The sequence below is a fragment of the Rhamphochromis longiceps genome, linkage group LG8, assembly GCF_057381845.1.
Source record: "Rhamphochromis longiceps isolate RC_006_pf linkage group LG8, R_longiceps_female_GT1.1, whole genome shotgun sequence".
Taxonomy (NCBI): Eukaryota; Metazoa; Chordata; class Actinopteri; order Cichliformes; family Cichlidae; genus Rhamphochromis; species Rhamphochromis longiceps.
In genome coordinates this window covers 11275835-11507206 of record NC_140564.1, presented here as the reverse complement: position 1 = coordinate 11507206, position 231372 = coordinate 11275835, and the positions used below count along the sequence as shown (strand labels likewise).

Sequence of the window (231372 nt, the reverse complement as noted above, 5' to 3'; positions counted from 1 at the left end):
ACTTAAGAAAATACAGTTAAATGTCCCAAATTTCTTTGAAATCAAACACTTCTGGTTGAAGCCACGTTTCTTAGGAAAACGCACAGGCTAACAGACTCATCAAGGACTGGGACATAATCTTGCTCCACATCTTGCAGAAGACTTACAATTAGAGTGCTGTCGACATGCATCTCGATCTAGGGTTGTTCTAATACTTATTAGTATTAGACCCAGATAGAAGTGGTAAAAAAAACACACAGCCCTGAGGGGATCCAATTGAGGATGACTGGACAGGGTTCCAATAGCCTAGACCCACAGGATCTGGTTGTTAAGAGGCCAGTGAGCCAACACTGTGCTAAAATCTATATTCAAATTAAATTAAAGGTTGTGTGCAAGAAGATGTGGCTGAATACAATTAAAACCAAGGGCGAAGTCAATAACAAGTAGATCTATGGTTCTTACATCTCTTATAGTGTCTCAGTACAGGATTTAAGAGTGCAGTCATGTCATCCTCTACAAACTGCAAGGCAGGAATGTCGAACTTACATCATGGGCCACATGCCGCCCACTTTAGACGTTACACATTCAATCCTATTTGATATAAGAAAAAGACGTGCAACTTCAACGGTGCGTCTCAGTTTTTACTCATGACAAAGAAATACTGCTCTAGCAAATTCGAAAAATCTGTCAACACAAATAAATAAATGTATAAAATTACAGAAAAGGTTCCGGCAGCTCACCGCCCAGGCTAATTCACAAAAAAACATCCCATTCTTTCGCCCCGCTGTGTACTTATTGTAAAAAAAATAAAACAAAAAAAAATAAACAAACCTGAAATATCTAGACTTTTTTTCTTCTTTAGTTGTTATTGTTTATCTTTTATTTAATTATTTTTATATTTCAAAACCAGTGGGCCAGATTTCAGTCTTTGCCAGACTGATTCTGGCCCCCGGGCCTTATTTTTGACACCCCTACATGTCACTTACTGTGTTTTCCAAGATACAAAGTGCTCTTCAACTGCAATGATTCAAAAGCTAATTGGCAGCACTTCTTGTGTTATATATAAATTATTAATTGCTTGATTCCATTCTCCATCCGTTCTCGTGTGAAAATATCAGCATGTTAACCTGGTTTCAAGTAAAAGTAGCCATAATCTCAGTTGGCACCATAATATTGGCAGAAGCAGAAAAATTGGTAATTTTTTATCAATGGATGTTGAGGACCTGTTGTTTTTGAACAAATAAATCAATGCAAGATGGTGCATGTTTGCCATGTTTGACGTTGATTTCAGAGCCCTCATAGGTTGTGCTGAAGATTTCTTCCTGTTAAAAGTGAGTTCTTCCTGCCCACCGTTGCCATGTTCTTGCTAACAGATCATAGTTTTGTTTTTTTCTTCTGCAATATTACCTTAAATGCCTTAAGAAAACGGTTGTGAACTGGAACTAAATAACTATTACGTTAAACTTAGTATTTGGTTATCAATTTTTACACTCTATATTTTTGAGGAGGGACTCTCAATGCAATGCCAGTTCACACTTAGCATTCTGGGTTGTCTTATTTAAGACAAAAAAGGAATCTTATCTTTTCTTTTTTCATTGATTTTGGTCCTTTTTCCTTGAGCAGTGGATCATTAATGTTATCAATAAGAAAGAAGAAATAAGCTGAATTTCAAGAACTTGGTGGAGCCATGGAGCATAAGCAATGGCACAACCCCGTAACGTTTCACTGTAGATTCACTGACATTCATTAAAATTGCAATACAGGGTGCTGGCCTTGCTGGAGGATGTGCCGTCTAGTTCAACATATGATTTTGCAGCTGTGCACTCAGATTTGACCCAACCAATTATTGCTGTCTGCTTATATGTTGTGTGTGTGTGTGTGTGTGTGTGTGTGTGTGTGTGTGTGTGTGTGTGTAGGACAAAATCCCTGCCCTGCTCTCAGGAAGAGCTGAAGACAATACAGTAGCTACCGTGTTACAGAAAAAGACCACATGAGTCACTCCTTTATATTCAGGAGCTCCCTCCCTCATTGCAAGTAAACAGTCATTTTCCTACGTCTACTGTGACGACACACACCCTAAAAAGCATTTTATGTAAGGGTTAACAAAGGATGATGAGCTGCACTGGTGACTCATTTGCTGGGTTGCATACTGTATTTGATCGGTTTTGTTCATGGAAGACTTGCTGAGCATACTTTTCCAGTGCAGCCTAATTCAGCTACAAGCCTTCACACTGACAGCTTTCCAACAACTCTAAGCAATCACTGATGCATCTGCTGTGGGATTCATTCACTTCCTCTAGCCTGATTTTACCAGCAGGGAATTGAACTTGCAGCCCACACCCATTTTGGTCATATCTACTCTTTGAGTGCTGCTGCCACCTCCGCTTTAATATTATATCAGAGGACAACTGGGAATGTGCCAAACTGGAGCTGTGGAGAGTTATCAGACGCACCACCCTGCCGTGTTTTACACAATCAGGATGCACAGTGGATGTCTGTGTGATCCAGTGACCGATCTGTAAGTTAACAATCAAAGGCACATAAAACTGTAGGAAAGGCAGCGGAAGTGATTGTAGAGGGAGGTTGGAAACAAACGGAATGCGGATGCGTTTGATGAGCAGGCTATTAAAAGTATCCACACTGTGTGAGCGTGGCATTGTCAGATCCGGTGAGTGAACCAACACAGACACACCCATCCACCACACACACTGATTTAAAGAGCTTGTTGAGTTGCTTAAAGGTGCTTAAAAGTATTGTGTGGGAAAATCTCACTACTAGATGTCAGTAGATTACAGTCAGCTCAATTCTGTTTTCTTACACGGCCTCAGAAACATTGATTTTATATACCTGACAATGTCCATGGCTGGTCAGTGTGTTTCTACTTTGTGTAAGAACAACATTTTTGAATACGCTATATTTCATCATATTTGAATAATAACAATAATGTAATAATGTATACTTTATTGATCCCCGTGTGAAAATTTCTCTCTGCATTTAACCCATTCATTCAGTGAGGCAGTGAGCATCCACCAATCTAGCACCCGGGCAGCAGTTTGTAGGGACGGTACCTTGCTCAGGGGTACCTCGGGGCAGCAGTTCGGTGGATTCGAAAAAAACCCCCTGATATATGTTAATTAAATGTTTTGCATTATTTTATGTTTCTACACCCAAGTCATCCTAACATTCTGGCCATCTGTAGTGAGTGTCAGTCTGCTGTTTACCTCAGCTTTGAATATGGCAGTTAATCATGTCTATTTACTCCGGAGGAGGCTGTAAAACACTGTGAAAGGAGTCCAGTGCGAGTTGGTTATTTAGTGAAGCTTGATGACAGCGTTACTGAGGTGTATTGTTGATAATAGCTTTCCTGTCAGTCAGCTAACTGCTAACAGTTGGCTAACTTTCTCGACTTGGGCACTTATCAAATAAACTTTTCTACAATGTGAGAATGTAATCAAACTGTTTATCACATTCAAGCCATTAGCTGCTATAATGCTAGTTGTTGTTGTTAAGCTGGCTCATTGTCAGCTGCCCTGAGGCGCGGGGTGAGGGGTGAGGGGGAATCACATGTCAAATCTATGGACAGTAAGTCATTATGATAATATGGGAATAAATAAGCATGTTTATGCATGTTTTATGCAAGTACTTGATCTCTGACTTCAGGTCACGAGATAAGAGGTGAGGAGGAAGTTGATGAGGTGGAAAAGAGGGAGGAGAGATGATGAAAATATAAATATTCAAATGTCATATATAGTTTTAAAAAGCTATTTCTGATCTTTAGATTGAAGGCAACTTCTCATGTGTGCTCTGTATATTGCTGGTCTCCAGCCACATACATAAAAGGCAGAATGGGAAGGTCAATTTCGGTCCTTGTATTCAAGATGGGTGAGCAACATGGCGGTATCCACAAACTGGCACCTGCTTTAATGAGAATGCATTAATTTCAAGGAAAGCATAATTACACACTAATTGATGTACATCAATTAGTTCAATGTTCTTTTTTTCTATTAGATAAACTTAAAAAATGACTGACTGACTGTCATGTCAGTGCATTTTGGAGCCTTTTGGACCTGAAGAGTTTGCTATTTGAGAAAGAAACACCATAGATGTATTAAGCATGTAATTATGATATTTATAAACATAACTTAACTAAACACTGTGAACTAAATGAAGAAATGTTTAAAATGGTTAAAAGGGAACATGGCTGAACACAGTCAGCTAGGCTATGTCAATATGTGCTGAGACTTGTAGCTAGCTACCAACCCCCACCCCTGCCCTACTGTTTAGTTGTTTTTTTGTTTGTTTCCCCCCCCATATAGTATAAAAGAGGCTTTTACAAAAAATTTCAAACCAAAACAATATGTCAATGGTCAATGGTAACTTTATTGTCCCTGATGGGAAATTGATTCGCAGTCTTATTATAAGAACACAACATGCAGCCACATTCATTCTGCATTAACCAGATGGCTGCTCCTCTGTTATGAACGACTTCATTACATTAAATAAAGGAAACACTGTTTAGTCGCGCACCTTTTTTTATATCCAGCTTTTATTATTTAATGATGAAAATAATGAAAAATATGGGTCTACACAGGATACACAGTAGTCATAGTCAGTTCTCCAGGGAATGGTGCACCCTCCATCATCAGGAAGGGAAGCTATTATTTATCCATGAAGCAAGCAAGGTGGAAATTACTTTGTCAGCCACAGTGTATGTGTTCATTTTTCAAAAAAATACACATCCACTTTGTCATGTACACCAAAACAAATCATTATTCCTGCTCTCTTTCTAAAAATTTTAAACAGATGATTTGTGGTACTTTACACAGCTGTTGGAAGGAAACATTGATGTTTATATTTAAACATCAGTACAGATACTGAAAAGGTAGCATAAAAGCAACTCTGAATAATATCTGTCATGTGAGGAGAATACAACGCCAAAGAATGTGTGTAAAATCGCAGACACCCGGCAGTCTTTGATGAATCTGGAAACTTGTCATTAACAGATAAAAGGATTGCCGTACCAACAAAAGGTCCTGAATAGCAGCGTAGCGCTCACACACACACGTCACACACGTCTCTCACACACACACACACACACACACACACACACACACACACACACACACACGGTAGATTGATTCCCTTTGAGAAAAGATATTTGTGAAGCAGTGAATCTGGAAGAATGAAGCACAAAGACCTAATTACGCTGATAACATGGTGAACATCACCATCTAGAGGCCATTTATGTTACTACAGGTTATTTTCATTTGCATAGAAACATGTTTTCCCCACCTTCATCTCACATCTCTGATATCTACTCGTGTTATTAAGTAAATGCAATTACCTTGTATATAATTATAAGTCAAGCAGCCCTAAGAAATCGTGACTGTAACATAAAGACGTAACTCAGACCTTAGCGGATGCTGAACGCTCAGGCTGACAAATTAATGACCCACTAACAGAGGCCAAAGCGGTTTCATTGCGGAATGGAGGAAAGATTTATTGGTTCAAATCCAGCTTGTTTTGTCCAATATTTTACCGTCAAGACTTTCAGAACTCTCCATATTTCACTGCAACCATAAACACGCTCCTCTGAAGTTTGTAAAGCGTATTTTCGATGGAGAATTAATCACATCGGTCACATCGTTTCATAAAACTCTGTGAGGCCTCCGGATAATAAATGTGTTTCAGAGCTGAAGAATAATCAATAACCAACAGTTGTAGATCCAACCAGGAGCGGTCTTCATTTCAGAGCCAAAACAAGAAAAAAAAAAAAAAAGGAAAAATCATCACTCAACAAGATATTAGGCATCACAATCTAAAAGTCCAAGTATGGTATTCAAGAAAATCCTGCGGTGATAAGGTACAGGGCTTCTACATAGCAACGAACAAATCATTGACAAAATGATCAATGAAACTTTATCATTCTTAGTTGTTGCCTGGTTGTCAGCAGTAGTTTTATACCTACTTTTGCAAAAAAAAAAAAAATTGTGATATTTAACTGAGCGTAGCGGCAGTCCAGAAAATCAGACTCCTCCATTACTGGCAGATTATCTGATATTCCCAGTAAAAGTGTGAAAAGACAACCATTAAGGGACTTGAAACCTCAACCTTCTGACCGACAGTCAGGCCTCACGGTGAGACTGAATTGCTTTATTGATAAATGCACCAATGGATGAACTGGAGAACTAAGGGGTATTATCTCGCCCAATGACACCTGGAGATGGCACAGCTAGGGATCAAACCACCAACCTTCTGATCTGCAGATGCCCTGCGCCGACGCTTTGCTATGGCTACCCCGTTTAAGCCGCTTTAACCTGCCCACATTTTCTGCAAGCTACTTTGCAAACCACAAACTTTTTTTAACAATATCGTCTGACTTAATGTCATGTCTGTCATTTATTTTTGTTTTATTGTCGTTTATTTCTGGTTTTAGGCCATAAAATGACTTAATTTTAAGCACAAACATCCTTGTAAATACAAGTTTAGTGACACAATAATTCATTAGGTAATGCCATAGATCTGTGCATCAACTTTACTGCCAAAGGACATTTGCGTGTAAAAGTTTTTTTTTTTTGTTTTTTTTTGTGTCCCGTTTGGATCTTTAGCCATCGGAATTGTTGTCTTAAGGCCAAGAAAGATGCCAAGCGGATTTATTTTACCAAGTGGATCATCATGGCCTTGCCATATTGGTCCATTTGATTGACCTTTATTATAATTATGAATTTATTTTATTTTCAGTTGCTACAAACGGGACAGACATGACTGGGGGATAGGACAGGGAGAAATAATGAAAGAAAGAGAGGGAGAGAAAGAAAACCAAAGGGGAGAAGAGACGGTGAGAAGGGGGGAAGAAAGAAAAAACAAACAAACACAAAAAAAAAAAAAAAAAAAAAAAAAAAAAAAAAAAAAACACCTGGGTCACCTGTATGGAGAAAAAAAACAGAAGAGAAAGCAAACAACAAAGAGCAACATAATAAAAAAAACCGGCACCATCACAATAAACTAGCTAACAGTAGATACTAAATAATAAACGATGTTGTGCAGCACGCAAGATAGACAGCGCACAATGTGCTTTGAGGCAGCAGCCAAGAAAGCTGTAGTCCGCGTCTGTGAACACCCATGTGTACACCCGTGTGCATACCTGTGTGGATCAGCGCGCTTGTATTCCAAAGGTTTCTCCATGTAATGATCTGCTAGAGGGTGTGGGGGGGCCATAGCCCCGTCCTCCAGGGCATGAAGCAGGTATGGAGGAGATCAAAACTCCAGACATCCAGAGGCCCCCAGAACACAAGAGACCAAGGAAGACCAACAGAGGGGCAGCCGCGCCACTGTCCCAGTAAGAGCTGAGGAGAGTCCCAGATGAGGGTTCACTCAGCAGCCGCGGAGCAGAAGCCAGGGGGAGTTGCAGTGACGCGCCCGTGAGCTCCGCCAGCAGCCAGCTGTGCCCGAGTGACCGAGCCCCAGGCCGAGAGGCCGGGGGCACCCCACCTCCGAAGTGGCCCGAGCGAGCCCCAGGCTCCAGGCCCCGATAAACGGCCGCCAAGGAGTGAGCCGGTGTGTACCCGGACGCCCACCCCCAGACACAAAGAACCACCAACGCACCGACACCTGAGGGAGTCCGCCACCGGGGCAGGGGAAGTGGTGGTGGGGCCACTTCCCCTTGGAGGGCCTGAGGTGTCCCCAGAGAGGTGGCGTCTGACACCCAACCTGACATATAGACACAGACATACAGGCACACACAGACACAAACATCCATTCCCACCCTCATGCTCTCATATGCACTTACTCCACACTCAACCAACGTGGAGACAGACATAAAGAGACGCTGTACACACAATCACACTCCCCAAGCGTACTCTACGAACCGGGTCTAGGTACCCTTGCCCCTGGAGGGGGGAACTGCACCCAGACCCAGGTGGTGTTACCCTTTTCCCTGCGGTGGGGAGAGGCAGACCGCCCCAACTCCGCAGCAGCAGGGAGGCCCCACACTCCAGACCGCAGTCGGACGGCCAACTCCTCCTAGCCCTCCCGCTCCAGCAGGCCGCAGAGAACGGGGGTGAGAGAAGACTCCAAACCTCCCTCCACCCGCTCATTGTAGTGTTGATGCATGTGTGTTCTAAGGTGCATTTAAAACCCAGGAGGGCATGGAGCTACCTGCCAGAGAGCAGCAGGTAAGCGCATAGTCCCTCCTGCTAGCCCTCAATGTCTACGTGTATTTAAAATTGAGAGGTGGGCAACGACGTCAGGGGTGAAGTGTACACCCTGATGGTAATTTGGACTCCGTGATTGTGCCCACCCCCAAGATCCTATATGTATGTGTAATGAGAGTGTGAGTAATGTGAATGTCTAAGTTGTGGGATAAAATTGAGGCAGAGGCAGCCAGAAGGGGACAGAGGGGGGGGTAGCCTCCTCTGCACCCTGGTGACATACCCCCCACTCCAAGGCCCTGCATGTGTGGGTGGTTGTGGTGGAGCGGGAAGAGGGAGGCAGCTGGAGATGGGGAGGGAAGGAAGGGAGGGGCAGGTGACCCCTCCCTGGGGCCAGCTCCCCCGCTGACCCCAGTAGGCACTCCCATACTCCGCGACCCGCCAGGGAAAGGGGGCCCAGGCCCATCCAGACCGGCCCAGCGCAGCAGCGCTCCCCGGCCCCACAGAGCCCGGGACAGTCCACCCAACCCCACCACAGAGAAAACTGCACCCACCCCACCATCCATTCATCTTCCAGACTACATGAGACAATAGACGCCCAGGCTGAGATCTTCCTCCACCTCTCCTGTATCTCCCCCTCCTGCAGAGAGTTCCTGAGAAGAGGAAAGCTCCTGCAAGGTGTGACAATCTCCCCCACCAGTTGAAGAGCCCCCCAGGCGGCTCGCCGCACCGGCGGCACCCTGCGTCAGGGATGGGCCCCCATGCACCCACCTGCCCACAACCCCGGCAACACACAAACCAGGACCCAAGGCCCCGAGGCCCGGCCAGGGCCCCAGCCCAGAGACGGAGCGCCCCCAGAACCTCACGCCCATCCCGGACCCACCCAGGGGCAGGCAGGCTACCAGGTCAGTAAAAGCGTGTAAAAGTTACTGGTAGCTTTTACATCACAGAATGAAATGACACGGCTGATTTCTTGGATGAGCACACAAGCTGTTTTACACCTGCCCAAGTTCAGTTTTAGCTGACACTGTTTTAACTGTAAACAAGCTACCAAAAGCAGACTCACATGATCTGGTGAACTGTACCCAGTGGAAGTATTCTAGCTTATTTCATAGTAACTGCTGTGTACAGATCAGCTGGCTCGAGCAATATAAGTAGTGTGATCGCTAACTGTGAAAGTGATGCTTACTTGCTCCGGGACCCTTCAGCACAGTTTGAATACACAGTGGAGGGGTTGCAGTCATGGTTGGTACAAGGCAACCATCAAATCAATTTATTTATATAGCACTTTTAAAAACAACAACTGTTGACCTGTACAATAAAATAATCAGATCAAATTAAAAAGGAAAGTAAAATAAAAGATAAGAAAATAATAATAAAATAATGACAGACTCGTACAGAATTAAAAGCCAAAGAGTAAAAAAATGGGTCTTTAACCTCCTGAGACCCAAACTCTTTCATGGCATGCATTTGAAATTTCTCTTTGATATTTGAGCTGATTGGGACCTGATGAATTTAAAAATAAAGAATTACCAGATTTTTTTTTATTGATTTTTTTTTTTACCTGATTTTTGTTTCTGAGAAAAATTAGATCCACACATGAGGACATTCGCTTTAAATTTCAATAGAACAGTTGCAGTATAATGTCCTCGTAAGTGGATATCAGGCCCTTGTAGAGAAAAACTTTGTATGTAATGTGGACGCCAGGTCCTAAGAGGTTAAACGAGTTTTAAAAGTATCCAGTGTTGCAGGTCCTGATATGTAAAGGCAGTTTATTCCACAGTTTCGCAGCAGTCACAGCAAAATACCCAATCTCCTGTTTTAATCTAGACCTGGGACAACCAGAAGCATTTGGGCCACAGACCTCAAAGATCTTGCCGGAGTATACCAATTTAAAAGATCAGAAAGATATATATAGGAGCTAGTCCATGCAATGTTTTAAAAACAAGTGTCAAGATCTTAAAATCAATTCGAAACCTTACTGGCAGCCAGTGCAGCGAGACGAGTGTAGGGGATATGTGCTCTCTCTTCCACTTGCCAGTCAAAAGCCTTGCCGCAGCATTTTGAACCAGCTTTAGCCGGACAATAGATGACGAAGTAACACCAGAGTAAAGGCTGTTGCAGAAGTCGAGGCGAGATGAAATAAAGGCATGGATTGCTTTCACAAAGTCTCTGAAGCAGAGAAATGGCTTCGCCTTTGCAAGTAAGCGAAGGTGAAAGAAGCTGGTCTTGATCACATTATTTATCTGTTTATTGAATGTTTAATTACAATCAAAAATCACACCTAAATTCCTCGCAAACGGTTTTTTATAATTTTCTAAGGGGCCGAGGTCGTAATGGTCACTAGGGCCGAAGACAATGATCTCAGGTTTCTGTTCATTTAGATTGAGAAAATTTAAAGTCATCCATGTCTTAACATCTTCCAGACAATCGAACACTCTTCAGAGGGTTCACAGATTTGCGTTTCAGTGGGAGGTAGATCTGTGAATCATCTGCATAACATGTGTCTCGTATGAGTACATCTGTAGTGACACAAATGACCAAACTATCTAAAAGACTGTCGGAACAGACACAAATACGGTGGGACATCTCTCTGCATGAACCACACACACAAGAAAAAGCAGGGAAGCTGATCATTACATATGTGTAGATCCCTTTTAATATAGAAACTGCACTCATTCAGATATACAAAGGCGGGCAACTTCCCACCTTTAATTGAAAGCTTTACAAAAACCCTCACATCATGTGGGAATAAATGTGTGGATGCTCGATATCAATGAAAAAGTTCTTCATGAAATCGAATCCCACCCTTCTTCACCGTGACTTTCAGAGCTCACGGCTTTACTTTCTGTTCTGCTGTAAATGCGGATGGGGCCAGTTCCTGGATTGGAAGTAGCCCCTGAGTCCTTCCAGGTTCACAGGAGGGAAGTAAGCTCCGATGCGTTTCCTCAGCCACCACTTGCCCTGTGCTGCGCTGGCACTGCCTGGCTGGCTGAACTTGTACCTGAAATGTTCTCCCCGAACCCACCTGCAAGGAAGAAGAGCCCAAAACTGCGTTCACATGAAGTAATGATTTTTATCGTCAGCATACATTCTTCAGGGCTTATAATACTGTGTCTACCAACAACAGTGAGTTTGTTAGGTTTGTTTTGCTCAGAGCAAAAGGTAAGGAATCTTAGAAAACAATACTGAAATATTGATTTTTTTCATCGCTTTTTTTTTTTTAAGATAAACTCATGTTTTGCAAAAAAAAAAAAAATGTATGTGATGGAGGGAAATTGAGATCATTTTTGGATTCAGCACCCTAAAAAAAACATAAAATTTACCAAAAATATTCCATGCAGCTGAAAAAGCTTTTTTGCAGACCTGTGTTATCAATCACAAGTCAATGAGCAGTCCTCCTGTCAATCCTCACATCTGCTTTTAAAACACCGAGATGGTGACATTGAAAATAGTCCAGTTTATTTATATAGCACATTTAAAAACAACAGACACTGACCAAAGAACTTGTTGTACAACACACAACACAAATCACCAAAAAACATTACAAATGATTTAAGAACGACAGAAAAAAAGTTTCAGCTGCAACAACAGAACTTAACTAATCACTGTGTAACGACAAAGTGCGTGTTGTCCATCTTTTATATACAGTATGGGTTGGACCATGATGGTCATACCAGCATGTTGTGCCGCTGGTGTTCATGCACGTTAAAACACTGAGGAACAATGTAGTGTTTGTTATTAGACGATTCCACTGCCTGAAAAAGATCTGCCCGGTTAGCTAGTTACTTAGCATGCCTCAACTAGCTAGTTATGTGCCTATCCTTCCACTGCTGGCTAAAAATGGTTTGGTGATGATAGAGACCAGTGCAGGTGAACATTGTACACATAATACACACTTTTCCTTGATGGTTGTGTTACGTCTCTAAAGGTTGTGTGCGTGTGAGTTGCTCTCTTCTTCCTGTGAAGCGCTACTGAAGCGACTCCACTCAGCAATCAGCTCCACAGAGCCATTGTGGTGGCTCACTGCTGTGTGAATGAGTGTGGTTTTGGACTTATCCCTTTTCTTTTACCAGCGTCTAAGTTTAGCTGTAGCTTTCTGAGGACTTTCCCAAACTTAACGGGAGTGTTTTGGTGAGGCTGGTGTAGACTGTGTGCGTTTACCTGGGTGAGTCTCTGCCTTGGAACGGGTTGTGGTCGAGAAGTGAGAGGACTGTGCTGTCGTTGGACAGCAGGCGTCCTGCTATGTGGATCACCCACTCGCTCTGCTCGTAGGTCTGATCGAACAGATGGAGACAATGTGTTAGAAACTGAAATAAACACAGGAGAAGGAGACGGAAAGAAGAGAGGACGAGGAAGAGACAGAAATCAGGAGAGAGGAGAATTTTAACGAGTCACACTGGGAATCAAATAAGTGAGAAAGAGGAGGCAAGGGAATTTAATGTGTGTTTGTGAGAGAGAAAAAGGGAAATAATGAGCAGATACAGGGAGACAGAGACACACAAATGAAGCCTGAAGGGCAAACACAACAGTTCTGGCTTGATTTAAAACAAGCGTGCAGCACTATCGTGGAAACACTGCCCCCCAGTGTTGGAAATGGGGTACTAAAGCTTTTCCACATTGATTACATTTAGATATAAACAGCCATAACAGCAACAATAATATTAATACATTGAAACTCTTTATCAACATTAGGATGATAAATAAAAAAAATGCTGTAGTGAGGTTTCACCTGGAAGGCAGCGAACCACATGAGCCAGTCCAGTCGATAGTGGTACGGCGAGAGGAGGCACGGCCGCCGGTACACGTCCCCCGGCTTGCACATGAACTGGTACTCCTCCCACAATGCTTCAGGGTCCTTGGGATCTGGGCTCAGAGTGCCCTGGAAAATCACCTCAGTACGTTCCTTAGTGATGCTGAACAGAAGGAGAGGAAACATTAAATAAAACGAATAAAGGATCACATTTTTTAAATTTCACTAATTTCTTTAGTATGCAAAAATCTTAATTTGCAATATGTCTGCTAATATATGCGTTTCCTCTCGCTGTACCTGCCAAACGCTCCGTACGTGTTGACAATGCGCAGCGGGTCAAAGGATGTGTTCATCACCTGCCTGGAACTCAGCAGGTTCGTCACCACAGGGATGCTCAGGCAGCCAATCAGAATGCCCAAAGATATGTTAACCACCTGACGAATCAACATACCTGACACAGACACGCACACAAAAACAACTTCTAAATGCATCTTAATGTTCTGTCACTGGATAGAGCCCACTGCTTTCTCTGTCATCTGCTCCATTTCAGCTAAATATGAAACTGCACATGCATGTTGTCGCTCCTGTTCAGCCAAAAAAAACGTGTATTCACCCCAAACCTGTACCTGAAGCCGAGGAAAACTGCACCTTAAATCAAGGTGACACATTTATTAGTGTCTGGCCTGGAGCAGTGGAGGTTGGCATTAACGAGTGAGCCGGCGTGTTTGCATGTGTTTGTGATCAGTGAAACAATTTCTTAGTAAAAAAGGTGTGGACGATGTGTGCCGGGGTAGCTGGTACTGGCAAACATTTGCTAAGTCTGCATCAGTTCCTTCCTACCTTTCTGCCTGGCCCAACACATGTTAAACACATCAGGCTACCCACAATCATTTCTCACCAGGACCAACTTTCTGGCTCTGCTCAAATGATTCAAATAGGCCCACACTCCAGGTACCAGGTTATTTCATATTTACTATGCTACAGTGAAGCAAAGACACTAATAGGTCCAGTGGGACCAATTAGAGTGGGGCCACTCTCACACTTTTACCAGTTTCAGCAGTCTGTATTGTAAAAATGTAAGTGGCGTTACTTTAAATTCCAACAAACTTGATGTCATTCTTTTCCCAGCTACTCAGCTCTCCAAGTGCTAATCCTTTTTATTCCCATAATTCCTTCTCTAGCACAACCAGATGCTATGCAGCCTTGTCAGTCTGTACTGCTGAATACCAACATTTCAAATTCATAAGTAGACAACAATATCCTGCGTTTGCACAGTTTGGGATGTGCATACCTTTGGTAGGTGCTGGGGTGCGTCCAGCTACATCCTCACTCTGTATCTCCAGCACTGCTTTCTTGGCTCCAGCCCCAGAGCGAAACAAGAAGCCCAGCGATGCATCGTCAAAGCAGGCCAAACTGGGAACGATGGTGAGCCAGTTCAGAAAGCTAAGGTTCCCGCTCACTATCAAAACCACCTGCAGCCCAAAATAATGGGACAGAGAGAAGGCACAGTGAGGAGAGATGATGCAGCAGTGTTTCAGCACCAATTAAAAAGCTGGAAAACATGTTTTTTTTTAAAGAAATGAACGACCCAATGAGCTCTAACAAAATGAAGGGCAGCACCAATACCTCAAAATCCTACTTTGTTTTTCGTGTTCACCTCGTGTAGGCTACCAGGGAGCCTACCACAGGCTATACATGAGGCACAGATTCAGTTTAAGTGTACAGTAATGGATAAAATAGCTAAATGCAATTAAACATCCCAACATTAAAGCCATTAACTCATAGTTCAAAGAGTAAGGGGACTTTCAAGGAATGAAAAATAAAATGACATAAAATCTATCTGAGCAGCCCGCCTTGGTTAAACCTGTGTGTGTGCAAACACTGAACAGGAACAGTGTTTCCAAAACAGAGCCAACAACATCACATCAGTAGGTGCATTTACATTTCATTATTGTTTGACTTCTCCCCTCTTAATCATTACTACCTTGGCACCACCGTTAAGATCGTTATCTCAGTTGCCATAAACATCAATCATCATTCAGCCTTTGCTCTCATTGCTCTCTGTGGCTTGTGAACAGTGTAAATTACCTGGAAAAGGATCTGGATTGCTCCATTAACCATACACAGCCGCCTGCCGAGGAAAGTGAAGAACGGGACGATGAGTTCGACAAAGTGGTTCGACAAGGTCTCAAAGCGATGGAACCACCATGGAGAGCGGTGAATGTAGTAGGACATGGGATTGGGAACTGGTTGGGTCTGCACAGAGAAAAAACTCAAGGTCAAGGTGACAAGTGCCACGGTAACATCTCATCTTTAATGAATGGATTCCTCCCTGAAGTTCTGCAAAGTTTTTCTGATCTGCAAACATTTTCCAAACACCGTCTGCTCACAGCTTAAGATGGAAGTTTTTCAGATTTACGTTGGCAATAACTGTCTGAGATGGGATGAAAATTAATTTATAGTGTCACACCTTGAGGGAAACATTTCCATGTCTAAATAAAGATGGAAACCTATTTAAATAACAGCAACCACACCTATGCACCCCCCCCCCAAAAAAAAAAAAAACCCAGAGGATTCATACAGACTGGTAAATTATGCGTGCATGAGCTGGTTGCTATGTAAAAGCTGAATATGCAAACTGCTACAGGGAGTGAAAAATAAATATAGCACAGGAATAGGCGTAGGAAAAATGAAAACAAGACAGTTGGCATCCTAACCCAAACCTTTATTGTTTTTATGTTGCAGAAAATTGGGGTTATTAAACTTGCAGCTTACTGAAACACCCCTGGAAGACCAAGGGCAAGGGGCCTGCGACCTCAGACAGCCAAACAACCCCACAGGACTTGGAAACCAGCATTATTACAACAAACATACAGAGGCAAACAAAACAGCAACTATGCTGAAACACAGCTACACAGCCCCCAGAGAGTCAGGACAGGAGGAGATCTGCAGCTCCTCTGCTCATCTGAAAGGGAGCACTGTGTCCGAGGGGTTAATAAGGTTCACCTGGCACCACTGGCTTCCGGTCCTGTGTGCGTGCGTGTGTGTCTACATTACGGCGTAGGCTGCTAACTGTTGAAATTGGACCAGGAAAGGGAAAGTGACCCAGCGTGGAATAAGCTCCACATTATACCTGACAAATCATCCTACAAACTCATTTTCTGGTACACTAACCTTAAATAACTGTCATGTAGCTAAAGAATTGCCTCCGCAGGCATCTATAGTTTATTTAATAATTCAAGCAAGATACAGTGAGCACAGTAGCTGAGGCTACAAACAAAGCTACATACAGCTACACAACAGTCACAAGCTCTGAGAACTGAACCAGCGCTGTCATGCATCATTACAGTTAAAGTAAGACGGCCATTTCCACTTGTGGTCATTTCTAATTGGTATAGTTTATATAGATATGTTTCAAAACCTGATGAGAGAGCAGCAGCACAACCGCCATCGCAGAAGAGACCAGACTTCAATGACAGCAAGTCATGTCAAGTGGGCTGCAAAGGAGCTTCCAGCTGAAATGAAAGTGTGAGCAGGCTGAAGCAGTTTCAGCAGTGTGCTGCATACGAGACACGCCAATTGGATGTGAGATGTTTGACTTCATCACTTACCTGAACTAACAAATCAGCAAGTGCCAGTACCAGTCTCTCCTGAGACTGGTACTGGCACCCACTCGCCAGTACCAGTCTCTCCTGAGCGTTACTAGAGGCAGATTGACCCCTATACACTCACAGTCATTATAAAAGTTGTTTTCACCCTTCATCGCAATTTAAAAAAAAAAAAAAGCTTTTTATAATCCATGCAGCTGGAGTTAGGGGGACCCTTTCAGCCCGATATCGGCGACAACCAAAGCAGTCAGACTGAAGCTTCAGAATAAGCGCTCCAAAACCAACAGCTGACATCACAGTGGCTACTGTCAGTGGAGCTAATGCTAGCCTCAGTTTAAAATAAGCTACTGGTCACACCAGACTAATTAAACCTGGAGCTGTTTAAAGCTTGTGTCTATTGTTTGTGTGTACTGAACTTAGCAAAGCAGAATTTCACTTTGAATTTAACAGTTCAGAGATTTTAAACATCATCTACCTTCGATTGCTCAAATTGGTCAACATCTGGCTCTCATTGTTCTAGCTGTAACAGCTGTGTGCCCCTAATACTACTGAGCACACTGAAAATCAACAGTTTAACCAACAGATCAGTTTAACTTTAACTATTTTTACATTGTACAAGTTTAAATGAAGGTATCAAAAGGAAGAGGGAAAAAAACAACAACCCATCTTTCTGGTAACAACAAGGTCATTTAGGGGAGTTTTCTTTATGATGTAATGGTAATCACATGACATATGAACAGAGAGTATAATTATTTCATACACTGAACATGGGGAGAATTAACTGATGTTGTTTTTTCAATGTACAGGACATTTGATCAATTTAGTTGAGGTTAAGACAGTTCAACATTTTCGATACACATGAAATTGTGAAATTTGTACAGTGGAAAATATTTGGCCTCACAAACTCTGCTGCCCTGTATGGCAATGAATGCTAAAACTGTGGGAAAATTTAGGAAAATTTTATAAGGAAGAGTCAAAGAAAGAAAGAAGGAAAAGCCATAATTAGAAAGGATAAAAATGTAAGCGCTTTATACTTCCACATTATAATCCTACACATCACTAGCTATCAACTCCATGGAAGCCTGTGTGTTACAACCTAACCTCCCTTCCTATTGTATTTTCGGCTGGGTGAATATCTATGAAGTATTCTTGATGTATCCCGTCTCATAGGAGCCAGAATATTCCTGTCTATGTTAATTACAGAAGACAGAAGAAGGTCCTCCTCCCTCTGTGGCCCGCTAACATCGAGCAGTGCTGGTTAGAGCGGTCGAGTGTCCCACCGAGGGAAAAACAAACACTGGATTTGCACAACCTCACACTCAGTGTAAGAGTTTGATTTACTGAATCCCACAACAGCGGTTTCTGTAATGTGCTGCCCTGCTGTGGTTAGCCTGATGTGAGTTTGTTGCAGCTTTGTCATCATCCAGGAGACGAAGCCAAGGTTCACTGTTTTTATATATCAATCAGACTGAGACGTTCAGACTGCTGAAGAAAACGGGCTTTTGGGAAATTTAAAAGCGACTCTGGTTTTGCTGGACACTTGTAATATGATAGCTTAGGTGAAATCTTTGGTTGTAGGAGGTCGTTACTGCAGCGGCTCCTGCACTGTACTCAGAACGCAAGCAAACGTGGGATTTTAATCTGTGTTCTGCACAGAACATGTTTAACAAACTTCCTAGAACCACCAAGGGGTTCTAGTGTGAAGGAAACAAGTGTGAACAGCTCCCGGCCCAACCTGTGAGGATTGAAGGCCCTTTGAAACCCATTCGTGTCTTTTGTTTGCGCGCATTCTGCTGTGACGTACCTTCACACAGCCAATAGAAACGAAGCATGCTGCGCTAAGTTCAGCCACACGATGAAGGAAAACATTCATATGCATATACAGGGACTTCCAAAGCCTTTCCAATGGCTCTGAGGACCTCGGGGGCAAAGACGTCTTGTGTAAACGACACACTCTTCACTAATCGGGATAGTTACAAAGATTAAGTCTTTATGAATAAGCGATACATCTTTTTATTAAACATTTGAACATAATACGTCACAAACTCTCTAGAGGATATAAAGTCAGAGAGATACATGTTTGGAAGTGACAAGAAGCAGGCGCATGTAGTACACGTAGAGCAGCTGCAATTTTTGGGTCCTTCACTCTAGTTAGGGTGAGTGCAGCGCACGCCGTGTCAAATGTCAAAGGGCCTTGAGGCTGCACTGTGCATTTACAACAACAGAACACTGAGAACCAGGAAGCTGGACATGCAGGGAGTACATTAAATGCAACATACGCACCTCATAGTGATAGTCCATGCAGGTGAGGTCTCTCCAGCATTTGTCGCCTCTGATTTTTATAAGACCCTGAAAAGAAAAACCATAAAACTTGTGCTACATCAACCTCAGTATACTTCAAACTTCACAGCAGCAAGCACTTCTGTGTTTAGCTGGACTTAATGGATGTCAGCACATGACAACTAAAAATCTGTCTCAAAAGGAAATGGTTCAACATGAACCAGTTAATAATAACGCCATTGGAGAGTTATAATAAATAATAACATCAAATTTACATATTTATATATATGTAATGTGTATAAAACATGCTAGTGGCTCTGTAAAACTGGGCATTGGCTCAGCCTTTGACCTAAACGCCAAGTTTAACTTGCTGCTGCCATTAAATTCAAAATGACTATTTCCTTAATGTTCCACTGGGAATTAAATTTGGGTTTCTGAGACGGTTTTCTATTCACATGTTACAATTGGGGTTGTTAATATAGTAATTTTTTTGGTTCCAAAAATCCACAATGGCGACAGCAATAAATAAAGCTGAGGCTTCAAAACGAAGACATTCACTGCAGTTTTATCAATCTTTCAGTCTATTATCAGGGCACCATGATAATACCAATGCTTTAAAATCTCAACCAAAAGAACAAAAATATGAATCTTACAGTGGAAAATTTAAGGCATCACTAAAATCATACTCATCCAGTGTATGTTCAGAGCCTAAATAAACCAAATGCTTTATGGAGAAGAAATTCATTAACATGCTACACTCTAACAAACAGGATAGCATGTAGCCATATCTAAGAAGTGACAAGATACTTAAGCCCCTCAGTGGCTGACACACTTTAAGCACAACAAGAGACACAATACAAAGTGGGGATCCACCACCAAAGATCAAATCTGACACAACAAATCTAATTTGCTTGTCGTCTGAAAACATCATTAGCTTTTCTGACCTTCTCTACTCAATAGCAGCTCACAGTTGTGCAGCCCTGTTGTGCTAATGCCTCAAATTGAGAAGAAGCCCTCAGAAGATTCAGTTATAAACAGAGTCAGTGCTAAAAAAAAAAATAAGTATGCTGACGAATACAGGGGGGGAAAAAAGCCTATGGAGCTCTACGAGTGTTTTTGGCCAAAAGAAATTGTCATGCTACTGAATCACAAGTCTGTTGTTAGAAGTCCATGGTATTTCTAAATTGATGATGCAGATTATGACTGTAATAAAAAGTTAACCATAGTCCCTCACTGAGGATTTTCCCTTAATAAAATAAGAAAAAACAAAAAAAATGATTCAAACTAAGCCCAAAATGCAGAGAAATGCAATGTCAGGGCTTGTTTTCCACCAACTGAATTAAGCAAACAGGACACTATCCAGGACCCAAGTGTCAATATTGACACATCAGCCTGTCATGTGGTCGACGTGGAATTTGGAATAAGTCGCCTGCTAACCTCTAACCAGATTTACAAAAACCAGGACATTTCTTTCTGATTACAAACTTGGCTGCTGGCTGTTGAGGTGATGAAGCCAAAGATGTTGTTGATAATTCAATTCAGTCATGAGATTCTGAAATGTCATCAATTACTACCCAACATACAAACCTCTGACATAAACAGATATCTCGTCAGTATCAAGAGGCCTTAGGGAAAGGATATGAACCTGTAAACTCAGCAAAGAACACCAGAGAGATTCAACCTTTCACAACTATGATCCGCTCAAAATTTTATTAAGAAAGAAAATTGGATACAAATGTATCCATTGGATTCAAACAATGAAAATCTGACTATAAAAACAGAAAAGAGGAACTGTGGTGTTAATGCCACAGCAGTACTGGTGTTACATTGCTTTGTTTGACATGGCATTTTTCCAACATGAATGAAAACATACTGTTACTCTAAGAAGGCCTTTCTTGGAAGTCAAACAGGAAGCCACTTATCAAAAGTAAATAGTAATATCATCAACATATGCCAATGACACAATGGTAATGAATCATCAAACATTTTCAGTCCATTGATTGTCATGAGCTTAAAGGCTTAACTCTAGGAGGTTTAAGGCATCCTTGACTAAAAGCCCAAGCATGATTGTAATCCAAACTCTAACCCAGACCCTAGGCAATCATAATATCTAAACTTAGCACAAAAACTAAGGACATTTGTGTTTTATCAACTATTATTTTGTTGTAACTATGCTTTTTAGCAATAAATTGTATACCATTGGAAACGGTGCCCCTGTAAGAAAAATGCATCTGTGCATTGAGCAGGAGAGCCGAGTATGTGGGTTGTTCAGATCTTCCCTGCCAATGGCAAACAGCTTATTCTCCTATTGACTCTTGTTTGGTGTCATTTTTAGGATGATTAAAGTCTGAAGAAAGAAGACATACTGGCAGTTTAACAAGTAGAATGTGGAAGAGCCATACACAGCCACAACAGCCTGACACCTCTACTTGGTCACACACTGCTGTGGGATGCCATCCAACTGTTCAGCCAGCATTTGAGATCAGTGCTGTTGTGTTGGTCACTCTGGCACGAACAGCACACCCAAGGTGATCCCACAAGTGTTCAGTGGGGTTGAGGTCAGGACTGCAGACATGTTCCAGTGCACGTGTTGTCGACACAAGCACAAATGGGCCTGATGGTGCAGGGCAGTCATGGAAGGCCTCCTGGCAGGACTGTGAGAGCAGAGATGGATTGTGTGTGATCTCTTGTGGATTGTTTGGGCAGAGTCGTCGGCCGTATCTTCCTTCAAAGTTTGACTATAAATTTGAAGAACACTGCCTACAGTTCCTAAGTGATGACAGGTCTCTTTGGGAGACAACACCACCAGAAGAATAAAGCCCGTCTCTGACATTCCCAGTTATATAGAACTCGACTTCAATTTGGAGATGGTACTAGAACTCACTCCAAATAATTTTCCAACTCTGTTTTGTGGAACACCAGCCTGAAGTTGCCCTATGGCCTCTCCAGATCAATCAAACGTGGCATCCTGGTAAACAAGGCATCCTTGGAGCAGATGCCAATTAGTCAGGCACCCGATTAGCTGCACCTGGAGTACCAGAAGCTCAAAACAAGATTCAATAACCGAATAAGCTGTTTGGCACTGACAGAGAAACGTATCATGGTTGCAGCCCACAAATGTATTTTTCCTATGAATGTGGCTCCATTTAAAGGGAAAATATGTAGATACAGGGGTATAAGACTTATAGCCAAGAAACAGTGCTGCAAAAACATTGTCAACCAGATACAAATTTCCTTAATTTTTTTGCAAAGTTCTTTTTTTTTTCTTTTTTTTTTTAATTGAATTGTTCTCCCAAGTCTTATAATTCAGGGAACAAAGAAAAATCAAAAACTGTTGGCATTTGTCCCCAGAAAACACGTTTGCCTTCCTCTGTGATACAAAGTTAGGGTTATCACCTATGATGATTCAGAACTCAGAGTTAAAGCTGCTATAATCAATATTGTTTTGCTGGCAATGAATACAATGACTGCTGTCAGAAACCTGACGCTAGCAGTTATTGAATAAACAGAGAATTACTATCTTACAGTGCAATTCCTATTAGCACCAAGCAGCTCTTTAGCGTCTTTCATCTTTTTTGGGGTTTTTTTTTTTTACAATCTCAATATTGCTTTTGGCTCATTCTTGCTGCTCTCATTCACACTTAAGTTAGGTCTGAGTTACATTTGACTCATAGCTGGACTGTATGAAAGCCTTAATCCACGTCAGTCTTTCAGTATTAATAATTTGGACTTCTACTTAAACATATCTTCAGTTACAGCCAAAATGTCATTCAGCCAGGAATCATGAGCAGCTTCTCTTGTACACCTTGAACTCATTGTTACCCACATCTATTTATTATAACAGGCAATAAAGGTCTATCCATCCCAGTCGACCAGATGTGCACCAACAGTCTGGGCGAATCAACGTGTCAGCAACACAAGAACCAAAGTCTAAATGTGATTTCAGCTCACGTTACACACCGTTAACTCTATAAAGCCAATTTAAGCCACAAACCACACCTAGCAAAATATTTCCTACAGCTGCTGTGTTTAATGGAAATGTTTGATCAAGCAAAAAAATTATAATACAACGCATTTACAATCACTATACGCAACAGTAGAACTTAATAATTTATTGATTCTCTGACAAAAAAAAATATCAACACCAGTATTTTTACTGCCTTCATCTATTAAGAGGCGCTTTTAAACTCTCAGGAATTTACTGGGGGGGGGGGGGGGGGCGGGGGGGCTGTTGTTATACCCTCAGTGATTAGTATGATCAAACTCTACTATGAACAAACTTAGAAGGCCATTTCAAGACCAATTTTAATTTAAAGTTACAACTAAACCATCAGGAAACAGCTAGCAAGCTAAGATGAAGGATCTATTATCAATTACTTGACTTTGTTGTCAATATTCTTGGTAACATGAGAAATTTAGTCCTCATACAAAAGTTTAATCAAGTAAGCATACCATGCTTATACTCAAAAATGTATCTACCCAACACTGTACTGAAAAAGCATCACATCTTACAACACTGAGACTTCATTTGAGGGTCACTTATCTAATTTACCTTTAAGATATAGAAGGGACTAAATGTCTATAAGGCTGAACATCAATCAGAATTTAAAATGAGGCTTTTATCCCCTTTTGTGAAAACACTTTATATTTAAAGTATTTACAGAGCTTCATAGTTAATGAGCCGACTTGATCTTCTGAAATCTAATTAGCTTCACATTTTGTAGCTTTCTGCCTGATTAACCTCACAGTCTACTGCTGCTGCACACAAGCTGCTAGGGCACAAATTGAAATGCATCCGAGCAGCTTAACATGCCACCTCAATGTGCATGATGTATTACGCTAATTAGGAAACAAATAGGGGGAAACGTGTAATAATTACAACAACATTTTTTAAACATTTTAATGTCAACACTGTTGTTTAGCATAAAATATGGTCATGTGATATTTTTATAAAATGCTGGGGCATTTCTGTGTGTGCAAGTGTGCTGGAAGTTCCCCTTGTTTTAATGAGGTAATTACTTACTACAGAAGGTACAGTGGAGATGGTTCTAATCAAGATTAGCAGGGAAAATCTGGTTTATATAACAACGTTAAGCAAGAAAACAAAGGCACTTATGTATACTTTTAAATTGGATTTTTATGCTTAAGGTAAGGCTTGTTTAAATAGAGCAGGGTATAAATTTTTATCAAGGATGTTAAAATGATTTATGTACTTATTTCAATGGTAAAGGCTGACAAGCGGAAAATTACATTTAGTTAAACTGTTATCTTATTAGCCCATCCCAATTAATAATATATGGTTAATGCATTTATAGTCCAATTCTTTCCTTTTTAATATATTAAAAATATTAGATGCTACAGCAATAGCATGTGGTATGAAATTATTATTGGGAAAAATGACTTGTGCGACTTTGTAGGACATTTCATTGCTTAAAGAAATTAATAAATAAAAAATGATGGGCTCATACCCAACCCATCTCCTATATTTTCAGGGACCTTAAAAGTACATGCTAACCTTTGTCATCCTCACAAATATATAAGTCAAAGAACAGCATTGAACCACAGTGCTTTCAGATGGATAAATAGATACAGCCAGGGTGGATCAAACACTGTGGGAGGAACAGCACTGCAATTAACACTGCTGAAAAGTTGCTGAGTCTTTGTTACGTTTAAGCAGACCTCAGTTTGGACCATCATAAGCTCTCCCACTATAAGGTCATCAAACCCGTGATGGACGTCTCACATGAAAAATTAAAATATAGGAAAGTTCATCTCATAATCATAGTAGAAAATGTGCAGCAGAGCTTCAAAGTAAGACAATATACAGTCAGTGTGGTTCCTTTGTTTACTGTTTATCATCTGGATTTGATTTCCTGACAAAAGGAGCATGTGAATGCTATTTGGACCTTAACCTTAAAGTTCTGACATTCTTAACAACATTACAAAATAAATTATCAACAAAATCTAATCAGCTAATCCAATTAGACAGAGGGTGATCAGTTGACTAGATACTAATCAGGTCCAATAATAATTTCATCTAATATTTTGTAAAGCTAAAGCCCAGAACATCATCCATTGCTATAAATCCATACACTTAACACTGTGTACTCTGAACAATAACGTGCAGCAGCTGGTTTCATTTAACTGAGGAAAGCAAGCAGAGCTGATGCATTTTATCAAAACTGCAGTTATCTGTGCAGCACACTGCAACAGAACAACTCGTCATAAGTACTTGAGATTAAAATTATAAAATTTTATAATTATTAAAATCTAAATAATTCCACTAGTAATAGCAGTTCTCTTTTTTGCACACAAAAATAATATACTCTCAGTTTTTAGTCACAATTTTGGAGGTATTTAGTCAATAAACAACAAAGTGAACAAATTTAAGCCCCAGACATCATCATCATCATCATCACATTTCCTCTAAGTGTTTTGAATATCTGCATATCTAATACTTGTCAGGAAACTTTACCTGAATGCCTAAATGTCAGCCTATAAATGAAATATTTGGAAATAACCAAAGTCATTGAATTTTCCCCTTTGAAACCATGATCTCTAGTAGTTTCCTTGGTCAGTAGTCAGTTGTTAAGATACGTGTATCTTGGTGGCACAAAGAGCAGAACAAAAAAAACTTTCTCAATCTTTTCTTAAAAGATTAAAGTTTGCTTATGCCTTCTGAAAAATAACAGCACTTTCATTTTGCTTATGCAGTGACCGTTTTGTAGCATAACTGAGGTGCTTTCAAATAACGGTAGCCCTTAGCAACAAAACTCAACATTCATTCTGACGTTGTACATCAGAGAATGAAATACGCCATGAGAGCCTTTTACAGTGAAGCGCTGAGTAGGGGGCTCCCTGCGTTTCAGCTCGCTTTGTGGTCGTAACTGAAAAAATGCCACTGAATCTGTGGAAAACACAGTGATTGACAGATAAAACACAGACAGAGGTCTAAAATTCACCATGGAAACTGTCAAACAAAGAGACATATTGTTTAGTCGACTGTATATTTGTTTTGGCATCACCAGCTGCTGGCAGAGCTCAATAGCAAAAACCCAAAAGTAACAGTCTAAAATCCGATGACAAACATTCACGCTGCTCAGAAACGGTTTCATTTCTTCACATGACTGAGATGCGTTTATGTCAGGCTTTTAATTTAGAAACTTTAACAGCCACTGGAAGAAGATATATGCATACAAATGGAAGACAAAGGTAAGCTTTCTCATTTATCTTTCAGTTATTGTGAATTTGTTTGAAATTACTTCCTAAAATTTACTGTCAAAGCAGTTGTATTCTTGTTTTAACGGCATGCAATAAATGATCTATAAATTTGCAGACATCTCTTCTGTGTATTTATAAACTGCTATACTCACAGCCCCCAGCATGATGCGAACAATGAGCCATCTGAAGGTCCAGATACAGATGAGAGACGGGGGGCACCGGTGGGGAACCTGGGACAGAGTCCACACCGGACACAAGAAAATAGCCAGGAAGCCCGTCTCCAACAGCTGACTCTCCCAACCTGCACAAACAATCAGAAGATCATCAATGACCTGCTTTACTTAACGCAGGCTCAGTGTGTTATAGCACAGAAGAGCTAATACTGCTTTAATGGTGCAGGAACATTACACTTCAGGTCAACAAAGTAACACATGCACGCCCCAAGAAAACAACATGACGTCAAATTTCTGATTTGGAACAATATCAATAAATATGAGAGGAATGGCACACGTTTGTCTGGTAATGTCCTTGATAAAGCCACATTAACTGTGTTTCTGGGAGTCAAAGTCAGGATGTAACTGAAGAAGCACATCTTTGTCAAAGTTGGAGAGGAACTCTAAATTTTGCCAAAATAGGGAGTAACATTTTCCAGCCGATTAATGTATTGTGACCCCAACTTATTGCCATAACAGGGTGAATATCAGTAGTGATGGGAAACAAAAACACAGCTTTATGTGATTGGTTTTTGCTGCTGAACCTCCAAGCGGTCACTGCAAACCTATTTAATGGCTAAGTGTGTGGATCTTTTGCCTATCTGCCATACATATGTGAAAAAGCTTATAACAGGACTGTCATGCATGTACAGTAAGAGAAATAAGTGTTTGATTTGCTGCTGAATTCATAATTTTGAGCACTCAGTCTATAATTTTTTATTTTGTGATGGCATCAATCCACTTCCTGTACTTTGTGGGAAAATAATTTTTGACTCCCACCCTAAAAACATTCAAACATGGCAGTGGAAACATTATGTTTTGGGGGTCTTTTTCTGCCAATATTATAAAATCCCTGCATCACACTGAGGAAAAAAAATGGAAAAGTCTTGGATAAGAATGTCCTTCACTCAGCCAGGACACTGAAAATGCATCGTGGGTGGGCCTTCCCACAAAACAATGATCCAAAACATACTTCAAAGTCAAAAGCTCAAGAAGACACCCGCTAAAGATGAGACAGAAAGCTGAAGTTTTGTATCTCCAAACCACAACCTAAAAGCCTTGAGGATTTCGACGAGGTCAGCAAAGATCTCTGCTTGACAACGGCTACTCTACCAAGTAGTCAATTTGAGTTCCAGTTATTTCTCTCTCTGAAATTCCCATTAATTTCTAACTGTGGCAGAATGATTCATTCTTGATTGTTTTGTAGATAATTTGTCTTTCACTACAGAAATAAACCAACCACTGACCTAAGCTGCTCATTTCTTTGTGTTTAAAACTGTGAATTCAACCGGGGGTTAAATCCTTATTTCAGGACTACATGAGGCATCATTTGAAGTGTAAAATATTTCAGTTTGCAAAAGTCATGTTGCTAAAATGAAACCACCTCTAACCGTATTTCGACATGGGTCGCCAGCAGACTGGTCAAAGACACTTATTACGGGCTACCTAATAGCTTTTTTCCCAGAGATACTTTGACATTTTACTGGAAGCTAAATGGCAGTGTCAGTATAATATGCTCACAATGATAGTGCTTATGTTTAGCAAATATAACGTTACATTTTTAGGTTTGCATATGCTCATTAGGATTGGAATTGTTTCAAGCACTGAAGAAAAACAAATATTTAAATTGGAATCACCTATTAAAATTCTAGTGTTATAGTCTATAAATATCTATAAACAACCCAATATTAGTGCTAAGTGCACTAATATGGGAACAGTGGACCTTCATCTGCAGACTTTCAGCTCCACTGTCAGCCAGAGTGTGATAATGAGTCCAAGTTGCAGCAGAATGAGAGAAAAGGAATTTTCTTTTTCGGGTAATAGAAGCCACAGCCCAACCACAGACACAGACACAGGCCTGGCGTCTCTGACTACAAAGTGTCATTAGGCAATCACGGCGCTGCCGCTGACCTCACCACTTATCTGGGCCGAAGCTCTACATGCAACCTCATGTTTATACTTCCCCCGCCGCCATCTTTACCATCATAGCCATGACAGTTTATTGGGTTCACCCCGTTAAAAAACAATATACTAAGTTTTCACTCTAAGCTGCAAACAAAGTAGTTGATTTTTTCGCAGCATATCTTGATATCTACTGAATTTTGTAATAAGACTGGCTCATCTTTACAAATATGTCAAGTCACCTTACAGTCATAGGCTTCTAAATAAACGCAATGTGTCAGTATAGATGTGCTTTTGGTTTAAGGAACATGTGCTAAATACAAACATAAGGACTCAATCAGGCCCTCGCATTACCAAAGAACAACCACTCAACCAAAAACACATTAATAAAAAGCAGCATGAACTACACTTTTACTCTAAATAATAATAATAACAATAATACACACTAAAATTCTGTTTCTTTTTTTAAGAACAAGGATCAAACACTGATGATCTTTAGCACTATTTAAATCCACCTCTTCAAATTGTGACCCGTAACTCGATTTTTCTAAAAAGTGTTGCTCAACACAGGTTTAAAACATCTCACAGAATCAGTTTCACCTTTTATGAAAATATAAATGACACAGACACCTGTCTCACATTAATGCTTTCCTTCAAATCCACTTCTTTTTGGAGGCGAAACAAAGGAAGCTTCTGTGGAAGTTCACTTACCAAAGGAGTACCTGGAAAGAGAAAAAGGAAGCAGGTTAATGCTGTGAAACTGACTGTTTGGTGTCAGGAGAGATCAAACACGCTGGGCAGCCAAAATGCTTTGCGGAAAAATAAGTCACAACATGAATACAAGAAATGAAATATGCAGTTGCTGTCTAGTAGAGAAGTTGACAGCTGACTATGGTAACCATCACTGTGGGATCAGCTTATAGGGAATGTTTTTAAATGCATGTATGCTTTATGCTAATATAAGCGCGGGCATGAGCGCTTCAAATTAGGACCTACAACATTAATAGTTCACATAATTTTATCTTTTCAAACACGGAAACATCCAATCATAACTGAAGTGTATGCTATGCAATAGGAATAGCATACACTTAATAATGAATTCACTTGAAATCTTGTAGTGACTAATATGCAAAAAGATATTCCATCGTAAAAGTCGCCTGAACCTACATATTCTTTCTGAGTCACTCACACGAACACACACACACACACACACACACACAGTTATTAGGTTAAAAATGCAAGTTAGGTGTTTTATTATACTTAAATGATTGATAGGACTTAAAGAAATACTTAGAGACCTTTGAAAAGCCTGAAGAAATATAGTTTGAAATCACTGAAAAATGAGAATTCTGAATCAAAATGTAAAGAAATGTGTCGGCTTGATACTTTTGCACAGCCCTCTACGTAGCCACGTTTGACTACTCAAATTCTGCTCCCAGTGATATATTATATTTTATTTTTCTAACAACACTTCCTGTTAATTTCACATTAAAAGCCCTGTAGCAGGAATGCGAAACTTATTTTACATTCTGAGCAGTAAATTAATGGTTTTTCAAAATCTAATAGTTTCAAACATTAATATCAACCCAGAACGTTCCAATCAGGGCTTCTCTACTCACTAAATTTGGCTACAACTTAAGATCTTCTATAAAGTTTTTTGAAGATTTCTACAAATCTGGCTGTAAAAAGTTATCTGATCAATCTTTAAGATTAGGTGCTCTACATTAAAACATTTTTAATCCAGTTTTATTGAGAGTGAAAGCATGATTTAACCAACACTTACCACAGCTGTCCTACGTTGACCAGGGAGTGGTATAGCACCCACAGTGTGAGCATGATCACCATGTTGGCCATTCCCATCACCAGGACAAACCCTGACAGCGCCATCCCCAACAGGGCGATGCCATCCAGGTTGGCGTCCATGTCGCTCCAGTCAAAGAACCAGAGAACGGAGGGGGTGTACGCCATGGCGGCCATTCCGATCTTCCCCCCAACATAGCGCTTGACACTTCTGAGGTAGCTCTTACAGGGCATCAAGCCATGTTCACCAATCAGCTGCTTGTTCTGGTTGTAAGCAACACTGAAGGCCACAACTAAAAAACAAATGAAATTGTTTGTGAGACAGAAGCAATTAGTTTATTTTTCTCAAATTAAAGAGCAAACTTCTCCATGAGGCACAGCTGTCCTGACAGGAGCTATTCAGGTGGGGGCTCATTTATGATGTGAGTAAAACGCTGGTGGTGGTTGTGAGCTCAGCTCTTTGCAAGAAGCACCAGTAAAATCAGAACACGTGATAAATGGACTGGTTCTTATAGCGCTTTTCTAGACTCAAAGCACTTTACACAACTTGCCTCATTCACTCATCTGACGTTCACATTCATGGGATCAGTATATTTCCTTGACTGCGCCATCCCTGTGTTTCAAATGAATGGTTATCAGAAACTAACAGAGCATTAATAACAGTAGTTAAAAAACTGCCAAACACACGTGTAGGTACATTCACTAATTGCAAGTTTTATTTACAGTAAAGTGCGCATGCGTTAAGATACCGTGGCACTAAACTGTGACTGTCATGCTAATGATAAAAAAGTAAACCCCTACAGCTAAACTACCACACACACACACACACACTAACTGACTGCAGACCGTAAGTGTCAACATACAGTAAATAAAGGCGACGGAGCGCAGCAGCACAATGCGAGTGAGCCAGTAAGTCCCGGGCTGTAAGGACAGAAGCGGCTTCTCTTTCTCTGCGTCGCTGCTGGAGTGTTTTCCATCTTCTCCACCGCTAACAGCGGAGTTTGTCTCTGTTCTCTTACTGCCAACACGTCTCTTCCTCACAGAGATCTCTGCACGTTCACCGCTTGCCGCCATGTTTAAGGATGTCACGGTCACGTGACAGAACAGACGCGGAAGTATGTTATTATTATTATTATTATTATTATTATTATTATTATTATTATTATCATTACATTTTAAATTTAATGATATTATACGGTTTGTATGTATAACGTATACATTTTTTTCAAAACCAATTTAAATGTAATTTATTGGAAGTAAACGGATCTTCCGTAGTACAAATGTTCTGAATCTACCTGATGCCTAAGATGACAAATTTAAAGAGAAATCTATAAAGCAGGATTGAGGGGTTCTTGTACCTGAAGCTGTTTGAGAGGCATTTTGCTTCTCTCCTCTCCAGTCAGAGTTTTTCTGGCATTCCCCTCTTCAGACGCTGAAATGAAGATCACAGGTTAGCACTATTATAGGTTTTATTACTATTACCGATATTATTTTTATTATTATACTTTTGTATTTTATAATATGACTTTTTCATTTTGAGCTTTTGTTTTGTTGTTTAGTTCGTTTTTATTGTATGAGAAGTTTTTATTGTAGTTTAGTTTTTTATTAGTTTCATTGTTAATATTGGTCTTTTTAATTATTATTAAATAGAGGGCATATATCAGAGGCAAGATTTATCAAAACCAATTACAATAAAAACAGTGACCTTTTTGAAATCTGTTGAATCACAGTCTTGTTGACATCCACAGTTTCATCCATCACAGCCTCATCGGGCAAGTTGGGATAATATTTTTAAGCAAACTAACTAATTTGTTGTTTTTATCAATAGGTAAGGAATACAAGTGGAATTTTAGCAGAATAAAGACTCTTGTTTCTATGTTTTTCCTAGCTTTCTCTACACTTTCTTTACTCCGCCTGCAGTCACTCTGGGTCTTACAGTGAAGGTTCACTGAAAACGAACAGAGAGTTGTTCTGAAAGAACACCTTTACACTATGATGAAACATTTCCGTCCTAACAGGAGTGGTTTCCTCCAAACTGACCAAAGGGCATGAGGTGTCTCAAGAACCAACCGAAAGAACTATGGAAGATTTTGGAGCGGCACTGCTCTCCAACGCCACTTTAAAAACACCAAATGAGGGAATATCTTTTGGAAGAATAATGTTCCATCCCTCCAGTAGTTTTCCAGAGACTTGGAGAATCCACACCGAGGTGCACTGAGGCTTCTCTGTGGACGTGTGGTAGCTCAGCTCCTTAGACTGACTTTTCCATTAACTTGTCACCTGCTTGCAGTAAACGATGTTGTTTTGTAAAGTATAAAGAGTAATGAGGTGCTTACCGATACATTTAAAAAGAAAATAACAGCTGAAGAATAAAGAGTAGCTACTGAACAATGAAATAAATCAGTTATTCATCTGGGAATTAGCTCAGCAATAATAGCTCTAAAAAAGAAAAAGAAATTGAAAGGCAAGCAGTGGAACAGGTTTTCACACCTCATAGAATCCAAAAAAGAGAATAAATGTGCATGCAGTTATTTTTAATAATGGAATACATTTACATTTACTTACTGAAGGTGGTGCTGATGTTTTTTGTTTGTTTTTGTTTTTTTATCAACAACAACTGTGGTATTGGTATCACATCAATATGTAGCCCACTGAACAATGTTAATGTTTTTTGCTTTATTTGTGTGAAAAAAAAATATCTCAGACATGAACTGTAGAAAATATCTGATTCTTTGTGTGTTGCCTATGATGTTTTTAATTTATTGCCTATATCACATTTAAACAAGAGAAGCTTGGCACTTTTATATTCAATTACTTCAAAAAACCCAGTTTCAAAATACATGAAATACATGAAAGTGATTTGATGTGATAACTAATTATTGTGGAAAGTAGCAATCACAGTGATTTGGTCATTAATATGTGTTCAGAATGATTCATCTCATAAATCATGACATGCTCTCCCCTAGTTAAGCTGGCTTTAAAAGATAAAAGAATCAGAGTCAGTATTAGTATCAGTACTGGCCTTGGATTTACTTGGATACCAAAGTGTGCAGTATCACAGCACTCGACTAACTACTCAGGGGCTCTGAAGAAACTCAAGCTTTGCACAAGCCAATAGGACAAGAGGGGTGGAGTGACATGAGCTCTAAAGTGCTACAAAGAGTAGAATGTAACCGTCCCTCGTCAAAATTTGCGTGGTCCTGGAGGAGGATGTGAGACGGAATGGAAAAATTCAACAGACCAAATCCGGGATTTTGGTTATTTACGCGGGGTTACACTCTTTCTACAAAGTCGCGCGTCTTTACGCAACTAGAGAGCTCTTTGGGATTTTGGAGGGTGGGGGTCAGTAGATCTTTGCAGCACCAAACATGACTGAGGAGAACAAGCCATTGTCACAGCAGGCATGCAGTCCAGCGGGAACCGACGGGTCTGCGTCCCAGCATGGATCGGATTCAGAGTCTCCGGCCTCTCCGGTAAGGCCCGAAGCGAAGGAGGCAGCGCGCCCGCCCGGGATTACGCCAAAACTGGAGAGCTGCTCGGAAGACGAGCGGTTCCCCACCTGCATTCGCGACGCTGTGTCGCAGGTGCTAAAAGGTTACGACTGGTCGCTGGTGCCTGTGCCCAGTCTGGGGGAGAGGGGGCTGAAGAGTAAACCTCACGTGAAACGGCCTATGAACGCGTTCATGGTTTGGGCGCAGGCAGCGCGGAGGAAGCTGGCGGACCAGTATCCACATCTGCACAACGCTGAGCTCAGCAAGACGCTGGGAAAGCTGTGGCGGTGAGTACACCTGAGTTTCATCTGATGAGCACCTGCACAGTACTGAAACACTGCGCTGACTGAACATGACTGATCTCTGGAGTTACAGACTCTGGACTCCTCCATGCATCTGCATTTTTGTAGAATTCAATAGATTTTTTAAATTACTATGTTACTGTGTTTCCCCCCCCTTTTTTTTCATTACCACGATTATGTAATGTAAATCTAATATCATGACAGGCCTGTTTTAGTCACTGAAACAAACAAAAAGAACAAAGAATTCCAGTAAAATGAGAGAAAACCTGCAGATTGTGCATAAACAAAGCTATTATGGCGGGAATATCATTTTGTGGTTGTGGTAATACACACTGAGGAACCACTTCATTGTGGCTTTATCTGTACAGTACAAAAAAACAACTGCTAGTTCATTTGTCATGTCTCAGTAACTGTAGATTTTTTAAGAAAAGGAAATATTCATATTCTTTATTTAAGTAAAATAAAGAAGTCCTGCGTTAATGCACTTATGTAAGTAAGTATGTAAGTGGGTATTTCTGTGATGGAGTATTCATATAAAGTAGAATGAAATGGAAAATACACAAAACTGTAACATGTATAGAGTTCTTATGTGATTACTTATGTGAATAACTGTAGTTATTGACATCACTGATGAAAGAAGCAAGGAGTCTGTCAGGTTTTTTTTTTTTTTGGTTTTTTTGCTTCCTGCTGTGTTTGAAATGCCAGCGGTTGTTCTCTGACTTGTCCCTGTCCTCCTCAGACTTCTCTCTGAAACAGAGAAACGTCCCTTTGTTGAGGAGGCCGAGAGGCTGAGGCTGCAGCACAAAAAAGACTACCCAGACTATAAGTACCAGCCTCGGAGACGCAAGAGCAATAAACCGGACCAGGGCGACTGCAGACCTGCGCTGGTCCAACAGCAGCAGCAGAAGCAGGGCTTATATAAAATGGACCCGGGTGTGGCCAGGCTGGCTGGCACAGGGGAAGTGGAGCAGCATTACCATTCAGACAGAACAGGTGATGACACTGTGATACTCGTTTCGTTTCTTTTCCCTTTTTTTAGTTAAATGTGAAAAAGCTGATTAAGGTTCACTTGATTTTGCGTTCCAGGTCAGTCTCACGGGCCTCCAACACCTCCCACCACCCCTAAAACAGACCTGCACATGGGACCCAAACACGAGAACCGTCAGTCTGTGGACACAATGAGCTCCAGCGCTGCTCCTCCTCCCAACCGTCAGAACATCGACTTCAGTAACGTAGACATCTCTGAGCTCAGCACTGACGTCATCGGCACTATCGACGCCTTCGACGTTCACGAGCTCGACCAGTACCTGCCTCCAAACAGCCACGGTGCCACTGTTCTAACCCCGCCAGAAACCAGCAACCCCTCCGGTACTTTCATCCCACCCAGCACCGACTGTCACACTCCCAACATCCAAAATTGGACGTCCAAAATGTCTGGTGGGACTTCCGCTGGAATGCCGCTAACCTCTTCCAATTGTGAGACCGACGGGCTGCACAAGGATGGCGGCCAAAAACCTCAGATTAAAACTGAGCGGATGAGCCCGGGTCACTACAACTCCTCAAGTCCTCCACCACGGTCAGACCAACCTGAGTATACATCCCTGGGTTCGGGCATCTGTCCTTCCTCCACCCCTACCACCTCCTCGTCTGCCAACCAGTCAGACTACACCGACCTTCAAAACTCCAGCTTCTACAGCGCTTTCTCTGGTTACCCCGCCAGCCTGTATCAGTACCCATACTTTCATTCCTCCCGCAGGTCTTACACCACCCCACTGATCAACAGCCTGGCCTTGGCACCACCTACTCATAGTCCTCCCTCTGGCTGGGAGCAGCCCATCTATACGACCCTCACCAGGCCTTGAAGAAGACAAAAATATATAGCCATATAGACTGACTTCTAACAGACCAAAATCTTTGAACATTGATGATCATTGCCGGCTGTAACTCACATAGTGTGTCATATATTGCTGCATTTGTTGATTTTCAGGCAAAAAAACGTTAGCGTTTTTGCCACTTTGAGTACAAACACCTGCAGAGTGACATTTAAACCCGCCCTGGACACCAAAATGTTCCACTGAAATGCCACACTAATGAAATTTCAGCATGAAAGTAGCACCTATTTCAGACAGGGCGTTTTATAACACTTTTCCACACTAAAACGTAAATAGTTTCCTAATTTTTATACACTTTTATTAAAGTCACTTGGAAAGTGACGCGTTTCCAAAGGGCTTCTTATTCCTTCACCAGTAAGAATGTGATTTACATCGACATGACCAGGAGATTGTAACTTTTCTTAATTAGATTAAAAACAGGAGACCTGCAAGCCTTAAAGGCCCACGCCTGCTTAACTGTTTGGTATAGCATGTGTTGCATTTCGTGGTTATGTATAATAGTTGGACAAAATAAAAGATGTTTTGCTGAATTTGTAGTTTACGTAAAAGGAAGTTGTACCTGTGAGCAGGAGTTTTGAAGCCCCTCTTGGTCCTATCAGTTGTTCTCTGCAGACCCAGTCCCTCCTGCTGCTTCATTTCCACTGTGACAGCTGCTCCTGCTGAGTTTCCTGTGAGGAGATTAGTTAATTTCACAGTCCAAGCTGCGGCTGTCCTGTCCGTCAGCCACAAGGTTTGATAGGCGGGACAGCTGTGTGAGGTTTTCACAGAGGCACCGCACAAGAAACACACAAATTATTAAAGAAGAAAGAAATGTGGGTAAAAACAAGTCCTACACTCAATGGCTGTGTAGACCTGCTATACTGACAATAAAAAATAACCAAAAATGAAGCTGAGGTTGTGCTTATTACGTCCATGTAAGGACTGCAGTGCTGTGAAGCCGCAGGTTCACTGAGAATGAATGTTTGCCACATGTTCCAGCCACTCAGTGACCGTGGTATCTTTAGGACAAACACACCCGTTTTTAAACACTTCCTGTGTGGGTCTGAGCCGGCTGCTGCAGCTCAGTGGCTCCCTGTCTCAGCAGTTTACCGTGACAACCCAGGTGCCAACGACAACAAGGGCGCCAGACAGAAGAGACATTGATTTATTCACATGTGCGTACGGCCCTGGAGCCAACGTGCGGACGTTTGTGGAAGAGTGGCGAGATCATCAGGTGACATTTGCACCAACAGACCTTCAGTTAAGTCTTTATTCTGTGGTGAGTGTGCAACTTCACACATGCCAAGCTCCATTTGCTGCTGACCAGTGAGCCCCATCCACTGTAAAACAAACTGAGCTTCTAACATGTCACTTGAAAATTCAGGCTGTTTATTTGAGTTTAAAGGAGGGAACTGAACATCTATCATTTCATTCAGTGATCCCTGTGATGAGTATGTCTTAAGTAGGTCCACATGAGGGGAATTATGACATTTTGCTTTCTCACTAAGAGAGACATGAGCATATTCACACCACCCTTGGCTCTGGGTATAGTGTTGCATTCGATGGCAACTGTGAAGCTGGGATTTCTGAAGTTCTCCAGAAAAAAAAATAGTGGAAAAAAACAACACCAGAAATTGACTTTCCTACTCAATAACTTTCAATGTTATTTTTTTTAAGGCTTCTACCTCTTTGTATCATTTTTTTCAAATTGGGAACTCAAAAACTAGGCTAACTCTCAAATAGCGTTTGAGCTTCTAATGATTTTAATTAAATATGTCATCAATTAAAAATGTCACTCAAGCTTTTACCAATCGAATAATCAGTTTTGATTTTGTAGTCATGTGATCAGTAACCATATGATATTAAGTGTTCCACTGTTTCAGATGTGTAACAGTCTGGGGTCAAGTAAATGAAGTCCAAGTCACACACCAGCCTAGAGAACAGTCGACAACCATCTCGCAACTATAAGAAAATTGTTGTGCTCCCTGACCGGTTGGCAAGTGGTTGCTGGAGGTTGGTGGTAGTTGCTCTGAAATCGATTCCTATATATTCACACATATCAGTGCAACCACTGGTTGCAAGGAAAAAAATGTGCATTTCCCGCCTGGTTGCTGATTATTTTGGCTGCTAACAGATTGCCACAGTTAGCACGGAAATACACAGGAGCTAGTGAAACTCTAAAAAGTGTGTCATAAGCCAGAAACAAAGACCGTCTGGCTTTAAAGTAAACGTTACTTTGAATGCTCTCTGGTTTGCACGACACATTTTTTAATTCTAAAAAGGATTGGCTAGCATTGTGTTTGTGTTTGCAGATAAGTAAGGGTCTTCCATGCAAACTATGGGCAACTGTGACTAATAACCAAAGCAGAAAGTTTTCACTGAATGACAGCCAGCAACCTTCTGCAACCATTTTCCAAGCGGTCAGAGAATATATGATTATATTATTATATTTTACCTGTGACACCAGAGACACATAAGGATGTGTCGATTTCAATATAAAACTACCTCTCACTCTGACAGTGGTTAACACTGCTGCCTCAGAGCAAGAAGGTCCAGTAGCTGTTCACGATGTGGACTTTGTATGTTTTGTCTGTAAGTTAAGAGAATGGATCTCCAACTCTCTTTCAGTAATTTCCCAGCAGTGTAGTATCCTTCTGGACTAAAGTGTCAGTCTATTTTTTTTGCCATCTGTTTGTACAAACTGCTTCAGTTTACATTAATGTCCCCCACATGCTCGCACATGATTCACATCGCCCTGTGAGCAGTGGCGGGGTGATAAAAGAGCTCCACCTAGTGGAAGAATTGGGGAGCACTGGCAGCCATGCTCAAAAAGACAGTACTTTCAACAGGTGTATTTGTGTATTGCTGTCAGCAATGGTTTAGTTTAGACTTTTGTGCACCAATCAGGATTCAAGGTTACTTGAAAGCAACAGCAGATGGATCAGTGTGTGGAAAACTGTTGAAAGACAACAGAGAAGAGGGAACACGGAGGACAATCCAAAACACCGGCAGCTCATTTCAGGATCCTTTGTATTGATTTTATAATGAAACAAACTATCACTGTGATTTAAGGATCAACACAACCATGTGTCTTTAAAACAAGATGCAAAGATTAAACGAAACGTCTGTAGAAGTGTCATATAAATTACAATCCTGTCACATTACAATCCTGGAAAGCAGCGATAACCGTCTACGATGACTCAGTATGTTCAACAGTACAAATAAATAAGAGAACATCTGTCAGATTGAGGTTTGAAAGGTAACCCTGCCTGGATGCAGATATGCCACCTCGTGCTGCCGAAACAGCAGAGGTGCTCACTGAGAGATTGTTGTGTGTATGTTTGTGTGTTTCGTATGCATATTTGTTGTTAACAGCACTTTGCAGATTTCAGGTTTACCAGGGTTTTAGTGCGGGAGGTTCAACCTCACAGTGTCCTCAATGAAAAACGTCGCACGCACACAGAATAAGCCACTGTCATCAAAACTGTACATTCAATAAATTAACAATGCATTGTCTTTGTTAAGCAACCAGTGAAATGACTCTAGATTACATAATTACATTAGATTACAGACAGAATGAACCATTCACAAGACAAAAAATTCTGGGTGGGAAGGGGGAGGAGGAGCTTGTTGCAAGGGGAAGGGTCCACATGGCTGAGGAGAGGAGAGGAAAGGGTTTCTGATGTGATAATGTACAACACAAGGTTGGTAAGCGCAAGAGTGATGACATCATCTACCCTTTGGCCTTGGATCACCCCATGAGGGGCCTCGAGTCCCGTTAGAGTTTTAGGCTTCCTACACGAGACAGACTGGAGTCCTGCCGGTGTTTCCTTTCCTTTCTTCGTGTTTTCCCATCTCGGCCCATCCCTAAAACCCCTCGTGACCCATAAGACCCACCCCGCCTCTTCTAGCCATGGTCAGTGGTCGCACGCTGGGGCCGTCTCTGATCTGAATGAGACCGGGCTGGTCCAGTTGAGCGCTTGGTTTCCAGCAGATTTCAAGGCTTGTGTTTGAAATGGGCCTCCACTGCAGGGACACAGAGAAAACGACTTTCAGTAACAGGAAATTCATTTTTTTTTCGTGTTTCGCTTATAGTCCGTATATTATGGTAGGATTTTAAAGCTTTACACATTCCCTTTCCCCCACAACAAAACATGCAAAAAAAAAAAAAAAAAAACATTTTAGGACTCTAATGTTTTACTTAATGACCTGCATACTCCTGTGGCCTCATTGGTCGATTTATGACCCTCTGGAAAGCGGCTATCCAGTCCTGTTGCTCGGCCTCGGTCTCACAGGCAAAGAGGAACTTCCTGTCTGGCGTGACGATGGTGATGCCGTGGTTCCAGTGGTAGCCCTGTGTGGACGGAGGCAAGCCAGCCAGGACAGTGTAGCTGTTCTCCTTGCTGCCGATGAACACCTCCCCGCGGGCGTAGGCATCCTGAGGGACAGAAAGACAAACTAAGCAAGCCACAAATGAAGCAAATCAAAAGGTTGGGTCGATGCAGGGCTCTTCTTACCAGAGGGTCTTTGAAATACATGAGCCGCCTGTCATCCATCGTAAACCACCTCTTCTTGAAGCCCTCAGTGTGCTAACGCAGAGTAAGACAGACAGTACATTTGTTGAAAGGAGGGAGACAAATGCACATTTTTGTCACTTATCATAAGACATGAAGATGAAGTTTTGTTGTAACTTGCAATACTCACTCCTCCCTAAACTCAAAGAAACTGCTTCCAATACAGGTAAAGAAAAACAATCATAATTTTACCACTAGGGAGAAAAAAGCTCCAAAATTCCAGAATTTCTTCTTTCGTTTTTAGCTTTTATAATACATACTGTATATAAAAGATTACATAGCCACTGTGACTCGAACTATTAGGCTGTCAAGTACCGTTTTGTGGAATCAGACGTCAAGATGTCATTAACAATTGTTGGGTCTTACTGAGAAACTGAAAAATGCTGCAGCATCAATCACAAAGTAGCCACGCCCTAAATCATATTCTGATTCGTCGTTTGTTTCACTTTAACAAAGTCACCATCATGCTGTATTAAACCAAACTAGTATCTGAGACTATTTGAGAAAATAAATTGAGCGAGCAGATGACTCCTACACAGCCATACTTCTTCTTGCAACCTATAGACTGTATACAAAGGATGGATGGAGCTTCCTGGTCTGAAAAAGTGAAAGCCATTCTTTCTAATGGTCAACAGGAAGTGACTACAAAAAACTGGGTCTACACAGCTTTGGCAACAAGGGATAAGAACACCAAAGGCAATTAATACCGTGTTTGTTTCAATAAAAGAAATACTGGAGAGAAACTTAATCCAACAATAGCAGGTGTAGTCAGTAGGGTGAGTGGCATGAGAGAGTGCACTAGCGTGTTTTTGGAGCAACCTAAATCCAAATGGGAGAACCAAGCAATAAAGCTCCAAATCTTTTTGGATACAACATGAAGCTTATTTTGTAAACAATGTTCCCGGTTTGATTTTTGGGTGACTCGATTTTATAATTGACAAGTAGCTAGCCTATGAGTGTACACTGTCCCTAAGTTTCTTAGCCTCAAGCACCCTTCACTTATCGGGTCAGGTTTTAATGAAAGTCAAAATTCCAGCTTCACCTGACAACATTAATAAGTATTTTTTTAATATTTATAATATATGCTATGATCAGAGGAGTCGCCCCCTGCTGGTCATTAGAAAGAATGCATTTTAACTCCCTTTCATTTTCAGACTGACAAATTACGCCCATCTTTTATATACAGTTAATGAAATCTGCATTTGTTCCATCACTTTCACTACTGCATTTTCAAACTTACATATTTTCTTAAATAATTAATTACAATTTACAACACAGCTAGCCTTAGCTTTAGGCATTACTCAGACTTAATTAGGTCAGTCTGGTTTATGGTTGTAATGGTTCACAGAATGAGAAAGAAGAACAATAATTGTAATCGCTAATGTTTACTTTTTTTATTGCAGAATTCTGAACAGATTTACTCCCTTGAGCCTCCATAACCTTAAAAATAATTCCAGCAGAAGAAACCAGGAGGCTAAAAGATTAGGAACCAATGCACTACTCTGAACCTGGAGACACTTTGGCCATATTTAGGTCACCTGAACACTGAAACTCAGGTGTAACTGATACTATCATCCTTAGTTCACTATAGAGGGATGACTACAGCACCAACCTTCGGACCCGTTTTCTCCATAAAGCCTTCCTTCATAAAGCTTCGGGTCAGTTTGGGCACCAGCTGGAGCAGCAAATAGACAAAAGAGAATCATGTAAAGACAAAAGAAAAAGCATGCATGAAATATTAAAAACTGCCCTTATTTCAGCATGGACATGTGCAGTGGGATCAGAGGCGTCAAGACTGCCATGCAGTAGAAAAGCATCATGAACAGACACCTCTGAGAATGCTGTTTATTTTTTGAAACTATAAGCTCAGTAACAGTGATGCGCATGCTTAAATCACACCATCCTCACCTCTTCGTCACTCGCTCCCGGGAAGGCAACCTGCAGGTAGTGGAACCTGGCAGCTCTGATAGCATTGAACCAGTCGACCATCTCCTGCAAAGGACAAAAAGCTCTCTCAGTGGAACCATGCCCTGCCACACTTCATATCTTATTCATTCTAATCCGTCATTTCTGTTCTGAGTAAATAAAACAGATTTTGGATGAAGGTATCTGTCACACACAGCAGAATGAATTCCAAGGCGTGCGTTGCTGCGTGGAAGCTGCAGCGCTGTCGATAAATCCGCTACAAAACGTGAGAGTGACAGGGATGCTGAATGAACCCAGTGAACCCTTCCTGTGACAGCAGGCAGGAACTCTAATGCACCAGCAGAGGGAGCAGTGCACCCTTTGTCATTCTTACTCCACCAAATGGCTTTAAAACCTCTCCGTTTCTTCTCTTTCATCTGTTCAGCTTTGATTATGTCTCCCTCTAATTCTGCTTCAGCCCCAAATCCCAGTAACGTAGCAGCAACATGAGGCTCAGCAGTGTAAAACTCTCAGGAACACACACCGTCAGTTTAAAGGTTGAAGTGCAGAATTGTATTCAGGGAGGAAGTGTAATGATGGACAGCTTATCTTACACATAGCAGGGCTATAAGATGTCAGATATGGTTGTTTGTGTTGTTCAGTAAGCTAACGGTGTTTGTTTGTATCTTTCAGCGTGTAGCTTGATCACTGGGCAACCATAGCTTACGATACCATATTTACTGCAGTGTCTAAGAGCTCTATCACTATCTTACACATTCACAGCCACTTTATTAGGTATACTTGTTCAGCTGCTCATTATTGTATCAACGGTTCAGGCTGGTGATGGTCCTGTAATAGCACACTTTAGGCCCTTTAGTACCAGCTGAGCATCATTTAAATGCCACAGTCCATTTGAGAATTTCTGCTAACCACGTCCATCCCTTGACCTCAGTGTTGCCATCTTCTGATGGCTGCTTTCATGTTAAAAAGCTCAAATCATCTCAAACTGGTTCTTTGAACGTGACACTGAGTTCACTGGACTCTAATGGTCTCAACAGTCACCAGATCTCAAGCCAGCACCTTTGGGATGTGGTGGAGCAGGAGAGTTACATCACTGCGTGCAAACGCTGTGTGATGCTGTCATGTTAGCATGAAACAAAATCACTGAGGAATGTTTGCAGGACTAGATGAATCTACCCCATTAGGAATTAAGGCAAAAGTCCTTCTAATGTGTGCGTAATAAAGTGGCCGGTGAAGGCCTACTGTTGGTCATACAAACAAAAACATTTAAAATGCTCTAACCACTGGATAACTGTATATAGAGGAAGGAGTCACAGAATATGCTCAGTGCCGATATTTTACAGTTTTTCCAAATGATATCTATATGACCAGCAGCAGTGGCAGATCAGGGTGTGGGTGTTGGGCGGAGGGGCGGGTTAGTGTGTGCAGACATTATCATCCATCCATTTACTTTTATGAGAAGAAAAATGCCTGTCAGGAGCTTTATTGGACTGATCCGTTACCTCTGGGAGCGGAAGGGCTACAACACCTGTGAACACACCCTGCACCTTAATAACAATGAACTGGCCTAACCTAAGAGAGCCTGCAAACATTACTCACTATTTGCATGTCCTTAACATTTACTCAGAGTCAGATTCAAATGTTCTGACCCTCAATCAAGCAACAGGTGTGGCTGCATTTTAGGAAGTTGACACTCGACGCTTTTGTCTAAGAACATGGCTTTGATTTTGTATTACAACTGGCATATTTCATCACCTTTGGTATAACAACTGGCTAATCCAGCACTAGCTTCAGCGCTGGTGTCTGTAGCAGCTATAGCCAGACCAACCAGACAAAACATGATTTCACAACTAGAATGATTCATTACTCCCCAGGACTTGAGGCCTCTTCACGTTTTTCTCTCACTAGGTCTGAAATCCCATAAATATGTGCAGGAGCTTACTGTTGTCATAATTTCAGTATCAAATCATATTAAAATAACAGTTAAAAGTTAAGATTTAATTTGATGTAAATGCTTGTGTTTTAATTAAGGTTAATAAGCCTAGCAGGTGGAGCGCACTCAGTGCATTCTGACTGATTTAATTCATTTCGTGATAACAGGCAAAACTGTAGCGATCACAGCTATTTTCATCTTAATATAGCATCCTGGTTTTTGAACAACTGGCTGCTTCCAGGACTGTGCACAAGTCTAGATTTGCCCCTAATTTCTTTACATTTTGCTTCCAAGGAGGTAAACATTATTGCAATTTTTAAAAAGTGGTGTGAATGTTTTCAGCGCAATATTTTGTTGTTGTTGTTGTTAAGCCACTTAACACTGACTTATGAATCATGCAAGCATAAAAAGCAAAGCTCAAGGAAACGCACGAGTGTTCTTTCGACACAGAACAGACAGCTTAGCAAAGAACTAATTGTATTTTTAGACACTTTGTTTCCAGCAGCCTGTCACTACAGTGCAGAATTTGTTAAAAAATCTGAAAAATGGCAAAGATAACACAATGGGACAAATATAAAATAGTATAATTAAACCAAGATGATGATTCTCAAAAAGCAATTCGCTGAAAACTTGGAATATCTCATCATGGTGTGGCTTTAAGAAAAATGGACAAAAGAAGAAGTGGCAAACCTAAAACACTATGTTCAGAAGATGACCAGTCTATGAACGTTGTGTCCTGGTTTTGCTCATTGGGCTGTGCAGGTGACCCACATACTGCCTTTACCTTACCATATAAAACACCTTAAGGTGCCTGCTGTTGTGATTTGGATCTATATAAATAAAGGTCCAGAGAATTCTCATTCCCAACGCGTAACATACTGACGATTTATCACAGCCCGAGGCGTCTCATAAGGACGCGGAAGGGTACATTTCGCGTTACTATGAGACGCTCCGGATTGTCAATTGAATCCAATAGAATGGCGTTTGAGGCGGTAACACATGCTTGGAGCAGAGGCTCCAGCCGTCCATTCCAGTCCGAGCCCTAACCCTAACCTTAACCCTATCAGATAGTGTTTTCCAAAGTGATTCATGATCAGAACGCAAAACAAAGGTACATGTACAAATTCATTCATCACCCCTGTTCTCCAGGAACTTCACTGCCTCCGTGTGAAATTCCAGATAGTGTACAAACTTCTTCTGGTCACCTTCAAGGTCCTTCATAACCTCGCTCCTCCCTACCTCTCTTCTGCCCGCTCACTTCGACCCTCGTCTTCTGTTCAGCTTGCTGTGCCTTCTTTCCGCCTCACCGTCATGGTAAGCAGGGCCTTCAGCTGCTCTGCTCCCAGGCTGTGGAACTCTCTACCCCAGGTACAGTGGAACGCCGACTTACGAATACCCCCGAAAAATTCAAGTTACGAAGGCACTGAACGGCAATATTTCTGCCCGTGTTACGGCAAAATGCCCGTGTTATGAAATCTGCTGGCTCTGATTGGCTGAGCCTAGAATGCCTACAATGCCGTCCGAATCATGTGACAACCCCGTGGCTTTTGTACTTGCGCTTCGCTGTTCCACTTAAACGACGTATTGTTGTTGCCGTTAGCAATTTAGCCTATCGTTCACTCAAAAGGCGCGATGGGTGCTTCGACTTACGAAAGACCCTCGGGAACGAATTAATTTGGTAAGTTGGGGTTCCACTGTATAAGAAACCTTGATTCTCTCCTCCATTTTAAATCCCTACTCAAAACCCATCTTTTCAACTCTGCATATTCACTGTGAACCTGTTGTTTGTGTACGTTATCTTGTGCTCTTGTTTTCTTATTTTTCTTCTGTCATTGTTCTATTATGTGTTTTATTCTATTGTTAAGTGTCCTTGGATGTCTTGGCACTTTCAAATAAAATGTATTATTATTATTATTTATTTATTTATTTATTAATTATTATTATTATTATTATTTCAAAGGCTGTCATGCCTCCAAACGCGAACCACACCAACGATTTGGATGAGAACATGTTGTACAATTCACTTTATTTAAACTGAATTAATGTTGATGCAGAAGCCTGGTTTAAATTTGCCCCAAGGCCTTCCCCTTCTGGTCTTTCTCCCAGGTTTTCTGTCTTCTCTCCAATAAAAGCTAAAAAACAAAGAAGCTTTAAATGTCCTTGGAGAAGCGTGGAGAACTGTTCCTGAAGACTGAAAGAAAGCTGCCTAAGACACTCCAGGCTGTGCTGGAGACTTTCAAGCTTGTTAGAATTGTACAAACTCCCTATTTTCCAGATTCTTAGCAAAATATAAAGAAATGATGGAGGGCAAAGACTTTTGCACAGTATTGTGCTTTGTTCATAATCTAAGGCATAGTGTCCTCAAATTAAAGTCTGCACTCTGCCATCAGAGTCATCTTTTGAGGCCACAGATCTCCTCTGTGCTATTTTTAAAGCTCCGCGCGTGAGAAGCAGAAGCCCGTCATTTTAGTGTACATAGTAATTTGGAGTTACTTGTGCAGAAATGTGTGTAATACATGCACGTGCGTACCTTGGCGTCGCTGTGGTAAACAAAGATGTTCCTTGTGCTGTTGTCTTTCAGGTAGGTGATCTGCAGTCCGCAGGGGTTGCCAATCTTGGCAGGCTGGAAGGTGGCATTGAGGGTTTCTATTTTCATTATTGCCTTGGGATCTCTGGCCTTGACAGGAGCAGGGGTAAACAATGAATTGTAAAAGTCTCACATTCCTCAGTATGGCTGCTGTGCACCAAAGAGAAATTCTGCTATTGGCTGTATCGTGTTTCTTACATCCTGCTTGTTGAAGTATTTCAGCGCTCCCTCCCTCTCTGACAGGACAAACTTTCTGCTGAGAAACTGACCGTTGTCTCTTCCTCGTTTCCATAGAAACCCCTCTCGGTACCCTGGGTAGAAAGAAAAAAAGAAATAAATGTGTGTGTGTGTGGTAGGGGAGCTGGTACCATAAAGCCTTTATAGGAGACAGGAGATCAAACAGAGGAGACGTTTACAACAGTGATGGGGAGATATTGTAACTGGTTGGTGTCAGATGATACTTCAGTTAAGCTGAAATCAAAGATCGTTTGAAATCTTATTTATGCAGACAGCGAGGAAAAGGAGACGGCGTGCAAGAGCGAGAAAACACAGCAGAGCGGGAAGAAACAAACAGGGGAGGGGGTAAAAAAACAGCGTGAGTCAGCGCAGACGGTTTTTATTGTTTCTGTACATAGAACATGCTTTCCCATGTTAATGACATGCCGCACTATTTGTAGCCCTGTTATGTTTTCTTCTTCTCCTTTGGTCTATTTCAGTAAACCCCTCTGACTCACACTGCCTCTTCTTCTTGCTTTTATCTTCTATTTCTGTCGAGCTCTGATGTGTTTTTTTGTCTGGATCTATTTTTGCGAGTTAAAATTATAGGAAGCATAACCGGGTAGTCCTCCAAAGAAGCGACTAATTTACATTCAAGATGAAACTGAAATCCCTACACTGGGGAGGACAAATAAAGAGAGGGGGTTACGCTAAATAAAGTTTAGAAATTTCAATGAAATTCGAATTTGTCAAAAATTTCCCAAGTGCTTTTATAAAAGAGCAAGGGATTTTCAGCATAGCATTTTCTTTAAAGCTGAGACAGCATCATGCCGAAAACAAAAGCAATCAGTTTAGACTTTGTTGATGGTCACAAAGCAGAAGATGAACATACAAAATGATTAGAGTGTTTCAAAGTGTTTCAAAGTGTCAAGAACTGGAAAGAGAAGTAATATCAAGAAATTCAAAGACAGTCACAGAGTACAGAACAACCCTCGCAGAGGAAACAAGACTTCAAAGACTAGAAAGAAAAGTAGCGAGAGATGTGACTAAAGACCCCAGAGCAACTGCCAGGACACGAGTGAAGGACTCAGCCAAATAGGAATTGTAGAGGACAGGACAATCACCACAACCCTGTACAGAACCTGTATAGACTCAGAGGCTGAACCAAGAACTTCATTCCACAACCTGGATGCATACTGCAAGTTCGTCTGATTGGATGAAACTAAACTGAAACTCTCTGGCCACAAAGATGCTGCTTATGTTTGGAGAGAAAAAGGAAGAGGTGTACAACCCAAAGAACACAGCCCCCACAGCAGTGGTGGGAGTATTATGCTGTGCGATTCTTCATTGTGTCTAGTCACGAAGAAAGAAGAATATGTGATGATTTTGAAAAAAAAACCTCAAGCAGTAAGCAGAAAAACTGGGTCTGGATCTTCCAACATGGCAATGACCCAAAATATACGTGAACAAACACTCCTGGTGAAGAACCAAAGTAAGCGTTACTGACTGGTCTGCACAAAGGCCGGACTTGAATGCTATTGAAAATCTGTGGGATGAACTAAAGACCAAGGTCCATCTTGGAACACCACCAAATTTGGAGGAAGTCGAGAGATTCACCAAAGAGAAATGGGCTCGTTGAGAACTACAAGTAACAACTGCAGTCGAATTCTGTCCTCATCTGTATGAGGATTGTTTCACCTGCACTTACACGACTATTTAATCACACAGGTAGTTTCATTTGTTAAGCTATGAAGAGGCCAATGAAAACACCGCAGTGTGTCAAAAGCTTCTCCATTTCCAGGAAAGGTTTCAGTGGGTAACTGAAAAACCTCAATATCGCCGCAGTGGTAGCGTTTCTGGATAAATCAATGTTTTTTAAAATGAAACAATTTTCACATACACAGTTTAGTTTTAGCGGTTGATTTTATTCGCCAGCATTTTTTTGGGTGGAAGCATAAATGCCACCTATAAATAAAACCAAACATGGTCCGTCACAACCGAAAAAAAATAAACAAAAAGATGACGGCTGCTGGTAAAATAAACTGAAAAGCAGAGGTCAGCGATAACTATTACAACATAGTTTTATGACATAAACAAAAGGCAAATACCACTGCTAATATAAAAAAATAAGCTTACATAAAATTATGAACTGCAGCTTTACAGTTAAAAAGCTTGAGGAGTCATTTTCATATTCACTCACATTTCTTTACTTTACTGCTGTCTTTTCTATTCTTTTTATTAGCAACCATTGATTACCTGTCTTCTATCTATTCATCTTCTGCACTCATTCTGCTCCATATATGCGTGTGTGTGTGTGTGTGTGTGTGTGTGTGTGTGTGTGTGTGTGTGTGTGTGTGTGTGTGTGTGTGTGTCTTTCCGTCTGTGACTTTCCGGCATGAAACATCCACCTACACTGGCGTTACCTCACCAATCAATAGCCCTCCTTGTCCCCACCCTCGCCTCCTTCTCTGACCTTTTTTTTCTCCTCCTCTTCTTTGCATATTAGATCAATGTTGGTCACTGTGCATTCCAGGTTACTGCATAAAGTCAATCTCAAACACACACAAACACACAAACACACACATATATTTATGTACATGCACCTCAAAATGAGTGATGACGTTACCACAAAGGCACAAATAGAGATGACAGAATGACTCATATCATTACACTCTGTTGTGTGTGTGTGTATTTGCGTTTGAGTGTGTGAGGGTGAGGTCACTGCAAGCCAATCAGAAAGCACCATCTTCATCAAGATGTGAAATGTATACTAGTACTCTACCCTCAGCTTCCACACACACACACACACACACACACACACACACACACACACACACACACACACACACACACACACACACACACACAAGCAAGCATACTCCTTTTAATGGCAGTTCCATTCACCAGCAGTGACAATTACAATGTCATTGCACGAATATGCTTTTAACCGCAAACATATACCACAACCATTTAGGAGGAGAAGGATGAAAATAATTGTCTGAGAGTCGTCAATGGATGTTTCAGGGTAATTGAATTTGTGCTACTGGCATCCACGGGGAAATGTTTACCCAAAGAGTTTTTCAAGGTTTTGCTTATCGAAGAGTAAACAGTGCAAGCCTGGCACCACAGCAGACCGGCCACTTTGCAGTCTCTTTTTGAGGTATGCTTGCTTGAGCATAGATGTGTTCATCTTATGTAGTTCTAGCTTGAGCGAGCACATTTACTGCTACAAAAAGCCTAAAAGTGGCTATATACATTTAAATGTGAAGACATTAGAGGTAACACACAAAGTACTTTAACCCACGTCCCCAACCAAGTCAGAGTTCATGTGTTTTGTATCCATGTGCCAAAATGCTTCTTGTACAGAATTACCAAAAACTGCAGTTCCTCTAAATGGCCACTTGAGGCTGATTACGAAATAATAAAATTCAAATATTTACAGCCTCTTACAAAAAGGTTTTTTTCTCTATAGTTAAAGTATAATAAAAGCAATAAAAGATGATGCATAATATATAGGATAATATACGACTTTTAAGATAAATACTGATATTTGATGATTTAACCATCTGACATTCCAACATGTCAGCTGATATTTTTTTTCTTTTAGACAAATGAAATATAAACATATTTTCTTAACATTTGTTATGTGTAGCTATTTATTTTATCCTTTACGCTCTGCCTGACTCTGCTTGGATCAGCTGATTGTTGTGTTTGTGTTGTTTCAAACACATGTTCACCAGCAGGAAAGTTACGTTGCGCCCTCTAATGGACAAACTATGCAACGTCATCCGTCATAACATGGCTGAAGGGTGTTTCTCTCTCTCCTCTTTACATTTAAATGTTCACTTACCGACTTTTATAAATGTAGCTATATCAGCAAATTATTGCTGATCGATATTAGCAAATAATATCAGCCTGCCAGTAAGTCTAGCTTTATAGCTATCATCCCCAGTTTCTTTGGATGGATGAACTGATAAATAATATGGCTTACTGTGAGTGCCAGGCTGTCCGAGGAGTTTGTGTTACAGCTTTGGTGAGTAAAGCTGGAATTTTATTGGTCTGATACTAAGCACTAATTATCAGGCATGCAATTCTTATAGGGCCTACATTACAATATAAAGCGCCTTGATGTGACTGTTGTTCTGATTTGGTGCTGTATAAATAAAATTTAATTGAAATGAGTTGAATGCCTGTGAATTGAACCCATCCAGTTTATGAATGCCGCTTTAGCTCCAGAAACCACAAGCAGTATCATAATGATTATGGTACATGCATCTTTTACATACAGTCTTTGTCTGTTCTCGAGTACTATTGCCCAGTGCTTCTACTGTTGTGGTGGATGGATATGAAGAGACAGTTGAGCAGTCGGACGTTATCTGAAGACCTCCTCCCCAACAGGGATGAGCTGTTTTCAACTCATAAACATGACGTGACATTTTAATATTTTTTTGAAAGACGTGTTGAAGGAATATTTTGATTTTGGAAATAGGCTTTTTCATTTTTGAGTCTCGCCATCTCCGTGAGGTTTCCAGGCAACCAGTGGACATGCAGATTAAACAAACAGGATGTGCTGATTAGTGGGCTTTAGGGGTCTCTCAGCAGTGGCTTCATATTTACCGTAAACACATGAGCCGCGTCAATCCTTTTATCTAACTCTAAGCAAGTGTGCAATTTCCTAAAATGTCAAACTGCTCCTCTAACACTGTTTCTTACATTGCTGGGATAAAGCCATTGCAGTGCGTAGGCGATTATTAATTATTCAGTCCTGCCTGATGCTGTCTTATTTTGCTCTTGTTTTCGGTCATCACCGGGTCAAAAGATCTGAACTGAAACCAATTCCTCAGTTTCTGTTTCTGACTTTGGAATACTGCAAGTGTTTTCATCTTTTACAGGCAAAAAAAAAGGAAAAAAGCCAGCAGTTACAGTGATGTGTAGGAACATATAGATTGATGAGGACTTTTATACAAAGCCTTCCTTATCAGTATGCACGTACCTGCAGAGTATGGCTCTTGCTTCTCGATAAATTCAAACTCGTTCCTTTCGTACTTGGCTCTGATCCACTGCTCTCTCAGCAGTCTGGAGACACGATGAAAACACACAGTTAGCTTTTATGTGAATTGCACACTCATCATCAATTGCTCTGATGTACACAAACTTAAAATGATTTCTTTCTTTGTCAGTTAGACGTACACACTGTTACTTTTTACTGCTCAGGAGTCTTACTTTGCTTACAGCATGACCTCATAGAAATGAAGACAGACATATTTAAACACAGTGACCTTGACCCTTGACTGCCAAAATCAAATTATTTCACACTAGGGCTGCCACGATTTGTCGACTAGTCACGATTACGTCGACTATCAAAATCGTCGACGACTGATTTAATAGTCGACGCGTCGTTTGAAACTTTGTATGATCACAAAAGACGCAGGAATAAGTGGCAGGATTTAAGAGTGTAATAACGGACTGAAACAGAAGATGGCAGCATTGCATGTACAAGGATGTCAGCTACCGTTAAACCCCGAAGAAGAAGAAGAAGAAGCAGCTGTGTCCCAGAATTCATAGCGCGGCCCAGCGCAGTTTCCAACAATGGCGGCAGCTAGTTAGTTTTAATGTTACTCTTATTATTCTTTCTGGGTCACAAAATAAACGTTTAACATATTTTCAGGCGAGAATGTAGCTGTGTAAACCTCAAATATCTGCTCAGTTTATCAGGACACCACATATTTTCAAAAGCGCTCCGACGTTTTCAGAGACATCTGTTACCCACTAGCTCGTTAGCGAGCCGGGGGCTAGGCTCTAGTGATGGGTCGTTCGCGAACGAAATGGCTCTTAGAGCCGGCTCTTTGACGTGAACGACGCGAGCCGGCTCCTTATCGCGAGCCGTCACGTGGGTTGTATTTTTTTTTTTCTTCTCTCACCCTCTCTCTCGCACTTTTTTTCCGCTTCACTCTGCACGCGAGCCTTGTGCTTTACGCTGGGCAAAGGGGGGAGGGGCAGTAGTTACACTCAGTAGCACAGGATCAGAGCCAGAGGGAGAGAGAGAGAGAGAAAGAGAGCCAGGGACAACAACGTCACATTAGAAAGGTATAGTAATCATCCACAGCTATTTTCGGTTGCAGGTGATAAAGGATTCAGAAAGTTTATTCATGCAGGTCCATATGACAGAGAATGTGCATGTTCTTTTTGTTTTCATATTATAATTTATATTTAATTGTGTTGTGGCTTGCAGTGTTTTGTGTTGTTTTCACTTTAAATTTGTAAAAGTAAAAAGCTGAAAATGTGAATAGTTGATTTTTGTATTATATGATTTATTTATTGCATTTTATGTGGAGTGAATAAATAAAAGTATATTTACGGTGGCCCCTAGAGACAAAGCACATACAAACTTCAAATCAAGTACGAACTCCGAAACACGTACAAACTCCGAAACACGTACAAACTCCAAATAACGTACAAACTCCAAAACACGTAAAAACTCCAAAACACGTAAAAACTCCAAAATACGTACAAAACACAACAGAAGTGCTCCAGGATGCTAGGCGCAGTGTTGAGCTTTTGTTACCTAGTGGCTACACAAGCCAGCAAGTACCAACGACCAGATTTGGTGTGTGGTAGTAACAGGTAAATGAACTTTTTTTTTTTTAAATTATTTGAATATATATGAGTGCCTGTGTATAAATACACAAACAATGCACACATGTGCTTTCAGTTGTGTAATTTAAGTGATCTAGTAGCTCTGCTTTGGAAGTTCAGTTCATGCTAGAAATGTGTTTTGGAGTTTGTACGTGCTTTGTCTCTAGGGGCCACTGCATATATTTATATATAAACATATATAAATAAAACCACTTTTTTTTACGTTAGTAATTCCTTTTGTGCATCATTTTATATTATTGTTAATAATAAATTAATTAAAGCAACAAAACAACCCGAAGAGCCGGTTCGGAGCCGAAAGAGCCGGCTCTTTTTAGTGAGCCGAACCGAAAGAACCGGATCTCTAAAAAGAGCCGGAAATCCCATCACTACTAGGCTCACTAGCGCCGTGAGAACACCGGACTCCCCGCAAATCGTTTTCAAACCCACCGCCGTCTTTCGCTACTCAGGTTAAATATATATGAGTCACTTAGATAACTTAAAATGTTATTGTTTGGCTTTTTTTTTTAGTATTTTATTTGTTCCTGAGTAAATCAGTTTGTCTGAGATTAAAGTTATAGTTTTTACACAGCTGAATAAACGTCAAGCAGACAGCTGATTATCAGAAGTGTGAGATGCTCCAGAATATACTCCAGTGTCCTGTTATATTTTAGATAGCAAGGAGTTTATTAAACTTCACCGAAACAATCTGCAAATTTCATTAAAATTTAATAAACTATCATCTTGTCTTTATTTTTAGTTAGCACAGACCTTAAACACTTAAAGCTGTAAGCTAATGATAGTTATATAAGAGCAGATGCTGCTGGTGCAATAAGCTGTAGTTTTACGTCTAATGGATGATGATCTGATTAGTCGACTAATCGCAAAAATAATCGGTGACTAGTCGACTATCAAAATAATCGTTTGTGGCAGCCCTATTTCACACCTTGAAATGGATATTCTTTTTATGGAAAAAAACAAACAAAAATGCAGCTTTCTAAAGACCCAACAATAAGCTGTAGTATTATCAGGGTTTGTTTTTTATACTATTTTAGGTATAAACAAGATGTATTTGAGATTTATAAGAACTAAAGACCAAACCTAAGGTGGAAACACACATTCACATCCATAGACTAATTCAACCCCATTACTAGAGCCAATATTAGGCATGTGCCAATAAATGTGAAGTGGCATTTAAAAAGTAAGGAAGAGGCAGAAGAAACACCCTTCAAAAATGTTATGAGTGTTGATGTCCAGAAGTAAAGAAGTAAATAAAGTAAATAAACATATAACAAATGTTCAGGAAATCTGTTTGTACTTTGTTTTCTGAAAGAAGAAAAAATGTCTGTCTATCCATCAGAAAATAGGGCAGAGTTAGCTCAGTTTGCCCCATGATCAGAAGGTTGGGGATTCAAATCCACCGAACGGCTACCCTGAGGTACCCCTGAGCAAGGTACCGTCTCTACACACTGGTCCAACGGGTCCTCGATTGGTGACTGCCCACTGTTTCACTGAGTGAATGGGTTAAATGCAGAGGACTAATTTCCCATGGGGGTTAATAAAATGAAAAAAATAACCAGTATCAGTATTGGCTTTAAAAAGTCTGTTTTGGTTGGGCTCAACTGCTTATGCAGTTCAAGGTTGCAGTAGTGAAGACATCACCAATACAACATAAGGTGAAAGCTGCATCCACACTGGAAACTATTAGCTCAGTGTAAATCACTTTGAAGCCTACAGCTGGTCACTTTTGGACATTCGAGGCTCCGGTTGTCTAGGTAACTCTTGTATTTACTGCCAGGTCAAATGTCAATCAATGGCTTTGTGTGCTTTCACTGGTAGTTGCTTCAAGCAGAGAACGGTTTATATCAGGTCCTGCTCACACCGCCAGCAGTTATTTCACATACAGGGAGTGCAGAATTATTAGGCAAATGAGTATTTTGTCCACATCATCCTCTTCATGCATGTTGTTTTACTCCAAGCTGTATAGGCTCGAAAGCCTACTACCAATTAAGCATATTAGGTGATGTGCATCTCTGTAATGAGAAGGGGTGTGGTCTAATGACATCAACACCCTATATCAGGTGTGCATAATTATTAGGCAACTTCCTTTCCTTTGGCAAAATGGGTCAAAAGAAGGACTTAACAGGCTCAGAAAAGTCAAAAATAGTGAGATATCTTGCAGAGGGATGCAGCAGTCTCAAAATTGCAAAGCTTCTGAAGCGTGATCATCGAACAATCAAGCGTTTCATTCAAAATAGTCAACAGGGTCGCAAGAAGCGTGTGGAAAAACCAAGGTGCAAAATAACTGCCCATGAACTGAGAAAAGTCAAGCGTGCAGCTGCCAAGATGCCACTTGCCACCAGTTTGGCCATATTTCAGAGCTGCAACATCACTGGAGTGCCCAAAAGCACAAGGTGTGCAATACTCAGAGACATGGCCAAGGTAAGAAAGGCTGAAAGACGACCACCACTGAACAAGACACACAAGCTGAAACGTCAAGACTGGGCCAAGAAATATCTCAAGACTGATTTTTCTAAGGTTTTATGGACTGATGAAATGAGAGTGAGTCTTGATGGGCCAGATGGATGGGCCCGTGGCTGGATTGGTAAAGGGCAGAGAGCTCCAGTCCGACTCAGACGCCAGCAAGGTGGAGGTGGAGTACTGGTTTGGGCTGGTATCATCAAAGATGAGCTTGTGGGGCCTTTTCGGGTTGAGGATGGAGTCAAGCTCAACTCCCAGTCCTACTGCCAGTTTCTGGAAGACACCTTCTTCAAGCAGTGGTACAGGAAGAAGTCTGCATCCTTCAAGAAAAACATGATTTTCATGCAGGACAATGCTCCATCACATGCGTCCAAGTACTCCACAGCGTGGCTGGCAAGAAAGGGTATAAAAGAAGAAAAACTAATGACATGGCCACCTTGTTCACCTGATCTGAACCCCATTGAGAACCTGTGGTCCATCATCAAATGTGAGATTTACAAGGAGGGAAAACAGTACACCTCTCTGAACAGTGTCTGGGAGGCTGTGGTTGCTGCTGCACGCAATGTTGATGGTGAACAGTAGGGCTGCCACGATTTGTCGACTAGTCACGATTACGTCGACTATCAAAATCGTCGACGACTGATTTAATAGTCGACGCGTCGTTTGAAACTTTGTACGATCACAAAAGACGCAGGAATAAGTGGCAGGATTTAAGAGTGTAATAACGGACTGAAACAGAAGATGGCAGCACTGCATGTACAAGGATGTCAGCTACCGTTAAACCCCGAAGAAGAAGAAGAAGAAGCAGCTGTGTCCCAGAATTCATAGCGCGGCCCAGCGCAGTTTCCAACAATGGCGGCAGCTAGTTAGTTTTAATGTTACTCTTATTATTCTTTCTGGGTCACAAAATAAACGTTTAACATATTTTCAGGCGAGAATGTAGCTGTGTAAACCTCAAATATCTGCTCAGTTTATCAGGACACCACATATTTTCAAAAGCGCTCCGACGTTTTCGGAGACATCTGTTACCCACTAGCTCGTTAGCGAGCCGGGGGCTAGGCTCACTAGCGCCGTGAGAACACCGGACTCCCCGCAAATCGTTTTCAAACCCACCGCCGTCTTTCGCTACTCAGGTTAAATATATATGAGTCACTTAGATAACTTAAAATTTTATTGTTTGGCTTTTTTTTTTTAGTATTTTATTTGTTCCTGAGTAAATCGGTTTGTCTGAGATTAAAGTTATAGTTTTTACACAGCTGAATAAACGTCAAGCAGACAGCTGATTATCAGAAGTGTGAGATGCTCCAGAATATACTCCAGTGTCCTGTTATATTTTAGATAGCAAGGAGTTTATTAAACTTCACCGAAACAATCTGCAAATTTCATTAAAATTGAATAAACTATCATCTTGTCTTTATTTTTAGTTAGCACAGACCTTAAACACTTAAAGCTGTAAGCTAATGATAGTTATATAAGAGCAGATGCTGCTGGTGCAATAAGCTGTAGTTTTACGTCTAATGGATGATGATCTGATTAGTCGACTAATCGCAAAAATAATCGGTGACTAGTCGACTATCAAAATAATCGTTTGTGGCAGCCCTAGTGAACAGATCAAAACACTGACAGAATCCATGGATGGCAGGCTTTTGAGTGTCCTTGCAAAGAAAGGTGGCTATATTGGTCGCTGATTTGTTTTTGTTTTGTTTTTGAATGTCAGAAATGTATATTTGTGAATGTGGAGATGTTATATTGGTTTCACTGGTAAAAATAAATAATTGAAATGGGTATATATTTGTTTTTTGTTAAGTTGCTTAATAATTCTGCACAGTAATAGTCACCTGCACACACAGATATCCCCCTAAAATAGCTAAAACTAAAAACAAACTAAAAACTACTTCCAAAAACATTCAGCTTTGATATTAATGAGTTTTTTGGGTTCATTGAGAACATGGTTGTTGTTCAATAATAAAATTATTCCTCAAAAATACAACTTGCCTAATAATTCTGCACTCCCTGTATAGTCATGTGAAGTGAATGTGATTGACTTTCTTCTATTTCTGATCACCATGTCACTGTGAATCGCTTTCATTGTGGACTCAAATTTACACAGAGAGGCATACAGGCTCACTCTCACATTCACAGCTATGGCCAATTTAGAATCACTACTTAACCTAATCAACACGTCTTCGGTCTGTAGGACAAAGCCAGAATATATAGAGGGAAATTACAAAGGAACAGCAACACCCTATTGTCCCCAGTTCTAAAGACCTTGGACACACTACATGGTTTTATTCTTCACTTTTCAGTCACTGGCTTTCACCTCCAAGATAAACTGCTACTCTGAGGACATTTGTGTTTAAACTTGAATCTTCTTATTGTCTAACAAGCAAGCTGGCAAAGGTCTTCTCTTACTTGTTCTCCTGGCAGTTCACAAATGCCAAATGCATAACTCCTGGCTTCCAACTTGAATTTTCTGACTTAACCATGCAGTCACCTGTATGCTTTCCCAACACATAGAGGAGATTAAAATAGTGGAATACTGTGATGAAATATGTAAGACCCATGTGCAGCACCAAGAACCTTCTTGTCACTTCTTTGGTCATTAGTGATTACCACAGCTGACCACAGTTGAATAGATGATGACGACTGGTCTGCAACCACTTGCAAATTGCCTACCAAGCGATAAGAGCATTTGCCTTCAGAGCAAAAATTGAGCTTTTAGAAATGTGTGCATGTTAGTGGTAGGGCACAACCAAAGCAACACAAAGGTTTTTGTCTCTCCACCCTCTTTGGGACCTACTTCACCCAAGCAAAAGCAAGCAACTTCCCAAAACCACTTGCCAACCAGATTGGGAATACACATTTTCCCCTACTAACCAGAGGTTGACAAATGGTTGCTGGTAAGCAACCATTTCTATGCTTTACTGACCAAACAAAAACTGATCATATCTCATCAAATTGATTATAAGATATAGTTAAGTGGCTTTTTATGGTCACTGTAATTCTGCTGACAGCCTAAGGAGGAAGAAGAAACTTCCGGACAGCTTCAGTCTCCCGTCAAAATAAAATTGAATTGTTAAATAATCTAAGCCATATCAAAAAAATGTCACAAATATCATCATCATTAATAAAATGCTTACAGCAATAGAAGTATATCCCGGAATAGGAGGAGGGTATGACATGTACCTTTACAAGAATGTGCTTTACATGTTATTTTTTCATAAACCTCTTCCTTAGTTTTACAATGGCCATGGCAGCACTTTTAAACTTCTTAATTCATCCCTGCTGCATCTTTAAATTTGTTACTTAATCCTCAATAAAACAGAATAATGGAATATCCATTAAGCTTATACTCATATAACACTCATAGATATCTATTGCAATGCAACTCAAAGCAACCTGATCACAGCCTTATACCAAAGCCTAATGTAAAGGTGGCAATCTCATTTTTAAACCTTCTTCCTTCTCACTGATAAAAAACAAACAAAAAGGCAGCTCATCGCCATGCCAACAATCTCTCTCATCCCGTTTCCTTCTCTGCCTCTCCCCAGCATGCTCTAAATGGCTCACACCATCTCTTTTTCTGCACAGAGGAAATACATTAACTATTCTATCAACATTTAGAGGTAAACATTCTTGGCAAATTTTTCTTCAAATGACACCCAATGATGACACTGGGTGAGAGCACAAACAGACAGCTGATACTGAGAAGGGTATTTCTCTCACTTCTAGTTCTAGGCTTTCTGTCAGTCTTTTGGATTCTCTTGGTTGTTTCTTTTCATTAAATTTACTGGAAGACAGGGAGACAAATGGAACAACACTCCTAAAATGCCAAGAAATGAAAGCCTTGCTACCTCAAGTACTATTTGAGGCTGATTCAAAGCGCATGCTGGTGCAATGTGTACTACATAACAGCCTCCAGAATATTCAGAAATGCTGAATAAAACCCCTGCAGATTTACAGTAAAAATAATAACACAAACAAAACCACACTGCTTTTCATGGCCTTTCATACACACAAAAAATAAGAGAATGTGATGCTTCCTGATCACTGTGATTAACACGTGATATAACACATGATACACAATCTACAGCTGTTTCCTGAACAAACATGCAGCTTCTTTTTAGCTCAAATGCTATAAAAGTACACTGCAATTAGCTGTCCAGCACCAAACGGTGGCCGACGTTAGCGCCTAGCTAATAGGTATAGCAGCACGTTTAGCTCTGTGTGTATTACATGCACATACCAGCTACTATCAGAAAACTTTGCACCACAAATGAACACAATCACATAAGTATAGTCATAATGAATTAATTGGCCTAAACCCAAGTCGCTGTTATGAATGTTCTTATAACTTGTTGCTGTTGCTTCTGCTTTTTTCAGAGCAGCCATTGTGATTTCTTTAAGTACAGAAAGCACTAGTTCACTCTACCTTCATTAGGCCTTTAAGAAAGAATGTAATACTTGCAAAGCTAATATAATAATTAAGTAGATTTCCCAACCTTTTCATTACACATTATTCTCTATTCAACTTTGAAAATGTACAAAAGTGGACTTTACACTACAGGAAGCATAGAGGGAAACAAGATGGGTTTGGTTTTGCCACGTAGGCAACTAAATGACAACGGAGATAAGACTGGTAGTTATCAAGAGGACAGAAATGGCAGTTGTTTGTGTTGTCTTCTCTGGGTTTAGCTAATCATCCTTGTCTAGTAGTTTTAGGGCTGTGTCCTGTGCCTCCACTTAGCCCAGAACATATACTTTTTTCTACAAACCAAAACAGCCCTAAGAAATGTCCTAAATAGTGGTTCCTGCTGTCCTGACACACAGAAAAAACAAGTTCCTTTGACAGGAAAGGGCCTAACATCAGTTCACTCAGTCCTAGCACACAGTCACCCGCTAGCTAACAAAAAAGAATAAGCTAATTTAACATTAGACATAAACTGGTTATGCAACTATAAAAACTTTATACACACAAGGCTGTGTTTTCTAGTGTTCGTGTTTTGAGATTAATTTGAAAGGTGTACTTACTTGCAGTCAGTGTGTGTTGGTCTATAGTAGAAAGCCGGAACCTTCTGCTCATATTTGGCCTTGGCTGCACTGTTTCCCATTGCAGCCATTAACTGAAAGGAAAACAGAAAGAAAAACCTAGTCATCAAAACACTGTCCGCAGCTCAATATTTAATACTGCATTTCAGATATCAAGGTTAAATGGAAAACCAGATACATTTTATCTACCCAGTTTTTAATGAACCATAATTTTGCTATACTTTACTTGGGGACATAACTGCATTAAGTTTATTATATTTATAGTAATAGCAGCACCAGTAATATTGGTTTTAATCCTATTACTATCATTAACAATAATAACAGGAAGAAAAAATTCACATTTAACTTTAAATTAGATTAAAAACAGTGGGCTATAGCACAGAAAACCTTAAGTATGTTAGAACTTGTTCACTTGACAATAAGGCTCTGGCTTTCTTATGGGATTAAGGATGGAAATGGCCACACTGCATTGGGACACATTTTCCTCCTGCCCTTGTTCCCTCCGTCGTACATTTCATCCTAGGATAATCCCTTAGCTCAATCCAGCTGGCACAATCCCTCAGTACGCTTCTTCTTATCCTTTAAGGGACTTTGGGGAATGATGCAGCACTGTGGCATTTTATTGTGAACGTCAAATAGAAGCAGATTTCTAAAGAAAGCCACTGAAATTCAGCTCATGTGACGAATGATGAATTTGGCACCTTGAATGAACATGAAATCAATCAATGTTGAATCAGCTGTTCCTGTCATTTGGTATAATCACCTCTGTACCACATCCATTCACTGTATTCCTCTCCTTCATGTGAATTTTTAACTCCACCAGACGGCTGAAAAAAAAAACACTCGCAACTGTCTCAAGCTTCTGCGGAGCATGACCTTCAGTTACGGCTAAACCCAATCTTCATGATAACATGGTTAACGCTGCAATAGCACATGAGACTGGATGACTTCTCGTTATCTACAGTCTAATTTATTATAGATCCAACTGCTTAAGCACATACATATCCATAAAAATAGCAAAGCTGATTCAATTTATATACTGATAAATATGCAGCAGTGTGCAGTGTAGTCTGGGCAAGGATAAAAAAAAAAAAGAACGTGCATAATGCATAAAGTGTAACTGAGATTGAATCAGCCACACAAAGCAAGGTGAAAGCTCCAGCTCGACTTCATCCTGGTAACTTATGAGACCCCAGTTAGTACAAGTAATGACAAAAGCCCACAAAGGAGGACTGCTTCCCTTGATCCTGCTTGCCTGCCCCCTCACTTATTTGCATTTAGATGCAATATTTGAGTCATGGTTTTGGGTTTCTGTTGTGCCACTTCCCATTTTATTTTCTCATTTTTAGTGATGTATGTATCTAGTTACTTTGTTCTTTTTTCACATCAGTTTTCACCAGTTACATACTCTTTTACTATATATACTTCTTTGTCTCTCTGTAACATGCCAGATTGTCTTGGAAGTTAAGCTTTCTAGACAGTTTCCTAGTTATATTCCTCATATTCTCTTCCTGGAGTTGTATTCCTTGTGCTTCTTGTTCATATCCTCATTGTTACCCTTCGGGACTTTTTTCTGCACTTTTTCTTGGTCTTCGCCTGGATTGCTAGCTCTGTCGGTGTATGACCAGCCTTTAATTAAAAATGAGATTCTGGTGTATTATGTGGTGTCTTATGTTATATTTTTGAGCCTGCTCCGTTACGCCATTAAAAGCAAGGGTAAGATAATGTGTCCAGATACAGATTAAACATTAGTACATGGTGTAAATAAAGCCTAATGTGGTATTATAATTCCAAAACAAAATGAAGTAATATCCTTGTGATTTGTAGCACCTAGCTGAACACAACCACAGACACATTTCCACTGATCCCAATAGAAGCCATGTTCAGTTAATAAAGTGAATACTGCTGTGGTTCCTCCGATTACTGACATTTTATTGGTATGGGACCAAAACAGAGCTCCAGAGGTCTCAACAGTGATCTCAAAATCATCCTAAAACACTCCCAATTATATTAACCCAAACGCACGTCACAAAGCCCTCGTGTATTCCCGTACCTCAATCAAATGTATCCCCCATCCGCCAATAAATGTGCTTTTGTTCTGGTTTTATCCAAATGCTCTGTCCTTCCTGTGTATTCTTCTTCCATTTTCCTTGCTAACACCCTCACTGCTCACCCCTTAAGTCAAATCCCCATAACATCCCAATTACTGTCCTCCCACATCTTCAACCTTCCTGGTGACTCACATCACCGCCCCCTGAGTCCCTTTTTGTCACAGACTGACAGTCTTTGAGCGACAACACTGTTTCATTCACGGACAACTTTATTTATCCCCAGCAGAGTACAGAAGTCCAAATATGCATTCTGTGTTTACACATTTGCAGGGGCGGTACTAGGATGCCTTGAAGATGTATTCTGACCGGGACATGATCGCAAGGCACACAAGGGAAAAGAGTAAACTATTATTTTACTATTAATGCTTATTGATCCATATGGTGAGATATTCTCCTTCCACTGGGAAGTCAGAGTTAGGCTGAAGGTCAGAATTATGGAGCTGGTTAGAATTCACATATCAGGGCACAGGCATCACAGCAAATCTAAGTATTATTGGAAGATCAATACTGGCTGTATCAAGCCACATGAGACTCTGACTCTTATCATGCAGCATTTTGTTCTATGCTGAAGAAAAACACTATGGCTAATCTAGAAATATAATGAATGTGTCAACAGACAGAGATGCCCTGGGTTTCAAAAATCCACCACTTTTCCTTTAAATGACATCGCTCCTCCTCATTTTTTTAATTCTGTCACATTATCCATAGTCCATATCACATGTCCATTGACTGGGTTGTTTCCATAGAAACAATAGTGATGCTTAAGCTTCAGTTACCATGGTTTTTGTTTTTGTCTGAATGTATTTGGTACAGTCACATATCAAATATGCACGCTTATATTGGGATTTGCACATATTCGTGAAGAATTAAGAATTCTAGCAGTTATTTCAATCGACTCATAACAAAATATAAACATTTAAACTCAGCTGATATAAAACATTGATAGTTTATTCACTTCTCTGAGTTAATAAACTGTTTGGCTTGAAGTTACCCATAGGCAGCAAAGATTAACGTTTGCACCGCCGCCATCTTGGTTTTAAAAAACTGGATGTAACAAAGAAGAGCAATTCTGATTGTGAAACTGCTTGCTCACTGGGTAATGACTTGCCTTTCCACGTTGCTAACTAACATACCATGGATAATATCCCTTTTTGGAACACAGTATGACCCAAAAGTGACTGAGCCCATAAATTCATAAAGAAAGTTTTTACAGAAGTCGAGACAGAAAGCTGCTTTCCCATAGATTTCTATTCAGGTTCCTCATGTGATGTCATGCGGAAGTGACACAGTCACTGGTTGTATCACCTCCAGTGATACATCATGTATTCCCCCACTGGTTGGCAGTGGTTTCTGGAGGTTGCTGGCTCCTGCCAGCTGAAATCAGTTGCCAGCAATATCCTAGTGAATTCTTTGGTTGCTAGCAGAATCCCAGCACTAATAGTTCCTATTAGCCGAGCAATAATACGACTTGAAAAAGTGTGATAAAAACTGGAAATGAAAGTTTGTTGTCAAAGTAAAAGTTGTACCTCAGCAGTGGCCAATATGTTTCAAAAGGCACAACTTTGAAAGCAAATGGTCGATTTAGCAATAAGCTAGCAACCAAAGCAAACACAAGGGGGTTTTGCTTACTGGTTGAGGAGTACACATTGTTGCCAAGTGACATGTGGCTTGGGGGGTCACTGATTGGTCTCTAGGCCACGTGACAGGGGCTTTAGCAATCATTCTCCCAGCAACTGCCATTAGCCTCCAGCAAACACTCACAACCATTTGGCAAATAGTCTTGTTTCCATTGCTTTTGCAATCGTCATGGTGTTAACTAGTGGACTTCAAAGGTATGTGCGATTTTAGGAATGACACATTTCAAAACACACAAAATGTAAAACTAGGAGCCATTTTACTAAAACAAGTGCAAGAGCGACTCAAAAGACAATCCTAACAAAAGGGACTGTTTGCTACAACTGTTAACACCACCACTTTAGTTATGATGCTACAAGTTGCTAAAAACAACCATCTCCGGTGCTAAAACATGAAGCCAAGCCACATGTGTGAAAGTCTAAAGTTCCCCAAACGGTCATTAGTTCTAAAATGACCCCACAGATATTAAAAGCACAGCCTGCTACAAAAATAATTTTGGTCTCTATGGCTATTTTCCACTTTCTTGACAACTGTACAAAGATGAATAATAATATAAGGCATCCATTTAGATTGCATGAAAGCTTATGTTTATGCAATATTTCAGCTGTAGCTGCCATGAATAATGGTGATGAAAAAAAACATACTGCTACCTCGTTAGCTAGTCGACTAAACTGAGTGGCTCACTTTACAACTTGACCATTGTTTACAGTTGTTGCTTTCATAGGTTTTAAAAGCAACTTTCTCACAACTAATACTCGTATGTATGATACATTATAGTGTTTCATGTGTATATTATTCTACAGTTGCAGAAGACTCAAAAATATTTTACATCAGCTTTAGCTAATTTCATAACAATCCACATCTAAAAGTTTGTCCATTTATGTCTAACCAAAGAGATTGTAAAATGGATTTTTAAAATAATTAGTTCACAAACTATATGATTAATAATACAATCATTTCCTTTCCATTCCCTTTTGAATTGACACTGGATGGCTTTTTCCACCAGGTTTGTAAAATAAATAAAAATCAATTAATGTTTAAATCTCTAGTCTCTAGTTCCAAAGTTGCTGGCAGATTTAGCTACCTTCAGACAGAGGACAGGCTAGTTGTTTAGCAATCCCTGAATATCAGGAGATCTCACTGTCTGCCCACATCAGCTGATGGCTTAGCTGATACCTTTCTCCATGTCCAACTGACAAATCAGACTCAGACTGCGGGTTTACTTGTGGTTCCTCGGGTATTTAAAAGCAGGATGGGAGGCAGAGCCTTCAGCTTTCAAATGCCCCCCAACCCCCAGTTTGTATTTGGGAGACACACCTTCTCTACTTTTAGAGACACTGACCGTCCCTTAGTTATACTACAATAGGTCTATACTGCTAAGGGGCTTCCCAGGATGCACTGAGTGTTTCTTCTTCACTCACCTCTTTCCACTCTGTGTTTATACACCACTTTGCAATTAATCAATAGTTACTGTTAATCTCTAGCTCTACACCGCTACCTGAACCTGGTTTATTCCTGTTAAAAGGGAGTTTTTCCTTCTCACTCTCGCCAAGTGCTTCGTCATAGGTTGTCGTCTGATTGTTGGGATTTTCTTTTCTTTTTTCTCTGTACTATTAGAGGCTCCTACAGTGTAAAGCCCCTTGTGGCAACTGTTGTTGTGATTTGGTGCTATATAAATAAAAGTGAATTGAACTCCACACAACAGAGGAGGTGGATTGTATTTGATGTTAAATTAAAGCTCTGTTCACGACATTATCATCACAGTAATTTAATAGCATCGCAAAGTTGGTTTTATTGCCATATTTAAAAAAATATATTTGATGCTGTCCTGATAAACACCGTGTGTTACACCTGATCAGACTACACCTCCTCCTGTATTCTCTTGAGAAAATCGTAGTTGTCGCTTGCCTGTGACCCCAAACCATCTGACGCTGTGGAGGCGTAGTGCGAGCAGTATGCTAGCAAAACAGCGGCGTTAGTCCTCCATCTCTTTCTCTCGACACAAAATGTAGGAGTGTAGGAATTCAATGCTGTGGAAGCCTTGTCTCACATTCATTTTATTGTTCAAATGTCAAATGTCATCAAATGTCAGCAAGTGGACTGAGGTTAAAGGTATGTGGAGATTTTTGACATTCCCACCCTACCTCCACCTCGCTGGCATCCCATGTGTCCTGGACAGACTTGACTCGGCTGATGTGTGGGATGCTCCGGTGAAGGAGCGAGCAGGCCTGGCAAACAAACACACCCAAAGTCAGCGACGCCCAGTCTGGTTCTGCAGGAGAGACAGAGAAAGGGAAGAAGGGAGAGCCGGGGGGGGGGGATTAGAGAAATGATGAAGGTAAAAGAGAGAGAGGGAAAAGGAGGAAATGAAATTTGTGAAAGCAGGACAACAAGACCGCGATACAGAGAGAAAGATACAGGACAAACAAAAAAGGAGGGGTGCAAAAGTCTTGTTATGAAGATGCTTTAACAAAAAGAACAGCAGCTCAAGGTTCAGACTATAAATACTGAAGGTGCTGATGCCAGCGCTGTTAAGAGGTTACAGAGGCAAAGTAAATGAAGCGAATATTACACCAGACTGTGGCTGAGTGAGCTCCTGCTCATAAAGGAGAGCAGGGCTGCAAAATATGATTTTGGGGAAATCCTATTTAGCCTACTGGCAGGAAGCAGACCACCTGAGATCTGATCAGACCTTAGTTACCGAGCTAGTTGCATCAGACACACAAATGCACACACATAAAGACTCTGGGAGAATGTGCAAAACTGAAGAAAAACCACTCTCTCTGCAACGCAGCACAACAGCAGCAGCAGCAGCATCTGTGGGTGGTCAGCCAGGGTGCATGTGAGTCACTGTATCACACACAGGCTGAGTCTGCCCATGCTGATGAAGTGTTCAAAGTCAAGAGGCGTGATGTGCAACGGAAAGAGGAAGACAGAGCAAAGTGAGAAACTGAATGTTAGAATATGAGAAAGAGAAACAAAGAGGATCACACATGTGAATACCACAGATGGGCTGATTGGTGGGTAGCAAATGCAAAGAATCACAATTCAAGTTAGCTGACTGGTAAGACTAAATGACAAGCAATCCTGGCAGCCACAGTTAGTTACTTGGAAGTGATCGTCTTTCTTGTTCCAGTTTCTCAGCTGAAAGTTTGGTATTTTTAGCTGTAGACATGGCAGTGTGCATTTGGTGTTTTTTTTTTCCACTGAATACTCAACTATCTCAACTTTTAGGCTGATTACTGACAAAAACTAAGGGAGAATAGCGAAGGGATGGGAAGTAAAGGAAGCATCATTTACGAAAAGAAAGTTCAATTCCAGCATCAGGCCGGGGTCTTTCTGTGTGGAGTTTGCATGTTCTCTCCGGCTACTCTGGCTTCCTCCCACAGTCCGAAAACATGCAATTAGTGGGGATAGGTTAATTGATAAGATAAGATAAGATAAGATAAGATAAGCTTTATTAGTCCCACACGTGGGAAATTTGTTTTGTCACAGCAGGAGTGGACAGTGCAAAAGTTATGAGGCAAAAATTAGAATACAATAAGAATAAATACAGTACACAACTGTACAGAATAGAATAAAATAAAATACTATATACAGTAGAATAAAATAAAATAAATATACAATAAGATAAAAATAGAATACAAATACAAATACTATATACAACTGAGTAAAAATACAACGATGACAGAAAGGATTATTGCACTTAGTATTATTGCATATGTATGGATGTGTGTGCTTGATCAGTTAAAGTCTTTATTATGGAGTCTGACAGCAGTGGGGAGGAAAGACCTGCGAAATCTCTCCGTCCCACACCGTGGGTGCCGCAGTCTCCCACTGAAGGAGCTGCTCAGTGCTGTCACAGTCTGCTGCATGGGGTGGGAGATGTTGTCCATCAGGGATGACAGCTTAGCCGCCGTTCTCCTGTCACTCACCACCTCCACTGGGTCCAGAGGACATCCTAGAACAGAGCTGGCCCTTCGGATCACCCTGTTCAGTCTCTTCCTGTCCCCAGCAGAGATGCTGCCGCCCCAGCAGACCACACCATAAAAGATAGCAGAAGCCACAACAGAGTCATAGAAGGTCTTCAGGAGTGGGCCCTCCACTCCAAACGACCTGAGTCTCCGCAGCAGGTACAGCCTGCTCTGCCCTTTCCTGTAGAGGGCGTCTGAGTTATGAGTCCAGTCCAGTCTATTGTTCAGATGAACAATCAATCTAAATTGCCCATATGAATGGTTTTCGGTCTCTGTGTGTGAGCCCAGTGACAGACTGTCAGCCTGTCCAGGGCGTACCCTGCCTCTCGCCCTATGAGAGCTGGGATAGGCTCCAGCGCCCCCCCAAAACCCTGAAGAAAAGGATAAGTGAATGGATGGATGGATGGATGGGCCTGACACAGCACTAAGACCACTTTAAGTGTGTCTGAGGGAAATCCTTAACGTTTTGGTTTCTGTCACTTGGTCTGTGCCATTATTTTTTCTTTTTCTGTTGTTATTTGTGTGCTCTTGCAGCATTTTTCTATTTGCTACTTAAGTTGCAATCTATTTGACCTCTCTGGACCACCGTAGTCTTCTTCCATCGAGCCAGTTACTGTACATTGTACATTGTATTATATTGTAAGTAAACAGTCAAGCAGGGCGAGCTTATTGAGACAAACATGTGAATAACAAGTCCATGAACATTTTTTTAGTCAGAGCCAGTTATTTCCATCTTTTATATACAGTCTGTGCTATCAGTATGCAGTATTAACGAAAACAAAATATATTTTATAAGTTCAAAGGTGATTATATTGGCTAATGTTAGTGTGCAGGTGTGGCATTTATGGATTAAGATGTTGCTAATGGATGCATATGCATGTGTGTGTATACTGTGCTACAGAACATATGCACATCCTAACCTGCATGTGCACAGCTACAAGCGACTGAAAGTACTGAGGGTGCCCTTACTGAGCAACATTCAAAAGTCTTTCTCTCTGTATCTCACTCTCTGTGCAGCTGCTATTTCTTAAATAAAGAGGCCCTCAGCGTGGCGCACCACAGACACACACACATGCACACACAGTGACAGCAGTGTGTAATACTCAAGGGAATCATATGAGAGGCAGGGGAACGAAAGGTTGAAGGAGGCAAAAAAAAACAACCCAAAACCCAACACCATTTCTGCATCTCTGTCGTTTCAAGGCTGAAGCGGAAAGGTTTAGAGATCTGGATGGAAACGGAGAACAGAGATGAGGGTTTGGAGGACTGGAAAAAGCAAACAGAGGGATGATGTGAGTTCCCCCGAGAGCGCTAGCTGGCATCTGCGATAATCTTCCTCCATTTCATCTCTTTTAACCCATGACAAGCAGGTGATGCTTTTATAAACGTCAAGTCATCCTTTAATCATTCTGGAGTGCAATGAAGCTTCAAGCAGCAGCGCTTTAATGTAAGGGAATCAAACCTCTTCCTTTTTAGGTCTTCGCAACAACAATATAAAAACTCACAGGCACCCACACAAACACACACACACGCACACACACACACTCACACCAAACCAACCCCTGCTGACATGAAAACATACAACCTGCCATTCGGTGGTGAGGTCATCTCTGTCTGAGTCAGGCCTTACAGAGAAACAGGCGGCACTCAGGGAGATTACTGTGGCCGCATGACTGACTAACAACACACACACACAAAACCACACACACACACAACTACACATGCACATACGCAGAGGGCTTTTTCCTCTACATGTACATGAGTGATGTTTCTCAACAGGATAGCTGTGAACAACAGATGCACAGTCGTAGTGAGCAGGAGGTGGAAAATTCCTGATGTAGTGTGACTTTTTTTTCCTTACAGTGCATATGCTGTTTGAGACATGTTTTTTTCTTTAAATGCAGCAGTACTGTGTTGCATCTCTGAGCAACTGTTCAGAGAGAGGAGACAAAAAGCTTTGCAGGAGATCTTATTGGGCTCACCTCTTAGGGAGACACCGGAGCTTTGGACAGAGGATGAATGAATGGGTGAGGGGCATTTATATTCTTACAGTGGCGGCCTATGACTGTGAGCATCTGCAAGCACTTTCATGCATCTGCAGCAGAGTCATTTGTACAGTATGTCTCATACACATGCCTGTCAGAAGTGGCATTGTGTTGGAGATTAATAGCTAGAAAGTAGGGCCATCTGAGGTTATGACCCAGTGTGTTGGTTAAAAAAAAAAACCCCAAGAACAGACAACATGCTTTCATTTCTCTCAGGGGTTTTTCATTTTAAAAAGACAGACGTTCCAGAGGAAATGTCTCTGCAAATACAAATATTGCCCATTGAATCCATTGAATTTGCTCTTCCCAAATCATTGATTCGTGTTTCTTACCTGCTGCCATGGGGATAGATTTTAAGGCTATGACTGTTGGGTAAGTATCATAATTTTCCTTGAGCCACTGTGGGCTAGTGTGGTCACTGTGTGTAGCGTGGTTCACTTAAATAGAGGGCTAACTCTCAAGTCCAAAACACGGGTTTGTTTAAAGTAATTGTTTCACAAAAAATACTCCATCTTTGTTATTGATGGATTACTACCTCATTACTTTTCTTTGCTTTTCATGTTCTTAACTTGAGGACATTTTTTTTTACTAATAGATCTTATCCAATGCTAAAGTCTGTTCTAGAAGCAAGTATCACTGCACTGTGTTCCTTTCATTTTAAGGTCACTTGGACATGCTTGGTAAATTCCACTCCCCCCCAACTTCTATTCTGAGTACACGAGTACAAACAAAGGAGGAAATGCATTTGCTGAAATGCCACTGGTTCTAAAACTGAGGGCAATTTCTCTTTTACCAGCTATCAACAGTAATGATTGGTGCACAGAAAATGAACTCTTGGGGTATCTCACAGATATACTGGACGCCTTCAAACATTGCCCACAGCAATCCAAAACCAATGGGTGAAGGTTGATGCCCATACAGTAGACATTTTTATGGAAGGACCAAACAAACTATGTAGCTTTTAGTTATAACCTTACTATAACATAAGGTATAAAGATAGAAGTACTAGGCCACACCGCTTCATCTTAGAATTAAAGCTGATTTTGGGCTCATTGGCCCAAGTATACAAAATCATAGCTTAAAAGGAGCATGGGTTTAATACTGAGCCACTTTACACAAGTGGCTCAGTATTTTGATAATGATGATGTCACTATGTCAACCCCTATATTTAGTAGAATAGCTAAATGTATAGCTAATAAATAAATAGCAAAATATTTGTTTCAGAACAATCCTGCTGAGCTTTGTTGGCTAATTCATGCAAGCACACCTTCCTGAAAGGTTACTTTGTCATGTTAATACAATATTTCTACAGTTACCTCATAATCATTGGGTCAAACAGCTTTCTAGAACATAAAATACTTCAAGGAATTTTTTTGTCCTGAATCCCTAAAGGCTGGTGTGTAGTTCCAATAAAGAGGAATTAGCGTTCTGTCTCCCTGAAACTCCCTAAAAAGGAGACTTGGTGAAATCCTTGACAATGAAACGTCTGAAAAAAGTACACTAAGCAGTTGTATGTGTATATGTTTTTGTGTGTGTGTGTGTGTGTGTGTGTTACGTGGGCTTGTTGTTATGAGGTCACTAGAGTCTTGGAAAATTAAGAGTGTGGGTTGACCTCAACTTCCTTGAATCAAATGCTCTGTTTGATTTCATATACCACCCACTGTTTTGTTCATTTTCAACATGCTCTCCTTTGGTGATCTAATCAATAACACCTTAATGTTAAACACCAGAAAGACCAGTTCAGACAATTTCAAAAAGGTGTATTTCATTTCCAGAAGAATCCAGAACAATCTACTCATCTATTTTTGTACTGATTTTAAACTGCTTCTTATTATGTATCAAGGCTTTGTGCTGCCATATTTATTAGAATGCTGTATTATTTCAGTCGGTTGCCTGCTGGATGACAGTAAAAGACTGTAACTTTACTCAATCGAGCCTACAGCAAGGCAAACAGACCATAGTCTAAGAAACAGAAAGGTCTAAAGATACTGATACATTTTATCATTAGTGCCTGATTCCACATTAAAGAAGTTTATATTCTATATTTACAGTGAGCTTCATGTTGCTAAACAGATGCTTGACTTATATATACACAAGTCAAGCATTATACAATTTTATATATCTAAAAAATTCCCCTCTCGCCCCTGTGGGCGGTCTTTATCCATTAAGCTCGGGTCCTCTACCAGAGGCCAGGAGCTTGAGGGTCCTGCGCAGTATCTTAGCTGTTCCTAGGACTGTGCTCTTCTAGACAGAAATCTCCGATGTTGTTCCTGGGATCTGCCGGAGCCACTCGCCTAGCTTGGAGGTCACTGCACCGAGTGCTCCGATTACCACTGGGACCACTGTTACCTTCACCCTCCACATCTTCTCAAGCTTTTCTCCCAGCCCTTAGTACTCCTCCAGCTTCTCATGTTCCTTCTTCCTGAAGTTGCCATCATTTGGTATCACTACATCTATCACTACGGTCGTCTTCTTCTGTTTGTCTACGACAACTATGTCCGGTTGGTTAGCCACCACCACTTTATCTGGAAGTCCCACAAGATCTTAGCTCAGTTATTCTTGACCACCCTAGGGGACGTCTCCCATTTTGACCTCGGGGCTTCCAGGCCATACTTGGCACAGATGGTTAAGAGAACTTTGTAAATATTCTCTCAGGCTTTTTGTCAGTATTACCCAGCAGAACTGTAAGCAAGAACACAGAACTTGAGCTGGAATGGAGATGTAACAGTCTTTAACCTGCCTGCTGCTTAGAGCTAAGTTAGAATGTATTATTGAGCAAACTGTGAATAGAGCAGGTAACTGAGAATTACCCTGAAGCAAGTGCTCTTCATGCATCCAGCCTACTGCACACTCTAACCGAATGACAACCTTTGCTGAAATCAAACAATTTCATGTAGCAAGAGTACATTAGAAGTGGAGAACCTCCTGCTGCTCTTGAGAAAGCAGACTGCAAAGGATGACGTAAAAACATTTGTTCAGGATTTCGTCCGATGTCAGATCATAAAAAAATGCTCAAAACACCTTAAAATTAAAGTCCATGTGATCCTAAACTGTATTACTGACTGGCGTAAAATAGGGACCGTAACCTCCTTGTGACTTAAAAAAATTGATGGTTGCCCATTTCATCACATTTTTTTGCATTCGTCAACCAACTGTGAGTGGTGGTGCTGATGGTCAACACGTTACGATCAATCTATGTTTGTTTGTCTATGCTGAAAGCAAACCGTCTACAGTGAGTCTGTTTGCAATAGCAAACTCGACTTAGATGAGTGTCAACTTGTATTCTGATTATTTATTATTTATTTCTGACTCGGACTTGAACCCAGGCCGGCCGCTTTCAGACGTTTCAAACCTAAAAAACCCCCAGAAAGCAATGAGTGGTACTGCAAAAGGAACCTAAACCTCGTTATATCTCATCTTGGACCTGCTGATTTGCTGTTCTATAAACACCTTCTGCACACCTAAAAGGATTGCTGAGGCTTCTCTCTGGAGGCAAAAAATCATTTGTGTGTCCTCAGCAGAGGGCAGAACCACAGTGCTGCTGAGCTACAGAGAAACCCCGCAGTACAAGCGCCCAGCTCAGCCTCTCAGCGGTCTCATCAAAGCGCACCAGCAGAGTGAAGATAGGGGAAGAAACGCAAAGGTAAGGAAGGGCAAAGTAAGAATGACTAAGCATTACAAAAACATCCACAAGCCATGCGTGTTTTCAGCCCAATTCCAGCAAGCTTTCTGCCTGCTTAATGAATGCTGTATCTGAGATGGGACGATAAGACACGGGTGAGGAAGGACAGGCAGGTCACTGCTGATGCTGCGATGTGTTTTACTTTGTAAGTCTGCAAATTCACGAACAATAGAAGGATTTCATGCGATGTCGCGTAGCAGGGAAAATAGAGGACCTCATCTTTCAGGAAAAGTAGGCTAACCTGTCACCTTTATAGCAAAGTAAAGCTAGAAACTGTCTTTTTTCTGACATATTTCATTCTTCACCAAGAAAGATCTTTCTGTTTGGAGTGCTTCTGCACGGGTTTCCTCCCACACACCGAAGATCTGCTTAAGGTTAATTTGTGATTCTAAATTAGCTGTAGGTGTGAAATCGAGAAAAGGCGAGAGCCAGACAACCACACGACGGCGAGTGGACTAGACTCCAAAATAATTTTGTCTAGCACAATGCATGCTTTTCTTATTTCCTAATCCCATTTGAATTATCGTGTGAGTCATTGCAGAAAGCGATATATTTCTGGAGAAGACCTTTTCAGAGTGTAAATGTTTACTTGTAAACTAGCTGAAAGCCCTCACACCCACTTAACAGTCGCTTGTCTTGGTTTCTGGTCTGGTCTTAAATTTATGCATACAGACTCTTTAACAAATGCACCACTGTGATTAATGCAATCAGATTTCAAACAAATTTAAATGTCTGTACTCCCACTAAGTCAACTAGGAGAAGAACTGTGTGAACTGCAACATCTGGGAATGGCCATTATACAAGATTAATTGAGGGACATGCTGCCGGCATCTCCTGGGAGATAAAATAAGTGCATTTTTTATATAGGCCTGTGAAAAATGACCCTTATGCTCCCTCAATCTATGAAATGACCAAACAGTCTTCTGATGAGTTTATGGCCTCAATCGCTAGTTTCATTTCTCACTGAACACAGCATGTTGTTCATTTTGTAAACTGTGGCCCTATTAAAGCAAAAGAGGGGGATAAAGTAGAGCATCCTTTAGGGCAGCGGCCCCCAACCTTTTTTGCACCATGGACCGGTTTATGTCCGACAATATTTTCACGGCCCGGCCTTTAAGGTGTTGCAGATAAATACAACAAAAATTTTAAAAAAAAAGAAAAAAGATTCATAACACATGGGAAAAGACCCAGGGAAACCGAGTTAACAATAAAAATGATTAAAAAAAATAGAAAACCCAGAAAACCATAGATTTCACACCCGAGCATCAACTCTCGCGGCCTGGTACCAAATGACTCACAGACTGGTACTGGTCTGTGGCCCGGGTTTGGGCACCGCTGCTTTAGGGCAGATCCACCTTGTCGATGACAAGTTTCTACCTGGGAAGTGTGCAATGTTGCTCTGTTTCTTAGTCAGTGACTGATGTGTAAAATGAGTAAGAAAATTCTGAGTACAGGGAGAAGGTTACTGGGTTCGAAATCAGCCTGTGGCCTGAACGAACAAGCTTGTTCTCACCATGCTTGTGTGGATTCTTTCCAGGTTTTAGATTGGATATACGAGTGCAGGGTGTACCCCACCTCTCGCCCTTCGATACCTGGGATCCAGTTCTCCCACAAGCCAGAACTGGATAAGCAGAACAAGGATAGATGGCACTCGTTTAAGGAAAATCAAATGTTTGCTTCACTAAATATGAAAAAACTATTTCCCATTTTGTACTTACCTCTTTGTACGGTATCTGTTATATTCTACTTAACAGCCACAATGATGTTTTTTTCCTTTCTCTTTTGTCTATTGAGCGGATTTGTCTGTTTTTCTCTATATTGAAACCATCTCATAATTGAACCACCAAAACCAGCATCAAAAATTCATATCTTGATGAGATGTGAATTATTAGCCTGGGGATTCCTGGTTCCTGCCAACAGGGGAAGTGGTACTGGTGGGGGTTTCATCTGTGCTGCTTGTACTCTTGTGAAATTTTATGAAAGAAGCACAGTAATTAGGAAACAAAGCAGTTGGATTCAACTAAACTATAGCACGCATGCTGAAGGAAATTTCATCACCTCGAGGAAAGCGAGTGTATACGACTTGGCGGATCAGATTTTCCAGCTCCTTCCCCTAAGCTGTTGTATTACATCCTGGATACAATTGGCACTGCCACACAGAACAGAACATCAACTGCTCTTCAGAGGCGAGATTCTATTGTGCAATCATTGCAAAGGTGAAAGTGGTGTACTTGCCAGGGAAAACTGCTTAACAGTTTTAGCTCGGGAACATTCAATGCCAATCTTTCCCTGAGGCATAGTGAACTGTTGCAGAACAGTGAACAAATCATCAAAAACGACATCCCAAGAGACAAATAACGCTTGATCAGTGTAAATCATTGTGCCAGCTTTCCCCAAACAGCTTGTAGTCATGCTAGCTGGCCTGTGAGTCTGTACAGGTTTGCAAATAAATGCTTATGCTAGCACAGCCACACGCTCACAGAAACAATGCTAATGCTAACCGTCTATAACCTTTACCATGTTCATCATCTTAAAGAAGACAGCATACTTGACAAGGATGTCTTTTAGACACATAACAGATCAGGTTTCATTTTAATTTCAGCTTGGAGAATTGGCTTCCAGCATAAGTAACACTTATAAAGTACTTTCTTTCCTCAAGTATGCTAACATTTACTAATTAACAATGAAGCTAATGACTACTGCCCATCAGTATTCTACTCTCTTTTCTACTCTATTCTACTGAACAACCATCCCATATGTTTTAATAGCATTCACGTATGGCTGGGGTCTCACAGGGGTCAGCTAGGATGCATCTTCTGAATGCCACAAATATCCACAATTTTCCACTAAACCCAGCACACCAATGGGACTCATTTGTAAACTACTTAGTAAGATATCTACTGAGCCTATTGTTCATACTAATCAATTTTTATAACTCTAATTAAGGTTAAAAAACTAGGGTCATTGACGAAAAGTATAACGAAAATAACAGTGATGCCTTGCTAACTACCATAAACTTAATTTCAAGTGATAATTTCACACTTTGTTAGCTTTCAGCGGATATGTACCAAAACCTCTTCTTGTGGATGTGGCTCTGCAACACTGTGGCTAATTTTAATTGACTTTATTTGGGCTGGTGGGGGGTTGGTTGAGGTATCCATGTGCAAACTTATATTATATCAAGTCATGGGTTTGGACTCAAGGTTGGGTTAATTGGTGATTCTAAATTACAGAGATGTGTGAATGTGAGTGTGAATGTATTGTCTGTCTCTCTGTGTTAGGCCTGTGTCAGGCTGGCAACCTGGGTGTACCCTGCCTCTCCTCCTGTGAGATAGATAGATATTGGCCAGGTGGAGGGCAGTCTGAGGTATCCATACACACATAGAGATAATATTAAGTAGTCATGGTTTTGGAGTCAAGCTGTCTGCTAAGACACAAGCCCACTGGAGCTAACGGTACAAATCAATCTCTGAGTTATTTTGAGGTGAGTCGTTGTTCCCTGCTGCACCACTACACCGGATTTCAGTGTTCCCCCCGCCCTGCCAAATCTCACTTTAACCATTGTGTAAAAGCTGTTATAAACTGACAAAAGGCTGAACTGTTGTTATGTAGGTTGCTGATAATAAAAAAAAGGAAAATAAAAGAAAAATGCTTCTGCTAATTAAAAGCTGCATCAACCACAAAAAATAACAACCTTTCCACCTTGCTACAATCACAATGAAATCCCTCTTTAAGTGTCTACCCCTCAGACAAAGCTATCTTGTTTTGCAAAAGTGCCTTTGGCTCAAATAAATAAATAAATAAAATGTAAAAAAAAAAACCAATGCTGCTCTGCTACAGCCAGTCCTCAGAGGAGCCGTAACCGGGGCCAAGGAACAGGCGTCCCGGGCAGGCTCGGCTCCAAGCACTGGGCGTTCGGCCCGTACTGGAGCCTCGACTGGCCACTCACTGGTTTACTGCCATTTGAGCAACGAGGAAGGAGGGGTGTACTGAAAGGATGATGAAGAGAGGATCTGGGTGGGGGGGGGGGGATGAAGACAGTGAAAAATGAACATAAATAGCTGCACAGGAATAGGGTGGACACACAGTCAGGAACATGTAAAGCAAAACCACTCACACACAAGTAATAACTGAGCTTTATGGAGGTTGCTGACAGTGTAGACTGTAATAACACAAAACCACACACACACACACGGAGTGAGGAGCAGAATTGGCATGTCTTCACACAGTTTAATTGGTTTATGGCTCAGACTTATAAGTCCAGAGTCCACTGTCAGGCCTACTTTGGTCTACTTTGTCCTCGGGTATCTGCGGGCCTTTGTCATCAGACTCGCTCAGACTTGTGCGGTTCTGAAGTGCCAGTTGGCTCATGTACCCCCTGCTGGTGTACAGCGGCTCGAAAGGCACACGCGCACCGGCAGCTGGATGCGCTGACTCCACCGGGCGCCGGGTTTTCAGTAACGGGGCTGGTGGACGGGGTGGAGGGGGGAAGGTTTGCCTTACCTGGATTGCCGCAGTCCGCGCACTTGTCGTTGCCCGGTCTCGCCAGCACGTCCTGCAGCTGCAGCTTGTTCCCCTCCGCTTCCAGCGCCATGGTGAGTTTATCCGTCCAGCCTCACCGCGGTGGGAAGAAGGTGCCCAAGAACATCCGTCGCTGGGGTCCAGCAGACAGACAGACTGGTCACCTGCCACCTCCGATCCGAGCTGTGCCCGAGGATAAGAGAGCAGAGAGAGAAAAGGAAACTGAGCGATCCGCGCCGAGAGCTCTTTCTGCCTCTCACTGATAGCTCTATTACCCAGGCTCTTTGGCTGCATAATAATCAAGCCCACACGTTACCATCGCCGCCTCCTCCCCTCCTCTCTGTCTGCCTGCTTTCCCTTCAGCCTTATATCTTAGAAAAGTGAGACATCCAGCGGTGAGCTAGGTGAAGCTGCACGTTTAAAGAATCCAGTGGAGTCGGATCCTGCGCTCGTGCAAAAATGTCATTTAAATGAAACTGATAACATGAACGTGCTCTGAATGCACACGCAGAAACGGAGAGGTGAATAAGTGTGCCTACTATTAATAAATACATATTAACATATATCTCCCATCTGAGGGAAGGTTGCAGGTTGTTTCTGAGGTTGCACTCTCCTGGATGGAGACCCCTGATTACCACTGGGATCGCTTTGGACTTCCACATCTGTTCCAGATGTTCCTTCAGCCGCTGGTAATTTACTATTTTCTCCTGCTCCTTCTTCCTGATGTTGCTGTCTGCTGCGATTACCACATTTAACACAACTCACACCACAGCGCATTTGGCCTGTTTCTCTTAACCACCTTTGTTGGTGTCTCCCAGCAGGACTTGGGGACTTTTAGGGTATATGCAGCACAGATGTTCTTGCACACAGACCCAGCTTGCATCTTACATCCTGTTGCCTGCCATGTGTTGGATAGTCTCTGGGGCAGCCTTGCACAGTCTGCAGCTTGGGTCCTGTTGGTTGTGGTAAACGCTTACTTCTATGGATCTGGCACTTGGGGCCTGTGTTTGTGTTGCCATCATCGGAGCCTCTGCGCTGTCGGCTTCTAACCAGTAGGATTTCCTAATGTCAGTCAGTTCCTCTGTCTGTCATCCCATGTAGGGGCTTGGTCGTCCGTGACAGTTTCTCTTCCTGTTCCTCATCACCGTCTGTCGGCAGCTGCCTGAGGCAATCGTTTTTGTTGTTGCATCAAATCATTTTTAAATAATATTTTCAACCAGCAGTTATGATTTTCAATTTCTTACAGTATCTAAGAGAACAGTATGAATCGGTTCTATCAGATTCAGTGTACAGTTAGAGTTTCTTTTTTAGTCCGTTATATTATTTTGAATTATGAAACTGTTTTTTAGTTTTCATGAGAACTTTATTTTGCAAAGTATCCAAAGTCATTTGTTTGTAATGAGGGGAAATTCTGATCACTGTGCTTTCCCCCTGTAGTCCTATAGTATCCGTTTGCTATTGTGCATTACATGGTCATTTTTAGCAGACTGGTTGTTAATGCCACGGAAAAAAATAAGTTACACATTTATTAAGACCAAAATTAAACCCATATATGGGTTTAATTAATATCAGCTCTTATTCTTTCACGAAAGTGCGGACAGTTTACAATAGCATCAATCGATTACTAATGTCTGTCTGCCGAGCCCTCAAAATAAAACGTCATACTTGCGCGACAGCAGGGTCAAACGGAGAGGCTGTTGTTTATGTCAAAACATTTTGAGACGGCCCTCTGTGAACTGAGAGAAAATGTCTACCGCTATGAATTTCGGGTCGAAGACTTTTAAACCTCGGCCCCCGGACAAAGGCTCGTTCCCTCTGGACCATTTCGGTAAGCTCCAGCTGAGCCTGTCTGCCCCGTTAAATAACTCTCGTTCCCCTCACCGCAGACACAACAGCGACAGAATTAATAATAACTGTGACAGTGTATGCTATAAATATTTAGAAATGTTTTAAATAAGTGCAATGCACTCATAGACCTTTGTCTAAGCCAGCTGCCTTTTAGCAGGATTGGTACATGGACGTTTACAGCGATGCTTGATGCTATTGCTATTAGGACAGAAGGTCTGAAGGACAGACTGTAATGAAAATAGCGTTTACACAAACATGTATGATGTGCTGCTCTGCGTTATATTTATACCAGTTATAAATGTTCTTAACTACATTAAACTTCTGATCAGTTTGCTTTATTAAAATAAGAGACATTTAATGAAAATGAAGATTGACCACCACACATCTTTCATGGTTTTCAAAACTATAATTGGGTGCACAAGTTTGAAATTATTTTCTTTAATCAACACAGGCTCATATATGTACACCCGCACTATTTGGTTAAATGTTCGTTAGCAAGTTGCACCTTGGTTGCACTTTAAAGAAATTATAAAAGCTCAAAATGACCATTCATGCGCATGATGAGTGTATGTAAAACAACTCGCTCACAAACAACAGGAAACTTTGTAGGACAACGCCTCACCTGCTGTTTGATTTTTTTCCCTTTCATTTGAAAACACAAATGTCTGTCCTGCTCTATATAAACTGCACAGAACCTTCAAGCAATATGTTGGCAGCAGCCCTTCACTTAAAAAGCTAGAAAAGTATCATGATACACAGTCATGGACAGAAAGTTTTGGCAGTAGCACAAATGTTGTGTTTCATACAAACTTCACTGATTCTGTTTTTATTAACATGATTTTTTTTTCTGCGTGTATGATCTACAGAAGAACCCTCATTAGCGTGTCATAACTTTCAAAGACTTTTAATGGCAATTAAAAATCAAATATGTGCATTATGTTGTTGGCCATTGTTCTCGATAACTTGTGCTGGATGTCAGCTTCTTCTGTAAATCCTGACTGATGATCGTGATGGGCCGCCTTATCGGGGCTGAAAGTTGATGACAACCTGTGGGCTCCTGATTCTTTAATGTTCCCCTTAAGCACTAGCGTTGTGTGGCTCGGAAGAAACAGTTTTATTACTGGGGGTTACAGATGACCATACAAATGCACAAGTCCTGATTTTGTCCTTTTGTTTTTCCAGGAGAGTGCAAAGCCTTCAAAGAAAAGTTCATGAAATGTCTCAGAGAGAACAACTATGACAACTCCATGTGCCGACTGCAGTCCAAAGACTACCTGGAGTGCCGAATGGACCAGTAAGAAAGCCAATGAAAATGTTACCTAGTGAATCGACAAAGGTAACGTGTATAATCGTCTTGGTTTTATTTTTTGTTTTCAGTCAGCTGATGACCAAGGAGCCTCTGGAGAAACTGGGATTTAAGGACCTGATGGATCCTCCCCCCAGCCAAGCAGGCAAAGACAACAAATCCTGATTTGACTCCACATCTGCTGTTTCCAAAGTGCAGAAGCATAGAATAAAGTGCTGTGACCGTGAGCTGACAAGGATGACTGCAAAGACTCTGAACATGCAGCTCCAGCACGAGGACTGTGTGTTTTCAGTCAATACAAATTAATTTTGTACATAAGATGACTTTATGTAATATATAGAGATGCTGTTTTGCTTGTCAATAAATCTTTTTTATCTAAACTTTTATTTTGGAGCCTTTGACACAGTTGCAGCAGTGACATTCTCTGAACAGTTCAAAAACAAACCCGCTTATCAAAAATCGACTACTCTTATGTTTCTCGAACACAACCTTTATGAAATTTAAAGGCTCCCTGGATCTTCTCAAATCCTGTATGGTGGAATTCAAACCAAATGTGCCTGTTTGGCATTTAAGAGTGTTTATTGTTAAGTATTTTTGATACTGTCCCATGAAATGACCAAAACGAATGATTCGTCCATGTCAGAGAAAAGTCGTTCTCCTGGAAATCCTTCCAAACAAAACATTCTTGTTCAGTCTTTTTAACTGAACTGCACTGTCATGAAGTTTAACTTTTAAAACACTAACCGAGGCCTGTAGTGTATATGGTTTTTCATCGTTTCTCTGAGCATCGTATCGCCTGATCTCGGGAATTTCTCAGGACATCCACCTCTGGGAAGACAGGCAGCGGTCTTAAATGCTGTCGCTGTAGATCTGGATGTCAAATTGTTTGGAAATTACTTTATAACTCTTTCGAGGTAGAGAAGCAGCGATAGTTGTTTCTGTAAGATCACTGCTGATATCTCTGACGCACACCTGAATGCTCCAGACAAGCAAAGACTTTGCTTCTCACTCTTACTGATAATCAGTTTGATTTGATTAGCAGCACCTGGCTGTTACTCACCTTCTGATACTCACCTTCCATATGTATTGACTCAGTCAATGGATCAGATTCTAATATGGTGGTTTGTAAATCACTTATAAATTATCAAATCTCAAACAGTAACTATAACTACAGGGAAGCTCCAAGATAGCAAACCAAGCCCTCACCTCTGAGCTCAGTAGCAGCAGTGTAGTTGGATGAAGCTTTCCAGCGAGCCTGATGCTTTTTAAACTCCTGCACCCGGCACATGTAGAGCCCCCGGTCCCCCTCGGACACGTTCAAGATAACCAGCTCAAAGATCTTTCCCTGTTTCACCACTGTCAGCTTCATCTTTGGCCATAGAAACGCTCCTTCCTCATATTGACACGGGCGATGAGGAGTTCGTCTTCTGGTTGATCCGTGCCCGCTGGTAGAAAGGTCCATTTAACCACAGGTAACGCTGTGTTGTGACATCGCTGGGAAACAACACAAGTAAGTGTGAAGGGAGAAGGGGTGATGGTGGCGTTGATGGCCAAACACAGATCTGTAGAAACAAGTAAGAATTACAGCATATATTATTTGGACTGTTGGATGCCATTGGCTGCAGGTTGTTTAACAAAAACAATTGTGGCTTCTGTAAAATAATTCAGAATTTAAGTGATTAAGATTAAGTTAACGAACATGGTGCAGAATTCAAGTCTTTGCAGAGATTAGTTGTTCTAATGTAAACTTGCTTGCTTATGAACACGTTCAAAAAGCCATCTTTAAAGTAAACATTTCAACTTGCACCAATGCATCTGTAATCTTTTAGTAGCAGTATTTCTTTAATGTGCTGTAATATAAAACATCACTTCATGGAATTACGTGCAATTTACAACATTTTTAAACTTTCTTTTGCTGTTTTTTTCTCTGTTAAGCCACTCAGCAATGACCCATGAATCATTCGAGCATAAAGGAGGCACCTGAGCCACTGTTGTTTTTATGTGTAACACCTAAGTAAGTTTAGGCACCTTGGTACCCATAGCAACATAATTTGTTCCCATTTCTTTAGCTAAACCTTGCTTAGCAATGATCTGAAGCAGATGAATGGTGGTTCAACGGTGGCTGTGAATGTTATTAATTTGGACCCAGAACTGACTAATAACGTGAATCTATTGTGAACAACTTTTAAAATGAGACGCTCAAAGTCACTGCATCGCATCAAAAGATCATAAAAGTGCTCTGAAAAATGGGTTTTCCTGACACAAGTTTTAGTTTTGGGGGGGGGGTCAAAGCTGTACCGTTCACAAAAAGTGTAAAAAGTGTCCATATTGTATCAAATGTAAGTGTGGGCAGCCTAGTGTTATTCATCAGTAGAAGAATACATCAGTGCATAGTTGGCTTGAATTTAGCTTTTGATAGTAAATGCACTGAGAAAGAACAGCCATGAGCATCACAAATCAGAGCTAAATATCTACACACTCCACGGTGAGTTTGTTGTTGCTCAGCAGCTTTCTTCCCTCTCAAGCTGACAGCAGTGTTGTTTTTGGCAGCTGTGATGACATACGTGGGATGATGGTTGAGGAACAAACTTTACTGCTGCGCGTGTTGTATGGCATTATATATGACACTTCTGCTTTTGTCAACTTTGGGCACATTTCACAATCCCCATTTTCCACGACACGCAAGCGTTTTACTGTCAAACAAGTCGCATGCTTTGAGCGCAGTGCATAATTACAATCAGGGCTTTTCCCCCAGTTTTGTCTTTTATTTGGTCTTGAGTGACAGAACAAAACAAGGAAAATATAGCTTAGAGACTGTAAAGTGCTGCTGCTGTGATGAGTTACTTAAATCGCCTGTCATAAATTACGCTTAAATAGACATGAAAATAAAAATACGAATTAAAAGTGCTAAGTAGATAGATATATACATGATATATACATGAGTGCAGGTGGTGATCAGTGCCAAACATGGAATGATGCAGTGAACACAGCGTAGGGTCATGTGTTAGTGGTGGGAACAGTCATACGGTTATTGTTCATGTGTCCAACAGCAGAGGGGAAGAAACTGTTCTTGTGGCGAGAGGTTCTGGTGCGAATGGACCGGAGCCTCCTGCCTGAGGGGAGCAGGTCAAACAGACTGTGTCCAGGGTGAGAAGGGTCAGCTGAGATCCGAGCTGCATGCCCCAGTGTCCTGGAGGCGTACAGGTCCTGCAGAGATGGGAGTCTGCAGCCAATCACCTTCTGATATGCCACGTTGATAAACTGTGTATTCTATTGATAACACACTCTCTAATCACACAAAGCTGCAGAAACTGGACAAAGACATGAAGTGCTGAGTTTGAGTCCAAACTCAGCAATAATCGGGAATATTTTTCACCACCTCACGGTGCAGAAGAGGGTGCAGTAGAAATACCTCATTGAGATGTTGCTGTTAAATAGGCTACTTAAGAACTTTGATTTCTACAGGAGCAGTATTGAACAGCTCTGTTGTTTTTTCTTTTAGCCCTCAAGGCTCTTCTTCCATCTGTTCATGCTGAATCGTATTTTTTTTAACAATGTGGGCAGGACCGCTTGAGAGCTAGATTCGTGCCATTCATTCAGTAATATTATTGATCTATGGGTTGTCATCTCATACTCTAGTAGGGGTCTATTTTTAGCCCAGCAGCATGCTACAAAGTGACTTTAATATTTATCGAACAGAGGAAAGTAGGTTGTGTTTTTGCTGGATCAACAGGCCGTATTTACCTAGATGACATGTAGAACTATTGCTACATTATGTTTGGCTTTGAAAATGTAGCCTGAGGTGAAAAACTACAATATGTTAACAGCTTGAAAAAACAATCTGAAGTGCATGGTACCAACCATAACCATTCATTGCTGGCAAAAACTAACTGAAAAGCTTGAATTTGCAGCTATCATAATGAGCAAAATACACTTCTTTCATTACTACTCTTCTCTCAGCAGACAAACAATGTGTCTCTGTAATGATTGTTACCATTTTCTGAATTGTGAATCAACACAGACAAACATACACAAACACAGACTGTCGGTAATGTAAAACACAATCGCATTTTTTAAAATGACATTCAAATGATCAAACACGTTGAAAGTGTTTGGATGGATTTTAATTTATGAATGTGATGCTGTTAATTTGTATTCGCCAAGCATGTTTACTTCCTTTAAAAAAAAAAAAAAAAAAAAAAATCACCCAAGTTGTATTTTTCATTGAACTGCAAAATATACTGAACGTGTTTCTTTTTTGTATTGCTTTTTTAACAACACAACTCACAAAGCATCTTGACACTGCTATGTGTGGACGGGGGCATTTCTTGTTTGTCATGCAGGATTAAAGGAGCCAGGCTTTGTTCACACAGCTAGGATTGTATTTTAAACTGACCCTGGGTCAGTATAAGTATCATACAGTTTAAACGAAGCACTGAAACTTGCACATATTTATTATAGATGCACTGAAGCTAATCGAGATATTTGCTGTCAGTCTTTGGCTGCGATTAAACACTTTACTGAAAACTTTATTAACTAGTAACTTCATCAGTCATGACAGAAGCTAATATTTCTGTGCTAACATCGTTTAAACGGTAACAGCTTTACTACAATAGACAGGCGGAAACGCCGTTTTTATGCATCTTTGAACGGCGTTTTTACGGCGTTCTGTGCCAGCTGTAACGACGTTTAAAACGGCGTTTTATTGAAATTATGCAGGGCACTCCCCATGGTTCCCTCATCCAATTACTTTCAACTCATTTCACCCAATCAAAGAAGAGGAAGTGCAGACCACACTAATGCATCACCGATTCACCTTGCTGCTAAGCGATTGCCTATTCAGTACCAGTGCTTGTCACAGTATTCACTTGTATTATAATCCCACTATGCATTTTGATGTGTTTAAGGCATGATCGAGCAAACAAACGACAGAATACTTTTTCTGAAACCTTAACTGTGTTACCTGTTATGGCAGCTAACAGGTAATGAGCAGAGCTAGCTCTGCTCATTTCTGAGCCTCTTTCTTATTTTCCTCTTTACTTTTCTTAACCTTTAACTTATGTCTTAGCAATCAGATCCTGCCATCTTGCATTACCGCTTCGTGCTAGTTATGTTGACTTTTCTCTTCTTTTGTCTCCACTTTTTTCACCCGTGTTTGGACACTCGGCGCATGGCTCCTTTGTTTACATTAGGGATCAGCTGTTAGCGCTGCGCCCTGCAGCTGCGCTACCGGCAGACAGACCCGGCCTACATCCCCAGTGAGGGAAGAAATGGGGGTGATGTCTCCCGAGGACACCTCACACACCATCTCTCCTTCCTGTAATCACTGTAAATGTGAGATGGCTCCCTGATATGATTGAGGAGCTAATGACGCTAACACGGTCACAGTGGCAGTATCCCGGCACTGCCTGGTACTCCCTCTGTGAGTAGGCTGCCCGGCTTCCAGCTGCTGCGGGCGGACAAGACGAGAGACAGCGGTGAGAGGAAAGGAGGGGGGCTGGCAGTGTTTGTTAAAGACGGTTGTGGTATCTCTGGGCACATCGCTGTGAAAGAACAACTCTGCAACACAGACATTGCGCTATTAGCCGTTAGCATCCGTGGAGGCAGCCTGTGACTCTCTGTGGTCCGCAGACTGCAAACGCAATCTCCGAGAGCTCTTCTTCTAATATCAGGGGACTTTAATCATGTCTCGCTGGACTCCACACTGCCCACCTTCACCCAGTATGTGACCTGCCTCACCGTAGGCAATAAAACATTGTATGCCAATGAAAAAGTGGCATACAGTTCATCACCTCCCCCTGCCCAGGGAAGATCCGATCGTAACCGAGTGCGTCTTGTCCCTGTGTGCAGCCCTTACTGTGCAGGGAGCCACTAATCACCCACGCAGTGCAGAGATGGTCCGCGGAGGGCATATAAATAAATAATAAAAGCAAGTAAATGACAGTATGCTCTTTCTGAAACAAACGGAGACCTTAACTTTTACCAAAATACCGTTTTACTCAGTTTAAAGTAATACCACTGTATAATAGCCTTCAAATTTAATAATGTTAACAGTATCTCAGGAATATTTTAAAGACTTTACACTTGGGGACATTACTCTGAAATTGTTGCACAATTTGTTAATGGAGTTTTTTGCAGATTGATCAACCTCTGCCCACATTTCCTCCAAAGCAACTCTGCTTCTCTAAGATGCTCTTTTAATATCTAATCATGTAGCTGACCTGTTACTCTTAAAATATCCCTGCAGCTGTTTCTTTTTAGAACCACTTTTTTCCAGCCTTCTCTTGCCCCATCCCAATGGCTGTTTTGAAACATTTTGCTGCCATCAAATTAAAATGGACTTATTTTTAACGACGTAGTCTCTGTGTAAACATTTGACATGTTTTCTATGTTCTACTGTGAATAAACTTTGCCTTTGACATTTGCAAATCACTGCTTGCTCTTTTTTTTATTCACATTTTACACCGGAGTCCAGTATTTTCAGAACTATGTTTGTACAAAGCGTAATCTGTACAAAGCAAAACATAATCTGCTCGCTAATGTTAACATTTTTCTCTGCTGTGAACTGTCACAACATCACACACGCTAAACCATTTTATACCTACTACACTATACTGAGCCACTTCAAGACCTACTATCGTTTTTTAATTATTTACTGTCAATACTTTATAGTTGTATTTATCAATATCAACAGCTGTAGCTTTTAGATTATTCAAGTTGACTTTATCGAGATTGTTTCAGTTGTAAACTTTCAACTTCACAACTTCCATCTTACACACTTTAAAAATCACTCAACATTTTTATTGTCAGTGTCATACAGCTCGTTCTTATATCTCCACTTGTAGCTCTCTTCACGACAACACAGACACAGGTCGGTTCTTTGAAACGGGCGTTTATTACTTGGGCCTTCTCTCCTCAGCTTCACCATCACCAGTATGCCAATACGCCGTGGGAACTGGTCACGAGTGAACAGTACAAACCAATTAGCAACTTTACAGTACACATATTAAGTCCAAACACAAATAACAACATTTCTCAAATGACAAATACCTCGTTGGCTGCTTGTCCTGAAAAGAGGTCCTTAAGTCCTTGTGTTGCTTTTTCTTTTAGCAAACTTTTAGCTTAAAATCGCTTCATGAGAGACATCTGCTCCTTCACAGTCCATGCAAAGTCTCGTGTACTCTCGTTAAGGATATTCTCACGAGACACTAGCTCTTACACTTTACACATGTACATTTCAAATAAAGACATTTCAACACAAACTATATATATATTCATGAAATTATGTAACTTATTATAAATCAGTCATCTACATCATGAAATCTACACAGAACATTTTAACAGCATTTACACCACTACTCAATGGTACATAGTAAACACGTATCATAACGTTTCACATTATATGTATCCAGTCACCTAGATATTTTGAAGTCTTTCCACTTGCTGCTATTATGTTTCAGTCATTAATTGAACTGTCTCAGTGATATGTGGAGTCCAGAAAGTATATTAAGCCAGATATGAGTTCAATACCATGACTCCCTCTGGTGCCACTTAGTGGATTAAATAGTTCTACCACTTGCTCCATCACCGTTCCGTCCAGAGTAAATTCAATGTCTGGCACAGTAATCCTCTCAGGCCAGTCGACCAGCAATCCCAGCTCATCTGTACCATGAGCAGCAGCACCACCACCAGAATCTGCACCTGAGCCCTGAGCAGCAGTCGTCTCACTCTCAGTGGCTGTCACACTACCATCAGCTGTCCCACCAATAGTCCCATCAGCAGCAGCTGCTCTGGTCTGAAAGATGTCCTGCATGGCAGTTGAGGCTTGGCCCTGTTGCTGGAGGCTGCCTCGGACAAAAATCTGTAATGGGTTCAAGTGTCTCTCTGTCCGCAAGCCATGATTGTTCCACTGTTGAGTGAAGTCTTTCAAATCTCTGTTGATCCTTGGGAGATAGATGTAATGGAGAGCCCAAAGGTGCATTTCATTGTCAATGTCAATGATGCCTTCCTCCTCCAGGTGGTGAAATAAATCACAGTACACATTGGTCATTCCTCGCCACAGATCACCCCAGAGCCTCTCAATTCTCTGATTATGGGTACTTCTTCCTCTTAGGGCACTTCCACGATCAAAGCCTCTGAAAATGTTCATCATCAGGCAGATAGCATTGTTTTCCCCTCCTCTGTCTGTCCGGACCCTCGAGGGTACACCATAGGATACCATAGGATACACCATAGAAAAAAAAATACATACAAGTATGTTTTATTATTTTTGCTGAGTGGAAAAAGACCTAAAATCTACCAAACAACCGGAAAGTATATAAACTGGGAACACAAGTGCTATATAAAAGTGGTAACTAACCAACTGCTCTAAAACTAAGCTAACTGACATAGTAAATTTGAAAACAGTTTAAAAAAAAACATCCCCATTCATAGATGATGTCACAATCTCAATGGCTTACAGAGTGATGATGTCACAAACGTCTTAGAATCTTTGATCCTTCTTTTTCTATAAATAGAAGTGAGAATCAGCAGTTATCAGTCAGTTTGTTGACAGCAGTTGAAGCCAGCAGCAGTTCGCAAACGTTCCAACGTTCAAGCAGAGATACATTTGGTCACGCCTGCAAGAACCAAGTTTAACAGTAAACCATTTGAGCAGACCTTTCACCTTTTCACACTTTGAAGAAGAAAGAAGAACCATCTATTTTATTTCATAATATTTTGAGGTGAAATCTGCTTTACTCTTCTAACTTTTAGTGTTAATCACTTTGATAGCATCAGAGATGTCTTTCGGAAATGTCCAGGACAAGTTAGTCCCCGGTGGCTGGCTCTCCTCCAACTACCGAATTATAAGTGTTGTCGGAGAAGGGATATATGGCAGAGTTGCCAAATGTGTCCAAATGGCTAACAAAAAGATTGTAGCCATTAAAATGATAAAGGATCAGGACCAAAAAGACCCGTTTAAAAACCAAGAGCTGGCTGCCCTGCAAAAACTTAAAGCCTGTAACTCCAGCAAGTACAATATAGTCGAATGGTACCAGGCTTTTACAGTCCGTGGACATCTGTGCCTTGAATTTGAATTCCTCGAAAAAAGTCTTCTTGACTTATTGCGAGAAAGATATTGCAATCCGCTCAGTTTAAAGGCTATTCGCCCCATCGTCATACAGATAGCTTTAGCTCTTAGCCACCTCAAGTCGATTGGAACAATCCATGCAGACTTGAAATTAGAGAACGTAATGCTGGTGAATAATCCCCAAGAGCCATACCGAGTTAAACTAATTGACTTCGGTCTGGCCTGTGAGACCTCAGCTGCCAAGGTGGGCTCATACATCCAGACACGTCCGTACCGGTCTCCGGAGATTATTCTGGGGCTTCCATTTACAGAAGCCATAGACATATGGTCTCTGGGCTGCATGGCAGTGTCTCTATACACTGGTTACTTGCTGTACCCGGGATACAGTGAACATGCCATACTAAAATACATAACGGAGACTCAAGGAGAACTCCCAGAGCAAATGTTAAACTGTGGGCAAAAGACTGCAAAGTATTTCTGCAGGGAGTTCAATTCCGACAACATCTACCACTGGAAACTCAAGACAACTGAACAATATTTCCAGGAGTTTGGGATTGAGTTTGTTGACAAAAGAGTTAAAAAATTGAAGTCTCTGGATGAACTCTTATATACCGAGATCATTGAAGATGAGGATTATGCAGATGAAACTGCAAAAAGGTGTGATATCCTGATGTTTGTAGAAATGGTAAAGCACTTGCTTCACCTCGATCCCCGAAAACGAATAACACCCAATCAGGTCCTTGAGCATGCCTTTTCAAAACTGAGCCACCTTGCATGGATACGCCAGAGAAGCTCCTATGTTGAGTCCTGCTATGAGCACATAAACTACTTAAGGACAAAGAAGAAAGAGACGCCAGGACAGAGTCTCCATACCAGCAGGACAGAGTCTGCACACAAGCCCACCTCTGACACCAGACAATCTGCTCAGAGGAACTTCCCTCCCTCTGCAGCAGAGAGAAAAACACAAGTGATCCCCCACAGCCAAAACGGTTCTCCCCATTCAACTCAGAGGAGCAGCCACAATTTAGTCAGGTCCAGTCAGAGTGAAAATTCTGAGACAATTCCAAAGAAAGCACAGTGTAAAAGAAAGCACCTGCAGGAAAATGAAAAGGATACGAGTGACCCAGATCTTAAAAGAAAAAAGACTAATTGGAAAGATGTGCGCAGAGAAACACTGTACCAACATGAAAGGTCAGATCATGACCAGCAGAAACGCCACGATTCTATGGCTCCATCCTGCGCAACCACTAGCTACAGGACACAAAATTCCATCTTGCCAATTAAGAGGAAGCCAGATGAAAGCATCTTTGCGACATCAAATAAGAGGGCCAGAACCAACTGCGAAAACGGCAAGCGCCACACCTTTAACCACAGCTGGGCCGAGGACCACCGCTAGAGAATCATTTTTTGAAATAAAAATGAAGACATCTACATCAGCCATTTCCAGGCTGAAGGTGAATAAGGCACCGGGCACAGACGGTTATCCGTCCGAATGGTATAAAGCATTTAGGACGCAACTAACACCAGTGCTGCTTAATTGCTTTAATCATACACTAAGAACAGGAGTAGCCCCACAATCTCGGAGAGAAGCAGTTATCCCAAAAGACGGCAAAGATAAAAAAGAATGCAGCTCGTATAGGCCAATCTCTATCCTTAACGTGGACTATAAATTATTTGCTTCAATATTAGCTAAGAGACTGGAATCAATTATCCCGGAACTGATAGACCTAGATCAGACAGGCTTTGTCTCAAATAGACAGACCTCTCTGCATTGAATCATATCTGTTGTTAACCTCTGTCTCTCTTCCACAGCATATCTTTTATCCTGTCTTCCTTCTCTCACCCCAACCGGTCGCAGCAGATGGCCGCCCCTCCCTGAGCCTGGTTCTGCCGGAGGTTTCTTCCTGTTAAAAGGGAGTTTTTCCTTCCCACTGTTGCCAAAGTGCTTGCTCATAGGGGGTCATATATGATTGTTGGTTTTTTTTTCTCTGTATCTATGAAGCGCCTTGAGGCGACTTATGTTGTGATTTGGCGCTATATAAATAAAATTGAATTGAATTGAATTGAACCTGAGGAGAACGCTACAAGTGATGGATCATATAACATCAGGAAATATTAGTGCAATGTTGGTCAGCCTAGACACTGAAAAGGCATTTGACTCGGTGGGTTGGGAATATCTATTTAGGGTACTAGCAAGATTCGGATTCAAAGATGGCTTCATTAAATGTATCGAAGCACTGTATTAGTGATGGGATTTCCGGCTCTTTTTAGAGATCCGGCTCTTTCGGTTCGGCTCACTAAAAAGAGCCGGCTCTTTCGGCTCCGAACCGGCTCTTCAGGTTGTTTTGTTGCTTTAATTAATTTATTATTAACAATAATATAAAATTATGCACAAAAGGAATTACTAACGTAAAAAGTGGTTTTATTTATATATGTTTATATATAAATATATGCGGTGGCCCCTAGAGACAAAACACGTACAAACTCCAAAACACATTTCTAGCATGAACTGAACTTCCAAAGCAGAGCTACTAGATCACTTAAATTACACAATTGAAAGCATGTGTGTATTGTTTGTGTATTTATACACAGGCACTCATATATATATTCAAATAATTTAAAAAAAGTTCATTTACCTGTTATTACCACACACCAAATCCGGTCGTTGGTACTTGCTGGCTTGTGTAGCCACAAGATAACAAAGGCTCAACACTGCGCCCAGCATCCTGGAGCACTTCTGTTGTCTTTTGTACGTGTTTTGAGTTTTTATGTGCTTCTGAGTTTTTATATGCTTCTGAGTTTTTACGTGCTTCGGAGTTTGTACGTGTTTTTACGTGTTTTGGAGTTTGTACGTGTTTTGGAGTTTGTACGTGTTTTTACGTGTTTTGGAGTTTGTACATGCTTCAGAGTTCGTATGTGCTTTGTCTCTAGGGGCCACCGTAAATATACTTTTATTTATTCACTCCACATAAAATGTAATAAATAAATCATATAATACAAAAATCAACTATTCACATTTCAAGTTTTAACTATTTAAATTTTCAGCTTTTTCCTTTCACAAATTTAAAGTGAAAAGAACACAAAACACTGCAAACCACAACACAATTAAATATAAATTATAATATGAAAACTAAAAGAACATGCATATTCTCTGTCATATGGACCTGCATGAATAAACTTTCTCAATCCTTTATCATCTGCAACCGAAAATAGTTGTGGATGATTACTATACCTTTCTAATGTTGTTGTCCCTGCCTCTCTTTCTCTCTCTCTGGCTCTGTTCCTGTGCTACTGAGTGTAACTACCGCCCCTCCCCCCTCTGCCCAGCGTAAAGCACAAGGCTCGCGTGCAGAGTGAAGCGGAAAAAAAGTGCGAGAGAGAGAGGCTGAGAGAAAGAAAAAAAAAAAAAAAAACCCACGTGACGGCTCGCGATAAGGTGACGGCTCGCGATAAGGAGCCGGCTCGCGTCGTTCACGTCAAAGAGCCGGCTCTAAGAGCCATTTCGTTCGCGAACGACCCATCACTACACTGTATCACTCCCCAACAGCCAGGATCAGGATTAATGGGCACCTGTCTCAAAATATTGCTTTGAAGCGAGGGACACGCCAGGGCTGCCCCTTGAGCCCATCCCTGTTTGCCTTGTACATTGAGCCTCTGGCTCAGGCTATTAGAGAAAACTCTGAAATACAAGGAATAATGATCAGGGGTGAAGAACACAAGACTTGTATGTGTGGGACAGATGGATCTCACGGTTCATCTGAAACGGCAGACGACCGAGGGTCCAGTACAAAACGCTGCAACTGAAAAAAGAGAAGGGAGGGAGAGCTTTGCCGTGCTTACAAGATTACTACTACGCCGCACAACTGAAGCCCCTGGTAAACTGGTGCTCCCCAAACTATGAAGCTAAGTGGAAAAATATGGAAATTACACAATTAGACTTCCCACTACAGTCACTTTTAGGAAATAAGAACCAAGCTGAAAGATTTTACGAAGATTTGAACCATTTGACCCGGTTCACCCTGAAACTATGGTTCAGGGTAGTGGGGAAACTACAAATAGAAAAACAGGTTAGGACCTTGAATTGGATAGCTTATGACCCGGAGTTTGTGCCTGCCAGGCTGGATGGGACCTTTAAACAGTGGTCTCTGAGAGGAATTACTTCTTTTTGTTCACTAGCAACAAATGGGGGATTCCAAAGCTATGAAACCATCTCAGACACATACGGACTGGCAAAGCAGGACTTCTTTAGATACTTGCAGGTTAGAGACTATTACAACAAGACGTTACTAATCAGAGATGAAAACGAATACGACCTAATTCAAATCTTTCAAGAGGCATACAAGAGAAAGGACTCTAAAAAGATGGTCTCAAAAATATACGGTAGTATACAAGCCTCTAAAAATCACTCTACGTTGTACATTAAGCAGAAATGGGAGAGGGAATCAGGCTCACTAATTTCAGAGGACAGCTGGTGGGGAATATGTGAGTCTCAGGCTACCACTGCAAATTCAAGGTCTTTAAGAGAGTTTGGTTGGAAGAATGTAGTGAGATTCTTTATCACTCCTAAACTCACAGCTCGGCAAACAGGCTCACAGAGCCAGGGCCTATGTTGGAGAGGTTGTGGAACCCCCATGGCAAACCATTTTCATGTCTTCTGGGCCTGCCCAAAGATCCAGCCATATTGGGGGGAGGTGGCCCTTGAGATATACAAAATAATTGGGATTAAAATAGTCTACTCATTTGATACGTTGTATCTTGGCAAATTGCCTACGGCACTCCCACATAAAGATAATTATTTATTGAAAATACTTTTGGCTGGCAGCAGGAAGGCCATAACCCGAAGATGGCAAAAGGCAGACCCTCCAACTAGGGCCCAATGGCGTGGGATAGTGGAAGAAATTTTTGGAATGGAAAGACTTACCTTTGTCCTTAGACTCGAGCTTGAGAAATTCAAGAAGCTCTGGGAAAAATGGGTTGTGTACTCCCTTTGTATTGAATAATTGAATATTACCATGATGTAAGAAGATGCTATTACTGGAATTGTGTATGTCTCCTATGCTGACCGCAAGTTTTGTATTCACATACTGTAAACTGACAAATAAAAAGTTATAAAAAAAAAAAAGAAAAAAAGAAAGCAAAATAAATAAATGAATAAATAAACAAAAGTCTCTTTCAGATTTTTTTGTTTAGATTTGTTTTCTGGAGATTTTAAGGAATTACTGAATTGTGTACACTGATGCTTTAAAGCCAAAGCAGTTCATAATGATTGGCCATGCTTGTCTTAAACTCACAGGGAGATTACAAATATATGATCTAAAGCCAACATATTATTATTTTTACACACACTTTTAACATATTACACAAGTCAGGTTTTTGCTGTTATTTGACATGTTTCCATTAAAATAGGTTCAAAAGAATTGCACAGATTGCATGTGCAAACAGGTGACTCATTGAAGCGCTGATTGCAGTGCTGACATTAAATAGTACATGCTGTGCACGCCATGCACTGTGGTGTCAGAAGTGTCCCAGAGTGCCCGATGTGTTTGCATCTGTGTCTGAAATCCTTTGTGCCTTCTCTCACATGATGATAATAAACCAAATGCATTGATCATTTGAAACTTAAAAAAAAATACATACAAGTATGTTTTATTATTTTTGCTGAGTGGAAAAAGACCTAAAATCTACCAAACAACCGGAAAGTATATAAACTGGGAACACAAGTGCTATATAAAAGTGGTAACTAACCAACTGCTCTAAAACTAAGCTAACTGACATAGTAAATTTGAAAACAGTTTAAAAAAAAACATCCCCATTCATAGATGATGTCACAATCTCAATGGCTTACAGAGTGATGATGTCACAAACGTCTTAGAATCTTTGATCCTTCTTTTTCTATAAATAGAAGTGAGAATCAGCAGTTATCAGTCAGTTTGTTGACAGCAGTTGAAGCCAGCAGCAGTTCGCAAACGTTCCAACGTTCAAGCAGAGATACATTTGGTCACGCCTGCAAGAACCAAGTTTAACAGTAAACCGTTTGAGCAGACCTTTCACCTTTTCACACTTTGAAGAAGAAAGAAGAACCATCTATTTTATTTCATAATATTTTGAGGTGAAATCTGCTTTACTCTTCTAACTTTTAGTGTTAATCACTTTGATAGCATCAGAGATGTCTTTCGGAAATGTCCAGGACAAGTTAGTCCCCGGTGGCTGGCTCTCCTCCAACTACCGAATTATAAGTGTTGTCGGAGAAGGGATATATGGCAGAGTTGCCAAATGTGTCCAAATGGCTAACAAAAAGATTGTAGCCATTAAAATGATAAAGGATCAGGACCAAAAAGACCCGTTTAAAAACCAAGAGCTGGCTGCCCTGCAAAAACTTAAAGCCTGTAACTCCAGCAAGTACAATATAGTCGAATGGTACCAGGCTTTTACAGTCCGTGGACATCTGTGCCTTGAATTTGAATTCCTCGAAAAAAGTCTTCTTGACTTATTGCGAGAAAGATATTGCAATCCGCTCAGTTTAAAGGCTATTCGCCCCATCGTCATACAGATAGCTTTAGCTCTTAGCCACCTCAAGTCGATTGGAACAATCCATGCAGACTTGAAATTAGAGAACGTAATGCTGGTGAATAATCCCCAAGAGCCATACCGAGTTAAACTAATTGACTTCGGTCTGGCCTGTGAGACCTCAGCTGCCAAGGTGGGCTCATACATCCAGACACGTCCGTACCGGTCTCCGGAGATTATTCTGGGGCTTCCATTTACAGAAGCCATAGACATATGGTCTCTGGGCTGCATGGCAGTGTCTCTATACACTGGTTACTTGCTGTACCCGGGATACAGTGAACATGCCATACTAAAATACATAACGGAGACTCAAGGAGAACTCCCAGAGCAAATGTTAAACTGTGGGCAAAAGACTGCAAAGTATTTCTGCAGGGAGTTCAATTCCGACAACATCTACCACTGGAAACTCAAGACAACTGAACAATATTTCCAGGAGTTTGGGATTGAGTTTGTTGACAAAAGAGTTAAAAAATTGAAGTCTCTGGATGAACTCTTATATACCGAGATCATTGAAGATGAGGATTATGCAGATGAAACTGCAAAAAGGTGTGATATCCTGATGTTTGTAGAAATGGTAAAGCACTTGCTTCACCTCGATCCCCGAAAACGAATAACACCCAATCAGGTCCTTGAGCATGCCTTTTCAAAACTGAGCCACCTTGCATGGATACGCCAGAGAAGCTCCTATGTTGAGTCCTGCTATGAGCACATAAACTACTTAAGGACAAAGAAGAAAGAGACGCCAGGACAGAGTCTCCATACCAGCAGGACAGAGTCTGCACACAAGCCCACCTCTGACACCAGACAATCTGCTCAGAGGAACTTCCCTCCCTCTGCAGCAGAGAGAAAAACACAAGTGATCCCCCACAGCCAAAACGGTTCTCCCCATTCAACTCAGAGGAGCAGCCACAATTTAGTCAGGTCCAGTCAGAGTGAAAATTCTGAGACAATTCCAAAGAAAGCACAGTGTAAAAGAAAGCACCTGCAGGAAAATGAAAAGGATACGAGTGACCCAGATCTTAAAAGAAAAAAGACTAATTGGAAAGATGTGCGCAGAGAAACACTGTACCAACATGAAAGGTCAGATCATGACCAGCAGAAACGCCACGATTCTATGGCTCCATCCTGCGCAACCACTAGCTACAGGACACAAAATTCCATCTTGCCAATTAAGAGGAAGCCAGATGAAAGCATCTTTGCGACATCAAATAAGAGGGCCAGAACCAACTGCGAAAACGGCAAGCGCCACACCTTTAACCACAGCTGGGCCGAGGACCACCGCTAGAGAATCATTTTTTGAAATAAAAATGAAGACATCTACATCAGCCATTTCCAGGCTGAAGGTGAATAAGGCACCGGGCACAGACGGTTATCCGTCCGAATGGTATAAAGCATTTAGGACGCAACTAACACCAGTGCTGCTTAATTGCTTTAATCATACACTAAGAACAGGAGTAGCCCCACAATCTCGGAGAGAAGCAGTTATCCCAAAAGACGGCAAAGATAAAAAAGAATGCAGCTCGTATAGGCCAATCTCTATCCTTAACGTGGACTATAAATTATTTGCTTCAATATTAGCTAAGAGACTGGAATCAATTATCCCGGAGCTGATAGACCTAGATCAGACAGGCTTTGTCTCAAATAGACAGACCTCTCTGCATTGAATCATATCTGTTGTTAACCTCTGTCTCTCTTCCACAGCATATCTTTTATCCTGTCTTCCTTCTCTCACCCCAACCGGTCGCAGCAGATGGCCGCCCCTCCCTGAGCCTGGTTCTGCCGGAGGTTTCTTCCTGTTAAAAGGGAGTTTTTCCTTCCCACTGTTGCCAAAGTGCTTGCTCATAGGGGGTCATATATGATTGTTGGTTTTTTTTTTAAATAAATGAATAAATAAACAAAAGTCTCTTTCAGATTTTTTTGTTTAGATTTGTTTTCTGGAGATTTTAAGGAATTACTGAATTGTGTACACTGATGCTTTAAAGCCAAAGCAGTTCATAATGATTGGCCATGCTTGTCTTAAACTCACAGGGAGATTACAAATATATGATCTAAAGCCAACATATTATTATTTTTACACACACTTTTAACATATTACACAAGTCAGGTTTTTGCTGTTATTTGACATGTTTCCATTAAAATAGGTTCAAAAGAATTGCACAGATTGCATGTGCAAACAGGTGACTCATTGAAGCGCTGATTGCAGTGCTGACATTAAATAGTACATGCTGTGCACGCCATGCACTGTGGTGTCAGAAGTGTCCCAGAGTGCCCGATGTGTTTGCATCTGTGTCTGAAATCCTTTGTGCCTTCTCTCACATGATGATAATAAACCAAATGCATTGATCATTTGAAACTTAAAAAAAATACATACAAGTATGTTTTATTATTTTTGCTGAGTGGAAAAAGACCTAAAATCTACCAAACAACCGGAAAGTATATAAACTGGGAACACAAGTGCTATATAAAAGTGGTAACTAACCAACTGCTCTAAAACTAAGCTAACTGACATAGTAAATTTGAAAACAGTTTAAAAAAAAACATCCCCATTCATAGATGATGTCACAATCTCAATGGCTTACAGAGTGATGATGTCACAAACGTCTTAGAATCTTTGATCCTTCTTTTTCTATAAATAGAAGTGAGAATCAGCAGTTATCAGTCAGTTTGTTGACAGCAGTTGAAGCCAGCAGCAGTTCGCAAACGTTCCAACGTTCAAGCAGAGATACATTTGGTCACGCCTGCAAGAACCAAGTTTAACAGTAAACCATTTGAGCAGACCTTTCACCTTTTCACACTTTGAAGAAGAAAGAAGAACCATCTATTTTATTTCATAATATTTTGAGGTGAAATCTGCTTTACTCTTCTAACTTTTAGTGTTAATCACTTTGATAGCATCAGAGATGTCTTTCGGAAATGTCCAGGACAAGTTAGTCCCCGGTGGCTGGCTCTCCTCCAACTACCGAATTATAAGTGTTGTCGGAGAAGGGATATATGGCAGAGTTGCCAAATGTGTCCAAATGGCTAACAAAAAGATTGTAGCCATTAAAATGATAAAGGATCAGGACCAAAAAGACCCGTTTAAAAACCAAGAGCTGGCTGCCCTGCAAAAACTTAAAGCCTGTAACTCCAGCAAGTACAATATAGTCGAATGGTACCAGGCTTTTACAGTCCGTGGACATCTGTGCCTTGAATTTGAATTCCTCGAAAAAAGTCTTCTTGACTTATTGCGAGAAAGATATTGCAATCCGCTCAGTTTAAAGGCTATTCGCCCCATCGTCATACAGATAGCTTTAGCTCTTAGCCACCTCAAGTCGATTGGAACAATCCATGCAGACTTGAAATTAGAGAACGTAATGCTGGTGAATAATCCCCAAGAGCCATACCGAGTTAAACTAATTGACTTCGGTCTGGCCTGTGAGACCTCAGCTGCCAAGGTGGGCTCATACATCCAGACACGTCCGTACCGGTCTCCGGAGATTATTCTGGGGCTTCCATTTACAGAAGCCATAGACATATGGTCTCTGGGCTGCATGGCAGTGTCTCTATACACTGGTTACTTGCTGTACCCGGGATACAGTGAACATGCCATACTAAAATACATAACGGAGACTCAAGGAGAACTCCCAGAGCAAATGTTAAACTGTGGGCAAAAGACTGCAAAGTATTTCTGCAGGGAGTTCAATTCCGACAACATCTACCACTGGAAACTCAAGACAACTGAACAATATTTCCAGGAGTTTGGGATTGAGTTTGTTGACAAAAGAGTTAAAAAATTGAAGTCTCTGGATGAACTCTTATATACCGAGATCATTGAAGATGAGGATTATGCAGATGAAACTGCAAAAAGGTGTGATATCCTGATGTTTGTAGAAATGGTAAAGCACTTGCTTCACCTCGATCCCCGAAAACGAATAACACCCAATCAGGTCCTTGAGCATGCCTTTTCAAAACTGAGCCACCTTGCATGGATACGCCAGAGAAGCTCCTATGTTGAGTCCTGCTATGAGCACATAAACTACTTAAGGACAAAGAAGAAAGAGACGCCAGGACAGAGTCTCCATACCAGCAGGACAGAGTCTGCACACAAGCCCACCTCTGACACCAGACAATCTGCTCAGAGGAACTTCCCTCCCTCTGCAGCAGAGAGAAAAACACAAGTGATCCCCCACAGCCAAAACGGTTCTCCCCATTCAACTCAGAGGAGCAGCCACAATTTAGTCAGGTCCAGTCAGAGTGAAAATTCTGAGACAATTCCAAAGAAAGCACAGTGTAAAAGAAAGCACCTGCAGGAAAATGAAAAGGATACGAGTGACCCAGATCTTAAAAGAAAAAAGACTAATTGGAAAGATGTGCGCAGAGAAACACTGTACCAACATGAAAGGTCAGATCATGACCAGCAGAAACGCCACGATTCTATGGCTCCATCCTGCGCAACCACTAGCTACAGGACACAAAATTCCATCTTGCCAATTAAGAGGAAGCCAGATGAAAGCATCTTTGCGACATCAAATAAGAGGGCCAGAACCAACTGCGAAAACGGCAAGCGCCACACCTTTAACCACAGCTGGGCCGAGGACCACCGCTAGAGAATCATTTTTTGAAATAAAAATGAAGACATCTACATCAGCCATTTCCAGGCTGAAGGTGAATAAGGCACCGGGCACAGACGGTTATCCGTCCGAATGGTATAAAGCATTTAGGACGCAACTAACACCAGTGCTGCTTAATTGCTTTAATCATACACTAAGAACAGGAGTAGCCCCACAATCTCGGAGAGAAGCAGTTATCCCAAAAGACGGCAAAGATAAAAAAGAATGCAGCTCGTATAGGCCAATCTCTATCCTTAACGTGGACTATAAATTATTTGCTTCAATATTAGCTAAGAGACTGGAATCAATTATCCCGGAGCTGATAGACCTAGATCAGACAGGCTTTGTCTCAAATAGACAGACCTCTCTGCATTGAATCATATCTGTTGTTAACCTCTGTCTCTCTTCCACAGCATATCTTTTATCCTGTCTTCCTTCTCTCACCCCAACCGGTCGCAGCAGATGGCCGCCCCTCCCTGAGCCTGGTTCTGCCGGAGGTTTCTTCCTGTTAAAAGGGAGTTTTTCCTTCCCACTGTTGCCAAAGTGCTTGCTCATAGGGGGTCATATATGATTGTTGGTTTTTTTTTTAAATAAATGAATAAATAAACAAAAGTCTCTTTCAGATTTTTTTGTTTAGATTTGTTTTCTGGAGATTTTAAGGAATTACTGAATTGTGTACACTGATGCTTTAAAGCCAAAGCAGTTCATAATGATTGGCCATGCTTGTCTTAAACTCACAGGGAGATTACAAATATATGATCTAAAGCCAACATATTATTATTTTTACACACACTTTTAACATATTACACAAGTCAGGTTTTTGCTGTTATTTGACATGTTTCCATTAAAATAGGTTCAAAAGAATTGCACAGATTGCATGTGCAAACAGGTGACTCATTGAAGCGCTGATTGCAGTGCTGACATTAAATAGTACATGCTGTGCACGCCATGCACTGTGGTGTCAGAAGTGTCCCAGAGTGCCCGATGTGTTTGCATCTGTGTCTGAAATCCTTTGTGCCTTCTCTCACATGATGATAATAAACCAAATGCATTGATCATTTGAAACTTAAAAAAAATACATACAAGTATGTTTTATTATTTTTGCTGAGTGGAAAAAGACCTAAAATCTACCAAACAACCGGAAAGTATATAAACTGGGAACACAAGTGCTATATAAAAGTGGTAACTAACCAACTGCTCTAAAACTAAGCTAACTGACATAGTAAATTTGAAAACAGTTTAAAAAAAAACATCCCCATTCATAGATGATGTCACAATCTCAATGGCTTACAGAGTGATGATGTCACAAACGTCTTAGAATCTTTGATCCTTCTTTTTCTATAAATAGAAGTGAGAATCAGCAGTTATCAGTCAGTTTGTTGACAGCAGTTGAAGCCAGCAGCAGTTCGCAAACGTTCCAACGTTCAAGCAGAGATACATTTGGTCACGCCTGCAAGAACCAAGTTTAACAGTAAACCGTTTGAGCAGACCTTTCACCTTTTCACACTTTGAAGAAGAAAGAAGAACCATCTATTTTATTTCATAATATTTTGAGGTGAAATCTGCTTTACTCTTCTAACTTTTAGTGTTAATCACTTTGATAGCATCAGAGATGTCTTTCGGAAATGTCCAGGACAAGTTAGTCCCCGGTGGCTGGCTCTCCTCCAACTACCGAATTATAAGTGTTGTCGGAGAAGGGATATATGGCAGAGTTGCCAAATGTGTCCAAATGGCTAACAAAAAGATTGTAGCCATTAAAATGATAAAGGATCAGGACCAAAAAGACCCGTTTAAAAACCAAGAGCTGGCTGCCCTGCAAAAACTTAAAGCCTGTAACTCCAGCAAGTACAATATAGTCGAATGGTACCAGGCTTTTACAGTCCGTGGACATCTGTGCCTTGAATTTGAATTCCTCGAAAAAAGTCTTCTTGACTTATTGCGAGAAAGATATTGCAATCCGCTCAGTTTAAAGGCTATTCGCCCCATCGTCATACAGATAGCTTTAGCTCTTAGCCACCTCAAGTCGATTGGAACAATCCATGCAGACTTGAAATTAGAGAACGTAATGCTGGTGAATAATCCCCAAGAGCCATACCGAGTTAAACTAATTGACTTCGGTCTGGCCTGTGAGACCTCAGCTGCCAAGGTGGGCTCATACATCCAGACACGTCCGTACCGGTCTCCGGAGATTATTCTGGGGCTTCCATTTACAGAAGCCATAGACATATGGTCTCTGGGCTGCATGGCAGTGTCTCTATACACTGGTTACTTGCTGTACCCGGGATACAGTGAACATGCCATACTAAAATACATAACGGAGACTCAAGGAGAACTCCCAGAGCAAATGTTAAACTGTGGGCAAAAGACTGCAAAGTATTTCTGCAGGGAGTTCAATTCCGACAACATCTACCACTGGAAACTCAAGACAACTGAACAATATTTCCAGGAGTTTGGGATTGAGTTTGTTGACAAAAGAGTTAAAAAATTGAAGTCTCTGGATGAACTCTTATATACCGAGATCATTGAAGATGAGGATTATGCAGATGAAACTGCAAAAAGGTGTGATATCCTGATGTTTGTAGAAATGGTAAAGCACTTGCTTCACCTCGATCCCCGAAAACGAATAACACCCAATCAGGTCCTTGAGCATGCCTTTTCAAAACTGAGCCACCTTGCATGGATACGCCAGAGAAGCTCCTATGTTGAGTCCTGCTATGAGCACATAAACTACTTAAGGACAAAGAAGAAAGAGACGCCAGGACAGAGTCTCCATACCAGCAGGACAGAGTCTGCACACAAGCCCACCTCTGACACCAGACAATCTGCTCAGAGGAACTTCCCTCCCTCTGCAGCAGAGAGAAAAACACAAGTGATCCCCCACAGCCAAAACGGTTCTCCCCATTCAACTCAGAGGAGCAGCCACAATTTAGTCAGGTCCAGTCAGAGTGAAAATTCTGAGACAATTCCAAAGAAAGCACAGTGTAAAAGAAAGCACCTGCAGGAAAATGAAAAGGATACGAGTGACCCAGATCTTAAAAGAAAAAAGACTAATTGGAAAGATGTGCGCAGAGAAACACTGTACCAACATGAAAGGTCAGATCATGACCAGCAGAAACGCCACGATTCTATGGCTCCATCCTGCGCAACCACTAGCTACAGGACACAAAATTCCATCTTGCCAATTAAGAGGAAGCCAGATGAAAGCATCTTTGCGACATCAAATAAGAGGGCCAGAACCAACTGCGAAAACGGCAAGCGCCACACCTTTAACCACAGCTGGGCCGAGGACCACCGCTAGAGAATCATTTTTTGAAATAAAAATGAAGACATCTACATCAGCCATTTCCAGGCTGAAGGTGAATAAGGCACCGGGCACAGACGGTTATCCGTCCGAATGGTATAAAGCATTTAGGACGCAACTAACACCAGTGCTGCTTAATTGCTTTAATCATACACTAAGAACAGGAGTAGCCCCACAATCTCGGAGAGAAGCAGTTATCCCAAAAGACGGCAAAGATAAAAAAGAATGCAGCTCGTATAGGCCAATCTCTATCCTTAACGTGGACTATAAATTATTTGCTTCAATATTAGCTAAGAGACTGGAATCAATTATCCCGGATCTGATAGACCTAGATCAGACAGGCTTTGTCTCAAATAGACAGACCTCTCTGCATTGAATCATATCTGTTGTTAACCTCTGTCTCTCTTCCACAGCATATCTTTTATCCTGTCTTCCTTCTCTCACCCCAACCGGTCGCAGCAGATGGCCGCCCCTCCCTGAGCCTGGTTCTGCCGGAGGTTTCTTCCTGTTAAAAGGGAGTTTTTCCTTCCCACTGTTGCCAAAGTGCTTGCTCATAGGGGGTCATATATGATTGTTGGTTTTTTTTTTTTAAATAAATGAATAAATAAACAAAAGTCTCTTTCAGATTTTTTTGTTTAGATTTGTTTTCTGGAGATTTTAAGGAATTACTGAATTGTGTACACTGATGCTTTAAAGCCAAAGCAGTTCATAATGATTGGCCATGCTTGTCTTAAACTCACAGGGAGATTACAAATATATGATCTAAAGCCAACATATTATTATTTTTACACACACTTTTAACATATTACACAAGTCAGGTTTTTGCTGTTATTTGACATGTTTCCATTAAAATAGGTTCAAAAGAATTGCACAGATTGCATGTGCAAACAGGTGACTCATTGAAGCGCTGATTGCAGTGCTGACATTAAATAGTACATGCTGTGCACGCCATGCACTGTGGTGTCAGAAGTGTCCCAGAGTGCCCGATGTGTTTGCATCTGTGTCTGAAATCCTTTGTGCCTTCTCTCACATGATGATAATAAACCAAATGCATTGATCATTTGAAACTTAAAAAAAATACATACAAGTATGTTTTATTATTTTTGCTGAGTGGAAAAAGACCTAAAATCTACCAAACAACCGGAAAGTATATAAACTGGGAACACAAGTGCTATATAAAAGTGGTAACTAACCAACTGCTCTAAAACTAAGCTAACTGACATAGTAAATTTGAAAACAGTTTAAAAAAAAACATCCCCATTCATAGATGATGTCACAATCTCAATGGCTTACAGAGTGATGATGTCACAAACGTCTTAGAATCTTTGATCCTTCTTTTTCTATAAATAGAAGTGAGAATCAGCAGTTATCAGTCAGTTTGTTGACAGCAGTTGAAGCCAGCAGCAGTTCGCAAACGTTCCAACGTTCAAGCAGAGATACATTTGGTCACGCCTGCAAGAACCAAGTTTAACAGTAAACCGTTTGAGCAGACCTTTCACCTTTTCACACTTTGAAGAAGAAAGAAGAACCATCTATTTTATTTCATAATATTTTGAGGTGAAATCTGCTTTACTCTTCTAACTTTTAGTGTTAATCACTTTGATAGCATCAGAGATGTCTTTCGGAAATGTCCAGGACAAGTTAGTCCCCGGTGGCTGGCTCTCCTCCAACTACCGAATTATAAGTGTTGTCGGAGAAGGGATATATGGCAGAGTTGCCAAATGTGTCCAAATGGCTAACAAAAAGATTGTAGCCATTAAAATGATAAAGGATCAGGACCAAAAAGACCCGTTTAAAAACCAAGAGCTGGCTGCCCTGCAAAAACTTAAAGCCTGTAACTCCAGCAAGTACAATATAGTCGAATGGTACCAGGCTTTTACAGTCCGTGGACATCTGTGCCTTGAATTTGAATTCCTCGAAAAAAGTCTTCTTGACTTATTGCGAGAAAGATATTGCAATCCGCTCAGTTTAAAGGCTATTCGCCCCATCGTCATACAGATAGCTTTAGCTCTTAGCCACCTCAAGTCGATTGGAACAATCCATGCAGACTTGAAATTAGAGAACGTAATGCTGGTGAATAATCCCCAAGAGCCATACCGAGTTAAACTAATTGACTTCGGTCTGGCCTGTGAGACCTCAGCTGCCAAGGTGGGCTCATACATCCAGACACGTCCGTACCGGTCTCCGGAGATTATTCTGGGGCTTCCATTTACAGAAGCCATAGACATATGGTCTCTGGGCTGCATGGCAGTGTCTCTATACACTGGTTACTTGCTGTACCCGGGATACAGTGAACATGCCATACTAAAATACATAACGGAGACTCAAGGAGAACTCCCAGAGCAAATGTTAAACTGTGGGCAAAAGACTGCAAAGTATTTCTGCAGGGAGTTCAATTCCGACAACATCTACCACTGGAAACTCAAGACAACTGAACAATATTTCCAGGAGTTTGGGATTGAGTTTGTTGACAAAAGAGTTAAAAAATTGAAGTCTCTGGATGAACTCTTATATACCGAGATCATTGAAGATGAGGATTATGCAGATGAAACTGCAAAAAGGTGTGATATCCTGATGTTTGTAGAAATGGTAAAGCACTTGCTTCACCTCGATCCCCGAAAACGAATAACACCCAATCAGGTCCTTGAGCATGCCTTTTCAAAACTGAGCCACCTTGCATGGATACGCCAGAGAAGCTCCTATGTTGAGTCCTGCTATGAGCACATAAACTACTTAAGGACAAAGAAGAAAGAGACGCCAGGACAGAGTCTCCATACCAGCAGGACAGAGTCTGCACACAAGCCCACCTCTGACACCAGACAATCTGCTCAGAGGAACTTCCCTCCCTCTGCAGCAGAGAGAAAAACACAAGTGATCCCCCACAGCCAAAACGGTTCTCCCCATTCAACTCAGAGGAGCAGCCACAATTTAGTCAGGTCCAGTCAGAGTGAAAATTCTGAGACAATTCCAAAGAAAGCACAGTGTAAAAGAAAGCACCTGCAGGAAAATGAAAAGGATACGAGTGACCCAGATCTTAAAAGAAAAAAGACTAATTGGAAAGATGTGCGCAGAGAAACACTGTACCAACATGAAAGGTCAGATCATGACCAGCAGAAACGCCACGATTCTATGGCTCCATCCTGCGCAACCACTAGCTACAGGACACAAAATTCCATCTTGCCAATTAAGAGGAAGCCAGATGAAAGCATCTTTGCGACATCAAATAAGAGGGCCAGAACCAACTGCGAAAACGGCAAGCGCCACACCTTTAACCACAGCTGGGCCGAGGACCACCGCTAGAGAATCATTTTTTGAAATAAAAATGAAGACATCTACATCAGCCATTTCCAGGCTGAAGGTGAATAAGGCACCGGGCACAGACGGTTATCCGTCCGAATGGTATAAAGCATTTAGGACGCAACTAACACCAGTGCTGCTTAATTGCTTTAATCATACACTAAGAACAGGAGTAGCCCCACAATCTCGGAGAGAAGCAGTTATCCCAAAAGACGGCAAAGATAAAAAAGAATGCAGCTCGTATAGGCCAATCTCTATCCTTAACGTGGACTATAAATTATTTGCTTCAATATTAGCTAAGAGACTGGAATCAATTATCCCGGATCTGATAGACCTAGATCAGACAGGCTTTGTCTCAAATAGACAGACCTCTCTGCATTGAATCATATCTGTTGTTAACCTCTGTCTCTCTTCCACAGCATATCTTTTATCCTGTCTTCCTTCTCTCACCCCAACCGGTCGCAGCAGATGGCCGCCCCTCCCTGAGCCTGGTTCTGCCGGAGGTTTCTTCCTGTTAAAAGGGAGTTTTTCCTTCCCACTGTTGCCAAAGTGCTTGCTCATAGGGGGTCATATATGATTGTTGGTTTTTTTTTTTTAAATAAATGAATAAATAAACAAAAGTCTCTTTCAGATTTTTTTGTTTAGATTTGTTTTCTGGAGATTTTAAGGAATTACTGAATTGTGTACACTGATGCTTTAAAGCCAAAGCAGTTCATAATGATTGGCCATGCTTGTCTTAAACTCACAGGGAGATTACAAATATATGATCTAAAGCCAACATATTATTATTTTTACACACACTTTTAACATATTACACAAGTCAGGTTTTTGCTGTTATTTGACATGTTTCCATTAAAATAGGTTCAAAAGAATTGCACAGATTGCATGTGCAAACAGGTGACTCATTGAAGCGCTGATTGCAGTGCTGACATTAAATAGTACATGCTGTGCACGCCATGCACTGTGGTGTCAGAAGTGTCCCAGAGTGCCCGATGTGTTTGCATCTGTGTCTGAAATCCTTTGTGCCTTCTCTCACATGATGATAATAAACCAAATGCATTGATCATTTGAAACTTAAAAAAAATACATACAAGTATGTTTTATTATTTTTGCTGAGTGGAAAAAGACCTAAAATCTACCAAACAACCGGAAAGTATATAAACTGGGAACACAAGTGCTATATAAAAGTGGTAACTAACCAACTGCTCTAAAACTAAGCTAACTGACATAGTAAATTTGAAAACAGTTTAAAAAAAAACATCCCCATTCATAGATGATGTCACAATCTCAATGGCTTACAGAGTGATGATGTCACAAACGTCTTAGAATCTTTGATCCTTCTTTTTCTATAAATAGAAGTGAGAATCAGCAGTTATCAGTCAGTTTGTTGACAGCAGTTGAAGCCAGCAGCAGTTCGCAAACGTTCCAACGTTCAAGCAGAGATACATTTGGTCACGCCTGCAAGAACCAAGTTTAACAGTAAACCGTTTGAGCAGACCTTTCACCTTTTCACACTTTGAAGAAGAAAGAAGAACCATCTATTTTATTTCATAATATTTTGAGGTGAAATCTGCTTTACTCTTCTAACTTTTAGTGTTAATCACTTTGATAGCATCAGAGATGTCTTTCGGAAATGTCCAGGACAAGTTAGTCCCCGGTGGCTGGCTCTCCTCCAACTACCGAATTATAAGTGTTGTCGGAGAAGGGATATATGGCAGAGTTGCCAAATGTGTCCAAATGGCTAACAAAAAGATTGTAGCCATTAAAATGATAAAGGATCAGGACCAAAAAGACCCGTTTAAAAACCAAGAGCTGGCTGCCCTGCAAAAACTTAAAGCCTGTAACTCCAGCAAGTACAATATAGTCGAATGGTACCAGGCTTTTACAGTCCGTGGACATCTGTGCCTTGAATTTGAATTCCTCGAAAAAAGTCTTCTTGACTTATTGCGAGAAAGATATTGCAATCCGCTCAGTTTAAAGGCTATTCGCCCCATCGTCATACAGATAGCTTTAGCTCTTAGCCACCTCAAGTCGATTGGAACAATCCATGCAGACTTGAAATTAGAGAACGTAATGCTGGTGAATAATCCCCAAGAGCCATACCGAGTTAAACTAATTGACTTCGGTCTGGCCTGTGAGACCTCAGCTGCCAAGGTGGGCTCATACATCCAGACACGTCCGTACCGGTCTCCGGAGATTATTCTGGGGCTTCCATTTACAGAAGCCATAGACATATGGTCTCTGGGCTGCATGGCAGTGTCTCTATACACTGGTTACTTGCTGTACCCGGGATACAGTGAACATGCCATACTAAAATACATAACGGAGACTCAAGGAGAACTCCCAGAGCAAATGTTAAACTGTGGGCAAAAGACTGCAAAGTATTTCTGCAGGGAGTTCAATTCCGACAACATCTACCACTGGAAACTCAAGACAACTGAACAATATTTCCAGGAGTTTGGGATTGAGTTTGTTGACAAAAGAGTTAAAAAATTGAAGTCTCTGGATGAACTCTTATATACCGAGATCATTGAAGATGAGGATTATGCAGATGAAACTGCAAAAAGGTGTGATATCCTGATGTTTGTAGAAATGGTAAAGCACTTGCTTCACCTCGATCCCCGAAAACGAATAACACCCAATCAGGTCCTTGAGCATGCCTTTTCAAAACTGAGCCACCTTGCATGGATACGCCAGAGAAGCTCCTATGTTGAGTCCTGCTATGAGCACATAAACTACTTAAGGACAAAGAAGAAAGAGACGCCAGGACAGAGTCTCCATACCAGCAGGACAGAGTCTGCACACAAGCCCACCTCTGACACCAGACAATCTGCTCAGAGGAACTTCCCTCCCTCTGCAGCAGAGAGAAAAACACAAGTGATCCCCCACAGCCAAAACGGTTCTCCCCATTCAACTCAGAGGAGCAGCCACAATTTAGTCAGGTCCAGTCAGAGTGAAAATTCTGAGACAATTCCAAAGAAAGCACAGTGTAAAAGAAAGCACCTGCAGGAAAATGAAAAGGATACGAGTGACCCAGATCTTAAAAGAAAAAAGACTAATTGGAAAGATGTGCGCAGAGAAACACTGTACCAACATGAAAGGTCAGATCATGACCAGCAGAAACGCCACGATTCTATGGCTCCATCCTGCGCAACCACTAGCTACAGGACACAAAATTCCATCTTGCCAATTAAGAGGAAGCCAGATGAAAGCATCTTTGCGACATCAAATAAGAGGGCCAGAACCAACTGCGAAAACGGCAAGCGCCACACCTTTAACCACAGCTGGGCCGAGGACCACCGCTAGAGAATCATTTTTTGAAATAAAAATGAAGACATCTACATCAGCCATTTCCAGGCTGAAGGTGAATAAGGCACCGGGCACAGACGGTTATCCGTCCGAATGGTATAAAGCATTTAGGACGCAACTAACACCAGTGCTGCTTAATTGCTTTAATCATACACTAAGAACAGGAGTAGCCCCACAATCTCGGAGAGAAGCAGTTATCCCAAAAGACGGCAAAGATAAAAAAGAATGCAGCTCGTATAGGCCAATCTCTATCCTTAACGTGGACTATAAATTATTTGCTTCAATATTAGCTAAGAGACTGGAATCAATTATCCCGGATCTGATAGACCTAGATCAGACAGGCTTTGTCTCAAATAGACAGACCTCTCTGCATTGAATCATATCTGTTGTTAACCTCTGTCTCTCTTCCACAGCATATCTTTTATCCTGTCTTCCTTCTCTCACCCCAACCGGTCGCAGCAGATGGCCGCCCCTCCCTGAGCCTGGTTCTGCCGGAGGTTTCTTCCTGTTAAAAGGGAGTTTTTCCTTCCCACTGTTGCCAAAGTGCTTGCTCATAGGGGGTCATATATGATTGTTGGTTTTTTTTTTTTAAATAAATGAATAAATAAACAAAAGTCTCTTTCAGATTTTTTTGTTTAGATTTGTTTTCTGGAGATTTTAAGGAATTACTGAATTGTGTACACTGATGCTTTAAAGCCAAAGCAGTTCATAATGATTGGCCATGCTTGTCTTAAACTCACAGGGAGATTACAAATATATGATCTAAAGCCAACATATTATTATTTTTACACACACTTTTAACATATTACACAAGTCAGGTTTTTGCTGTTATTTGACATGTTTCCATTAAAATAGGTTCAAAAGAATTGCACAGATTGCATGTGCAAACAGGTGACTCATTGAAGCGCTGATTGCAGTGCTGACATTAAATAGTACATGCTGTGCACGCCATGCACTGTGGTGTCAGAAGTGTCCCAGAGTGCCCGATGTGTTTGCATCTGTGTCTGAAATCCTTTGTGCCTTCTCTCACATGATGATAATAAACCAAATGCATTGATCATTTGAAACTTAAAAAAAATACATACAAGTATGTTTTATTATTTTTGCTGAGTGGAAAAAGACCTAAAATCTACCAAACAACCGGAAAGTATATAAACTGGGAACACAAGTGCTATATAAAAGTGGTAACTAACCAACTGCTCTAAAACTAAGCTAACTGACATAGTAAATTTGAAAACAGTTTAAAAAAAAACATCCCCATTCATAGATGATGTCACAATCTCAATGGCTTACAGAGTGATGATGTCACAAACGTCTTAGAATCTTTGATCCTTCTTTTTCTATAAATAGAAGTGAGAATCAGCAGTTATCAGTCAGTTTGTTGACAGCAGTTGAAGCCAGCAGCAGTTCGCAAACGTTCCAACGTTCAAGCAGAGATACATTTGGTCACGCCTGCAAGAACCAAGTTTAACAGTAAACCGTTTGAGCAGACCTTTCACCTTTTCACACTTTGAAGAAGAAAGAAGAACCATCTATTTTATTTCATAATATTTTGAGGTGAAATCTGCTTTACTCTTCTAACTTTTAGTGTTAATCACTTTGATAGCATCAGAGATGTCTTTCGGAAATGTCCAGGACAAGTTAGTCCCCGGTGGCTGGCTCTCCTCCAACTACCGAATTATAAGTGTTGTCGGAGAAGGGATATATGGCAGAGTTGCCAAATGTGTCCAAATGGCTAACAAAAAGATTGTAGCCATTAAAATGATAAAGGATCAGGACCAAAAAGACCCGTTTAAAAACCAAGAGCTGGCTGCCCTGCAAAAACTTAAAGCCTGTAACTCCAGCAAGTACAATATAGTCGAATGGTACCAGGCTTTTACAGTCCGTGGACATCTGTGCCTTGAATTTGAATTCCTCGAAAAAAGTCTTCTTGACTTATTGCGAGAAAGATATTGCAATCCGCTCAGTTTAAAGGCTATTCGCCCCATCGTCATACAGATAGCTTTAGCTCTTAGCCACCTCAAGTCGATTGGAACAATCCATGCAGACTTGAAATTAGAGAACGTAATGCTGGTGAATAATCCCCAAGAGCCATACCGAGTTAAACTAATTGACTTCGGTCTGGCCTGTGAGACCTCAGCTGCCAAGGTGGGCTCATACATCCAGACACGTCCGTACCGGTCTCCGGAGATTATTCTGGGGCTTCCATTTACAGAAGCCATAGACATATGGTCTCTGGGCTGCATGGCAGTGTCTCTATACACTGGTTACTTGCTGTACCCGGGATACAGTGAACATGCCATACTAAAATACATAACGGAGACTCAAGGAGAACTCCCAGAGCAAATGTTAAACTGTGGGCAAAAGACTGCAAAGTATTTCTGCAGGGAGTTCAATTCCGACAACATCTACCACTGGAAACTCAAGACAACTGAACAATATTTCCAGGAGTTTGGGATTGAGTTTGTTGACAAAAGAGTTAAAAAATTGAAGTCTCTGGATGAACTCTTATATACCGAGATCATTGAAGATGAGGATTATGCAGATGAAACTGCAAAAAGGTGTGATATCCTGATGTTTGTAGAAATGGTAAAGCACTTGCTTCACCTCGATCCCCGAAAACGAATAACACCCAATCAGGTCCTTGAGCATGCCTTTTCAAAACTGAGCCACCTTGCATGGATACGCCAGAGAAGCTCCTATGTTGAGTCCTGCTATGAGCACATAAACTACTTAAGGACAAAGAAGAAAGAGACGCCAGGACAGAGTCTCCATACCAGCAGGACAGAGTCTGCACACAAGCCCACCTCTGACACCAGACAATCTGCTCAGAGGAACTTCCCTCCCTCTGCAGCAGAGAGAAAAACACAAGTGATCCCCCACAGCCAAAACGGTTCTCCCCATTCAACTCAGAGGAGCAGCCACAATTTAGTCAGGTCCAGTCAGAGTGAAAATTCTGAGACAATTCCAAAGAAAGCACAGTGTAAAAGAAAGCACCTGCAGGAAAATGAAAAGGATACGAGTGACCCAGATCTTAAAAGAAAAAAGACTAATTGGAAAGATGTGCGCAGAGAAACACTGTACCAACATGAAAGGTCAGATCATGACCAGCAGAAACGCCACGATTCTATGGCTCCATCCTGCGCAACCACTAGCTACAGGACACAAAATTCCATCTTGCCAATTAAGAGGAAGCCAGATGAAAGCATCTTTGCGACATCAAATAAGAGGGCCAGAACCAACTGCGAAAACGGCAAGCGCCACACCTTTAACCACAGCTGGGCCGAGGACCACCGCTAGAGAATCATTTTTTGAAATAAAAATGAAGACATCTACATCAGCCATTTCCAGGCTGAAGGTGAATAAGGCACCGGGCACAGACGGTTATCCGTCCGAATGGTATAAAGCATTTAGGACGCAACTAACACCAGTGCTGCTTAATTGCTTTAATCATACACTAAGAACAGGAGTAGCCCCACAATCTCGGAGAGAAGCAGTTATCCCAAAAGACGGCAAAGATAAAAAAGAATGCAGCTCGTATAGGCCAATCTCTATCCTTAACGTGGACTATAAATTATTTGCTTCAATATTAGCTAAGAGACTGGAATCAATTATCCCGGATCTGATAGACCTAGATCAGACAGGCTTTGTCTCAAATAGACAGACCTCTCTGCATTGAATCATATCTGTTGTTAACCTCTGTCTCTCTTCCACAGCATATCTTTTATCCTGTCTTCCTTCTCTCACCCCAACCGGTCGCAGCAGATGGCCGCCCCTCCCTGAGCCTGGTTCTGCCGGAGGTTTCTTCCTGTTAAAAGGGAGTTTTTCCTTCCCACTGTTGCCAAAGTGCTTGCTCATAGGGGGTCATATATGATTGTTGGTTTTTTTTTTTTAAATAAATGAATAAATAAACAAAAGTCTCTTTCAGATTTTTTTGTTTAGATTTGTTTTCTGGAGATTTTAAGGAATTACTGAATTGTGTACACTGATGCTTTAAAGCCAAAGCAGTTCATAATGATTGGCCATGCTTGTCTTAAACTCACAGGGAGATTACAAATATATGATCTAAAGCCAACATATTATTATTTTTACACACACTTTTAACATATTACACAAGTCAGGTTTTTGCTGTTATTTGACATGTTTCCATTAAAATAGGTTCAAAAGAATTGCACAGATTGCATGTGCAAACAGGTGACTCATTGAAGCGCTGATTGCAGTGCTGACATTAAATAGTACATGCTGTGCACGCCATGCACTGTGGTGTCAGAAGTGTCCCAGAGTGCCCGATGTGTTTGCATCTGTGTCTGAAATCCTTTGTGCCTTCTCTCACATGATGATAATAAACCAAATGCATTGATCATTTGAAACTTAAAAAAAATACATACAAGTATGTTTTATTATTTTTGCTGAGTGGAAAAAGACCTAAAATCTACCAAACAACCGGAAAGTATATAAACTGGGAACACAAGTGCTATATAAAAGTGGTAACTAACCAACTGCTCTAAAACTAAGCTAACTGACATAGTAAATTTGAAAACAGTTTAAAAAAAAACATCCCCATTCATAGATGATGTCACAATCTCAATGGCTTACAGAGTGATGATGTCACAAACGTCTTAGAATCTTTGATCCTTCTTTTTCTATAAATAGAAGTGAGAATCAGCAGTTATCAGTCAGTTTGTTGACAGCAGTTGAAGCCAGCAGCAGTTCGCAAACGTTCCAACGTTCAAGCAGAGATACATTTGGTCACGCCTGCAAGAACCAAGTTTAACAGTAAACCGTTTGAGCAGACCTTTCACCTTTTCACACTTTGAAGAAGAAAGAAGAACCATCTATTTTATTTCATAATATTTTGAGGTGAAATCTGCTTTACTCTTCTAACTTTTAGTGTTAATCACTTTGATAGCATCAGAGATGTCTTTCGGAAATGTCCAGGACAAGTTAGTCCCCGGTGGCTGGCTCTCCTCCAACTACCGAATTATAAGTGTTGTCGGAGAAGGGATATATGGCAGAGTTGCCAAATGTGTCCAAATGGCTAACAAAAAGATTGTAGCCATTAAAATGATAAAGGATCAGGACCAAAAAGACCCGTTTAAAAACCAAGAGCTGGCTGCCCTGCAAAAACTTAAAGCCTGTAACTCCAGCAAGTACAATATAGTCGAATGGTACCAGGCTTTTACAGTCCGTGGACATCTGTGCCTTGAATTTGAATTCCTCGAAAAAAGTCTTCTTGACTTATTGCGAGAAAGATATTGCAATCCGCTCAGTTTAAAGGCTATTCGCCCCATCGTCATACAGATAGCTTTAGCTCTTAGCCACCTCAAGTCGATTGGAACAATCCATGCAGACTTGAAATTAGAGAACGTAATGCTGGTGAATAATCCCCAAGAGCCATACCGAGTTAAACTAATTGACTTCGGTCTGGCCTGTGAGACCTCAGCTGCCAAGGTGGGCTCATACATCCAGACACGTCCGTACCGGTCTCCGGAGATTATTCTGGGGCTTCCATTTACAGAAGCCATAGACATATGGTCTCTGGGCTGCATGGCAGTGTCTCTATACACTGGTTACTTGCTGTACCCGGGATACAGTGAACATGCCATACTAAAATACATAACGGAGACTCAAGGAGAACTCCCAGAGCAAATGTTAAACTGTGGGCAAAAGACTGCAAAGTATTTCTGCAGGGAGTTCAATTCCGACAACATCTACCACTGGAAACTCAAGACAACTGAACAATATTTCCAGGAGTTTGGGATTGAGTTTGTTGACAAAAGAGTTAAAAAATTGAAGTCTCTGGATGAACTCTTATATACCGAGATCATTGAAGATGAGGATTATGCAGATGAAACTGCAAAAAGGTGTGATATCCTGATGTTTGTAGAAATGGTAAAGCACTTGCTTCACCTCGATCCCCGAAAACGAATAACACCCAATCAGGTCCTTGAGCATGCCTTTTCAAAACTGAGCCACCTTGCATGGATACGCCAGAGAAGCTCCTATGTTGAGTCCTGCTATGAGCACATAAACTACTTAAGGACAAAGAAGAAAGAGACGCCAGGACAGAGTCTCCATACCAGCAGGACAGAGTCTGCACACAAGCCCACCTCTGACACCAGACAATCTGCTCAGAGGAACTTCCCTCCCTCTGCAGCAGAGAGAAAAACACAAGTGATCCCCCACAGCCAAAACGGTTCTCCCCATTCAACTCAGAGGAGCAGCCACAATTTAGTCAGGTCCAGTCAGAGTGAAAATTCTGAGACAATTCCAAAGAAAGCACAGTGTAAAAGAAAGCACCTGCAGGAAAATGAAAAGGATACGAGTGACCCAGATCTTAAAAGAAAAAAGACTAATTGGAAAGATGTGCGCAGAGAAACACTGTACCAACATGAAAGGTCAGATCATGACCAGCAGAAACGCCACGATTCTATGGCTCCATCCTGCGCAACCACTAGCTACAGGACACAAAATTCCATCTTGCCAATTAAGAGGAAGCCAGATGAAAGCATCTTTGCGACATCAAATAAGAGGGCCAGAACCAACTGCGAAAACGGCAAGCGCCACACCTTTAACCACAGCTGGGCCGAGGACCACCGCTAGAGAATCATTTTTTGAAATAAAAATGAAGACATCTACATCAGCCATTTCCAGGCTGAAGGTGAATAAGGCACCGGGCACAGACGGTTATCCGTCCGAATGGTATAAAGCATTTAGGACGCAACTAACACCAGTGCTGCTTAATTGCTTTAATCATACACTAAGAACAGGAGTAGCCCCACAATCTCGGAGAGAAGCAGTTATCCCAAAAGACGGCAAAGATAAAAAAGAATGCAGCTCGTATAGGCCAATCTCTATCCTTAACGTGGACTATAAATTATTTGCTTCAATATTAGCTAAGAGACTGGAATCAATTATCCCGGATCTGATAGACCTAGATCAGACAGGCTTTGTCTCAAATAGACAGACCTCTCTGCATTGAATCATATCTGTTGTTAACCTCTGTCTCTCTTCCACAGCATATCTTTTATCCTGTCTTCCTTCTCTCACCCCAACCGGTCGCAGCAGATGGCCGCCCCTCCCTGAGCCTGGTTCTGCCGGAGGTTTCTTCCTGTTAAAAGGGAGTTTTTCCTTCCCACTGTTGCCAAAGTGCTTGCTCATAGGGGGTCATATATGATTGTTGGTTTTTTTTTTTTAAATAAATGAATAAATAAACAAAAGTCTCTTTCAGATTTTTTTGTTTAGATTTGTTTTCTGGAGATTTTAAGGAATTACTGAATTGTGTACACTGATGCTTTAAAGCCAAAGCAGTTCATAATGATTGGCCATGCTTGTCTTAAACTCACAGGGAGATTACAAATATATGATCTAAAGCCAACATATTATTATTTTTACACACACTTTTAACATATTACACAAGTCAGGTTTTTGCTGTTATTTGACATGTTTCCATTAAAATAGGTTCAAAAGAATTGCACAGATTGCATGTGCAAACAGGTGACTCATTGAAGCGCTGATTGCAGTGCTGACATTAAATAGTACATGCTGTGCACGCCATGCACTGTGGTGTCAGAAGTGTCCCAGAGTGCCCGATGTGTTTGCATCTGTGTCTGAAATCCTTTGTGCCTTCTCTCACATGATGATAATAAACCAAATGCATTGATCATTTGAAACTTAAAAAAAATACATACAAGTATGTTTTATTATTTTTGCTGAGTGGAAAAAGACCTAAAATCTACCAAACAACCGGAAAGTATATAAACTGGGAACACAAGTGCTATATAAAAGTGGTAACTAACCAACTGCTCTAAAACTAAGCTAACTGACATAGTAAATTTGAAAACAGTTTAAAAAAAAACATCCCCATTCATAGATGATGTCACAATCTCAATGGCTTACAGAGTGATGATGTCACAAACGTCTTAGAATCTTTGATCCTTCTTTTTCTATAAATAGAAGTGAGAATCAGCAGTTATCAGTCAGTTTGTTGACAGCAGTTGAAGCCAGCAGCAGTTCGCAAACGTTCCAACGTTCAAGCAGAGATACATTTGGTCACGCCTGCAAGAACCAAGTTTAACAGTAAACCGTTTGAGCAGACCTTTCACCTTTTCACACTTTGAAGAAGAAAGAAGAACCATCTATTTTATTTCATAATATTTTGAGGTGAAATCTGCTTTACTCTTCTAACTTTTAGTGTTAATCACTTTGATAGCATCAGAGATGTCTTTCGGAAATGTCCAGGACAAGTTAGTCCCCGGTGGCTGGCTCTCCTCCAACTACCGAATTATAAGTGTTGTCGGAGAAGGGATATATGGCAGAGTTGCCAAATGTGTCCAAATGGCTAACAAAAAGATTGTAGCCATTAAAATGATAAAGGATCAGGACCAAAAAGACCCGTTTAAAAACCAAGAGCTGGCTGCCCTGCAAAAACTTAAAGCCTGTAACTCCAGCAAGTACAATATAGTCGAATGGTACCAGGCTTTTACAGTCCGTGGACATCTGTGCCTTGAATTTGAATTCCTCGAAAAAAGTCTTCTTGACTTATTGCGAGAAAGATATTGCAATCCGCTCAGTTTAAAGGCTATTCGCCCCATCGTCATACAGATAGCTTTAGCTCTTAGCCACCTCAAGTCGATTGGAACAATCCATGCAGACTTGAAATTAGAGAACGTAATGCTGGTGAATAATCCCCAAGAGCCATACCGAGTTAAACTAATTGACTTCGGTCTGGCCTGTGAGACCTCAGCTGCCAAGGTGGGCTCATACATCCAGACACGTCCGTACCGGTCTCCGGAGATTATTCTGGGGCTTCCATTTACAGAAGCCATAGACATATGGTCTCTGGGCTGCATGGCAGTGTCTCTATACACTGGTTACTTGCTGTACCCGGGATACAGTGAACATGCCATACTAAAATACATAACGGAGACTCAAGGAGAACTCCCAGAGCAAATGTTAAACTGTGGGCAAAAGACTGCAAAGTATTTCTGCAGGGAGTTCAATTCCGACAACATCTACCACTGGAAACTCAAGACAACTGAACAATATTTCCAGGAGTTTGGGATTGAGTTTGTTGACAAAAGAGTTAAAAAATTGAAGTCTCTGGATGAACTCTTATATACCGAGATCATTGAAGATGAGGATTATGCAGATGAAACTGCAAAAAGGTGTGATATCCTGATGTTTGTAGAAATGGTAAAGCACTTGCTTCACCTCGATCCCCGAAAACGAATAACACCCAATCAGGTCCTTGAGCATGCCTTTTCAAAACTGAGCCACCTTGCATGGATACGCCAGAGAAGCTCCTATGTTGAGTCCTGCTATGAGCACATAAACTACTTAAGGACAAAGAAGAAAGAGACGCCAGGACAGAGTCTCCATACCAGCAGGACAGAGTCTGCACACAAGCCCACCTCTGACACCAGACAATCTGCTCAGAGGAACTTCCCTCCCTCTGCAGCAGAGAGAAAAACACAAGTGATCCCCCACAGCCAAAACGGTTCTCCCCATTCAACTCAGAGGAGCAGCCACAATTTAGTCAGGTCCAGTCAGAGTGAAAATTCTGAGACAATTCCAAAGAAAGCACAGTGTAAAAGAAAGCACCTGCAGGAAAATGAAAAGGATACGAGTGACCCAGATCTTAAAAGAAAAAAGACTAATTGGAAAGATGTGCGCAGAGAAACACTGTACCAACATGAAAGGTCAGATCATGACCAGCAGAAACGCCACGATTCTATGGCTCCATCCTGCGCAACCACTAGCTACAGGACACAAAATTCCATCTTGCCAATTAAGAGGAAGCCAGATGAAAGCATCTTTGCGACATCAAATAAGAGGGCCAGAACCAACTGCGAAAACGGCAAGCGCCACACCTTTAACCACAGCTGGGCCGAGGACCACCGCTAGAGAATCATTTTTTGAAATAAAAATGAAGACATCTACATCAGCCATTTCCAGGCTGAAGGTGAATAAGGCACCGGGCACAGACGGTTATCCGTCCGAATGGTATAAAGCATTTAGGACGCAACTAACACCAGTGCTGCTTAATTGCTTTAATCATACACTAAGAACAGGAGTAGCCCCACAATCTCGGAGAGAAGCAGTTATCCCAAAAGACGGCAAAGATAAAAAAGAATGCAGCTCGTATAGGCCAATCTCTATCCTTAACGTGGACTATAAATTATTTGCTTCAATATTAGCTAAGAGACTGGAATCAATTATCCCGGATCTGATAGACCTAGATCAGACAGGCTTTGTCTCAAATAGACAGACCTCTCTGCATTGAATCATATCTGTTGTTAACCTCTGTCTCTCTTCCACAGCATATCTTTTATCCTGTCTTCCTTCTCTCACCCCAACCGGTCGCAGCAGATGGCCGCCCCTCCCTGAGCCTGGTTCTGCCGGAGGTTTCTTCCTGTTAAAAGGGAGTTTTTCCTTCCCACTGTTGCCAAAGTGCTTGCTCATAGGGGGTCATATATGATTGTTGGTTTTTTTTTTAAATAAATGAATAAATAAACAAAAGTCTCTTTCAGATTTTTTTGTTTAGATTTGTTTTCTGGAGATTTTAAGGAATTACTGAATTGTGTACACTGATGCTTTAAAGCCAAAGCAGTTCATAATGATTGGCCATGCTTGTCTTAAACTCACAGGGAGATTACAAATATATGATCTAAAGCCAACATATTATTATTTTTACACACACTTTTAACATATTACACAAGTCAGGTTTTTGCTGTTATTTGACATGTTTCCATTAAAATAGGTTCAAAAGAATTGCACAGATTGCATGTGCAAACAGGTGACTCATTGAAGCGCTGATTGCAGTGCTGACATTAAATAGTACATGCTGTGCACGCCATGCACTGTGGTGTCAGAAGTGTCCCAGAGTGCCCGATGTGTTTGCATCTGTGTCTGAAATCCTTTGTGCCTTCTCTCACATGATGATAATAAACCAAATGCATTGATCATTTGAAACTTAAAAAAAATACATACAAGTATGTTTTATTATTTTTGCTGAGTGGAAAAAGACCTAAAATCTACCAAACAACCGGAAAGTATATAAACTGGGAACACAAGTGCTATATAAAAGTGGTAACTAACCAACTGCTCTAAAACTAAGCTAACTGACATAGTAAATTTGAAAACAGTTTAAAAAAAAACATCCCCATTCATAGATGATGTCACAATCTCAATGGCTTACAGAGTGATGATGTCACAAACGTCTTAGAATCTTTGATCCTTCTTTTTCTATAAATAGAAGTGAGAATCAGCAGTTATCAGTCAGTTTGTTGACAGCAGTTGAAGCCAGCAGCAGTTCGCAAACGTTCCAACGTTCAAGCAGAGATACATTTGGTCACGCCTGCAAGAACCAAGTTTAACAGTAAACCGTTTGAGCAGACCTTTCACCTTTTCACACTTTGAAGAAGAAAGAAGAACCATCTATTTTATTTCATAATATTTTGAGGTGAAATCTGCTTTACTCTTCTAACTTTTAGTGTTAATCACTTTGATAGCATCAGAGATGTCTTTCGGAAATGTCCAGGACAAGTTAGTCCCCGGTGGCTGGCTCTCCTCCAACTACCGAATTATAAGTGTTGTCGGAGAAGGGATATATGGCAGAGTTGCCAAATGTGTCCAAATGGCTAACAAAAAGATTGTAGCCATTAAAATGATAAAGGATCAGGACCAAAAAGACCCGTTTAAAAACCAAGAGCTGGCTGCCCTGCAAAAACTTAAAGCCTGTAACTCCAGCAAGTACAATATAGTCGAATGGTACCAGGCTTTTACAGTCCGTGGACATCTGTGCCTTGAATTTGAATTCCTCGAAAAAAGTCTTCTTGACTTATTGCGAGAAAGATATTGCAATCCGCTCAGTTTAAAGGCTATTCGCCCCATCGTCATACAGATAGCTTTAGCTCTTAGCCACCTCAAGTCGATTGGAACAATCCATGCAGACTTGAAATTAGAGAACGTAATGCTGGTGAATAATCCCCAAGAGCCATACCGAGTTAAACTAATTGACTTCGGTCTGGCCTGTGAGACCTCAGCTGCCAAGGTGGGCTCATACATCCAGACACGTCCGTACCGGTCTCCGGAGATTATTCTGGGGCTTCCATTTACAGAAGCCATAGACATATGGTCTCTGGGCTGCATGGCAGTGTCTCTATACACTGGTTACTTGCTGTACCCGGGATACAGTGAACATGCCATACTAAAATACATAACGGAGACTCAAGGAGAACTCCCAGAGCAAATGTTAAACTGTGGGCAAAAGACTGCAAAGTATTTCTGCAGGGAGTTCAATTCCGACAACATCTACCACTGGAAACTCAAGACAACTGAACAATATTTCCAGGAGTTTGGGATTGAGTTTGTTGACAAAAGAGTTAAAAAATTGAAGTCTCTGGATGAACTCTTATATACCGAGATCATTGAAGATGAGGATTATGCAGATGAAACTGCAAAAAGGTGTGATATCCTGATGTTTGTAGAAATGGTAAAGCACTTGCTTCACCTCGATCCCCGAAAACGAATAACACCCAATCAGGTCCTTGAGCATGCCTTTTCAAAACTGAGCCACCTTGCATGGATACGCCAGAGAAGCTCCTATGTTGAGTCCTGCTATGAGCACATAAACTACTTAAGGACAAAGAAGAAAGAGACGCCAGGACAGAGTCTCCATACCAGCAGGACAGAGTCTGCACACAAGCCCACCTCTGACACCAGACAATCTGCTCAGAGGAACTTCCCTCCCTCTGCAGCAGAGAGAAAAACACAAGTGATCCCCCACAGCCAAAACGGTTCTCCCCATTCAACTCAGAGGAGCAGCCACAATTTAGTCAGGTCCAGTCAGAGTGAAAATTCTGAGACAATTCCAAAGAAAGCACAGTGTAAAAGAAAGCACCTGCAGGAAAATGAAAAGGATACGAGTGACCCAGATCTTAAAAGAAAAAAGACTAATTGGAAAGATGTGCGCAGAGAAACACTGTACCAACATGAAAGGTCAGATCATGACCAGCAGAAACGCCACGATTCTATGGCTCCATCCTGCGCAACCACTAGCTACAGGACACAAAATTCCATCTTGCCAATTAAGAGGAAGCCAGATGAAAGCATCTTTGCGACATCAAATAAGAGGGCCAGAACCAACTGCGAAAACGGCAAGCGCCACACCTTTAACCACAGCTGGGCCGAGGACCACCGCTAGAGAATCATTTTTTGAAATAAAAATGAAGACATCTACATCAGCCATTTCCAGGCTGAAGGTGAATAAGGCACCGGGCACAGACGGTTATCCGTCCGAATGGTATAAAGCATTTAGGACGCAACTAACACCAGTGCTGCTTAATTGCTTTAATCATACACTAAGAACAGGAGTAGCCCCACAATCTCGGAGAGAAGCAGTTATCCCAAAAGACGGCAAAGATAAAAAAGAATGCAGCTCGTATAGGCCAATCTCTATCCTTAACGTGGACTATAAATTATTTGCTTCAATATTAGCTAAGAGACTGGAATCAATTATCCCGGATCTGATAGACCTAGATCAGACAGGCTTTGTCTCAAATAGACAGACCTCTCTGCATTGAATCATATCTGTTGTTAACCTCTGTCTCTCTTCCACAGCATATCTTTTATCCTGTCTTCCTTCTCTCACCCCAACCGGTCGCAGCAGATGGCCGCCCCTCCCTGAGCCTGGTTCTGCCGGAGGTTTCTTCCTGTTAAAAGGGAGTTTTTCCTTCCCACTGTTGCCAAAGTGCTTGCTCATAGGGGGTCATATATGATTGTTGGTTTTTTTTTTTTAAATAAATGAATAAATAAACAAAAGTCTCTTTCAGATTTTTTTGTTTAGATTTGTTTTCTGGAGATTTTAAGGAATTACTGAATTGTGTACACTGATGCTTTAAAGCCAAAGCAGTTCATAATGATTGGCCATGCTTGTCTTAAACTCACAGGGAGATTACAAATATATGATCTAAAGCCAACATATTATTATTTTTACACACACTTTTAACATATTACACAAGTCAGGTTTTTGCTGTTATTTGACATGTTTCCATTAAAATAGGTTCAAAAGAATTGCACAGATTGCATGTGCAAACAGGTGACTCATTGAAGCGCTGATTGCAGTGCTGACATTAAATAGTACATGCTGTGCACGCCATGCACTGTGGTGTCAGAAGTGTCCCAGAGTGCCCGATGTGTTTGCATCTGTGTCTGAAATCCTTTGTGCCTTCTCTCACATGATGATAATAAACCAAATGCATTGATCATTTGAAACTTAAAAAAAATACATACAAGTATGTTTTATTATTTTTGCTGAGTGGAAAAAGACCTAAAATCTACCAAACAACCGGAAAGTATATAAACTGGGAACACAAGTGCTATATAAAAGTGGTAACTAACCAACTGCTCTAAAACTAAGCTAACTGACATAGTAAATTTGAAAACAGTTTAAAAAAAAACATCCCCATTCATAGATGATGTCACAATCTCAATGGCTTACAGAGTGATGATGTCACAAACGTCTTAGAATCTTTGATCCTTCTTTTTCTATAAATAGAAGTGAGAATCAGCAGTTATCAGTCAGTTTGTTGACAGCAGTTGAAGCCAGCAGCAGTTCGCAAACGTTCCAACGTTCAAGCAGAGATACATTTGGTCACGCCTGCAAGAACCAAGTTTAACAGTAAACCGTTTGAGCAGACCTTTCACCTTTTCACACTTTGAAGAAGAAAGAAGAACCATCTATTTTATTTCATAATATTTTGAGGTGAAATCTGCTTTACTCTTCTAACTTTTAGTGTTAATCACTTTGATAGCATCAGAGATGTCTTTCGGAAATGTCCAGGACAAGTTAGTCCCCGGTGGCTGGCTCTCCTCCAACTACCGAATTATAAGTGTTGTCGGAGAAGGGATATATGGCAGAGTTGCCAAATGTGTCCAAATGGCTAACAAAAAGATTGTAGCCATTAAAATGATAAAGGATCAGGACCAAAAAGACCCGTTTAAAAACCAAGAGCTGGCTGCCCTGCAAAAACTTAAAGCCTGTAACTCCAGCAAGTACAATATAGTCGAATGGTACCAGGCTTTTACAGTCCGTGGACATCTGTGCCTTGAATTTGAATTCCTCGAAAAAAGTCTTCTTGACTTATTGCGAGAAAGATATTGCAATCCGCTCAGTTTAAAGGCTATTCGCCCCATCGTCATACAGATAGCTTTAGCTCTTAGCCACCTCAAGTCGATTGGAACAATCCATGCAGACTTGAAATTAGAGAACGTAATGCTGGTGAATAATCCCCAAGAGCCATACCGAGTTAAACTAATTGACTTCGGTCTGGCCTGTGAGACCTCAGCTGCCAAGGTGGGCTCATACATCCAGACACGTCCGTACCGGTCTCCGGAGATTATTCTGGGGCTTCCATTTACAGAAGCCATAGACATATGGTCTCTGGGCTGCATGGCAGTGTCTCTATACACTGGTTACTTGCTGTACCCGGGATACAGTGAACATGCCATGCTAAAATACATAACGGAGACTCAAGGAGAACTCCCAGAGCAAATGTTAAACTGTGGGCAAAAGACTGCAAAGTATTTCTGCAGGGAGTTCAATTCCGACAACATCTACCACTGGAAACTCAAGACAACTGAACAATATTTCCAGGAGTTTGGGATTGAGTTTGTTGACAAAAGAGTTAAAAAATTGAAGTCTCTGGATGAACTCTTATATACCGAGATCATTGAAGATGAGGATTATGCAGATGAAACTGCAAAAAGGTGTGATATCCTGATGTTTGTAGAAATGGTAAAGCACTTGCTTCACCTCGATCCCCGAAAACGAATAACACCCAATCAGGTCCTTGAGCATGCCTTTTCAAAACTGAGCCACCTTGCATGGATACGCCAGAGAAGCTCCTATGTTGAGTCCTGCTATGAGCACATAAACTACTTAAGGACAAAGAAGAAAGAGACGCCAGGACAGAGTCTCCATACCAGCAGGACAGAGTCTGCACACAAGCCCACCTCTGACACCAGACAATCTGCTCAGAGGAACTTCCCTCCCTCTGCAGCAGAGAGAAAAACACAAGTGATCCCCCACAGCCAAAACGGTTCTCCCCATTCAACTCAGAGGAGCAGCCACAATTTAGTCAGGTCCAGTCAGAGTGAAAATTCTGAGACAATTCCAAAGAAAGCACAGTGTAAAAGAAAGCACCTGCAGGAAAATGAAAAGGATACGAGTGACCCAGATCTTAAAAGAAAAAAGACTAATTGGAAAGATGTGCGCAGAGAAACACTGTACCAACATGAAAGGTCAGATCATGACCAGCAGAAACGCCACGATTCTATGGCTCCATCCTGCGCAACCACTAGCTACAGGACACAAAATTCCATCTTGCCAATTAAGAGGAAGCCAGATGAAAGCATCTTTGCGACATCAAATAAGAGGGCCAGAACCAACTGCGAAAACGGCAAGCGCCACACCTTTAACCACAGCTGGGCCGAGGACCACCGCTAGAGAATCATTTTTTGAAATAAAAATGAAGACATCTACATCAGCCATTTCCAGGCTGAAGGTGAATAAGGCACCGGGCACAGACGGTTATCCGTCCGAATGGTATAAAGCATTTAGGACGCAACTAACACCAGTGCTGCTTAATTGCTTTAATCATACACTAAGAACAGGAGTAGCCCCACAATCTCGGAGAGAAGCAGTTATCCCAAAAGACGGCAAAGATAAAAAAGAATGCAGCTCGTATAGGCCAATCTCTATCCTTAACGTGGACTATAAATTATTTGCTTCAATATTAGCTAAGAGACTGGAATCAATTATCCCGGATCTGATAGACCTAGATCAGACAGGCTTTGTCTCAAATAGACAGACCTCTCTGCATTGAATCATATCTGTTGTTAACCTCTGTCTCTCTTCCACAGCATATCTTTTATCCTGTCTTCCTTCTCTCACCCCAACCGGTCGCAGCAGATGGCCGCCCCTCCCTGAGCCTGGTTCTGCCGGAGGTTTCTTCCTGTTAAAAGGGAGTTTTTCCTTCCCACTGTTGCCAAAGTGCTTGCTCATAGGGGGTCATATATGATTGTTGGTTTTTTTTTTTTTAAATAAATGAATAAATAAACAAAAGTCTCTTTCAGATTTTTTTGTTTAGATTTGTTTTCTGGAGATTTTAAGGAATTACTGAATTGTGTACACTGATGCTTTAAAGCCAAAGCAGTTCATAATGATTGGCCATGCTTGTCTTAAACTCACAGGGAGATTACAAATATATGATCTAAAGCCAACATATTATTATTTTTACACACACTTTTAACATATTACACAAGTCAGGTTTTTGCTGTTATTTGACATGTTTCCATTAAAATAGGTTCAAAAGAATTGCACAGATTGCATGTGCAAACAGGTGACTCATTGAAGCGCTGATTGCAGTGCTGACATTAAATAGTACATGCTGTGCACGCCATGCACTGTGGTGTCAGAAGTGTCCCAGAGTGCCCGATGTGTTTGCATCTGTGTCTGAAATCCTTTGTGCCTTCTCTCACATGATGATAATAAACCAAATGCATTGATCATTTGAAACTTAAAAAAAATACATACAAGTATGTTTTATTATTTTTGCTGAGTGGAAAAAGACCTAAAATCTACCAAACAACCGGAAAGTATATAAACTGGGAACACAAGTGCTATATAAAAGTGGTAACTAACCAACTGCTCTAAAACTAAGCTAACTGACATAGTAAATTTGAAAACAGTTTAAAAAAAAACATCCCCATTCATAGATGATGTCACAATCTCAATGGCTTACAGAGTGATGATGTCACAAACGTCTTAGAATCTTTGATCCTTCTTTTTCTATAAATAGAAGTGAGAATCAGCAGTTATCAGTCAGTTTGTTGACAGCAGTTGAAGCCAGCAGCAGTTCGCAAACGTTCCAACGTTCAAGCAGAGATACATTTGGTCACGCCTGCAAGAACCAAGTTTAACAGTAAACCGTTTGAGCAGACCTTTCACCTTTTCACACTTTGAAGAAGAAAGAAGAACCATCTATTTTATTTCATAATATTTTGAGGTGAAATCTGCTTTACTCTTCTAACTTTTAGTGTTAATCACTTTGATAGCATCAGAGATGTCTTTCGGAAATGTCCAGGACAAGTTAGTCCCCGGTGGCTGGCTCTCCTCCAACTACCGAATTATAAGTGTTGTCGGAGAAGGGATATATGGCAGAGTTGCCAAATGTGTCCAAATGGCTAACAAAAAGATTGTAGCCATTAAAATGATAAAGGATCAGGACCAAAAAGACCCGTTTAAAAACCAAGAGCTGGCTGCCCTGCAAAAACTTAAAGCCTGTAACTCCAGCAAGTACAATATAGTCGAATGGTACCAGGCTTTTACAGTCCGTGGACATCTGTGCCTTGAATTTGAATTCCTCGAAAAAAGTCTTCTTGACTTATTGCGAGAAAGATATTGCAATCCGCTCAGTTTAAAGGCTATTCGCCCCATCGTCATACAGATAGCTTTAGCTCTTAGCCACCTCAAGTCGATTGGAACAATCCATGCAGACTTGAAATTAGAGAACGTAATGCTGGTGAATAATCCCCAAGAGCCATACCGAGTTAAACTAATTGACTTCGGTCTGGCCTGTGAGACCTCAGCTGCCAAGGTGGGCTCATACATCCAGACACGTCCGTACCGGTCTCCGGAGATTATTCTGGGGCTTCCATTTACAGAAGCCATAGACATATGGTCTCTGGGCTGCATGGCAGTGTCTCTATACACTGGTTACTTGCTGTACCCGGGATACAGTGAACATGCCATACTAAAATACATAACGGAGACTCAAGGAGAACTCCCAGAGCAAATGTTAAACTGTGGGCAAAAGACTGCAAAGTATTTCTGCAGGGAGTTCAATTCCGACAACATCTACCACTGGAAACTCAAGACAACTGAACAATATTTCCAGGAGTTTGGGATTGAGTTTGTTGACAAAAGAGTTAAAAAATTGAAGTCTCTGGATGAACTCTTATATACCGAGATCATTGAAGATGAGGATTATGCAGATGAAACTGCAAAAAGGTGTGATATCCTGATGTTTGTAGAAATGGTAAAGCACTTGCTTCACCTCGATCCCCGAAAACGAATAACACCCAATCAGGTCCTTGAGCATGCCTTTTCAAAACTGAGCCACCTTGCATGGATACGCCAGAGAAGCTCCTATGTTGAGTCCTGCTATGAGCACATAAACTACTTAAGGACAAAGAAGAAAGAGACGCCAGGACAGAGTCTCCATACCAGCAGGACAGAGTCTGCACACAAGCCCACCTCTGACACCAGACAATCTGCTCAGAGGAACTTCCCTCCCTCTGCAGCAGAGAGAAAAACACAAGTGATCCCCCACAGCCAAAACGGTTCTCCCCATTCAACTCAGAGGAGCAGCCACAATTTAGTCAGGTCCAGTCAGAGTGAAAATTCTGAGACAATTCCAAAGAAAGCACAGTGTAAAAGAAAGCACCTGCAGGAAAATGAAAAGGATACGAGTGACCCAGATCTTAAAAGAAAAAAGACTAATTGGAAAGATGTGCGCAGAGAAACACTGTACCAACATGAAAGGTCAGATCATGACCAGCAGAAACGCCACGATTCTATGGCTCCATCCTGCGCAACCACTAGCTACAGGACACAAAATTCCATCTTGCCAATTAAGAGGAAGCCAGATGAAAGCATCTTTGCGACATCAAATAAGAGGGCCAGAACCAACTGCGAAAACGGCAAGCGCCACACCTTTAACCACAGCTGGGCCGAGGACCACCGCTAGAGAATCATTTTTTGAAATAAAAATGAAGACATCTACATCAGCCATTTCCAGGCTGAAGGTGAATAAGGCACCGGGCACAGACGGTTATCCGTCCGAATGGTATAAAGCATTTAGGACGCAACTAACACCAGTGCTGCTTAATTGCTTTAATCATACACTAAGAACAGGAGTAGCCCCACAATCTCGGAGAGAAGCAGTTATCCCAAAAGACGGCAAAGATAAAAAAGAATGCAGCTCGTATAGGCCAATCTCTATCCTTAACGTGGACTATAAATTATTTGCTTCAATATTAGCTAAGAGACTGGAATCAATTATCCCGGATCTGATAGACCTAGATCAGACAGGCTTTGTCTCAAATAGACAGACCTCTCTGCATTGAATCATATCTGTTGTTAACCTCTGTCTCTCTTCCACAGCATATCTTTTATCCTGTCTTCCTTCTCTCACCCCAACCGGTCGCAGCAGATGGCCGCCCCTCCCTGAGCCTGGTTCTGCCGGAGGTTTCTTCCTGTTAAAAGGGAGTTTTTCCTTCCCACTGTTGCCAAAGTGCTTGCTCATAGGGGGTCATATATGATTGTTGGTTTTTTTTTTTTTAAATAAATGAATAAATAAACAAAAGTCTCTTTCAGATTTTTTTGTTTAGATTTGTTTTCTGGAGATTTTAAGGAATTACTGAATTGTGTACACTGATGCTTTAAAGCCAAAGCAGTTCATAATGATTGGCCATGCTTGTCTTAAACTCACAGGGAGATTACAAATATATGATCTAAAGCCAACATATTATTATTTTTACACACACTTTTAACATATTACACAAGTCAGGTTTTTGCTGTTATTTGACATGTTTCCATTAAAATAGGTTCAAAAGAATTGCACAGATTGCATGTGCAAACAGGTGACTCATTGAAGCGCTGATTGCAGTGCTGACATTAAATAGTACATGCTGTGCACGCCATGCACTGTGGTGTCAGAAGTGTCCCAGAGTGCCCGATGTGTTTGCATCTGTGTCTGAAATCCTTTGTGCCTTCTCTCACATGATGATAATAAACCAAATGCATTGATCATTTGAAACTTAAAAAAAATACATACAAGTATGTTTTATTATTTTTGCTGAGTGGAAAAAGACCTAAAATCTACCAAACAACCGGAAAGTATATAAACTGGGAACACAAGTGCTATATAAAAGTGGTAACTAACCAACTGCTCTAAAACTAAGCTAACTGACATAGTAAATTTGAAAACAGTTTAAAAAAAAACATCCCCATTCATAGATGATGTCACAATCTCAATGGCTTACAGAGTGATGATGTCACAAACGTCTTAGAATCTTTGATCCTTCTTTTTCTATAAATAGAAGTGAGAATCAGCAGTTATCAGTCAGTTTGTTGACAGCAGTTGAAGCCAGCAGCAGTTCGCAAACGTTCCAACGTTCAAGCAGAGATACATTTGGTCACGCCTGCAAGAACCAAGTTTAACAGTAAACCGTTTGAGCAGACCTTTCACCTTTTCACACTTTGAAGAAGAAAGAAGAACCATCTATTTTATTTCATAATATTTTGAGGTGAAATCTGCTTTACTCTTCTAACTTTTAGTGTTAATCACTTTGATAGCATCAGAGATGTCTTTCGGAAATGTCCAGGACAAGTTAGTCCCCGGTGGCTGGCTCTCCTCCAACTACCGAATTATAAGTGTTGTCGGAGAAGGGATATATGGCAGAGTTGCCAAATGTGTCCAAATGGCTAACAAAAAGATTGTAGCCATTAAAATGATAAAGGATCAGGACCAAAAAGACCCGTTTAAAAACCAAGAGCTGGCTGCCCTGCAAAAACTTAAAGCCTGTAACTCCAGCAAGTACAATATAGTCGAATGGTACCAGGCTTTTACAGTCCGTGGACATCTGTGCCTTGAATTTGAATTCCTCGAAAAAAGTCTTCTTGACTTATTGCGAGAAAGATATTGCAATCCGCTCAGTTTAAAGGCTATTCGCCCCATCGTCATACAGATAGCTTTAGCTCTTAGCCACCTCAAGTCGATTGGAACAATCCATGCAGACTTGAAATTAGAGAACGTAATGCTGGTGAATAATCCCCAAGAGCCATACCGAGTTAAACTAATTGACTTCGGTCTGGCCTGTGAGACCTCAGCTGCCAAGGTGGGCTCATACATCCAGACACGTCCGTACCGGTCTCCGGAGATTATTCTGGGGCTTCCATTTACAGAAGCCATAGACATATGGTCTCTGGGCTGCATGGCAGTGTCTCTATACACTGGTTACTTGCTGTACCCGGGATACAGTGAACATGCCATACTAAAATACATAACGGAGACTCAAGGAGAACTCCCAGAGCAAATGTTAAACTGTGGGCAAAAGACTGCAAAGTATTTCTGCAGGGAGTTCAATTCCGACAACATCTACCACTGGAAACTCAAGACAACTGAACAATATTTCCAGGAGTTTGGGATTGAGTTTGTTGACAAAAGAGTTAAAAAATTGAAGTCTCTGGATGAACTCTTATATACCGAGATCATTGAAGATGAGGATTATGCAGATGAAACTGCAAAAAGGTGTGATATCCTGATGTTTGTAGAAATGGTAAAGCACTTGCTTCACCTCGATCCCCGAAAACGAATAACACCCAATCAGGTCCTTGAGCATGCCTTTTCAAAACTGAGCCACCTTGCATGGATACGCCAGAGAAGCTCCTATGTTGAGTCCTGCTATGAGCACATAAACTACTTAAGGACAAAGAAGAAAGAGACGCCAGGACAGAGTCTCCATACCAGCAGGACAGAGTCTGCACACAAGCCCACCTCTGACACCAGACAATCTGCTCAGAGGAACTTCCCTCCCTCTGCAGCAGAGAGAAAAACACAAGTGATCCCCCACAGCCAAAACGGTTCTCCCCATTCAACTCAGAGGAGCAGCCACAATTTAGTCAGGTCCAGTCAGAGTGAAAATTCTGAGACAATTCCAAAGAAAGCACAGTGTAAAAGAAAGCACCTGCAGGAAAATGAAAAGGATACGAGTGACCCAGATCTTAAAAGAAAAAAGACTAATTGGAAAGATGTGCGCAGAGAAACACTGTACCAACATGAAAGGTCAGATCATGACCAGCAGAAACGCCACGATTCTATGGCTCCATCCTGCGCAACCACTAGCTACAGGACACAAAATTCCATCTTGCCAATTAAGAGGAAGCCAGATGAAAGCATCTTTGCGACATCAAATAAGAGGGCCAGAACCAACTGCGAAAACGGCAAGCGCCACACCTTTAACCACAGCTGGGCCGAGGACCACCGCTAGAGAATCATTTTTTGAAATAAAAATGAAGACATCTACATCAGCCATTTCCAGGCTGAAGGTGAATAAGGCACCGGGCACAGACGGTTATCCGTCCGAATGGTATAAAGCATTTAGGACGCAACTAACACCAGTGCTGCTTAATTGCTTTAATCATACACTAAGAACAGGAGTAGCCCCACAATCTCGGAGAGAAGCAGTTATCCCAAAAGACGGCAAAGATAAAAAAGAATGCAGCTCGTATAGGCCAATCTCTATCCTTAACGTGGACTATAAATTATTTGCTTCAATATTAGCTAAGAGACTGGAATCAATTATCCCGGATCTGATAGACCTAGATCAGACAGGCTTTGTCTCAAATAGACAGACCTCTCTGCATTGAATCATATCTGTTGTTAACCTCTGTCTCTCTTCCACAGCATATCTTTTATCCTGTCTTCCTTCTCTCACCCCAACCGGTCGCAGCAGATGGCCGCCCCTCCCTGAGCCTGGTTCTGCCGGAGGTTTCTTCCTGTTAAAAGGGAGTTTTTCCTTCCCACTGTTGCCAAAGTGCTTGCTCATAGGGGGTCATATATGATTGTTGGTTTTTTTTTTTTTAAATAAATGAATAAATAAACAAAAGTCTCTTTCAGATTTTTTTGTTTAGATTTGTTTTCTGGAGATTTTAAGGAATTACTGAATTGTGTACACTGATGCTTTAAAGCCAAAGCAGTTCATAATGATTGGCCATGCTTGTCTTAAACTCACAGGGAGATTACAAATATATGATCTAAAGCCAACATATTATTATTTTTACACACACTTTTAACATATTACACAAGTCAGGTTTTTGCTGTTATTTGACATGTTTCCATTAAAATAGGTTCAAAAGAATTGCACAGATTGCATGTGCAAACAGGTGACTCATTGAAGCGCTGATTGCAGTGCTGACATTAAATAGTACATGCTGTGCACGCCATGCACTGTGGTGTCAGAAGTGTCCCAGAGTGCCCGATGTGTTTGCATCTGTGTCTGAAATCCTTTGTGCCTTCTCTCACATGATGATAATAAACCAAATGCATTGATCATTTGAAACTTAAAAAAAATACATACAAGTATGTTTTATTATTTTTGCTGAGTGGAAAAAGACCTAAAATCTACCAAACAACCGGAAAGTATATAAACTGGGAACACAAGTGCTATATAAAAGTGGTAACTAACCAACTGCTCTAAAACTAAGCTAACTGACATAGTAAATTTGAAAACAGTTTAAAAAAAAACATCCCCATTCATAGATGATGTCACAATCTCAATGGCTTACAGAGTGATGATGTCACAAACGTCTTAGAATCTTTGATCCTTCTTTTTCTATAAATAGAAGTGAGAATCAGCAGTTATCAGTCAGTTTGTTGACAGCAGTTGAAGCCAGCAGCAGTTCGCAAACGTTCCAACGTTCAAGCAGAGATACATTTGGTCACGCCTGCAAGAACCAAGTTTAACAGTAAACCGTTTGAGCAGACCTTTCACCTTTTCACACTTTGAAGAAGAAAGAAGAACCATCTATTTTATTTCATAATATTTTGAGGTGAAATCTGCTTTACTCTTCTAACTTTTAGTGTTAATCACTTTGATAGCATCAGAGATGTCTTTCGGAAATGTCCAGGACAAGTTAGTCCCCGGTGGCTGGCTCTCCTCCAACTACCGAATTATAAGTGTTGTCGGAGAAGGGATATATGGCAGAGTTGCCAAATGTGTCCAAATGGCTAACAAAAAGATTGTAGCCATTAAAATGATAAAGGATCAGGACCAAAAAGACCCGTTTAAAAACCAAGAGCTGGCTGCCCTGCAAAAACTTAAAGCCTGTAACTCCAGCAAGTACAATATAGTCGAATGGTACCAGGCTTTTACAGTCCGTGGACATCTGTGCCTTGAATTTGAATTCCTCGAAAAAAGTCTTCTTGACTTATTGCGAGAAAGATATTGCAATCCGCTCAGTTTAAAGGCTATTCGCCCCATCGTCATACAGATAGCTTTAGCTCTTAGCCACCTCAAGTCGATTGGAACAATCCATGCAGACTTGAAATTAGAGAACGTAATGCTGGTGAATAATCCCCAAGAGCCATACCGAGTTAAACTAATTGACTTCGGTCTGGCCTGTGAGACCTCAGCTGCCAAGGTGGGCTCATACATCCAGACACGTCCGTACCGGTCTCCGGAGATTATTCTGGGGCTTCCATTTACAGAAGCCATAGACATATGGTCTCTGGGCTGCATGGCAGTGTCTCTATACACTGGTTACTTGCTGTACCCGGGATACAGTGAACATGCCATACTAAAATACATAACGGAGACTCAAGGAGAACTCCCAGAGCAAATGTTAAACTGTGGGCAAAAGACTGCAAAGTATTTCTGCAGGGAGTTCAATTCCGACAACATCTACCACTGGAAACTCAAGACAACTGAACAATATTTCCAGGAGTTTGGGATTGAGTTTGTTGACAAAAGAGTTAAAAAATTGAAGTCTCTGGATGAACTCTTATATACCGAGATCATTGAAGATGAGGATTATGCAGATGAAACTGCAAAAAGGTGTGATATCCTGATGTTTGTAGAAATGGTAAAGCACTTGCTTCACCTCGATCCCCGAAAACGAATAACACCCAATCAGGTCCTTGAGCATGCCTTTTCAAAACTGAGCCACCTTGCATGGATACGCCAGAGAAGCTCCTATGTTGAGTCCTGCTATGAGCACATAAACTACTTAAGGACAAAGAAGAAAGAGACGCCAGGACAGAGTCTCCATACCAGCAGGACAGAGTCTGCACACAAGCCCACCTCTGACACCAGACAATCTGCTCAGAGGAACTTCCCTCCCTCTGCAGCAGAGAGAAAAACACAAGTGATCCCCCACAGCCAAAACGGTTCTCCCCATTCAACTCAGAGGAGCAGCCACAATTTAGTCAGGTCCAGTCAGAGTGAAAATTCTGAGACAATTCCAAAGAAAGCACAGTGTAAAAGAAAGCACCTGCAGGAAAATGAAAAGGATACGAGTGACCCAGATCTTAAAAGAAAAAAGACTAATTGGAAAGATGTGCGCAGAGAAACACTGTACCAACATGAAAGGTCAGATCATGACCAGCAGAAACGCCACGATTCTATGGCTCCATCCTGCGCAACCACTAGCTACAGGACACAAAATTCCATCTTGCCAATTAAGAGGAAGCCAGATGAAAGCATCTTTGCGACATCAAATAAGAGGGCCAGAACCAACTGCGAAAACGGCAAGCGCCACACCTTTAACCACAGCTGGGCCGAGGACCACCGCTAGAGAATCATTTTTTGAAATAAAAATGAAGACATCTACATCAGCCATTTCCAGGCTGAAGGTGAATAAGGCACCGGGCACAGACGGTTATCCGTCCGAATGGTATAAAGCATTTAGGACGCAACTAACACCAGTGCTGCTTAATTGCTTTAATCATACACTAAGAACAGGAGTAGCCCCACAATCTCGGAGAGAAGCAGTTATCCCAAAAGACGGCAAAGATAAAAAAGAATGCAGCTCGTATAGGCCAATCTCTATCCTTAACGTGGACTATAAATTATTTGCTTCAATATTAGCTAAGAGACTGGAATCAATTATCCCGGAGCTGATAGACCTAGATCAGACAGGCTTTGTCTCAAATAGACAGACCTCTCTGCATTGAATCATATCTGTTGTTAACCTCTGTCTCTCTTCCACAGCATATCTTTTATCCTGTCTTCCTTCTCTCACCCCAACCGGTCGCAGCAGATGGCCGCCCCTCCCTGAGCCTGGTTCTGCCGGAGGTTTCTTCCTGTTAAAAGGGAGTTTTTCCTTCCCACTGTTGCCAAAGTGCTTGCTCATAGGGGGTCATATGATTGTTGGGTTTTTTTTTCTCTGTATCTATGAAGCGCCTTGAGGCGACTTATGTTGTGATTTGGCGCTATATAAATAAAATTGAATTGAATTGAATTGAACCTGAGGAGAACGCTACAAGTGATGGATCATATAACATCAGGAAATATTAGTGCAATGTTGGTCAGCCTAGACACCGAAAAGGCATTTGACTCGGTGGGTTGGGAATAACTATTTAGGGTACTAGCAAGATTCGGATTCAAAGATGGCTTCATTAAATGTATCGAAGCACTGTATCACTCCCCAACAGCCAGGATCAGGATTAATGGGCACCTGTCTCAAAATATTGCTTTGAAGCGAGGGACACGCCAGGGCTGCCCCTTGAGCCCATCCCTGTTTGCCTTGTACATTGAGCCTCTGGCTCAGGCTATTAGAGAAAACTCTGAAATACAAGGAATAATGATCAGGGGTGAAGAACACAAGACTTTTATGTGTGGGACAGATGGATCTCACGGTTCATCTGAAACGGCAGACGACCGAGGGTCCAGTACAAAACGCTGCAACTGAAAAAAGAGAAGGGAGGGAGAGCTTTGCCGTGCTTACAAGATTACTACTACGCCGCACAACTGAAGCCCCTGGTAAACTGGTGCTCCCCAAACTATGAAGCTAAGTGGAAAAATATGGAAATTACACAATTAGACTTCCCACTACAGTCACTTTTAGGAAATAAGAACCAAGCTGAAAGATTTTACGAAGATTTGAACCATTTGACCCGGTTCACCCTGAAACTATGGTTCAGGGTAGTGGGGAAACTACAAATAGAAAAACAGGTTAGGACCTTGAATTGGATAGCTTATGACCCGGAGTTTGTGCCTGCCAGGCTGGATGGGACCTTTAAACAGTGGTCTCTGAGAGGAATTACTTCTTTTTGTTCACTAGCAACAAATGGGGGATTCCAAAGCTATGAAACCATCTCAGACACATACGGACTGGCAAAGCAGGACTTCTTTAGATACTTGCAGGTTAGAGACTATTACAACAAGACGTTACTAATCAGAGATGAAAACGAATACGACCTAATTCAAATCTTTCAAGAGGCATACAAGAGAAAGGACTCTAAAAAGATGGTCTCAAAAATATACGGTAGTATACAAGCCTCTAAAAATTACTCTACGTTGTACATTAAGCAGAAATGGGAGAGGGAATCAGGCTCACTAATTTCAGAGGACAGCTGGTGGGGAATATGTGAGTCTCAGGCTACCACTGCAAATTCAAGGTCTTTAAGAGAGTTTGGTTGGAAGAATGTAGTGAGATTCTTTATCACTCCTAAACTCACAGCTCGGCAAACAGGCTCACAGAGCCAGGGCCTATGTTGGAGAGGTTGTGGAACCCCCATGGCAAACCATTTTCATGTCTTCTGGGCCTGCCCAAAGATCCAGCCATATTGGGGGGAGGTGGCCCTTGAGATATACAAAATAATTGGGATTAAAATAGTCTACTCATTTGATACGTTGTATCTTGGCAAATTGCCTACGGCACTCCCACATAAAGATAATTATTTATTGAAAATACTTTTGGCTGGCAGCAGGAAGGCCATAACCCGAAGATGGCAAAAGGCAGACCCTCCAACTAGGGCCCAATGGCGTGGGATAGTGGAAGAAATTTTTGGAATGGAAAGACTTACCTTTGTCCTTAGACTCGAGCTTGAGAAATTCAAGAAGCTCTGGGAAAAATGGGTTGTGTACTCCCTTTGTATTGAATAATTGAATATTACCATGATGTAAGAAGATGCTATTACTGGAATTGTGTATGTCTCCTATGCTGACCGCAAGTTTTGTATTCACATACTGTAAACTGACAAATAAAAAGTTATAAAAAAAAAAGAAAAAAAGAAAGCAAAATAAATAAATGAATAAATAAACAAAAGTCTCTTTCAGATTTTTTTGTTTAGATTTGTTTTCTGGAGATTTTAAGGAATTACTGAATTGTGTACACTGATGCTTTAAAGCCAAAGCAGTTCATAATGATTGGCCATGCTTGTCTTAAACTCACAGGGAGATTACAAATATATGATCTAAAGCCAACATATTATTATTTTTACACACACTTTTAACATATTACACAAGTCAGGTTTTTGCTGTTATTTGACATGTTTCCATTAAAATAGGTTCAAAAGAATTGCACAGATTGCATGTGCAAACAGGTGACTCATTGAAGCGCTGATTGCAGTGCTGACATTAAATAGTACATGCTGTGCACGCCATGCACTGTGGTGTCAGAAGTGTCCCAGAGTGCCCGATGTGTTTGCATCTGTGTCTGAAATCCTTTGTGCCTTCTCTCACATGATGATAATAAACCAAATGCATTGATCATTTGAAACTTAAAAAAAATACATACAAGTATGTTTTATTATTTTTGCTGAGTGGAAAAAGACCTAAAATCTACCAAACAACCGGAAAGTATATAAACTGGGAACACAAGTGCTATATAAAAGTGGTAACTAACCAACTGCTCTAAAACTAAGCTAACTGACATAGTAAATTTGAAAACAGTTTAAAAAAAAACATCCCCATTCATAGATGATGTCACAATCTCAATGGCTTACAGAGTGATGATGTCACAAACGTCTTAGAATCTTTGATCCTTCTTTTTCTATAAATAGAAGTGAGAATCAGCAGTTATCAGTCAGTTTGTTGACAGCAGTTGAAGCCAGCAGCAGTTCGCAAACGTTCCAACGTTCAAGCAGAGATACATTTGGTCACGCCTGCAAGAACCAAGTTTAACAGTAAACCGTTTGAGCAGACCTTTCACCTTTTCACACTTTGAAGAAGAAAGAAGAACCATCTATTTTATTTCATAATATTTTGAGGTGAAATCTGCTTTACTCTTCTAACTTTTAGTGTTAATCACTTTGATAGCATCAGAGATGTCTTTCGGAAATGTCCAGGACAAGTTAGTCCCCGGTGGCTGGCTCTCCTCCAACTACCGAATTATAAGTGTTGTCGGAGAAGGGATATATGGCAGAGTTGCCAAATGTGTCCAAATGGCTAACAAAAAGATTGTAGCCATTAAAATGATAAAGGATCAGGACCAAAAAGACCCGTTTAAAAACCAAGAGCTGGCTGCCCTGCAAAAACTTAAAGCCTGTAACTCCAGCAAGTACAATATAGTCGAATGGTACCAGGCTTTTACAGTCCGTGGACATCTGTGCCTTGAATTTGAATTCCTCGAAAAAAGTCTTCTTGACTTATTGCGAGAAAGATATTGCAATCCGCTCAGTTTAAAGGCTATTCGCCCCATCGTCATACAGATAGCTTTAGCTCTTAGCCACCTCAAGTCGATTGGAACAATCCATGCAGACTTGAAATTAGAGAACGTAATGCTGGTGAATAATCCCCAAGAGCCATACCGAGTTAAACTAATTGACTTCGGTCTGGCCTGTGAGACCTCAGCTGCCAAGGTGGGCTCATACATCCAGACACGTCCGTACCGGTCTCCGGAGATTATTCTGGGGCTTCCATTTACAGAAGCCATAGACATATGGTCTCTGGGCTGCATGGCAGTGTCTCTATACACTGGTTACTTGCTGTACCCGGGATACAGTGAACATGCCATACTAAAATACATAACGGAGACTCAAGGAGAACTCCCAGAGCAAATGTTAAACTGTGGGCAAAAGACTGCAAAGTATTTCTGCAGGGAGTTCAATTCCGACAACATCTACCACTGGAAACTCAAGACAACTGAACAATATTTCCAGGAGTTTGGGATTGAGTTTGTTGACAAAAGAGTTAAAAAATTGAAGTCTCTGGATGAACTCTTATATACCGAGATCATTGAAGATGAGGATTATGCAGATGAAACTGCAAAAAGGTGTGATATCCTGATGTTTGTAGAAATGGTAAAGCACTTGCTTCACCTCGATCCCCGAAAACGAATAACACCCAATCAGGTCCTTGAGCATGCCTTTTCAAAACTGAGCCACCTTGCATGGATACGCCAGAGAAGCTCCTATGTTGAGTCCTGCTATGAGCACATAAACTACTTAAGGACAAAGAAGAAAGAGACGCCAGGACAGAGTCTCCATACCAGCAGGACAGAGTCTGCACACAAGCCCACCTCTGACACCAGACAATCTGCTCAGAGGAACTTCCCTCCCTCTGCAGCAGAGAGAAAAACACAAGTGATCCCCCACAGCCAAAACGGTTCTCCCCATTCAACTCAGAGGAGCAGCCACAATTTAGTCAGGTCCAGTCAGAGTGAAAATTCTGAGACAATTCCAAAGAAAGCACAGTGTAAAAGAAAGCACCTGCAGGAAAATGAAAAGGATACGAGTGACCCAGATCTTAAAAGAAAAAAGACTAATTGGAAAGATGTGCGCAGAGAAACACTGTACCAACATGAAAGGTCAGATCATGACCAGCAGAAACGCCACGATTCTATGGCTCCATCCTGCGCAACCACTAGCTACAGGACACAAAATTCCATCTTGCCAATTAAGAGGAAGCCAGATGAAAGCATCTTTGCGACATCAAATAAGAGGGCCAGAACCAACTGCGAAAACGGCAAGCGCCACACCTTTAACCACAGCTGGGCCGAGGACCACCGCTAGAGAATCATTTTTTGAAATAAAAATGAAGACATCTACATCAGCCATTTCCAGGCTGAAGGTGAATAAGGCACCGGGCACAGACGGTTATCCGTCCGAATGGTATAAAGCATTTAGGACGCAACTAACACCAGTGCTGCTTAATTGCTTTAATCATACACTAAGAACAGGAGTAGCCCCACAATCTCGGAGAGAAGCAGTTATCCCAAAAGACGGCAAAGATAAAAAAGAATGCAGCTCGTATAGGCCAATCTCTATCCTTAACGTGGACTATAAATTATTTGCTTCAATATTAGCTAAGAGACTGGAATCAATTATCCCGGAGCTGATAGACCTAGATCAGACAGGCTTTGTCTCAAATAGACAGACCTCTCTGCATTGAATCATATCTGTTGTTAACCTCTGTCTCTCTTCCACAGCATATCTTTTATCCTGTCTTCCTTCTCTCACCCCAACCGGTCGCAGCAGATGGCCGCCCCTCCCTGAGCCTGGTTCTGCCGGAGGTTTCTTCCTGTTAAAAGGGAGTTTTTCCTTCCCACTGTTGCCAAAGTGCTTGCTCATAGGGGGTCATATATGATTGTTGGTTTTTTTTTTTAAATAAATGAATAAATAAACAAAAGTCTCTTTCAGATTTTTTTGTTTAGATTTGTTTTCTGGAGATTTTAAGGAATTACTGAATTGTGTACACTGATGCTTTAAAGCCAAAGCAGTTCATAATGATTGGCCATGCTTGTCTTAAACTCACAGGGAGATTACAAATATATGATCTAAAGCCAACATATTATTATTTTTACACACACTTTTAACATATTACACAAGTCAGGTTTTTGCTGTTATTTGACATGTTTCCATTAAAATAGGTTCAAAAGAATTGCACAGATTGCATGTGCAAACAGGTGACTCATTGAAGCGCTGATTGCAGTGCTGACATTAAATAGTACATGCTGTGCACGCCATGCACTGTGGTGTCAGAAGTGTCCCAGAGTGCCCGATGTGTTTGCATCTGTGTCTGAAATCCTTTGTGCCTTCTCTCACATGATGATAATAAACCAAATGCATTGATCATTTGAAACTTAAAAAAAAATACATACAAGTATGTTTTATTATTTTTGCTGAGTGGAAAAAGACCTAAAATCTACCAAACAACCGGAAAGTATATAAACTGGGAACACAAGTGCTATATAAAAGTGGTAACTAACCAACTGCTCTAAAACTAAGCTAACTGACATAGTAAATTTGAAAACAGTTTAAAAAAAAACATCCCCATTCATAGATGATGTCACAATCTCAATGGCTTACAGAGTGATGATGTCACAAACGTCTTAGAATCTTTGATCCTTCTTTTTCTATAAATAGAAGTGAGAATCAGCAGTTATCAGTCAGTTTGTTGACAGCAGTTGAAGCCAGCAGCAGTTCGCAAACGTTCCAACGTTCAAGCAGAGATACATTTGGTCACGCCTGCAAGAACCAAGTTTAACAGTAAACCGTTTGAGCAGACCTTTCACCTTTTCACACTTTGAAGAAGAAAGAAGAACCATCTATTTTATTTCATAATATTTTGAGGTGAAATCTGCTTTACTCTTCTAACTTTTAGTGTTAATCACTTTGATAGCATCAGAGATGTCTTTCGGAAATGTCCAGGACAAGTTAGTCCCCGGTGGCTGGCTCTCCTCCAACTACCGAATTATAAGTGTTGTCGGAGAAGGGATATATGGCAGAGTTGCCAAATGTGTCCAAATGGCTAACAAAAAGATTGTAGCCATTAAAATGATAAAGGATCAGGACCAAAAAGACCCGTTTAAAAACCAAGAGCTGGCTGCCCTGCAAAAACTTAAAGCCTGTAACTCCAGCAAGTACAATATAGTCGAATGGTACCAGGCTTTTACAGTCCGTGGACATCTGTGCCTTGAATTTGAATTCCTCGAAAAAAGTCTTCTTGACTTATTGCGAGAAAGATATTGCAATCCGCTCAGTTTAAAGGCTATTCGCCCCATCGTCATACAGATAGCTTTAGCTCTTAGCCACCTCAAGTCGATTGGAACAATCCATGCAGACTTGAAATTAGAGAACGTAATGCTGGTGAATAATCCCCAAGAGCCATACCGAGTTAAACTAATTGACTTCGGTCTGGCCTGTGAGACCTCAGCTGCCAAGGTGGGCTCATACATCCAGACACGTCCGTACCGGTCTCCGGAGATTATTCTGGGGCTTCCATTTACAGAAGCCATAGACATATGGTCTCTGGGCTGCATGGCAGTGTCTCTATACACTGGTTACTTGCTGTACCCGGGATACAGTGAACATGCCATACTAAAATACATAACGGAGACTCAAGGAGAACTCCCAGAGCAAATGTTAAACTGTGGGCAAAAGACTGCAAAGTATTTCTGCAGGGAGTTCAATTCCGACAACATCTACCACTGGAAACTCAAGACAACTGAACAATATTTCCAGGAGTTTGGGATTGAGTTTGTTGACAAAAGAGTTAAAAAATTGAAGTCTCTGGATGAACTCTTATATACCGAGATCATTGAAGATGAGGATTATGCAGATGAAACTGCAAAAAGGTGTGATATCCTGATGTTTGTAGAAATGGTAAAGCACTTGCTTCACCTCGATCCCCGAAAACGAATAACACCCAATCAGGTCCTTGAGCATGCCTTTTCAAAACTGAGCCACCTTGCATGGATACGCCAGAGAAGCTCCTATGTTGAGTCCTGCTATGAGCACATAAACTACTTAAGGACAAAGAAGAAAGAGACGCCAGGACAGAGTCTCCATACCAGCAGGACAGAGTCTGCACACAAGCCCACCTCTGACACCAGACAATCTGCTCAGAGGAACTTCCCTCCCTCTGCAGCAGAGAGAAAAACACAAGTGATCCCCCACAGCCAAAACGGTTCTCCCCATTCAACTCAGAGGAGCAGCCACAATTTAGTCAGGTCCAGTCAGAGTGAAAATTCTGAGACAATTCCAAAGAAAGCACAGTGTAAAAGAAAGCACCTGCAGGAAAATGAAAAGGATACGAGTGACCCAGATCTTAAAAGAAAAAAGACTAATTGGAAAGATGTGCGCAGAGAAACACTGTACCAACATGAAAGGTCAGATCATGACCAGCAGAAACGCCACGATTCTATGGCTCCATCCTGCGCAACCACTAGCTACAGGACACAAAATTCCATCTTGCCAATTAAGAGGAAGCCAGATGAAAGCATCTTTGCGACATCAAATAAGAGGGCCAGAACCAACTGCGAAAACGGCAAGCGCCACACCTTTAACCACAGCTGGGCCGAGGACCACCGCTAGAGAATCATTTTTTGAAATAAAAATGAAGACATCTACATCAGCCATTTCCAGGCTGAAGGTGAATAAGGCACTGGGCACAGACGGTTATCCGTCCGAATGGTATAAAGCATTTAGGACGCAACTAACACCAGTGCTGCTTAATTGCTTTAATCATACACTAAGAACAGGAGTAGCCCCACAATCTCGGAGAGAAGCAGTTATCCCAAAAGACGGCAAAGATAAAAAAGAATGCAGCTCGTATAGGCCAATCTCTATCCTTAACGTGGACTATAAATTATTTGCTTCAATATTAGCTAAGAGACTGGAATCAATTATCCCGGAGCTGATAGACCTAGATCAGACAGGCTTTGTCTCAAATAGACAGACCTCTCTGCATTGAATCATATCTGTTGTTAACCTCTGTCTCTCTTCCACAGCATATCTTTTATCCTGTCTTCCTTCTCTCACCCCAACCGGTCGCAGCAGATGGCCGCCCCTCCCTGAGCCTGGTTCTGCCGGAGGTTTCTTCCTGTTAAAAGGGAGTTTTTCCTTCCCACTGTTGCCAAAGTGCTTGCTCATAGGGGGTCATATATGATTGTTGGTTTTTTTTTTAAATAAATGAATAAATAAACAAAAGTCTCTTTCAGATTTTTTTGTTTAGATTTGTTTTCTGGAGATTTTAAGGAATTACTGAATTGTGTACACTGATGCTTTAAAGCCAAAGCAGTTCATAATGATTGGCCATGCTTGTCTTAAACTCACAGGGAGATTACAAATATATGATCTAAAGCCAACATATTATTATTTTTACACACACTTTTAACATATTACACAAGTCAGGTTTTTGCTGTTATTTGACATGTTTCCATTAAAATAGGTTCAAAAGAATTGCACAGATTCTGAAACCAATATGCTTGAATACATGTGACTACTTGCTTTAAAAGTCTAACATTTCAGCCTGTAAACTCTACCATATGATAAGGCAGTAAACAAGTGTACATATAATGAACTATATACTTTTGTTTACCTCATCATAATACGTTTTATTTTTATTTTTGAGTTCTTTTCACAAAAAGACATCTTGGTATTTAGGATAAGTGTCTATGAAGAGGCAGGTAGCAGCACTAGTACCTAACTAGTACCTTGTTAACAGGAAACAGGGGAGTTTGAGGATTAGACGGGTGACATGAAAGCAGATCCTGAGAAGCAATAAAGAAGGCTGCAGGTGAGCATGTAGATAGGGAATCAAGAGCAGGAGGCGGTAAATTAGGCAGAAGATATGGACCTAAACTTAGTGCTGACATATGTCCATAACACTGGAATAAAGATCAGTAATTACAGGATTGCGCGGACAATTTTCATGAATAAAATGCTAAATTCATACCTAAAGCTTACCTTATGTATGCCAATGCCAAAAGCTCCTCAACATTCACTAATGAGGGCATTGGAAATAATCAAGTTAGTTTTTAACTAGCATCAATTAAGCTAACCTTACCATGGTAGTAGACGACTAGTGGCAACATATGTTTCACATTACTTTCAGAAATGCCAAATTTTAAGCACCTAAACAAACAAACAAAACATATTAAAGTTAAATTAAATTAAAATAATCCCACAGTGTATGTTTGAATTTGAAGTTTACAGAATAAGGTGTGTATTTGATTTACTGCTAAAAACTGCCTCAAGCTCCCAGAATGCATTGCTGTTTACAGAATGTAAAATCATGTCAATTTTACAGCAGTCTATTAAAGTGTAGATATGATCATAGAATGAAACCGCCATGTGAACAAAAGTGCTTTTTGTGTGTGTTTTTATTTGATTTCATTTCATCCCGTCTACAAACGTCTAAACAATTTCACGGGTGACTTACCACAAGTTACTGTCCTATTCACAGTTATCTACAAAGGGTTGTGAAACAGACTTACTTTGTCCAGGAAGGATCAGCAGCATAATAAAATAAATGACATACATCCCAGGCCCAGATATCACTTTGTCTTTTTCCCTCTGAGAAAGCTCCCTGAATATACTGATGCCTTCTGCTGAATCATGTTACAACAGCAGATTTCTGCAGCTGAGTGCAGAGGGAGGTTTGTACTGAGCAGTACAGTTTCATATGAGCTGCACACCTGTGCTTAAAAAATGCAAGTCCCACTCCCAAATTTTAAATAATACAAATATTTGACTCCAGATCATACGCGTATAATCTCAACATGTAAAACTGTGTGGAGCAGACCATTTATCACAGGGCATGATTTTATTTACCGGTGAAAGCATGGGCGAACATCTTACTGAGTATTGGAAGAGCTGGCACCTTTTCTGTATATCGGTTAACAGGAAAACATCTTTATTTTAGTAAGGAAAAAAACAACATGCTGAATATAATGGAACACAATGTGGTATAAATTAGACCTTTTTGAAGAAAGAGGAACACACCTGTACTTCAGTGTGGTTGTGCAATAGATTGTCCAGTATATCTCCTTTATAAAAGAGGTCCCCATGTCACTATAAGTTGCTTGGTTTCCTTGAAAAACAATGATGCAGTCTTGTCAGTAGCATGTTAAAAAAGCTAGATTTGATTGATGGTTATTATTCATCTGATCTGATGATGTTGGAGCCATAGTCTCAGTCATTTGTTTAAGTATAGGAGATGTAACTTTCTAAAGGCCAGCAGCAGGTGGCTCCTCTGGTTGCAAAAAAGCATTCTGAGCTGAATATTTACTGGCAATTTACATTAACAATGTCATAAAATATGATGCAACATTACAAAGCGAGGTGAAAAAAACCACCTGCTGTTACAGTGAGTCAGTCCCATCCCAGCTTCTGACAGCCTCAATTAAAGATTTACAGTATGATCATAACCGGTGACCTACTCGCTACAGGCCTATTGCATGATATGGCATTTTTAATATTCAGTCCAGTGTCCATTATAGCCCTTTATGCCAGAGTGGCAGAATAAATGTATGAGTTCTTAGCAAAGGAGATGTCAAAGGAGAAAACAGCCTTCTGATTCTTACCCAAAATATAACCAGAAGTCAGTAGAGAGGGAAGGGAATTCACTAACCTACAGATTGTACCTATAATAATGACGTAAGCTGTCAGTACTCGGCAACTTACATAATGTCAGAGTCATTCATTATATCTGGATTTTTTTAAACCTGAGGGTTAGAAAGGTTTTGCAGTGTGGATGTGTTTGTTGTGTTTGCATCCAGCGTGATTTCATGTGAATATTTTAGGAATTCAGCTGTGGTCTTTGGCTCTGGTTGTGACAGTAAAACATCCACTACTGTGACTGTTAGTGAGACATTTGTCCATCCTTCTGACGCAGCTGCTACGTCATCTTCCAAGCACCTGGATGACTGATATCGATGCTAAAGAGTCTCTGGATTCAGGGAGTGATGATGATGATAGAAGGAAGTGGTTTTAAACTAAATTATGATGTGATATTTAGAATCCCCTTATATTACTCCCTAGATAGTTTTATCTTGTCGATGGAAACAATGGCAGAAAGAAACAGCTTTGAATAACTCTACAGCATTATTATTGCTTTGACCTTCAGATCCATCTATTGAAGGAGAGGTCAGAGGTCAAATGTGACATTGTAAATTTTTATATATAATCTTTATATGATACTCTCTATATGCTAATACTTACCTCACTCGTAAGACTTATAGTTTATCAGTTGTAAGCCTGTTTCTCATTTTTCAACCAATAAATCATTGAGTTCACCTTGAAGACTCGGTCAAATTAACATTTAGTTATTATATAATTTAGTTAACAGTCTGACCCCTCACTACACCACTAAAAAGTTTTATCAGAATTCAGACAAAAACAGGAAGCCCACAGGTCTTTGTCATGTCTGAATTATGTCTTCAACTCATTTGGAACTATAATTAAGTACTGATTTTATTTGTGCTGGTTTAGCTCAGCATGTTGAACGGGTGACCTCATGTCATATGGCTGAGAGTGGCAAGCCCAGGTTTGAGTCCAACCTGCGGCCCTTTGCAGAATGTCTTTCCTGTCGTGTCTTCACTGATCTATCTAATAGAGCTTATTGCATTCAGGGTAGAGCAACAGCAACCCATCTAGTAACGATCACGGAGTCATTCATTCTAAGGTCGTGGCAGGATTACAAGACAGTAATATTGTGGATAGGTCATATGATAGACATAAAGATTAGTGTGATTATCTAAGCTTTAATAGCACTTGTAAATGCAATGGCAATAATGGCTATTCATTGCCATATGACTGAGTAACTACCCAACACCATAACTGACAACAGAAATTAGGGACAGGCAGTAGAAGGAAACTGTTAATCTGAAGGACGGAGGTCCAATAATGATTTGAAAACTAGGAAATGGTTGCATTGCAATTTTCATATTAATCCCACTGTGGTTCATAAACATACAAGAGGTTCTTTTATTCTGATCTCACAGCCTTTTTTCTTACTGGGGACACATGAAGATTTGCCTTTTAGGCTCTTTTACAGTTTTGTGTTTCTATTGTTTTCAAATACATGAACACAACAAAAATACTAGAAAATAATGAAAAGGTTTCAATGTATTAAAAATGACGCATTTAAAGTTCAACACAATTCTTACGTCTTATTATCATAAAACACCGCCTGAATGTCTTTACTGGGGAAAATGGTAAAGACTTTGGTGCTCCTGTGTTCGCCACTTAACAAGGTAACAACACAAAAACATTTTTCTTTCACATTTTTTGTTGCTCTGATCAAAAGGACAAAACAAAAGAATAAATTCAGAGGAGGCGAGGGAGAGGAAAGGCTTCACGATCGCTAGCGCGAGGAGTTGGAACTTGATCGCGACCGATGGCGGCGGCGGCCAGGCGATCGAGACCTGCGCCGCACTGGAGACCGTCGGCGTGGAGACCGAGATCTAGAAAAAGAGAAATTAAGAGAAAAGAACATAAATAACAGAAGAGGTAAAGGTTTCCTCTCTCCTCCTCCCCCTTCTCCACTGTGGGTGCCCATCATTTGCTCATTACCTTCTCCTCATACGAGGGGGAGTCCGGCGCCACATCGGGGGCGGAGGAGGCATCCTCCGGGGAGGGGAAAGCCTGCGAGGAGGGGGGCGCACCGTGGGAGTCAGCACAGCTGTGACAGTGATTTCCTGACCATCAATCTGACCTGAAAGACATCAGCGTGAGAGTTGATCCACTTTAAGCACATGACTCAGAACGTGGCTCTGAAACAATCTCTTCAGTCCTTCCTACCTCCGTCCATGTGCTTCAGAGCCTTCTCTGCCTCTTCGGAGGTCTCGTACTCCACATAGGCGTACCCCTTGGACAGGTGAGGGTGCATGCGGTTCATGGGCATTTCAATCATCTTGATCTTGCCATATGTGGAGAAAATCTCCTGGATGTGCTCCTTTAAAAGACACAGAAAACCTTTGAGATACCTGCTGTTTTTATTGTGAGTAACTTTCAGCTTCTAAACCAAAAATAATTTGTTCTTCCTGGTAGAACTGATTCTTTTAGCCTGATCACGTGACCACTGCTTGCCCATCTCTGGATTAAGTCTTTGGTGAGCCCTCTTTTGATTTTTGATCCATTTGTGGTTTCCCGGTTGTCAGTTGCTGATTACAGACTTCATTCATCATTCTGCTTGAACTTGAAATCTTTGCTCATTTAAAGTCTCAGTAGCCTGACGACTGCACAGATGAGGCTTAGCGGGGAAAACGTCACACAGAAGCAGCATTCCTTGTGGTGGTGGAGTAGGTATCCACATTAACAACAGATGGTGCATGGACACAAACAGGGCCTATCACATTGTTCTCCACACACTGAGGACTTGGCCATTAAATGCTGGCCGTTCAGCAAACTCAGTAATTTCCATCACTGTTCTTTACATCCACGGTTACACAGACACAAAGCTGTGACAGTAACCTGATACAAAACAACCAACAAATGGTTATGAAAAAAGTTCTCCGCCACTTTTTCCAACGTGGATTTTGTAGCTAGAGGGTCCATCATACTTGACTACTTGTGTTTATTGAAACATAACAGCAGCATTCAAAGCATTCAGTCCTCCGCCCCGACCATCAACTCATCAGACCACGTCTCTGTCTTGTAAATTCCAGCATACAGACCTCTGGTCATCAGAACTACGGAGCAGCACTGCAGGATTTGCACAGACTGATCGGTGCTTCGAGGGGCTCAGGACACAGACACTGAGGAGCATGCTAAGGCTCTATGTGGCTAGATCTAAAATTTCAATTCAATTTTATTCATATGCCACAAAATCACAACAACCGTCACCTGGATGTAGTTTATACTGTAAGGTAAAGACCCTACAGTAATACAGAGAAAATCATCAACAATCAAACCCTATAAGCAAGCAGTTGGTGACAATAGGAAGAAAAAAAAAATTTAACAGGAGGAAACCTCAGAGCTCAGATCCAGGATCAAGGAGAGACAGCCACCTGTCATGACCAGTTGTGGCTGAGGTTGCATGAAGAAAAAAAAAGTATCAATATCAGAGTGAGTGAGAACCTTATGACAGAAACTCTGCTTTTAATTCTGGAGATTAAGCAGCCCTCAGAATTACAAGAGCCAACCTCTATAAGAAAATCAGTGGCAAAAAAGGCCCTTAGTCACAAAAACCCAAATTATAGAATCAATTTCAGGACCATAGAGATACAACTAGACTGGGACAGGATATTACATGTATTACAGACTCCAGGGGCCCGTTCTTCGTACGTCGCTCACTACATCCAAGATCAAATGACACATCCAAGACCAAACCATCGCGCTAACCGTGAGCTTGCTAATCCGGTTCCCCGAACACACCTGTTGTTGACGATTAGTACAGCTGGACGCAGTAATGTGACATCACTGGGTGTCGGAAAAGGGGCTACGCATCGATAGTAGAAACATTGATCGGCAACCCGCTGATTGGTCGGCGAAAATGTCGAAGGGGCGCGCTCGGTATTTTCCGGCAGCAGAGCAAGAACTCTTGATTGAGGGATTTCAGGAGTTTCAGAGTTTAATTAAAACGCAAGGGAACACTGCAAAGGCTGCAAAAGCAAGGAGAGAGGGCTGGCAGAAAGTTGCTGACAAATTAAACTCGTAATTCAATAATAACAATAATAATGGAGTGGGTTTATATAGCGCTTTTCAAGGCACCCAAAGCGCATGACAATACCACTATTCAGTCACTTTGTTATTTATTTATAGATTTATTATATTACACTATATTATCCAATATTATATTACATTATATTATAATATGTTATATTTTATCCTCTTTCACATTAGAGCCACAACAGGACCCACTAGAACATGGGAACAAGTAAAAGTGGAATATAAAAATATTCTACAGAATGGTAATATTTATCACTTATATTGCTTTTCGTCTCTTGGAAAGAGACCCTGAAATAATCTGTTTGTTTGTTCATAACAGCAACCAAGAAAAGGGCAGAGCAAAAAAAAGACAGGTGGTGGTCCTGCACCCCCTCGTCAACAAGTTGGTTAAGTGAATAATACCCTCACGGGAAAATCGATATCTCTCTATGAGCACACTGTCGCGCTGAGCTAAAGGATCCTGTCTGTCCCGCAATACACGCTGAATTCTGAGGACTCTCCTTATCAATCTTGCACCTTCCTCAATGGGTGGCTCGCGTAAACGGACAGGACATGGCTGCGACAGACTTCCCAAATCCACCTTCGCTTTTATAGCCGTGGTCTCTCATCTTGATTACACGAAGTGATTTGCAATTACTACTCTGAAATATGAATTACATCTGTAATAATCACATACATGTAATAGAATGTTAATAGTACATTTCCCTTTTTTAGGATATGACCTGTATGTATCTGTGTGACATCAATGAAAGGATCAAATGCTGCATTATCTTTAGTTACATTGATGTTATTTATTTATGTTGAAACAGTGGTGGAATATCGCTGTTGCTTTCGTATAAATGAAGCGGACATACCTGCGTGGCCGCGATCTAATCCTGTTTACATAAAGTGAACCTGCTCCCGAGCAGGTTTACGCTTACGGCTCTGTTGCTATGACAGCAAGTCCCGGATGAGCTTCGGGGAACCGAACGATCCAAGATCACGCGAAATCGTCAACAATCTAATCCAGCTAACTTACTTAGCGAGGTACGAAGAACAGGCCCCAGGATCACCTCACAGCCACAACACTGCATGATCTCAGAAAACTACTTTGTAAATTCAACATCTCATCAAAGTCTTAACAAGGAAAATAATAACAAGGACTACAAGGAGGTGAAACTTTTTGCAGCAATGACAATCTTATTCTGAAAGTGAACCCCCCTCCCCAAAGAGCTGTTATTTGACTATACGCAGCCCGATCTATATTCATGGGGGTTCATGTGACCCCTGCACATCTCCTATGTTTTCAAAAAAAATCTCCTGCACTTCCTACCGAGGTTAAAAAAAGGCTCATCTTAACCCATCTGTCCTCACCACTTCCTACAGAGCCACCACACAGAGTGCACCAACACGCAGTACCAACACTCTGTGGCATGAGAGCAGCAGTGCCTCAAACAGAAAGCCACTGGGGAGCGTGGCGATGGCAGCTGAGATTAATGGGGTCTCACTGCCACCTGTTGGGAGCCTGGCCCAACAACGCCACCTGTCAAGGGCAAAAAGGATCACCAGGGACAGCAGGCACCCCTGCCACAGACTGGTCTCTCTTCTACCTTTAAGCAAAAGCTATCACAGACTGGCGTGCAGCACAGTACGGCTCTGTGACAGCTATGACCTGACCTCCGATTTTTGTTTGTTTTTCTGTGATCCTAATTTTGTTCAGCAGTGCATCTGTGATGTATTGACTGAATGACAGTAAAGAAATCTGAACCTGAATTTGGATGACGGCTGGGTTCATTCTGGGGGTCATTTCTGTGTAACTGGCCAGTCTAAGCATCACCAACAAAAAGTTATACATGTGGTTACACACAGACACACATTACATATGACATATTATAGAATGCCATTTAGGAAATTTGTATATATATTAGAATGAAAGCCTGAATATATATTTTAATGATTATTATTTATCAAGCGGGAAACCAATGAATTAAATCATCAAGAACCCCCCACGCCACCCCTCCTCTCTTCTCCAGAGGTCCACAGATGCAGCTCCACTGTTCTGCAATTAACAGTGTAGCGGACAGCTACACACTCTGAATCATCTGCAGCATTAATCCTCTCTCAGTCTCCCTAAAAATTCTGGAACACACAGAATTATCCAGAAAAGACTGAACAAGTTTCTGTACTGAGACAGAAAACAAACAGGATTTGAGGGAATGAAAGGCTGCTAATACTTATTAGAGTAAGAAATACCTTCTTGCAGCTAACACCTTATCAGTTCTTTGTAGCCGCATTCAGTGTAATCAGTAACTCCATGCTTGTTTCGTGAGCGTACTGGTAAAAGTATTAAGGTAATAATAGAAATGCAAAGCATTTCATTACAGCCTACATTTGTTTTTTTTAAGCAACTACAAAGATTTGCTTTACAATCAACTACAAATGATCAAATATCTTAAGTTTTCACAAAAATGAAATGTGGCCACTGTGCTTGTAGCTAACAGTGTTTACCAGAGATTTTAATGCTGCTGACTCAAACTCCAAAACAAAGGCTTAATCAGTCCCCTGTGAGCACTCTCCACCATCCCTACGATCCTCTTCTTCATTTGAATCAACAAAAAGTTTCAATACAAACTGTAAACACAAAAACTTTTTAAGAACTGTGAAAATAAACTCTGCTCACAGTTTAAAGCTGTGACTAAGCAGTATGTTTATTACTTGTTATTCTGTTGGCTGCAGTGTCCTAAAGTCCCTCAGGATCTATCGTAACGCACGTATCAACAGAAATCGGGTGTGAAAGAAAATCTGGCTTCATGGTTATCCATTTGCACACTGCTTGTATACATCACACAAAGATTCCCTGCTTTTATGACTTAAATACAAAAGTATGGAAGATAGTTTCCACCACTGGGGGGGATAAAAGAAAAAAAAATACATCCATAACTACATTTTTAGTTTATTTGAAATTTCAAGTTAGCTCTGCCAATCAGAAAGCTCTGTGAATGACGTCATTCCCTAGTTACCCACAAATGGTGCAGTCACAGGTGCACTCAAAATCAGGAATATGTATAGTAAACATGGAAAAATTCCTGTTAATGCTAATAATAACAGCATGTTTCCACTAGTAACACAAGGATGTCATCATTTTAAAACCATTTTGAAAGCAGTTTGCTCATTCGTGACCTCCATCTGTAGCATTGGTAGCTGATGCCTCCACCTTCTGTTTCCGGGTAACAGTGAAATATATTCAGAGAGGTCCTGATTGGTGGAGCTAACGGCTTATCAACTTGAAATTTTATGTTATGGATGACAAAAAAAAAAGCAAAACAAAAAACATTCTGTGACATAGCAAAAGAGCCAGTGTGATAACAATAAAAACAAACAAACAAAAAAAAAACATCTTTTTAAGCACTTCTAGTTAAGAATGTACCTTGATGACGTTTCTGGTCAGCCGACCCAGGAAGACCTTGGTCGGTTTGGGTGTGGGACTCCTGCGTCGTCGATCCCTGCCTTCCTTCTTTGGCGATTTAGACCTACAATCACATCTGACTTTAATTTAACATGTGAGCTGTTAATGACAGCGTCTAATATGAAAACTCTTCAAGTACATTTAAGTTCTTTTTATGAAAACATCACCAGAACCAAGACTCACTGAGGATTACTCACTGAACAGGCAATGTACAACCTCTTGCTAATCTCTTACTACATTTAGTTTTTTGGGTGCTTCCTAGTAAACGCTTCCATACTTTGAGCGCGAGCGTCGTCTGTTGTTGTGGCGTTGGCGGCTGGGGCTGGGTGAGGATGATGAAGATGAGGAGGAAGAAGAGCGGGAGCTGGAGGAGCCAGAGTGACTGGAGGCAGAGGAGCTTGAGCCGCTGGAGGAGCCAGAGCTGGAACCTGAGCTGCTGCTGCTGGAGCTGGAGCTCGACCTAAAGAGAACATTATGATAATTTTTTATTTATTTATTTATTTTTAAATGGATGATCTGCTGAGGGGAGCAATAGAAGGGTTTGGTCCCAAAGCTTTAATTAAAATGAGCTAACTCTCATTCAAACCAGAGGGGAACAGGTGGTTAGTGATCTGACCTGCTGCTCCTGCTAGAAGCGCTGCGTCGGGTGCGGTTCTTGTCTCGGCCCCGGCCTTTGTCAGCTCCCTCTTTAGTGGCTCCTGACTTGTCCTTGCTGCGCTGTTTGCTCTTGTCATCGTCCTTCCTTTTTGTTGGAGAAGGCGCCCTGTTAAAGGAGAAAAAAACCAAAAAGATCTAAGATTTAGGGTGCCAGACATCCCCAACACCTTTGCACTGTGCCAAAATAGATTATCATTTGCATACAGTAACATCAAACCATGCAAACTGACAGGCAGGAATGATTTCCTGTGTTATTAAGCGTTTGGGTAACTCAGTCTCTAAGTGAACGTGCTCCTGTCATAGAGTGGATGGGCTGTATTGTCCAGCATTGTCCTCATCTTGGACAACATCCGCCTCTCTGACACCACCTTAAGGGAGTCCGGCTCCATCCCCACTACATTACAGGCCTTTACGGACTAGATTTTGAAGGAACATTTCTATTTTAGCCTGCACAACTTTTTTTTATAATTTTGGTAAGGTTATTTAAAATCTCAAGGATTCAAGGAGCTTTATTGTCCTACACGTCATATGATAACATGAGGTTAACATCTGCACTACCTTTCCAAAAATTTACATCAGCGGGACCCAAGCAGACTTGCAAAGTATAAAAGTAAGGAAAACAAAAATGGAGTAAAAGAGGCTTGAAGCTGAGCTGGTCTATATGTGAGATGTAACTCAAGAAAAGAAGAGAAGGGAAACTCAAACTACAGCTTTTTAATATTTTTTGAAGGCAAACCTCATTTTACTTGAAATGATAAGATTATGTCATAGTGAAAATTAATAATAAACTTTTTCCAACAAATACTGTTTGACTATACTTTTTTCTTTGTTTTATTGGACAGGCAGTTTTTAACTTTAAACAAACACTGGTAAAACTGTTAGGTGGCTTCAAAATATGCTGCACTGAAATATATTATATTATATTTTGGACCTGCAAATTTTCTTCATCTTTCTATGTTTTTACACACATACATTATCTTCATAGCCACCGTTGAAATTTACAGTATTTTGGCAGTACGGTTATAAGTGGCTGTAAATAATCTTACATTTTTACTGAATTATATTGTCCCTTTCTAGCTTTTTGAACCTAAATCTTGATTACCTATATTACTGATACTTTTTTGGATTTTCCCCTTTATCATAGTTTTAATTATTAAATCAAAATTCCAAAACTTTTGGCTTAGTCAGACTATGTTGAACACGTTCGTCATTTCTCCATTTTTAACTCCTTGCCTGCTATTGATCACATCCCAGTTGTTAAAGGTAACTAACACTCTGAGGTATATGAGGGAAAAGGATCTTTATTCTCAGTTAAATAATATTCCACTGATGTAACTACAGGGATGCTAAAGTAACGTCTTTCCGTCTCTGTGCAAAAGCATCTGCATCGTCACTTTTTCCAACACTGAGGTAAGAATGACCGCTTGTTTATGGAAGCATAATTCTTTGCGCTTTTGACATGAGCTACAAATTAATTTAGTCGATTTGTCAAATAGATGCTACCAATAGTTCTGTGTTAGGGGGAGAAAACGAACTTCCTTTTGTTGTTATTATTCTGTAGGAAACTCGCGAACCCTCGTTCATTTGCTCTTTGAGCAGTTCTGCAACACATTTCTGTAATCGCCACATATGCATTTTTAAGAATGAGGACAAATGCTGAGTGGCCACAGTATATCTACTCATAGAAAATGCAAAACAAAATCAAGCTAGCTCAAAAGTTAGCTAGCTTACCGTTGGTTAAATATATAAATAATAATAATATGGCTGTATATTGTGTTTGCTTATTAACAATTTCGTGTAAAGCTAAAAGCAGTACCTTTCGCGTTAACACTTTCGTGTAGTGATTTGCAATTTATAAGCCAAATACAAAAGAGAAACAAATTAAAACGACTGCGTTCACTTACATTTTTTCCTCGCGACAGTAGTAATCGCACAAAAATGACGTAAGCAGTTTGAACCAATCAGCACTCTGTACGCGCCTCACACATGCAAAAACATCCGTTAAGGTGGTGAAAATAATTATCTAAATTTAGACTAGCAGGATTTATTTTTCTGAATAATACTTGTTTCCCATAGCTGGTTTCACTTCTTTTTATTACTCTTTTAAATAATTTCTGTAATTTGACTCTTTTAAATTTAACTCTAAATTTGACTGGGGAAGGATCACTGCAGCAGAACTCTTGCGGGTAGGACGTTGCCTGAAAGGTTAGACTCAGGGAAAAGGCGCAGATTTATATAACCCCGGCTCTAACTGAAGAATCACGCTGCCTTTCATTTGAACCGCATTAGAGATCAGCCGTAGTCTCATATGAGTGAAAAGCGCCTCTCTAAGCTACATAAAAGGTTTGGACTGATTGAACAACTAACGGAAGGGGACAAGTTTGCTCTTCCACTTAAAGAGCCTGCTTTGAGATGAAGTCTGCAGATAATGTACCAGAAAAAAACAGGAAACCTTCAGGCAATGGATTGACTCTTGGACTGACTGTGCTCTGTGCTGCCATTGGAGGAACCTTTCAGTACGGCTACAACATCTCCATCATCAACGCTCCTACCAGCTACATCCAAAAGTTTATTAATGACACCTACATAGAGCGCTGGGGTACAGGCTTGGATATCCCAGAGGTGACCCTGGTGTGGACCCTGATAGTATCAGCCTTTTCTCTTGGTGGCCTCCTTGGGGCCCTGCTGGCAGGCCCTATGTCAGTTCGCTTTGGGAGGAAAAAGTCGCTGCTTTTGAACAATTCCTTCATGTTTGCTGCTGCTGTGCTGGTGCTAACATGCCGGGTGGCAAAATCATTTGAGATGATCATCATTGCTCGCTTTCTGGTGGGGATGAACTCAGGTGTCAGCATGAATGTCCAGCCTATGTATTTTGGAGAGAGTGCCCCCAAACACCTCAGAGGTGCTGTGGCGTTTTCTTCTGCCGTCTTTACTGCATTTGGGATCTTTTTGGGTCAGGTTGTGGGACTTACTGAGCTTTTGGGTAGTGAGCCTCTTTGGCCCTACTTACTGGCTAGTAATGCTTTGCCAGCACTGGTCCAGCTCCTTACCCTTCCCTGGTTCCCCGAAAGCCCCAGGTACCTACTCATTGACAGGGGAGACAGGGAAGCATGTCTCCAGGCTCTTGGAAGACTCCGCGGCGGGGAGGCTCCCGTTTTGGAGATGGAGGAGTTGCTTCAGGAGCAGCAAATGTCCGCAGCCATAAATTCTGGAGCTACATCTTCTGCTAAGACGCCCTGGGCCCTGTTTAAGGATCGTAATTTACGATCACAACTCAAAACAGTCATGGCCGCCAGCAGCGCCATGATGCTCTGTGGAAACGACTCCATCTACTTCTATGCTTCCTACATCTTTCAGGAAGCAGGGATCCCACCAGAGAAAATTCAGTACGTCACCATTGGGACGGGGGCATCTGAGCTAACAGCTTCCATTCTGAGTAACCTCCTGATTGAACGCGTGGGTCGCCGGTACCTTCTCATCGGGGGTTACAGTCTCATGTCTTGTTGGTCTATAGTTTTTACTGTAGCTCTTTCACTCCAGAGCCGCAAAGTGACAGGGATGGCATACCTCAGCATGGTGTGCGTTTTCGCTTACATCCTCAGCTTTGGCCTGGGCCCAGCCGGAGTGACAGGGATCTTACCAGCTGAGATCTTTGATCAGACGGCTCGTCCAGCGGCCTACATGATCGCCGGCTCTCTAATGTGGATTAGCCTGCTCCTAATGGGAATACTGTTACCTTTCATCGTCAATGGCCTGGGAAACCTCTGCTTTCTGCCTTTCCTCTGTGTTTGTTTGGTATCTGCTGTGTTTCTGGGGCTCACCTTGCCAGAGACAAAGGGCAAGACGCTGGCTCAGATTACAGCAGTGTTTGATAAGAAGAACCAAGGGAAAATGAATGAAGTTCCAGACCTAATGACAGAGCACGATCCCCTGAATGATCTCTACCAGTTGGGTAAAATCTGCTCATTTACTTCCTCAACGCATGATCCTGACCTTGACCATAAAGCTGCTGAATGAAATTTGACCTGTGGGATTATAAAAAGCCGTGCCTTTTGAGCTTATCTTCAGGTTTTAATTGACTTCTGTGCAGATTAAATCCTGTGTGTTATTTATGAGATGTGATCCCCTTAATAGTGACTGTTCAAATCTGTTCTTAATTTACAATTTGGTCTAGGCCTTTAATCCTACCCAACACACATTTTGTATTTATTTATTGCAAACCTATATAAAGCTTCTAAAATGTCTTTTAGATCGCCATTGAGAGTGATGGTGCTGAACCCTTTTGTAGGGTCCCTATGCCAAAGAAATTGTCCTCACTCATATTTATGCAGAAATCTCTCAAGCTCCTGCCAAAAACTGGCATGTGTTTGCAGTAGTTTGGGCAATCATTTGAACAGCATGTGCTGTAGGGATTACCTTCTCTAGTTCAACACTTGTGAGCTGCTAGATAACAGTTCATGTTTATTGTGCAATCTGATGCTGTTTTGTTTTTTATCTATCCAGCTCAGTGAACCATGCATGTGTGTTTTCCTATTTGATGACCTTTCTGGGAACGCAGACTGTGTGTAATTCTTTTTTTTTTCTTTTTTTTCTCTCATTTATGTTTATGTTTATGCAGCAACTGGACTGCATCTGGAATTTAACTATATTAGTTAGTCCCCTCCAGACTTCTGTGTGCACCAGGGCTTCAACTACATGAGTGTAGCTCTGCAGAATGGCCAGTAGATGTAGCCATTGTGTCTGCCACAGTTTGTGCAGTGATAAACAAGGCAGCGCGTCATGAAAATGAATCACACAGTCAAGGTTAACACTTTTAAATTCACCAGCTTTTAAACTCAATGCAGCCCTTCCGAGCCTTCTGCGAGCCATCTGTCGCAGCGTCTGTATGTTCTGTAATCACCCTGCGTTGCTTGATCGTGTGCTGGAATGAATCCTAAATGCAGACGTCAGGTCTGTTCTTGCACTGTTGTAACGTGTAGCATGTGCTGCGCACTTACTGAATGACACTGTCGCACTTTTCTCTGCCTAAAAATATTATTACTATTTATTTAAATCAAAATACAACTGTGTGTACAACAAAATAAAGGGAAAAAAGTGGTGACCCGCATTCTCGTCATGTTTGTGATTTGGTTAGTGAGATTTATTCTGCTTGCTTTTTAAATTATGTTTAATCACCCAACTTTGGCTCCCTTCACTCCTGCGCACTTTAATTCAAGTACTTCTGCCCACTCTTATTAAAGTGGATGGCATAACACTGTTTATTTATGGAAACAAGAGCTGGGTGAGAACATCTCACTCTCCAGTGGGGTAAGGTGTGCATTTTCATTTGTCTTTATTACACCATCCAGCTGACAGAAAAGTCAATTTCTATTTAAGTGCATCCAGTGTCAAGTAGGATTTGTGAGTGCAAGGAAGAATGTTTTTATAACCCCGACAGCTAATGGGTATTTCTTCTCTCTGTGGCGCTCAGTTCAGCCTACAGGATCAGTTTGCCTTTTCCAGTGAAGCAAACTACACAGCTAAAAGTGACTTTGTGTTAAAGAGGTAGAGAGTTCAGATATAAAAGCAAAACATAAGAGTTTTTCTGCCAGCAAACCCAGCCAGCACTGAGAGATTAGTCCTTAAAGAAGGACTGGACAAATACAGAAGCGCTCTCCACCGCACTCATCAGAAGCAGTTCATCTGTGAACACGCTGCTGTGCTTTGGGAGATGGCTAATGATTTCAGGCCTCAGGCTAGAAGAACCTCAGCGGCTTCACATACTATAGAGTTAATTGCTAAGGCACTCATAATACTTACCAGGAGACAGAATGACTGACATTTACTGCATCTGCCATTTTTCCAGTTATGATTTCGCTGAGTTTCTGGTGAAGGGTCGATCCAAAAGATGTTACATTTTGTTGCAGTTAGGTGCAAAAATGAGTAGCATTATGTTGAAGATAAAGGCAGGAAATGGTTTGCTTACATTTACATACTGGAAATGAGTTTTTGTTTTTAAAATAATAGATTTAAACAGAATGGCTGGATCGGTTTGAGCTGATAAGAAGGCAACAGTAACTCAAACCACTTATTTCAAATAAGATATGCATACGAGCATCTCACACAGCATGTCAAGCTTTTAAGCAGATGGGCTACAGCAGCAGAAGACCACATCGGGTGCTGTAGCCCATCTGTGAGCTAACAGAATAAAAGGTGAGGCTACATTCACACTGGCTCACCAAGACAGACCCTGTGTGAGGTCCTGGCCAGGTTTCTCTTGGAAATGAGAGTTAAATCACAATGAAATAAATAAAGGTTAATAAATAAATAAATAAAAACTTGACAAAAGAGGATTGGAAATGTGTCTGTTGGAAGTGTGCACTGATGAGTCCTGATTTGTGCTCTAACATAGGTACAGGTAGGGTCAGAATTTGGCATAAACAACATGAAAGCATAGACCCATCCTGTCTTGCATCAGCAGTTCAGGCTGGCTGTGTTGGTGTAATGAAGAATTTAGTCAGTCCTGAAAGTAAAAGTTGCTAACCCCGTACTACAGTGGCAGCTGACTGTATAAAATAAGACGTTGTTATTGTCACTACATACAGTGATAGATTGAAATTTCAGTACATACACCAGTCCTAAACAACACAACATAAAGAAAACAGACCAAGGCAGGGTGTGATAAGATGCTGTGAGTGCAAGTCCAAAGTCAAGTGCTGCACTGACTGACACAATATTGCACACATAATGGTGTTAAGCTGTAAAGAACACTGAGTGTTTATCAAGGGTCTGGATCTGTTTCTGTACGTTTTAATTGACCTATACCGCTTCCTTGAGGGCAAAAGGTCGAAAAGATGATGACTGGGGTAAGAAATAGATATTATGATGTTCTCTGGAGAGGAAGCAGATGTCAGCAATGTCCTCGAGTGAAGGAAGAGGGCAGCCGATGATCCTTTGCGCTGACTTTATGACCCTCTGTAGGGCTTTTTTCAGGCTACTGAACAGCCTGAATACCACACTGAGAGACAGTGAAAAAATGCACTGTCACACAGTGGTGGAAAATAATCGCCAACTTCACACATGGGTTGTTCTTTTTTTAGGAGTCACAGATGTTTCTGTGACTTTTGTATCGTAGCAGTGGTGTGAATGGACCGGGACGGATTATCAGATACGTGGCAACCCAGGAATTTAAAGCTGTGGACTATTTCCACACAGTCTCTATTATTGAAAATGGGAGAGTGGTCAGGTCTGCACTTCCTGCAGTCCAGGATTGCTTCTTTTGTTTTCTTTGTCTTTAATGCGAGGTTGTTTGCAGGGCATCAGTGGGCCACTTTTGGGACCTTGTCGAGGTATGTACTGCCTAAGATGAGGCCAAACACTGTGTCATCTACCATCTTTATTATGGAACTGGAAGTGTGGGAGGACATACGTATGCACGTCATGTGTGTAATGTGAGCAAGCAATGGGCTCAGCACATAGCCCTGTGGGACGCCACTGCTGAGTGAGAAGGTGGAGGAGAGGTTAAGGCTAACCCTGACATCCTGAGGACAATTCGTAAGGAAATTACTGTTTAGTATATCTGGGATGATCGTACTGAAAGCAGAGCTGTAATCATTGAAACGCCTCTGTGGACCTTTTTTACAAATTTGTCAGGGTCAAAGGTAAGAGGGAGGCTACCTTTTAACAAGGCTGAATATTATTTTCTCAAGGCACTTGGTAACAATGGGAGTGAGAGCAACATCTCTGAAATCTGAAAGTTTCAGCAGCAGGCTTCTTCAGGACTGGGACAATAATTGAGGACAAATATCATTATACATAGTTCACCTGTAAAAGACTGCAGGTGCTAAACTGCCTTGCCTGCAGTCTAGACCTATCACGCAGTGAAAACATGACAAAGGATGTCCTGAACTGCTAAAACACATAAACTCATTTACAAAGTAATCCAAGCAGTTTGTCACATCAGCTCACAAAGTGTTGATGAAAGACAGAGGTAAACATGACTCTGTTCTTGGCAACAAATTTAAAATGAGCCTACACATCTCAACATTTTCTACATTTAATACATTCTTTACTGAAAAGCTTTACTGACTTGGAAAACCTCTCAACTTTAGAAAACAGCTTGTAAGCAGTAAGACATTAGCCAAGTCCATTTTTTAAGTGGATGAATGGTTTTTCCATAATCTCGACATGTCACACACGACAGGCAGCTTGATCTGAAGTTTATAAATGGACCAGGAACAGAATGAACATGACTTTCATGTATTCAGAGTACACCTGTCTTTGCTTTGATCTCTACCCAGTGGCGTCTTTGGTTTGAGCGGGTTTAGTGAAGCGCTTCACAAATGTGAACAACAATGAGGGCTAGAGTGTCTTTCAGCTCACTCCATTTGTTTGCATCTTCCTCCTCAACTGGAGAGTGCACGTTTCCTTTGGCAACCAGAAGTAGAGTGCTTAAACAGTGGGGGAGTTAAGAGCCTTACCTTTAAATGGACTTCCTGTTTGTTACTATGAAGACATTAGAAGATGTTGCCAGGCACCTGAGACAGTAGGAAATTGGGCAGTGATAAGATTTCTGAAACCAAAAAGCAATGCTACCCCCCACCTACAGAGTGTATCCACCTACACACGTGTACGATGGACAAGAATAATTCAAAGGAAAACAGCTGTGTAAGAGTTGTAGCCTCTGTGTGCGTACGTCGCAACAACACAGGCTCGTGATATTATTAGGAAGCAGACAGCGGCTAACGATGGGAACCACGTCATTATCCCTGTTGTCTTTCATGCCAGCTGGCTTCTACTTCCAGTGTGAGCAGATAGCACCAAGAGATTGTGTCATTATTACAGTTTGACCTTTCGTTTGGGAAAGGCGAACACAGAGGAAGCAGTGTTATTAAACACCCAATAAAGTGGTGTTAGACTGTCAGCCTTTTATCATAAAGCCTTTTTCCACCTTATATGTAATGGATATGCTTTAGTTTATTACATTTCGATTGTTTCTAAGGGCGTGTTACTAGTTTGATACTGGATAGACCAAGATCAAAAGGGTGAGATTTAGTCATTTGTAGCAATCAATCCACTGAGTTCTCAGCAGGCTCTGCAGTTGCCCATTATTTTGGTTTTATGATATGTTTTATGGCCCTTTTAGTTCCCTCTCAATGCATTATTTACCTTCACTTACAGATCATCAACAAAAAAAATCAACAACACTTTGGCTACGGACTATGCAATGTTGACATTTAAGTTAATAATTACAACTCCAAATGCATGCCAGTGTTGTTTTGAGTATGTATACCAGGCCTGTTTTCAAGGAACAGGTTGATCAAGTTCTTTCCTCACAGTCTAAAGAAAGCAAGTGAGCATAGTTTTAACTCATATTAAATACTTTACCCATCAAGATAACATGTTGGGCTAATTATGTTTGTGAAAAGATTAGCAGCCATGGCTTTGTGCTTCTGTTGGTCTGATTGCCTGTCGGGGTAATCATGGATAGACTTAAATCTTATGGAAAGCATGGGCATAGCTACCATGGGGTCATTACACTCAAAGCCTCAAGTTTGGGATTTTGGCTGCTGCCTAATAAAATGTGCAACATTTATTCACAATAATATTAACTGCTGTAAGAGCCATTTATTCCTGGGTGTTTGTTGTTGCACTAAGGGGAGGTTGACTCTTGAGTCACTGCATTTATATAGGAAGGGGTTCCTTTACTCAGATGCCCCACTGATGAAGCACACCAGTTTTTGGCAGTTTTCTTTAGCAGGTATGTCAGCAGTGACAAGTTGCAGCATATAAAGAGTATTACATGTTGTGACTGCTAAATAATAAAGAAGAAGCAGATGCAAAGAGGTTTGGACTTGTGACTGTACCAGCTTCCTATGAAGCTGTTACTTCTATGCTAGTTTGAAAAAGACTTTCAGAACTAAATTCACTTATAGAAAAAAATGTCTCAGTTTTACTAGAGTAAAAATAGGATGGCAACCTCCTTCTGACTAGTGAAAAACAAGTGGTTGACTGACTGCAAGTAGTAAACTGATTACCCAGAGGCAGAACATGCAACACTTTCAATCCCTGGGTGACCACTTTTGATCTCAAGGCGTTTACAGAGGGTGCCTGGTGCGAGGCAACCTGTCTCCAAACAGTTGCGGTCTGACTCAAGCTGACTGCAATCACTCTCACACAGACTGTTTAAAAACAACTGCCATCTAATTTATAAATGCACAAATTTTGCCAACATGTAGAAATCAGTCTGAGTAAGTCTGCGCTGATGAGCGCAGCTCGTCTGTGATGCATCTCTTTGCAATAGAAAACTCCACCTTACTGGTTGTATTCTGGTTATATTACTTATTCCTGTTTTGATGCATCAAAGTCACTTTGAAGATGACTACTGCAAGTGGTCACAGACCTGGTCCCCATCATCTGAGCAACATTTTCAGAGGCACACACTTGTCAGCCATTGGTTTCCCTAGTGTGACTGTAGCATTAGCATTAGCCACTGCTGTGGCTCTGACTGTTTCTCTAAGGTGGTGATATGACAGTCACAGTGTCTCAATCCCCTTAAGCCAGGGTTGTCCAACTCCAGGTCTCAAGGGCCAGTGTCCTGCAGGTTTTAGATAGCACCCTGGATCAACACACCTGAATCAAATGATTCATTCATTACCATGCCTCTGGAGAACTTCAAGACATGTTGAGGAGGTAATTTAGCCATTTAAATCAGCTGTGTTGGATCGAGGCCACATCTAAAACCGGCAGGACACCGGCCCTTGAGGCCTGGAGTTGGACACCCTTGCCTTAAGCATACACAGATGCACAGTACCTATTTCAGACAGGCAGTGCGAACATGTATGTCTAAAATGGCCATTGCAAGGGCAGCAAAGTGGTCCAGTGGTTAGCTGTCTTGCCTCACAGAGAAAATGTTGTGAGTTCTAATCATCTGGATGGGAGTTCTCTCCGGGTGCTCCGGTTTCCTCCCGCAGTCCAAAGACATGCAGTTAGTGGGGCTAGGTTAACTGGTGATTCTAAATTGCCCATAGGTTTGAATTTGAGTGTGAAAGGTTGTCTATCTTTCTGTGATAGACTAGCGACCCATCCACCCCGCCTCTTGGCCTGTGGCAATAAAGGAAGGGGAAGAAAGTGAAATTTTATGTAGGACAACAACAGGCAAACCCATGTGCGGGCAGATTGTAAAATAGCAGACAGACCACACCAATGGTATAAAAATCACTGGCAGAAGGGAAAAGACCCAGAGGCAGCCAGCAGGCATGGAAAAGCCACAAACGGTGGCTGTGCTGATGGCTAAGAACCTAAAGGCTGAGCATGCAGGAGCTGGAGACAGACACCACAGTCAGAGTAGATGAAACTGGAAAAAAGAGAAGCTAATCCAGGCAAGCAGGCAAAAACTGAGAAAGAAAACCCCTGGTCATAACATAGACTATGATCCAGCCAACACAGCAGGCTGAGCTGCTTACAGATTGGCTGCAGCTGCTTAAGCTCTACTTTGAATTCAACACACCTGTCTCAGCTCCTGCAAATAGCAAATTTAGCCACTGTCAGAGTGGCAGCAGGTCAAACTGACCAATAATTAATTAATTAAGCCGAATCACTGTTTGTCTGAACCAGACTGCTTCAGTGTCAAGCCAGCGGGGAAACTTTGGTGCTGCATGAAATGAAATGAACAGCGAGTCATGCAAAAATCATGTCAGTGTCCTCTGTTCATTTTATTGCCAAAGAAAGCGTTTTGATTTGTTATCACTGTACTGCTATTGTAGTATTTTTGTGCAAAATATAGTGTGCATTTTAGGGAAAAATCTTTATTTAACCAGATCACTCATTCACCAATAGATGTATTGATCTCTGACAAGATGAAAGTAGAGGAACACAGAAGATAAAAGAAAATAATGATGGTGAATGACAACAAAATTATAAAAAGAAGCTTAAACGACACCTGTAGCTAAATGCCACAGTGAATAAAAGGCTAACCAATGCATATGCATGACTGATATACCCAGGGGAGGCCCAGCGATTATTAAATGATATAAATGATGCTCTTCAGCCTGAGAGAAGGCAGTTATAACAGGTGTCTAGCTCCTACATTATCCCCACCGCCTCTCGCAGGTCCCTCTGGATATCATGACAGGGTGATGGAGAGAAATCACATCATCTCTCTCCTTCATCATCCACCACTAGGAGGGAATGCATTTAGCAGCGAATGAGAGCCATTGCAAACATAATGAGGCACCTGGCGAGCACTCTAACAGCAGATTTTCATCCAATTTGGGCACAGCTGTCATTAGCTGAATATAATGGAGAGTCGGCCCATATGCTTAGAGTGCAAGAGGTGTTTGATAATGCTGCTTATATGTTTGCGTCAGTGCTTTGATATTTGTAAATGCATACAGGTCATATTTTGCATTTATACATGCTTATCATATGATTAATGTTTCAGTGGAGAAAAGCTGTCAGTTGTTGCTTTTGATTATTAAAAGCGCTTTTAGTGCTCAATTAGAGTATAATATGTACTGGTACATTAAAAAAACACATTGTGTGTTTGTATATATATGTGTTCCTAACGAGATGACCAACGGTGTTCTGGGCGATCTCTTCCTAAATCTGGATCAGTGCATCACTGAGCTCCTGGACAGTCTGAGGTGCATGTCAGATGAACTGAGGTATCCCAGAGATGTTCTATTGGATTTAGTTAGGCCCTCCAATAGCTGCCTGCATACTCTCACCACATGAAGCTGGGCGTTGTTGTGTGCCAGGAGGAACCCAGGACCCATCTCACCAGACATATTTTCCAACAGTAGATCCAAGGATTTTATTTCAATACCTAATGGAGCTCAGGATGCCGTTGCCTAAGCCTGTCCCTCCACGACCCCCTAGACCATCACTGACCCACCACCAAACTGGTCATGCTGAACGATGCTACAGGCTTCTCCAGACCCTTTCATGTCATGCTCAGGGTGAAAATCTCATCTGTAAAAAGCACAGGGCGCAGCGTTAACTGCATTAAAAGGGTTCCAAAAACAGCAACAGGACAAATACAATTTAAAGGTCCTTTTCAGTGGCTTAGATGTTTTAGTTATGAAACAATTCACCCCATGTACAGCTGTAACAAAGACGTACAAAGTGTATGATGGATATTTTTATCATGGCAATATGTGGGGACTAACTCACTGTTGGAGACAGCCTCAAGTGGTCATTTGAGGAAACAGTTTTTAGTACTACTGTACTGACATAATATTCCAACTTTGCTGCTTGTGCTGTTAACATGATGTTTATCCACGGGCGCTGGTCTCATGGCTTCCACATGTATGATGATTGTCACATTGTTACACCAATTAAGGCCTCTGTTCTTAAATAAAAACAATTGAAACATTCCAAAACACTAACGAGCCAATCACGCCACTGCTAATATTTTTATGAGACAGACACTGTTCTTACTCACAAGCCGTTGAGACCGTGTCCTCAAAGCATCGATGTGTGTATCCTCAAATTTACCTTGACTCACAATATTTCTGACTGAAGTATCATGAATCTAATCATAAAGCAGCACTGATGAGACTCTGGTAAATGCATCATCTACTCTTATCTGCTCTTGTGTAAGCAGAACTACTTACAGCTTCTCTACCAAGGCCAGCAATAATTTTACACTACATCATTTTGTCAGGCTACAGGTTCTGTTTAGACCCCAGTTACTGCAGATGTGCTACTTGAGATAGCCTTCCCCAAACACATTAGCTACCCCTTTCCTAAAAAGCTTTTTCTCCTGAAACATAATGAAGTGCATAATAAATACCTCGTTTACAGGACACTCTACAATGAATCCGCTGTAAACATTAAAACATCAGCGAGAGACACTTTTCAACCAGCTCGTGGCGTTAACATTAACATAATTATCTAGAGTACTGTTAATTGAGCTGGAAAATCAGTGGGTGACAGCTAGAAATAGAAGCCTGCTTTTGCGCCATCACACTGAAATCCAAGACCCAGTGTTTTGCTGATTTTGAGCGATGGGGTGGATGGAAGGTTGGAAAACTTGACAGTCTTTTGACAGAGGAAGGTTTGTCTTTTTTTAAGTAAATTCTTTGTTCTTCTCTTCTGGCATAATTGAACACCTGACAATTAATCTCTAGTGAGTCACTAGTGTTAGAACAACCTTGCTACAGACTTACAGCTTTGATAAATAAGGCCACTATTTTGGGGTTTTACTCATTAGTTATGTACAAAACCCTGGATGTCTGAATATCTGAGCTCGAGTCATTTTTGCACTGCAGCTGCGCGGTACTGGCTGATTATTTTCCTTAGGAAGAAAGCTGGAGGGAAGACCCACAATGCAACCTGGGGAACTGCACCACAGGAAATATTAATCCTTAATTATATTGCCAGTTGATAGTAAAAACTCATTCATGACAAGGCAGAGATGTGACAGATTCATTTCAATAGTTTCACAAATCAATCAATAAAAAACAAACTCAGCAGGATTGTGGATATATTACTTTATTTTAATATATAATATATATTTCTAAAAAACTATCAAAAAACAACAACAATATCAACAGTAAAATTGTTGAAATAGCAGGACAACCAAGCTAACAAATTAATACAGCTAGCTTGGAGTAACTTGGGGACACGATCTACACTGAGGAGTGCCCAGGAGTGCTACCCACTGCTCACTAAATATTTCTCACTGCAAAACAAAATGGTTTTCTTTGAGTCTGTAGTTCCCACATGCGTTACATATGACCTCTCTTCATGTATGCCTTGTTCCAGCAGCACTTCTCATCAATATATGGGTTTAGAGCTCTGGGTAGCTCCCCAGCTGGGTCTAGACTGGGTCTAGAGAGTATTTTAAATTCAGGGAATTTAAAATAAAAAGTAGCTCGTCCACAGAAGGACTGGTAGCTCCCCTTACGATAAGGGTTCAGATCGCGCGAACAGGTGTGAAATGTGTGTGTTTAGTTAGTTTGTTTGTTTGCTTGTTTTAATCAATTTTAAATCATGCTTTTTATTTGTTTTTGTTTCTAATGTCTCTGTAAAGCACTTTGAATCACCTTGTTGTTGAATTGTGCTATACAAATAAATTTGCCTTGCCTTGCCTTGCCTCAATCCTCAACATCTGACACACAGCTTGTTAATCTAAACAACATCTAACTTTAGCTATCTCCTGTTCCAAAGACGTTGGTGTTACCAATACACTATTCAGCTGCCCTACTCACACACCCCAAATGATTTCCAGGTTACCCACTGCCTCCCAGGTGGGGTCACACAGAGAAAGACAAGGCGTTGTTCCGGAATAAGTCGGAAGTCAGAAATTTTGAGGTTCCAGTTGGAAATGTTTTGTGTAACATCCCCTCAACTTGGATTTTTCACATGGAAAATTGGAGCAGACCAACATATCTCGAGCTAGCAATCCAAGATGGCGCCACTGAATGGAAACAGTATTAGCAGTACTGTCACTGTTATTATAGCACTACAGAGTCCCTCTCTATGTGGGTAGAGCAAAGAGAGTTATGACATTGCAAAGTAGTACTATGGAGAAACAACCTTTTCCCACTGAGCAAACAGGTGTCTGCTGTGTAGGGGCTACAACCACCCACGCAGCACGTATAGGCTACATTGGCAATATGTCACCTCACTGTGCTGGATGGAGTGCAAATTACTGACGTTACATTCCTCTGTAATGCCAACATTACCATGGTGGAGGGTAGTGACTGGGTCATACTGATGTCACAGGACTTCTGCTTACTTATATAATAAAAATAAAAACAGATTATCAACTCTAAAGAAATTAAAGAAAAAAAAGGCACCTCAGTTAATACAATCAATCTAAAATACAATAGCTGACAGCTAATAACAAGACAGAAGCATCTGCGTGGCCACAAGAAAACACATCGTCACGGTATCACGCGATAACTGTCTGATGACAAAATTTATGTCACTGGCACCCGAGGGGAAACAGTTGGCCTAAACACATTAAATCCATTTTTCACATGAATGAGACCAAAACACCAATATACACTGGAAAATGGGCTACAGGTGCCCCTTACAGTCATTCTCTGATTGGAGAGTCAGGGCTAATAATACATTGAAGAGCAATAGTCAGTTGAGGAAGGATTTCCTTACTGCTTCTTTTAACCTATATCTAAAAACACAGTAGATATGTTAACAAAGATATAAACTAGGTTTTTGCAAAATAAGGTTAGTTTTGCTCTTGTAATACCTTTTTATATTATGATAAGACTTATTAACCAATGAAAAAAACATGTTTGCATTTTGTTTTCTTCACCTATGAAATTTTATAATGCATGCGATATTTTTATTGGACAATATGAAAGAAGTGTATTGAGATGTAGTTGACATAGCAACTGTAAATTAATTGCTTTAGGCCAGCAATAAATACTATTTGCTTTGTGCAATCTGCTCTATGGTGGCAAGAAGAAGCAATTCTACCAGATATTGTGCCATTATCACTGAAAACACAATCATTTCCCACTGTTGTTGTTTCCATAACAGAAAATGATCCATGCTTAGTAATAAACAGGACATATGGAGCACATTTATCATTATGTCTACAGCCTCGGTACCACCAGTATTAAAAACCAATGGAAGTCTTTCAGCAGCTCATCTTTTATCAAACAGCTGCAGTAAAACTTCCATTCGCTATCTTGGCACTCCCAGCACTGAAATAAGAAAGGAGTGTAACACAACCGCATATTGTTTTATTTTAGATCTGAGACTTATCTCAAGATTAATGATGTCTTGACTTTCTTTGTTCTTGTTATGAAATCTGTCCTTCCCTAAATGTGTTTGAACTGTAGTTCCAAATCAAGTGTGGCTCTGTTATATTTAAGCAATGGTAGAACTCTGATTTCAAACTCAGGGTTCCAAGTAGCAGAGATTGGTGAGTGGATTTCTGTGGTTTCTTTCACTTTGTTCAGTAGTGGCTGGTGGTGTGCACCAAACATCTCCAAAGAAGAGGCTGAGGGACAAACAGCTTTTTGGAACTGAGCTTGAGCAGGTAATGAGGAAGTAGACAGAGAATCAAGGTTAGCAGGTAGAAAGCACAAACACTTGAAGGTAACGAAGAGCGCCTGTTTTTTATTATAGCACCAAAACGATATGCTGAAGAATTGGAGCCATTCAATTTTAAATACCATGAAGCTGATAATATTTTGTGGAATAGGCGGGAGAAGGATGATGGAAGCAGGGATACTCTGCCTTTGGGGAGATCCAGGAAGCACCACATCACTCGGAATCTGCTGGGTTGGGGGGTATCACGCACACTCTAAAAACTAAAACTGACATTTACTTAAAATTTTTGAGGCAACACTTTGGAAACTAGTCAAATCTGTTCAGTATACTTGATCAATTGAATAACTTACGCTTAAACATATTAAGTTGAAATGAATAATTGTAGTTGTTACACAAACATGAAAGAATTGAGTAAATAACACTGACATGCTTGGTCAATGTAACTGAAATATAGATGGTCAGTTAATCCAAAATTTTGTTCCATTTACTCATTATTGTAAACTGAACGTAATCAAAATTGTACTTAATATTAAATATGGTAAATGGCTTGTATTTGTATAGCGCTTTACCTAGTCCCTATGGACCCCAAAGCACTTTGCACTGCATTCAGTCATCCTGAATGTGTGTGTGAATCATTCAGTCATTCACACACTGGTGATGGCATGCTATATAGCAGCCACAGCTGCCCTGGGGCACCACCGGGCCCTGTGACCACCAGTAGGCTGTAGGCAACCAGTAGGCGACCGAGACTGTCGGTGCTGGGGCTCGACCGGCAACCTTCCGATTACAAGACGAACTGCCAACTCTTGAGCCACGATCACCCCCTAACATTCAAACATGAATGTTATTGTATTTCACTGGTAGTCTAAGTCTAAAAACCTAAACAAACTAATATGTAGTTGTGCTTTTCATAATACATGTATGAAAAATGACCACATGTTAAACATTTTTCCAATTGAAAACTTAATTTTCATAAACATGGCAATAACTTGAAATAAACAAGCATTAAAAATAAAAGAGATTTTTCCCTTTTAGCTGGCAAACCAGGACAGCAAACACAAGAGCTCAGAGTACTTAAAAAACAAAATGAGCAAAACAATGAAAAAGGCTCATGGTACTCAATTACTCTACGTTAACGTGTTTTACTTACACTTTTCAGTTGTAGTTGCTGACAATAAATAATATTGATTTGAATAATTAATGATTTTAGTACAAGATACTGATGAGTATAGATACATATTTCTCAAACATTTTGATTCAATTTTAAACAAAAATATTAAGTACATGCAAAGAAGGTATTCTGTGAACCACATACTGATTTTTTTGTCTGAGATAAATGTAAATAAATACCTTAATTTAACACAAACGTTAACATTTTAGACATTTATTCCAACTTATCAAACTCAAATAATTACTAAAAGGATATTTATAGATTTTATCAGGCTCATCTAACTTATATTTATAGTGATAACTAAGCCTCTGAATTACTTTTTAGAGTGCAAGTACCTGCATTTCTGTCCACATAGTTCAGTTGCTGACTGCTTTAAATGCAGTTTTGCAGACTCCGTAGTCTTTCTTGTGCCTTTTAACCTAACCTGTGCTGCTTTTCTTTTCTGGAGATTCCAGCAAACATTTTGATATTGGCCTGCAGCTGGTGGTCTAGTTTTGCTTGGAAAAATTGTTTCAAAATGTGAGTTTTGTCAATGTGAAAGGTGGAAGTTCACTATTAGTTCAGTGTACTTCTTGTCCCGCCTGGACATCTTTTATACAAGGAAAGCTTGAGGGTCTATGGGTTCTATTGCAGAGTTCTACATAAAGTCAATCATTACAGAAAACCCACAACTAAATAAGTGTTTACACCTCAACATACACTATATGCAAATATACATTTAAGCATACATTTTGACATATATACTAAACTGGAAGGCTCACCTTTATCCCAGAGCATCATTACTAATTTTGAGTAATGCAGTTTCAGTGTTATGATCCTGAGAGAAACCAGATAAGGATTTGTGAAAGATTCAATTCAATTCAATTCAATTCAATTTTATTTATATAGCACCAAATCACAACAAAAGTCGCCTCAACCGGCTAAAAGGAACACGTTGACTCTCTTGGGGATATCATGCATGCAACAAGATGAAAGAGACTGACTGATAATAAAACAGAGAACAAGGGGAGATTACAGGCAGACCCTCTTGCAAGAAGAAACTCATATATAATAATCTCTGTCCAGGAAATCTGTTATCGGAATCAGTAAAACTCAGAAAGCAGAGCAGGGTGAGTAAAGAGGTCAGGTTGATAAGCTCCAGGGCTGAAGTTTAATCTGACACCATATATTTTGCTAACAAAGACATTTAGAAACTTTTCACAGTCATAAGAAGACGTGTGAGGAAACCCAGACTGAGTGGGATTAATTAGTTGGTCAATGGAGTTAAAGTTGATTGAGTGTAATTAATAATTTTATCATGTGAAGACAGTGAGCAAGTTTGTTTACTTGCATCTCTATTCAGCATTCTTACACTCGCTCCTGTGGCGACAAATGTACTTAGTAAACCAAGAGGAAGGATTGGCAGTTTAGAATAATCCATATTTTAATGGGAACATTTTATCTAGCGCTAATGAGCTAAGACTAACTAAACCACTTACTCGAGTCAAATGAAAACTGGAAAACCCATGTTTTGATATGAATATATCAGAGAAGCGAACGGAAAGGCTAGCTGTTGATGGTTCATCAAAGATGACCATACAGATTGCTTGTAACATGAGGGCCTTTAACATTTTCAACCAGCTGAAATGAAATGCAAATTCTGTGTCATTACAACCTGAAGGATCGTTGCTATGTAAGTTAAAGTCTGCTATTAAAAAAAATCGTCAAATTTGAAAAGAGATTAGAGCAAGCAGGAGAAATTTCAAGAAATCAGTGCAGGATTTCAGCGTTTGGTAGATAATAATGTAGCAAACTGGATTTTTGAAGGATAGTGATTCAAAATAATGAAATGGAAAAGTTGTAAGAGGATGGATGGATTATGGCCTCGATGAATTAAAGAAGCTGTAATTATTGTGTTATAAAAGGCCAGCAGTCCCCTTGTTTAAGCCAGGTCTTAGTGACAGAGGTTTTAAAATGGGCAATAAGCAACGGAGAAACTAGCTAATAAGACTTGGAGGGCACAGTAAGCAGAGTGACAAGCCTGGGTGTAGAAATTTAGTTGCGAATGATTGAGGTAGCAGCAGAACATACAAGTGGAGAATTAGATTTAGTACTAATATAGTGAAATCAATATGTTGAAAGAATATTTGCTAATAATGGCTGACATTTGTCAATAAAAAGGATTTTCTAGATGTAATAGTGTAAAGGTTTACAAAAGTGTCTGAGTGTCTTAAATTTATAATTTGAGTTTTTTCTGATTTTTGCAAAAACAGCTGAGCACATTTTAGCTTTGTCATTGTGACTTATGAAGTACAGATATGGTTGGGAAATGCCAGCTTCAACTTCATAAGGGCTATAAATACTTTTGAAATGAGCATACACACCTAATCGGGATACCTACTAATCAAAGAAAAAATGATATGGAATATCATTTGTGTATCAAAGTTCTCTTTGGTGGTTATAGGCAGCAGTGCTGAAATAAAGTTTTAAATGGGAAATTCTTTGCAAACTCTCACAAAGCTATCAGGGATTGGTTGATTTAAAAAAACAAAAAACAAAAAAAGGGGATTGTGTACAATATAGGGCTGTCACGATTAGTCGACTAGTCACGACTACGTCGACGACTAATTTAATAGTTGCAATGTCGTTTGAAGCTTTGTAAGATCCTGAAAGACGCAGGAATAAGTAGTAGGATTTAAGAGTGTAATAACAAACTGAAACAGAAGATAGCAGCACTGCATCTACAAGGATGCTAGCTGCTTTAAATGCCAAAGAAGAAGAAGAAGCAGTCTCAGGTATTGTAGCTGTTTCCAAATTCAGGGGCCGCATCCTTCGGAGGCCGCATTTATAGGCTGATTACGTGACAGCAACGAGATGAACGCTGTCCAAAGCCTTCTCCAAGACTCCTCCAAATGCGTCCTCCTTTTCCCCAGATTTGAAGGATGGGTCGGGTGTATCATTTGTGGCCCAGCGTATCCCAGAATTTATAGCGCAGCTTAGCCAATTCCAGTTTCCATCAATGGCGGCAGCTACTTAGTTTTAATATTACTCTTATTACTCTTTTTGGGTGACAAAATAAACTTATAAGATATTTTCAGGCGAGAATGTAGCTGTGTAAACTTCTAATATCTGCTTGGTTTATCAAGACATCACATATTTGCAAAAGTGCTCCGACATTTTCAGCTCGATAACTAACAGGGAGGTCAAGGCTCACTAGATCCGGCAAGAACAGCGAACTCCCGGCACATCTTTTCAGATCCCCGCGGTCTTTCGCTACTCAGCTTAAACATGATATATAACTTAAAAATATTTTTGTTTGACTTTTTTCAGTGTTTTATTTGTTTGGCTGAGATTAAAGTTATAGTTTTCACACAGCTGAATAAACGTCAAACAGAAAACTGATTAAACAGAAGTGTGAGATGGTCGAGATTTTACTCCAGTGTCCTGTTATATTTTAGGGAGCAAAGAGCAGATTGGTGAGTTTATTAAACCCCACAGAGACAATCTTCATTGAAAGTTTAATAAACTACCATCTAAGCACATACCTTAAACACTTCAAGCTGTAAGCTAATGATAGTTACATAAGAGCAGATGCATGCTGGTGCAATAACCTGTACGTTTTACGTCCAATGCATGCACGATTAGTCGACTAATCGCAAAAATAATTAGTGACTAGTCGACTATCAGCCCTAGTACAATAGCACGTCACTACAGTCACTTATCTTACGTCATGTACACAATTGAACCCTTTCCACGTGTCATTTTTCAGTGTTAAATGTCACTCAAATATTAACGGTAAATATAAGTTTCATTGTATTGAAGGGCAAAGACTGTATGGTGAAAAATTACTTGGCATTATTGACACAATGACTTTAGCTAACATTCACTTTTGTATATGAAAATGGAATTTTACAAAATGCTATGGTTCTACTAAACAGAAGCCACTCTCTTCTCTCCTCTTTTTCCCTGAATAATTTGGAAAGCTTAACAAGGCTCCTCAAAGTGGCCGAAAAACTGACAGCTGCTGGAGTCCTTTGGGTGCACTCCATGGAAACGTGCCTCAGAAAGTAGACCTCAAAGGGAAAATAATTAGTGGTGTGAAAGTAAAAACACTATATAACAAAAATAAATTCCTATATTCTCTAGTGTTACACGTCCTCCTTTGCAAAGCCACCATGCATTTGTTTTTTTCTTATTTTTTCACCTTGGTGAGGAGGAGGCTTCTCAGCTCCCCCACAGGTCAGAGACACTTAATAATGATGATATAAAGTGGGGAGATCTGTCTGCGTTAGCTCACTGCACAGCCCCTCTTCATTTATATTAATTGGAGAATATGCACAGGAGAGAAGAGAGTGGGAGCTTGCTAGAAGTTAACCGACTGTTATTGTTTGTTACAGACTGTGACTGTGCTACCAGTGGAATAGAAGCTTTCTTCCACTCGTAAAATTTTGGCTCCAGCATGGTGTTTCACCCCTGCTTTCACTTTCCTGTCTGGCTGTCTGTGATTTGGAGAAGCAAACCATTCAAGCATGCACAATGGATTCAGAGAGCACTGGGACTGGATACTATTTTTCTGTGGATGTTATTTTGGCCCTCCTTAAAAAAATAAATAAATAAATAAATCAAATCATATCACGAATCTTCTTCTCAATAGAATTCTGATTAAAAGTGCACAAAAGTAAACTGGGTTCTTTCTGAAGGGCAATGGTGAGAAGGCAGTTGGGTCTCCGTACATTGCCAGTGTTTCCGAAGAGAGTGTGAGACTAAATGGTGATTTAAAGCTGCATCTTAAGATTAGATTAAATTGCAATTGTAGATATGATATTCTATCTAGCTGTAGGTCACAGCTCATGTGCACCCCTTCAAATGTAACTCCAAGTTTGTGGTGTGATGTTACTACCATGAATCAAAGTCTGGTCGCCTAGCTTACACCTTCATCAGATTTCAAAAAGTATGGCAGCTACAAACATAACTACTGCAAACATGCTGCTGACCAGCAGCTCTGAAAAAAGCAAATTAAAATGTGTATAACTTGGTAATGACACAACAAAAACCAATCACCTGCTGCATTGCTACTTATGCATAAAAGGCACCGACCATCGTCAATTTGTATCTTTTTGAGCACTTGAAAACACAATATGTGAGAAACCTAACCTACTACATACTGTATAATGCAAAGGGAAAAATAGAAAATGACTAACTGATATAACTCAGAAGGTTCATCATTGTATATATAAATAGCTGTGGGGTGGCAGGATTAAAGTGTTATATATTACGCACTCACTGGACACGTTCTTTGGCACATTTAGATACTTTAGGTACATTTAGGCATGTAGCCGTGGTCACAATGACATGGTGAAGTTCAAATAGCACCTTGGACACTTTACACCAATCCTTTTAAACACAGAAGAAAAAAAAATGACAAAGTAAATTAACTACTAACACTAGTACCAGAGCTGTTTTCTACACCCATCACAATTTCCCTAGTGTGGCCTATCTGTATGGGAGAGAAGGCTGGGTTAACTGAAAGCCCAGGACTAACAGATTATAAGTGTGTCCAAGTTTTTACTCCACTGCTCGCATATAGTTGTAAAAACCTGTAGTGTGTGTGCAAAAAAGTGATCGCTGTTGTCATGTCTGCGTCTCCTAAATGTTAACTTTAGGTGAATCTGCAGAAATTCTTTTTATTTATGATGAGTTTCTCAGGTAGCCTTTATATACAGCTAGTTTGGTTTCAAAGTCCATGTGGCTCTCCTTTTCCTCTCTATCCCGTTGACTTTGTGTAATACTGCTCCCCTTATGTAATCCTTCATAGAACACTAGCCATCTGGCCACAACATCATCGGTATGCATTAACAGTGACCTCCTAGGGAAGCAGGATGACTCATTCTTCACCCTCTGAAAGCATTTATCCTGGGTATGGTGAAACCAGCAAGAAAGGCTTGAGTGAGGGGATTGGGTGGGGGACAAGAGGAGCACAGAGAAAGAGAGAGCGATGTGAAAGTAAAAGTAATGACTAGGAAAGGCTGTGGAGGAGAAATGAGGCCTGTTCTGTTGGCCATCTATGTAGAAACCAGAGAGAGGATGAGACAGCTAAGGGAGAAAATCACTCCTGGAGTTCTGGGATGAGTCACCAAAAAGCCCTTTTGCTATCTTTTGCTGTTGGCATCATTTGGAAGTACTGTAAATACTGTAAGAAACTCAATAGAAATGATAGGGAAAAAATATCTGTCATATACAATATATCTAAAGACGCAAAAATAAAACAGTTATGTTTCAGTAATGTGCTGCAGCAGAGAAAAAAATAACCAGAAGGGAGCTGGAAGACAAAAAAAACTCTAATCAGTTTAGCAAGGAGCCTCAATTCTGAATAACTTCATTACTGTTGTAAACAGAATAACAAAGGTGTGGCTAATGAGGGCGAATTACCAATTAGCAGCCTGTGTCAGCTGAGTCAGAGACACTTATGTGAAGGAATTGACCAATTATAGCAAGCAAATTGGGCAGAAAAAGGCTTGGCTTTCTACAGGGGCTCACAAAAAACTTCAAGTGGTATTAAAAAATCTGTCGAGAGTTAATCACTTCTTAATGTCAAGACATAGATGAATGTTAATCCTCTGAGGTCACAACCCTAACCCTAATCCTACTCCTTACTTTAACTCACGAATACGATTTGTTTGTTTTTATTAAATTGCTCTCCATGTTCAGACAAAGGTTTTTGCAGTTTTGCAAACTTAAACCGCGCTGCCATATACTTTTTTTTTTGTTAACAGGGATCATCCACCCAAACAAGTCATACTTGTTCAGTCATTTTTGCAATTGTACTGTCATGAAGTTTAACAATTACCATGCTAACTGAGCCTTGTAGAGTGTGATATCTAGCTCATGTGAGTTCTCTAAACAAACTGCCCAAACCTCTGCTTTGATAGAAGCGCTCACACTTGGTAATATTCAATAAATCAAGTGTATTTAATTAGCAGCACCTGGCTGATTTCAGTAGATGACCTCGATGTAGGGTAGGCCGCTCATGCAGCCTTTCTGCTTGAGTCTTTCTATGGCACCGAGCTGATGTAATATGTGGTAAACGTGGTCTGGTGTGATTTTGCTGAAATAAGCAAAGTCTTGCCTGAGCTACACATGATTTGGATGGCAGCGTGTCTTCTACAAAACCTCTGTGATAAAGGTGGGCAGATCGATCCAGATATCAATAGTATCAATACCAACACTAGTACTTGTATCAGATCAATACTAGCACAATTGGATCGGTACTTTGCTTTTATCCATCAAGTTCAGTATGTAGCCCGCTGAACTGTGTTAATTATTTCTTTTTTGAAAAATAAACCTCAAACATGCACTATGAAAATCTTTTTGTGTGCTTTAAAGACAGAAATATTTATATTCCAGGTCTCCAAAAACCCAGTTTCAAAACACACGAAAAGCTGAAAGGTGTGATTTGTTTTGATAGCTTATTGTGGAAAGTAACAATCACAGTGATATAGTGGTAATTAAAATGTGTTCAGAATTTGCAAATTGAGAATTCGTCTCATAAGTCATGGCACACTACGCTCCACCAGTCAGCTGCCTGAATAACTTAAAATTACTGGTACTGACATCGGCAATACTGGCCCTGTATTTACTTGGTATTGAATTGATATTAAAATTTGTAGTGTCGGCACAGCACTACTGTGAATGACTGAAAGTATGAACGTTGAATGTTTTTGTTGAAATGTCCAGGCAAGTATTCAAATAGCGTCAATTAACACACAACTCCAGTTTTTTTTTTGTTTTCAATATGATAACTCTTTATAATTAAACATTAAGAACAAGTAGTCTGATGTTCTGTAATCACTATGAAGCTAACATAGTGATTACTATGTTAGCTTCATAGTGAAGCTAACGTAGCTTCACTATGAAGCTATGTTTAAATTGGTTTAAAATTGATTTGAAACCAATTTTACTTGGTTTCAAATCAGTGGTATCGCACATTACTTCTCTGTGATCATTACATTTCATGACTTCATGTGGAAAAATCAAAGCCTGATGTAAATTTTGCCATGATGCAAATCAAGGTCGTGTTTTTTGCACATCTGGAAAGTAGGTATGAATGTGATTAGGTGTTTATAGCCATCAAGTTTTATAAAATGGTGACTACTGATAGTGAAGTATTAAATATTCTGATCAGCAGTCCCATTACCTTAGAATTTACATATATATTGAGTCTGTGCCTAACAAATGGCTTTGACTGGAAATGAGGGATCCTGTTATATAGCTGCTGTTTTTAAAAACATTTTTTTTTTTAACATGTCTGTGAAGGTTCTCAGTCATCCAGGTCATCGTAGTCAAAGAGCTTGCAAAGAAAAGCGTCTGGACTTCTTTAAGTTGCTTGAAGACATTTCACCTCTCATCCGAGAAGCTTCTTCAGTTCTAATGTCAAATGGTGGAGAGTCCCAGATATAAACCTAGTGGGAGTAACCCCCCACAGAGGGACAAAAGGACCCCCTGATGATCCTCTAATCGCCTGAGCCAAGGTGTGAAACTGGGTGTGGGTCCCAATCAGCCAGGGTTTCGGGTGAGCTCATTGTGAAACCTGGCCCCACCTTATCATGCGAATTCCTGAGGTCAGATGGCCCAGGATGTGAGTGGGCGTTAAGGCGTCTGGGGAGGGAACTCAAAACTGGATTATAGATGGCAGACAGTTGGTGTCGTAAACCACCGCCTCTGTTCAAAGATGGTCGCTCACAGTGGACGTAGATGACTTCTTTCACTCCTCTTTCAAGGACAAAGGTCACTCTTTCGAGGATGCCAATGTTCACATTTTGGACAGAGACGACAGATGGTTTGAAAGAGGAGTGAAAGAAGCCATCTACGTCCACTGTGAGCGACCATCTTTGAACAGAGTTCAAAATTCGCATGACAAGGTGGGGCCAGGTTTCACAATGAGCTCACCTGAAACTCTGGCTAATTGGGACCCACACCCAGTTTCACACCTTGGCTCAAGCGATTAGAGGATCATCAGGGGGTCCTTTTGTCCCTCTGTGGGGGGTTACTCCCACTAGGTTTAAATCTGGGACTCTCCACCATTTGACCTTAGAACTGAAGAAGCTTCTCGGTTGAGAGGTGAAACGTATTCAAGCAACTTAAAGAAGTCCAGACGCTTTTCTTTGCAAGCTCCTTTGACTATTTTTTTTTTAACCTTTTTCATGATCTTTAACTCATTTTCTGGGTTTCAGTACTCAGACTCTACCAGTGCTTCATCAATAATAAGCTGGATTGCCCCTATTCTGCCTAAAGACACTTATCAGAGTTAGAGACCCTTTTGTCAGTGTTCAAAGTGCAGAAAAAAGAGAAACATAATTATTTTTCAGCTAGTTATTGGGTAACATGCTGTTTTTTTATGGGTGCAAGTAGACGCCTTTGTCATTTGGTCTAACTAGCCCTGCTGCGATCTGAAAAACCAATAAATAACACTTCTCAAAAACAGAACATTGAGTGTCTTATCGTGGTCTGTGTTTGCTCCGACAAAGAGGTAAATATATTAAAATGTACTGAAAACATTATTGAAAACTTCTTCAAAATTAGACATCAAAGCCCCATGGATTTATTATCCAGTCATCAATTAATCCTCTTGGTGGTATAAATAACTGAGTTCTACAAATAAATAAAAAATGTGGCACAAGAAAGCTGAGTGAGAGGAGAAGAGGAAAAAGGAAAGCTGCTGATGCATTACCAAATCAATAACACTCAGCAGGCTTTTGTTGGAAGACTGATTCAAACACAGTATATCTTGAAAGAGCAGGTCCTTTAGCATTTCAGGGCGGATTTGTTGGTTCTCTGTCAGGAGTTACGTACAATTATCCCTGTTAGTCCAGTTAGGTCACAGTAGCAAATCCTAAAAGCATTTTTAAAGTAAAGATTGTAGAGACTCGACCCAGTGTTTAAAACGCTTATTTAGTAATATTAACTGAATTTCATAGAGGGCCAGACGGTAAAAACACAATATTAGCATCTTTATAAGTCTTAAATTGGATGTGTTAGCAAACAGTCACCTACCATCCAGCAAACAACATTAGGAGTATTGTTTCATGGGCTTGTCCTACCAATTTTGTTCAAAGTAGAGTAAGTGGAGTGTTACAGGTGCAATATATTGAAACTGTAGTGTAACCGAGGTAACATCTGACCCCACTTCCGGAAATCCCTTTATTGTGGCGGGAATGAACTCTTTATAAGTTCCGGGTCAATCAGCTGCACATCCCCTGCTCTCATTGCTGCTGCTATCTCTGTGGTTGGTGTGCTTGTCAGATATTGACTATTTACGGACTCCATATCGATTGACAGCGTGCAATAACCCGGCCGATTTATTCAACTTAATACCCTCTCTCGATTTTGTTCGTTTTGGATGTTTTTTGTTACTTTTCTGATATAATGCCAAAACGGCCTATGGGACTTATCCTTTTAGGTTATTGAACTTGTTGTGCAACACCTAGAGTTAAATCTGTTTTGTAGATATTTAATTGACCTTGAATAATGTTTAATAACTTTATTGCTAAATCACTTTACTTTGATGGGACCCATTTAAATGTTTTTCTATAACTTATTTTGAATGAAATTCATTATAAGAATGAGATATTAGGATTTGTTTGGTTATTGGTTTATTGATTGTTATATGAAATAATTATTTGACTTTGTTATTTATGGATTTATTTATTCTGCCAAGGCAGTAGAACGATGTTCTAATTTAATATTGAATGATCATTTATGTTTTTTGACCATGTTTTGGTCAGGTTTTTTTTTTCTTTCCCAATCAAAGCCCTGATCAGCGTGGGATGGCGATCCACCCGACCACCGCTGCATTGCGGTAGGACCTGTGAATACGTGAACTGACAAATGGACTAATTTGAGCTATTGAACTGTTGAAACATGACCTATCACAGGTCAACAGAACTAGACTAGACTGAACTGAACTGGACTCAGTCTTGTTCCACTTCCCCTTTGGGACCAAATTAGTTGTTTTGTACTATTATTGTTATTCTTATTGTATATCTGTCTATAAAATCACCTCACATCACCTTAACATACATAATACATTTATTTTTGAGCTCTTTTTCTGTTTCCTGTGTTTTATTCACACACTCAGGCTCCATAGTCGAAGCACTTCTGATTAGCTTATTATCCATCAAGCTGCAGTCAGGCGCTCTGGTCCTTTACCACGTTACAAGGGCAATTTTCAGATACACAATTTTAATCCTACACATGTTCTGGTAACTATCTTTTTGTTTTATTTTATAAGACTAACTTTTGGTTTTTAATTCCTGTTTTAAAAAAAATCTTGTGTGTATCTGGTGTTTTGTTTGCTGTCTTTGCCTTATTTCCTGTGTAGTCTGTTCTACACTCAGTGTGTCCAGACCCAGACGCGTGTGTATACATAGTCCTGTTTTGTATACATAGTCCTGTCCTGTTTTCCCCCTTCTGATTGTAAAAGATTTGGATTAAACAGAGCAACAAAATTTGAACCTTTTCACTATTTTGTCACTCAGTATGCATTTGACTCTGTCGTGTAAGATTGGAGATCCATAATCCATAATGTTTCATAATGTATTGAGTCACAATGTTTGTCCATTTTTATTTGAATACAATTTTATACAATTCCCTTCTTCCACTTCTTCCCATAATGTTCTCATTTTTCCACATTGCCAAAGACAATGAAACAGTGTTCCTTAATCATCTGTGGATTTAATGCACAGAGGCTACACAGCAGTTTTCAGTTTACAAAACTTTGTTTAACACATATAGTAATGTTTTTTGATGTTATGATCATTTCAGCAGGTTTTGTGGAGGAACTAGAAAGTTAAAAAAAAAAATTATTATACTTTGAACTTGTGTTCCTTCCATGCTGTATAAATTAAATTCAGATAAAAATAAATAAATAAATAAATAAACTAAATTAAACGACATGATGATGCCGCAATTTAGATGATACAGCTAAAAATGTAGCACACAAGAGCAAAGGGGCGCTACTAAACCCCAGACTTAATTTGGCCTGCAGTGTCCTAAAAGCTGAAATAACTGAAATTAGTGTTATTTAAGTCATGAATATGACCATGTGTTGTGTGTTATCTGTAAATATGAATATTTTCTTCACTTGTAGTACAACTGCAAGAGATAACAATCCTTCAAAAATGGATAGAATTACCAGGTTATGTGTTTTTTGTTTTCAAATGGCCATTACGTCTGACATAGGAAAAAGTTATTTTATTACAGTTTTACTACAGTATAAGTTCTACCACTGAATCAATATCAGAGCTCTAATTGTAATTTTAATGTTTTGGACGTTTCAGTTGAATGCATTTTAATTTAACAACAGATGTCTCAAAGCAGAAAACTCATGTATGAGATATGATATACTTGGAGTTACAAGTTTAAAATTATTATAATATTCCACCAGTGTTGGTCAAGTTACTTGAAAAAAGTAATCAGTAACTAATTACTGATTACTTCCCCCCAAAAGTAATCCCGTTACTTTACTGATTACTTATTTTCAAAAGTAATTAATTACTTAGTTACTTAGTTACTTTTTAAAAACACGATTTACATCCTGAAGAGGTGATAAAGCGATAGATCTTTCAGCCCAATTCTACTTTTTCTACATAATCCATCATACAAAATGTAATCAAATGGAAAAGTCTCTTTTTAAAACTTGTTTTATTAGTTTTAATCTTTTAACTTTATGCATCAAGCAAAAATTTAATTATATGCAACATTCTCTGATTTTTGCAGATGATGTGGTTCTGTTGGCTTCATCGGGTGAGGGCCTTCAGCTCGCACTGGAACGGTTCGCAGCCGAGTGTGAAGCAGCGGGAATGAGGATCAGCACCTCCAAATCTGAGGCCATGGTTCTCAGCCGGAAAAGGGTGGAGTGCCCACTCCGGGTCGGGGATGAGTTCCTGCCCCAAGTGGAGGAGTTCAAGTATCTCGGGGTCTTGTTCGCGAGTGATGGGAGAAGGGAGCCGGAGATCGACAGACGGATTGGGGCTGCAGCTGCAGTAATGCAGACGCTGCACCGGTCCGTCGTGGTGAAGAGGGAGCTGAGTGTAAAAGCGAAGCTCTCAATTTACCGGTCGATCTACGTCCCTACCCTCACCTATGGCCACGAGCTGTGGGTAGTGACCGAAAGAACGAGATCGCGGATACAAGCGGCAGAAATGAGCTTCCTCCGAAAGGAGGCTGGCCTCTCCCTTAGAGATAGGGTGAGAAGTTCGGCCATCCGGGAGGGGCTCAGAGTAGAGCAGCTGCTGCTCCACATCGAAAGGAGCCAGCTGAGGTGGTTCGGGCATCTGACAAGCATGCCCCCTGGGCGCCTCCTGGGTGAGGTGTTCCAGGCATGTCCCACCGGGAGGAGGCCCCGGGGCAGACCCAGGACACGCTGGAGAGATTATATCTCTCGGCTGGCCTGGGAACGCCTTGGTATTCCCCCGGACAAGCTGGAGGAGGTGGCTGGGGAGAGGGAGGTCTGGGCCTCTTTGCTTAGGCTGCTGCCCCCGCGACCCGGCCCCGGACAAAGCGGATGAAGATGCATGGATGGATGGATGGATTCTCTGACTGGAAGAAATTTGTGTAATATTTAAACCTATTTTCTGCACATTCCAGCACATAATTTTTTTTTGTGTTAACACTCACTCTTTCAAATAGATGCAAGTAAAACACAGCAGAAAATAAATAAAGTCAAAGACTAGCGGTCCTGTTGCTCTATTTTCACCTGTAAAGCAGGAATATGGCAGGCGGAGGTTTACCCTGGTGCAGGTGTGCCGCAGCGGTCAGTGGAAGAATCCACGAGTTTCTCTGTGAGTTTCCCATTACGTTGTAGCACACTCGGTGCTTGCTTGGAAGTTTAGGGGTTTTTTTCGCTGTAAAAAGAAGTTTTCTTCCCACGCACAACGGACACTAATGTTTTTGTCACTTTTTACGGAATCAAACTTAAAGTAAGGTCAGTACTTCCACGCTTTAAACGCTGCATGCTCATATATTATCCATTGTTGATCTGCACACAGCTGTTGTCACGAACGGCGCGCTCGCTTACGTCATTGTCATGAGACATTCTCTCAAAAAATCACGGTTTTAGTAACGCAGTAACGCAGCGTTCCTACGGGAAAGTAACAGTAATCTAATTACAGTTTTTGCAATAGTAATCCCTTACTTTACTCGTTACTTGAAAAAAGTAATTGGATCACAGTAACGCGTTACTGCCCATCTCTGTATTCCACAGACATAATGTGATGACCTGCACAGTCTCAAAATGAATTAACTTTTAATTAATTAATTAATTTTTATTTTTAAATAAATAAATTGCTTTTAATGTACTTTTTATTAATCAGTTTCTGCCATACCTATTCCCTTATTTTTGTGGGAGTTTTGGTTCAAACATTATAACTATTGATAAGAGTGATCCGTACATTAATTTTGTTAAATATACAGTGGAAAAAGAAAATTTAGTGACTCACATATGTGTCAAAGTTACAGGCACCACTGGAGTGACATTTGAAGAAATGGTCACTCTGCAGTTGGAAGTCAAGGGACTTTCCTTTTACCACTCTGATAGCACTTTGATACTACCAGGGACGGGTTTTAACGTGGCCTACAAAGAGGCCGGTGATTCACCCAGTGCCATTTAAGCCCACCGCAAGTGGATAAATGTCATGAAGGCCCTTTTACCCTGGCTCTCCTGAGTTTTTACCCTGGCCCACCCTGTCACTTCAGGCCTGACATTTTACCTAACCATCCATCCATTCATTTTTTTAAAAACCACTTATCCAATTCAGGGTCATGGGAGTGCTGCTATGCCTGATAAGAGTGGGTAAGAGACTGGGTACACCATGGACAAGTTGCCCAGCCATCAACAGACAAATGGAGACAGACAATCCAGTTAGCTTTGATTTACTACAGTATCATTACTATTAAGTTTATCTGGTTAGTCAGCTGACACTGAGGCAGTCCCAAGCCCAATAAATGCAGAGGGTTGCATCAGGAAACACATCTGGTGTAAATTCTTTGTCAAGCATCCAGATCATTAAAAAAGAGCGTTTCACACCGGGTCCAGGTTAGCAATGACCACTTCTGATGCTATTTGCTAACAAGGTGAAAACTATAGTGCTGCTGGCTGAAGATGAAGGCAGAGGAAAGGGCGAGGGCATGGTTGGAGTAAGCGAGAATGAAGGTAAGACAGGTGTATGATCGTGGGAATAGGGATTAAATGTAGAAAGTATGACTGTTAAAGGGAGAGAGAGTTTAATGATAAGATGGAGAGACCAAGTAGAAAGGAAGGAAGGAAGAACAGTGGAGATTGGAGATTGATTCAAGCTGTTCTACCATAATGTAGGTAAGAGGAGGAACGGAGTACAGGTAATCTTGGAGATGAAGAGATTGTCGGGTAGGGTCCCAAGTCGGAAGCTGGAAGCTGAATCAGTTTGAAGAGAAAGAGGAATTCTGTAGTAAGTTGGATGAAGTTGGCAAGAATATCCTCAGGGGGAAGGAGTGGTGATTGGAGCAGATTTCCATTGACATGTAGATGAAGGGAACAATGGTGAAAAGGAGTTGTAGGGTTAGTATGGTATTAAGGAAAGAAATGTGGAAGGAGTGGTGGTAGCAGTAGTAAAATACACTACACGTAATGCAGAAGGTGCAGTCTGATAAAGATAGGAGACTGCAAGGTGGTGTCAGGGGAGAATGTAGCTAGGCAGTATCGGATGTCTGTAGGATGAACTTTAAGGAAATTAAGAAGAGGAAGCAAGTGAAAGATGTGTTAAATATATTAGATGTGCAGAGCTGGAGAAAGTACACAGGGATAAACCCAATGAACTCCATGAAGAAATGGGAAAGAGTTATGAGGTGCAACTGAACAATATACTAGATGCTTAGATTTGAAATTATAAATATCGTGCCAGCCTTGTTGATATAAGTTTCTTGTGTATTGTGTGGAATATGTGATGAGGAGAATTAGGTAAATATGTGGGATTAATAAGATGTTGAGCAGGGGTAGGAGTTAATAAGTATGTGTATACTTCTTCCTACTCCTTTTCAGACCAAACAATTGTTATTTCATGTTAGACGAATGTGTTTTATTTTATTATATTTCTTTTTTGCTTGTCTGTACAAATACGTGTGTGTGTGTATATCTACACATATATTCGTATCCGTAAACGAAAATACATGTAGACGAGTATATATTGTTTTTTTTTGTTTTTTTGGTTGTTTGTTTTATTATGTCTGAAATAAATAAAGATACAATACAATACAATTTCTGTTGGGAGTGAGCAAGAGGAAAGGGATTAGAAATGAGTAAATCAGAGGTGTAGCTCAGGTTGAGTGATTTGGAGACAAAGTTAGAGAAAGGACACTTTTTGCTTGGCAGAGGAATATTTGGGGAACTTACTGAGATGGAGGCAGACGATCCCCCCTAAAAGGAACATCTGAAAGGCGAAGATGATGTCAGTAGTGCCAAGAGTCCACCTATGACCAGTGTTGGTCAAGTTACTTAAAAAAAGTAATCAGTAACTAATTACTGATTACTTCCCCAAAAAGTAATCCCGTTACTTTACTGATTACTTATTTTCAAAAGTAATTAATTACTTAGTTACTTAGTTACTTTTTAAAAACACGATTTACAACCTGAAGAGGTGATAAAGCGATAGATCTTTCAGCCCAATTCTACTTTTTCTACATAATCCATCATACAAAATGTAATCAAATGGAAAATTCTTTTTTTTTTAACTTGTTTTATCAGTTTTAAACTTTATGCATCAAGCAAAAATTTAATTATATGCAACATTCTCTGACTTGAAGAAATTAGTTTAACATTTAAACCTATTTTCTGCACATTCCAGCACATAAAATAAAATATTTTTTGTGTTTACACTCAGTCTTTCAAATAGATGCAAGTAAAACACAGCAGAAAATAAATAAAGTCAAAGACTCAGCGGTCCTTTTGCTCTATTTTCACCTGTAAAGCAGGACTGCGGTAGGCGGAGGTTTACCCTGGTGCAGGTGTGCCGCGGTCAGTGGAAGAATCCACGAGTTTCTCTGTGAATTTCCCATTACGTCGTTGCGCACTCGGTGCTTGTTTAGGGTTTTTTTTCGCTGAAAACAGAAGTTTTCTTCCCACGCACAACGGACACTAATGTTTTTGTAACTTTTTATGGAATCAAACTCAAAGTAAGGTCAGTGCTTCCACGCTTTAAACGCTGCACGCTCATACTCTCTCCCACAATCGATATGTGATCCATTGTTGATCTGCACATAGCTGTTGTCACTACCTGGCTTACGTCACTGTCGTGAGACATTCTCGCAAAAAAATCACGGTTTTAGTAACGCAGTAACGCAGCGTTCCTACGGAAAAGTAACGGTAATCTAATTACCGTTTTTGCAATAGTAATCCCTTACTTTACTCGTTACTTGAAAAAAGTAACGCGTTACAAGTAACGCGTTACAAGTAACGCGTTACTGCCCATCTCTGCCTATGACATATTGCTGATAACAAGAAAAGTGCTAGCTCTACCATTATAAATATTACAAAAGGTTCAGTTGCTAGTGTAGACAGCAGTGGACTCAGTGGATCCTTGGTTACAGTAATGTTCATCAAGAATTCTGTATTTGGCTTTGTAGAAATGAAATGAATCGAACTGAAGTTTCATTTGTATTTTCTTATCTACCATGCCAAAACTAAGCCCTGTGACAGAATAGCAACCTGTCTGGAGTGTTCGTGCCTGGCACCATTACCAACCAGTCTCCCCAAATCGCTATTTGGGGTAATTGGTTAAGAAAATGGTTGGAAAAACTGTATATTATATGCATCATGGCACATAGATTAACTACTAATGGTTCTATAATTTCTACTACGGTGGCAGTGCTATGCAGCAAATCTCATACTTTGCACAGACTTCATGCACCTTGATAAAAAAAAATTGTGGTCAGTAATTGCTATAACTGCTTTTATCTGAGCCAAAGTGCAAATGGCTCTTCTGGGATATCTTAGGAGGTGGACAGCATCAGACCACAAAGGTTTCTTTGTTTTGCAGAAAACGCTTTACTACTGATCTTGTTTCTTTATCAAGAAATTCATTTTGTTAGCATCTACAGTTTGTCATGTGTTGCTCTTAAAGGTCATCTCTACCAGACTAGTTGACATAAAATGGACCGAAAGACAGCGTGTGGCTCAGACGGAATGTCTTGAATAAGAGACACACTCTGTAAACAGGGTCTGCGTGTCTGCATGCCCAAAGACACGCAGACAAGCAGAATGTTCTGCAGACAGATGAACAGGACCGTGCAAGGCTGTGAAATCAGTCAGTGCTCACTACAGCTGTGACTTGAGACATTTAAAGGGTAGTTTCTTATCTCACCCTGTGCATGCACACGCACACACTGACTTCAATCCAATGCCTGATTGAACTTTTTCTTTGTATGTTACACAGAGAAGGGCATGGCAGACACTTTCACATATACACAAATGCTTCCCTTTTCGACCACTTCACACACCCACCCACAATAATGCAATATTCATGACACGTGGGGCCATACACATGAAAACTTGTGTAGATTCAGAACTGAAACTATGCATAAGCATTCTTTTTCGTGGACTGCATGATGATCTTTTATAAGTCTCGAAAAATATGAAAATGCAAACCTGGTTTCCGCTTCCATTTTAAGCAATGAGTGGGCTGAACACTCACATGTCATTATCTGCACATAAAATCCCTGTTTGCACCACAGCTCATCAGACATGTTTTGTTTTATGGTACATTAAAATGTCAGTGAATCAACAGCAAGGAAGAAGTGTCTTTAACTCAACTTAAAGAAGTCCAGTTGCTTTTCTTTCCAAGCTCCTTAGATTTTGTTGTGTTGAGTAATTGTTGTGGAAAGTAAAAATCACAATGATTTATTAGTCACTAAAATGTAATCAGAGTTTGCAAATTGATGTCATGACACATTGTTCACATTGTTCTAACACACATAAGCTGCATTTATAAATTACAAGTATCTGTACTCGTATTGACAGCATTGTCTTTTGTGTTTAATCAGCATCAGACTGATACTAAAATGTGCAGTATCACACAGCACTGGTGCACACTAAATGATTTCCAATAAAGGATGGGAAATAGTAGTTTTGTTTTATGGTGCATTAAAATGTGCAGCTTGCATTCCTTCTTTGAAAAACGTGTGTGTGTGTGTGTCAGAGGTGTGTCTTGGGCCTTCACAATTTTTACCACAGATTCTTGCTTTATGAATGCCAGCTTTGTATGTGGGGACATGGTGAGTGCACGGTCATTGTGCATGCACACTGCACCCTTGAAATTTCTAATATTCAGATAAGGCTAGAGCAGGGTAAGAGTGTCAAACATGAGAACGCCAGAGAAAAACAGGTCCCATTCTGCAGACTGGATCACCCTGAAAACTGAAGGTGGAAGAGAAGGGCACGATTCTTTGGACTTTTCCCTTTATTTTGCATTAACAAGCACTGTGCTGTTGTGAAGAATTACTTATGTCATTATGTGGTTCTCAGAATTATCAATTATAATAGATCTGAGAACCCACCATGTCATTGGACAACATCATTGTTTACATTTATACTTGTGTGCCAATCTGTCTGCATTGGTTTACAATCACATGAGAAACAAACGAGCTCATGTTGGACTTCAGGCTGATAACACTTTATATAGTTACTGATCAGGCATAACAATGTGAACACTTACAGGTGAGTAGCATAACACTGCTGATCTCTTCATTGTGGTCATGGGAGGCTAAGATTCATGCATGTGGAGATCGAGGGCTGGCCTTTGTGGTCCGATCCAACAGATGATTACAAAATGTAGCTGAAATTGTCAAAAAATGTAATGAGCCTCAGTTTGTTGTGTTTGGGGCAACATTGCCACAGACCAGTCAGGGTGCTCATGATGACCTCTGCCCACCACCGAAAGCGCCAACAATGAGCATGTGAGCAACAAAACTGAACCGAATGCTCTTCTGCAGACGTTGATTGTAACCAATGTTCCCTCTAAACTGCACGCGTGCGCAATTGCGCACTGCTGGCACGGTCTCTGTGCACGGAAAATCTGCATTGCGCACAAAAAAACATCTAACCTGAATTGAAATTAAAATGTATACTTTAACAATTCTGTTTTGCAGTGTTAGTCAGTAAGTGACTGGCTGGTCTATATGGGATTACAACGATGCCACTTTATCCCGTAGTCCAATAATGCGATTCACATTCGTATATAGGTAGCTAAGCGTTGACAGGCTATGACAGCGTCCTTATGTGCCGACACCGGTGTTTTGGCTAGCAAAGCGGCTGATGTGGAGTGGAGCCACGTTAATGATAATTTGTACAACCATTGAAGATGTGAGCAGGACAGACGGAACAATTGACGGAAAAAGTGTGGACTTTATACCAGTTTTTAAATTGTGTTGATGGGCCACGTAAAACCAGAGTTATGATAAAAATATTTGCAATGTTTGGTTTTCTTCCTGAATACTATCGTTGTTTATATTTACTGCGGGAAGAAACTGTAAAAACGGCCTTTTATAAGGAAAACGCTCTAAAGCACTCTCCGCCTGTGAGCAAAAACAAAACCCAAAACCCCCACCCTTTCCTATTGGTGGAAAAATGTACCATGTCGACCAATCAAAAAATGATATGTCAACATGGCATTTAGCTGTTAAGGAAAGGGGAGGTTTTAGGAGTGATGGCGGTGTTTTGAGATGTGAGAGATTTGCAACGTGTAGCGCAAATCTTGTGTAGTTAGTGTGTAGTGTAGTCAATAGTTTTGTTGTGTGTGTCAGAACAATGAGGCGACTACTGAATGTTACAGGTGTTACAGGAGTGATACATCTCCTGTAGTCAGGCCTGCAGGTATCAGGCTGTTGTTCTCCTTTATCTCATAGTGGACAGAAATAATTTGTGCAGCATCAAATTTGATGCAGAACAGCTGATTGTTCTGTAAATATTTTGAAATGTTTATTTTAAAAAAACGCCTTGGCTGCATTTTTAGGTAAACAGCTGCAAAAAACTTTGTTGTTTGCAAAACTCAGTTACTTTTTTGAAGAAGTAACTATATAATTTATTGCCCAACATTGGTCTTTATATACTGTATTTTGCAGACAGAGTTACAAGACTCTCTCCCAGACCACAGACTCAGACTCATAATAGAAGTCAGAGCTTTATTAAAAAAAAAATATATAGAAAGTTTTGTTTTCAAAATTGGAGTTCAAGTTATTTTTACTTCCAATAGTGTTAACATACTACACAGGTCATGAACAAGATTTTTTTTCAATTTTCATTGTAAGTGGGCTAAAGCAGTTAATTAAAAGTAGTCTAACATAAATGTAAATGCTGTAAATTGATTATTTTAATAAACATGTAACTTAGATGGATTCGATGCTGGCGTGACCACAGTGCACACGTCTGCTGTCGCTCACAGTGGTCCAAGGGACCGCTCAGGGAGTTTGTGTGTTCGCTCAGACATGTGAAAAATTAGAGGGAACATTGGTTGTAACAAGTGGTTATTTGAGTTACTGTTGCTTCCGTATTCACTCAAAGCAGCCTGGCCATTCTCTGTAAACCTTGGAGACAGTTGTGTAGGAGCACTCCAGTAGATCAGCAGTTTCAACCATGGCCCCTTCAATGTCACTTAAATCACCCTTTTCCCCACTTTGATGCTAGATTTGAACTTCAGTGGGTCATCCCAACTGTGTCCACATGCTTAAATGGATTGATTTCCTGCCGTGTGATTGGCTCATTAGATATTTGTATTAACAAACAAAGTGATGTATGTGGCTGAGTTTAACACTCCCGATCTTGAGGCTCGATCTTGCAACGGGAACACACCAGCCATGGTATGTTAATATTCCACTTCTGAGTACTCAGTATGAGCTCAACCTGTGGGTACTTAGTGAGGTGATTATGTCAACAAAGACTGCTAAGAGACAAGAAATCTGCCAACTGACACAACGGCATCTTTTCAAATATTTCAGCTACAGCAGGTGTCTCCAGGAAAACATTTTTTCCATTATAGGCACACAGACACACACAATCACAATATCAGCTACGGTCTTGAGGCCGGTAAAAGTCTGAGAGAAGTGAATGGAGGGTGGGGAGAAATGCAGTCCTGTGTATAAGAGCACCACCCATATATGAGTCATCAGTTGCAGCGAACAGTGGAGCATTTTCCATCTGCATCTTCCTCTCTGTCTCTGTCTCTCAACGCCTCACTCCAGCACACATAAACACAACACAGTGACAGTATATGCAGTTTGTACTTTTATTTACTTTGTCTCTCGACTCAATTCTTGCCATAACCAAATGAATCAATTTTAGAGATAAAAAGCAAACACAAAACAAACAAAATAAGAATAATGAAACAAAAAAGAAGTGTTTGCTTTGCAGGTGTGTGTGTTTGTGCTCTTGTGCATCGACACCATATATCACTCTGGGGATGTATGTAAGGTCTCAGCTTTAACACACTTGTTAAGATAAGTCCCCAGAGTTTAACGTCTCGACTGAGTGTTTCGTCTTCTCTCACCTGTGTTTATACACTAATCATTAGTTATTATTCTCCAAAATGTTGATTCTGTTCATCTGGACGTAGCGTTTTGTGGGAGAAACGTTTCGTAACTCATCCAAGTGACGTCTTCAGTCTCAGCTGACTGCAGGTTTCCCCGATCTTATAAACAGTACATTTGCATAATGACTGAAACCAGCCCACTGAAGGAACAATGGGCTGGGAGGTCAGTTCCTTAATCTTAATTAAGCAAGTTCTCATGACCATTGATCAACAACCACTGACCAAAACTCACTGATCAAAGCCCACTGATCAATGGCCATGAGTACCATTCACAGAGAGTTGGGGAATGGCTGCAATCACAGCATTGTAAGATGGTGGCAGATGTACCCTTAGGCCCCCTCCTTGATTCAGAGATGGTCTTTCCCTTTTCACGTAAATGGCCTCCTTGACTCCACGCTCAAACCAGCGTTCCTCCCTGTCCAGGATGTGTACATCCTCATCATTGAAAGAGTGTCCACTGGCCTGTAGGTGTAAATAGACTGCAGAGTCCTGGCCTGACGAGGTAGCTCTGCTGTGTTGTGCCATCAGCTTCGCCAGAGGTTGTTTGGTTTCCCTGATGTATAAATCTTGGCAATCCTCCTGGCACTTAACAGCGTACACTATGTCACTCTATTTGTGTCAGGGGACCTGATTGTTGGGGTGGACCAGTTTTTGGCGCAGCATGTTTTGGGGTTTAAAAGCCACAGAGACAGTGTTTAGAAAAAATGCGTCTCAACTGCTCTGATACTCCTGACACATATGTGCATATGGTACTCATGGCCATTGATCAGTGGGTTTTGGTCAGTGGTTGTTGATCAATGGTCATGAGAATTTGCATAATTAAGATTAAGGAACTGACCTCCCAGCCCATTGTTCCTTCAATGGGCTGGTTTCAGTCATTATGCAAATGTACTGTTTATAAGATTGGGGAAACCTGCAGTCAGCTGAGACTGAAGAAGTCACTTGGATGAGTGACGAAACGTTTCTCCCACAAAACGCTACGTCCAGATGAACAGAATCACCTCACTGAAATGAGCAAATAACTGACAGACTGACAGCAAGAACAGACACCGAAGAAACAAATTCTTATTAAATCTACAAGATCACGTCCACCGATCTTCCTGGATGCTAAAACAGTTAAAAAAGAACACAACTGCTTTGTCAAGCAGAATATTGTCTTCACGTGACGTCACAGCTATCAGTATCAGCAAACTCAGGGCCAAATTTTCTCCACATTTTCACAGACTTTTAAAGAGGAATCATCCGCATCTCCCACTATAGTTAAAATACGTGCCGCACAGCCACCCCTTCTTCCCCTCGGTACAGCTGCTCACATTTTCATATAGCTGAAGGTTTGAGGGCAGCCTGGCCAAGCCTTCTGCATGTGGTCAAAACAAGAAATGGAGCAGAACAGTGAACAGGGTGTAATTGATGATGTCCCAGCATGATGTCCATGGGCATGGATGGGATGATAGTGGATATGTCACCATGATTCATTATTTATCAATGTCCTTATTGTTTTCTCCTGGGTTTTCTGTGTGAAATGTGTGAAGCAGACTCAGGTGTGCAAAAGCTCCACTGTCATTAATCTGACAACACTGTGTTACAACGAGCAACTGTCAGATAAACATGCCAGCGTTAATCAGAATGAATTGATCCCTCGGAGGCACGCGGCTCAGATGGAATTTGGTACTGGCTGTCCACTGCTTGCTTTCCATCCCTGCTCTGCAGTGTGTCATAATTTATGTTGGCAGCTTGCAGCGTTTCTGAAAGAATGTCCTTTGACTCGACAAAACAAATTCACAACGTTTTGGTTAGTCACATCAATTCTATGTTCACAAAAGAAACAAACAGCTTTCTGAAGAAGAAACCAGCTTCCCGCTGCGACACGCAGAGGAGATTTAGTTGTATTATGGGTCTGCTCTGCTTTGTCTGTGCAGGGTACAATGAAATCAATAGATCATCAAGGCGAGGGAAAGATACCTCCAATGTCAGACAGCCTGTCTCAGTCGCAGGTCACAGATGCTTGAACAAAAATCTAAAGGCACCTAAAATAGATTGGACAAAAACAGTTAAGCATTTGGAAATAGCCTCGTTTGAATCCTGATCTCAGTCTGACTGAAAGTGGATGGAAAGAACTGAAACTGGCAGATAGGAGAGGGCGCCCATCCACTGAGGGAAAGGGAAAAGCTGCTCAAGAAGAGAGGGACAAGCTTGTTACTCGCACGAGCCCATCAGTGCAGAATATCTTTCCTCCCTAAGGTTCATAACTGTTAATGGCTTTAGAACACATCATTGTGATATATGTGAGTCTTTGACACTGGCAACAGAACTACATTATGTTTTATTTACTCAGCCCTTCTTGGCAAACCTCCAGGGTGAGTCACATATCTACATTTCATCACCCTGCACCACGTCCTGAGATTAATGTATTTTGCAGGCATACATGCATCTTGAGTGACTCGTTTTTTGTTTTTTTTCAACGCTGCCAGTGACTACAGCTTAATATCAGTATCCTTATTCTGTATGTATCCTGTCCTTCAACAGTTTAATGACATCCAGACCAAGGAGTGGACTGGCTATTGAGAGGACCGGGATATTTCCTGGTGTGAGGGTCACTTTAGCCTGCTGTGAACACTCAAGGCCCAGGCGCAGCTCTCTCCCTGACACACACTGTGCTTTCTCTTTGAGGTCTCCATGGCATGTAGGTCTGTACAACAATGATGTACTTTAACATGTGCATGAAGGCCCTCTATCACAGTAAGGGAGGCAACATGAACTGAGTAACGTCAGACGCTTGGATCAGATAAAAAGATATAAAAAAGATACAGCTAAATGCTGAAAGGTTAGTCCGAAACACTAAAGTCAGTTTTACACTGTTTACAGCTCATCATCAATTCCTCCAGTGAATGTGTGTTTTTTTTATTCTTGATGCTTCAATGTTAAAAGACTAAAAAACTCTGTTTAAATAACACAGGTTCATTATTTTTGCTTTTCTTTGTACCTTCTTTGTACATCAGTGACCTCCTGACCCAGTATGAATCATCCAGATCCCTCAGGTCATCTGGATCCAGTCTTTTATCAGTTCCCAGAGTCAGAACCAGACACGGAGAAGCTGCATTCAGCTTTTATGCTCCATATATCTGGAACAAACTCTCAGAAAGCCTCAGATCAGCTGAAACACTCAGTTTATTTAAATCCAGGTTGAAGACTCACTTATTCTCAGCTGCATTTAAATAAAGCACCACACTTAAGCTTAAATTTCAAAACTTACATTTTAACTACTGATTTTATCTACTGTTCTGATTTTATCTGTTTTGATTTTTGATTTTATATACTGTTTTGTTTGTTTGTTTGCTTGTTTTAATCAATTTTAAATCATGCTTTTTATTTGTTCTTGTTTCTAATGTCTCTGTAAAGCACTTTGAATCACCTTGTTGTTGAATTGTGCTATACAAATAAACTTGCCTTGCCTTGCCTTTCATGTGATTGGTCTATTCCTAGCAAATATAACTGATACACCCGCAGCCATGGCATAGTTTGAATTTTGTATGGTACAGAGTTAGTTTTTACTTTTAATTATACAGGTACTGTTTTTAATTAAACATCAATTTGATAAACAACGTTCATTTTCTTTGTTTTCTTTTTAAATTGTTATCATAATATTAAAATTATATTGAACTCTTTTGATTGCTAAAATCTGACAGTGGGACTGACGAGAGCAGCGGGTACGTTCAGCCTCTGATATCAGCAGTCAGCTGCTTGGCTGAACTTCTGTTACCGAAATAATAAACTACGCAAAACTGTCAATAAACAACATCAATAAAACACCTCTTTTATGTTTTATTACTATAGCTTGATATTTTGTGTACCATCTGCTGTGCAAAGCTGTCATTTGAATAACATCCAGACGTCCTGTCAAAGCATCTATTGCACGTTTGATTCAGTTGTGTATAACTGACTTCAGTAACAGAGCGTTAATATTTTAAACTCTGAGTCCCAACTTTTTCTCATGTGGACTGTTTTCTGTCTCGCTGTCCCCACTGGGAGAAGGATCTAACAAGGCAATCCTACTATTTTGTCCAAAAATGAACATTATGTTCACTTTTTTCAAATAAAAATGTGCGAAAAGCAGTAAAATAAAAACAATAATTATTATATTTCGAGCCAGTAGTGTGAATATCTTTGTGATAATATATGGGGTGACAATCGAACATAAAGAGAGCAAAAGAACGGCTGAAGGTGCAAAAATAATAGAAAAAACAACTTTAAAAATATCACATCAGAAGGCTTCTGTTCACCTTCACAGACACACACATGCATCCAAATAAATATCCCCATTTACAGATCACTTTAGTTGCTTTCTAAGGAAAGAAATCATGCCTTCTTACAACATGTGGTCCTGTGACCATGTGTCAGAAAATCAACCATCACATGATGCTTGATAATGACTCCCACACCTTTTCTGTTCTTTGGTTCTTTTGATCATTTTCAGAGCACTGCCTTCAGCTAGGGGAGGCGCAAAAAGCAACACTGAGTGATTCCATAATTTTTCCATCACTCCACTGTTGCCACTGATTCTCAGTCTAGCTCTTGTTTAATTTGGCACACCTCAGGCTTTTCTTCCTGTTTCCCTTTCTTAATGCTGGCTTCTTACAGGCACCCCTGCACCGAGACCATTTGGGATCGGGCTTCATCTAATAAGATGGATCAGTTTCAAGTAACGTGTCAGGTCTTTGTTCATGACCATTTGGTCATGTTGCCTCCTTTAGTGAAGCGGATCCCTTTAAAGATAATAAAACAAAAGTATGAAGTATCGTATCATGAGTCTGAAGGTGGAGATACAAATTAAAATCTGCCTCCACAGCACTCCAGTACCTACAAATTCTCTTCTCCTCCACCTCTGACACACCACATATGTGGCCAGTCTCTACTCACATACATAACACACAATTAGGCAGAACGGTCATCTCCATCTTGACTTCCACAAAGCATGATGTACAAGTACAACATGTAACTGCACTGCTTTTGTGTAAGAGCTTTACACACATCCCAGTATAACGTTGGAAGAAGTGTATAAATGAAACCCGTGGGACTGCCCGGTGAGCACTTGCATGAATGTTCACTGTGTAAGCTTATACATTCTTGCAAGTAAACTTCATAAGAGAATTTTCTAACAGCTTCGGTATGAACTGGGACTGTTAGTGCCTTCTCATTTTATTGTAAATATATAGAAGCAACATTCATTCCTTGAGGTGACCTTTTTTTATCCTTAACTGATTCATAGGGCAGTGTTCATCAGCTTAACAAACAAACAAACAAACAAACAAGCCTTCCCCTTGAAACCTTGTATTTGCCAGTTTTTCTGACCACTCCCACGTGTCTGGGTAGCTTGTGTTGTGTAACCATCAGAGAACATGTTAATTAGTTTAATAGACAAACAGCGAAATGAATCGCCTCTTATAAATGTGGATTACGGGAAGCTAATTTGACCATGACAATGAACACTGAGTATGTTCACTCTGAGCTAAATGCATATGTACATAATGAAAATAAAAAGCCATCATCGGTGCAGCTCAGGTAGCACGATTCACCATGGCAACAGGTGTTTTTTTGTTTTTTTTAAGCCTCCATTTTAATCCAGAAGAGCTACACATATCGCTTCAGTGTGAACAATGGCACTTCTCTTATAAAAAAGAAGAATGGGACTGGTAAACACTCAAAAAACAATTTTAAAATTTCCACTCCTTCATCATTTACCCAACTGGAATTTTTCTGGATGTTGAAGCTAGAGTCCTACTGTGTGTTTGGTTAAATAAAGATGAAAAATCAAACCAAATCAATTTATCATTTGGCCAATGTTCTTATGTTTCCCCCTAAGTTTGAGAGACAAGTAGGTGGGGGCTTTTGTGCAGAGATGACCAGATAAGGGCTATTCGCTGATATCACAGAGAGACTTGTAGCCAGGTGTGAGTATTTTGGCTCATATACTGACCTCATTATTTTAAACTTGAACCATGTTTGAACAGTTATCCACCATTGTAACTGTCTACAACGAGAGAAAATGAATGGACTGGTTCTTACACAGCACATTTCTCCTTCAGCACTCTGTACTACAGAGTATTCTCAGACAGTTTCCTATCCGAGTCCTGGTTGATCCCTGCTTAGCATCTGATACCCGAAGCTAAGCAGCACTAACCCTGCTTAGCTTCTTGGATCAGATGAGATTGGATCTGCTCAGAGCAGTATGGTTGTAAGACAGTCTGCCTCATTCAGCCATTCATACAAGAAATTCCTCTATGCTTAAACGCTTTGTATCTAATGCAAACACATCAGAGAGCAACTTGGGCCCATGCTTATAATTATTCTATAGTAACTGTCAAATCACCTCCCTCTCCTCACCCACAATAGCAGATGGCTCCACCTGCCCTGAGCCTGGTTCTCCTGGAGGTTTCTTCCTGTTAAAAGGAAGTTTTTCCTTCCCACTGTCGCCAAGTGCTTGCTAATATGGAGTTGTCTGATTGTTGGGGGTTTTCTCACTAATATTATAGGGTCTCTACCTTACAATATAAAGCACCTTGAGACAACTGTTGTTTTGATTTGTAGTCACTTTACTGTATTATGTAAAATTTAGGGCAACATGGCGGCGTGGTGCATCTGTCCAGGGCCTTCCTGTGTGGAATTTTCATGGTCTCCCCATGTTTCGGTTGTTTTTTCTGGGTGCTCTGGCTTCCTCTCACAGTTCAAAGACATGCATTTAGGTGTAAATGTGAATACAAATGGCTGTCTGTCTCTCTGGTATCTCTGCATCAGGTTGGCAACGTGCAGCCAACCTGATGCAGCCCCCTGTGGCCCTGATATGAAGAAGTAAAACTGAGTGGATGGATGGATTATATAAATTATTTTAAGAAATTTTAAGATATATTTTTCAGAAAGTGATATATCGCTATTGTAGTTTGGCAGAAATACTGAGTTTGTCCCCAATTCACTTCCGTGCACAAACCTTTCTTTCAGACAACTATGGCATATGATGTGCGTGCATGCATGGATTGATGACTACCTTATGTACTATGTGAACGTGGGCCTTACAGATGAAATATGCAGGCAGGTGGAGTATGAAAACACTCCAGACTGTAAAGGGGCAGGCATGATGGAGAACGGGGAAGCAGCCCAAGGAGTCAGTGATCGTGGCTGCATATACATCCATCTTACAGACACACTGCAAATTTCTTGTAGCTTAACAAGATTTATTGTCCTAAATTGATCCAGATTATCTTGTCCATCTTGTTTTGAACATTACAAGCTAGTTTCCAATCTCACGTCTTAGATGATTAGACTTGTTTCAAGTAAATATTACTTTTTGTTCTTATTTAGTCTGTATATCTAAAAATGAACCATTTTACACTTATTTCAAGCAAAAATAGCTTTCAGATAGAGTTTAAAACAATTTTTTTTTCTCAAAATAAGAAACATTCACCTTTTTCCTTGAAATAAGAAAGTCAATCATTGGAAGGTATATTTATTTCAGGTTTTTAAAGCAAGGACATCTTCAAGGTTATATTTTGTCATAACATAGACACTGTTTCTGTAATTGACTGGGTAATATGACGTAAAATCAAGTAGGTTTTCAACATCAGTCAGTTCAGTTGCTTGGGCAAGGTTGGGAATTGCAGTTTCATAGGCAAGAAAGTCTTTGTTGAAACCCAAGGTTTCATACACCTGGTATTCAAAACAATAAAGTACACTAGGAGCTGTGACTAACAGAGCTACTTGTGTTCCCTCATCCCTTGCTTTTTCTTACCCTCTCTGCTTCTTTCTTTCACCATCACCTTCAATGCCATTTGGCTGCAGCTCCTTTATTGTGTTTTGGTGTTATTTAGAAAATAAGCTCACATGCAAAAACTAATTATGCATCAGTTCATGAACACTGAGAATAGATTGAAGAGTATAACAGTGTGGAAAATATCGCTGGTAAAGGTCAATCCCCACTCCTGTTTACATCTTGCAAACATCATCCAATGTGGCATCCTAGATAAAGTACCCATTAAATGGTACACAGGTACCTTTGAGCCCTAGCTGGCTGAATGAAAAGCAACAGTAAAAATGAGTAAGAGATGAGTCACCAACAAGTGGCATGATACCACATAAAGACGGTTTCACTGTTTCAGTGCCCTCCATTGGGTCACCTCCCACATCACTCTTTACCATTTAGAAAAGTGATCCTGAGAGAGAGCTACTTAAGGTATAACACAGGGAATAGAGAGGGAGTAGGTGTGGAGGAGGAAGCCACTTGTGAGGAGCACACCGGTAAAAGCTAACAGCCTTGATGCCTGAAAATAAGCATGTAAACACAAAACACCAGAATAAGAGCATCCACATCTTTACTGAAGAACGAAAAGAAGTTTAGTCTGCCACACATGCCACCGTCACATACTGAATCGGGTCTGTTAACTTAACAGCACTCATGTGACAGTAATAATACTCTTCACAAATAAAAAGAACACACACACAAAGATAAAAAAAACAGGGGACTGGCTGGTAGCGAAATGAAAAAGCACATTAATAAAAAGTGAAAGATAGAAAAAAAGGCATTAGCACCGCAGGAAAAAATTAGAAAAGTGAGTCAGAAATCAAGATGGTGCAATGGTGACACGGAAGCACCACGGAAAAGCACACAAAACACAACAAAAGTTGAATGAAACACAACAGAACAACCCCTCAAAAAACAATGGAAGAGGTTTGCAGGATGTGATAGCATGACAAACAGTTGGGGAAGTGACAAGCTAACAGTAAACGGCTAATAGCAAACATGTGTATACAGTGTTATATGAATCACACAATTAAACACACACACACACACACACACGTGTTTCAAAGTTTTAGAAAAGGAAGTAAAGTTAATCCCCCGCCCCCAAATAAGACCACACTCCAAAGAAAAAATAAAACAAAGACAGAAGGACCACAGGAGACAAACAAGCTTGTTTGCTAACATTGTGATTTCTAGAACTGAAAAGTGAGCATACAGCTCACTTTCTAGTAAAATGATTCCACCTTTTCCACACCTGTTTTCATTCATAACCATGAACAATCTTTAGTTTTAAGTTGTATTTATAACAATACAGTTCCCATTGGAGGGAAATATTTACCAGAAAGGCGAAAATTCTTTGGTTATTACTATATTAGTGTCCCATGGTTTCTTAGTCAGATCCATGGTGGTCAGAATGCTCAGGTTCGGCTTCACAAACCAATGGATGAGTGTCAGGGACCAAGCATTAAGGCATAGAGGACACAGGTGTTTAATTCAAAAATGGGGTTTTATTGACCAAAAAATATGAAAAATAATTAACAAAGCCAAAAACTTAAACAAGTAGGCCAATAAAAGAGGTCAACTCAACAAACTAAACCCAAAATAACATCTAACAAAACCTCAAACTGACCTGCTAAAATGACACATGACGGAACTTAAATACTGGCTTAGCTAAACCATATGGTACACAAGTGGAAAACAAAATGGTTGTCATATAACCAACTAACACAAAATTAAAATTAAACAAACTTCAAACACCCCCAGGCAATGAAGCATGTGGTTCAGTCCAATGAGGCTGTCAGCAGTGCTTCAGATCCCCCAGCCCTTAGCCACACCTTTAGCCAACCAGGAAGGAGAAGCCAAACCCCCAGGTAACTCAAACAAAGAAAGATATATTAATATAATATATCACAGAATTTTGACCTTGCAGTGTTGATATGTGTGCACTCCATAAAAACATTGTAAGGTGTGATGGAATTTTTTTTAATAAAGAAACAATATTTGACAAAATATATTTAAAGTAAACTAAACTGAAGCAAAGTGTGGTGAACTGTGGATCTTACATGTGTGGCTTGCCATCACAATGACATCACAGTGGCTACATTCATTTATACCCAATGGGGAGTATTCCCACATTCAAAAGACACACCCCTCCTACTTCCTACTGTCTCAACTCTTTTTTTAGAGGATGAAAAATAAAAGATGCTGCAACACAGGTAATGACATTTAAGTGCTTGCTTATTGTTCTGGTGGTGTTTGCATTGACTCATTTGAATTAAAATGTAAATAAATAGCTTTTTGGTCAAAATGTTTGTCTGTTCAATGTATTAAACCACCACCATATCGCTCCATAAAGTTGTAGATACAGTACGTTGTTTAGAGTTAAAAGCTCAATTACTCAAGCATTTCCTGTTTTATTTCAGAGCTGAGAGCATGCTATAGCCAAAGGGTTTGTTTACTGCGGTGCCGTCAAACGACAATAACATGTTAAATAAACTTCTAGTCAACTCCAGATAAAATACGATATATTTTTAAATCCGCAGCCATTATTTTTCTTTGCTTTTACCAAATTCTGCTCACGCTCTACATATGGAGGCACCGTGTCACACATATGCTGGCTAGGCAGAACAGCACCAGACTGGTAATGACGCCTCATGTTAATTCACACCTTTCTCTCAGCGGCTGTGGGCGGACTGCTGGAAAAGCGGAGCCCTGTAAGGACCATTCCCTGCACCCCGCATGGGATGATGCAGAGAGAGAATGAAGGTGCAAAGAAGACAAGGGTACCTCAAGACAGACGAAGAAGGTGCTGCTTGAGTTGTTGTTGCTTTTTTTTTAACATCTCTCATTACACAACTCACAGCACCTGCCCCCGCACATGCACACATGACATGAAGCCTACACAAAGTGTGATGTTAATAAGCAACGCTGTTACCGTTTTCTGTTTGATTTAATTTTGTCCAGAAGTGGAAAGATCAATATTTTTTTTATAAATTGTACATCGATGTAGGCAGGCTGTTGGCTCGTTTTAATTTCCTGTAGCCACTCTGACACATCCATTTATTATGACATTATATAAGAACGGTGGAAATAGCCAACAGTGAGGACAGTTTATGCACATATGCAGTAAAAGCTCACGGGATCACTTGAGATGATTACAAAAATGATTTTTATTACACAATTCATAACAAATCAGATTCAGTGTTCACACACATTGTCTTCACAAAGGTACATGGTAGAGCACATATGTGTCACATCACACGGAGATATGCGCATCGTTGCATCCTTTCATATGATTGACGTATAAAAGGATAATTGGTGTCAGCTCCATGTCCTGGTACATAAGACAATTCAAGAACATGCACCTACGCATGCACCAAAACATCAGAAGGGGAGCCAGACAGCAAAGCTGCAAAAATGCAATTCAAGTAATTAATCAAGTTTGAGATTTTTAGTGGAATTACAGCTTTCTGAGTTGGCGAGAAGAAAACCTGACAGACTGAGATGCAGTCACTCAGGTCTGGGTGCTAATGTAAGTAAGTAATGAACTTTTAAATAAAATAAATTACCTATTAAAATAATAATGGCTTAATCAATAAGTCAATCAAAAGTGCAGTGCAGCAATTTAAATTAATGAACCTTCTTCATGATCCTCAGGTTGTCACGCAGATCAAGGGGTGTAAGGTGTACCCCGAGATATTTGAAAATGAACCATCCCCACATCTGCGTCTTACATAACAAGACATAATAAAAAAATATATGTAGTCCTTATCAGGTGTTATGTAAATGCAATCACACATGAACAACAGCGTGACTTAGTTCACAGTGTCATTATTTATTTAACAAACACTGAGTCAAAATGCAAAAGCAATGTGTGAAAAATGAAGTATTTTTGAAAACTCCGTTTTTGCGTTTACGTGTGAACGAGGAAAACCGAGATTTAGTCACGAACGTTATTTCTAAATAAAAAAACGGTTGCGGTTAATCTTACTTCTAACTGTTTATCTGCAGTTTTTACACGCTTACATATACACACGCAGTTACTGTCCTTCCATTTATAAAGACAGAGGCGTCAGAGTGAACTTCGGACGTGGCTTCTACATTCAGCACAGACGGTTTCAAATCCTGATGTTGATTTTGAATACTTTAAAAAAAAATGTAAAATTAAATTACATATGCTGTGTGCATTTTGTTCATTCCTAAGTTGTGAATGCACACCAGCCAAAATGCTGTATTTAGTTATTAACATTTGAAATGATTAAGGCCGTTGAAAGTAACACAAAATTTGCTGCCTTTTTGGAAAAACACAAAAAAAAAATTTCAGAAGTACTTAAGGTTTTGTGAGGGCACAAAACCCTGTTTACTCTTTCCCTCCCGGGCTTGTAGACTTCTGATTGGCCAAGATTTCTACACGGTTAGGATTTGTCATGTTCTTGACAGTGTTTGACTTCATTTTTAGCATTTACATATGGACAGAGGTATTTTTTAAAAACTGCATGTGTGAACGGGATTTAAAAAAAACCCCAAAACTGAAACTCTACGTTTTCAAAAATACCCGTGTAAGTAGCCTCAGTTTTCTGGGATTTGTGTGTATTTGTTTACACTCAGTTTTAAGGACTTGTCACAGCATTTCAGTCAGGCTGAGGTCAGAACTTTGACTTTAATTCTTTTCTTTTTAAGCCACTCTGTTGTAGATTTGCTGCTGTGCTCAGGATATTTGTCCTTTTACATGACCCAATTTCAGCAGAGCTGGCTGCACTGCATTACAATCACAAATCCTCATCCCTCTGCCACCATGCTTGACCGTTGGTGTGCGGTGTTTGCGCTAATATGCTGTGTTTGAATTTCACCAAATGTGCCACTGTGTTTTGTCTTGTCTATACAAAGGACCTTGTTCCAGAAGTTGTGTTTGTTCAACTCTGCAACCCTAACCATGCTGCTATTTTCTTTTTAGCAATTCTTCCTAATTTTTCAATCACAAACTTTCACTTTTAACATTTTAACAGAGGCCTGTAGAGTTCGAGATCTAGCTCTTGGGTTTACAATGAATTTGCATTTTGGCTTAATGTTTGTTGAATAAATAATGACATGGTGTAATATAGTATTCTGTAGTTCATCTGAGGTTGTTTTTAAATCATTTTAAGACCTGCTAAGGATCATACAATTTTTTTTATGACCTTACATTTAAAATAGGCGATACCTTCTTTTTATCATAACTGAACAATTCACCGTTTAACATTGAGGCTTTAATCTAGTCCAAGATCAAAACAAATATAACTACATTTCTTTCTTCCCTTATACTGAATATTAAAAAATACTGTAATTTCTTAGCAGCACTGATTTAATTTCCATTTGACTACAAAACCCCCTAAATGCTCAGACAAGTACGAATGGCTCTAATTAAAACTTAAGAATGCATCTGTTGTGTTGTTTGTGCACTGTGGATGCCTGCCTAATAGGGCTATAGCCTGTCAGAACCACACTTTGTCCATATGCCAAGATGTGCGTGCATGTGTGCCACTCAGCACAGATGCCAGACACCGGGCATTGACCCCAGTGGCCCCCTCCTGTGCAAGCTGTCATCTCCGGGGCGGAAGGTGGAAGTGGAAGGACACAGAAAAGAGGAGAGGAAAGCAGGGGGGAAGTCACCAAAAACATAGATTAGACAGGAAAAAGATCTTTTTTTGCATTAGTGGAATATTAAAAGTGAGAAGAAGACGAGAAGACTGGATAAACAAATACTATGTTAAGTTACCAAAGGATCCATGGCAACCTAATAATGTTCTCCATAATACTACTGATATCTGACACATGCATGCTGTTTTATGTCTGAATTACTTTCAGTGGCAAAAAATTACATTCTTGCCTCCGTCACCGGTGCTGCTGTCATAAGGATTCGTGTCTAGAAGTCAAAGTACTGGATATAATAGCACAAACAGCACCTCCATCCACCATATAACTAACTCTATGCAAGGCATATAAATAAAGAAGACACTTTTTGACACTGTTACTACTTCTTTTTTTGATTTTGCCACAGTAGCACACAATGTAGGTAGGTTAACATGCCATTACATATTTATACCCATCCATGTTCTACCTCTTATCCAATGCAAAGTCCCTGCATTCAACACAGAAAGACAGACAACCATTCACACCCACACCCACTGCCAGTTCAGAAGCACCACTTTAACTAACATGCACGAGTCTGGATGGTGGGAGGTAGCTTAACACAGTCCACACAGAAAGGTCCCCGGTCAACTGGTGGATTTGAGGACTTTCTTTTTGTGCGGTGACTGTGTTAACCAACATATCATTGCACTGTAAGCACATAGTTTATATTTTGTGTATTAAATAACCTAATGAGCCTCAAGTTGAATTTTTTTTTATGACGCACATGCAACAGATGAGGTGATCTCTGCTTTCTTACTCTCTGCTGAGTTAAATCTTCCCATTATAATGGCGGGTATTTCAGGTAAGAGACAGCAATTACAATCACAGCAACTGTCACATCAAGCTGCGTGATATTGTAAGGTACAGAGAAAAACTTAACATTACATGACCCCCTATGAGCAAGCACTTTGGCGAAAGTGGGAAGGAAAAGCTCCCTTTTAACAGGAAGAAAACTCCTGCAGAACCAGGCTCAGGGAGGGGCAGGGCCATCTACTGCGATGGCTGATGGAGGACTTCCACAGTGGAAGTCCTTAATTTTCATTATCAGTGTAACAGCTAAAATAGAGGTTAGCCAAGCATCACATCAGTGAGTTGGGTGATGACAAGCATCTCTGAAATGCTGTTGATGTAGTGTGCGTGCTTGAATTAAAACCACATTCACTTTATTTCAGACTGCTGGAGTAAAAACAAGTGGAAAATTGTTATTAATTGAAAACATGCCCTCATATTGTTCAGGCCCAGTTTGATTACTCTATTGTCTCCATGGTTTTCCTTATTACAGGACATACCACTTCCACTACTCCAGACAATCCGTGTTGTTTAACAAGAGGCAGGGAGCGAGGTGTAGGAAAGAGAGCGGAGGACTGTTTCCCATGTGAGAAGCCCATAAAGGTTTTAGCACAAACCTTGTTTGTACTGGAAGCTGTGGAAAGAAACACAAGTGATATTCTCACTAACTACCAGACCAAATTGTGTTTGGTCTTTGCCATTTTTCCAGTTGTTGCTCGGTTCTAAAATGAGAATGTGGAAGAACGACTCAGAACTTTAGAGCTTGGAGCTAAAATGCCTGTTTAAATCTTAAGAACATGTTTTTAGACACTAAAGGGAAATGATATACTTGATGACTGCCTGCCATGAGCCTGGTTCTGTTGGAGTTTTCTTCTTATTAAAAGAGTTTTTCCTTCCCACTGTCACCAAGTTCTTGCTCATAGGGGGTTATGTGATCGCTGGGGTTGACTCTCTATTATTGTAGGGTCTTTACTTTACAATATAAGCGACTGTGATTTGGCGCTATATAAATCAAATCAAATTGAATTGGTTGGTGTAATAGCTCATCCATTTCTCATTTGGTCATATCACAAAGGCCACTGGGAGCTGACATTAAATTAAATTGATATTGATTGAAAGTTCCATGAAAGTTCCAGGATGTGCTTGCTTGTTTAAGCTATTAGTTTATTCTGAATAAAACCCACCAAGCTTATAAGCAATTGGTACTGCCTTTGTGGGAATTTAGTGCAGATCTGTTTGTGCATAGGTACTAATACAGTGAACCAATAACCAATCTGCTGTCATGACTGAACAATGAAGATGGAAGATAAGACGATAAGAAATAAATTAAATATTCATAGAGATTTTTATAAATAGCATAAAGGTCAATCCCAGTGTCCCCATTTTGCTTCCAGGATAATACATTTGTTAGGTTAGCTGGAGGCCACACAGTGCAAGGCGGACTCCAGCTGCTGATTGGCCCTTTCAGTCTGTCCATTAGACTGTGGGTGATAGCCCGAGGAAAGGCTCACCCCCACTCCCAACGCGGTACAAAAAGCCTTCCACACCCGAGAAACAAACTGAGGCCCCCGGTCCGACACAATGTCCAAAGGAAGTCCATGTAACCGAAAAACATGATCCACGAGCACGCGAGCAGTCTCCAGGGCAGAAGGAAGTTTAGACAGAGGGACAAAATGCGCCGCCTTGGAGAACCTGTCCACAATGGTGAGGATCACCGAGTGACCAGCGGAACGCGGCAACCCGGTAACAAAGTCAACTGCAATATGCGACCAAGGTCGACCAGGGACAGGCAGGGGATGCAGCAACCCGGGAGGGGCCAGGTGACGGCTCTTATTGCGCGCACAAGTGTCACAGGCCAGCACATACTCGCGGGCATCCCTCGCCAAAGCGGGCCACCAAAAGGAGCGCCGTAGCAGGGAAACCGTACGACGCACGCCAGGATGACAAGCAAAACGAGACGTGTGCGCCCAGTGCAAGACACGCGCGCGCACGGCCGCCGGAACAAACAGTTTACCCTGCGGGCCCGAACCCGGGTCCGGATCCTGCCGCTGTGCCTGGCGCACCAAGCTCTCGATCTCCCATGTCACGGCCCCCACCACGCAAGACGAGGGGATGATCGGAACCACCCCCGTAGACTCAGACGCGGGGGGAAACTGACGGGACAAAGCGTCCGGCTTAACATTGCGAGAACCTGGGCGAAACGAGATCGTAAAATGGAACCGGCTAAAAAACAGCTGCCACCTGGCCTGCCTGGAGTTAAGCCGCTTCGCACTCCGAATATAAGAGAGGTTCCTATGGTCCGTCCAAACCACAAACGGCTGTTCCGCCCCCTCCAACCAGTGACGCCACTCCTCCAAAGCCAGCTTAACCGCCAGCAGCTCACGATTACCCACGTCATAGTTCCGCTCAGCCGGAGAAAACCGCCGCGAAAAAAATGTGCACGGATGGAGACGGCCATCATCGGACGAGCGCTGCGACAACACCGCCCCCGCACCCACATCAGAAGCATCCACCTCCACCACAAACTGTCTGGCACCATCCGGGTGGGCGAGAACGGGCGCGGAACAAAACAACTCCTTCAACCGAGCAAACGCCTGCTCGGCCTCAGGAGACCAACAGAAAACTCGAGCCGAGGACGTAAGCCGGGTGAGCGGAAGAGTGATCTGACTGAAGTTCTTAATAAATCGGCGATAAAAATTAGCAAACCCTAAAAAACCTCTGCAGGTGTTTGCGCGAGGAAGGAGTCGGCCAATCAGCAATCGCCCTGATTTTGCCAGGATCCGGCCCCACCCGCCCCTTAGCAAAGACATAGCCCAGGAACGACACAGAATGAGCATGAAACTCACACTTCTCCGCTTTCACAAAAAGTTTGTTTTCCAGGAGGCGCTGCAAAACGCTGCGCACCTGCTGAACATGGTCCTCAAACGACCGCGAAAAAACAAGGATGTCATCCAAATAAACGAACACACACCGATTCAAAAAGTCCCGAAGCACATCATTAATCAACGCCTGAAACACTGCCGGCGCATTCGTCAGACCAAAAGGCATTACCAAGTATTCGTAATGTCCACGGTGAGTGTTAAAGGCCGTCTTCCACTCATCTCCCTGGCGCATGCGCACCAGATGGTACGCATTGCGAAGGTCCAGCTTTGTAAAAATGACCGCGTCCTGTAAAGGTTCAAAAGCAGAAGAGATCAGGGGAAGAGGATATTTGTTCTTCACAGTAATGTCATTAAGACCCCGAAAATCAATGCAGGGTCGGAGAGATCCATCCTTCTTATCCACAAAGAAAAAACCCGCCGCCAACGGCGAAGACGATGGACGAATCAGGCCCGCCTCCAGTGACTCCGTAATATACCTCTCCATGGCTGCCTTCTCTGGACCAGAGAGGTTATACAGCCGGCTGGTGGGCAAAGGAGCTCCAGGTAACAGTTCAATGCCACAATCATAAGGGCGATGGGGGGGAAGCGAGAGCGCACAGCGTTTACTGAAAACCGCCCCCAGATCATGATATTGTTCGGGTACAGACGAAAGATCCACCTCCTCGGGCGCCAGCTTAGACGAGCAGACAGGCGAAGGCGGAAGAGCAGACTGTAAACAGTGAGACAAGCAGTGGCTACTCCAACTCTCAATGCGACGGGAGGACCAATTGATATGAGGATTATGACGCTCGAACCACGGATAACCTAAAACGATGGGAGACTCCGGGGAGGAAAAAAACAAAAAAACGAAGAACCTCACGATGATTACCAGAAAGAATCAACGAAACCGGTTCAGTCTCATGAGTGACGGAGGGCAGCAACTGACCGGTGAGAGCCACAACAGAGACGGGAACCCGCAAGGGTATAGTCTTAATCCCGAGGCGCCTCGTGAGACCGCCGTCAATAAAATTCTGCTCAGCGCCAGAATCCAAAAGCGCGTTAGTAGAGAAAGCGCCAGACGCGGCATTAACGACAGCAGGAAGTTGCATGCGGGGAATTTGGGAAAGAGAGGAAGTGCCACCCACCAGTACCCCCACAGTTACTGGTGGGCACCGCCTTTTGACCGCAACGGGCAGGTGGACACAAAATGGCCCGACTGGCCACAATACAAACACAACCGTCCCTCAAATGGCCTCCGACGCTCCTCCAGCGTCAGCCGTGTACGACCCAACTGCATAGGCTCCTCAGCGGCGGACGCCGGAGGAGACCGTGCGCGGGCCGGACCGGGAGGAGGAGGATGGAATATTGTGCGCACCGCGGCGCGCTCAGCACTTCCAGCACAGACCCGGCCACCCCTCTCTCTCTCACGCTCGCGAAGGCGATTATCGATACGAATAGCCAGATTAACTAGAGCCTCGAAACTCTCCGGTTCGTCACGAGTGGCGAGCTCATCCTTCATGTGATCGTCCAATCCAATGACGAAAGCCCCGCGCAACGCGTCCTCACCCCACCCCGTCTCCGCAGCTTTAACCCGGAAATCAATAGAAAACTCCGCCACCGACCGGCCCCCTTGGCGGAGCCCGTGCAGTTGCCGCGCGGCCTCGTCCGAGCGCAGGGGGTGGTGAAAAACCGCCTTAAAATCCTGAACAAACTGCTCATACGTGACAGTCTCCACGGGATGCAAAGCGAGATAAGCCTCGGCCCAGTCCAAAGCACGATCACGAAGGGCACCGATAACATGAGAAATCTTAACAGCATCATTGGAAAACGCTTGGGGATAACGCTGAAAAAGCAGAGAAACCTGAATCAAAAAACCCCCGCAACGGCCCAACTCTCCCGTAAAAGGCACCAGAGCCGGGGGAGCGGGGTCACGAACAGAGCCCACACTCAGTGAGGCAGACAGTACGGGCGGGGGAGCAGGAACAACGGGAGCAGTAGGAGGAACTAGCCGAGCCAAAGTCTCTTGAATGGCCGACAGGGTCTCATTAACTCGGCCTGCCCATTGCTCGGACGCCGCCAACTGCCGAGACAAACTAGACAAAGACTCCTCGTGTTTCTGGAGTAAATCGCCGGAGGCGGGACCTGTGTGTTCTGCCGAATCCATCAAAAATGGTCGGAGTATTCTGTTAGGTTAGCTGGATTACACAGATGGATTACGTGGCAGAAACACACACGGACGCAGAATAGTTTGTGATGCAAGTTTTTATATACACGAGTAAGGGGGAATATTTACAAGGGAAAGGGCTATATACAGTGATAAATAAAAATGTGCCAGCAGGAAAACACCGAGGCGATGAGATGGAGCCGAAGCATACAGGTAGGTAGCAGACGCACCGGAGCTACCTGACAACAGGGAACAAAACAGGGTTTATGGCATACCGTTGATAGCCGAACGTTAAACACAAGTGGACGGAGAGAGTTGGAGAGCTTACTTGACCACCCCAAACCACAGCCGCTGCGGTGATCGCCGCCTGATGGTACGTAGCACTCCGTCGCGGATCCAGAATAGCCAACACAAAATCCTAGGTAGGCGGGCAGGCGATGGAACAGGCTAAGACAAAGAAAAGTAGGCGAAACGTGGATCCTTTAAAACATACAGCTCCACAGCGTAAAATCAACAGATGCAGCCTGTGCTAACTCGTTACCACTTGTGACAGCGATAATACTCCGACACCAGACGTCCGTGACTCTGCTCCCTAAAAGCGCTCACTGATGACGTCCGATACGTCGCAGGTGTGTTGGAATGCCATCAAGCCCCGCCTCGCCTACCTATAACCAAAAGGAAAACAAAACCCAAACAACAACAGTACACCTACCCACCACCTCCTAACAACATTTCATTTGAAAACTGTTTTTTCTAAGAACGATAACTCCATGCTAAAACACTTGGTGAATGTATGTGAAATAAGTGCATGTTTTACTCTAACTGTAAATAGAACAACACAAAAACCCCTCTAGCTAAGCATCCAGTTTTAATAAAGACAAAACTTTAATAAAGTCTCATTTGGAACTAATGGTTCTAGATGAGAGCTGTGATGTTCACAACACAGCCGAGTTGCAATAATCCGAAATTGCATGCAGGATGCCAAAGTAGTTTGACATTAAGGAGAAACTGGCAGCATCGCACTCAGTGAAAGGGACTATGACTGGCAGGTGTTTAATCTAACAGGAAAAGTGTTGGATTGTAGAAGAGAATGCAAATGACTGAAACGAACCCAGAACTGAAATAGGTATTTACATGGTTTTATATAACAGCTGTTTTAGAGGTCAGTCATTATACCGAACTCTAATACACTCATTCAAGCCTCAAACAGACTAGATTTTACCTCCTGAGTAACAAAAAAAGAACCGAAAAGAGAAAGCAATGAAACTTCAACCAAAATAGCAGTAGCGCTGTATAAAGGCAGCTTTGAATGAAAAAAAATGCGCATTTTGTTCACGAATATTTGGGGATTGTTGATTAAATCCTAAATTATTGTTACGTGTTTATGATTTGTGTTCTAAGAGTGTACTCTTAGCAGTTCACGAGTTCATCATAAAATTAATAATCAGTCTATGGACCCAGTTTCTCACATGTGTGAAATTGAGAATATTAAGAATTGAGAATTTTAATTGGTCACTCCTGGTGTAATAGCTCCGGTACTGTTGTCCAGCTGAACCTGTATTTAAATAATTTTACAACCTGCTAAGGTCTAGTTGACTTTTATTAAACCCTAGAATTGAATGAGGGTGGAATTTTTTTCTTCTGGTGAACAGGGTTGGACTGGTAATCTAGCATACCCCAAGTTTGAGCCGATGGGTCATTTGATGAGCCGCTGCGCACCGGGCGTACAGGTACTGACAACAGCTCATTCATTTTTTTTTTATCGACAGTGTATTGCCCAATCAAATCTCATATTGCAACTGGGCTCTCCCCTACTTTTGCTGTGCGCGTACACCGCTTGCACAAAAAATAAAAATATAAACCTTTATTAGTGCCACATGTGGGAAATTTGTTAGGTCACAGCAGAAAGTTAACTGTGCAAGGTTACAAGCAGCAAAGATTAAGAAAAACAATGGAACAGAATAAAATAAGAAGAATAACATACTATATAAAATACTCTGTTTTGTCAGAAAAATCGCCCTTAGTGGTATTGCACATGTGTGGACGTTTGTGTGTTTGTCTACATGTGTGTGGTCATCTGTAAAGTCTTTGTTGTGGAGTCTGACAGCAGATAAAAGGAAAGACCTGCAAAATCTCTCCATCCCACATCGTGGGTGCTGCAGCTGCCACTGAAGGAGCTGCTCAGTGCTGTCAGAGTCTCATGCATGGGGTGGGAGATGTTGTCCAACAGGGATGACAGTATAGCCACCATTCTCCTGTCACTCACCACCTCCAGTGGGTCCAGAGGGCATACTAGAATAGAGCTGGCCCTCCGGATCAGCCTGTTCAGTCTCTTCCTGTCACTGGGTGGAGTTGTGGGAGAAGTCTGCAGTGTAGCTGGTGAAGAGGAACGGAGCCAAAACCGTTCCCTGTGGGGCCCCCATACTGCAGACGACCCTGTCTGATATACAGCCCTGAGTTCTCACATACTGTGGTCGGTTGGTGAAGTAGTCCAGTATCCATGTTGTGAGGGGATCGTCCACTCCTGAGTTTTCCACCTTGTCCTACAAGACTAGAGAAATCAAAGAACATGATTCTCACAGCATTCCCAGCAGTCTCCCAGAAGTGAGAGAGGGGACGATGTAGGAGGTGAATGAAGGCATCATCCACTCCAGTCCAATTTAGTGTGAGTTTATTGTGAAAGAAGTGTATGTTTTGTGGGGGGGGGGGGGGGCTCCTGGTCCAAAAATGCCTGGGTTGAATTTTTTCTCCTAGTTCAGCCCTGCTCGTAGTTCTATTTTATGATGAGATAAGTGATAAGGAAGTATAAAATGCCAAGTACCGTAATTCCCCAGTTTTAGAACTCCATCCTCCCTCTTTCTGCTATTGGTCAGAGACGGAGATTAAACATCAATGATTCTGAATTTCACCACTGAAGGGGAAGACATAAACAACAGAACATTAATGTTGTTACTTGCCAAACTTTACTAATAGAAATTACCAGCAGGGCATTTAATAAGCTTTTAGCTCTAGATCTCATTCATTTTATTGCAAATGCGTGAGAGAAAATGAGTGCAAAGTGTGTGGGTGTGATCATGCTCAGGGGACTTTAAAACATCTTACTCCTAACAAAAAAAAAAAAAGAAAAAAGATGAAAAATAGCTTATTACAAAGCCTGTTAACTCTGCCTAACAGTGACAGATTTGATGTATGTGATTTTCTGAAAAATAATCTGCAATAACAGCAGATGGTGCAGGCTTTTCATTCTACCCATCATCTTTCTGATTTTTCTTTCTCATTTCCTTGCAATATAACATGACTGCATATTTTCTCCACACTGTAGCACAAAAAAATGTATGTCTATGATGAGAAAAGTGGATTTTGTTTTGCTGCACATGAGCAGAGTGGTGAAAAGATCATTCAAATCTATGACAGCTATCTGGAAAAGCATCAATTATTAAGCGTGATTATGGTGGTTTAGGGGACGGGTGACATTTACTTTTGGAGAAGTGCTTCCCCTTTTTGACACAACGTGGATGTGTTTATTATGCCCAATCCTGAGGAACAGAAAGTCTTCAACCTTGGTATAATTTTTTTGAGCAAACCTATAAACAAAAGCAGGATCAAAACTTTACCACTTTTGTGCTGTTAGTCTTTTTTTGTTTCCAATTAGGGCTGAAAGCATATTTTTACATTGGTTAATAAAAATATGTTATAAAAGCCAGCTCCTCTAAAAACAACAGCATCTCAGTTTATGTTATAAGCTTACGAGCTGCACTTCATTAAAAAAACAACAACATGCCTCCATGCCTGCTTCATGCCCTGGGGGACGGGGCTATGGCTCGCTACATCCTCTTGCAGACCATTACATGTGGAAACCATTTGAATACAAGCGCGCTGATCCACACAGGTGTGCACACGGATGTTCACTGCTCGTAGACTTAAATTACACCTTTCTTGGCTGCTACTTCAAAGCACATTGTGCGCTGTCTGTCCTGCGTGCTGCACAACCACATTGAATATTTAGTATTTACTGCTGTTTACACTTAGCTAGATTAATGCGATGGTGTTGTGTTTAGTATGTTGCTTTGTTTTTGTTTTTTTGCTTGTTTTCTATTCTTCTTCTCTCAACAGGTGATCCAGGAGATTTTTTTTTCTCCCCCCCTTTCTCACTGTCCCTCTCCCCTTCTGTTTTTCTTTTCCTTCCTCTTTGTCCCCCCCTTTCCTATCCCTCACTCATGTCTGTCCCGTCTGTAACATCTGAAAATAAAATATAATAAATAATAAAAACAAAGGTCAATCAAACGGACCAATACGGCAATGCCACGATGATCCATTTGGCAAAGTAAATCCATTGGGTATCCTTGTTGGTCTTCAGACAACAATTCTGATGGCTAAAGAACCAAATGGGACAGGCGAAAAAAATAAATAAATAAATAAATAAAGTTTCCTTCAGATTTTCCTTTTTAGAGAAACCTTTGGTATTGAGAAAAAAAGGGCTTCCAAACACTTACATCAGAACGTGTTCCATTTTGGTACATAAAACAAATGAGCAATGAAAATGAGAATGATTGTTGCCAATTTGAATTGTGTAATCTTGTCACAGTTTTTTTTTCTGAACATCTGAATTCTTTAATTTTATAACAACCTCATAAACCTGCAGGCACAACTCACTGCTTTACACTCAGGCACAGTTAAAGACATCATCACAAGGGTTGGGAATGATTCTTGGTGTTTATGACATGCATTTGAATACCTATGTATATATACACATGCTATGGATGTTTTACAGATGACAAAGCGTAACTGCAAACTGATTTGTTCTTCAATTTTATTGAACCCTAAAATTGAATAAGGGTGGACATTTTTTCTTCTGGTGAACAGGGTTGGACCGGTAATCTAGCATACCCCAATTTTGGGCCGATGGGCCATTTGATGAGCCAATGCGAGCCTACAGGTACTGACAAGAGCTCATTCATTTTCATTATCGACAGTGTATTGCCCAATCAAATCTCGTAACGCAAGTCTCTATGTAGATTTTTGCAAAAAGCAGCTTATAGATCCAGCTTATAGGTGGTGCCAAAACACTAAAAAGCACACGAGATTTAAAACTTCCACCAAGGCAGCTCATGCTCTAAGCGGTGTCATTTAAACTCAAATGTCATTTAAGTTTGTAGTGCAGTAAAAATTAGATAAGGGTGGCATGACAGACAACTTTGATGTTGACAACTGTTATGTATAACATGAATAACTTATCATATAATATTATTTTACGCTATATATATCTAACTAAGTAGGCAGCTTCTCTTTCTCTCTACTTCCTTTTAAGACAGAACATTTTGGGGTCAACATGAAAAAAAGTGTGAAATGTAAAAGTGAAACTCAAATGTAACATGATATTTGGATGCAAGCAATAGCATAATATGTAGAATCCCAATATATCAGTATCTTTTGCTGCCAATACAAACAAAAGCAGAACATTTTTATACATAGTTTTAAGGATAAAATAGATTTTATGAAAGTTTGACCTTATTTGACCTTGAAGAAGAGGTCAGACCTTCAAAGTAACATGATATTTAGAATATCATATATTATTCCATGTATGCCTCAATGGTGCAATTACAAACTATGGCAGTAAGAAACGTAGTTTGAATTAGCTCTATGTAGCATTACTATGAAGTTGATTTTCACTCACACACACACATATATGAAAAAAAAATTCCCCCTCACCCCTGTCTATCCTTCAAGCTCGGGTCCTCTACCAGAGGCCTGGGAGCTTGAGGGTCCTGCGCAGTATCTTAGCTGGTCCCAGGACTGTCCTTTTCTGGACATAGATCTCCGATGTTGTTCCTGGGATCTGCTGAAGCCACTCGCCTAGCTTGGAAGCCACTGCACTTAGTGCTCCGATTACCACTGGGACCACCGTTACCTTCACCCTCCACATCTTCTCGAGCTCTTCTCTGAGCCCTTGGTACTTCTCAAGCTTCTTGCGTTCCTTCTTCCTGATGTTGCTGTAATTTGGTATTGCTACATCTATCACTACGGCTATCTTCCTCTGCCTGTCTACCACCACTATGTCTGGTTGGTTAGCCACCACCACTTTGTCCATCTGTATCCTGAAGTCCCACTGGATCTTAGCTCGGCCATTCTCCACCACCCTAGGGGGCGTCTCCCATTTTGACCTTGGGACTTCCAGGCCATACTCGGCACAGATGTTCCTGTACACTATGCCGGACACTTGGTTATGGCGTTCCATGTATGCCATGCCCGCTAGCATCTTGCACCCTGTTGTTATGTGGTGGACTGTCTCAGGGGCATCTTTACACAGACTGCACCTGGGGTCTTGCCTGGTGTGATAGACCCCAGCCTCTATGGATCTTGTACTCAGAGCTTGTTCTTGTGCTGCCATGATTAGTGCCTCTGTGCTGTCTTTCAGTCCAGCTTTGTCCAGCCACTGGTAGGACTTCTCGATGTCAGCCACTTCCTCTATCTGCTGGTGGTACATACTTTGCAGGTGTCTATCCTTTGATGATGGTTGCCTCTCTTGCTCCTCTTTCTTGGATTTCTGCTCCCTGAGGTATTCACTTAGGACGTGGTCAGTTGGTGGCATCTTCCTGATGTATTTGTGGATGTTCGTTGTCTCATCCTGGACTGTGGTGCTGATGCTCACTAGTCCCTTGCCTTCTTCCTTCCGCTTAGCATACAGCCTCAGGGTGCTGGTCCATGCATGGTCAGGAGCTTTCTGGTCTTGATGTCAATGGCTTCTATCTCCTCCTTTGGTCAGCTTATTATCCCAGCTGGGTACCTGATCACGGGCAGGGCGTACGTGTTGATAGCCCAGATCTTGTTCTTACCGTTTAGCTGACTCCTCAGGACTTGCCTGCCCCTCTGCAGGTACCTGCAGGTGGTTGCAGCTTTCCTAGCGGCCTCTTCATGGTTCCCATTTGCCTGTGGGATCCCCAGGTACTTGTAGCTGTCCTCTGTGTCTGCAATGTTGCCTTCTGGTGGTTCGATCCCCTCAGTTCTGACTACCTTCCCTCTCTTTGTTATCATCCGACTACACTTCTCCAGTCCAAACGACATTTCAGTGTCATTGCTGTATGTCCTGGTGGTGTGGATCAGTGAATTGATGTCTCGTTCACTCTTGGCATACAGCTTGATGTCATCCATGTAGTGGAGGTGGCTCCATAGTTGATATCCATAGCCAGTCTTGTCAATGATCTCACTGAGGGGGTTCAGGCCTATGCAGAACAGCAGTGGGGACAGAACATCTCTGTTTTTTGGGGAGTTTTTTGCTCATAAGCAGAGAGTGCTTGCTAGCGCTGTCCTTAGACAGTAAATGCGACGAAACTATTGAGGAAAAAACGCCGCGTATATATTGTTTATCATGATTCTGGTTTTACGTGGCCTATCAACACAATTTATAAACTGGTATATATCACCTTGTTGCTTTGTCTTTAAGTGGTCATGTGATTGGCTTACCACGACTCTTCCTCAGTCAAACAGCAGCACTCATGCGATTGTTTTGCCCCTTAGCTCCAGGTGTTGTGCCAAAAAGTGATCGGCAGGCAGATTGCCGTCCGCGGGAGCGCGCGCAGCTGCTTAAAGCTGTAGCGTCCAGATTACTTACGTAGACAGCTACTTCCGTGCAACTGATATAAGATGCGGTAAGCTGAACACAGCTTCAACCGTCTGTTTGTTGAAAAATAGTAACAGACCGCATTTTCTTGTTAGTAACGGTAACGGCATTGTAACGATAGGAATAGTAATTAGTTAGATTACTCGTTACTGAAAAAAGTAACGCCGTTAGTAGCGCCGTTACTTGTAACGCCGTTATTCCTATCACTGGATATATGGGACCACGAAGTCTACACTGAACCACACTTCAAATTTGGGGAAATCGACGCCGCATTTGGAGACCGAATTTGGAGTACACTTCGGATTGGGACAACTGTCATCGCGTTGCTGTGACGTAATAGGTCTCAAAATGCGTACTCCAAAGCGTGCGGTCGCTGGATTGGGACACAGCCTTAGAGTCCGGTTGATCTTGTATAGGTCTAGGCATTCCAGTATCCAAGTGTGGGGCATCGAGTCATAGGCCTTCTTATAATCAATCCAGGCAGTGCACAGGTTGGTCAACCTAGTCTTGCAGTCTCGACTGACTGCTTGGCAGTAGCTGGTGTTTTGCGCCTCTGGTATTCTTGCCAATTCCTTTCCGTGCCACAGTCATATATTGAGCCATGTGCCTGTTCATTTTTGCCACTATGATGCCTGACAGGAGCTTCCATGTAGTACTGAGGCAGGTTGTTGGTCTGTAGTTGGATGGGACCAGTCCCTTCTGGGGGTCCTTGGGGATCAGGACTGTCCTGCCTTGGGTTAGCCATTCCAGGTGTCTCTCATTGACTAGCAGCTGATTCGTTTGTGCTGCCAGATGCTCGTGGAGTGCAGTCAGCTTCTTCAGCCAGTAGGCATGAACCATGTCAGGGCCTGGTGCTGTCCAACTCTTTATACTGGAGACTCTTTCTTGGATATCTGACACTGTGATCATTACTGGTCCATGTTCAGGGAGGTTGCTGTGGTCTGCTCTCAGATTCACTAGCCACTGAGCATTGCTGTTATGGGTTGCGTCCTTCTCCCAAATGCTTTTCCACTTATTATTCCATCTCCGGCTCCAAGGAGAGGTCAGATGACAAATGTAACATATTTTAAAGACCTATGTGGTACATTCGATATGTTGGCAAAACGTTACATAGTTTCATAGTCATAAGTTATATGGATTGTTATCACGATGTCACTCTACAACCTGACAAAGTTTTATCAGAATTTACTCAAAAATTTTGAACCACTTCATTTACAGACAGAGAAAATGACACACACACACACACACACACACACACACACACACACACACACACACACACACACACACACACACACACACTACTAAAAACATAACCTCCTTGGTGGAGGTAATTAATGGAAAAACTGTAACTGGATGTGTCATATTGTAGTAGGAGTCAGAGAAAATCCCACTGTAAAGTCATCACAAAGGGCAGAGAGACAAAGTCACTTACTACCTGCTGAATGCAGAGAGGGATTCACCTTCTAAAGAGACACGTTTTCCCTCAAGAGTTGCTGGATAACAAACCAGAGCTAAAGGGAAAGTGCATATTTGGATTTGAAACCACCAGATGGCCAGGAGTAAAGCTCCATATTGAAATGCCAGTGTTTAAATTGGCAACTTTTTGCTAGCATGGGAGCCATTAATAACTTGACAAAAAGTCTGTGTTGTGTTTGCATCGTATCCTGCTTCCCATGGGCTTTTCCTCTCAGTTTCTCAGCTGCTTTGGCTAAAGATTGTCATTCTCAAATGACAATCCAAGTTGTCAAAACAATGTGTCCTGACATCACAACCCTTGTGCACAAACAAAAGTGCATTTCTCAGTCTTTGCTAGGACCCAATAATATGTTAAGTTTATTGGTTTATTGGTTGAACTCTCTTTAAAAAAAAAAAAAAAAAATTATTATATATATATTACATATATGTATATATATGTAGAATGGAAATGACTTTGTGCAAAAAGTTTGATTAACATGGACAAGCCTGCTCAGATAAATGGCCTTCACATATAAGAGAAAGAAGAGCAGTGTTGAGTGGCTACTCAAAAAAATTTACATATTACACATTACTCATTACTTTTTAAAAAAGTGATGCAGTACATTACTTAATTACTTGGTTACACTACTCGTGACTTTGCCTTTGCGTTACCCAAGGATACAGTTGCACACAACAACACAAATACTATGCTAAAGAGGACACACATATGATCTTTCTTCTTTGTTTTGGTGTTTACTGTGCATATGAACTAATAACACAAAGCAAAGAGGAAAACCAGCCCTAAGAGACTTTATAGCATCTGCCACAGTGATTCGACTTTAGAAACATGAACTGGCAGGAATGTAGGCTGACTGCTTTGTTACCTGTTGAAGTTCAGGCTCTGGCTGCTAAGCTAGGGTCAGCATACATTCAGCTTTAAAGTTTTAGCTAGCTTAGCTAGCTTAGCGTTATCATACTGTCTGTACAGATCCCTGGAAAGATATGTGTATAAGGCGGTTGTTTCTGTCCTGGATGCAGTTTGCATTTCACCATCATGCTCTTGCCATTTTGTGCAATAAAGTAATGACTGTATATCAGCCCCTGAAAAGTTTTAGACCATGCCACCACAGTCTTGTGTGTCCAAAGGACACTTTTAGTTAGTTCAGACATAACTTTGCAACCCTAAGCCTCTTCTCTCTAAAAAGATCATGGCAACCCTTCCAAACAAACCCTGCTTGTTCAGTCATTGAACTTTAACATTTAACGTGCTAATTCAAATTCAAATTCAAATTCAAATTTTATTTGTCACGTACACAGTCATACACAGTACGATATGTAGTGAAATGCTTGGACAACTGCTCGTGACCTAAAGAAAACAAAAAAGGAAAAGGCTATGAATAAGATAGGAAATAAATATGAAAAATTAAAAAGGGTAAATTTAACTAGGAAGGAATAAAATATAAATTAAGGTTAAAAATGAAATAACTGTACAACACAAATTAGAATGAAGGGTAAATTTAACTGGGAGAATAAGATAAAATATATAAATTAAAGTTGAAAATAAAATAACTGTACAACAAAATACTCAATATAGAACTATATAAGAATGTATGAAGAAATATAAATAAATATATACACAATAACAACAGCATATACACAATAACAGCAGCGTGATTTAAGTAATGAAGTGAAACAATGTCCAGAATGTCCAGTGTGTGTGTAAGAACTGTATGTGTGGGTCAGGACTGTGTGGTGGTGTGATTGAGAGACCGTATCGCCTGCGGGAAGAAGCTCCTCCTCCTCCAATTGAAGCCTGTACAGTCTGAGATGTAGCTCTTGGGTTTTTTGAGGTTTTTCTGAGCACTGCAAACTCTGACAATAGAGGTAGTTACTTATCGTGAATTACTCAAGTACATTTGATTATCAGGTTGATACATACCATCCTAATTTCTTTGGAAGCACTAAGGCTGAGCTGAATTTTTCACAGGATTGCACAGGAGTTCTGTGAAAACCTTTTGTTTTTAATATGACTGTGCATAATAGTAGTCAGTTCTCTGAATAACAACATACTGATAAAAAAAAAAAGTCATTCATTCTGAATGAAAACATGTAGAACAAGACTGCTGGGAAATTAAAAGAGGAGGAACAAACTCCTTGAGCCATTTTGACAAGAAAATATTAAAATATTTTGCCAACCCTTGTTTACATATCATCAGAGAGCTTGTCATTTTGATAGCAATGAAAAAAAGGTTAAATATGGTGTTTTGCTGCACGTATGAGCCGTTCTGGGAAATGTGTTTTCAGTAAGAGTTGTAAAGAATATAGTTAAAAATGGCTGTTCACATAGAAACTTAACATTTACACTGGCATATTTTGCCCTTTTACTAACCTCATTGAACCATAAAGTGACACTCTCTTTTGAACGTCTTCTTTTTGAGAGTGTACTGGGATGAGATGGGCAACTTTAATGTAGGAGTTTTGAAAAATGAAATAAAAGATGCTTTTTTTCATTGGACACAATGTAATGTAATGTACCTTTTACTTGGTGGATACCTTAGACCAGGCAGTGCATTATTTTTGATTCTTTGTGATGCTTCTAGCAATATACTTGTGGTCCCCATGGAAGAAGAAGAAAATTATTAGGAGTGCCTTTGAGTATTTTACAATCCACTGCAGCAGCCTCAGAAAGGATCACAGAGCCTTTATGATTTTTTTAAAATAGAAGATGATATTATAAAGGACTCGGTTACATTAAAAAATGTTATTGTTTCCACTCCCCATTTATACTTCTTAACATCTGTGTGGCCATCTGCACTGCGTAGGCGTGGACCAGCCAGAAGAATATATAGCAGCATCATTTGCAGGCAGTGACTTGGCAAAGCCTCCCTGTAATTGAACCGTCCAGTGTGCGAGCGAGCGAGCGTCCGCATGTGTAATTGAGTGGTCCCGTGTGCTGGTGTGTGTATTTGTGCACGTGCGCGTGTGAGTCCAGTGTTTACAGAGACGTTCAGTGATTTGTGAATCGAGCTCTCACACGTAGCAGAGTTTCATTAGATTTTCCTACACTAATGTCACGGATGTAAAATCCGCCAAGACAGGTAAGGGAGACCGAGTCCAAGGATACGACATCTCGTTTGCTCTCATGTCTGTCACTGCTGATTCGCCCGAGTTGGGGAGAAATGCACTTTGCTTGTTCGTGATACACGATTTCAGAGGGAGATTAGGGAGAAACTGCCTGTGGGTGGAGAAACCCCCCAAACAAACAGCAGAGGCCTCACAGAAACACCTGAATGTTACAAAGGCAACATACTGAGGCAGGAACAGAGACAAATGCTACGTGGCGCTTTTTGCCAGATACCTTTGTGGTGGTCATGATTATTTATAATGAATAGTGCAGGCTGCAGTCTCTGCTCCTCATTATGCAAAAACACTGAGCCGATGAGAGGGGAGCTTCCATTATTAGGTTAAATTAAGTCGAAAATAAGCAAGTGCTTACCAATTTAAAATGTTATTCTGCTGCCTAGGAAGGAAATGTAGAGATATAAAGAAAGACTACATCTCAGAAAGATAGTTTTTTTTCCAATAAAAAAAAAGAAGTGAAATCTCACAGCAGGAAAACTGAAGTCACTTTGAGTCTCATATTTTCTGGGCTTTTGTGGCTCTGTGAGTGTGCTGCTGTCTTTTCCTTTCTGGTCACACAACATGATAGGAAAATAAACTGCATTTAAACCATCATCCACATTTCAACGAATGTTTGGAGTGGGGTGATTGGCTTCATCAGTGAGTGCTGATTTGAAGCAGATGTTATTTGTCGTCTGTTTCAGCATCTGCTTCAAATCTTTACAGAGCTGCTTACTGATCGAGCACAGCCAGCGATAAAACTGCTCTCCAGAACAGAGTAAAGGAAAAAAAAGAAGATGCCATAGTGTAATTGTATAAGTGCAAAATGTATCACCAAATGTATTGAT

At 41.0% G+C, this 231372-nt stretch overlaps 19 protein-coding genes and 1 pseudogene across 19 annotated transcripts; 17 read left to right on the top strand and 3 right to left on the bottom strand.

The window, feature by feature from the left end:
• Positions 1-9351: 9351 nt before the first annotated feature.
• On the bottom strand, positions 9352-31006 carry lmf1 (lipase maturation factor 1). The gene is made up of 11 exons (XM_085415733.1): positions 30769-31006; positions 29889-30198; positions 28817-28827; positions 26144-26292; positions 18774-18839; positions 14971-15138; positions 14174-14354; positions 13180-13333; positions 12862-13045; positions 12294-12406; positions 9352-11157 (listed from the first exon to the last, which is right to left on the bottom strand). The coding sequence occupies exons 1-11, from the start codon at positions 30977-30979 to the stop codon at positions 10971-10973; spliced, it is 1734 nt and encodes a 577-aa protein (XP_085271859.1). The 5' UTR covers positions 30980-31006; the 3' UTR covers positions 9352-10970.
• Positions 31007-33042: 2036 nt separating this feature from the next.
• Positions 33043-36478, top strand: sox8a (SRY-box transcription factor 8a). The gene is made up of 3 exons (XM_085415729.1): positions 33043-33683; positions 34438-34691; positions 34785-36478. Exons 1-3 carry the CDS (start codon positions 33274-33276, stop codon positions 35558-35560), a joined length of 1440 nt encoding a protein of 479 aa, XP_085271855.1. The 5' UTR covers positions 33043-33273; the 3' UTR covers positions 35561-36478.
• Positions 36479-38600: 2122 nt separating this feature from the next.
• LOC146663136 (arf-GAP with dual PH domain-containing protein 1-like) lies at positions 38601-80469 on the bottom strand. Its single transcript, XM_085415730.1, has 11 exons — positions 78919-80469; positions 66859-66986; positions 60951-61042; positions 51799-51881; positions 46788-46900; positions 46533-46679; positions 42052-42135; positions 41756-41818; positions 40087-40158; positions 39779-40007; positions 38601-39595 (listed from the first exon to the last, which is right to left on the bottom strand). The coding sequence occupies exons 1-11, from the start codon at positions 79007-79009 to the stop codon at positions 39567-39569; spliced, it is 1131 nt and encodes a 376-aa protein (XP_085271856.1). The 5' UTR covers positions 79010-80469; the 3' UTR covers positions 38601-39566.
• Positions 80470-80588: 119 nt separating this feature from the next.
• cox19 (cytochrome c oxidase assembly factor COX19) lies at positions 80589-82474 on the top strand. The gene is made up of 3 exons (XM_085415731.1): positions 80589-80764; positions 81967-82078; positions 82162-82474. Exons 1-3 carry the CDS (start codon positions 80683-80685, stop codon positions 82253-82255), a joined length of 288 nt encoding a protein of 95 aa, XP_085271857.1. The 5' UTR covers positions 80589-80682; the 3' UTR covers positions 82256-82474.
• An 8390-nt stretch (positions 82475-90864) lies between these two features.
• On the top strand, positions 90865-92737 carry LOC146663134 (homeodomain-interacting protein kinase 1-like). The gene has a single exon (XM_085415231.1). It carries the CDS (start codon positions 90871-90873, stop codon positions 92554-92556), a length of 1686 nt encoding a protein of 561 aa, XP_085271357.1. The 5' UTR covers positions 90865-90870; the 3' UTR covers positions 92557-92737.
• Positions 92738-97320: 4583 nt separating this feature from the next.
• On the top strand, positions 97321-99193 carry LOC146663133 (homeodomain-interacting protein kinase 1-like). The gene has a single exon (XM_085415230.1). The coding sequence runs from the start codon at positions 97327-97329 to the stop codon at positions 99010-99012; it is 1686 nt and encodes a 561-aa protein (XP_085271356.1). The 5' UTR covers positions 97321-97326; the 3' UTR covers positions 99013-99193.
• A 1428-nt stretch (positions 99194-100621) lies between these two features.
• On the top strand, positions 100622-102494 carry LOC146663132 (homeodomain-interacting protein kinase 1-like). Its single transcript, XM_085415229.1, has one exon. It carries the CDS (start codon positions 100628-100630, stop codon positions 102311-102313), a length of 1686 nt encoding a protein of 561 aa, XP_085271355.1. The 5' UTR covers positions 100622-100627; the 3' UTR covers positions 102314-102494.
• Positions 102495-103922: 1428 nt separating this feature from the next.
• On the top strand, positions 103923-105854 carry LOC146663131 (homeodomain-interacting protein kinase 1-like). Its single transcript, XM_085415227.1, has one exon. The coding sequence runs from the start codon at positions 103929-103931 to the stop codon at positions 105612-105614; it is 1686 nt and encodes a 561-aa protein (XP_085271353.1). The 5' UTR covers positions 103923-103928; the 3' UTR covers positions 105615-105854.
• Positions 105855-107225: 1371 nt separating this feature from the next.
• Positions 107226-109157, top strand: LOC146663130 (homeodomain-interacting protein kinase 1-like). Its single transcript, XM_085415226.1, has one exon. The coding sequence runs from the start codon at positions 107232-107234 to the stop codon at positions 108915-108917; it is 1686 nt and encodes a 561-aa protein (XP_085271352.1). The 5' UTR covers positions 107226-107231; the 3' UTR covers positions 108918-109157.
• Positions 109158-110528: 1371 nt separating this feature from the next.
• Positions 110529-112460, top strand: LOC146663129 (homeodomain-interacting protein kinase 1-like). Its single transcript, XM_085415225.1, has one exon. The coding sequence runs from the start codon at positions 110535-110537 to the stop codon at positions 112218-112220; it is 1686 nt and encodes a 561-aa protein (XP_085271351.1). The 5' UTR covers positions 110529-110534; the 3' UTR covers positions 112221-112460.
• A 1371-nt stretch (positions 112461-113831) lies between these two features.
• LOC146663128 (homeodomain-interacting protein kinase 1-like) lies at positions 113832-115763 on the top strand. Its single transcript, XM_085415224.1, has one exon. The coding sequence runs from the start codon at positions 113838-113840 to the stop codon at positions 115521-115523; it is 1686 nt and encodes a 561-aa protein (XP_085271350.1). The 5' UTR covers positions 113832-113837; the 3' UTR covers positions 115524-115763.
• A 1371-nt stretch (positions 115764-117134) lies between these two features.
• LOC146663127 (homeodomain-interacting protein kinase 1-like) lies at positions 117135-119066 on the top strand. The gene has a single exon (XM_085415223.1). The coding sequence runs from the start codon at positions 117141-117143 to the stop codon at positions 118824-118826; it is 1686 nt and encodes a 561-aa protein (XP_085271349.1). The 5' UTR covers positions 117135-117140; the 3' UTR covers positions 118827-119066.
• Positions 119067-120437: 1371 nt separating this feature from the next.
• On the top strand, positions 120438-122369 carry LOC146663126 (homeodomain-interacting protein kinase 1-like). Its single transcript, XM_085415222.1, has one exon. The coding sequence runs from the start codon at positions 120444-120446 to the stop codon at positions 122127-122129; it is 1686 nt and encodes a 561-aa protein (XP_085271348.1). The 5' UTR covers positions 120438-120443; the 3' UTR covers positions 122130-122369.
• A 1369-nt stretch (positions 122370-123738) lies between these two features.
• LOC146663125 (homeodomain-interacting protein kinase 1-like) lies at positions 123739-125670 on the top strand. The gene has a single exon (XM_085415219.1). It carries the CDS (start codon positions 123745-123747, stop codon positions 125428-125430), a length of 1686 nt encoding a protein of 561 aa, XP_085271345.1. The 5' UTR covers positions 123739-123744; the 3' UTR covers positions 125431-125670.
• Positions 125671-127041: 1371 nt separating this feature from the next.
• Positions 127042-128973, top strand: LOC146663124 (homeodomain-interacting protein kinase 1-like). Its single transcript, XM_085415221.1, has one exon. It carries the CDS (start codon positions 127048-127050, stop codon positions 128731-128733), a length of 1686 nt encoding a protein of 561 aa, XP_085271347.1. The 5' UTR covers positions 127042-127047; the 3' UTR covers positions 128734-128973.
• Positions 128974-130345: 1372 nt separating this feature from the next.
• Positions 130346-132277, top strand: LOC146663123 (homeodomain-interacting protein kinase 1-like). Its single transcript, XM_085415218.1, has one exon. It carries the CDS (start codon positions 130352-130354, stop codon positions 132035-132037), a length of 1686 nt encoding a protein of 561 aa, XP_085271344.1. The 5' UTR covers positions 130346-130351; the 3' UTR covers positions 132038-132277.
• Positions 132278-133649: 1372 nt separating this feature from the next.
• LOC146663122 (homeodomain-interacting protein kinase 1-like) lies at positions 133650-135581 on the top strand. Its single transcript, XM_085415217.1, has one exon. It carries the CDS (start codon positions 133656-133658, stop codon positions 135339-135341), a length of 1686 nt encoding a protein of 561 aa, XP_085271343.1. The 5' UTR covers positions 133650-133655; the 3' UTR covers positions 135342-135581.
• A 1372-nt stretch (positions 135582-136953) lies between these two features.
• LOC146663121 (uncharacterized) lies at positions 136954-147109 on the top strand. Its single transcript, XM_085417356.1, has 3 exons — positions 136954-138598; positions 142113-143759; positions 145416-147109. The coding sequence occupies exons 1-3, from the start codon at positions 136960-136962 to the stop codon at positions 147107-147109; spliced, it is 4980 nt and encodes a 1659-aa protein (XP_085273482.1). The 5' UTR covers positions 136954-136959.
• Positions 147110-151480: 4371 nt separating this feature from the next.
• Positions 151481-160228, bottom strand: LOC146663120 (RNA-binding protein with serine-rich domain 1-like). Its single transcript, XM_085415728.1, has 7 exons — positions 160196-160228; positions 158251-158397; positions 157912-158094; positions 157596-157698; positions 152321-152474; positions 152093-152234; positions 151481-151983 (listed from the first exon to the last, which is right to left on the bottom strand). Coding segments are annotated over exons 1-7 (831 nt in total). The 5' UTR covers positions 160198-160228; the 3' UTR covers positions 151481-151883.
• A 189-nt stretch (positions 160229-160417) lies between these two features.
• Positions 160418-163382, top strand: LOC146663119 (solute carrier family 2, facilitated glucose transporter member 11 pseudogene; annotated as a pseudogene).
• The last annotated feature ends 67990 nt before the right edge of the window (positions 163383-231372 follow it).

Coding starts and splice junctions, on each gene's coding strand:
- lmf1 (XM_085415733.1), bottom strand. CDS start 30,979: ATGGCGGCAAGCGGTGAACGTGCAGAGATCTCTGTGAGGAAGAGACGT. Junction 13,334..14,173: donor CACCCCAGCACCTACCAAAG/GTATGCACATCC, acceptor TGTCTGTGTCAG/GTATGTTGATTCGTCAGGTG. Junction 13,046..13,179: donor ACGTACGGAGCGTTTGGCAG/GTACAGCGAGAG, acceptor CCTTCTGTTCAG/CATCACTAAGGAACGTACTG.
- sox8a (XM_085415729.1), top strand. CDS start 33,274: ATGACTGAGGAGAACAAGCCATTGTCACAGCAGGCATGCAGTCCAGCG. Junction 33,684..34,437: donor ACGCTGGGAAAGCTGTGGCG/GTGAGTACACCT, acceptor TGTCCTCCTCAG/ACTTCTCTCTGAAACAGAGA. Junction 34,692..34,784: donor TTACCATTCAGACAGAACAG/GTGATGACACTG, acceptor TTTGCGTTCCAG/GTCAGTCTCACGGGCCTCCA.
- LOC146663136 (XM_085415730.1), bottom strand. CDS start 79,009: ATGGCGCTGGAAGCGGAGGGGAACAAGCTGCAGCTGCAGGACGTGCTG. Junction 61,043..66,858: donor GGGATGCCAGCGAGGTGGAG/GTAGGGTGGGAA, acceptor TTTTCCTTTCAG/TTAATGGCTGCAATGGGAAA. Junction 42,136..46,532: donor TTTACCACAGCGACGCCAAG/GTACGCACGTGC, acceptor TGTCCTTTGCAG/GAGATGGTCGACTGGTTCAA.
- cox19 (XM_085415731.1), top strand. CDS start 80,683: ATGTCTACCGCTATGAATTTCGGGTCGAAGACTTTTAAACCTCGGCCC. Junction 80,765..81,966: donor GTTCCCTCTGGACCATTTCG/GTAAGCTCCAGC, acceptor TTGTTTTTCCAG/GAGAGTGCAAAGCCTTCAAA. Junction 82,079..82,161: donor CTGGAGTGCCGAATGGACCA/GTAAGAAAGCCA, acceptor TTTTGTTTTCAG/TCAGCTGATGACCAAGGAGC.
- LOC146663134 (XM_085415231.1), top strand. CDS start 90,871: ATGTCTTTCGGAAATGTCCAGGACAAGTTAGTCCCCGGTGGCTGGCTC.
- LOC146663133 (XM_085415230.1), top strand. CDS start 97,327: ATGTCTTTCGGAAATGTCCAGGACAAGTTAGTCCCCGGTGGCTGGCTC.
- LOC146663132 (XM_085415229.1), top strand. CDS start 100,628: ATGTCTTTCGGAAATGTCCAGGACAAGTTAGTCCCCGGTGGCTGGCTC.
- LOC146663131 (XM_085415227.1), top strand. CDS start 103,929: ATGTCTTTCGGAAATGTCCAGGACAAGTTAGTCCCCGGTGGCTGGCTC.
- LOC146663130 (XM_085415226.1), top strand. CDS start 107,232: ATGTCTTTCGGAAATGTCCAGGACAAGTTAGTCCCCGGTGGCTGGCTC.
- LOC146663129 (XM_085415225.1), top strand. CDS start 110,535: ATGTCTTTCGGAAATGTCCAGGACAAGTTAGTCCCCGGTGGCTGGCTC.
- LOC146663128 (XM_085415224.1), top strand. CDS start 113,838: ATGTCTTTCGGAAATGTCCAGGACAAGTTAGTCCCCGGTGGCTGGCTC.
- LOC146663127 (XM_085415223.1), top strand. CDS start 117,141: ATGTCTTTCGGAAATGTCCAGGACAAGTTAGTCCCCGGTGGCTGGCTC.
- LOC146663126 (XM_085415222.1), top strand. CDS start 120,444: ATGTCTTTCGGAAATGTCCAGGACAAGTTAGTCCCCGGTGGCTGGCTC.
- LOC146663125 (XM_085415219.1), top strand. CDS start 123,745: ATGTCTTTCGGAAATGTCCAGGACAAGTTAGTCCCCGGTGGCTGGCTC.
- LOC146663124 (XM_085415221.1), top strand. CDS start 127,048: ATGTCTTTCGGAAATGTCCAGGACAAGTTAGTCCCCGGTGGCTGGCTC.
- LOC146663123 (XM_085415218.1), top strand. CDS start 130,352: ATGTCTTTCGGAAATGTCCAGGACAAGTTAGTCCCCGGTGGCTGGCTC.
- LOC146663122 (XM_085415217.1), top strand. CDS start 133,656: ATGTCTTTCGGAAATGTCCAGGACAAGTTAGTCCCCGGTGGCTGGCTC.
- LOC146663121 (XM_085417356.1), top strand. CDS start 136,960: ATGTCTTTCGGAAATGTCCAGGACAAGTTAGTCCCCGGTGGCTGGCTC. Junction 138,599..142,112: donor CAGAACCAACTGCGAAAACG/GCAAGCGCCACA, acceptor TCACTTTGATAG/CATCAGAGATGTCTTTCGGA. Junction 143,760..145,415: donor CAGAACCAACTGCGAAAACG/GCAAGCGCCACA, acceptor TCACTTTGATAG/CATCAGAGATGTCTTTCGGA.
- LOC146663120 (XM_085415728.1), bottom strand. Junction 152,475..157,595: donor TGACCAGAAACGTCATCAAG/GTACATTCTTAA, acceptor TGTCTTTTAAAG/GAGCACATCCAGGAGATTTT. Junction 151,984..152,092: donor CCCCCTCGTATGAGGAGAAG/GTAATGAGCAAA, acceptor CTCTTTTTCTAG/ATCTCGGTCTCCACGCCGAC.